The following is a 288,358-nucleotide window of genomic DNA, read 5'->3' as shown; positions in this document are numbered from 1 at the left end:
CTGCAGTAGTTGGCTACATCCCTGTTCATCCGGGGCCAATAAAACTGTTTCCGAATACCGGCGAGTGTCTTGCGGACACCCGAGTGCCCGGTCAGAGGATTACCATGTGCGGATTGCAGCACATGTCCCCTAAACGCACTCGGGACCACAAGCCACTTGGTATCCGCGTGGGATCTACCTGTAGGGGGCTGTACAGACTCACTGTACAGTCTCCCACCTTCCCAGTACACCTTGAAAGCGGCCCCGTCTGCGAGGGGCTCAGCGGCTTGCTGCCTGAGCACCTCCAGGCTTGGGTCACTTTGTAGTGCGGCTGAGAATATGGCGCTGTCAGTTTCAGCCAACTGGCTCATGTCACACGAGGCCAGCGGCTGAAAGGTCTCATCCCTGCGGTCAGAGGAGGGGGAGGAGGCCGGAACCCCCTCCACCTGTCCTGAGCTCGGGTTCTGAGCAGTGCAGCTGCGCGGTACTGCTAGCACCGGTACACTGTCAGAATGGCCCAGACGGACATTACTCAAATCATCATTGCATGCAGTAATGACATTGACAGGTATAGACATTTTTTCATTACAGACAGGTTGTACAGTAAACTCAGGTACAGTTACAGCATCATCACAACAGACAGTCTGTACATCAAACTCAGGTGCCTTTGAAGCAGGCACTATTGACCCTGGTACCCTTGAACTGGGCACATTCAACCCACCTCCCCCTGGTGCTCCCCCAAGTGTATAAAGTACCTGGTGGTGGGTGGAGAGTCCGTCTCCTTCCGTGAGCGACAAGGCGGTCGTGGCAGGTTCATAGTAGGACACAAGCTTGCCCAAATCAGTCCCTAGCAACACAGGGACTGGGAGATCCTTCATAACCCCAACAACCCTTTCGTGGACCCCTCCCACTCCCCAATCCAGCTTCACTCTTGCGTGGGCTATGTGGAAAAGGGTGCCCTCTACTCCAGTAAGGGCAAGGGATCGGCTGGAGCTGATGCTCTCCTTTGGCACAAGATGTGAGTGAACTAACGTGATGTCAGCTCCGGTGTCTCGAAATCCGGTGACAACTTTGCCGTTCACTCTAACAAGTTGCTGCTGGTCGGGTCGGTCGCGGATTTCCTTTCCGCGGGCAAACAGGACAAAATCGGATGATCCAGGCTGTGGTTCGCTGGCGGGTTGCCTCTGCTGTGGGTGAGGTGCAGGTGATGCAGATGATCCAGGTGCTGGTGGTGTCTGTCTCCGCTCCGGACAGTCGAATTTCATGTGTCCGGGCTGGTGGCAGTAGTGACAGGTGACCTCTCCAGGCGCTGCAGCCCTGGGTGCAGTAGCTGTGCTGGGTGGCCTCTGTGGCTGACGGCTCACAGGGGCAGGGGAGTCTGCCGAGGTATTGGGCTGACCTCCTCTCCAGCTGGATGGGACAGTTCTGCGGGTATCAGCCACCCGGGTAGTTGCAAAAGTCTCAGCAAGGTCTGCAGCGACAGTTGCTGAAGCCGGCTTGCGTTCTAACACAAACTGTCGTACATCAGCAGGGCAAATGTTCAGAAATTGTTCCAGGACTATCAAGTCCTCCAGGACATCATAAGACCCTTTGGTGAGGCCTAGTGTCCACTGGCGGAGTGTGGTGAGCAAGCTGCTGGCCACATCTCGGTACGAATCAGAAGGCTTTTTCTGCCAGGCCCTGAACTTTTTCCGATAGGCTTCTGGCGTCAGCTGGTACTTAATAATGATAGCGTCTTTTATAGCAGCATAATCATTATCCTTCTCCGCAGGCAATTCTGCGAAGGCATCAAGCCCTTTGTAGCGCAGCAAAGGTGTCAGATGTCTGGCCCACTGGTCTTGGGACAGACGATACTGACGGCATGCTTTTTCAAAAGATCGCAAAAACAAGTCAATGTCTGTGTCTTTTTCAATATTAGCAAATTTAAATTTTGCACTTACGGGTGGTGCAGCTCCTTCAGCAGGGAGGCTGGGCGGTGAACTCCGGCTGGCCTGTTGCACTTTTGCCATGTTTAGCTCATGCTGTCGTTGGCGTTCCCGCTCAGCGGCATCCCTCTCCGCGTGGCGTTCTGCAGCAGCAGCAGCAGCAGCAGCCTTGCGTTCTGCAGATTGGCGTTCCCGCTCCTCGCGGGCTTCCATGTACTGCATGTACTTGTCCAGGTCAGTCTCCATCAGCTTTTGTAATGCCTGCTGCATTACCGGGTCAGCACCCCTGGACAGTCCAGTACTGGCCAGTTCCGGGCGAGTAATGTCAGAAACTCTGGGATTGGGGTCCATACTGACAGTCTCTGGCGTAACTGTTGCAACAGGGCCCGCAGGATGCTCAACCTCTGTACGCCTAAGATCTTCAGCCTCTGGTTCCCCTTGATTGTCAGATGGGCTGGTATCCACCTCAGCGGACACTCCCGGCTCCCGCAGTTGCTGGGTATCCCATCTGGACAAGTCGGCTATCAGGTCCCGTTTTGTCTTGCGGAGGATGCCAATGCCCCTCTCTTCGCAAAGATTTTCCAGGTCTGCTAGGCACATGTTCTGGTAGTTCCCGGACATTTCCATGCCAAATAAAATAAAACTTTTGGGGAGGGGTACTGGCTACACAGTCTCTCTGTATATATAAAAAATATATTGCCTTCCAGCTACACCAACGAATTAGTTCGTTTCTCGATAGCGCTAGCGCTATCGCAGATACTTTCAGCACAACACAGATCCAACCGCTGCCTAACACTGTCACAGGAGCCCTCAGTGGCTGACCGCACTTAGCCTTCTAAACGGTGCCAGCGCACAGATCGTGCGAACTCTGGTCGCAGTCAATGCGCAGGAACCGTTAAGAATTAGCCGCAGACAACTCAGAGGGGAGCCTGTGAGACACGGGTGATTACAACGTCACCTACTGGTTCAGAGTAAACTGCCACCACCGCGGTTACTATGGGACCGTGGGGCCCACTAACTGACTGACTAATCCTGCGAATAAAACGGTTAAACACACGATATTCTGTCTAGCCAACAACAAACAAACAGTAGCGTATCTTCAGAGACCCGGGATCATTTCTGTGTGTGCTGATAAGCAGGGTAGCGAAACAGTGAATGACTTGGGGAAGTCGTTTATTCACGCAATATAAATAATTAATATATACAGACAATTATGAAAATCAACAATTATGAAAACAGTAATAGCCAGTATGAAAAATAAAAGAAGGGAGAAAAATACTTAGTTCCTGGAAAGATGTCCTTATTGTGGGAAGAATCATAAAGTCCTTGGTTTCAAAGTCCAGAGTTCAGAGTTCAGACCAGGTGGATGCCAGCATATCCTCAAGCTGGCATCTGATGAGTGCAAGATGTTTCAGTGTGGAGGACTCTGAGTTTTGGCTCCTCTCCCATTCTTATGCCCCTGATTCAGTAGGAGGAAGTGAGGGCGGGCCCACACACCCCCTTAGAACATGAGATGAGTCCTGCCCTTGTCCTGGAGACCAGAAATCATGCCTTAACCATATATGGGCTCTATCTCACAGAACCGTACAGGTCAGGGCAGATTTACTAATATTTTCAGATCTGCCTCGATGTACCCAGCAGTCTGATACCAAACATGAGGGGTGGGACCCCTGTGGTACCATTAGGGCACTGTTGGACTGCCTAACGGGCAGTCTTTACCTCAGAAGGTTCTGAAATGTTCTCAGACCCAACGCCAGGCAGGGCCCTACCTGCTCTGTTAGTTTGGAGGGTCTGCCAGCCTGGCAACACAGAAAATATGATACATATAGCAATTTATGGAATATGAGAGACCCCTGGGATTTATACCAGGTCATTCCCAGGCAAAGGTTCTTTGAAGTTGGCAGCAGCAAGCCACATGTCGGCTCCCTGCTGGGAAAAGGAGTCGGAGTGTCTGAGTTCCCTCACTCTAAATTGGTTCTGTCATGGTGTTTGTCACCTTATACCTGATGGATGGGCCATCAGCACAGCTTGAAGCCAGGGACTCTCTGGGCCCAGGCTCATTAGCATATCAAAAGAGCCATCCTGCAGTTAAGGTGATGCTATTCCTCTGCTAAGAAGGGACTGCAGACCTCCTACACAATAAATCCAGATTCTATCGATTTGAAGCGCAATCGACGCAGAGAATCGAGTGCGATCGCTTTTCTTCACGGGCGGTTACAGGACGCGCCTGCGTCCCCGCAATCGTCCGTGACAAAGTCCTCACCAGAGGGGCTGGTAAGGCACTATCAGTACACCGACTGTACAGCTATGAACAGACCTTCCCAGAGAACTGGAGAAGGTACCAACAGAGAGAATACAGAGAATAGGCTAACTAGTCCTTACCAGGGGAGCTGGTTAGGGACTACTGACGAATAAATAACGAGTGCTCATCAGTGAAGCTGATGAGCCTCAGAAACCAATCAGGCTAGGCCCCTTCAGAGGTGCTGGCTGGCACTAGCTGAAACTAATAAAGGCTAGGCCCCTTCAGAGGTGCCGGTGGGCACTAGCTGACACTAATAAAGGCTAGGCCCCTTCAGAGGTGCTGGCTGGCACTAGCTGAAACTAATAAAGGCTAGGCCCCTTCAGAGGTGCCGGTGGGCACTAGCTGACACTAATAAAGGCTAGGCCCCTTCAGAGGTGCTGGCTGGCACTAGCTGAAACTAATAAAGGCTAGGCCCTTTCAGAGGTGCTGGCTGGCACTAGCTGACACTAATAAAGGCTAGGCCCCTTCAGAGGTGCCGGTGGGCACTAGCTCCGAGAGCACTGATAAGTACGGCCAAACGTTCCAGAGGGAATGGCTACGTACTATCAGATATGGTAACTGTATAACTTGTCTAGACCTTCCCAGAGAAGCTGGCAAGGTGCTATCAGTTACCGAAACTATAATAGAGAACAGTAACTAATAGTTTGGTGAGACCTCACCAGAGGGGCTGGTGAGGTCCTATCAGTACGTTCCAGAGTACAAGCCCCAGCAAGCTGGAGATGCAGATACTGTGGAGATAGAATCTCCCGAGGAGCGGGTTATTCAAACTGTACTGCAACCTAGTGATCGCCTGAGGAGCAGGTGATTAAGAGTGTACTGCAGCCAAGTGATCACCTGAGGAGCAGGTGATTAAGAGTGTACTGCAGCCTAGTGATCACCTGAGGAGCAGGTGATTAAGAGTGTACTGCAGCCTAGAGGACACCTGAAGAGCAGGTGTTACAAACAATACTGCAACTAATAATCACCTGAGGAGCAGGCGATTAAGACAATACTGCAGGCTAGTGAACACCTGAGGAGCAGGTGATTCTATACTAAGTATCCCTCACCAGAGGCTAGGCCCCCTGGTGAGGACAGAGTGGTCAGACAGGCAAAGTTCGGCAACAGAGAGGTGAGAATCAGTACAGAAATCGTAAGGCGGAAGAGTAATCGATAATCAGGCAAAGGTTCAGCAACTTTAAGGCAGATAGGCGGAAGTACAGAATCAGAAAGCGAGATCAGAGTCAGAGCATAGCCAGAGTCATACACAGATATCAATAACAATACAATATAACAGAATCCTAGTCTAGGTGTGAAGTCCTTGGTTTCAACACCTGGGATCTAGTCTAAGGTCTGAGCGCTAATACAAATGTATTCACGACAGCAGACGCCGCCTGAATGAAGCCCGGAGGCTTAAGAAGCAGAGGAGACCTCACTGGCACGCCCCCTGCAGCCAGCCAATCCGGGGCGTCGTGAGTCTCCTCCAACGTCAGCTGACCAGCAGGTCAGCTGACGAGCCTCCTCCTAGCATAAAGGTCCTGTCTGTGCGTGCGCCCGCGCGAGACAGCGCCCTTATGGGCATATGACATCTCCGTCCTCGGCGTGCTAAATGCCGGGATGGACGGAGCAGCCAGGGGCACGGAGGCAGCCGCAGCGGCGGTGCAGTCCGCCGCGGCTGTACTCGTTACAGGAAGTAGGCCATGGGTTTTATGCCACATGCATTGAGGTATTACGTTGTAATTATATTACTTTGTAATTATTCAGATACCTGTTATATCCAAACCAACTGACAGGTAATCCTGCATTGTATTTATATGGTTATCAAGTATATTCACTGTCTTAGACTATTTTGATCCATTTTTATATGACTCTTTGTCCTATTTTTGTTTACATTTCGAACCCTGGCTAGTGTCAGTACCTATTCAGTACGGAGTTCAAGGCAAGACTCCCTCACAGAGCCAGAACAAGGTCCTCCAGCACCAAGGCTGAGACACCAAAAAATGCGCCCCTCCATCCCTCCCACCCCAGCCGTCACACACTGATTGCTATTAGACTAAGAGGCCCCTCCCCATCCCTCCCACCCCAGCCGTCACACTGATTGCTATTAGACTAAAGATGGCCATACATTTATAGATTTGCAGCAGATTCGACCATCAGATAGATTTTTGTCAGATGCCTGTTAGGTCGAATCTGGCAGGAATCTATCTGATGTGTGCCACACACTAGGGATAGAAATCTATTGAAAATTGATCTAAATGCATTATTGCGCTATTAGATCCAATGCAAATCTATGGGGAATCGATCTGCTGCCAGCAGCAGATCGACCTAGATTTTCCATTCTGTCAGATAGATCAAATCGATCGAAATTGATCACAAATCAGTCGATTGGCTGATTTGAAAGAATCAATTTCCGATCAATTGATTCTATAGAAACGACCGTTCGATGGCTGAAATCGTCCAGTGTATGGGATCCCTTTAGAGGCGGCCCCAGGCCCCCAACACCTTAATCTCTAGTTATCTGGCTGGCAGTCGCTGCCATGTATCCCCTTTTCTTATTTCTCTCTGCTTCAAACACAATAGGGGAATGATAGCTGAGTGAGTTGTGCGCCCCCCTCCTACACTGCAACCTTATGGCCCATACTCACGAGGGACTTTTGTCGCCTCAACACGCGGCGCGCGCGTGTTGCGGCGACAGGTCGCCCGTGAGTATGGGCCGTCGCACGCGCGCGCGCCCCCGAACTGTCGCCCGTCGCTATGTCGCCATGCGATTGAAACTTTCAATCGCATGGCGACAGTCGCCGCTGCCCCCCCGCCGCAACTGTCGCTAGTCCGCGTGAGTACGCGGACTAGCGACAGCAACCTCCATTGAGGTTCACAGACCTTCCGGTGAGCTTCCGGCGGGGGGAGGAGGAACGTCAGCGACAGCTTCCGCCTTGCCGCTGGTCCCTCTTCCGCATGTGTACGCGGAGGGACCTGGCGAGAAGCTGTCGCCGGCCTGTCGCCCACACGCTCACGTGTGCTGGCGACAGGCGAGTTTTGCAGCCCGTGAGTACGGGCCTTGAGGCTGGAGCCTCTATCACCTCTGCCTCTGCCTCGGCCCCACCCAATCCTACACTGTGCCCTGAGGCTGGAGCCTCTCTCGCCTCTGCCTTGGCCCCACCCTGCTTCCTAACACTGCAGGGTGGTCTCTTGAGCGCTTTGAGTCTGAGAGGAGAAAAACGCTATACAAATGTTCCGATTATTATTGTTCTTATAAAATATGTTTTTTATACGCTGGACAATGACATGTGACCTTCTTTGATTGGTGATAATTACTACTAATCCCCAATAAACTTCCGCATCTATATATATAATAGAGTAAGTGCCTCAACCTTCGAGCAAGAAGAAGTACTTTGCATGAGAAAATGTATGCGTGCTCAATCACCAAGTTTTAGGCTTCTTTTCCACGGACTGTTGAGCTGTGTGCTCAGCAAGCAGTTACCAGGCAGCAGCAAGCAGTTACCAGGCAGCAGCAAGCAGTTATCAGGCAGCAGCAAGCAGTTATCAGGCAGCAGCAAGCAGTTATCAGGCAGCAGCAAGCAGTTACCAGGCAGCAGCAAGCAGTTACCAGGCAGCAGCAAGCAGTTACCAGGCAGCAGCAAGCAGTTACCAGGCAGCAGCAAGCAGTTACCAGGCAGCAGCAAGCAGTTACCAGGCAGCAGTGAGCAGTTACCAGGCAGCAGCAAGCAGTTACCAGGCAGCAGCAAGCAGTTACCAGGCAGCAGCGAGCAGTTACCAGGCAGCAGCAAGCACTTACCAGGCAGCAGCGAGCAGATACCAGGCAGCAGCAAGCAGTTACCAGGCAGCAGCAAGCAGTTACCAGGCAGCAGTGAGCAGATACCAGGCAGCAGCGAGCAGATACCAGGCAGCAACAAGCAGTTTCCAGGCAGCAGCAAGCTGTTACCAGGCAGTAGTGAGCAGTTGTAAGAGTTTGAGAGGCATGTTACTGCCTATCAACTGTCCGTGGAAAAGAGGCCTACCCTAGCAAGTCTGGCTTTGCAAATCTGGCCTAATTGGCTATTCATGAGGCAATGCTCATGCAAATATGCATTTGCTTTTGCATGCCAAACTATGCAGGGTCAAAAAAACAATACTGCAAAGCAGTCGCCCTGCTACATGCCAGTGATGAGCGAAAATGCAAAAATTTGTTTCGATAAATTTTTACCGAATTTTCGCCTAATTTCGTTTTGACAGGCAAATTTTCCATCTAATTTTTTCACGTTAATTTTCGCCTAAGGCCAGTCATTTTCGCATTACTTGCGTATGATTGCGGACATTTTCCACATAAGGGCATTAGCGCCCGCATTCAGAGAAGTTCCTTGCGCATTATTGCGGGCATTTTTCAGTATAAACGTCCGCATAGATTGAATTTCCATGCGGATTATTGTGGACATTTTTCCGCATAAGGGCATAAGCATCCGCATACAATGAATTTTCGATGCTGGTCGAAAACGCAAATATTTCTGAAGATTTTCGTTAAAAAATTCGCCAAAAAACGAAAACGGGATTTTCGAGGCGAAAATTCGCAAGCAACACTGCTACATGCTACATTAGCACTATCCAGGAGCGCCACGGGGAGGATTCCCAATGCCCCCCTTTTATACAACCGGGGGGACCACAGGGTCCCAGGCTCTCTCACTGCCTGGGAACCACAGCAACACCCCAGAGGGGGAGGCGCAGGCGACCCCCCCCCAAGCGTGGCCAGCGTCGGGGAGAGCCGTCCACACCCACCTCCCAATATTAAAAAACAGGCACTTACCTTAACGTCCATTGCGTTCTGCTACATGCGCATTAACTTGGGGGCACCACATGAGAAAGGAGTGAAGCATGGGTCACCCCGAGCTTTAGAGCTCAGGGCTGGCTCACATACAGCACTCCGGGGGGGTGGGGGGAGGACAGGTGCAGACAACTCACTCCAGGGCTCACACCACCAGAGCAAGCCATCCACCACCTGCCTCCAAAGGATACAAACTGCACAAAATGCTTTCCATGAGAAAATGAATGCGCATGTAGCAGAACGCAATGCACGTTAAGGTAAGTGCCTGTTTTTAATATTGGGAGGTGGGTGCAGACGGCTCTCCCTGGCGCTGGCCACGCTTGGGGGGGGGTCGCCTGCGGCACCTAGCCTCCCCCTCCGGGGTGCCGCTGTGGTTCCCAGGCAGTGAGAGAGCCTGGGACCCCGCGGTCCCTCCGGTTGTATAAAAAGGGGGCGTTGGGAATCCTCCCTGTGGCGCTCCTGGATAGTGCTAATGTAGCATGTAGCAGTGTTGCTTGCGAATTTTCGCCTCGAAAATCCCGTTTTCGTTTTTTGGCGAATTTTTTAACAAAAATCTTCAGAAATATTTGCGTTTTCGACCAGCATCGAAAATTCATTGTATGCGGATGCTTATGCCCTTATGCGGAAAAATGTCCACAATAATCCGCATGGAAATTCAATCTATGCGGACGTTTATACTGAAAAATGCCCGCAATAATGCGCAAGGAACTTCTCTGAATGCGGGCGCTAATGCCCTTATGTGGAAAATGTCCGCAATCATACGCAAGTAATGCGAAAATGACTGGCCTTAGGCGAAAATTAACGTGAAAAAATTAGATGGAAAATTTGCCTGTCAAAACGAAATTAGGTGAAAATTCGGTAAAAATTTATCGAAACAAATTTTTGCATTTTCGCTCATCACTGGCATGTAGCAGGGCGACTGCTTTGCAGTATTGTTTTTTTGACCCTGCATAGTTTGGCATGCAAAAGCAAATGCATATTTGCATGAGCATTGCCTCATGAATAGCCAATTAGGCCAGATTTGCAAAGCCAGACTTGCTAGGGTAGGCCTCTTTTCCACGGACAGTTGATAGGCAGTAACATGCCTCTCAAACTCTTACAACTGCTCACTACTGCCTGGTAACAGCTTGCTGCTGCCTGGAAACTGCTTGTTGCTGCCTGGTAACTGCTTGCTGCTGCCTGGCAACTGCTTGCTGCTGCCTGGTAACTGCTTGCTGCTGCCTGGTAACTGCTTGCTGCTGCCTGGTAACTGCTTGCTGCTGCCTGGTAACTGCTTGCTGCTGCCTGGTAACTGCTTGCTGCTGCCTGGTAACTGCTTGCTGCTGCCTGGTAACTGCTTGCTGCTGCCTGGTAAGTGCTTGCTGCTGCCTGGTAACTGCTTACTGCTGCCTGGTAACTGCTTGCTGAGCACACAGCTCAACAGTCCGTGGAAAAGAAGCCTAAAACTTGGTGATTGAGCACGCATACATTTTCTCATGCAAAGTACTTCTTCTTCTTGCTTGAAGGTTGAGGCACTTACTCTATTATATATATAGAAGATGATATCAACCCTTTCCACCCAGTGTAACCCTACACCTCCATGAGGTGCTTATCCCCACCACTTGTTGACCCAGTCCACTAGTAGACTGGAACACAGGAGGAGAACGACCACCCAGTTCCAGAAGGTTCCGGGATACCAAGCGGAAACGGTGCACTCAGGGCCTGTTCAGAATATGTGCGTTCCTAGCCGTTTTTCCAGAACGCGTACAGGAAGACTTTCCGCATAGAAACGGCTACTAATGTTTTCTAATGGCCTCGTTCACATGTATGCGTATGAGACGCATACGTTTCTCATCCGCATTGCTGCACGCAGTTCTGTGCGTCACGCATAGAAACGGACGCAATGAAAGTCTATGGACGCGTATAAAAAACGCGTACTATTGCGTTTTTAGCGGACGTTTCCCTCTGCGGTTCCCATAATTCTTTTTATTTTTTCCTGGGTCACGTGTGTGTGCAAAACGCAATAGAAAACGCATTTGAATGCAAGAAAAACGCATGCGTTTTTTAAATTGCGTTTCTTTGAATTTATATGCGTTCTACAAACGCTGACAGTCTGAACAGGCCCTTAAAGAGGAACTGTAACGACAAAACGGCCCCTGGGGGGTACTCACCTCGTGTGGGGGAAGCCTCAGGATCCTAATGAGGCTTCCCACGCCGTCCTGCGTCCCTCGGGGGTCTCGCTGTAGCCCTCCGTACAGCCGTGACGCAATATTTACCTTTCTGGCTCCTGCGCAGGCGCTCTGATGGCTGTCGGCTCAGAAGTAGGAGGAAATACCCGATCGCCGTCGGGTCTGCTCTACTGCGCAGGCGCAAGTTTCCGGCGCCTGCGCAGTGGAGCGGACCCGACGGAGATCGGGTATTCCCGTCTATTTCCGTGCCGAAAGTCGCCACAGCGCCCCCGCTGGAGCCAGCAAAGGTAAATATTGAACTGACAGTCGGCACAGTCGCCGGCTGTTCGGAGGGCTGCGGCGAGACCCCCGTGGGACAGAGGACGGCGTGGGAAGCCTCATTAGGATCCGGAGGCTTTCCCCACCCGAGGTGAGTACCCCCCAAGGGATGTTTTTGTTGGTACAGAGTCTCTTTAAGGTGGTTGCTGGATTGCAACCCATCTTTGTGAGTATACAGTAACTACCCACAATCATTTGCCATTTATTGGTCCTAACGATCCTGAACCATAAGGGCTCCTGGTCTTCCTTTCTCCATAGGTTAAAGGTTATCAATTCCCACAGTGAAGGTCCTGTCACCTGTACCAATACGATACCCAGCAAATCCAGCTTCTCTCTATAAATATGGCTACAGGGATGGCCTGGGCTAGGTTAGGTGAAATATGATGATGGGGTGACCGTTTTAAACGTTGTCTGCCTCTGAAGAAGCAGGAGTGCCTTGGGTATCCTTTAAAGGTGTCTATACACTGAAAGTGAACCAGAGACGAAGCACCCCCATGTATTTCACCATATATATATCAGTGGGAACATTAGAAAACCACCTACCCTGCTCTCTGTTTCATCCTTCACTGCTCAGCCTGCATGTTATCAGCCCTGATAAAATCCCCGACTGAGCATTCAGTCTGGCTTTGCTCAGGAATCATTATAGCTGAGTCTGTCTTCTCTGATGTCTTTTCAAGCCCAAGCCTGCCCCCTTGTGGCTCTGCTTTCCTGTTCTGTATACTTGCAGCATCACAGAGAGCTGTTATGAGATGGGAGGAGCTGCTAGTGTAAGGGTATATTGAAAAATGTTTGTTAGTCATAAGAGGTTTTTAGAAATGGTGATTTCATTTTGCACACAGCCCACAAAATAATATGTTTTTCTGATAAACTGTGTTTTGCATGGAGTTTTAATAAAAAAAACAAAAAACAAAAAAAAAAAACAGCACGCTAGAGCAGCGAAAATACCAGGTATAGCATTTATTTTGTAAAATCTATCGGGGGATATGTTTGTTTTGTGCCAAAGCGTTCATCTCTGGTTTCCTTTAAAGGTGGCCACCAGATTCGACCATCAGATAGATCGCTGTCAGATAAAATCTGGTCTGAGAGTATCTACTGCTGCCACACACTGAGCATGAAATCTTTTAAAAAAATTATCTAGCCACAGGAAGTCGTTATGGCAAACTCTATACCTGCATTTAAAGGGGGCTTAGATGCTTTCCTTGCATTGAAAGACAACCATGGCTACAATTACTAGGTAATTCCTAATGATGTTGATCCATGGATTTTATCTGATTGCCATCTGGACTCGGGAAGGATTTTTTTTCCCTTTTGGGGCTAATTGGATCATGCCTTGTAAGGGTTTTTTGCCTTCCTCTGGATCAACAGGGATATGTGGGGGAGCAGGCTGGTGTTGTACTTTATACTGGTTGAACTCGATGGATGTATGTCTTTTTTCAACTAAAATAACTATGTAAAAAAAAAATCTTTGCATTGTTCACTGCAGTGCAACGCTATGGACCACTGATTTGCTGCCACTCCCGACTGGCCGCTGATCGAAAATTATTATCAGGTGCGAACAACTGATTAGATTGATTTCGCTCAAAAATCAATCATACGACCAATCGGTCCAGCTGCAGCATTGATTTCTAGCAGATTTGATCAAACTGATAGACGCAAGTAATCGCTAAGTGTATGGCCACCTTTACATTCTCCGTTATGTCACTGCGGTGCCTCTTTGTGACCGGATCCTCAGCAGGGTCAGATTTGGGGGAAGGCGATCTAGGCCCAGGCCTAGGGCGCCAGAGTGACAAGGGCAGGCAGTGAAGTGGCATCTGCTACTATGCCCCATGTCCGTTGGGTAAGTGAGGGCACAGGAAGAGACAGGAGGATGCACAAAGGGGGATAGATAGAGAGTAATAGACATAGTAATAGGAAGCACAGGGTGGCAGAAGGGAGCATAGAAAGACAGCAGAGGACACAGAGGGAAATGAGGAGGTGGACGGTGGCGGCCTGTCGATAATGGCCATGGGCGGTGAAAGATCCAAATCCGGCACTGATCCTCAGATGGGATTGCCCAGCAGCACAGGAGCCAACTTGGCACCTGTTCGGGTCCTCGGTGCCTTGCTGGCACAGGGACAATGGTAAAGGTTACATGACCGGATAGACGCAGAGCTAGAGATGGCTCGAACGGTTCGCCAGCGAACGGGAACCGGCGGACTTCCGGGGTTCGCGATCGCGGAGAACCGCAAACTTTACCGGAAGTTCGATTTGCCCCCATAGTGCATCATTAGGGTCAACTTTGACCCTCTACATCACAGTCAGCAGGCACATTGTAGCCAATCAGGCTACACTCCCTCCTGGAGCCCCACCCCCCTTATAAAAGGTAGGGAGAGGTTGCTGCAGAGACATTAGGGAAAGCTTAGTTAGGCTAATGTAGGCTTGTAGGCTTGTTAGCTTGCTCCTTACTGATTCTTATTCCAAAAAAGCACCCCTCAACCGCTTGGCCGATATTCAGCGGAGAAACTACTTGCTGGTGAGGCGCTTGATTTGTGATAGCCCGACTCGCTGGAATTCGACCCTGCTGATGTTCGACCGCCTGCTACAACAGGAAAAAGCCATCACCCAGTATCTCTACAACTATAGTAGAAGGTCATGCTCTGGGAAGATGGGGATGTTCTGGCCGAAGAACTGGACACTCATGCCAAATGCCTGCAGGCTCATGCGGCCATTTGAGGAGGTGACAAACATGGTGAGTCACAGTGAAGGTGCCATCAGCGACTTGATCCCGTATGCCTTCTTCCTGGAGTGTGCCGTGCGTAGAGTGGTGGATCAAGCTGTGGATGAGCGTGAACAGGAACAGTTACAGGAGGAAGAGTTGTGGAATCAATTCTCATCAGAACCAGATGTTTCCTCAACACCTGCGGCAGCACAGAGGGGGCAGGAGGAGGAGGAGGAAGAGTAGTGTGGGGAAGAGGAGTCAGATGATGAGGAAGGTTTTTTTTTTTTAGGAGGAGGAGGCGGGAGAAGAACAACCACAGCAGGCGTCGCAGGGGGCTTGTGCTGCTCAACGCTCCCGTGGTATTGTTCGTGGCTGGGGGGAGGAGGAGAACTTACCTGACATCACTGAGGTAGAGTAATAGGAGATGGATAGTACGTCTGGATCCAACTTTGTGCAGATGGTGTCTTTCATGCTGTCCAGCCTGTTGAGGGACCTCGTATAAAAAAACTCAAGGGGAATGACCTTTACTGGGTGGCCACGCTACTAGACCCTCGGTATAAGCACAAAGTGGTGGACATGTTACCAACTCACCTGAAGGCAGAAAGGATGCAGCACTTGCAGAACAAGCTGGCAACTATGCTTAACAGTGCATTTAAGGGTGATGTCATAGCACAACGGAATAAAGGTGCCACTGCCAGTAATCTTCCTCCTCCTCCCATGTCCATGCAGGCCAGGACAGGATGCTCCAGCGATCTCAGGGTGATGTTGGACATGTGGACATTCTTTAGTCCAACGCCTCGCCTTAGCCCTTCCGGATCCACCCTCCACCAATTCCTCGACCGGCAGGTAGCCGACTACCTGGCCTTAAGTGCGGATGTAGACACTGTGAGCAGGGATGAACCCTTGGACTACTGGGTGCGCAGGCTTGACCTGTGGCCAGAGCTGTCACAATTTGCCATCCAACTTCTGTCTTGCCCTGCCACAAGCGTCCTGTCAGAAAGGACCTTCAGTGCAGCTGGAGGCATTGTCACTGAGAAGAGAAGTCGCCTAAGTCACAAAAGTGTTCAGTACCTTACCTTTATCAAAATGAATGAGGCATGGATCCCGGAGGGCAACTACCTGCCCCAAGACTAAGTCAGTCCCCACACAGCACCTCTGCCTGCATGCCATGTGACTAGCTGCCTGCCCCCAAGACTAAGTCACTCCCCACACAGCATCTCTGCCTGCATGCCATGTGACTGGCTGCCTGCCCCCAAGACTAAGTCACTCCCCACACTGCACCTCTGCCTGCATGCCATGTGACTAGCTGCCTGCCCCCAAGACTAAGTCACTCCCCACACAGCACCTCTGCCTGCATGCCATGTGACTAGCTGCCTGCCCCCAAGACTAAGTCACTCCCCACACAGCACCTCTGCCTGCATGCCATGTGACTAGCTGCCTGCCCCCAAGACTAAGTCAGTCCCCACACAGCACCTCTGCCTGCATGCCATGTGACTAGCTGCCTGCCCCCAAGACTAAGTCACTCCCCACACAGCATCTCTGCCTGCATGCCATGTGACTGGCTGCCTGCCCCCAAGACTAAGTCACTCCCCACACTGCACCTCTGCCTGCATGCCATGTGACTAGCTGCCTGCCCCCAAGACTAAGTCACTCCCCACACAGCACCTCTGCCTGCATGCCATGTGACTAGCTGCCTGCCCCCAAGACTAAGTCACTCCCCACACAGCATCTCTACCTGCATGCCATGTGACTGGCTGCCTGCCCCAAGACTAAGTCGGTCCCCAGCATCTCTGCCTGCAGGCCGCTTGAGTGCCAAAACCAACAGGGTCCACCAGGACTCCAGGGGGATTCCTGAATTTTTAAGGCCGCTGCTAACAGCGGCCGCTATAATAATTTTTCTGGTGAGTGTACATGCCTGCCTAATTTTTCTGGCTGCACTGCGGCTGCAACAACAAAACAAAAGGCATGTACATGTGTCAATTCCCCTTCGTGATCGTTACCTTGCTATGGTGAAGGGGCTTGCGTATCACAATGAAGCAATGACCAATGGCTATATGAGTGTGTTGAGGTTGGGGGGCACACCTGACCCAAGAAAAAAGATAATAAGGTTGTTACTTCATTGTGGACAGACCAAATTCGATCAGCTGGGCACTCAGTCACTGTTATTCTGTCATTCAGCAACCTCAGCCCGACCGTATGGGCTTGAAAACCGCCATCAGCGAGATTTTCGAGATTTTTCATAGGTTTAAATATGCATAAACAATTTTTGATAACAACAGTAAAAGGTCCGGGTAACACCTGAGGCGTCAGGTGTTACCCGGACCTTTTACTGTTGTATGCTCCTATGTTATATTGCCTGAGGAAGCAGGTTTACACCTGTGAAACGCGTTGCGACCCCCTTGGAGTATGCCAATAAAATGTATTTAGATTTGAACTGACAGTTTATAGTGTCTGCTTACAGGAGGTAAGTCCACCGCTGCCTCCAAAGCACTTTTAAACATTTTATTACCTGATTTTATCCTGCTGGCGCCTCTGTTCTTTCTACATAATATTAATTATCCACCCTTGGTGGAGGGGGATACCCCTTTTTTCCTGTCTACAGAGAGCGACTTCTTATTCCTGAGTGGGGACAGGATAATCTCCTCACCTGCCTATACAGTGGTTGCCTGGAGGTAACCCTGGTTTGTGAGTATATTCTTGTACTCTTTACATATATCCATTTTTGCAGTACTTACTACACTATATTGGACTCTCGGTTTCCCTCTTCTGTAATTGTTTCCATTGTCCTTCAGCTTTTCCTTCCCCTCGCTTTTTCAGCGTTTTTATACAATCTTATATTCCACATGCACGTTTGAGTCACTGTATCTCACAGCCAACCTCAAACGGCCTTTTTTGCGATCGCTCTTGCAATTAGGAGCAATGTACTCCTTTAAGATGGTGAATACGCCCCTTTTTAGATTGCAAACGTACAAAGTTACGTGCCCGCGTGCGTTCCATATTGGAACGCATGGTCTACGCTGACGCGTAACTTATTATGCATACGGAAACACGACTCCTTTTTGGACGCGTGAATGTCTGGTTGAAGCTTACGTTTTTATGCATGCGGCCGGAAATGCGTACGTCATTGCGTACCCGCCCCCAGTTCATGACACAGGAAATAAAAACCTGTGCATTTTTGTGTATTAGCGTGGATCAGCCTCGGAAGAAGGCTATCGTTTTTGCCCTGTACCCACCACCGCCACCCTCTGATATGGTAGGACATCCTCCTCTTGCAACTGTTTGAACGCACAAGATGTTTGCACATGATGATTTTTCTACAGATGATGATGTTTTGTACCTACCTTTCTGAATGTCACAATTTTTGATACAAATGGTGATTTTACTCACAGCTGAAAACACCATTAAAACAGTATACACTGCAGTGCCTGATTCAACTGTTTTTCTTTTTTGATGCTGATCCTATGTGTATGTTTCGCAATTTTAGTCATGAGCACGCAGTATCTGTAATATTATCAAGGTGGCTTTTTGAATATCTGGCCATCCTCACTCCCAGTGACACGGCTAGAGATCCCGTAGTGCCGGCAACCTTCTACTCCTAGATTTGATTGAAAACCGCCATTGCCTGCACTCTGGCCATGGTGCGCACCAGTCCAGCACGGCCATCACTACATAAACAGCTGTTTGCGGTGCATAACACAGGGAGTTTGGTGTGTCAGTGTGAAGCAGTACTCTAATTACACTCCCTGATTGATGTTTACACATGCAAGATGTTTTAAAGCACTTTAGGCCTCCAATTTAGCATGCAATGTGATTTCTGCACTTAAAACGCTGCTTTGCGTCACATCCAGATTTTTCCCCGGGACTTTTGGCATGTATCCCACTCCGCCATGCCCCCCTCCAGGTGTTAGACCCCTTGAAACATCTTTTCCATCACTTTTGTGGCCAGCATAAATGTTTCTAGTTTTTAAAGTTCGCATCCCCATTGAAGCCTATTGCGGTTTGCGAAAGTTCGTGAACCACAAATCGGAGGTTCGGGCCATCTCTACGCAGCGCCACTGTCATCAGTATCATCAGATGGGACAGGAAAGCCACTACACTACTGATCAGATCTAAAGATCATGTGACAAGAGAGGTCAGACACTGGAACACGAGGCCTCTGAATATGATAGCGTTTGGTAATAAGCGTAACCAGGAACATCTTTCTTTAACGATCTGTGAAAACGATCACACGACCTCCATCAGGCCGAATATGAGGCCTAAAATTGCGGATGGTCCTCGTAAAATCGAATGGGCAGCAGCTGAATTCTGAAAATAGATCAAAGGGGCCAATTTAGCTCAATGAAATCATGTAATAGCTTTAATTGTTTTTTTTATACACCCCCCTATGGCCATGTGAACAGAGCTCCATTGTGTTATAGATCATCTGCCATTCTGTAGTCCATGACCTGCCCTATAACAGCACAGACACATTCAGGATTTCCCAACTCCCAGGACTTGCGTGACTGCAGAACAGTTCAGACTCCTCTAACAGTCAGCCACTGATCAATCTATTACCTGTTCTGACTTTGGTATATGTGACTGAATCATGTATACAGGGCTCCATTGTATTGTCGATCTTCCATTTTCAGACCAATGTCTATCACTTTTCCTATAACGGCCAAGCATTTCTCAGTAGATATGGTTAGTGTTAGGCAATAGGGTTAGAGGCTAGTGTAAGTTATACTGTAGATCTAGGAGGGTTAGAATTAGGTGAAAGGGTTAGAGGTTAGTGTTAGGTATAGTTCTAGTAAGGCTATTGTTAGGTGATAGGGTTAGAGGTTAGAGTTAGGTATAGTTCTAGTAGGGTTAGGGTTAGGCAATAGGGTTAGAGGCTAGTGTAAGTTATAGATCTAGGAGGGTTAGTGTTAGGCAAAAGGGTTAGAGGTTAATGTTAAGCTGGCCATACACTGGCCCGATTTGCTGCCGTTCGACAGCAGATTCGATCACTGGGATCGAATCTGCTGCCAATTATTCACGCTAAACGCACCCGCCGATCCGATTTCCTCCCGAAATCGGATCGCTCCGTCGATCACGTGGTGCGGGAAATATCCGTCGATCGCCCGTGGGTAGGGAGCGCATCGCTAGCGGCGGCCGATCCGATACAGGTATACATTATCTGACGCTGGCTCCCGGGCATCTTCTCCGCGCTGCACCGCTCTGTTCCTGCTCATCCCAGCGTACATTAACTTCCTGTGTCACTCCAGTGACCAGGAAGTTCAAATAGAGGGCGCTCTATTTGAACTTCCTGGTCACGGAGTGACACAGTGTACGCTGGGATGCGGTGCGGTGCGGGATGCTGGGATGCGGTGCAGCGCGGAGAAGAGGACCCGGAGCCAGCTTCAGGTAATGTATACGGGGGGGCGGGGGGACAGGCGGCAGGAGCAGCTCAACAGATTGTGATCGGTTTCAGGCTGAAATCGATTCACAATCTGTTTGCAGTAAAGGCAGCCATACGATCCCTCTCTGATCAGATTCGATCAGATAGGGATCTGTCAGTTGGTCAATCTAATGGCAAATCGACCAGTATATGGCTACCTTTAGTTCTAGTTCTAGTAAGGATAGTGTTAAGAGATAAGAGGTTAGTCTTAGGTATAGTTCTAGGAAGGTTAGTGTTAGGAGATAGGGCAACAGCTTAGAGTTATGTATAGTTCTAGTATGGTTGGTGTTAGGCAATAGGGTTAGAGGCTAGTGCAAGTTATAAATCTAGCAGGGTTAGAATTATGCGAAAGGGTTAGAAGTTAGTTATAGTTCTCGTAAGGCTAGTGTTAGGAGATAGGGTTAGAGGCTAGTGTAAATTCTGGTTATAGTAGGATTAGTGTTAGGAGATAGGGTTAGAGGTTAGTGTTCGGTATATGTCATGATCGCTGCTGCAGCAGGTTTTGCTGGAAGTAGTAGTGCTGCAGCTCAGGCAGTTCTGATCTCTTTCCATGCAAGCTGCATAGCTTTGTCTGCCTTTCCCTGCTGTCAGCTTGTGACTGATTATCATTCACCTGTGTGGGAATCTGCATGTCTGCTCCCATTGGATGACCTCAGTATAAAGATCTGCTTCCTGCAGGACTCCTCGGGTTATCATAGCTTCAGTTTAAGCCTGTCTTGCTGTTGCTTCAGCCCCCGATCGTGTTTCTTGTTCTAAAGATACTTTGCTGGTCTTTGCATCATATATTGGTTCATTGCCCATATATATGCATACCAGCACGTTTATTATTTTCCTTGTATTCGTGTTACGTTGATACATCAGTGTCGCTGATGTATACGTACACGAACTGTTTATATCCTGTGTGCAGTTAGTCAGCTTTCCAGCACGTTTTGGTAGGTTGCGCATATCGTGATCACCCATGCTGAGTTAGTTTCCCTGCTCCTGGTTCTGTTTGTGGATTGCGTTCATCTCTGCGAAGAGATAACGAATCCTTCTGTATCCTGTTCTGTTACCGTTTGTGGATTGCGTTCATCTCTGCGAAGAGATAGCGAATCCTTCTGAGTCCTGTTCCCTGTATTACTCCAGTCCTGGTCAGTGTTCCTGCTTATGTCATATATCGGTTCATTGCCGATATATACAAATGTTAGTCAGACGTTACAAATAGTTTCATTGATAGCTGTAATTGTAATACGCTAGGAAAACATACTTATTGTATATTTGTCTGTGTTACGTTCATCTATCTTGATCCTGCTATTTCCTGACTATCCTGTCCTGTCTTTGTGAGGCACGCCATCACTGCAAACGCATTGGCTGCCTCATTCCAGTCTGTCTTGTTGTGGACGCTTGCTGTCACTAAGTAGCGGCTAGCTAGCAAGCGTTCATTCTGTCTACCTGTCCTGATCTCCTCAGTTCTGGTTTATGCGCTCAGCCAGGGCAGTTTCTAGGCTAAAATGCACCCAGTGCGAGAGTGTAAAAATTGCGCCCCCCCACCCCCCCGTGCCGGAGCCAGGTATAGGTGCCTGCAGTATAGGTTAGCTAGGTCTAGTTGCACTCAGTATAGGTAGTGGGCTATAGGTCCCCCCAATATAGGTAGCCAGGCATAGGTGCCCCAGTATAATTGCCCCCAGTATAGATTAGCCAGGTAGGTGCCTCCAGTATAGGTATCCAGTATAGTTCAGGGGCGGACTGGCCAGGGGGGCAATCTCCCCCCAGGCCACCTTTCATTCAGTGATTTAGGGCAGGTCTGGTGTCTGGTGTATTTGGGTTGGTTGTAAGGCAATGTGAAACTTGAGGCTAGCTGATAAAAGTGCAATCAGAGGACAGTCAAGCTGGTAAATATACACAGCATGATGCAGAGCTTGCCTGGAGGGTCTGTGTGCAAACATCTGTCTGGTCTCTCCCTATTGTTATTATGACTGCATGTGTGGATAAGGTGTTATACAAGTTAAAGTTTTTGACAGTCCCTAGAATCCAGGAGGGCTACTTTCTGACTTGTGTGAGAGACTGGCAGGGACAGGAGTCCTATTACAGGCAAGTAGCCTCTGTGTGATGTGCAATACAGATAAGCTCTCTGCTCCATCTCAGGCTATTCTCAATTTCTCTCCACTCCTCCTCTCTCTGGGCTAGTGCACGCCAAAATCGCAATAGCAATCGCTAGCAATTTGTGAGTGTGATTTTGTGAAACGATTTTCAGAGCGTTTTTTTTTTTTTTATGAATTGCTCCAAAAAATGCTACATGCAGTGTGTAGCATTTTTTGGAGCAATTCATTAAAAAATAGCTCTGAAAATCGCTTCACAAAATCACACTCACAAATTGCTAGCGATTGCTATTGTGATTTTGGTGTGCACTAGCCCAGAGGAGTGGAGAGAAATTGAGAATTGCCTGAGATGGAGCAGAGAGCTTATCTGTATTGCACATCACACAGAGGCTACTTGCCTATCATAGGACTCCTGTCCCTGCCAGTCCCTCACACAAGTCAGAAAGCAGCCCTCCTGGAGTCTAGGGACTGTCAAAAACTTTTCAACTTGTATAACACCTTACCCACACATGCAGTCATAATAACAATGGGGAGAGACCAGACAGATGTTTGCCCACAGACCCTTCAGGCAAGCTCTGCATCATTCATGCTGTGTATATTTGCCAGCTTGCCTGTCCTCTGATTGCACTTTTATCAGCTAGCCTCAAGTTTCACATTGCCTTACAACAAACCCAAATACACCAGACAGCAGACCTGCCCTAAATCACTGAATGAAAGGTGGCCTGGGGGGAGATTGCCCCCCTTCCCCCTGGCCAGTCAGTGTAGCTGTATACAGTGCTTCCCTGAGGTAATTACTTTGCAGTCCCCTGGGGAGAGGGAGGGAGAGTTCACAGCGCCCTTTGGCTGTCTGCGCTCAGGGCTGCCGCACGGCTGCACGGCCCCTAGAAACGGGTCTGCGCTCAGCGCTACCTTGCGCTGAGACGTTATCGCGAAAGCATTGTTTGTGGCTGTCAGATCTGCACCGGCTCTGTGCGCCACAATCTCCTATTGGAGTCAGTCCTCCCCTCCACTATACTAGGGATAGCCTGTTTCCTTGTGCTAGTGTGTGTACCTCCTCCACGCCAGCTCATGCGTTGCATGCTGACTGTGGAGAATACACCACCAAGCCTCACATTATGAAAACCCCATTACCAATCCCCATTGTGGGGGGGATTCCCAGAAAGTATGACACTGTTAATTATGGTTCCTGTTCCTTTAAGAAATTTGAAGAACTTAGCTCTGAAACAGAAAATGAGTTTTTCTCTGAATGTGCCAGGTTCCTGACCAATCCCGATCTCCAAGCGACTCCTGTTTCAACCTGGGCACTCCAGCTAGTTTATATTTTGTTTAAAGGGGAATTGTTCCAGTGGGCATTTGATGTTCTCAATCATTCCGATTTGAAAGAGAGACCGCTGGAATTTCTAGCGTTTGTGATCCATAACTGGTTGCGCATAGATCCATTGCCTTTTCCTCTAAATGAACTCCTGGCAGCAGGCCAATCAGCTGCCCCTTCAGTTGTTTGCAAAAATGATCAGCAAGCAGAGAGTGTTCCTGATAATTTTCCTGCAGCTTTGAATAAATCACCAAAGGCAGCAGGGTCTAAGGCAAAACGCAAACGTTCTAAGAAACGTGTCCGATCTGCAGAGTCGTTATCCTTAGCGACTGAGACCTATAATGAGATTCTGCCATTAACAGATAATGAAATGCAATTGTCTTTCAGGGGAGTTAAATGGACTTATGAAACTACTAATGAACTTTCATCCCTGGCTAGGGAAAATAAAGATTTTTGTTTAAAAGAATTATCTGAGTATGATTATGAGGAGATATTACAGAGTATTGAACAAATCAACTTATTTGTGAAGCAAGGGAAGTTTGCATACACTACAGTTCAACACTTGCTACAGGTATTGGAGATTCTTAAGAATAAGGAATCTGCCAATCACCTGCTCATTAACCCAATATATGTCCCTGCTACAATCATATCTGCAGACTGTGATCAGCCTGAAAGTTCAGCTAAGTATGCATGGGATCCCCCATTCGAGAAGGGAGAGATGGAAGCCCTGGTCTGTGAATGGAAGAATGATTCAGGTTCATTTTGTCAATTTTACAGTGCAAAAAGTGAATTCGTATTGAATGCATGCATTAAGTCGGCCTATAACCTAATAGAGACTGGTGTGTGTAGATATGACTTTGTGGCTCCATTGATTGATGTGTGGGAACTGATTTTGGATGATTTTTATGTGACTCCGAATTCGCAAATTTGGCATTCTGACCCGCCTGCTTCAGCACCTTTGGCTGATTCAGCAGGTAATTCGGAGCTCTTTTTGTGTGAAATTGAAGTTCCTGCAATTCCACCCTGTACCATGGATAACTCAGTGTTACTTACCAGTAAAACAGAAGCCACTGATACATTCTTAACCTTGCCCTGCGCAAATTTCTCAGCAGAGAATCCAGAGGTCCTGCTGACTTCTGAGTCCAGCCTAGCCAGTACTCATGACTCTTTGTTCAGTGAAACAGACATCAGAAAAATCTTGCCTGCCTCTGCAAACACTTCTGCAGAAATTACCTGTGTTAATAAAGTTCAACTCCTGTCTGATCCAGCAGATGCCAATAGATGCACTACATCAGTTTCCGAGTCCCAGCAATCCTGTCTAGAAACCTCAGAACCCCAGCATCTGAATTTCCCAATTTTACAAATGAATGGTGATTCAGATGCGCAAACATTGTGTCTTGATCTTCCTGTTTCTACACCTCGCTCTAGTTTCGGGAATAGCTCAGAGCATCTGCTATGTGAACCTGAAATCGCAGAATTATTACCTTGTTCAGAAAATGTTCCAGTAAATTTGCCCTGTATCGTGAATAGCTCAGAGCATCTGCTATGTGAACCTGAAATCGCAGAATTATTACCTTGTTCAGAAAATGTTCCAGTAAATTTGCCCTGTACCATGAATTGTGCAGTAGATCTCTCCTATGAAGCTCAGGTCACAGAATCCTTATGCTGTCCAGCAGGTGCTTCCATGGTTTTGCCCTGCAATATGGACTGTTCAGTGATTCTGTCCAGTGAAGCTGGGGTCGCAGAGTCCTATGCTTCATCCAGTACTTTGGATACTTCAAACCCTCTAGCAGAAGACTCTGAGGCACTGCTTACCTCAGTGGGTGTTGCAGCAATATTCACTTGTTTAGCAGCTGTCTTAGAATTAAAGTCCACTCTAAATAAACTTGATGAATCTTTGTGTAATGAAGCAGAAGTCATTGAAATATTGTCCTCGTCAGCAAGTGTTTTAGATACCTTGCCCTGTACACAGTCTGATTTAACCAATGTTGTTGAGTCCCTCTCCAGTGTTGTAACAGCTGAGGAACTCCAGCCCTGTCCTCTGCATGTTTCAGAAGTCTTGCCCTGTAACATGGATAATTCTGATTCTCTGGTCAAAATAACAGAAGTCTCAGAATTTCAGTCTGAATTAGTAAGTGTTCCTGAAAACCCGCCTGGTATCTTGGAAAATTCCGATTCTCTGGCCGGTGTGGCAGAGATTCCGGAGTTCCCTTCCTGTCCAGGGAATTCCTCAGATTTGCCTAGTCCAGTGGGGGTTTCTGCAATACTGACTTGTTCTGCAGCCCCTCATGAGCTCCAATCCAGTGTATTAGATGAGTCTCTGTCCAGTCCAGAGGAAGTTGTGGAGTCCCTATCTAGTTCAGTGCGTACATCAGAAGAGTTGTCCTGTCTTATTAGTGCCACTGAACTTGATTTGTTAATAACCTTGCTGGAATCAGCGACATCTAAGTCTGATCCAGCATTCTCGTGTAAAAGTCCAGTAGTTGCGAAGTCTAGTCATGATGAATTTTTTTCCAGTCCTGGTTTCGGTCCTATCTTGGCTGGCCCTGAGGTTCACAGTTCCTTGACATGCCCAGAGGTTTCTCTTGTGCCAGTGTGCCCAGATGTGCTTTGTGTGCCAGAATGCCCAAGTGTGTCTAAGGTGTTAGCATACTCGGATGCTTCCTTAGGAGAGACATATTCTGATGTTGCCAGTCTGCCTGCATGCCCAGAGATGGTTCTGGTCCCTGAAAGCCCTGATCTTGATGTTGGTCCTTGTAACCCTGACTCGGGAATTGCCATAGGTTCCATGGGGGTTCTTGATAGTTCTCCATGTGAGCCTAAAGGGCGTTCTGACCTTTTGGGATCTCTTTGGAGCTTTAAAGTGTTCTGGGAGATCTCTGAGGAAGCTTGTCCTGGTACCTTGGACTGGTTCAACAGTGGGTTTTGTGTTGGTAAAGACAGTTCCGGTGGGCATTGCAAAGGCTTTGGCATTTTTGGACGGTCCCTGGAAGGCAGTGGGTATCGCTCAGAGAGCTTCAGGGGGCTTTTGTCTGGAAATCATGGTTCTGATGGGTGTCACACTGAGACTTGTAGTACTGATGGGCATGGTTCTGTAGGTTCTGGTTCTGATGGTTCCAGTCTTGTGATGACTGATTCTGGAATTTGGTCTTGCCGGGCTGTCCCGGTCATCATGAATTATCAGTTAGGTTGTCTCCTTGGGAATGTCAGTTTTGAGAGGCGTCTGGTATCCGCCTTTAAGGGCGGGGGTACTGTCATGATCGCTGCTGCAGCAGGTTTTGCTGGAAGTAGTAGTGCTGCAGCTCAGGCAGTTCTGATCTCTTTCCATGCAAGCTGCATAGCTTTGTCTGCCTTTCCATGCTGTCAGCTTGTGACTGATTATCATTCACCTGTGTGGGAATCTGCATGTCTGCTCCCATTGGATGACCTCAGTATAAAGATCTGCTTCCTGCAGGACTCCTCGGGTTATCATAGCTTCAGTTTAAGCCTGTCTTGCTGTTGCTTCAGCCCCCGATCGTGTTTCTTGTTTTAAAGATACTTTGCTGGTCTTTGCATCATATATTGGTTCATTGCCCATATATATGCATACCAGCACGTTTATTATTTTCCTTGTATTCGTGTTACGTTGATACATCAGTGTCGCTGATGTATACGTACACGAACTGTTTATATCCTGTGTGCAGTTAGTCAGCTTTCCAGCACGTTTTGGTAGGTTGCGCGTATCGTGATCACCCGTGCTGAGTTAGTTTCCCTGCTCCTGGTTCTGTTTGTGGATTGCGTTCATCTGTGCGAAGAGATAACGAATCCTTCTGAATCCTGTTCTGTTACCGTTTGTGGATTGCGTTCATCTCTGCAAAGAGATAACGAATCCTTCTGAATCCTGTTCTGTTACTGTTTGTGGATTGCGTTCATCTCTGCGAAGAGATAACGAATCCTTCTGTATCCTGTTCTGTTACCGTTTGTGGATTGCGTTCATCTCTGCGAAGAGATAGCAAATCCTTCTGAGTCCTGTTCCCTGTATTACTCCAGTCCTAGTCAGTGTTCCTGCTTATGTCATATATTGGTTCATTGCCGATATATACATATGTTAGTCAGACGTTACAAATAGTTTCATTGATAGCTGTAATTGTAATACGCTAGGAAAACATACTTATTGTATTTTTGTCTGTGTTACGTTCATCTATCTTGATCCTGCTATTTCCTGACTATCCTGTCCTGTCTTTGTGAGGCACGCCATCGCTGCAAATGCATTGGCTGCCTCATTCCAGTCTGTCTTGTTGTGGACGCTTGCTGTCACTAAGTAGCGGCTAGCTAGCAAGCGTTCATTCTGTCTACCTGTCCTGATCTCCTCAGTTCTGGTTTATGCGCTCAGCGCTACCTTGCGCTGAGACGTTATCGCTAAAGTATTGTTTGTGGCTGTCGGATCTGCACCGGCTCTGTGCGCCACAATCTCCTTTTGGAGTCAGTCCTCCCCTCCACTATACTAGGGATAGCCTGTTTCCTTGTGCTAGTGTGTGTACCTCCTCCACGTCAGCTCATGCGTTGCATGCTGACTGTGGAGAATACACCACTAAGCCTTACAGTATAGTTCTAGGAATGTTAGTGTTAGGAGATAGGGTTAGAGATTAGTGTTATGTATAGTTCTAGGAAGGTTAGTGTTAGGAGATAGGGTTAGAGGGGAGTGTAAGTTATAGTTCTAGTAGGATCAGTGTTAGCAGAAAGGGTTAGATGTTAGTAAGTTCTAGTAGAATTAGTGTTAGGAGATAGGGTTAGAGGCTAGTGTAAGTTATAGATCTAGGAGGGTAGGCTCGGTTCACATTGAGCATGCATCCGCTCCTGCTGTGCATTCTGCTCTGTGAAGTGGAGTGGAAGGATTGTGCAGGTCGGGAACGTCCGCTCCGACAAGCGGAACGCAGGGAGCGGAACTGAGCGGAACGTAGCAATGTGAACTTTCCCATCGGGAAAGCATTGCTTCCGCTGCTGCGTTCCGCTCATCGGAGTGGAACATAAGCTATTTAAGCTCAATGTGAACCGAGCCTTAGAGTTAGGCGAAAGGGCTAGAAATGTTAATCCTTCCGGCCGGAAGGAGGAAGTGCAGTAGTGAGTCGTGGAACGTGGCCAACACTTTGCGTATGACGCCAATGGACCGCACAGGACCTGTGGACTTCTGGGTAAGTTCACCCCCCGTCCCCCGTGGTCACACCTGCTTTAACGGATACATCCGAGGAGTATTAAAATTAAAAAATCCACTTAACTGTGGCTTCCTCCAGCCCCTGGCAGCCATGCTGTGCCCTCGCCGCAGCTCCACTTTCAGCCGGTGGCCCGGGGTACCCTCCGGTACCAGAGGCCTACATGCTTTCCGGCGCGAGTCTCACGTAGTCGCGCTGACTTTTTCCGGACTGTACTGTGCAGGTGCAGTAGCTCTGCGCCTGCACATTACAGTCCGGAGGACGTCAGTGCGACTCAGTGGGCCGCATGCTGGAGCGCAGGAGAAGCCGACCTGGAAGCCGACCTGGCAAGGTCGCCATCTGCACCAGAGGGGACCGGGAGCCACTGGAGCTGTGGCAAGGGCATAGGATGGCTGCCAGGGGCTGCAGGAAGCCTGAGGTAAGTGGATTTTTTATTTTAATACTCCTCAGACCTTCCCTTTAATCAGTATTAATTAACATTTTGAATCTCTCAGGTTCCCTTTAAATTAGGCAGCACGGTGGCGTAGTGGTTAGCGCTCTCGTCTTGCAGCGTTGGGTCCCTGGTTCAAATCCCAGCCAGGTCAACATATGCAAGGAGTTTGTATGTTCTACCTGTGTCTGTACGGGTTTCCTCTGGGCACTCCGGTTTCCTCCCACATACCAAAAACATACATATAAGTTAATTGGCTTCCCTCTAAATTGGCCCTAGACTAAAATATACTTGTACTACACAATACATTCATAGACATATGACTATGGTAGGCATAGCTCCCAACTGTCCCTCTTTCGGAGCCCTGTCCCTCTTTCCTCCTCATTTGTCCCTCTTTCTATGTAAATATACATACTGTATTTCTCTACTAAAAAATGTGTTCGATTCTAAACTTTATTCCTATGCTTTAAATTGATATATTACTAATTTTAAAATGTTAAAATGAAGAAAAATGAACCAGGATAGAAAGGACCAATGTGGTTTGAATTATAAAACAACACATTTTTCTTATGAAACCTTTATTGTATGCGTAACTAGGGGTGTGGCGGGGGCGGGATCAGGGGTGTGGCAGGAATGTGGCTTAAGTGTCCCTCTTTCTCATCTCTAAAAGTTGGGAGGTTTGATGGTAGGGACTAGATTGTGAGCTCCTTTGAGGGACAGTTAGTAACAAGACTATATATACTCTGTACAGCGCTGCGGAAGATGTCGGCGCTATACAAATACTATATAATAAATTAAAGTTTGCTACATCAAGAGCCAGTGAGTCATTTTACCTTCACGAGCAGCCAAAGGAAAAATAACACAACAACAACAACAACAACAACAACAACACACTTTAGAATTGCGACAACAAAATAATAGCACCAAACAATCACGTATTGAAACGCGTCCCCCAAAATGGGAAGAATGCGTCCACACAAAGGATGAGCGTTAGAAGTGGGCACAGAATGTCGCTTTCATTAATAGCGATAAGAACAGAGCCAGCAAGAGACAGGCTCAGAAACAGAGAGTAGACTTAACATAATCATTAATGCGCTGAGCAAGGCCTTGTCCTATCGAACCCGGATTTTTTTTATGCTTTTGTAAAGCCGTTTATTCTCCAGCATTTGTATTTTTATCATTATTAATAACATCCCTGACCCTGGTGGCCGAGACATTATAAGTCCTCTTCAGTGAGGCCCATCCGCATTCTTCCCTTCTGTGGATACATTCTCCTTGTTTCAGGGGTCAACCTAAAGTAACAGACAGCGTGCGGATTACGCAGGTGCATTTGTTCTGGTAGTAGCAATTCAAGGTCTACTGGTTCTTTTAGTTTTTTTATTAAAGCAAACCTGAACTAAAAAATAAAAGTCAAAATAAACATACACTTACCTGTGTATTCTACTCTCTTTCTCTACTCGTTCTCCTCTCCCTAATCTTGCTTGTCCTCTGTGATTGGTGGAATTCTCAGTCCTCCATGGCGATGACCCCATAACAGTCACAGCAGTCCGTTAACCAGTAATATTGCTTGAGCCATAGGGAAACATGGACATTACCTTGCACATCAGTTGTCCCTTCAGTTATAACTGACAGCAACTGAAATAGTGAGGCTTTCATAGAGACAAGTCTGACAAGATCTTGTCAGAACTGGAAGGGATGGTTGTTAGACGAAATAGTGAGCCTCTAGGAACTGACGGTGAGGTTAGTATGTAATATTCATTAGCAGGTACATCATGTGTTTATTTTAAATCATTTTTTCGGTTCAGGTTCACTGTAAAGTTAACCTGAACTGAGTAAAATTATTTAACCATTTCAGCCGCCCAGATGTAATCCTCACGTCCAGTCGGCTGCTCTGCTACGGTGCCGCGCCTCGGCACGCTCCCGCGCGCGATCGCGGGCGCGCCCCCATGCCCGAGTGCTGATCCCTGGTAGCCCTGTGATCCGTGAACGGGAACATGGTTCCCGATCACCAATCAAAATCCTGAGCAGAAAAAACGATGGTCTCTTAGCAGAGGCCGCAGTCTTTCTGCAAAAAAATGTTTCCCCGTCCTCCTTGTGCTTCCGATTAGCGAGAAGCACAAGATTAAAAAAAAAAAAACTCAAGGTCGCCATCTTGTGGCCAAATACTAAAACTACATCTACAAACATTTTTGAAGGGAATTCACACACATTTTAACTTTCAAAATTAACTGTTTATTTCCCACACCAAAAAATTATCCAAATAAAATTTTTAATGAAAAAAAAATTACAATAAAAACAAACAAAAAAAAAAACCATAAATAGTTACTTAAGGGTCTGAACTTTTTAAATATGCATTTGAAGGGGGTATACTACAAACATTTTTTTAAATTATAAGCTTGTAAATAGTGATGGACGCAAAACGGAAAAAATGCACCTTTATTTCCAAATAAAATATTGGCGCCATACATTGTGATAGGGAAAAAAATTTAAATGGTGTAATAACCGAGACAAACGGGCAAATAAAATACATAGGTTTTAATTATGGTAGCATGGATTATTTTAAAGCTATAATGGACGAAAACTGAGAAATAATGAACTTTTTCCATTTTTTTCTTATTAATCCTGTTAAAATGCATTTATAAAAAAATAATTCTTAGCAAAATGTACCACCCAAAGAAAGCCTAATTAGTGGCGGAAAAAACAAGATATAGATCAATAACTTGTGATAAGTAGTGATGAAGTTATTAGCGAATGAATGGGAAGTGAAAATTGCTCTGATGCATAAGGTGAAAAATCCCTGCGGGCTGAAATGGTTAAATTTGCTGTCGGTTATAACTGAAAGGACAACTGATGTGCAAGGTAATGTCAATGTTTCCCTATGGCTCAAGTGGGCAATATTACAGTTTAACAGTGTGCTAACTAGGAAGCTGTTAGGGGGTAACGCCCATTTTTAAAATGGAGGACGGAGAATTCCATTGATCACAGTGGACAAACAAGATGCAGTAGAGGAGAACGAGATTGATGAGTAGACTACACAGGAGGTAAGTATGATGTGTGTGTTTATTTTGACTTTTTATTTTCAGATCAGGTTTGCTTTGAGGATGAAGATGCCAACAAGATTGGCAACGTCAGGGTGGAGGGCAGAGCTATGTGTCATGAGTGTCTGAAGCTCCTCCTCACAGGCCTTAGTTCTTAAGATGCAGTGCAGTGACCACGCCTTTTGCATGCTGCCCAGGTCAAACCACCACCATTGCCAGAAGCCCGAGGGCCGGTAGCCATGCAGAAGCTAGTCCGCCACCTGAGAGTGACCTGAAACTTAATTGTACAGGAGACATAAATAGGGAACCGAGAGCCCACAATGGTGCAGTACGCTAGGTTACAGGTGATGAGTAATAGAAATGAATGAATTATACTCACACAGGTCACCATTCAGGCACCCACTATATAGGCCGGTGGGGAGGTTAGACCTGACAACACTCAAGTTAAGAAATCGCTCTCTGTAGACAGGAATAAAGGGGGCTGCACCCCTCCACCAGGGGTGGACCATATATAATTTGAACTATAAGGGCCCGTTCTCACCTGAGCGGGAATCGCGCGATTCCCACTCACGGCAAACCGCTAGCGGTTTAGCAAAAACCGCTACACAATGTAGCGAGTGGCAGTGTTCTCACTGCCGCGGTTGCAGTTAGCGATAACCACAACCGCGCTGCATACAGCGGTTTGCCGGTGACAAGCGTCCCGCGATTAGCGATCGTGATTAGCGTGCAATTTTCATGTAATTTTGTGCTGAATGTAGCGGTTAATAGCAAATCCCCCCATACATGCTATTGGCACCAAAATTGCTACATATGTTCTTGCTTTTACAGATGGCTAACATGGTACAACACTCTACTACTGTTTCAAAATGTAATAAATATGCTAAAATGACACTCACAGTACAACAGCAAACGTCTATCACAGGCATATGGTCAAGCGTGTATTTTAAGTAAAAATGATCTTCCCGCCAGCCCACGGTATACGCTCCTCGCGTCCACGGGTCTGCCTCCTCCCGCTATTCCATGTCCTGACCCTGATGCTCGTTGCTGCCAGCACATTCAACCGGTTTTATCAATATGACTTTGTCAAGAGCCCAGATAACTTAGCTTTGGGATATGACTATTTTGTATGGTCCTAGAAGCTGGTCAGTGAGTGACCACAAGTGAGGGTGGAAACGGAGCTGGAAATATTTGGAAGGTCTTTGGAATGTAAAGTTCTGTACAGACATAGCCGGCCTTTGACCTGAGCGACTGGAGCGGTCGCTTAGGGCGCCAGCTTCCAAGGGGGCGCCTATAGCTGGTTAACTATACTGAGGGCACCTACACCTGATTTCCTATACTGGGGGCACATATAGCTGGCTACCTTTTACTGAGGGCACCAACACCTGGCTACCTATACTGGAGGCCCTTATGCCTTCCCTACCAAATGGGGGGGGGGGAAGGTGTTGGAGACCTTCAACTGACTTCCTATACTGGGGCACCTATGCTTGGCAACCTATATTGAGGGCACATACACGAGATCCTATACTAGGGGCACCTATACCTGGCTACCTACCAATACTGAGTCTGAGGGTGGTCTTTTTTTTTTTGGGGGGGGGGGGGCGCACTGCGGCTATAAATATATAAATTGTCGGTGCTGTGGTATCATTCTGGGTGGGGGGGGGGGGGGGCGGCTAACTGTCCAAGTGATTTTATTAAGATTCCTGAAAGATTCTAGCCATTTTTAAGTATATGCGGGATAATTCACTATTTCCATCCATTCATGGTTATTAATAGTATTTTTTCTATTATACATATGTGACATGTCACAGAGATCTGAGGGGACGTAAGAATGACACATGGTGCATGACAGGAGTTCCATCAGCCTACCCTTGGAAGTGTTGATCCAGCAGGCCGGATCTCTCGCTAACACATCGGGGCTGCTGTACACAATCTAGATTATCGGCAGAATTGGCCAGACCGGCCCCCTCGGCCAAGAACAATCTAGACTGTGTACAAGGTTTAAGGCTATCCAGAGGAAAATTACTGTCCTTTGAACAGTCCAGTTCCAAGGAAAAAATTGCTTTTCACAATACGTTAAGGGGTTGCAAATAACAGATTTGAGCCTTTTTTTTTTTTTTAGCAAGAAATGTGAATTCCCCGTTTTCTTTTGATATAAGGCGTAGCAAAAATTCGGATCTATTTTCGGAAAATTGAATAGTGTAGGATAGATTTTCAATTTCTTGATTTATATACCAAATACATTTTTGGGAGGAAACTTTCAATAATGTTTTTATATACTGGGGGGGGGGGGGGATGTTTCAAAAGTTAATATCGCTCTGAAAAATGCTTCTTAATTCTGGAACATAAAAAAAAAGAAAATGGTATCATTTGTGGCCACTTTTATAGAGAGAGCAATAAATAGACTATTTTTTTTTAAAGTAGGAAAAGGTAAAATCTCTGGCTAGGTAGGTTTTAATGTTGTTCTTTGTTTTGTTTGTATTCCTGGCACAACCAACTTTCACATTAAAGTCACAAAGCTGTATGTAGATCCTAGGAATAGGAAAAGAGGAAAAATATCTTCAACAGGATAAAGGGGAAAGAGGTGCCCAGAGAAGATAAGCATTTTATTGCACTGGCAACGGGTTTCGTGGGTGCATACCTACTTCCTCAGGCCAAATAGCAGTGCCTAATAGTGCTTGTAGCCACAAATAAGGCGCCTCTGTTTTGTTTGTATTCCTGGGAGAACCAACTTTCATATTAAAGTCACAAAGCTCTATGTAGATCCCAGGAACAGAAAAATAGGACAAATCTCTCTAACAGGGACAGGAAATGAAGGAAACTCCTAACAGGGACAGGAAATGAGGGAAAATCTCTAGAGCAGGGGCAGGAAATGAAGGAAAATCGCTCCAACCACAGACAGGAAATGAGGAGCAATCTCTCCAACAGGGACAGGGAGTGAGGGAAATCTCTCCAACAGGGACAGGAAGTGAGGGAAATCTCTCCAACAGGGACAGGAAATGAAAGGAAAATCTCTCTAACAAGGACACAGACAAAATAAAAAAAAATCCCTAAAGATCCTAACCCTTTCCAGATTGTTAAAAACTAAAGTAAATAATACATTGGGCTTAATAAGAGCAGCAAGTTACTTTTCCTTATTTTTGTTTTATACTTGTTTGCCATCTGTTTGTTGTTTTCATTATGATCTTTCTACATTTTACTTCTCATCATCACACTTTTTTTCATAATTATAAGTAAAATGACCTGTGTGTTCTTGTGTCCATCTGCCTGCAGTAGTCATGGGAGTGGACAGGTCATTTCTGAGGTTGCCTTCTCAAGTCTCCAGGCAGCTTATGTTTCCTTGGTGATACCAGTTACACAAACAGACCTTACACAGAAGTTTGAAATAATTATTCTCCTGGTTTACAGCTCTCCTCAAAGTGAGTCAGAACATTAAGCCCTAGTTATGCTGATGCTCTGTCATTCGGGGAGAGGCCACCTTAGGACATTTAATAAAGACCTCAAAAGTCCATTATTCTCCTCACAGGCAAGAGCGTTGGGTGGAATGAGGTGAGATCTGATCTCTGAAACAATCAGATCCTTCGTAGTTATGACAGGTTGAAGACAATGTTTTCCAAAGGCCTCGGTGGACAGAGGAGACATACCAGATGCTGCCCGGTTAAAGAATGTTCTTGGCAAGCTTGATCTGCCACTTAGTGGGCCACAGACAGGAAGGGAGAGAGAAAGGGAGATGGAGAGAGAGGCCGAGAGGGACAGAGAGAGACATTGGGCACCACTTCACACTCCACAGGAGGCTGTATTTATAACACGTCACCTTTGACACATCTAGTAGGAGCCTGTCTGTCTTGATTCTATGTTTAGCTGGCTCATACATGAACTCCTTGACTGGCTGTTAAATGAAGTCTCATTGAAGGCGAGCTGCATTCTGAAACTATCAAGGTGACCTTTGCAAGGGATCTTTTTGGCCTGGTCAATTTGCGTTTAATCTGTCTCTGGACTCATGGCCTAGCCATTGGCCACCGATAGAGCCTAATAACCATTGTGGCTGTTAAAGATGACGTGGTTCCTCCAAGCCAACAAGCCGATAACAGGAGATCCACAGAAGATACTAAGTTGACTTTAGCCCTCTCCAGAGAACATAGGGACGTTTGCAGAAAGGGGCACAATATGTTGTGTTCATAAGTCATCCACTATTACTGTATATTCTGGCATGTAAGACTACTTTTTAACCCTTGAAAATCTTCGGAAAAGTCAGGGGTCGTCTTATACGCCAGTGTAACCCTCTAAAAGAGGGTCACAAGATTCTGCTAATGTATTTCTATGTGTGTGGTGACTAGTTTCTGAGTCTAAAATTCGCCTTAGTTGTTAGCCTAGTGGAACCAAAACGGCGCATGAGAGAGGAGCTAAAGTGCTGAGATGGTCGCATAGACTGTTGCTAGGCGATCAAAGTACAAAAAGCAGTGGAACTTTCTAGAAACCCTGCGCGGCCTGGCAGAGACTGCAGCGCAGGTGCGGAGGGGAACGGCACGCAAGAGTTAGCTGGAGGGAAGTGGATGTAACCGGTTCAGAGCACGCCAGTGTGGGAGACCGAGAGGAGCTTAGAGAAGTCAGGAGGCAGCGGAGAGAGGCAAAGAGGAGAAAGGTCGCAGCAGTCACCCGGAGAGGCTAAGAGGGGACCCGGCGGCAGTACAGAGGCCACAGCAGAGTAAGGAGACAGCAGCAAACAGGCCAGACAGTGACCGGAGGTCAGAGGCAGTGTGCACAGAGCAAATCTGAGCTAGCCCAGACAGAGAGAGATTCCGGCAGCTAGATGAGTATGGGCCTTAGAGCCAACTACAAGCCATAGTGTGTGTTCAGTTAGTAGCCAGTGTTCAGCGGAGGCTTGCTGACTCGCTGAGATAGAAATATAGCAACCCAGAACCTGAAGAGGCCAATTCTGTTCAAAGTGGTGTTACTAGAGACTGCTTGTGTGAGAAAGCTTTAAAAATACAGAGACATTGTGATGATAATTCAGTTGTTGACTCACGATAGAGCTGCCCATCTAAAGTAAGAGAATCTGCTGCTGACTATATGAAGTGTATTGAGTGTGAAGGCCTGGCTGTTACTAGAGACATTGTCAGCCTCCATTAAAGGGGAACTGAAGAGAGAGGTATATGGAGGCTGTCATGTTTATTTCCTTTTAATCAATACCAGTTGCCTGGCAGCCCTGCTGGTCTATTTCTCTGCAGTAGTATCTGATTAAAACCAGAAACAAGCATGCAGCTAGTCTTGTCAGATCAGACTTATAAGTCTGAACCACTGAAACACCTGATCTGCTGCATGCTTGTTCCGGGGCTATGGCTAATAGTATTAGAGGCAGGGGATCAGCAGGGCTGCCAGGCAACTGGTATTGTCTAAAAGGAAATAAACATGACAGTCTCTGTATACCTCTCTCTTCAGTTCCCCTTTAAGTACCCTGCAGCTGACACAGCCTCCCACTCGCCTTAGTCCTGATTCAGAGACATTGTGCATGTCAGTCCGTTTCAAGTCAAGAGTTGAAGTTCAGATGCTTTTCTGTGCTATGTCCTGAAGTGTTACTAAAAGTTTGATACAAGAAGTGAACCAAAGTGTGATTCATGTATGTTACCTGAGTGCACGGTCTTAGAGAGAGAAACGATAGCCAAGGCCGTGAGTATAAAGAGAACCTGTCAGTATTAAAGAAAATAAGTGGAGGAGGAGTTGCATTGCATCTTGTGCTATTAAAGTGTGCTGCAGTGAGAAGTGGAGTGATATCTGACCAGGATACGGAGTCAATTAAGTTGGGTTACAAGTTTTGCAACGTCACAAAATCAGAGCTTATTCAGCCTAAAAGTTCAAAGTGCATATAAAGAGAGTTGTATTGTGGGAGGGTGATCCTGGTGATATATTTGGGTGTATTGATCACTTTTGCATTTTATTTTGTTTATTTTAACCCTACTTTAACCCTAACCCTTTTTAATTATTTAAATTATATTTTATTTTGTTTGTTATTTTGGGAGGAGGCCCTATCCAGACAGGTGGTGCTAAGTGTAAAGTGGGTTTGGTGGAATATTACCAAGGGTAAAGAGTCTAAGAAATCCTTTGAGCAAAGTGAACATTCTTTTTGATCAACCAACGACTGTGGAACTGTTCAGTACCATCTTGAAAACTGTCACGAGTCCCCCTAGGTTTTGCTGAGCAATATAGCTTGGACTTGGTTGCAAGGGACTGAGAACTGTTTAGGAACTGAATTGCTCAGTAGACCGTTCCTTTCCCAAGCCCCTATTTCCCAGCAATGGTACTGTGATAAGCAAAACAGACAAATGATAAGCGCTCAAGGATGCACCTGAATTGTAAGCCATCAGCGGCAATGCAGAGCCCCCTAGGGCTGAATACATGCCTCTAATGCAAAACAGATGCAAAATTATGTGCTAAACTCTAATCTAAAAATTTGAGAGTGAATTTAAAACAGTGAAGGCAGCTAGCCACTGGTATACTTACATTTAATTTTGCACAGTGGGAGATATGGCAGCGCTTTCAAACAGACCTCATACCTGAATGGTTTAACTGCAATGGTGAGCAGAGCTCCAGAAACTGGACTATATTACACACCCAGCATACACTGCAGGCAAAGAGAGGGAGGGGGAATTAGTGATTAAGCTGCATCAGTGGGCAGAGCTCCAGAACCTGGACTATATTACACACCCTGCATCACTAAAGACCAAGGGGGGGTGTTAGCTTCAGTGATAATTAGTGCACAAATTATGACCTAATAGACTTCCCCACGGCGGTGACGTACCCCCTTGGGGAAGACCTACCTCTAACCTAGCGATAAAAACATAATTCCTCGTGCTGCTATTCATAAATGGTATACACATTTCATAAGACAAGCAAAACAGACAAATGATAAGCGCTCAAAGATGCTGAAGCTAACACCCCCCCTTGGTCTATAGTGATGCAGGGTGTGTAATATAGTCCAGGTTCTGGAGCTCTGCCCACTGATGCAGCTTAATCACTAATTCCCCCTCCCTCTCTTTGCCTGCAGTGTATGCTGGGTGTGTAATATAGTCCAGTTTCTGGAGCTCTGCTCACCATTGCAGATAAACCATTCAGGTATGAGGTTGTTTGAAAGCGCTGCCATGTCTCCCACTGTGCAAAATTAAATGTAAGTATACTAGTGGCTAGCTGCCTTCACTGTTTTAAATTCACTCTCAAATTTTTAGATTAGAGTTTAGCACATAATTTTGCATCTGTTTTGCATTAGAGGCATGTATTCAGCCCTAGCAGGCTCTGCATTGCCGCTGATGGCTCACAATTCAGGTGCATCCTTGAGCGCTTATCATTTGTCTGTTTTGCTTGTCTTATGAAATGTGTATACCATTTATGAATAGCAGCACGAGGAATTATGTTATTATTGCTAGGTTAGAGGTAGGTCTTCCACAAGGGGGTACGTCACCGCCGTGGGGAAGTCTATTAGGTAGAGTGACCATATTTTTGTGGGTCCAACCTGGGACGGGGGTGGGGGGGGTGGGGGGGGGGGGTACGCGCGCCGCGGCGAAAAGTGGGAAGGAGTGAGGAGCACGCAGCGGCGAAGACTGGGGGAGGGGGGCTGCAGGGCGTGGCCATGACATTGTATGGGCGGAGCTAACGTAATGATAGCGAGGCATAAGAAAGCAGTGTTTACGCCATGATGTGGACAAACGAGACTTTGTATCATGGGTGTGCAGAAACTGTGTGATGCTAATAGTATACTGTAACCACAAAGCAGCAAACATAGCCATCTATGACCATTAAATAATAAATGCAGTAACAGTTACCCCGGACACCAGAAAATAAACGCAATGCGGGCAACATGTCAGTATAAAATAAATGCAATGCGGGCAAACATGTCAGTACAAAATAAACGCAATGCGGGCAACATGTTAGTACAAAATAAACGCACTGCGGGCAAACATTTCACCAGACAATAAACGCAATGCGGGCAAACATGTCAGTACAAAATAAACGCAATGCGGGCAACATGTCAGTACAAAATAAACGCACTGCGGGCAAACATTTCACCAGAAAAGAAACGCACTGCGGGCAAACATTTCACCAGAAAAGAAACACACTGCGGCCAAACATTTCACCAGAAAAGAAACGCACTGCGGGCAAACATTTCACCAGAAAAGAAACGCACTGCGGCCAAACATTTCACCAGAAAAGAAACGCAATGCGGGCAAACATTTCGCCAGAAAAGAAACGCACTGCGGGCAAACATTTCGCCAGAAAAGAAACGCAATGCGGGCAAACATTTCGCCAGAAAAGAAACGCACTGCGGGCAAACATTTCACCAGAAAAGAAACGCACTGCGGCCAAACATTTCACCAGAAAAGAAACGCAATGCGGCAAACATTTCGCCAGAAAAGAAACGCACTGCGGGCAAACATTTCGCCAGAAAAGAAACGCACTGCAGGCAAACATTTCGCCAGAAAAGAAACAATGCGGGCAAACAATAACATTTCACTAGAAAAGAAACAATGCGGGCAAACATTTCACCAGAAAAGAAACAATGCGGGCAAACATTTCACCGGAAAAGAAACAATGCGGGCAAACATTTCACCTGGAAAAGAAACAATGCGGGCAAACATTTCACCAGAAAAGAAACAATGCGGGCAAACATTTCACCTGGAAAAGAAACAATGCGGGCAAACATTTCACCTGTAAAAGAAACAATGCGGGCAAACATTTCACCTGTAAAAGAAACAATGCGGGCAAACATTTCACCTGTAAAAGAAACAATGCGGGCAAACATTTCACCTGTAATAGAAACAATGCGGGCAAACATTTCACCTGTAAAAGAAACAATGCGGGCAAACATTTCACCTGGAAAAGAAACAATGCGGGCAAACATTTCACCTGGAAAAGAAACAATGCGGGCAAACATTTCACCTGGAAAAGAAAGCATTTACTCACCTGGCAGAAGTGTCCGGCCTCTGGCGCGCTGCTCCGTCCCGGGACCGTCTTGTTCCTCCTGCTCTGGTCTCCCGCGCTGACAGAGCTACGGCAAGATGGCGCCCGAAGCCCTGTACTAGTGACACAAATAGGTCTCCAGTACAGGGCTCCGGCAGCCATCTTGCCGTAGCCCTGCTCGCCTGCTGGTGTCGGAAACAGACACCGGAAGAGGAGGCTGGAGCGGGGCTGCGGGCAATGAACTGGCACGGCGTCTATAGACGCCGCTGCCAGTTCATTGAGGAGAGAGTGGCCAGAGTCCCGAGGCCGGGACGTCCCGCTGCTGAAAGCGGGACGTTTCCCGGGACCTCATTAAGCCTGGGACAGCGGACCCCGAATCCGGGACGTGTCCCGGGCAATCCGGGATGTCTGGTCACTCTACATTAGGTCATAATTTGTGCACTAATTATCACTGAAGCTAACACCCCCCCTTGGTCTATAGTGATGCAGGGTGTGTAATATAGTCCAGGTTCTGGAGCTCTGCCCACTGATGCAGCTTAATCACTAATTCCCCCTCCCTCTCTCTGCCTGCAGTGTATGCTGGGTGTGTAATATAGTCCAGTTTCTGGAGCTCTGCTCACCATTGCAGTTAAACCATTCAGGTATGAGGTCTGTTTGAAAGCGCTGCCATATCTCCCACTGTGCAATGGTACTGTGATGTAAACATGCTATAAAGTGGTTGATTATTGTACAAGAAGACCTTTGTAGCTCAACTTTCATATATAATTTGTCTGTAACTTAACCTTTTTATTCCGCAGCATTTACCGGTGCACCGGATGTGAAGACTAGAAGATTGTGTATTTTGACCTGTGATGTGCAAGGGAGGTGTATTTCATTGTTGAGGTGTTACAGGTTGATTGCAACTACCAGTGACCACTGTTAGGTCACGAATAAATCTTTGATCATTTCAGTCAGTGTCTTGTGGATTCCTCTCAGCCGGAGCAGTGCCAACGGATAAATCGGGTTATACCAAGTGTCATTGATGCCGGGTGATTTGCGTTGCTGATACCCGATGCACGTATGCGACATGATGATGTTTAATTACCAGGTGCTGGAGATTCTGTAGTCGCTGCATATGCTCGGGGGGAGCTTACCGCTCACGCTGCAAGGTCTGGGAAGCCCAGGGTATAGAAGAGAGAGGTTGCGCTGTGCCCATAAAACACGCCTCTTCCACCCGTCTGGCCTGCCCTATCCTGTTACTGCATGTGCGAGATCTGAGAGGTAGGTAAATAGGATACAAGGGTGGGGCCAGAAGGTTGAAAGAGGCGTGTTTTATGGGCACAGCACGATCTATTCTTCCATACCGCTCTGATAAACAGAGAGACAGGGAGAGCTGACCAATCCACTTAGGGAGAAGGAGAGTTGACCAATCCAACCAGACAATCGCCTATATACTGTTATATACTGGGGACCACATACAGTACAGCATCTGATCATACATAGCACCAGTATATGATTTTTTTTTTTTTATTTGGTGTGTGTTGGAAGAGGGGTCGTCTTATACGGCGAGTATATCCCAAACTCTATATTTTAAGTGGAAAGTTGGGGGGAATCGTGTTATAAGCCCAGTCGTCGTATTCATTGGAAAATGCGGTACATAGTTATTTGGGTTGAAAAAAGACATGTCCATCGAATTCAACCAGAAAATAAGATAAACACCAGCCTGTACCTTCACATATCCCTGTTGATCCAGAGGAAGGCAAAAAACCCTTACAAGGCATGGTCCAATTAGCCCCAAAAGGGAAAAAAATTCTTCCTGATTCCAGGTGGCAATCAGATAAAATCCTGGGCATTACCAAGTAATTAAAGCCATGGGTGTCTTTTAAAGTATCTAAGCCCCCCTTAAAGCCAATGGGTACCGCTATAAAAAAAAAAGTCAGATACTCACCTAAGGAGAGGGAAGGTTTGGTCCTAATGAGCCTTCCCTCTCCTCTCCCGGTGCCCTCGGTGCTGCGCTGGCTCCCCCGTTCGCGTCCGCCGCCGCAGGGACTTCGGAGGTCTTCGGGAGCACTCGGGCTTCCGAAGACGGGCCGCTCCATACTATGTATGCGCGAGCGCGTCATAGAGGGCGCTCGCGCATGCGTAGTATGGAGCGGCCCGTCTTGGGGAGCCCGAGTGCTCCTGAAGGCTTCCGAAAGCTCCCTTCGGCATGCGGAAGTGGCAGTATTTGACCGAACTGGTTGAATACTGCCACGGGAGACCCTGCGCGGGACCGCGCACCGGGAGAGGAGAGGAGAGGGAAGGCTCATTAGGAACGAGCCTTCCCTCTCCTTAGGTGAGTATCTGACTTTTTCTTTTTTGAAACGGTGCACATTCACTTTAAAGAGACACTGAAGTGTTTAAAAAAATATTTTTATTTAATAAATGTGTTTAACCTAATAGCCCTAACTAAACCGCCGCATCCCCGCCGCTCTAATCTATCTAAATCCCCCCAAACTCCCCCTCCCTCTCCCCTGCAAAATCCACGACTTTCTTGGTCGTGGATTTTTCTGCTGTTGGAGGCAGAGCTATGAGCTGCAGCTCTGCCTCACACGCGTCTGTCAGCGGCGGATCTCCGCCTCTCCCCCGCCCCTCTCACTGAAGGAAGACTGAGAGGGGCGGAGGAGAGGCGGTGATAGTGTAATGGTTAAGGGCTCTGCCTCTGACACAGGAGACCTGGGTTCAAATCTCGGCTCTGCCTATTCAGTAAGCCAGCACCTATTCAGTAGGAGACCTTAGGCAAGACTCCCTAACACTGCTACTGCCTATAGAGCACATCCTAGTGGCTGCAGCTCTGGCGGTTTGAGTCCACCAGGAGAAAAGCGCGATATAAATGTTCTGTGTTTGTTTGTTTTGTTTGACAGACGCGTGTGAGGCAGGGCTGCAACTCATAGCCTTGCCTCACACGGAAGCGCTGCACGGAGTGCCCCCCGGGGAGTTTGGGGGGATTTAGATAGATTAGAGCGGCGGGAATGTGGCGGTTTAGGTAGAGCTATTAGGTTAAACACTTTTATTAAATAAAAAGAAGCTTTTTTTTGAGACTCCAGAGTCTCTTTAAATGCAGATATAGAATTTGCCATAACTACTTCCTGTGGAGAAACATTTCACATTTTCATCACTCTTACTGTTAAGAACCCTTTCCTAAATATATGGCTAAAACTTTTTTTCCCTCTATGCGCAGATCATGTCCCTTCAAGATCATCTGACAGCTAATGTGTTTGCCGTTGCAAATTGATAAAGTTTGATAGTATTCCTTTAAGTCACTTTATCTGACAACGTTCAATAAACGTTACAGTAATTGTTAATAAACAATTAGGCCCGAGACTAAAGGTGCGTACACACATGCGACTATAGTCGTTTGAAACGATCGTTCCGCGATCGTTTCAAACGACGATTGTTTAAAAAAAAGCAACCAACGATCATTAAGTCTAACGACGGACGAGCTAGATCGTTAAAAACGAACGATCTAGCTTGGCGGATTTTTACCAACGACGATCGTTTGCTAAAGTAGTACATCGTTGGAAACGATCGTTCGTACTAGGCTTGACATGCGCATTTCGCTATTTCTCCATTGTCGGGCGTTTTGTCAATGTTTGTACAAATCGTTAAAAATAAATATAAAATCAAAAAAATTAATGTAATGCTCCTGGAAAAGTGGGAGGAGCTAAAAATACAAACATACGCCTAACTGTATGAGTTCGTTTTACACCATGGAACTTTTCGTTTTTATGCGCAAGCGCAATAGTTGCTTTACGTGATGTAACGTTCGTTCTAACGATCAAATCGTTACACACATTTTAAAACTAACTTTACTTAGGGCGTTATTTCATCAATTAAAAGTTCGTTCGTCGTTCTCAACGAACGATCGTTGTCGCATGTGTGTACGTAGCATTAGACTATGTTTTAGATTCTGGCCCCTTATGTGATTGAGTTTGACACCCCTGGTTTATACTGTGTTCAAATCCGGAGTTGTCCATAAGTAAATCATTTATCCATGTTTCATTACGTGTAATATATGACTCAACTTACAAACACATTAAACTTACAAACAATCTACCAGAATGATCCTGTTTGTAAATAGTGGACAACCTGTGCATGCCTGTTGTATTAATGCTCCATTTTAAGATAATGTAACCATATTTAAAGAGGAAGTGTCACGAAAAATCTTACAATTTAAAACACATACAAATAAGAAGTACATTTATCCCAGAGTAAAATGAGCCCGAAATGACATTACCGACAGGTTTCGGGCTAGTCCAGCTCTCCATAGGGGATTCTCAGCATGGCCTTTATTCTTTATAAAGACATTCCCTGAAAAAGATTTATACAAAGATGCTGGCCAGCCTTCCTGCTCGCTGCACACTATTTTGGCAGTTGGAAGGAGCAACTGCTATTCACTAAGTGCTTTTAAAAATAAAGAAAACCCTGAGAACCCCCCTATGAGAAGATGGGCTAGTCCAAAATCGGTAATGTCAGATTTCTAGTACCTGCTGTAAGTGACAGCAACATAGGAGAGAAGTAATTTATGGCTCATTTTACTCTGGGAGAAATGTACTTCTTATTTGTATGCATTTTAAATTTTAAGATTTTCGCGGCAGTTCCTCTTTAAGTACACAGACACTTGAATGTACTTTATGATTATACGGAATATGTGTACTTTATTTGACTTCTGCCTGTTGTAATAAAATTCAGATTTGTTTTCTCAATCCACTGATTGCAAGTTCCAATAATTCACATCCACATGTCTGTTAGTGAATTGGACCGTTACATTCTACAGGCTCTAGTGCCTCCTGGTGGTGGAAGGAGTTTATTGCTGCTCACTGGTTTTCTGCTCCAGGTTACGCTGTGCTGCTTGTGGAATAGTCAGTACAGGGGCAAACCCAGGATTTTCAAGGGAGGATTCCTGAAAGGTCTCCCTCAGCCAAACACAATACAGCATAATAATATGGTTGGACATCTAGCTGGGTACGCATAATGCAATTTCCTGTCTGACTGACAATTATTTCCTCAATGTCCTATCGATCAAGAGCAGTATGGATACAGATAATAATGAGGACAGCCGACATTGGTAATGAAGGGGAGAGTGAAGCATTCACACAGCAGGGCACAGGGCTGTGCTCATACCTGACTCTGTTAAATTCCCCAGAGCTGCTCCATGCTCTATACACGCCACTGCTCCATGCTCTGTACACACGCCACTGCTCCATGCTCTGTACGCACACTGCTGCGCTATGCTCTGTACACGCCACTGCTCCATGCTCTGTACACACGCTGCTGCTCCATGCTCTGTACACACGCTGCTGCTCCATGCTCTATACACACGCTGCTGCTCCATGCTCTGTACACACGCTGCTGCTCCATGCTCTGTACACGCCACTGCTCCATGCTCTGTACACACGCTGCTGCTCCATGCTCTGTACACACGCTGCTGCTCCATGCTCTATACACACGCTGCTGCTCCATGCTCTATACACACGCTGCTGCTCCATGCTCTGTACACACGCTGCTGCTCCATGCTCTGTACACACGCTGCTGCTCCATGCTCTGTACACACGCTGCTGCTCCATGCTCTGTACACACGATGCTGCTCTATGCTCTGTACACACAATGCTGCTCCATGCTCTGTACACACACTGCTGCTCCATGCTCTGTACACACGCTGCTGCTCCATGCTCTGTACACACGCTGCTGTTCCATGCTCTGTACACACGCTGCTGCTCCATGCTCTGTACACACGCTGCTGCTCCATGCTCTGTACACACGCTGCTGCTCCATGCTCTGTACACACGCTGCTGCTCCATGCTCTGTACACACGCTGCTGCTCCATGCTCTGTACACACGATGCTGCTCTATGCTCTGTACACACAATGCTGCTCCATGCTCTGTACACACACTGCTGCCCCATGCTCTGTACACACGCTGCTGCTCCATGCTCTGTACACACCCTGCTGCTCCATGCTCTGTACACACGCAGCTGCTCCATGCTCTGTACACACACTGCTGCTCCATGCTCTGTACACACACTGCTGCTCCATGCTCTGTACACACGCTGCTGTTCCATGCTCTGTACACACGATGCTGCTCTATGCTCTGTACACACAATGCTGCTCCATGCTCTGTACACACGCTGCTGTTCCATGCTCTGTACACACGCTGCTGTTCCATGCTCTGTACACACGCTGCTGCTCTATGCTCTGTACACACAATGCTGCTCCATGCTCTGTACACACACTGCTGCTCCATGCTCTGTACACACGCTGCTGTTCCATGCTCTGTACACACGCTGCTGCTCTATGCTCTGTACACACGATGCTGCTCTATGCTCTGTACACACAATGCTGCTCCATGCTCTGTACACACACTGCTGCTCCATGCTCTGTACACACGCTGCTGTTCCATGCTCTGTACACACGCTGCTGTTCCATGCTCTGTACACACGATGCTGCTCTATGCTCTGTACACACAATGCTGCTCCATGCTCTGTACACACACTGCTGCTCCATGCTCTGTACACACGCTGCTGCTCCATGCTCTGTACACACGCCGCTGCTCCATGCTCTGTACACACGCCACTGCTCCATGCTCTGTACACACGCTGCTGCTCCATGCTCTGTACACACGCTGCTGCTCCATGCTCTGTACACACGCTGCTGCTCCATGCTCTGTACACACGCTGCTGCTCCATGCTCTGTACACACGCTGCTGCCCCATGCTCTGTACACACACTGCTGCTCCATGCTCTGTACACGCTGCTACTCCATGCTCTGTACACACGCTGCTGCTCCATGCTCTGTACACACGCTGCTGCTCCATGCTCTGTACACACGCTGCTGCTCCATGCTCTGTACACACGCTGCTGCTCCATGCTCTGTACAAACGCTGCTGTTTCATGCTCTGTACACACGCTGCTGCTCCATGCTCTGTATACACGCTGCTGCTCCATGCTCTGTACACACGCTGCTGCTCCATACTCTGTACACACGCTGCTGCTACATCCAAAGTGAACTGTAGCAGGGAAAGAAAGGGGGCGGTGCTGTGAGCTGCAGGACGCCTGCAGATAGTCTGGTGTCTCAACTTGTGCCTGTCCCCAGACACTGCACCGGCCCTGGTCTGAGGGGGGATTCTGGGCTGTAATTTCCCCCCCCCCCCCCCCCAAACTTGCCTATGCAGTAGGGCCCACTATTTAATGAATTAGGCACCTGCTCAAATTGTAGGTTGGCCATTTTCTGCTAGCTGCAGCTGTGAGATGTAGTTTAGCCTCAGGCTTGGGTCATACTAGCTCTGCAGCTTTGCATGTTTGCCGTAGCGGGCATCGGACAAAAGCAGAAGGGAAAAGACAGCAAGGATTTAGGGCACGGAAATTGCAAAATGTAATCGCAGGATCCCTTGTATACTGGTGTATTGCCGATTGCAATCCAATATTGCCTGATGATCGCAAATGTCCTGCAAGCTGCATTTCTTGTGCGATTCTCCTCGTGTCCCCAGCTTCCAGTGAAAATCGAAAAACAAAATCACAGGAAAATCACACTGCATTCGCGTTTTGTGATGCTCAGTATAAAACAGCCGGTTTCTTCCAAACCGTTTTTGCAGAGCAATCCCAACAGGTGCAGCAGCGGGTGTGTTGCCACTGATCCAATGAATGACATGCTTCCGCTCAAACGTGGCAGCTGACCCTGCAATAGACCACAGTACACTTATCATGTATCCCTACAGGATGGATATGCTAATGCTCATAGTGTGAACCAAGCAGACCTGGATTTACATCACAGGAGCCTATAGACACAGATGTCCTCCTGGCACCTTGGACTCCGCCCTCCATGAACCTTCAAATCCCCACCATACTGCACAGCAAGTCTGCTGGCTGTCCCAGCTGTCTCTTCTCCCTTGCTTCCCTTGCCCGTCATAGGTAGCTACAGGTGCCCCTTAGCTAGAGTTATCTTCAGTATTAAAGGGGAACTTCAGCCTAAACAAACATACTGTCATCAAGTTACATTAATTATGTTAATTAGAATAGATAGATAATAGAATCTCTTACCCACCCTGTTTTAAAAGAACAGGCAAATGTTTGTGATTCATGGGGGCAGCCATCTTTGTCATGGGGGCAGCCATCTTTTTGGTTGAAAGGAGGTGACAAGGAGCAGGAGACACAGTTCCAACTATCCTGTGTCCTGATTACCCCTCCCAGCTGCACACGCTAGGCTTCAAATGTCAAATTCAAAATGTAAAAAAAAAAAAAATTGCACCAAAACAGCAACAAAATCAGAAATCCCATCATGCTTTGCACAGCATCAGGGGAAAAAAGCCCGGGCAGTTTTCTTCTGTGCAGCTAAAAATGAGGCTTGTATAAGAGAAACAAAGTTCTGATGCTGTGAAACTGTTAACCACCCTGGCGTTCTGATTAAATCGCCAGGGTGGCTGCGGGAGGGTTTTTTTTAAATTAAAAAAAAACTATTTCATGCAGCCAACTGAAAGTTGGCTGCATGAAAGCCCACTAGAGGGCGCTCCGGAGGCGTTCTTCCGATCGCCTCCGGCGCCCAGAATAAACAAGGAAGGCCGCAATGAGCGGCCTTCCTTGTTTTGCTTACATCGTCGCCATAGCGACGAGCGGAGTGACGTCATCGACGTCAGCCGACGTCCTGACGTCAGCCGCCTCCGATCCAGCCCTTAGCGCTGGACGGAACTTTTTGTTCCGGCTACGCTGGGCTCAGGCGGCTGGGGGGACCCTCTTTCGCTGCTGCTCGCGGCGGATCGCCGCAGAGCGGCGGCGATCAGGCAGCACACGCGGCTGGCAAAGTGCCGGCTGCGTGTGCTGCTTTTTATTTGACGAAAATCGGCCCAGCAGGGCCTGAGCGGCAGCCTCTGGCGGTGTTGGACGAGCTGAGCTCGTCCAGACCGCTCAGCAGGTTAAAGAAAGACGAAGCCTTTTCAGTGCTGCTGAGTCGATTTTTAGTCCGGAGGTTCACTTTAAGTAGCTAGTGGTGGTGCCCTTACTGAAGGGAGATTTCATCAGAGGACTGCTGAGAGTAACCTCTCATTTACACTCTCATAAGGACTCTGCACAGGGAAGGCGGGAGGGAGGCACTGGGGGAGGGGAGTGAGCAGCTGCCTCACCATCATCAGGCGCCTGTAGGCACGTGCCTACAGTGCCTTATGGTAAATCCGACCCTGGAACCAAACTTCAGGCCTCACCACTTTCTGGTGGTGTAGTTACATCATTACTGATGTAACACTTAAAGTGAACCTCCAGACTACCACTCTACTCAGCAGCACTGAAAAGGCTTGGTGTTTCTTTAACAGTTTCACAGTATCAGAACTTTGTTTTTCTTATCGAAGCCTCATTTCTAGCTGCACAGAAGCTAAGCCCCACCCCATCAAAGAAAACTGCCCGGGCATTTTTCCCCGATGCTGTGTAAAGCATGATGGGATTGCTGATGATGTTGTTCTCGTTGCCTAGCAACTGGGAGGGGTGATCAGGACACAGGACAGTTGGAACTGTGTCTCATGCTCCCTGTCACCTCCTTTCAACCAAAAAAATGGCTGCCCTCATGAAATCACAAACATTTGCCTGTTCTTTTAAAACAGGGTGGGTAAGAGATCATATTACATAACTATTTTAATTAACACAACTAATGTAACTTAATGACAGTATGTTTGTTTAGGCTGGAGTTCCTCCTAAATGAGAATCTGTAATAAAAAAAAAAATAGCTCCTGGAGGATACTTACCTAGAAGGGGTAAGCCACTGGATCCTAATGACGCTTCCCCGTCCTCCTGTGTAGCTTCAATCCAGCACTGGCTGCCCCCCCAAATTGCAGTAGTGCCTGCAGTACACGGCGATATTTACGTTTGGGATCCAGCGCAGGCGCAGCACCATCTCCCCCCTCGGGCCCCGGCGAAAATAACCGAGCCTGATCAGGTCTGCACTACTGCGCAGGTGCGAGACGCCTGGATCGCAAAGGTAAATATTGCTGTATGCTGCTATCCATGGGTCCGTGCTGCATAGGAGTAAGGGGGAAGCCTCATTAGAATTCAGAGGCTTCCCCAAGGTAAGTAACCCCCAGGGGCATTTTTCTTTTTTAATTACAAATTTAGTTTAAAGCAGAACTAAAGAATCATAAAAAAAAGTTTCACTTACCTGGGGCTTCTGCCCGCCCCCTGCAGCCTCCCTGTGCCCGCCCCCTGCAGCCTCCCTGTGCCCGGCCCCTGCAGCCTCCCTGTGCCCGGCCCCTGCAGCCTCCCTGTGCCCGCCCCTTCAGCCTCCCTGTGCCCGCCCCTTCAGCCTCCCTGTGCCCGCCCCCTGCAGCCTCCCTGTGCCCGCACCATTACCAAACAATCCTCCATTCCCCCACCGCAACTCGCTTTTCTTCACGTGGTGGAAGCCGACTTCTAAGTCGACATCCATGGCGCCTGGGCCACGCATATCCTCGTACGTGCTCCCGCGGGCAGGAGCAGTAAGAGAAAATTTCTACTGCGCTTGTACAGTATGGTCTCGGCGACGGGTGTGTGAACGAGGACGCACGCGGCTAGACCCACGCAGGCGCAGTGGGCACTGCCTGCGAGAAGTGAAAGTGAGCCGCTGCGGGGGGACGACGGATCGGTGTGTCATGTCGCAGGCTCATGCAGCAGGGAGGTGGCAGGAGACCCAGGTAAGTGAAAATCTTATTTTTTAGGATTCTTCAGTTCTGCTTCCTCCTGGGCGTTACGGACGAGCTCAGCTCATCCAGTAATGCCACAGGGCACTGCTCGGGCCCTGGTAGGCCGATTTGGAAAAAAATTTTTTTTCAAACACGCAGCTAGCAGTTTGCTAGCTGCGTGTTTGTTCCCGATTGCCGCCGCTACCCGCCGCAAAAGAGGTCCCCCCCGCAGACCCCGTGCGCAGCCTGGCCAATCACCGCCAGGCTGCGCTGTGGGGTGGATCGGGACTCCCCCTGACGGCACAACATCGATGACGTCATTACGATCGTCGCCATGGCGACGGGGGAAGCCCATACAGGAAATCCCGTTCAGAACGGGATTTCCTGTTGTACATGGGCGCCGGCGGCGATCGGAGATGCTGGGAGGACGCCGCAGGGAGGGGGGAATCGTGTAGCTAGCGCTAGGCTAGCTACATGATAGAAAAAAAAATAGGGTAAAAAAAAAACGCGGCCGCGGGAATCAGAACGCTAGAGAGGTTAAATATCTGCTCTATAGGTCCCTTTGTAATTTGATGTTGTTATAAATTATACATTTCAGTTTGTAGCCCGTTAGTTTTTTTTTTTTTTTTTAAATGGCAGAAAGTATACATTTTCCTTTCGCTCGTCCATGGCACCAGTAATGCCATTGGTGTGTAGAGAACCCCAAACTCCTCTCTTTCTACATGTGTAGCTGAGTGGGGAGCACAGGAAGAACTATATTTGGTCAGGGCCGGCGCTACCATAGAGGCAAAGGGGGCAACTGCCCCGGGGCCCCCACCTCTGCTGAGGCCCCCGCAGCGCCGACCCTGCTACATTCTGCCTGCTCCCCGGGGCCCTGCAAGTACAATAGCCATAATTACCTATTAGTTCCGACGGCTGACCGGACGGGCAGCGGCTGCACTTTGAGACATGCTGTCTCCCTCCCACCCTATGACCCGGCGCGTCCTATCTGAAACCTAGTCATGTGATATTGGATATGATCTGTTAAAGCAAGTGAACCCCATTATACTGGAGAAGTGGAACTATTTGAAATAACAGACCCCCTGAACAGTTACTGCTATGGTGTCTATCCCTGCTTTTGTGGAGCGCATTTTTTCACTTAAGTATACTATCCGAAAACCTAGCATTTCAGAAGGGTGCTGTCCACCCAATCGCATTAGCGGGATTTCCCTATGAGGTTTCCTGCTGGGTCGCCTAAACTAGACCAACAACCATTTCTTTGCATCCTCAGATAAAGTTATTGGGGGTTCTGGATGGAAAGAGATTGTGCACATTGAAAAATATGATGTTTAACCTTTTAACGTGGAACTGAACTCTTGCACAGGACAGAAGGTTAACACAGAGAAATGCACCCTGAAAGTATTTAAGGAGTTTAGCCTGTTTAATTCACCCTTATTTGTGTCTAATCACAAGTTGTAATTTGATCCTCTCCTGTGTCACATGACTACCTATGGCAGATAAGCAGTTAAAGTGGACCCAAATAAAAAATACAAGATTTCAGAAATAAAATCTATTTTCTAAATTATAATAATAAATAGCAGCCTTTTTTCAGCTGCATGATGACAAATACAAAATATTTAACATTTATTGGAGGAACTCCTCCCTTCCTTTCATATTGCCGGGACAGAATCCGGCAAACTGGTGGAGTAGGTGGTGTCCGGCAATGGAGGAATTGCTAATGGCTGCCACCTGTATAACCCTAGTTATGGAAAGAGAAGGGTGAAAAGCATGCACTGAAATGCTCATAGGCTTGAAGGAGTGTTTATTTATATTTGTATGTGTCATAGCGGTGCAACTAAATATTTTGAATTAAAAAAATGTTTGGTTTGGGTCCACTTTAAGGCCATTTGAAAGTACAGGCTGTAAACAATATGTCTGCTTCCATGAATTAGGAAATTTATTTTAGGATTTGTATCAGCTGTAACAAATACATGGTTTTTTTTGTTTAAAGGGGTTCTGTGGAGTGCTGAAATAAACAAAAACAGACCTTACCTGGGGCTTCTATCAGCCCCCTGTAGCTGTCATGTCCCACGCCGTCCTCCTCCGATCACTCGTTCCCGGTCCCATTACACATCTAACGCGTCTGCTGCTGCGCGGCCGTGTCCGTTCTCGTGTCTCCGGGAGCTTACTGCGCAGGTGTAGAACAAGAAAACCTCGTACTGTGTCTGCGCAGTAAGCTCCTGGAGACGCAAGCTGGTAGCTCGCACTATTTGTCTCGCACTTGAAACAAAAAGAAAAACCGAGAGCCCAATATAGTGCAGTAAGTCTAACAATTGTTGGCGAAATAATTAACAGATGTGGATATACTCACAAACACGGGTTACCACATAGGCAACCACTTGAAATGCAGGTGGGGAGCATTAGAACCTGACCCCACTCAGGTTTAACAAGTCGCTCTCTGTAGATAGAAGGAAGGGGACAGTCCTCTCCACCCAAGGTGGACTATATACTGTGCAAATTTGGACAGAGGCGCCAGGCAGGTTAAAATGATCTAAAAACAACTAAAAAGGAGGAGTACAGGTGGACTTACCTCCTGAAATGATGGACAATCGAGATTGTTCAAATCGCAAATAACAATTTATTTTGGCACTCCGCAACGCGTTTCGCAGGTATAACCCGCTTCATCAGGCAAGGAGTGCAAGCTCAAAAAGGTCCAATAGTCCAGACAGAGGCGCATTGCCACTATTGGACCTTTTTGAGCTTTCACTCCTTGCCTGATGAAACGGGTTATACCTGCGAAACGCGTTGCGGAGTGCCAAAATAAATTGTTATTTGCGATTTGAACAATCTCGATTGTCCATTATTTCAGGAGGTAAGTCCACCTGTACTCCTTATTTTTAGTTGTTTTTAGATCATTTTAACCTGCCTGGCGCCTCTGTCCAAATTTGCACACTATTTGTCTTGTTAGACAAATAATTGACCGGTGCCGGCGGCGGGGAACGGGTGATCGGAGGAGGACGGCGCGGGACATGACAGCTACAGGGGGCTGATAGAAGCCCCATGTGTCAGTTTTTGTTTATTTCAGCACTCCACAGAACCCCTTTAAAGGGTATTATGCTGTTGTGCATCTTTTAGAGCAGAGAGGAGTTCTGAGTTCAGGTCCACTTCAAGTTGAATTACTGAAACAAATGGTCTTTTCCAAGATATTCTAATTTTTCGAGTTTTGCCATGCAGAGAGTGTCCTGGCTGAAATTTCAACCAGGAACCGTAGCGCTGCCAGTACAAACTGCTATCCTATACGCTACTGACTGTGCTCTCCAAAACTTTTGACCTTCCAGTTTTTTTGGGGTATAATAATAATGACGTATTTCCACAAGGTGACATCCAGAGAACATGGAATGTGCTTCCCTTCTTTGGGGGACGAGGGATTCCGTATATAGGCAGCCCATACATAACCTTTATCTGTACTTGGCTGTGTGTTGGAGTCTCCACGGTCCCCATACTTGTCAGGCACTTGAAATGCCCGGCATAGTAGGCAGCGAGTTGTGCGCATGCATGAGCTATGAATGCGGTCACACTGTCCTCTGCCTGACCTCTCGCTACAATGCTAAACATAACTTCAGCACGAGAAGTGTGAACACAACTGCTGAAAAGTGAAAAGGTAAAATAACGTCACAGCTGGTCATGGGAGAGATTTCTGGGAGTCTCCTGGCGTGTCGGTCATCTCTGGAGAGGCCTGTGCAGGCAGAACTGATGGGACACCTGCACTGTTCAGCTGAAACCCCAGGAAAAAAAATCCAAGATGGGGCAAAAAATGTTTCTGATTCAAAAAAGTCACGGACTGTGGCCCATATGCAATTAAGTTTTTCTCCTTGGTTTTTTTTAAAGGGGAACTGAAGTGAGAGGTATACGGAGGCTGCCATGTTTATTTCCTTTTAAGCAATACCAGTTGCCTGGTAGCCCTGCTGATCCTCTGCTTCTTATATTTTTAGCCATAGCCCCTGAACAAGCATGCAGCACATCAGGTGTTTCTGACATTACGGCTGGAACCCACTAGAGCGATTTTTTGAGTGTTTAGGGAGCGTGAGAAAACGCTAGCAATTTCCCTAAACGCTCTGCCAATGTAAATGGATGGTGCAAATTCCACAGAAGCGATTGCGATTAGCAAAATCGCAAATGCAGGACATGCAGCATTTTGTTAGCGTTTGCGCTTCAATGTAAAGTATATAATCGCTGGCGTAATCGCTCATCAAACCTGCACGGAGCGATTTTGCTAGCGTTTTGAAGTTAATGTACACTGTAACAAAATTAAAATTAATAGAAAGGACCAATCAGACTGTAAAACGCTAATCGCTACACAACCGCTGGTAAGTTGATACACTTTTTAAAATCGCTCCCTAAAACGCTCAAGGAATCGCTTACAAACTGCTCATACGAAACGCTAGCGATTGCGATTAGCGATTGCGTTTTGCAGTGGGTTCCAGGCCTCATTGACAGATCTGACAAGATTTGCTGCATGCTTGTTTCTGGTGTGATTCACACTAATGCAGGCAAATAGCTCAGCAGGGCTGCCAGGCAACTGGTATTGCTTTAAAGGAACTCAATATGGCACCCTCCATATCACTCTCACTACAGTTCTTTTTTAAGTTTATATTTTTTTCACACCTTGTCAATAAAATGCATTTTAAGCACCCAGGAAACAAGAAAATACTCTTTTAATTCTGACAGTGCTTTTTCTTTTACTTCTGATACTTTTTCAATTGTCAAGTGCTAAAAAATGATTTTAAACAGAAGATGAAAAATTATCTCCCAGGCCATGAGAAAAAGTTAATTGCATCTGAGCCTGTAATACCTGAAACTTCATTATTCTTAAAGTGAACCTCCGGACTAACAATCTACTCAGCAGCACTGAAAAGGCTTGGTGTTTCTTTAACAGTTTCACAGCATCAGAACTTTGTTTTTCTTACCCAAGCCTCATTTTTAGCTGCACAGAAGAAAACTGCCCGGGCATTTTTCCCCCTGAAACAGCGCACAGCATGATGGGATTTCTGATGTTGTTGTTCTCGTTCTGCTGTTTTGGCACAATTTAAAAAAAAAAAATATTGAATTTGAGATTTGAAGCTTAGCACACGCAGCTGGGAGGGGTGATCAGGACACAGGACAGTTGGAACTGTGTCTCATGCTTCCGGCCACCTCCTTTCAACCAAAAAGATGGCTGCCCCCATGACATCACCAACATTTGCCTGTTCTTTTAAAACAGGGTGGGTAAGAGATTACATTAACTATCTATTTTAATTAACATAACTAATGTAACTTAATGACAGTATGTTTGATTGGGCAGAAGTTCCTCTTTAACCACTTAATGAGCGTGACAAGCCGAGTGGCATGAACGCGGCGGCAGCCCCAACGTTAAGTTCTGGGGTGGGGTTTAGCAGGAGATTGCGCATCTCTGCTTGAATGATGGAGCTCCTCTCCGATCGTCCCTAGGAGACTGTTAGACGTCTATTTACATTGTACAGCGCTGTGATCTATGGCAGCGCTGTACTGGGGAGAGCCGTGTCACTCAGCTGCCCCCTGGGGAGGCACAAGAGCGATCGGCTCTCATAGGCTGATGCGTATGACAGCCGATCACTGTCATTGGTTGGCGGGGAAAGACAGGGAGGGGGGGGGGGGGGGGGGAAATAGTAAATAGGTACATTTATTAGTTAAAATTATGTAAACTAATATATAAAAAATAAACAAACATTGTGGGAGCGATCAGAGCCTACCAACAGAGAGCTCTGTTGGTGGGCAGAAAAGGGAGGGGGAAATCACTTGTGTGCCGACTTGTATGGCCCTGCAGCGAGGTCTTAAAAGCTGCAGAGCCCTAATTTGTAAAAAAAAATAGCCTGATCACTGGGGGGGGGGGGGGGGGGGGGTCCTTAAGAGGTTAAAGTGTACCCAAGGTGAACCTCAGTTTAATTTGTACAACAGCCAAAATTAGTTCAATGATGTGTTTTATGTATTCACCATATGTAAAATATTTTGCTTGCACTGAAGATCTTTGTAACAACCACAACTGTAACTTGGGGAAGGAGGAACGCACCACCACAAGCTTTGATGGGAAATATTTATACTTGTAAATGAAAGAGGAGGGGGTTGCTGTAAATTATACTTGGTAAGTACAGCCTGTCTAATTACAGAGGAACGCAGCGAGCAGATATACTCGCAGAATTCTCAAATGCAAAGTTAAAGAGGAACTGTAGTGACGCCTTTGCGTTTGTGGTGTGATGCTCCGCCCCCATCGCATCGCACAGCACAAAACGGCATGCACATGTGTCAAGAGTGCGCTCGTAGGGTCATATGCATAGCCTCCACCCCTTGGGCCTGATTCACAAAGCGGTGCTAACAGTTAGCATGCTGGTGAAAAGCCCTTTATCATGCCTAAACTCAGTTTAGGCGTGATAAGTTTAGGTGTGATAAGTTTAGGCATGATAAGTTTAGGCGTGATAAGTTTAGATGTGATAAGTTTAGGTGTGATAAGTTTAGGCATGATAAGTTTAGGCATGATAAGTTTAGGCATGATAAGTTTAGGCATGATAAGTTTAGGCATGATAAGTTTAGGCGTGATAAGTTTAGGCGTGATAAGTTTAGGCGTGATAAGTTTAGGCATGATAAGTTTAGATGTGATAAGTTTAGGCATGATAAGTTTAGGGGCTCGATTCACCAAGCGGTGCAAAGTGTTAGCACCGTGGTGAAAAGGCCCTTATCACGCCTAAAGTCACTTTAGGCATGATAAGAAGAAACTCGCGCGAAGTTGCCGCGCGCAAAGTTTTGCGCGCGCAACCGCGCGCGTGCGCGCGCAGCGTCCCCGCTTCGCGCGAAGCTCCCATTAAGCCCTATGGGACTTTGCGCGCGCTCTCACGCGCGAACGCGCGTTCGCGCGGTAACTTCGCGCGAAGAGCAGGAAAAAGCGGTGATAACTCAGTGGTGAAAAGGTCATCACGCCTAAAGTCTTTTAGGCGTGATAACTGGGTTATCACCGCTTTGTGAATCGAGCCCTAGATGTGATAAATTTAGGCGTGATAAGTTTAGGTGTGATAAGTTTAGGCGTGATAAGTTTAGGCGTGATAAGTTTAGGCGTGATAAGTTTAGGCGTGATAAGTTTAGGCGTGATAAGTTTAGGCATGATACGTTTAGGCGTGATAAGTTTAGGCGTGATAAGTTTAGGCGTGATAAGTTTAGGCGTGATAAGTTTAGGCGTGATAAGTTTAGGCGTGATAAGTTTAGGCATGATAAGTTTAGGTGTGATAAGTTTAGGCATGATAAGTTTAGGCATGATAAGTTTAGGCATGATAGGTTTAGGTGTGATAAGTTTAGGCGTGATAAGTTTAGGCATGATAAGTTTAGGTGTGATAAGTTTAGGCATGATAAGTTTAGGCATGATAAGTTTAGGCATGATAAGTTTAGGTGTGATAAGTTTAGGCATGATAAGTTTAGGTGTGATAAGTTTAGGGGCTTGATTCACAAAGCGGTGCTAACAGTTAGCACGCTGGTGAAAAGCCCTTTATCATGCCTAAACTCAGTTTAGGCATGATAAGTTTAGGTGTGATAAGTTTAGGTGTGATAAGTTTAGGCGTGATAAGTTTAGGTGTGATAAGTTTAGGCGTGATAAGTTTGAGCGCCAACTACGTTAGCACCGCAGTGCACAGCTGATCAAAAGTTTTACGCTAACAAAGTCTGGTGCACTTCGTATAAAGTTTAATGGCGCTGCTTTGCGTGCGGGACTTTGCAAGCGATCTAAACTCATCTAAACTTATCATGCCTAAACTTATCACACCTAAACTTATCACACCTAAACTTATCACGCCTAAACTGGCTTTTCACCAGCATGGTGCAATGGTTATCATGCCTAAAGTCTTTTAGGCATGCTAACTGGGTTAGCACCGCTTTGTGAATCGAGCCCTAGGTGTGATAAGTTTAGGTGTGATAAGTTTAGGCATGATAAGTTTAGGTGTGATAAGTTTTTAGGCGTGATAAGTTTAAGCACCAGCTGGGTTAGCACCACAGTGCACAGCTGATCAAAAGTCTTGCGCTAGAAAAGTCTGGTGCACTTCGCATAGAGTTTAATGGCGCTGCTTTGCGTGCGGGACTTTGCGCGCGATCTAAACTTATCACGCCTAAACTGGCTTTTCACCAGCGTGGTGCAATGGTTATCACGCCTAAAGTCTCTAACTGGGTTAGCACCGCTTTGTGAATCGAGCCCCATGTGTGACGTTCTCACTGCTGGACAGGCAGTGCGTCACCGGCATTCCCAGTTTTCCCTGCCGTATTTCCGTCGCACTGCTGACGCCAAAATATTTAACATTTTTGTGTCGCCCATTGACTTTAATTACTGTTGCCATGGAAGTCTGACGGTAACGCACTGTTCACTTTGTGGCGGGTCGGCTGCCTATCGGGCACTCCTGGTGTAACACGGCATGACGGCGTAACTGTGCTAGGCTTCATTGCCTTGCCGTTGTGGCACCCTGTGGTGAAACGAGGTAACACAACGCACACTTGCAAGGCAATTGTAAAAGGGCCCTCGATGTTTGATATCCATCATGAACCTAACCCTAGTAAAATCCTTAAAGTCAAGTGAAAGAAAAGAGTTTCACTTACCTGGGGCTTCTACCAGCCCCCTGCAGCCGCCCTGTGCCCACGCGGTTGCTCACCGAACTGCCCCAGTCCCCCGAAGTGGCTTAGTTTCGATTTTGGCGACAGAGCCAGTCGCTGGCCGTTGGACCTGCGTGCTTCCGCAATCACGCTCCTGTCGCCAGGAGTGCCCTGCGCAAGCGCAGTACGTGGAAATCTCGTAGTGTGCAGTGGGCGGTGACTGACGGCGTGGGCACAGGACAGCTGCAGGGGGCTGGTAGAAGCCCCAGGTAAGTTAGGGCTGGAACCCACTAGAGTGATTTTTTGAGCGTTTAGGGAGGTTTTTAAAGAGAAACTCCAACCTAGAATTGAACTTTATCCCAATCAGTAGCTGATACCCCCTTTTACATGAGAAATATAATGATTTTCACAAACAGACCATCAGGGGGCACTGTATGACTGATTTTGTGCTGAAACCCCTCCCACAAGAAGCTCTGAGTACCGCGGTACTCTGGGCAAACTGCCACAATGTAACAATGTTCACAGACAGGAATTAGCTGTTTACAGCTGTCTCTAACAGCCAAAACAGCTAGCAGCAGCTGCATAACCTGCCCACAGTAAAAATGTCACCATGTAATAAATGTCAGAATGTAAATCGGGGAGATGAAAGATTTTACAATGAGCAAACACTGACTAAATCATTTATACATAATTGTGGTAAAAAATGAAGCACTTTTTTTACTAAATTATTTTCACTGGAGTTCCTCTTTAAAATGCTAGTGATTTCCCTAAACTCTCAGCTAATGTTACTGGATGGGCCAAATTCCACTGCAGCGATTGCGATTACCCAAATCGCAAACAGAGGACGTGCAGCATTTTTGAGCGTTAGCGTCTCTGCAATGTAAAGTATATAAACGCTAGCGTAATCACTCATTAAAACCTACACAGAGCGATTTGCTAGCATTTTTAAATTACTGTACACTGCAAAAAAAAAAAAAAAAAAGAAAATTAATTGAAAAGACCAATCAGAATTAAAAATTCTAATCGCAAATCGCTACACAATCGCTGGCAAAAAAGCTTTCACTTTTTAAAATCGCTCCAAAAAGTGCCAGAAAACGCTTACAAAACGCTTATTAAAAACGCTAGCGATTCTGATAGTTCCAAGAAAATAGAAACCGTGACCAAGAATTTAACTTTATTCCAATCAGTAGCTGATACCCCCCCTCCCCATGAGAAATCTTTTCCTTTTCACAAACCGATCATCAGGGGGCGCTGTATGGCTGATATTGTGGTGAAACCCCTCCCACAGGAAACTGTGAGTACCATGGTCCTGGCAGTTTCCTGTCTGTGTTCCTCGTTGTATTGTGGGAAATAGCTGTTTACAGCTGTTTCCAACTGCCAAAAAAGCAAGTAGCATCTCCTTCCACTGATATCACCTGCCAGCAGTAAAAATTTCGCCATGTCAGAATGTAAATCAGGGAGAGGAAAACTTTTACAATGGCAAATACCGACTAAATCATTTATACATAATTACTGTAAAAATGAAGCACTTTATTTACATTATTTTCACTGGAGTTCCTCTTTAAACTCTTTTCCTTCACTTGACTTATGTTCCCTTCAATAAGCGCTTCTATTTCTAAGAAAACAGTGCTTTAGCGCCATCTACTGTTGGAGATGTTGAACTTTACTGTTTAGAATTTTGGTGATTCTTTACATAAGAAATACACTGTGCAGAGATGACTTTATCAAGACAGATGCAAAGAAAAATGCAGCAAAAGTGGAGCAGTTATCCAGGGCAATCAATCGGGTTCAGCTGTTACATAAAACAAGGATTTAATTGGCTCATTGAATATCCTAAGGCCTCTTTTCCATGGACTGTTGAGCTGTGTGCTCAGCAAGCAGTTACCAGGCAGCAGTGAGCAGTTACCAGGCAGCAACATGCAGTTACCAGGCAGCAGTGAACAGTTGTGAGAGTTTGAGAGGCATTTCACTGCCTATCATTACCGCCGAAGGCTGCCGCTCAGGCCCTGCTGGGCCGATTCTCATCAAATAAAAAGGAGCACACGCAGCCGGCACTTTGCCAGCCGTGCGTGCTACCTGATCGCCGCTGCTGCGCGGCGATACGCCGCGTGCAGCGCCGAAAGAGGGTCCCCCCAGCCACCCGAGCCCAGCGCAGCTGGACCAAACAGTTCCGGCCAGCGCTAAGGGCTGGATCGGAGGCGGCTGACGTCAGGACGTCGGCTGACGTCCATGACGTCACTCCGCTCGTCGCGGACGAGGAAAGCAAAACAAGAAGGGCTGCTCATTGCGGCCCTTCTTGCTACTTCTGATCGCCGGAGGCGATCAGAAGTACGCATTAGGAGCGCCCTCTAGTGGGCTTTCATGCAGCCAACTTTCAGTTGGCTGCATGCAATAGTTTTTTTATACTTATTTACATTATATACTTATTTACATTTCATCTTGTCAGTTAACCTAAAATAATCTACCGTAAATATTATATTTATGCTTCTCTTTTCTGTATCAATGCTGCAGATGTTTTGGTTACCACAGCAACAGCAATTTCCCTCCCACACTGCACTGTCTGAGAGACGCCTCCTATTTTACAAGTTTAAAAAGGAACTCCAGTGAAAATAATGTAATAAACAGTGCTTCATTTTTACAATAATTAAATAATTAAAAATGATTTAGTCAGTGTTTGCTCATTGTAAAATCTTTCCTCTCCCTGATTTATATTGTGACATTTATCAGATGGTGACATTTTACTGCTGGCAGGTGATGTCAGGGGAAGGAGATGCTGCTTATTTTGGCAGTTGGAAACTGGTGTTATTTCCCTCAATTCAACAAGGCTCCCACAGTGTGATGTCAGAACCATGGTGCTGACATCACGCTGTGGGAGGGGTTTCACCACAATATCGGCCATACAGAGCCCCCTGATGGTCTATTTGAGAAAAGGGAAAGAATTCTGATGGGAAAGGGGGTGTCAGCTACTGATTGGGATGACGTTCATTCCTCGGTTATGCTTTCTTTTTAAGAAGGAATCTGCACTATCTAGGGCTCTGTTCATAAAACATTTGTGGCGGGGAAAAAATATTGGAGGGAAAACACAGCATCGGTATTTTACACTTTTGTGTTCTAACTCATAAAAAAGTTTACACTTGCGATAATAGGTCGGGGAATTCCCGCACTAAATTAGCAGTTCTGGCTGAGTTGATACATTTTCTCTGTGCAGAGACAGAGTTACTATAAAGGAGGCAGCCCTTTACATTTGCATTTTTTTTTTTTAACTGCCTCTCCTTGCCCTGAATCTTCTCTGAGGCCTGGAACCCACTGAAACCCGCAAACGCAAAACGCAACCGCTAGCGTTTTGTCTGAGCGGTTTGCAAGTGAATTCATGCGCGTTTTCGGTCGCGTTTTGCAACAGTGTATTTTTTTGCTCAGCGGTTGTGTAGCGTTTTGCGTTTTTATCCTGATTGGTCCTGTGAATTATTTTTAATTTTGTTACAGTGTGCTGAACCGCAAAACCGCTCAGTTTAGGTTTTGCTAAGCGTTTCCGCTAGCATTTCAATACTTTACATTGAAGCGCTAACGCTCCCAAAATGCTGCAGGTCCTGCGTTTGCGTTTCTGGGAAAGGCAAACGCTCCTGTGGAAGTTGCCCCATCCATTAACATTGGCCCAGCGGTTTGGCAAAACGCTAGCGTATCGCAGCGCTGCCAAAATGCTAAAAAAAACGCTCTTGTGGGTTCCAGCCCTGAAGCTGTCTATTAGGGCCCTTTTCCAGTATAGCGTTTGCTGAATCGCAAAATCTCAAACCGCTAGTGATTTTCAAGTCGCTACGGCTTGCTTCTTAACGTAGGAATCGCGGTAGGTCATTTCCACTACCACGATTCGTTTTTTACTTGATCGCGAACGCGCGGCGGAGCGATTATTGCCACGATTTTGCTCTGCAGTGCATAGCATAGCAAAATCGCGATCGAAAACGTCGGTAAAATCTACGCAAAATTTTGTACTTTTGCTGAATCGCAATCGCTAGCGTTCAGCGCGAACGCTAGTGGAAAAGGGGCCTTAGTCTTTCTAAACATCTATTTAATTGCCGCAGCTTAGAAGAACTTTGAGAAATGTTACAGATGCAGGCTTTCTGATGTGAAATTTATCTGAAAACAGGTACCCAAGGGGTTAAAAAACACAGCCTGGGGTATTCCGGGATGCCTTTTGTTCTGCTCTCACTGCTGCTGCCTGGGAGGTCTGTCTCATTAGCTGTTATCCGCATGCTCTCCTTTTCTAAACAGTTCACATTCCGCCTGCTCTAATCTTTATGAATTGACATGTAGTGAGGTGTTGTGATAATCACCGCACAAGGTGGTAATTTCCTGCACTGCTCAGGAATTGTAGCTTTTCATGCGGAAACAGCTTTTATGAATGGACACTTTGCTAAGTGCTCGGTAAAGTCAGCTGTTTACTGCATGCAGGAATGCTTTATGAATAGAGGCCCTAGTGGTGATTTCTTAAGATGACTGAGACAATTTTGCACGGATTTCGAAAAACCTACTGTCACGGACGGTTGCGGGGCCGCAGACGCGTCCTAGAACCACCCGTGAAGAAAATGCGATCGCAATCGATTCTCTGCATCGATTACGATTCAGATCAATAGAATCTGGATTGGTTGTGTAGGGGCTACCCGTAGCAACCTGGGGTTTCCCTTTCTCCCAGCTGTCACGGAACAGCCGGGAGGAACGTAGGCAAATCTGGAAGATTCGCCGTCGGTTTCTCCGATTTCTTGGTCAGATCTGCTGGTCATTACAGGAATCATTTCTTTGCGGTATTAGTTTTTGACCCTGCAAAGTTTGGCATGCGAAAGCAAATACAATTTTGCATGAGCAATGCCTCATGATAAGCCAATTTAGCCAGAGTTGCACAGCCAGACTTGTAAGGGTTAAGCTTGGTGTTGAGCACGCATAAATCTTCTTGTGGTTAGCATTTTGCAACCTGGAGTTTCCCTTTCTCCCAGCTGTCACGGAACAGCCGGGAGGAACGTAGGCGAATCTGGAAGATTCGCCGTCGGTTTCTCCGATTTCTTGGTCAGATCTGCTAGCCATTACAGGAATCAGAACTGACATTCCTGGGTTTTTTTTTCTCTTTCTTTCACCCCTTCCACCAAAAGGCACGAGCCTGCTGCAGAGTGTCCCTGGCTTCAAGCTGTGCTGATGGCCCATCCATCAGATATAGTTAATAAGCAGGATGGCAGAAACAATCTAGTTGGGGAAAGTTAGACATTCTGGCTACAATCCCAGCAGGGGAGCTAACACGTAGCTGGCTGCCCCCAAACTTCAAGAGCCTTTGCCTCGGAATGACCTGCTGTAAATCCCAGATGGATATCATATTCCATAAACTGCTATATGTGTCATATTTTCTGTATTGCCAGGCTGGCAGACCCTCCAAACTAACAGAGCATGCTTGGCCCTGTCTGGTGCTGGTTCTGAGGAAGTTTCAGAACATTCTGAGGTAAAGACTGCCAGTTAGGCAGTTTGAAAGTGCCCTGATGATACCACAGGGGTCCCACCCCTAATGTTTGGTATCAGGCTGATGGGCAAATCGAGACAGGCCTGAAAATGTTAGTAAATCTGCCCTGACCTGTACGGTTCTGTGAGATAGAGCCCATATATGGTTAGATATGATTTCTGGTCCCCAGGACAAGGGGAGGATCTCATATTCTAAGGGGGTGTGTGGCCCCCGCCCTCACTCCCTCCTACTGGATCAGGGGCATAAGAATGGCAAGAGGAGCCAAACTCAGTGTCCTCCACCCTGAAACATCATCATCTGTGCCAGCTTGAGGATATGCTGGCATCCACCTGGTCTGAACTCTGAACTTTGATCTGAAACAAAGGATTTTACCAAGGACTTTATGATTCTTCCCACAAAAGGACATCTTTCCATGAAACTAAGTATTTTTCTCCCGTTCTTTTATTTTTCATACTGGCTATTACTGTTTTAATAATTGTTGATTTTAATAATTGTCTGTATATATTAATTATTTATATTGCCCGTGAATAAAAGACTTTATCAAAGTCATTCACTGTTCCGCTACCCTATTATTCAGCATACACAGAAACTGAACTCAGGTCTCTGAAGAGACGCTACTATCGTTGATATCTAGACAGAATAGAGTGTGTTTAACCGTTTTTCATTCGCAGGACCAGTCAGTCAGTCGGGTCCACTGGCCCATACCAGTGGTGGTGGCAGATACCCTGAAATAGTGTGTAAAGTTGCAATTACCGTACCTCACAGGCTCCCTTCTGGTCGGGCTGCTGCCCAAGTTCCGTCGATTTCCGTGCACCGAGTGCGACCACAGTTTGCATGGTCTGTGTGCTGAAACCGATTGGAAGGCAATTTGCGGTCTGACCACGAGGGCTCTTGTGACATCTACTAATATTTTGTCTCAGACACTCTTGATAAATGTCCCCTAAAGTGTCCTATTTTCACGACTCCAAATACACGAAAGCCTTGAACACACATAAGGACCGTATGCCACTGCAAATCACGTTGCAAAATTACAATTATGTGAAATTTGTGCTCATCACTAATAAGGAGTAGGCCCACCCTTTGCAGCCGTAACAGCTTAAAGGTAACCTGAACCGAGTAAAATTATTAAAAATAAACACATGATGTACCTGCAAATGTATATTACATAACTTACCTTGCCATCAGTTCCTCTCAGAAGCTCACCATTTTCTTCTAACACCGATTCCTTCCAGTTCTGACAAGATATTGTCAGAACTGAAATACATCAGTTGCTGTCAGTTATAACTGAGAGGACAACTGATCAGCAAAGGTAATGTCCATGTTTCCCTATGGCTCAAGTTGGCCATATTACAGTTTAACAGTGTGCTGACCAGGAAGCTGTTATTATTTAGTACTAGCAGACCTAAGCCTGTTACAATAACAGGCTCTAGGCCTCGCTCACAACCCCCTCCCGCCCCTGTCAATGCGAATGCAAGCTGCGCTCCCCGCCGCACGTACACGGCCGCGCTCCCCCTGCAACCAACCTCCTCCTGTCTCAACGGCCGTCCGCGTGCCACACATGCTCAGTAGAGCAAAGGCACGGACACAGGGACAGGAGAGGACGCAGGGACGCAGGGGGATTATTATATAGGATTTATATAGCACCGACATATTATGCAGCGCTGTACAGTGTATGTATTGTCTTGTCACTAACCGTTCCTCAGAGGGGCTCACAATCTAATCCCTGCTATATTCATATGTCTATATCATGTAGTGTATGTATTGCAGTCTAGAGTTAATTTAGAGGGAAGCCATTTAACTTATCTGTATGTTTTTGGGATGTGGGAGGAAACCAGAGTGCCCGGAGGAAACCCACTCAGACACGTTATGGGGTAATGGCCATTTTTAAAATGAGGGACAGAGAATTCCATTGATCACAGTGGACAAACAGGATGCAGGAGAGGAGAAAGAGATTGATGAGTAGAATAGATGGAAGGTAAGTATGACGTATGTTTATTTTGACTTTAATTTTCAGTTCAGGTTTGCTTTAAAGGAGTCATCAGGCAAATATTAATAAAACAAGCGCTACTTACCCGAGGCTTCCTCCAGCCCCAAGCTCCCAGCATGTCCCTCACCACAGCTCCGTCCCGGTCCCCGGCGATGACATCAGCGCAGTCCGCTCCGGTCCACTTGTTGGTGATTGACAGCGCCGCTGGAGGTCGGCCTGACGTCATCGCCGGGGACCGGGACGGAGCTGTGGCGAGGGACATGCTGGGAGCTTGGGGCTGGAGGAAGCCCCGGGTGAGTAGCACTTGTTTTATTAATTTTTGCCTGATGACTCCTTTAAGCTCTTCCACGGGGTTTAGGAATGTGTTTATGGGAATTTTCAACCCTTCTTCCAGGAGAACATTAGTGAGGTCAGGCACTGATGTTGTATGGGAAGGACTGGCTTATGGTTTCCTTTCATGCCAAATTCCCTAATTCCCCTCCCTCATCCAAGTCTTTGTAGACCTTGCTTTGCAAAGTTATGTCACCGCAGGAAGGAGCCGTCTTCAAACTATTCCCACAAAGTTGGAATATAATACTGTCTCCAATTCCTTGGTATCCTGAAGCCTCCAGAGTTCCTATTATTGTATCTAAGATGCCAAAATCTCAACCAGTGAGACAACAACCTCACACCATATTCCACCCACCACCAAACTTCACAATTGGCACAACACAGTCAGCCAAGTACCATTCTCCTGGCATCCATGAAACCCAGACTAATCCATTGGAATGCCAGTATGCCAAACACAAGATTTGTCAATGAAAAAAACATGTCTCCATTGCCCTAGAATCCAGTGGAGGTGTGCTTTTAAACCACTGTGTCCGAATGCTTTGCATTGCCATGGAAACCGGTTCCTTGAAGCTCACTATGCTGTTTTTGCGATAATCTGAAGGCCATCCAAAGTGTGGAGGTCTGTAGCTACTGACTCAGCGGATAGCTATTGCTGGGCAACGTGCACCTCGGTATGTGCTGACCCCACTCCGTGATTTACGTGGCCTAGCACTTCATGGCCGAGTTGCCGACTGCTTACATTTTTTTTATAATACCACTAACAGCTCACATGGTATATTAATAGTTACATAGTTATTTGGGTTGAAAAAAGTCATACGTCCATCGAGTTCAACCAGAGAACAAAGTAAAACACCAGCCTGCTCCCCCACATATCCCTGTTGATTAGCCAGGATATTTCACCAATGGGCTTATTGCGCAGGTGGCATCTTATCGCGGTAAAATGAGTATGGGAATCCACTGGACTGACAGTGACCCATTCTTTCACAAATGTTTGTAGAAGTATTCTGCATACCCAGGTGCTTCATTTTATACACCAGGGACCATTTCTTGCACTTTCCAAACTCAGGGCTATTTTTTTACCAGGTGTACAGCAGCCCTTATCCATTCAATTACACAAACGGAGTGCGCTACCCCCTCCCAGTGTCCAAAACCCGTTCCAACAGTCCTTGTAACAAATTCCTTTGCTGTTCAGCATCCACTGTCCGGACACTCCAGGATATGTATCCGTGATGAAAGTTCACATATATGGAGAGAAAACCAAAAAGAAAAAAACAATCATAGTGCAATCCTGTAAATATCAGAACGCAGGGACCTTCACCCTATGGGGCCCGATTATGCGACTTTTATTGCGGGTTCACCTCTGTGTGAGTGACCATCAGCCAACAATTGGCACGCTCACCTTTTTGTAAGGCTGCCCAGCCCTACAGACAGCAACTGCACTTTCTGAGGTTTAACCGACCTCCTCCCAACGATCAGGTTATAGCAATAGCCCCTGATGAGTCGTATGACGTAACGCGTAGGGCGGAGCCTGGAAGGGAAGCGACCAGCAGCAGGAGGAGACGTCCCCTGATCGTTTTTAAACTTACATGCGCTTTTTACACTTATGTTTGTGAGTACAATACTTGTTTTTTATAAATAAAACCGTGGGTTTTACACTATCAGAAGCCTTTCAGTTTTAGATGTGTGCTTGATATCGTGTTATAAGAAGGTGGAATATACCTGCAAGGATTGGGGTTGAGCCTGCACACCCAGTGAGTGAGGACAGCTGTCTGTGAGTGTGGGCAGCAGCAGCAAAGGGTGAGCAGGAGAATAATAGATGTGTTGCTATATGAAGTAGTTGGATTACAAACATACTTGCACTATGATATTTCTCTATTGGTTTGTTTGAGATTGGATATGACCTGATCGTTGGGAGGAGGTCGGTTAAACCTCAGAAAGTGCAGTTGCTGTCTGTAGGGCTGGGCAGCCTTACAAAAAGGTGAGCGTGCCAATTGTTGGCTGATGGTCACTCACACAGAGGTGAACCCGCAATAAAAGTCGCATAATCGGGCCCCATAGGGTGAAGGTCCCTGCGTTCTGATATTTACAGGATTGCACTATGATTGTTTTTTTCTTTTTGGTTTTCTCTCCATATATGTGAACTTTCATCACGGATACATATCCTGGAGTGTCCGGACAGTGGATGCTGAACAGCAAAGGAATTTGTTACAAGGACTGTTGGAACGGGTTTTGGACACTGGGAGGGGGTAGCGCACTCCGTTTGTGTAATTGATTGTATTTTGAGATGTACATGTGGCATCTGTGTTTGAGTTGCAGCAGGCCCTAGGTTAGAGGGGAGTGGGAAAGGAGGGGAGCGCAATTGAGAAAGTCTTTTTGAGCCCTTATCCATTGGATACTGCCATGGCTGGTTTTACACTTGCTTATTTTCAAATGCTACTATGAAGGAAGACTCGTGATCACTAAAGCTCAAGTGTAATTTGGAAATGAACACGTTGTTGAGTAATTATTTGCGGTATGTGTGAATAGGGCTGCGCCGGACAGCATACCTGCTCTGGTGGCTGTTAATCACGTATATGCATGAGGAAATCTGCCAGCGAGGGATCGTAACCTGAACCCTCAAGTGACAGTACGGGGCTGACACTGTACAGACATGTCACTACCCTTTAGGCTAGAGATGTGTTCTGATACTATGCAAGATGGGGGGGTGAGGGAGTGGTGCGCAAATGTGGCGATGGCGAGTGAGGGAGTGGTGCTAAAATGTGGCGATGTTGCGTTAACAAGTCGCGCCAAAAGTTTCCAAATCGCTGCCACAAAGTCAACAGTGCATTACCAGCCAACTTCTTCTGCGACAGAAGTAATGTAGGTCGACGGGTAAAGCATACTTTTTAAAAAGTTTTAGGGTGGCATTGCAGCATGCATGCGCTGAACGACGGGAATTTCCGTGAATCCCAGTGACATACTTCCTGTCCAGCAGGGAGTACGTCACTGAGCGTGGCGCAGCGCTATGCATATGACCCTGTCCAGCAGGGAGTATGTCACTGAGCGGGTGGCGGCGCTATGCATATGACCCTGTCCAGCAGGGAGTATGTCACTGAGCGGGTGGCGGCGCTATGCATATGACCCTGTCCAGCAGGGAGTATGTCACTGAGCGGGTGGCGGCGCTATGCATATGACCCTGTCCAGCAGGGAGTACGTCAATGAGTGGGGGGCGGTGCTATGCATATGACCCTGTCCAGCAGGGAGTACGTCACTGAGCGGGGGCGGTGCTATGTCCAGCAGGGAGTACGTCACTGAGCGTGGGGCGGTGCTATGCATATGACCCTGTCCAGCAGGGAGTATGTCACTGAGCGGGTGGCGGCACTATGCATATGACCCTGTCCAGCAAGGAGTACGTCACTGAGCAGGGGGACAGTGCTATGCATATGACCCTGTCCAGCAGGGAGTATGTCACTGAGCGGGTGGCGGCGCTATGCATATGACCCTGTCCAGCAGGGAGTACGTCAATGAGTGGGGGGCGGTGCTATGCATATGACCCTGTCCAGCAGGGAGTACGTCACTGAGCGGGGGCGGTGCTATGTCCAGCAGGGAGTACGTCACTGAGCGTGGGGCGGTGCTATGCATATGACCCTGTCCAGCAGGGAGTATGTCACTGAGCGGGTGGCGGCGCTATGCATATGACCCTGTCCAGCAAGGAGTACGTCACTGAGCAGGGGGACAGTGCTATGCATATGACCCTGTCCAGCAGGGAGTATGTCACTGAGCGGGGACGGTGCTATGCATATGAACCTGTCCAGCGGGGAGTACGTCACTGAGCGGGGGGCGGCGCTATGCATATGACCCTGTCCAGCAGGGAGTATGTCACTGAGCAGGGACGGTGCTATGCATATGAACCTGTCCAGCGGGGAGTACGTCACTGAGCGGGGGCGGCGCTATGCATATGACCCTGTCCAGCAGGGAGTATGTCACTGAGCGGGGGGCGGTGCTATGCATATGACCCTGTCCAGCAAGGAGTACATCACTGAGTGGGGGTGGTGCTATACATATGAACCTGTTCAGCAAGGAGTACGTCACTGAGCGGGTGGCGGTGCTATGCATATGACCCTGTCCAGCAAGGAGTACGTCACTGAGCGGGTGGCGGTGCTGGGCATATGAACCTGTTCAGCAGGGAGTACGTCACTGAGCGGGGGGGGGGGGGGGGGGGGTGCGGTGCTATGCATATGACCCTGTCCAGCAGGGAGTACGTCACTGAGCGGGGGGGGGGGGGGGGGGGGGGTGCGGCGCTATGCACATGACCATCCAGCAGGGAGTATGTCACTGAGCGGGGGCGGTGCTATGCATATGACCCTGTCCAGCAAGGAGTATGTCACTGAGCAGGGACGGTGCTATGCATATGACCCTGTCCAGCAGGGAGTATGTCACTGAGCGGGTGGTGGTGCTATGCATATAAACCCTGTAGGCGTACTATGCTGCAGGGTCTCAAGTGGACTATACATAATGCAAAGTGGGGAAACCACTTGAGGGCCAAATTCGATGGCTCTCAGGGCCCGTGTAAGATGGAATTCACTGTCACTATTCATTTTATTTGCTTTCAGGTGCTGGCTTTAAATGCCACAATTCTCTTAGAATTAATGGTCCATGTAACCAGGCCAGTTACCATTTGAATTCGGAATTTACGATGTCTCCCCATCACCAGAGTCTGCTTTATGTCATGTTGAGGATTCTATTGATCTTATCAATTTAGATAGGATGCCTGGGAAAGCCTCCTCAGTAACAGTTAAGGCATCTAATTACATTTATGTTTGCTAAAGAATGTTTCTCCTCTGTATGTCAGTGTATATAAGCTGTGTTTTTCAGTTTTGGTCAGGAACCAGTCCGACGAAGGCTTTTTATAAGTCGAAAGCTCACTGTTTATCCATCTCTAAGTTAGCCAATAAATGGGATCATCCTGATTCAAAACTTCTTGCTTTTACTTATGGCTAACACGGTACAACACTCTACTGCTTCTACTCTAGCGTGTGAATCGGGCTGAATCCGCAGTTTCCCCGCAAGCAAATTGCGCATGGAAACTCTGCCATAGGGAATAATTATGCCACTGTCAGTTTTAGTGCGGCAGAACAGGAAGTGCCTCCACCAATCGTGTAGGGCGTGCAGCCTGAGGACCAGAGTTTGCCATGTATGCTTTATGCTGGGAATACACGGTAAGTTTTATGCACCGGCACGATCCCGGCACATCCCCGCTAGCGTCTGGATCGATCCCAGCGGGGGCTCCTTATCTTCCGCTCGATTCCCCGCTATTGTCCGCCCGCGGGGATCGAGCGGGGGAGTCGATCCGGCGGGTCATCGGACCTGTCGGAAATTATCAATTGAGCCATCAGCGGCTCGATTGATAAGGAACAAACTTACCGTGTATGCCCAGCATTACCGAGAATGCAATTTCTTTACAGAGATCGATCCAGGCATAAATAGATCCTGTCAGGCCCTAAGAAGCTCCCTCTATGACAGACACCCCCTCCATGACTGGAGCCTTTTCTATGCAGGATCCATCCCTATCAGTGTAGCTTCCTCTATGACAGAAGCCCCTCTGACTGGAGCCTTTTCTATGCAGGATCCCTCCCTATCAGTGTAGCTTCCTCTATGACAGAAGCCCCTCTATGACTGGAGCCTTTTCTATGTAGGATCCCTCCCTATCAGTGTAGCTTCCTCTATGACTGGAGCCTTTTCTATGCAGGACCCCTCCCTATCAGTGTAGCTTTTTCTATGACAGAAGCCCCTCTATGACTGGAGCCCCTCTATCAGTGGATCCCCCATGTAAGGCTGCAGCTCACTGCTGGTCACACCCCTCAGAAGTCAGGCAGAGGATTTATGAGGTCACCAGCAGGGCTCTGAGCCATTTCCTTCCTATGCTGCAGATACACCCGCCAGCCCCTCCCCCCGCCTCACACAGATGTGACTTTCCACACGCACAAAATGGCGCCCGTCCACTTTGCCCTAGCAACTCGCAGCGCCGCAGCCAATCAGAGCGCGGCGTCCGCCCGTCTCCTCCCTCCGGCGAGAGCGCGCAGAGGCGCCCAGCCAATCAGCGTTCTCCCCGGCGCGCGCAGAGAACAGGGAAAAAAAAAAAAAAAGTTTATGAAGACGTTAGGAGTTGGCACCGCCCCTGCGTCGTGACGTCAAAACGTAACGCGCTGTGAGCCCCGAGGTGCCCTTCTCTTCGTGCCCTCAGCTGTACGTGTGACGCACTTCCGGTGTTGGAGCGCTGCAGCTTTTCCGGTCTCTGGCAGAAGTGACATTGAAGAGGAGTGTGCGGGTGACTCGGAGGTGAGAGACCGGGGGGACTGAGGGAGAGGGAGGGCTACCCTGTACGGCAATGCAGGCTCTGCGGATCCCCACTGACCTCTCCAGCTGCTCCTCCCCGGGCTGCAGCGCCCTGAGACACGTCCCTGGTGACTGGAGGGTCACTGCGGTCTATAGGGGGCTGACTACCTCCCCCACTGGCCACACAGCAGCCCTATGGCTGTTTCCTCAGCCTTGTGCTGGATGCTTGCCTCTATGGGCTGCACCATTGCGGTGTGGTGACAATGTTTGCAACCGGTTTGCTACGTATAGCTGTCAGAAAATGCAACCTAACCATTGCTTTCAATTGTATTTGTATCATAAAATGCAACTCAACCTAACCCTATTCTCACACAGAACCCTCCTCTAATGGACAACTAATTACACCCCCCCCCCCCCAGGGAATATCCACATCCATTCAGATTAATTTCATTTCATTGCAAATTATTGATGCCAAAGACCGCAAAGCTCACATACTTGGTCATTAACCCTCCTGGCGGTATAAAAAAATCCGCCAGGAGGCAGCGCAGCAGTTTTTTTTTTATTTTTTTTTTCCTATATCATGTAGCGAGCCCAGGGCTCGCTACATGATAGCCGCTGCTTATCGGCATCCCCCCAGCCCTCTTCGATCACCTTCGGTGATCTCCGATCAGGAAATCCTGTTCAAAGAATGGGATTTCCTGGAGGGCTTCCCCCGTCGCCATGGCGACGGGGCGGGATGACGTCACTGACGTCGGGACGTCATTGGGAGTCCCGGGCCACCCCTCGGTGCTCCCTGGCACTGATTGGCCAGGCAGCGCTTTGCGTGCGGCGCGACGGATAGCGGCGATCGTGCGCGGGGCGGCGGTGATCAGTGTGCTGGCGCAGCTAGCAAAGTGCTAGCTGCGTCCAGCAAAAAAAAAATTAAACAAATCGGCCCAGCAGGGCCTGAGCGGCACCCTCCGGCGGCTTACCCCGAACTACGGGGTTACCGCCAAGGAGGTTAAGTAATTGTGTGTTAGGGTTAGGAAAAGTGGGCAGAGCCAACACCAGCCAAATACATATCCGGGCAACGCCGGGCGTCCAGCTAGTAAGTAAAATAAATATGGCAGTCGCTATATCCCTCTTGCTTCAGTTGTCCTTTAATAGACATGGGAAGGTATTTCATCTTTATAAACCAGTAATAAGGTGCCCTGTGTAATCAGATATTCTGGATAGAATTACCACTGTTGTGTCAGTTGAAGGAAACCTCTGTCAGTAACACCATTACTATCTCTGTGTTACTACTGATGTATTGCTGCAGCAAGCCACCACTGCAGTTTTCTGGAGCCATTTGGTGCACATTAATACCATGAGGAGGGCCAGTCCACATATGTCTCCTTTTAGGCCTCATTCACACTGAAAATGCAAGCGTTTTGCATGCTTTTTTTTTTACCACCTCCCGGCACTCCACTTCCGCTGCTTTTCTCGTAAAAGCGTTTTTTCCAAGCGGTTTTGTAATTCTGACCCGGGAAAGAATAAATACAATGTATTCTAGAAATACCGCAAACCTTTTAGCGCTCTTCCTGTACCTTCCATTATAGCAAAAACGCCCCAAAAAATGGTACAGGCACTGCACAATGCACGAACCGTACTGATATGAACCTTCTCATAGATTTATTGCACAAGCGATTTGTGGGCCATTTTAAAAATTGCCCGCACTTGAAAGAAGGCCAAAAACGCCCCTAGTGTGACAGAGCCCTTAACGCTTCATATGTCCCCTTCACAATACAATGTTCCACCACTATGTTTGATGGTTTTCTCAGGAGTGGACGTGTGCCATGCAGCAAATAGATGGCAACGTGTGCGCTGTTCTGAAGACTGTGAAATGCTGCCTTGTAGCACAGTGGACATGTTTGCAGGAAGCACACTGTATGTGAATGGGTCTATGTGAAAGCATAGATTTGTTGTGTTTGTCCTTCTGTCAGCAGGGCTGCCAGGCGACTAGTATTGCTTAAAAGGAAATCAATATGGCAGCCGCTATATCCTTCTCGGTTTGGTTGTCTGTCCACACTCGATATTGCAAAATGTGACCGCGATCGATCGCCCAGCGATTGGCATTTTGATTTTAAATGTTTGGTGATTTTATCCATGATTAAGGCTGGTTTCACAGTGGGGCGTTAACGTCCCACGTTACAGCAGCCAGTAACGCAGCCTAACTCACAGCACTGTAAAATCAATGTGCTGTTCACAGTGCCCAAGTTGCGTTACAAGGTAACGCTGCATGTTCTGGGAAAGTGCTGCATGCTGTACGTTATACTGGGCTAAGCCACGTTAGACTGTTTGCACATGCTCAGTAATATTATCCTCCATGGCCAGCCACATAGCTAATTAATATTCACTGCACTGTGGTGACTAATATTTACTGCACTGGTGGGACTGTAGTGTTGTCCGGATCATGAACGAATCGTTCATTTGATCTGGATCTTTTTTGTGAGTCGAATCATCCGGATCATCACAATGAATGATTCGGTTCACAGTGGATGTCTGTCTGGAAGAAACAGGAACATACAGAATGTACAGTGCAGGGAAAGTCCTGTCCTGCTAGTCATTTCACCCAGTCTGCTTCCCTAGTAAAATTATTCAAATGATTCGGTTCATTGAAAAGATCCGGATCTTTTCAATGATCCGAATCCTTAAAAAGATCCGGACTTACTATAACTAACCTGGAGCGGCTGCTTTGAGAGCTGCATGACGCAGCTCAATCTGAAGTCCAACTTCAACACCACCATGCGCTGCGTTAGGGGCACGTTATGCGACCATAACGTCCCCTAGAACGCAACGTCTTGGTGGGAAAGTAGCCTAAGTCTTGTGATTCTTATTCGAGTGAATGAGAATTGCAACGCAATCACCCAAAAATGCTGCATGTTTGCAAAACGTGGGCTGAAAGCTTGGGCTGTGGAGTCGGATGGTTTTTGTACAGACTCCACAGCCCTGCTCAAAGCGCCCAAGGGTGAATAAAGCCCACAGCTTACTATAAAGGGGTTCTGCTGAATCTGTAAAAATTTTTCTTTCTTTTGCCAAACGACATCTCTACACCGTGCTTCGTTAGGAAGTTTGGGAGGTAAGCTAGGTACACATGCTGGATTGTATTGTCTTTCAAAACCATTGTAGGGTGACAATGTAGTGCAAGTTCTGGTATCTTGTAATGCAGGTTTCCCTGTGCCCGTCCACCGTCCAATCAGAGGGCACCTCTGCTGATCCTCCTCTGTGTATGGAACACAATAAGCATGTCTGCAGACCTGAAATGAGAGCACACAATTGTGTGACCGTTACCTTGTGTCTCTTCATAGCTTTAAGGGCTCATTCACACTAGGGGCGTGTTTTGACATTTTTTTTAAGTGCTGGCGATTTTAAAAAATCGCCCTGAAAGTGCTTGTGCAATGATTCTCTATGAGAAAGTTCACATCTAAACGGTTTCCGCTCAGAAAAGCAATGCATGGGTCATTTTTCAGGCCTCAATGGAAGGTATAGGAAAACGCTCACAAAATTGCTCCGGATCAAAAAGAGTTCACTTCCTGACCAACATCGGGAAGAGAAAAACCGCAATCGCTCTGCAAAAGCGTCCAACGCACAGAAATCGGGGAAAAAAAGCATCAAAACCCGCCCACCGTGGACGGCCTCCCGAACGGAACACAATGGGAACAAGGCCCAAAGGAGTTGTCAGCCATAAAATGCTGCTCCCTGATATATTTACCCTGAGCTTCCTCCTGCCCCTTGCAGCTGACATGTCCCACACAGTGTCTCTGCTCGCAGCCGTCGGCCCAAGGTCCCCGCCGGTGCAGAAGCCGACCACCTCTAGCGCGCAAGCATCACTGTCAATCCTGTCCGCGGTGTACTGCGCAGGCACAGTAGTTCTGCACCTGCGCAGGGCAACGTGGGCTTGATTGACAGTGGCGCTTGCGCAGATGCAATAGAAGATGACCTTGAGGTCGCCCTCTGCATCGGCAGGGATCCCGGGTCGGCAGCTGCTAGCAGAGACGCTGCATGGGACTTGTCTGCTGCAAGGGGCTGGAGGAAGCCCCGGGTAAGTATATCGGGGATGCATTTTATGGATGACAACTCCTTTAAGGTGCCCATACATCTAGCGACTTGTCCGATTGACCATCCAATTCGACAATTATCGAACTGGGTAAAAATCGGTGCTGGCAAGTGCATGCCTGATAAACAATGTGACCAATTTCGGGCAAAGCATGGCGGTAACGGTGAGCGATATCGTGACGAGGGACAAATACCCTGGCGCTGCCCCCCCCCTAACGTTAAATGTGCTGTATACTTTGCCTCGTCCGGCGCTGGTCCTGGGCTTGGTAGGGTAATGTGGGCTCGTATGTAACGTTGTATGTGCTGCCAGCCGCGTGCACGCGCATTGGGTTGTCGTTGCTCTTGTCAATGCAAGTGTAACAGTTCTAAATCAGCCTCTTTCTGCAGCTACCTATTGAAAGCAACGGTTATGCGGCTGCACATTTCTAGTATTGCCGCAATCCTGTTTTTTATTTTTCCCCTAACCACCTCTAGCAAAGACTGCAAAAGTTTAATTAAAAAATATTGCAGCATCAGTCTATTCCTAGTGCTGTGACTCGCCCGTGTTCTTGACTATGGTGATTCATAGCTGGTGTTTTTGTTTTTTTTCCCCTCTTATCTTTCAGCAATCAAAATGGCAGAGGATATTCGTACCAAGATTGAAAACTACAAAACCGCTCCCTTTGATGCCCGTTTCCCCAACCAGAACCAGACCAGACATTGCTTCCAGAACTACCTGGGTAAGAGCTTTCTTTATACTGAATGTCCTTCAAAGCAAATCTGCGTCAAGAATGTCCTGAACGTGGTCTGAATCTCAGAATTTCTTCTTTGCTCTGAAAGACTTACAGCCTTATTCCCGGTACACATCATGCAATTTTCCATCAGAAAGATAAGGCGAATAGATAATTTCCAGCAGGTCCACGGATTTCCGATCGTTTTTCTGATCGATTTTCCGATCACTTCTATACAGATCGATCAGAAAAACTATTGGAGATCAAACCTGACGTGTTGGGAATGATCTATTCAATTCATCTGACGATGAAACTGCATGGTGTGTACCAGGCATAAAACCTACTACCATACAAAATGATAGCAAAACAGCATTGAAACAGTTAAACACAGCACTTTCTACTTCAGTGGGAAGCTATATCTGAACTGAAGTGATAACATTATCTTGTTTGTTTAGCCGCTACAGTAGAATCTCGTTATGGTAAACTCTGATTAAAGGTACGTTCACACGTCCAACTTTTTCGAACAACTTGTTGTTTGAAAGACGACTGATAAAAGCCGGTTTGCCCGATCCGCTGGACCAACTGTCATTCAAACGACTGTAATGCTGGGCATAGACGGTACGTTTATGCGTTGGAATCGAGCCAGCACGTCACCACTCGTCCACGCGGATCGATTCCCGCTCATCCCCGCGGGCACTTCCTTATCAGCGCTTCGTTTTTGCCAATTGTCCACCCGCGGGGATCGAGCCGGGAATTGATCCACACGGTGATCCGACATGTCGGAAATTCTCAATCGAGCCATCAGCGGCTCGATTGATAAGAAAAAAAAAAGTACAGTCTATGCCCAGCATTAGGTCCGTACATGTGTACAAATGACTTCGAGTTGTTTGTCCAACTAATAGATGTTCAAACAACAAGTCGTTTGATCAGTCATTTAATCTAGTTTATTGTTCTATCCAGTCCATTGTCTAGTTGTTTAAACGACATGTAAATTGGCATATTAGCGCTTTGTTGGTCAGTGTGTGCATGACGTCTGAACAATTGTTTGCACTACAAGTCGTTCAAACAACAAGTCAGATTACAAGTTGTTCGAAAAGGTTAAATGTGTGTACGCACCTATAGTAAACCACTAGTTATAGTAAACTCATTCCTCAGGTCTCAGTAAATGTGTCTATAAATACACTATGTATGACCAATTCTGATATAGTAAACTACTTTTCCTGGTCCCTTGGAGTTTACTATAAAGGGATTCTACTGTATTAGTAAACATTCAGTGTAGTGTTTTAACTTGTACGGATAGCAGAAGGTTAATTCAGCACAGAAATCCTCACTAGGTACATTATAATATGCAATGGCAGCTTTCAGAGCAGATAAACTGTACTTTAGGAACTTGTAATTTGTAAGTGGACAGTAATACTTGTGCACAAAAATAAATATAACTTTATGGGTAATATAAAGTAGGAAAACACTTTTTACTGAATATTATGGCAGAGCTTAATCCCGCTTTAAAAGAAACCTGTGAAGTAAACTTCAGCAGCATTCATCCTTAGCTGAGGCCTCCCCCAGCCCCATGCAGGCTGAGGGCGGTGTTGCCAACTCATCCCTTTAATTACTGACACATATGAATTATACAGGTTTTGTGGCTAGGTAGATGCAGTTAAGGCACAGATTAGCCCCAGAACCTGTATAACTTAGATGTGTCAGTAATTAAAGGGATAAGTTGGCAACACTGGCCTGAGGGCTCCCTTGCCGCCCTCCCTGAGCTGCTTCACTGTGCTGTGGTCAACTTTGGCAATTTAGCCAGTCATGCTCTGCTGCACGCTTGCTCCCATGGCCACGAGAGGGGTGCATGCGCGGCTGGACCGAACATTCGTGAATGGCCAATTTACAGGAGCTGGTGGGGAGGATGGTGAGGGAGTCCTCTGCCTGCATGGGGCTGGAGGAATCCCCAGGTAAGGATGAATGCTGCTGTAGTTTACGTCTCAGGTACACTTTAATAGGTTTAATATAAAATATAAGTAATAATTAGTGATTGCTTTCCTGTATTTTTCTTTTTACCAACCTGCTTGTTCTCTAATTCATGTTTTAAATCTGTTTGGTGTACATGAGCGCAGGAAGCCTGTCCGTTCCATTTAACTTCCTCAGTGTACGGGAGAATGATTGTTGGTTCCCTTGTCTCCTATGTCTATTTCACTTTACCAGCAGTCAAAAGAATGACATCTAGTAAAATAAGGAAAAACCTGACCGATCACATTTCTGTAATCGTAAACCTTTACTACCTCCAGGAAGTATAGAACAGGTCAAGGTTTATACTGCAGACTGAGAACTTCTCCAAGAGTTTTGGCCTCATTTTATGAAGGCTTACCGCACTGGGTAATGCAGAGAACAGCTTTATTTTACCGCTCACCTTGCCAAATGCGGTATGACGGCGGAGCTCTGGGAGCCGGTCAGGAGCCGCTTTCATTGGCTCCTGATCTCGTGATCATTGTGAGCCAATCACCATTGGCTCACATTGATAAGAGGGTGAGGAGGCAATGAAATCTGCTCCTGACCTGCTTACAGAGCTCCGCCGTCATACCGCATTTGGCAAGGTGAGCGGTAAAATAAAGATGCTTGGCGGAATTGGCTATTCCATGTGGCATGATGTTGGCAACCCTGTTTTTTTTATTTTATTTTTTTTTTTGTGCCATCAGTCTCTGGTCCTTAAAGAGAATCTGTATTGTTAAAATCACACAAAAGTAAACATACCAGTGCGTTAGGGGACATCTCCTATTACCCTCTGACACAATTTCGCCGCTCCTCGCTGCATTAAATGTGGTTAAAAACAGTTTTAAAAAGTTTGTTTATAAACAAACAAAATGGCCACCAAAACAGGAAGTAGGTTGATGTACAGTATGTCCACACATAGAAAATACATCCATACACAAGCAGGCTGTATACACCCTTCCTTTTGAATCTCAAGAGATCATTTGTGTGTTTCTTTCCCCCTGTTCTCATGCACTGAAGTTTCAGGCTGCTCGTTTCTTCCTGCAAACAGCTCTTCCTGTATGTAATTCCTCAGTATGTGCAAGCCCAGCCAGCTCAGAGGAGGATTTATCCAGCTTGTAAAAGATACGAGAGCAGAGAGAAGCTGCACTAATCTAAATAATACACAGGCAGTGTGCAGAGAGGGGCCTGAAAGGGGGAGTTCATAGCAGAACCACAACACTGAAGAACTTGGCAGCCTTCCAGACACTGGCCGACAAGTCTGACAGGGGAAAGATACATTGATTTATTACAGAGACTGTGATAGCAGAAAGTGTTGCAGTAAGCCAGAACACATTAGAATAGCTTTTGGAACTTGTAGGATGATAAAAAACAGGATGCAATTTTTGTTACGGAGTCTCTTTAAGTGGACGGCTGGTACTGAAGTGGTTAAAAGGAAATTAATATGGCAGCTTCCATCTCCCTTCCCAAAAAATAAAAAGTTGTGCCTGGTGTTCAGTTCACTTTAGGGAGAGTGAATGGGAATCAGAGGGTGAAAGTAGAGAACATTGCAGCAAGCCTGCCCTCCATGTCTGAAATGTTTTATCCAAAGTTAAATTTTTCCAGGAGTGATTATGGGGACTGGGGGGGGGGGGGCATCTCGCTGGATTCACATACCTCTGCATTAACATTTCTCTGTACTTACCATGGGTAGCACATTTTTAGGAACAAGTTCTGTTGACAGCAAAGGAAGAACTCCACATGTTTTAAGACACCTTTGCTTCAAAGGCAACATGAAGGAAATTTTAAAATTTAAAAAAATAGTCATGAGGAAGCTGCTTTCATTGCTGACTGCTGCAGCCATTTTTAATCATTTGTATTCCCTGCCATCGCCGTTGCTGGCCCCTACTGTGTGGTGATGAACCAGCATGTACGCATCTGCTAATTAGAAAGGCCCATCGTCCAGAGACTGGTGTCAGAGAAGAGTAGTGGTTGGCATTGACTGAGGCAAGTGACAGACAAGCACGTCGATTAGAGTGCAGGAAGATTTGGGCGCAGCCGGCGCCACCATAGTTCGTAATGGGAATGACGCCTACAGCGACGCACAGTGAGTAACTTTGGCGCCGTCGGAAGACAGAGCTGAAGTTACTTTTAAAACCCTGTAATTCGGCCTCCAGCAATAGCTAGAAGCAGAATTGCATGATTCCCCACCATCCACGTGGCCCTAGAGGGGGAATAGTGATCAACGCCGCCAGGACTTATGCAGGAGCAGGGTAAGATGTATATCATCTGTATCCTGTGCCCAAGTCTCCCATTGGCGATTTCTCTCGTACCCAGTGGCAGGTGGCTGCATTGTGCAGTGACCATTTCCATGTTTGGGTTTATTTGCCAATAACAATCTGAATGAATGTTAGCATTATTATTATTAAGTGAATGATGCGGCTGTACTTATACTATGCCTTACAGTGGTGTTTTGTGTTAACCTCTTGAGGGCCACAGTCTTAACCACTTGATCACCAGAGCAATTTTCACCTTTCAGCGCTCCTTCCATTCATTCGTCTATAACTTTATCATTACCTATCGCAATGAAATGAACTATATCTTGTTTTTTCTGCCACCAATTAGGCTTTCTTTGGGTGGTACATTTTGCTAAGCGCTACTTTACTGTAAATGCATTTTAACAGGAAGAACAAGGAAAAAAGGAGAAAATTCATTATTTCTCAGTTTTCACTCATTATAGTTTTAAAATAATGCCTCCACTAGCTGGACGCCCGGCGTTGCCCGGGTATGTATTTGGCTAGTGTTGGCTCTGCCCACTTTTCCTAACCCTAACACACAATTACTTAATGACCAAGTATGTGAGCTTTGCGGTCTTTGGCATCAATAATTTGCAATGAAATAAAATTAATCTGATTGGATGTGGCTCCACCCCTTTACTGAATTTGAACCCCAATCACCCAATGGCCAACTGTACCAGGTACAGGTGATTAACAGTGCAAGAATGGCAGCAATTAAATATTCCCCTTAAAAATCAATAGGTGGATTTTGATTGGCTTTTATAGGCTCCACCCACTTTTCTGAATGTTAATCCCAGTCACCCAGTGACCAACTGTGCAAAGTTTGAGAACCCTACCATTAACAGTGTAAGAATGGCTGCAGTTTACATTTGCGCAATGAAATTTGTATTTTTCTCCACCCACTGATTTCCTGACATTGTTCGGGTATGTATTTGGCTGGTGTTGGCTCCGCCTACTATTTCTTACCCTAACACACAATTACTCAATAACCAAGTTTGTGAGCTTTGCGGTCTTTGGCATCAATAATTTGCATTGAGATTAAACAAATCTGAATGGCTGTTTGTGGCTCCACCCCTTTGTCTGAATTTGAACCCCAGTCACCCAATGACCAACTGTAGCAGGTTTAAGGCTTGTGCCATTAACAGTGCAAGAATGGTAGCAATTACATATTCCCCTTGAAAATCAATAGATGAATTTTGATTGGCTTTTGTAGGCTCCACCCACTTCTCTGAATATTAATCCCAGTCACCCAGTGACCAGTTTGAGCCCTACCATTAAAAGTGTAAGAATTGCTGAAGTTTACATTTTCTCAGTGAAATTTGCATTTGTCTCCGCCTACTGATGACACGGCATTACCGGATTATGTATTTTGCAGGTGCTGGCTGCGCCCACTTTTCCTAACCCTAACACACAATCAATTACTCAATGACCAAGTTTGTGAGCTTTGCGGTCTTTGGCATCAATAACCTGCATTCAAATGAAACAAATCATATTGGCTGTGTGTGGCTCCACCCTGTTTTATGAATGTAAACCCCAGTCACGCAATGATCAACTGTACCAGGTTTGAGGCTTGTGCCATTAACAGTGCAAGAATTGCAGCAATGAAATATTCCCCTGAAAAATCAATAGGTAATTTTTGATTGCCTTTTGTAGGGTCCACCCACTTTTCTGAATATTAATCCCAGTCACCAACTGTGCAGTTTGAGAACCCTACCATTAACAGTGTAAGAATGGCTGCTGTTTACATTTTCCCAGTAAAATTTGTCTCCGCCCACTTATGACCCGGCATTGCCCACTTATGTATTTGGCTGGTGTTGGCTGTGCCCACTTTTCAAACCCTAACGCACAATTAATTACTCAAATACCAAGTTTGTGAGCTTTGCGGTGTTTGGCATCAATAATTTGCATTGGAATGAAACAAATCTAATTGGCTGTTTGTGGCTCCACCCCCTTTCTGAAATTGAACCCCAGTCACCCAATGATCAACTGTATCAGGTTTGAGGCTTGTGCCATTAACAGTGCAAGAATGGCAGCAATGTAAATATTCCCCTTGAAAATCAATGGGTTAATTTTGATTGGCTTTTATAGACTCCACCCACCTTTCTGAATATTAATCCCATTCACCCAACGTCCAACTGTGCAAAGTTTGAGAACCCTACCATTAACAGTGTAATAATGGCTGCAGTTTACATTTTCCAGTGAAATTTATATTTGTCTCCGCCCCCTTTTGGTTATGGGAATAAAATGTATCCTATACTTTATTCCAGGTAATGTACGATGTGTGTGCCAAAGTTCATTCAAATCCGTTCAGCCATTTTTGCGTGATCGAGTAACAAACATCCGAATTTTCCCATTTATTATATTAGTAGGATAATTAAAACCTACGTATTGTATTTGCCCATTTGTCCCGGTTATTACACCGTTTAAATTATGTCCCTATCACAATGTTTGGCGCCGATATTTTATTTGGAAATAAAGGTGCATTTTTTTCAGTCTTGCATCCATCCCTAATTACAAGCCCATAGTTTATAAAATAAGTGTTATACCCTCCTTGACATAGATATGGAGAGTTCAGTCCCTAAGGTAACTATTTGTTTTATGGTTTTTGTTTTTTATTGTAATTTTTTTTCTTTTTATTACAAAAAAAATAAAAATTGGAGTGTGGGAGGTAATGAGTTAATTTATAATGTAAAACTAGGTATTTGTATATGAAAAATGTTTTTGGATGTAGTTTTACTATTTGGCCACAAGATGGCCACAGTACTTTTTTGTTCATGCGACCTGTAAGCGTCGGAAGTACGCTTACAGGACGTTGGGAAACTTTTTTTTTTTTCACAATAATCCCGCTGCTTCTCATAGAAGCAGCCGATCATTGCTGAGATCAATGAACGGGAACGTTTTTTCCCGTTCATTGGTCTCCGAGCAGGCGGCGTTGTGCGCACGAGCAAGCGGGAGCGCGGGTAGCGGCAGGGCGGTACGTGTTTCTACGCTCTTGGTGGTAAAGTGGTTAAACCCCCCTAGTGACAAGGCCATTTTTTTTTTTTTTTTTTTTTTTTACAAAATAGGCCACTGCCGCTTTAAGGGCTCGCTGCAGGGCCATACAACTCAGCACACAAGTGATTCTATAATGTCAAACACCTGATCTGCTGCATGCTTGTTTAGGGGCTGTGGCTAAAAGTATTAGAGGCAGAGGATCAGCAGAGCAGCCAGGCAACTGGTATTGCTTAAAAGGAAATAAATATGGCAGCCTCCATATCCCTCTAGCTTCAGTTGTCTTTTAATGTGTGTTATGCTTGTGGTGTGCACTGGCTGATCTCTTTTTTTTCCCCTGTTGTATTCTCTGTAGACTTTCATCGGTGTGAGAAGTCTTTGACTGCGAAGGGTCAGGACCCCCACCCCTGCCAGTGGTATTTCCGGGTCTTCAGTTCCATGTGCCCGAATTCCTGGGTAAGTTCTGTGCTCTTCCCCATCTTACTGCTGATTGCTAATTTATCCCCATCTCTGAAGTGGATTTAGCCCACCTGTTTCTTCAGCCAGTGAACTACAAATCCAAGCACGCTGCTACTTCTACATGCAGTTTCAGCACAGTGTTCCAGTGACACCACAGAGCCACCAACACCTGGAAAGCATTTTTTTTCCCCTGTTAGTTGATTGTCTTCCGGCATTTCAAAAACTGAGTGCTAAGAGCTCATGTCCTAACAGCAACCACTTTATAAAGGGAATCTGTAATCTAAAAAACCTCTCTGGGGTATACTTGCCTCGGGAGGGGGAAGCCTCAGGATCTCAATGAGGCTGCTTTGTCTTCTGTAGCTTGGGGGAAATCCAGTTCTGGCTCCACCCAAAACTTCCCCTGACAAGCACTGTGCAGGTGCAGCAATATTTACCCACCGCGATCCAATGCAGTAGGGCTAGATCATGGTAGGTAAAATTTACCTTGTCGTTCTTTGGGGGGGGGGGGTTCCATTGCTGTATTACTGGGATGGAGGGGAAGCCTCATTAGGATCCAGAAGCCTCCCTCTCCCAAGGTAAGTATCCCCCAGGAGGGGAGTGTTATGTTACAGGTTTGCTTCCTGCCGTTATTTCTTGATTTTATTGTCTGAAAGTGGTGCAATTTTTTAGACCTTAAAAAAAATCATACCACTAAAGATCTGCGGCAGCCCTGCGCATTACACACCTCCCATGGATCCAGCTCGGGACTAACACTCGGAGCTGCAGATTTCCATCCTGAGCCTGACTCTGGTTTACCGCTACCGTTCCCACTTGCGTTTTTGGGAAAAACGGGCCGGATGTCCGGACCGTACCGGACCTGTACGGTTCCTATCCGGATCCGGTCCGTTAGCATATGTTTTCAATCCGGTATGAATACGGCTGCGATTCGGATCCGGTTTTTTTAAAGAGATAACACACTATATAAATTCCTGGGGTCTGGGCGGTCAGCAGAAGCTGCACTTGTAGAATCAGGTCCTCCGCTGTGTAGGACCTCACCTCCACGTCTGACATACTGCCAAACAGCTCCAGCACAAAGTCACTGCTGCTCCACTCCAGACATGCTGGGCCCATGTGTCCCCATCCAAAATGGCCGCTAGAATACGCATAGGAAGTGGGGTAGAACGTTCGGTTTTTATAGCCAGTGTGTTCTGTGCTTTCCGGTTCCCATTGGTTTCTATTGCCGGACGGTGCAGTCAGGCTCCGGTCCGGGTGCGTCGGCCGGATGATCCGGACCTTAAAAATAGCGCATGTTGGAAAAGTGTCCGGATCCGGTCTGGCTCCGGTCCGTACGGAACGGACGCGTGTGTACGGTCGCATAGACTTTGCATTGCTATGGCGAACGTCTGTTCCGTTTAAACAGTATACGGTCCGGATTCGGCCCAGCGAATCCGGACAGCGAACGCTAATGTGAACCGGGCCTAAGGAGGTTAAAGAGAACCTGTAAAAACAAAAACAGCCCCTGTGGGGTACTTATCTTAGGAGGGGGAAGCCTCTGGTCCCTAATGAGGCTTCCCTCGTCCCCCCTCACCCTCCGGTATCCAGCACTGGCAGCCCCCGAACCCTGGCAAGGTGAATGCTTACCTTCCTGGCTCCAGCGTAGTATAGCCGGTTCTGCTATTTCCACCGGAGCCCATCAGAAAGCGGCTCTTGTGCCTGCGCTGGAACCAGGAGCGTAAATATTGCCGGTGCTACAGCTGTATATTCGGGGGCTGGATGCTGGAGGGTGAGGGGGAGGGACATCATTAGGATCCAGAGGATTCCCCCTCTTAAGGTAAGTACCCCACCCCCCTCTAAAGCTGCTCCTTTTTATTTTATTTTATTTTTTTATTTATTACAGTTTTTCTTTAAAATGGCTCGCAGGGAAGAAGGCCAAATCTCCCCCTGCAGACCCCATACTTGCAGTACCAGATTATGCAAGGGCTGGGCAGATTACATCTCCTCAAAACTAAAAGGAGATGTTCCGCGTTAACATAAGACAATTGCGTGGTGGCTCAGACCTCGGTACATGGAGACTGGCTACCTACGCCCCCTCTGCCACCACATAATTGTGGGTGTGTGTATGTATATGTATATCTATATCTATATATCAACAGGTAATAGTATTATGTTAAGCTGAATTTCTCTCTTTTTTTTTTTTTTTTTTTTTTTTTTTTTTAAGGAATACTGTGGGGGTAATGAGTTGAAGTTACCCGGGGCTTCTAATGGTGTCCCACAGACACCCTGTGCACGCGCAGCCACTCCCCAATGCTCCGGCCCCGCCTCCGGTTCACTTCTGGAATTTCAGACTTTAAAGTCTGAAAACCATCGCGCCTGCGTTGCCGTGTCCTCGTTAGCGCGGATATCACCAGGCGCGCACTGCACAGGCACAGACCATACTGGGCCTGCGCAGTACGCTCCTGGTGCCATCAGCGGGAGCTAGGACACGGCAACGCAGGCGCAGTGACTTTCAGACTTTAAAGAAACTGAAGCGAGAATAAATCTCGCTTCAGAGCTCATAGTTAGCAGGGGCATGTGTGCCCCTGCTAAACCGCCGCTATTGCGCCACTAAACGGGGGTCCCTTCACCCCCAAACCTACCCCCGCAAGACTTGGTCGCAGACTTGGTCGTTCCTGGAGGCAGGGCTAACTGCTGCAGCCCTGCCTCCAGTCACGTCTATCAGCGGCGCATCGCCGCCTCTCCCCCGCCCCTCTCAGTGAAGGAAGACTGAGAGGGGCGGGGGAGAGGCGGAGATACGCGCTCACAGCCGAGTGCGGGGCAGGGCTGCGGCGGTTAGCCCTGCCCCAACCAGGAAGCGCTCCCCCCCCCCCCCCCCCGCTGCACCGAGGGGATTTGGGGGTGAAGGGACCCCCGTTTAGAGGCGCGATAGCGGCGGTTTAGCAGGGGCACACATGCCCCTGCTAACTATGAGGTCTGAAGCTAGATTTATTCTCGCTTCAGACTCTCTTTAAAGTCAGAAATTCCAGAGGCGGGAGGCGGGGCCGGAGGCATTGGTGAGTGGCTGCACGGGCACAGGACTTCTGCGGGGGACCATTAGAAGCCCCAGGTAACTTCAACTCATTTTCCCCTGACCCCCCCCCCCCCCACACAGTGTCCCTTTAAAGGTGCATGCACACGCACCACAGCAGCCAACGACGGGTCTGTCGGCACCTCCCGCTGGGTGGGTTTTCAGCAGACTATATTGCGTGTGTATGCACTGTCGAGGGGTGTCAATGTTCTGCATATGCAGAACATTGATATCACTGGAAGAAGAAAGAGGAAATCCGGGCACCTTCCGTCCAACTGTCATTTATTGCAAGCCAAAACAGACATCCATTAGGTTACCACAACCATAAGTACCTCGTGTAAGTGGTCTTGTGGGGTGATGATCGGTGGAGATGCGGGAGCCAGGGCACTAAGTAGGTCCGGCGACGGCCGTTTCGCGTCTATGCAGACGCTTGGTCACGCCACGTACCACAGTGGTACGTGGCGTGACCAAGCGTCTGCATAGACGCGAAACGGCCGTCGCCGGACCTACTTAGTGCCCTGGCTCCCGCATCTCCACCGATCATCACCCCACAAGACCACTTACACGAGGTACTTATGGTTGTGGTAACCTAATGGATGTCTGTTTTGGCTTGCAATAAATGACAGTTGGACGGAAGGTGCCCGGATTTCCTCTTTCTTCTTCCAGTGATATCTCTGTACAGTTGTTTGCTCTTCTGCTGCTTCCGCAGAGCACACGTCCAAGCAACAGGACAAGAGGTAACCTAGATGATGCGGTGAGGGTTTTTTTTGCTTTCAAAGTTTCACATACGGATAGCTCATCCACAGGGAGTGCCACTCAGTCCTTGCTTTCTCTCCTCACCATATATGCAGAACATTGACACAGATTCAAGAGAAGTGTGAAGAAATAAATTCTGTTCGCTCTGTAACAATGAAAGTGACTTCTGCCCCACCTTTTTGTCTTTTTTTTTTCTTTTTTGCAATCCAACTCTGTTAATTTTACCTCCCTCTCTGCCACAGTTTCCGTTCCCTCCCACCACAGCAAACATCACTTAAGGTGGCCACTAACAATCCAATTTCTAGCGAAAAATCATTCATGAAATCGTTCACTACACCATCAACGAACCAGTCTTTGCTTCCTATCTATCACAACCAACAAGAAAATCCAAATTTTGGTTCGACGGAAATCCAATCGGGCGATTGTGTCCATCAACTGAGATTATTTACAATCAATTCAATCAGAATTTCTGACAGCTCGAACGATTTTTCGCTAGAAATTGGACCATTAGTGGCCACAGGCTTACGTCACTTTGTAATCTCTTCAGAGAAAGGGAGAGGGGCCCATACACTGGTCGATTTAACCAGTCGATTCAATCAAATCGATCAATTTACGATTTGAGGACGATTTCGATGGATTTGATTTATATGACAGGATGGAAAATCTAGGTCGATCTGCTGCTGGCTGCAGATCCATGGCCCATAGAGTTGTATTGGATCTAGTGGTCCAATAATGCATTTAGATTGATTTCCAATGATTTCATTCTGAAATCTATTGGCAACCTGTCCCTAGTGTGTGGCACACATCAGATTCCTGTCAGATTCGACTCGACAGGCATCTGACAGAAATCTATCTGATGGTCGAATCTGCTGCAAATCTACAAGTGTATGGCCACCTTTGGCCTCTAGCCAAGAGCTACGTACACACGTCTGACTTGTACTAACTACTGGTCATCAGACCCGCCCCCGGGGCAGCTGTTCTGACAAGTTTCCCGTGTGTACAGTCTGTTGGCAATCCGCTGAGCAAAACCAGCCTTATCAGCCTGCCGACAGACTGTACACACAGGGAAACTGTCGACAGAACGGGCGCCCCGTGGGCGGGCCTGACGACCGGTAGTTAGTCAGATGTGTACGTAGCTATAGTGTTCTATCTTATCTGATAATGAAAGCATCCTGAGATGAGCTAAAAATATTTCCCACAATCCCTCTGGCACTGCACAATTCCTACTATTAGGCAAAGGCAACCAGACCTGGTAAAAAGGTAGGGGGGGGGGGGGGGGGGGAGGGGGGGCGGAATGGAGGACCTATATTGGAGGAAAAAAGGGGGTCTATATTCTTGGGGCACTATTTTTGGATGTTACATCCCCTGAGTGCTGCAATGTCTCCCCTAGCTGCTGCTGCGTAATATATTTGTGCTTTATGAATAATGTGTAAGTATAAGTGATGCTTGTATCTGCTGCAGGTGGAGAAGTGGGATGAGCAGAGGGAAGCCGGCACCTTCCCATGCAAGATCTGAGGCATTCCTTCCTGCAGGCTGGCCCACTCTGAACTCCTGTATTCTTGAATTGGCCGCATGCTGGACCACCGGCTGGGCTTCGTCCACGTGAATCGGTTTGCTTCTGTTGTACAATGGAGAGCATCTAGTACATTTTATTTCTATGTCAATAAAAACGTGTGAAAACCATTGCTGGAAATCTGTGTCTCCTTGTGCGGAGTTCCTCTTCAGCTGGATGAATGTATGTGTGCGGAGTTCCCCTTCAGCTAGATGAATGTATGTGTGCGGAGTTCCCCTTCAGCTAGATGAATGTATGTGTGCGGAGTTCCCCTTCAGCTAGATGAATGTATGTGTGCGGAGTTCCCCTTCAGCTAGATGAATGTATGTGTGCGGAGTTCCCCTTCAGCTAGATGAATGTATGTGTGCGGAGTTCCCCTTCAGCTAGATGAATGTATGTGTGCGGAGTTCCCCTTCAGCTAGATGAATGTATGTGTGCGGAGTTCCCCTTCAGCTAGATGAATGTATGTGTGCGGAGTTCCCCTTCAGCTAGATGAATGTATGTGTGCGGAGTTCCCCTTCAGCTAGATGAATGTATGTGTGCGGAGTTCCCCTTCAGCTAGATGAATGTATGTGTGCGGAGTTCCCCTTCAGCTAGATGAATGTATGTGTGCGGAGTTCCCCTTCAGCTAGATGAATGTATGTGTGCGGAGTTCCCCTTCAGCTAGATGAATGTATGTGTGCGGAGTTCCTCTTCAGCTAGATGAATGCTGCTGTACAGCAGGGGTCTCAAACTCGCGGCCCTCGATGCAATGTTTTTTGGCCCGCGCCGGCAAAAGCAAAAGAGACACGGCAGCGAACTATTTTTGCCTATTTTACCTTATAGTTCGCTTCAGTGATCCCAAGTAATCCGCCGCATCCCCGCAGCTAAACGAGGGCTGCAGAGCCCCCAAATCCCCCGGACAAACATCCAATACTGCGCTGAGGGGCAGAGCTTCCAGCTGTAGCTCTGACCATCCTGATGTCAAATGCCGCACAGATCACCGCCTCTCCCCGCCCCTCTGTGAAGGAAGAGTGAGAGGGGCGGGCAGAGGTGGCGACGTCAGAAGGGGCAGAGCTGAAGCTGAAAGCTCTGCCCCTTCCAGGAAATGCCGGCGGATTGCCTCCCCGGCGATTTGGGGGCTCTGCAGCCCTCGTTTTGCGGTGGGGACATGGCAGATTACTTGTAATGGGAGCACTGAAGCGAACTATAAGGTAAAATAGGCAAAATTGTTCGCTTCAGTGTAAATTTGATTTTGAATCGAAATAAAAATCAATGCAAGGGACGGGGGGCGGTTGCTGCTGATAGCGGAAATGACATGCCATCATAACAGTTATATAGGAAGATGTTCTGTGTGCACAATTAGCTGCTAAGGCAGCCAATTCGAATTAGAACAGACACAAGGGAGGGAAGGACTCTAAAGCCTTTTTTTTTTTGTGTGTGAAATCCCTTATGCGCAGCCTCATTCTGACTTTGCCTCCTGCGGCCCCCAGGTAAATTGAGTTTGAGACCCCTGCTGTACAGACTGTATGGTGCAGTCTCAGTGGTAAACCCAACAAGATACTTTATATGTTTGTAAACTGACAAAATCAATTCAGATGAATACATTACTGGGATCAATGAAAGTAAAGGCAGTCCCCGACTTACAAATCACTTGGGTTAAAGGAGACCTTTAGTAAGCGGTATATGGAGGATGCCATATTTATTTCCTTTTAAACAATACCAGTTACCTGGTAGCCCTGCTGATCTATTTGTCTGCTGTAGTGTCTGACTCACCAGAAACAAGTATGCAGCTACCGTAATCTTGTCAGATCTGACCATTATGTCAGAAACACCTGATCTGCTGCATGCTTGCTCAGGGGCTACGGCTAAAAGTATTAGAGGCAGAGGATCAGCAGGGCTGCCAGGCAACTGGTATTGCTTAAAATGAAATACATATGGCAGCCTCCATAGCCCTCTTTCTACTGTACAGTTGTCCTTTAACTGGGACTTCCTTGAGGCCTCTTAAAGAGACACTGAAGCGAAAAAAAATGATATTATGATTTGTATGTGTAGTACAGCTAAGAAAAAAAACATTAAGATCAGATACATCAGTCTAATTGTTTCCAGTGCAGGAAGAGTTGAGAAACTCCAGTTGTTATCTCTATGCAAAAAAGCTATTAAGCTCTCAGACCAACTTGGTCCTGGAGAGGGCTGTTATCTGACTTTTATTATCTGAACTGTAATTGAACTGTTTACTTTTCCTCTAGCAGAGGAGAGTTTATTACTTCACAGACTGCTCTGAAAAACTCATTTTGAATGCTGAGTGTTGTGTAATCTGCACATATTATAGAGTGATGCAATGTTAGAAAAAACACTATATACCTGAAAATAAAAATATGAGAATATTTTCTTTGCTGCTAATCTTCTAGTAATTATTCATAGTACACAACCAATTCATTATATCATATATTTTTTTTCGCTTCAGTGTCTCTTTAAGGTGCCCATACACTAGAACGAATATGGGCAGATTCCACCAAGAGACAAATATTTCTAATCGAATCTGCCCATACACTACAGGCCGATTCCCTTCCGATTTCAGCATGAAATCATCGGAATTGACTGAGCCGCCACTGTCCGCCCCGCTGCTGCCCCTGCAATGTATAAATGTATGTAGTGTAGTGCATTTATACTTTACCTGTCCTGTAGCAGCTTGCTGGGTCCATCTCGCCGGGTAAGCCGCATACAGGCTTGCGGCGCATAGCGTCTGACGTCAGCCGCTATGTGCCTTCGTGACGTCAGCGCCGACGGTGTGTATGCGGAACCCGGCGAGATGGACGGAAACCGGGTGGAGGCCGACACCGGACAGGTAATGTATAAATGCACTACACACTACATACATTTATACATTGCGGGGGGGTTTCGTCGTCTCGTCGCTTGTTCGCAAATCGGCCGCCGTACTGCACCCGACCAACCTCGGCCTGAAATTTACCAACATGCACATCGACTGTGCGCCCAATTTCTGTCCCGAAATTGGTCGCTTTGTCGGGCGGGCATGCACTTGGCAGCACCAATTTTTATCCAATTCGATTATAATAATCAAATTGGATGGTCGGTTGGTTGGTTGCATAGTGTATAGCCCCCTTTAGGGCCACTCGTCCCTTGCCGTCTCCATGGGTGGCTCCGGTCCCTGGCCACATCGCACTTTGTTGTGTACGCACGGCGTGGCAAGGTGCGCTCCCCGGTCTCCAGCGGCTGGGAGTATTCTGTGCTTGCGCAGTACTACTGCGCAGTCCTCCCAGGGACGAGAGCGCGCCTGCCCAGGCTGCACGACATAGCACAATTCGGCCAAGTTTTCGGGCTCCATTTCCGGGGACCGGAGCCAACAGTGGAGACGGCAAGGGATGAGTGGCCTTAAAGGATATTAAAGGATAAGTAAAATCCACTCGCCTGCGGTTTCCTCCACTGCCTGGCAGCCGTCCTGTGCCCTCGCCGCAGCTCCAGTGGCTCCCAGTCTTATTCGCCAGGTCGGCTTGTCGTGCGCTCCACAGCGCGAATCACGTGGTCTTGCCGATGTTATCAGGACAGTACTGCGCAGATGCAGTTCCGTCCTGATGTCGGCCAGACTACGTGACCCGTGCGATGGAGCGCATAACAAGCTGACCTGGTGAGGACTGCTTCCGCAGCGGAGAAGATCGGGAGCTGCGGCGAGGGCACAGGACGGCTGCCAGTGGCTGGAGGAAGCCCCAGGTAATTGTGGAACCTGAGGCGCTCCTTGTCTTGGGTACACTGTTAACCATGGAGGCGCTTACAATCATGTTATCTTGGCTTAACCGCTTGCCGCCCGCGTCACGCCAGTAGGCGTGGCCGCGGCGGCAGCCCCAGGACCAGCTAACGCCAATTGGCGGAAAGTCCTGGGGCAGCAGTTTACGGGAGATCGCGCGCATAGTGCGCGCGCATCTCCCGCTTGGTGGGCGGAGCTGAGCTCCGCTTCCAGTCTCCGAGCGGCGATTGCCACTCGGGAGACTGTTACACGGCGAAACCGCCGTGTATTTACATGTGCAGCGCTGCGATCAGCAGCAGCGCTGCACTGGGGACAGCCGTGTGACACGGCTGTCCCCATGGGGGACAAGAGAGAGCGATCGGCTCTCATAGGCAGAAGCCTATGACAGCCGATCGCCGTGATTGGCCGGCTGGGGGGAGGGAGGGGATTTAGAAAAAAAAAAAAAAGAAAATGCCCAAAAATATTAAAAAAACAAATATTTATAAAAAAAAAAGTAAACACAGGGGGGGCGATCAGACCTCACCAACAGAGAGCTCTGTTGGTGGGGAGAAAAGGGGGGGGGGGGGGGGGGAGATCACTTGTGTGCAGAGGTATACGGCCCTGCAGCTTGGCCTTAAAGCTGCAGTGGCCAATTAATGTAAAATTAGGCTGGTCACTAGGGGGGTTTACCACCATGGTCCTCAAGAGGTTAAGGAAGGAGGGTGGAAAAGATATACATAGGTAGGGATAATCAGTGATCTGCAAATACTTCTTGAGTTTATGTACATTTTTTATGAAAATCAATACAGCTTGAAAATGGATCAATCAAGTCCTATGGTGTGTACACACTTGAAAGATTTTAGACCAATTTTACCCCCTTCCATGTAGTATAAGCAGTAAAGTGTTGTACCGTGTTAGCCATGAGTAAAAGCAAGAAGTTTTGAATCGGGATGATACCATTTATTGGCTAACTTAGAGATGGATAAACAGTGAGCTTTCGACTTATAAAAAGCCTTCGTCGGACTGGTTCCTGACCAGAACTGAAAAACACAGCTTATATACACTGACATACAGAGGAGAAACATTCTTTAGCAAACATAAATGTAATTAGATGCCTTAAAGAGAACCCGAGGTGGGAATTACTTTTACTATTGGGGCACAGAGGCTGGTTGTGCGCACTAAGACCAGCCTCTGTTGCCCCATCGTGTGTCTCCATGTCCCCCCTGCTCGCCGCTATACCCCCCGCATTGCTGGCGACACGCAGCGTGTCGCCAGCTCAATGTTTACCTTGCGCTGTCAGTCAGCGCTGCTCCCCTGCCTCCTCCGCATCGGCGCACCCGCCCGTGTCCCTTCCCTCCCGCTGATAGGAGGGAAGTGACGCGGCGGGTGGCGCCGATGCGGAGGAGGCGGGGGAGCGGCGCTGACTGACAGCGCAAGGTAAACATTGAGCTGGCGACACGCTGCGTGTCGCCAGCAATGCGGGGGGTATAGCGGCGAGCAGGGGGGACATGGAGACACACGATGGGGCAACAGAGGCTGGTCTTAGTGCGCACAACCAGCCTCTGTGCCCCAATAGTAAAAGTAATTCCCACCTCGGGTTCTCTTTAACTGTTACTGAGGAGGCTTTCCCAGGCATCCTATCTAAATTGATAAGCTCAATAGAATCCTCAACATGACATAAAGCAGACTCTGGTGATGAAGAGACATCGTAAATTCCGAATTCAAATGGTAACTGGCCTGGTTACATGCACCATTAATTCTAAGCTTAAGAGAATTGTGGCATTTAAAGCCAGCACCTGAAAGCAAATAAAATGAATAGTGACAGTGAATTCCATCTTACACAGCATATGGCACAAAAATGAATGAAAAGATAGAAAAAATAAAAGAACTGTGGCATTTAAAACCCATCGTACCAGCACAAGAAGTTGGAGTCCTTGTTTAAACCATCTTGTACAGTTTTGAACCAATGTATAAACTTAGTTTCTTGTGTTAGTCTCATGTTTCCCGATTTGAAGCCACCCATTAATACAGTGACGCGAAAATCGCTTAAACTGTGTCCAGGTAAACAAAAGTGTGTTGGTATTGGGAGATCAGTATAATTTGTAATATCCTTTTTCCTGCTGTTAATAGTGGATCTGTGGTGTGTCATGCGATCCCGCAGTGGTTGACTTGTTTCTCCCACATAAATTCCTTTGGGGCATTTTGCACACATGATCAGGTATACCACATTAGATGAGTCGCAGGAAAAGGTGCCTTGTACTTTGTATTCCTGTTGTGTACCCGGTATTAGTATCCTGTCAGTGGAATGGATGTATTCACAGGTCCCACATGTTTTCCCTCGGCAGGGGAATGTTCCATTCTGTTCTTGCCTATTTAAGGCACTCCTCACTATCATCTGCTTAAGATTGGGTGGCTGTCGGAACGCAAGGAGGGGAGGTTCAGGGAATATCTTTTTCAGTCTCTGATCCTTGTGTAGAACAGGATGAAGTTCTTTTGCAATCTTTCTTAAGATTTCCAAGCGTGGGTTGTAGGTTACTACCAGTGGGACACGGCTCTCTTCCTGGCTCTGCTTGTACTCCAGGAGCTGAGTCCTAGGGATGTTGTTAGCTTTCCTGATTTGGGTCTCAGCCATTAGAGGATTGTATCCCTGTTTTATGAAATTCTTCAGGTAACCCAGGTGTTTGTCTTTGTCATCCTTGTCAGAACAGATCCGATTGCATCTTATTGCCTGGCTGTAAATTATGGAATTCTTTATATGTTTGGGGTGGAAACTGTCATACCTGAGGTATGTGGGACGATCCGTCGGTTTGCGGTACATGGACGTTTGTAAGCTGTTCTCTCTGATGTATATGGTGGTGTCAAGAAAGTTAATCTCCTTGTGAGAGTAGCTCAATTTCAGTTTGATTGTGGGATGGAAAGCATTGAAGTTCCTGTGAAATTGGACAAGATCCTCCTCACTTGCAGACCAGATGATCAAGATGTCGATAAAACGGAAGTAGGCCATGGGTTTTATATGACAAGTATTCAGGTATTCTTCTTCAATCTTTGCCATGAAGAGATTTGCGTACTGCGGTGCAAACCGTGAGCCCATTGCCACTCCCATTTGCTGTAAATAAAGGTCCTCCCCAAAAGTGAAATAATTGTGTGTGAGAACGAATCTCATTAGTCCAGCAATTGAGTTTATAGGTGTGCCCAAACCTTGAAGATATTTGCGACAGGCCGCAATTCCATCATTGTGGGGAATGTTGGTGTACAGAGACTCTACATCCATAGTGGCAAGAATGGTGCCTTCAGGCACTGGGCCAATTGCTGCCAGTTGGTTCAGGAGGTGTGTAGTATCCTGTATGTAGCTGGGTCTTTTACAAACTAGAGGCTTCAAAATGTTTTCCAACCACCCTGAGATATTCTCTGTGAGAGTTCCATTCCCTGAGATTATGGGCCTGCCTGGGTTCCCCTCTTTGTGGACTTTGGGAAGCATGTAAAAGCAGGCGGTTCTCGGCTTTTCCGGGATAAGAGTCTGTACATGAAGCCTGGTGTTTACGGGCAATTTCTTTATCATCCTATTGAGTGCCATCCTGTACCTTTTTGTTGGGTCCCCCTGTAATTTGGCATAGTGCATGGTGTTAGACAACTGTCTTTGTGCCTCCTGGATATAGTCACCGGTGTTCATGATGACTATGGCACCCCCTTTATCCGCTGGCTTAATAATAATGTCCTTATTCTCCTTAAGGGATGCGATAGCTTGTTGCTCTTGCAATGTTATGTTATGAGCCAGTGTTTTTCTTTTATTCAGAACCCTGTCAGAGATTTGGCGTCTAAATTTGTTGATGTATTTGTCCAGGGTAGGATTTTTTCCAGCTGCAGGGGTCCATCCGCGTTTTTTTGTGGATCTGGTGTGTGTTGGCTCATTATCAGTAGTGTTGCAAGATTCCTTGTCATAGTAGTGTTCCTTGAGACGTAGCTTCCTGAAGAATTGCTCCATATCACCACAGAGTGCAATCTTGTCTATGGGCTTTGCAGGGCAAAATGACAGGCCTTTGGACAGTACTGCCATTTCAGCTTCAGTGGCCTGATAAGAGGAAAGGTTAATGACACCCGTCAGGTGCTGGCTTTAAATGCCACAATTCTCTTAAGCTTAGAATTAATGGTGCATGTAACCAGGCCAGTTACCATTTGAATTCGGAATTTACGATGTCTCTTCATCACCAGAGTCTGCTTTATGTCATGTTGAGGATTCTATTGATCTTATCAATTTAGATAGGATGCCTGGGAAAGCCTCCTCAGTAAAAGTTAAGGCATCTAATTACATTTATGTTTGCTAAAGAATGTTTCTCCTCTGTATGTCAGTGTATATAAGCTGTGTTTTTCAGTTCTGGTCAGGAACCAGTCCGACGAAGGCTTTTTATAAGTCGAAAGCTCACTGTTTATCCATCTCTAAGTTAGCCAATAAATGGTATCATCCCGATTCAAAACTTCTTGCTTCCATGTAGTATGAGAGCCATACCTACACAGTCTATTCTATGGAGCTGAACTCCCCATCAGACAGAAATCTTTGCAAGATGCTGCACACACAGATGCTGTACAGACACAAAAGATCAGTATCTGCAAAAGATCTGTTCCTGCCAAAGATCTGTTTGTGCAAATGGCATTCTAAGGGCTGGTGCACACCGAGCGGGTTTTCTCGCGTTTTTACAGCTGCTTGCGGCTGTGGAAACGTGTGGGTAATGAATTTGAATGGGGTGGGTCACACCAGAGCGGGAGGCGTTTTGCAGAAACGCATACTCCCGGGCTGAGGCATGTTTTGGATTGCGGAGGCGTTTCTGCCTCCAATGTAAAGTATAGGAAAAACGCAAACCGCTCTGAAAAACGCCAGTTCAGAGCGGTTTTGCAGGCGTTTTTGTTACAGAAGCTGTTCAGTAACAGCTTTACTGTAACAATATATGAAATCTACTACACCAAAAACGCTTCCCAAAACCGCAAAACGCTAGCTGAAACGCTTCATAAAAATAAGAAAAAGTGTTTCAAAAACCGCTAGCGTTTTGCGGATCTGCTAGCGGTTTTTTGTGTGCACCAGGCCATAGTCTATGATATCTGCAGATCTTATACACACCTTGTTTAACAGACATTCATCTGTAGATCAGATCCACCAGGATGGATCTTCAGAACTGCAGATGATTGTCAGATATGCAGATAAATGTCTGTTAAACAAGGTGTGTATGAGATCTGCAGATATCATAGGCTATGAATGCATTTTGCAGGAACGGATCTTTTGCAGGAACAGATCTTTTGCAGATACTGATCTGTTGAATGTGTACAGCATCTTTGTGTGCAGCATCTTGCAAAGATTTGTATCTGATGGGGGGAGTTCAGCTAAATAGAATAGACTGTGTAGATGTAGAGTATGCTCTCATACTACATGGTAGGGGGTAAAATTGGTCTAAGATCTTTCATTAACCATTTACCGACAAGCATACGTATTAAAACGTCATGCTTTAGCCTATTAACGGCAACATGATGTTTTAATACGTCGCGCGATCCCGCCGTTGCTCCGCACGTGTGCACGCCGCTACCGCCGCTGTTTCTGTCAGGATCCCGTGTTTAGTGATTGGGGAAGAGGACCGACCTCTACCCAATCGCAATGCCTGGAGTGAATGGACGTGACCGCGAATAGCGGCCACCTCCATGCACAAAACCGGAAACTGTTACAGTTAAAGTGTAAAAAAGAAAAAAAAGAAAGTGATCACTTCCTATAACCAGAGTGTTCACTAGCGCCATCTTGTGGCCAAAAAGTACATTACACACACAAACACATACATATACAGGTACATACACATTATTAATAAAATGAATACAATTACACTTCCAACCCCCCCCCCCCCCTCCAAAAAAAAAATAAAAACTTTAAAAAAAAAAAAAAAGCTTAAAGGGAACCAGAGGCCCCAGAAAAAAGGTTTTATACATACCTGGGGCTTCCTCCAGCCCCATACGCACGAATCGCTCCCACGCCGCCGGCCTCAGCTTCCTGTATCCGGCGGTACCGGGTTCCATAATTTCGGGCAGTCGGCGGCAGCACGCGGACAATTGTCCGCATCACAGGGGCTCCCAGCATACCCGTACGCGTGCAGCTGCATACTGAGCGTAAGGGAATGCAGGGAGCGCCTGGTCATACGGACAATTGGCCGCGTCCGCCGGAAGTGACGGCACCCGGTACCGCCGATGTAGGAAGTGGAGGACGGCGGCGTGGGAGCGATCCGTGCGTATGGGGCTGGAAGAAGCCCCAGGTATGTATAAAAGCCTTTTCTGTTTTTTTGCTTCCTCTCTGGTTCCCTTTAAAATAAATCAATAAATAGTTGCCTTAGGGACTCAGCTTTTTTAATCTATATTTTATTAGGGAATTAATTTTAATTTATTACATAGGGGTTTGTAATTATGGCCAGAACAAAAAAAAAAAACAGAAAAATAACACCTATACTTCAAAATAATATATTGTCGCCGTACATTGTGATAGGGACATAATTTAAACTGTTTAATAATCGGGACAACTGAGTAAATAAAATGTGTTGGTTTTATCCAAAGGAGAATGTTTAATTTTAAACTATAATGGCTGAAAACTGAGAAGAAATGATTTTTTTTCCCTTTATTTTTGTATTTTTCCCATTAAAACGCATTTAGAATAAAAAAATTCTTTGCAAAATGTACTACCCATAGAAAGCCTAATTGGTGGCGAAAAAAATGAGGTATAGATCATTTTCTTGTGATAAGTAGTAATAAAGTTATTAGGGAATAAAAGGGAGGAGCACTGACAGGTGAAAATTGCTCTGGTCCGTTAGAGTAAAAACCATTGGGGGTGAACTGGTTAAAGTGAACCTCCAGACTAAAAATCGACTCAACAGCACAGAAAAGGCTTGGTGTTTCTTTAACAGTTTCACAGCATCAGAACTCTGTTTCTCTTATACAAGCCTCATTTTTAGCTGCACAGAAGAAAACTGCCCTTTTTTCCCCTGATGCTGTGCAAAGCATGATGGGATTTCTGATGTTGTTGTTCTCGTTCTGCTGTTTTGGTGCCATTTTTTTTTTTTTTTTTACATTTTGAATTTGACATTTGAAGCCTAGTGTGTGCAGCTGGGAGGAGTGATCAGGAGACAGGATAGTTGGAACTGTGTCTCCTGCTCCTTGTCACCTCCTTTCAACCAAAAAGATGGCTGCCCTCATGAAATCACAAACATTTGCCTGTTCTTTTAAAACAGGGTGGGTAAGAGATTCTATTATCTATCTATTCTAATTAACATAACTAATGTAACTTAATGACAGTATGTTTGTTTAGGCTGGAGTTCCCCTTTAATCTTTCAAGTGTGTACACACCACTACTCAGGTTTAAATTGATTGGTCCATTTTCAAGCTGCATATTTGCATAAAATGTACATAAATTTGCATGTCATTGATCAACCCTCTACATAAGTACAGCAAGTCTCTAAAAATTTCCTCACAGGGCATCGCAATAAACAGGCAAGGCATTGGGTTTATGTATTAATATATATTTATTGGAATTTTGTTGACATACATGACATATAAGTAACACACTGTTTATGTGCGCTTAACATGTACTATTATATTCACAGTGCATCGATATTAGAAATGAGACGGCTGATTTGAGCAATTACAAAACCTGTAGCAGCCAGATTTCAGCAATTTCCTGTGCGCAGTTTTGCAGGGCTGCATGCCTCTTCCTCGGAGTTACAAATAATCTGCCTTGTTGTGAAGGGCTGCACACCTCTTCCTCGGAGTTCCAAATAATCTGCCTCGTTGTGAAGGGCTGCACACCTCTTCCTCGGAGTTCCAAATAATCGGTTGCATGTTGTGTAGCGCATGCACAAACATGCAGGCGGGGCTCACACTTGTTTTCGCATATGACTTTGTTGAGCATCACGCTGTTTGCATTTTTTCTTCAGCAGCTAATGTGAAATTTGAGAAAATGTGGCGTCAGGATATTTGTTTGTCTTGCATGCCAAAATTTGCATCAGAAATGAACGAGCCCATTGATTTACATTGATTTAAATGGGCTAGCTGTTCCGATGCGAATTTGCATTGTGGGAAAACGTGTGCGAATCATTCAAGTGTGACCCCTGCCGAACGAGTGCATGCGGGGCATTTGGAAACTCACTGTTCAAATCTCATTTGAAATGAGTGGAGCTACTGAAATTCCCTGGATGTGCTGTCAAGCACAGATTTCTGCATGTGAAACTGCGTACAAAACCACCTGAACTGTGCACAATCTGTTTTATTTTTTTCATCTATGATTTTGGTAATTGACATGCTTTTCAAAGTAAGCTCTGCTGCCACCTTGTGTAAAAACTGTAAACTGCACTTTGAATTATAGTTTGGCACAATAATCTTAGTGAATGCACAGATGCCCCAGGCCATCATAGGAGGTGTGGCTTAGCAATATTAAAATAAGAGAAGGCAGATGGCTAGTTAGGTTACTTTAAGTATAATATGCATAAAGGACTAATAACATCTAGGGAGTTCAGAGAATTTTGGAGGTCCAGTAAAAACATAACAGATTGGTAAAGTTAAATAAAAACACTAAGTTACTACACTATTACGCGTTACCGTAGCAATGCTAGCATTACTTGACTATAGTGGGTAACGTTACAATAACCGGGACAAATGGGCAAATAAAATGTGTGACTTTTATCCACAGTAGAACGTTTTATTTTAAAGAGACTCTGAAGTCTCCTAAAAATGAGATTTTACTTTAAAAACCTCTTTAACTTAATTGCCCCTCCTAAAATGTGGCATCCCCGCGGCTGAAAACGCCATAAATCACCCCTAATTCCCCTGGCAAAATCCACGACTTTCTTGGTTGTGGATTTTGCTGCCCTAAGGAGGCAGAGCTTTGGGCTGTAGCTCCGCCTCCATGTGCATCAATCAGTGCTGATCACTGCCCAGTGAAAGAAGTCTGAGAGGGGCGGGGAGAGGCGGCGATCCGCGCTGATGGACGCGTGTAGAGCTAGAGCTGCAGCCCAAAGCTCTGCCTCTATGCGGAAGTAGCCCCGCAATGTGCCCCTGGTAATTTGGGGTGATTTATGGCGTTCTCAGCCGCGGGGATGCTGCGTTTTAGAAGGGGCAATTATGTTAAAGAGGTTTTTAAAGTAAAAACCAAATTTTTAGGAGACTTCACACTATCATGGCCAAAAACTGAGAAATAATGCATTTTTTCCCACTTTTTTCTTATTATTCCAATTAAAATGCGTTTAGTATAAAACAATTCTTAGCATACTGTACCTCCCAAAGAAAGCCTAATTGGTGGCGAGAAAAACAAGATATAGATCATTTCGCTGTGATTACTAGTGATTAAGTTATTGGCGAAAGAAAGGGAGGAGCGCTAACAGGTGACAATTGCTCTGGATCACAAGGGGGAAAAAACCCTCAGTGGTCAAGTAGTTAAAGCAAACTGTAATTTATAATTTAGGTATTCTTTAAAAAAATGGTGCATAAAAACTGATAAAGTGTTGCATATTCGGCAACGATATTTCAAAATGGGTGGGGTAGGTTTGTTGGTACACCTAGAAAAGATCATAAAGAATTAGATTACAGGGGTTTATCAAACTGCTTTTTTCCATGAATAAAGGTGCCCATACACTCGTAAGATTGGCAGCAGATAGATAAGAAATGCATCTGATGATCTATCTGATGTGTTTTTAGAACATTTTTTACCAGGATAGAATTCCAATAGATTTCAGTTTGAAATCTATTGAAATTCGATCTAAAGGGAATTTTTTTGCCATCAGATTTCCATTAAGGCCAATGCAAACTGATAAGCAATCTCATCAGATCGACCTAAATTTTCCACCCTGCCAGTTCGATGGAAAGCGATCGAAATCGGCCATCGAACGGTCGATTGGCCAATCGATCTATCGATCGATCGGTCGGCCAGAAAATCGGCTGAGTGTATGGGCCCCTTTACTATCACTCAAGAGAGAGTTTTCTGAGAATATTGATGGATTAGCGTATATATATATATATATATATATATATATATATATATATATATATATATATATATATATATCCTTTTAAACAATACCAGTTGCCTCGCTGTCCTGATGTATTTGGTTTCCATAGTGTCTAATCACATGATGGCTAATTCAGGCACACGACAGAAACACCTGATCTCCATGCTTGTTCAGGGGCTATGGCTATCAGTATTAGAGGCAGGAGATCAGCAGGACAGCCAGGCAATTTAAATTGTTTAAAAGGGAATAAATATGGCAGCCTCATCTCCCTCACTTAAAGTGGACCCAAATCAAACATTTTTTTAATTCAAAGTATTTAGTTGCACCACTCTGACACATACAAAGATAAATAAACACTCCTTCAAGCCTATGAGCATTTCAGTGCATGCTTTTCACCCTTCTCTTTTCATAGCTAGGGTTATACTGGGGGCAGCCATTAGCAATTCCTCCTTTGCTGGACACTATCTACTCCACCAGTCTGCCAGATTCTGTCCCGGCAATATGAAAGGAAGGGAGGGGTTCCTCCAATAAATGTAAAATATTTTATATTGTCATCATGCAGCTGAAAAAAGGCTGCTATTTATTATAATTTAGAAAATAGGTTTTATTTCAGAAATCGTGTATTTTTAATTTGGGTCCATTTTAAAGGACATCTGAGGTGAAGATAAACTGAGCTAAACAAGTGTATCTATCCTTCTAAAAATGACCTTTTTAGTGATCCCACAGTATTTTATATTTAAATCTACTTTTTAAGTATTCACCGTTTCATGACCTATTCTCAATGACACATTTATCTTTTTCCTCTTGCTCTCAGAATCCATTTACGGCCAGGAAAGTGTTTTATGGCTGTAATTCCTTATTAGTGAGGGTTATGCTATAGTCGGACCCAGACAGAAACAGTCACTTCTATACCTGATTTTTAACTCTTTCAGGCAGAGAAAGAAAAATAGGAACACATTATAGTTATTACTGTACATACATATTTTATCTCATTATGTCACCTCCGATGTCCTTTAAGGTGTCTTTTAAAGGCAAAGGTTTTGAGATCATCTCCAAAGAGCTTAAATCAATCCTTTAGCAAGAAGGAGTGGGGGAGATTCGGATACCTCAGTAGATGGAAAGTTCTGGATGTCTCCTGGCCATTCTTCGGTCCGTGTACGAGCCCAAAGAACAAAGCACTTGGGCACAGAGCAATGCATGAGCAGCTTCATGCTACTGAGCATGTGCGGACCTTACTTGCACACGCCCAGTCAGGATGTGCTCATACACTCTGGGAGAGCAGCCATGAGAAACATATTTGAGTAGCTTTGAGAGGCCCAGCGCTGGAATGGTGGGGTGTAAGAGGGTCTGGATACGTAAGAGGAAGATCCAGAGGCTTTCTACTATGGAGGTATCTAATTTGAACCTTTTTTTTTTTACTTCAGGTACTCTTTAGGTCTCTTGCACACTGCAAGCGGTTCCGATTCAGATTCCGTTTTGCAGTGTGCAGGGAGCAAACTGCAAATCTGAATCGGAATCGGATGTAAAAACTGATTAAAAAGCGGAATCTGAATCGGAATCGCTTGCAGTGTGCAAGAGGCCTTAATGTTACTTTGACGACAGTTGTAAATCAGTTTCAGGTCCGTGGTTAATCACCTGGACGTGGCCATAAGAAGAAAATTAGCCCAAGAATGGGTAGAAGCATTGTGAGAATGGTACACAATAAAGCAAAGGACAGCTTCAGAAGGCCCGACAAGCTGAACTCCAAGGTCAAAGTCCATCACAGTGTTAATGCATCATCCATATCCTATGAGCTGCTGTAGACATACCGGAAGAAGGAGGACTTCACTGTTTAAAGAAAAGCATATATATGATACCCTAGATTACAGGTGTCAAACGAATGCAGCCCTCCATGCCATTTTATGTGGCCCTCGAGAGCTTCCAAAGTCCATCATCGTAAGCAGTAAAGGAAAGACAGTACACTGCCTTCAGGGGAGGACTGGGACCTTTTGACCTGGAGGGAAAACACAAACTGGAGGCCCGTTTTCACGGCAGCCCCAGCCTATATGCCAGTAGTCAGGTGGGGTGCCAATGCAGAAATACAGCCAGGACACTTGAGGGACAGCGTGACAGGTTAATTATAAATGCACAGGCACTGGAGGACACATAATACATTTTGAGGGGCAATGGCTGGGGTTTCCGTCGCATTCATCATTCATTCATCATGATCATCGCACTTGATCAACCACATTGGCCCGAGATTTCCCAGCATCTCAGATCAATACATTCAACTAATTTCCGCCTGAAATCAGTTAAATCGTTGACTGGGCATGCTTGTGGCGGAACAGATTTTCATCCAATTCAATAATAATTATCAAAACAGTTGGGGGATCGGCCAGCCCTAAATCATTAAATGAGAGGCAGCCTCGGGGGAAATCTCCCCCCTTCCCCCCTGGCCAGTCCTCCTCTGACTGCCTTACTGTCAAGAGGAGCACACCGGGGACAGTGTTTCTGATTGAAACATTGCCAGCTTGAGCCGGGGTACAGCAACAACCCATGAAACCCCTCCCAATGAAAGCATGGGGCCCCCTCCTTGGATCCAAACCCTCTAACACCCCCGTTAACTGGTAGAAGAAACCTACCCTCACCACCCCAGAAGAGGGGACCATCATGGCCAGAGGATCAGCATTACAGCCATGGGAAGTTGTATACTTCAGAAGACACTGTTCTCTTTGATAGATCCCAGAGAAAATATTTGTCTCGTCCTGGACTTGTTTTTTCGAAGACGTTTTGCCGCTAACCTAAGTGGCTTTCTCAGTCCAAAGGAATTTCAATGAAAGTGTGGATCATTTGGCCACTTCAGGAGTTGAGTCTGGATTGAAGCAGATCAGGCCCATATATGCAATAAGCACACATATACAGTACTCAATAATTTTGACAGTACTTTTTCATCTGCTTTTTGGTACTTTTCCATTGCAAAGTGCTAAAAAGTTGTTTTAAATTGAAGATAAAAAATGATCTACAAGGAGAAAACTCTGGAGAAAAAGTGAATTGAATATGGCCCGAGATGTCTATAAGATGCACAGCACTTCTGTGAAGGTTCTCATAAATCCAGGCCATGGTATCTACAAAAGACATTTCTCAGTGTCGGAAGTTGTTTCGGCGCTCTTCAGGCCTGGATTTACATCACAGGAGCCTATAGGCACAGATGTCCTGGCACCCTAGACTCCGCCCTCCATGAACCTACAAGCCCCCGCCGAACCGCACCGCAAGTGTGCTGTCACTTATCCATTTATTTCCCTTGCCCGTTATAGGTCGCTACAGATGTCCCTTAGCATTAGTTAGCCAGAAGAACCCTCAATATTAAGTAGCTAGAGGTACCCCCAAGTATTAGGTAGCTAGAGGAACCTCAGTATAAAGTAGCTAGAGGTGCCCCCGACTGAAGGGAGATCTGGTCAGTGGAATGCCAAGAGCAGGATGAGTAACCCCTCATTTACTCTCTGCTCAGAACTCTGCATAGGGAAAGAAGGAGGGAGAGAGGCTCTCAGAGTGGGGAGTGAGCCGCCTTTTTATCATCAGGCACCAGAAGGCACGTGCCACAATGCCTTATGGTAAATCTGGCCCTGGCGCTCTTACAGAGCAGCTTCTGTAGTTCTGCATATTTGCAAATACACATGAAGCCAATACAGACCTGCTGTCTAACCCATGGTGACTACTCTAATGTGGCTGGATTGTGTCCTGTCGCCGGGAGTGTCTTGCGCATGCACAGTACGGGATTTTTTCTTACTGCGCATGCGCAGGATGGTGACGGCAGCTACGATCGAGGACACACATGGACAGGGCCGCACAGACGCAGTGGCCTCCGACTGGTCAATCACCAGAAACAAAACTGGTTCACTGCGAGGGACTGGAGGATCAGTGTGTCCCGGCGCGGGCACAGGAAGTCTGCAGGGGGCTGGTAGAAGCAACAGGTAAGTTAAACTCTTTATTTCACCAACTAAGGTTCACTTTAAGGTCCATATGCAAATGGAAGTGGAGCTAATCCCATTTTTAAAGGACTTTCGAGGCTGGTGCTTCTACTAGTTCCTATAAGTAATTTGGGTCCCTTGCTGCCACTCCAGTCCTCTCCTGGGTCCCGCCGGCAGCCTTTATGGATCACCGATCCCCGATGGGACAATGGCTTCTGTACAATGAGAGCACCCACCCCGCGCCAAAGCGCGCCCATGCCACTGGAAGTGTACTGCGCCTGAGTAGTGGTACTGCGTAGGTGCAGCACACTCCAAATTATGCGGGCGTGTTCGCGGGCGGAAGCTAATACACGCCTGCGCACATACAGAAGATGCCAACCCATCAGTTAGCGATCCTTAGAGGTTGCCAGCGGAACACTGGAGAGGACCGGAGCAGCGGCAAGAGATCCAAATGACTTCTAGGGGCTGGAAGAAGCCCCAGGTAAGTAAAATTCAATTTCTTTAGTCGCCTCGGGGGTCCTTCAAATGGTAATTAGAGGCAGTGATTTTTCTGTTGGCTTGCTGGGGGCAAATCTTGTGCTTTTGTTTTCCTAATTGCGTGTCTGGGTGTGTCCCCCTTTGGCATTGGTTAAGCATGTCCAGCCAATCGCCGTGCTTGTATCTTCTTTAGTTCTTTTAAATGAAGGCAATTCCTGGGCATTTTATGTGTATAGTGGATTACCCAAAATTATAGAACACCGCTCCTTTACTTATGAGACCTGGAGAAGTTATTCTATAGGAATGATGATACATCTTCAAAAAGTTGTCCAGCTTTAGCTGTCCTATTTTTCTTTGGAGGTGAAGAATGTCGTCACTGTCAGATTTGAGGCAAGAAGGCCACAAAGGCCATGGCCTAAGGTGCCAGAAAGCAAGGGGCGGGCAGTGGGCTGGCACACACAGGCAGTAACACTGCCAAACATGTAAACTGCAGCGGTCACTGACCTTGTCCGTGGCCGTCCTGCTTCCACAGGGGCGAGCTGTAGCGCACAGGACGGGGGAGGGGGGTGCACAACACAGGATGGAGGCAGCACAGGATGGGGGGAGAACACAGGACGGCGGAGCAGGGGATTGAGCAAGGGGGGGGGGGGGGGGGGGGAGGGAAACTGGTGACAATGGGTCTTGGGCAGTAAAATGTACAAATCTGGCCCTGAATGTCATCCCCACATTCAGTACTCAGAATCGCATCATCTGACTTCTATGGGATTCATTATGGAGGCAAGGAAGCCATTTAAAATCTTGGTTACACCTCTTCTGCAATATATTTGTTATAAATTAAATTTCAGTTGAAACTATCCCTTTTTTCTTTTGAACATGGCAGCCCTCTAAGCCCTTTAATGAGAGTTGTACTTGCATGCCTTTATAGAGAAATGAGTGAAGCAGCAACTAGCCAATAGTGTGAGAGGAGGAGGAGCAGGAGGCGGGGAATACTCTAGTGTCAGGTTACATGCTGCATGAGCGTAATGTGTTTGGCGCTCTTAAGTTCGTATCAGTAAAAAGCAATCATCTTAAGATTATTTTGTTTTTCTGCCAAGGCTCCTTGGTAGTCGATTTCTTATCACTTATCGACTCCTGCCATTACCACAATTTATCGTGATATAAAATCACACATTATGGTCTATTCTGCCGGACAATCTCGTTAGCCGTGACCAAAGTTCAGCCTCACAGCAGCGAGCCACACATGGCCCCACCGTTATATTGCTGGCAAATGTTCCCTAGACTTTATTCATCCTCTGCCACTCACTCGCTAGTGTCTGATTTTGTCTTGCTAATGTCCCCATTGGCCACCACTGGAGGGACCGCCTCCTCTTGTCCTTCCTGTAGGTCGTCGTCCGGAGTTGGCTTGTGTTTGCCGTTGGCGGTGGTGAGCTGTAAGGCCTCGCCTTTGGCACTGAGTTCCGCCAGCTCTTTGGCACTGCAGGTGGGGGTGGGCGTCTCGTCCGTGTTGTGGAAGGTGTCATAGTCCACCTCATAAAACCCTTCCTCCAAAGTCAGGACGGGCATGAATCGGTGACCCCAGAGCAGCTCGTTTTCCACATAGGAGCTTCGGGCCTGGCACGTCATACCTAAACATCGGGAAATAAAGAATACTTGTTAATGAGGCTAATATCACACCTAACCTTCAGCATGTATAGTGTAAAGGCGATCGTACATCAGACAATGTATAGGCAGATCGACCAAGAGACCGATGTCTCTGTGATTGAAGCTGATCAGAGAGAAATCTGTTACCTGCCCATACACCACAGGCCAATTCCTGATAGATTTCCACATGAAGTCTCTAGGGAATCAGCCTTGCGACGACGCATCTGCCGCCTCTATCGCTGTCAATTGAGAACGCGGAGGTAACAGCATGCAATATCGGGGCGTGCCTCAAATACGAAGGGACCCGGTGCTTTTTCCCCTAATGTAAGTAGTGATGATCGTAATCAGCAAAATTACGATATCGCAAAATTTTGCGTAAATACGTATAGGAGTAATTGCGATTTGCAAACTAATTTTGCATAAAAATTCACGTAATTTTCGCTAAATTTTGTGGCAACTTTGGAGGTTAATAGCAAAACCCCCATACATGCTATTGTCACCAAAATGTGCTACCTATGTTAAAGGGAATAGTGGGTATAAGGAAAAAAAATAATTTTCCAAAAAGACCGTATAATTTTTGAGAAAATCGATTTTAAAAATGCAAAGAACATTTTTTTTAAACTTTGAAAAATGAGTTTAAAAACCATTTTTCTTTGCATTTTTAAAATCGATTTTCTCAAAAACTACATGGTCTTTTTGAAAAATTATTTTTCTTCCTTGTACCTAATATCCTTAAAGTGAACCTCCGGACTAAAAATTTACTCAGCAGAACTGAAAAGGCTTGGTGTTTCTTTAACAGTTTCACAGCATCAGAACTTTGTTTTTCTTACCAAAGCATAATTTTTTAGCTGCATTTTTAGCTAAGCTCCACCCATCAAAGAAAAAAAGCCCTGGCTTTTTTTCCCTGATGCTGTGCAAAGCATGATGGGATTTCCTATGTTGTTATTCACGTTGCCTAGCAACTGGGAGGGTTGATCAGGACGCAGGACAGTTGGAACTGTGTCTCATGCTCTCTGTCACCTCCTTTCAACCAAAAAGATGGCTGCCATCATGAAATCAAACATTTGCCTGTTCTCTTACAACAGGGTTGGTAAGAGATTATATTACCTATCTATTTTAATTAACATAACTAATGTTTCCTCTTTAACATATGTACCAATTTTGGCAGCAGTAGGATGTGTGGGAGCTTTGCTATTAGCCACTAAAGTCAGCACAAGATTTCACAAAGTTGTGCAAAAATGACGTGAAAAATTAAGCGAAATTATGAAATACTACTATAACATGCAGAATCAATTACGATTTTTCTCTAAATTTTGCGTAATGATTACGATGCGTAAATGCGAATTTCGTCTTGTTCCTCACTCATCCCGATATCACACTGTTTCTGTCGCACACCAGATCAATGACGTTGGTTCGACATCTTTCAGCATGTCTGATCGATACATTCAACCAATTTCAGGGCAAGATTAGTTTAATCATTGATTGGGCATGCTTGTGGCGGCTCCAATCTGCATCCTATTCAATAATAATTATCGAATTGGATGCTCGATTGGCCGTCAAGTCGAGTGATGTATGGGCACCTTAATAGGAATGTTTCCTGTGTGCCGCACCTGAAGTCAAGGATAAGCATGCATCCTCACAATGTATTGCTTCAGGTGGCAGAAAGTGTACAACCGGCCCTTCCAAACGCCAGTAAATTTACTGACATTATGTCAGTGAAAAATCGGGGCATTGGTGGACAATGGTTCATATATAAACACACTTAATAAGTATCAGTAGCAAATTAAAAGCATTCAGGCCTCGTTCACACTAGAGGCGTTTTTTGGAATTTTTAAGTACAAATCGCCCTAAAAGTGCTTACACTATGCTTTCCTGCGAGATAGTTCTGATTGGGGCTTTCCGTTTGCTTGCCGCTGACACTGGCGCTGCCTGTACCATTTTCAGGGCAATTTTCCCTGAATGGAAAGAACAGGGAAATCACAAAGTGCTTGAAAAAAGCGCTTTGTATAGCAATTTTCCCAGCGCTTTTATGAATAAATACATTGTATTTATACATTCCCGGGGGCAAAGTAATCACTTCCTGACTGACGTCAAGAAGTGATTTAAATAATTGCTCTGCTAAAACGCTTACAAAAGCGTTTATAACACGCAGAGCGATTAGAAAAAAATGTCATTGCTCAGTGCGGGCGATAGCGCAAGTGCAACGCAATGTGTACAAGGCATAAAGGAGAGCTGTAGTGAGAGGTATATGGAGGCTGCCATATTTATTTCCTTTTAAGCAATACCAGTTGCCTGGCAGTCTTGCTGATCCTCTGCCTCTAATACATTTAGCCCTAAACCCTGAACAAGCATGCAGCAGATCAGGGGTTTCTGACATTTTTGTCAGATCTGACAAGTTTAGCTGCATGCTTGTTTCTGGTGTGATTCAGACACCACTGCAGGCAGAAAACTGAGCAGGGCTGCCAGGCAACTGGTATTGCTTAAAAGGAAATCAATATGGCAGCCTCCATATACCTCTCTATAGTTCTCCTTTAAGGGATGTTTGGAAAGCATTTACAGTGGCTTGCAAAAGTATTCCGCCCCCTTGAAGTTTTCCACATTTTGTCATATAACTGCCACAAACATGAATCAATTTTATTGGAATTTCATGTCAAAGACCAATACAAAGTGGTGTACATGTGAGAAGTGGAACGTAAATCATACATCATTCCAAACATTTTTTACAACTCAATAACTGCAAAGTGGGGTGTGCGTAATTATTCAGCCCCCTTTGGTCTGAGTGCAGTCAGTTGCCCATAGACATTGCCTGATGAGTGCTAATGACTAAATAGAGTGCACCTGTGTGTAATCTAATGTCAGTACAAATACAGCTGCTCTGTGACGGCCTCAGAGGTTGTCTAAGAGAATCTTGGGAGCAACAACACCATGAAGTCCAAAGAAGACACCAGACAGGTCAGGGATCAAGTTATTGAGAAATTTAAAGCAGGCTTAGGCTACAAAAAGATTTCCAAAGCCTTGAACATCCCACGGAGCACTGTTCAAGCGATCATTCAGAAATGGAAGGAGTATGGCACAACTGTACACCTACCGAGACAAGGCCGTCCACCTAACTCACAGGCCGAACAAGGAGAGCGCTGATCAGAAATGCAGTCAAGAGGCCCATGGTGACTCTGGACGAGCTGCAGAGATCTACAGCTCAGATGGGGGAATCTGTCCATAGGACAACTATTAGTCATGCATTGCACAAAGTCGGCTCTTATGGAAGAGTGACAAGAAGAAAGCCGTTGTTAACAGAAAAGCATAAGAAGTCCCGTTTTCAGTTTGCCACAAGCCATGTGGGGGACACAGCAACCATGTGGAAGAAGGTGCTCTGGTCAGATGAGACCAAAACTGAACTTTTTGGCCAAAATGCAAAACGCTATGTGTGGCGGAAAACTAACACTGCACATCACTCTGAACACACCATCCCCACTCTCAAATATGGTGGTGGCAGCATCATGCTCGGGGGGTGCATCTCTTCAGCAGGGACAGGGAAGCTGGGCAGAGTTGATCGGAAGATGGATGGAGCCAAATACAGAGCAAACTTGGAAGAAAACCTCTTGGAGACTGCAAAAGACTTGAGACTGGGGCGGAGGTTCACCTTCCAGCAGGACAATGACCCTAAACATAAAGCCAGGGCAACAATGGAATGGTTTAAAACAAAACATATCCATGTGTTAGAATGGCCCAGTCAAAGTCCAGATCTAAATCCAATCGAGAATCTGTGGCAAGATCTGAAAACTGCTGTTCACAAATGCTGTCCATCTAATCCGACTGAGCTGGAGCTGTTTTGCAAAGAAGAATGGGCAAGGATTTCAGTCTCTAGATGTACAAAGCTGCTAGAGACATACCCTAAAAGACTGGCAGCTGTAATTGCAGCAAAAGGTGGTTCTACGAAGTATTGACTCAGGGGGCTGAATAATTACGCACACCCCACTTTGCAGTTATTGATTTGTAAAAAATTTTTGGGAATAATGTATGATTTTCGTTCCACTTCTCACATGTACACCACTTTGTATTGGTCTTTCATGTGGAATTCCAATAAAATTGATTTATGTTTGTGGCAGTAATGTGACAAAATGTGGAAAACTTCAATGGGGCCGAATACTTTTGCAAGCCACTGTATATACAACAATGCAGTACTCCTAAAAGTATATATGCATCAAGGGGTACTTGAGATGATTTTACCCTATTATTGGGAGTACTTGGCTAATTGCGTCATAAAAGGTTACATGCTATAATACTGTTGAGAAACTTTAAAGAGAATCTGAAGTGAAAATAAATGAATTGTATGTGTAGTACGGCTAAGAAATATAACATGAGTAGCACAGATATGAGTCTCCTATTGTTTCCAGTACAGGAAGAGTTAAGAAACTTCACTTGTTATCTATGCAAAAGAGCTTCTCTGAGCTCTGTGACTGATTTAGTCAGAGAGCAATGCTATTTTCTGAAGCGTTGATACATCAAAGAAACAGTGAAAGACAACTTCAAATAAGATTTTACTGCAGAGAAGTTCAAAAGGTCACTAGCTCTGCTCTGTTTCATAGTTTAAAATGCAGTGTAGTGTATAAACTGCAAATATTACAGCATGATGCAATGTTATAAGAAAAAGCTATATAACTGAAAATAAAAATATGAGATTCTTTTCTTTGCTACTGATGTTCTATGCATTATATGTACTACACATACAATTCCTTATATCATACGTTTTTTCACTGAAGTGTCACTTTAAAGGTACTTTCTGAGCGCTTAGGGCCGATTCACACTTTAAAATCTTTTATCCGTGGCTCTGTTTTTGAGCCCAGACCAAAACCGGAGCCACGGATACCTCCATCCCTCCCACCCCAGCCGTCACACACTGATTGCTATTAGACTAAGAGGCTCCCCAGGGCCCCCAACACCTTAATCTCTAGTTATCTGGCTTGCAGTCACTGCCATGTATCCCCTTTTCTTATTTCTCTTTGCTTCAAACACAATAGGGTAATGATAGGTGAGTGAGTTGTGCGCCCCCTCCTACACTGCGCCCTGAGGCTGGAGCCTCTCTCCCCTCTGCCTCACCCTGCGCCCCCTCCTACACTGCGCCCCGAGGCTGGAGCCTCTCTTGCCTCTGCCCGGCCCTGCCCTGTGTGTGCCCCTCCTGCACTGCGCCCTAAGGCTGGAGCCTCTCTCGCTTCTGCCTCAGCCCAGCCCTGGTAATTGCTTTCCCACTCGCTGCTCATTACATTACATTACAATACATATAGCGCAAATAGCTTGAGCGGGAGCGAGGATGGGGGACCAAGGTGACCGAGGGGGGGTCCAACCCCCCCCCCCCCCCCCCCCCCCCCCACACACACACACACAGCCAGGACTGGGGATACGTTTTTTTTTTTAAAACACAAATGGACAGGAAACGTATGCTGCAGAAGGGCAGCACAAATTGTTTGCGTTCCGGTTTTTGAAAAACGGAGCCCGGACCACAGATTGCGTTCTGCAACGGTGCCTAGTGTGGACCGAGCTTTACTGTATATTGTCAGTGTACAATGTAATTTTCACTTTGAACAGCAGAGGGCACTGTTTACTAGGAAGTCTACTAGTGATTTTGGCTGAAGAAGGTGGTTGTGACCATGTTTTGTTCAGCAATGTGGGGCCACCTGCGACGCCGTCTGCCATTACTCTGACCCCTGAACGGCGCAGCGCAGAGACAGGCGTGCAGCAGTCCGATATAACACATTAGCAAGGATTTTTGACGTTTATTCTCTACCATGTCTGATCTTACTGTGTATGATATACTGTGTGCTGCATAGCGTACTACCAGTGGCGTAGCAATAGGTGGTGCAGAGGTAGCGACCACATGGGGGCCCTTGGGCCAGAGGGGCCCAGTAGGGGCCCTCCTTTATTCAGCTCATTAGCTTTTTATTGGTGATGTGCTGGTCATGAACTCCTCTATATGTGCATTGCATAGTGCTAATCAGGGCCGGGCCGAGGCATAGGCTGGAGAGGCTCCAGCCTCAGGGCGCAGTGTAGGAGGGGGCGCAGAATTCATTCATCTGTCATTCCTAATTCTGTTTGAAGCAGAAAGAAATAAGAAAAGGGGATACATGGCAGTGACTGCAAGCCATATAACTAGATATTAAGGTGTTGGGGAGGTTGTGGGCCCAGTGGCGCCTCTTAGTCTAATAGCAATCAGTGTGTGACAGCTGGGGTGGCAGGGATGGAGGGGCGCACTTTGGTGTCTCAGCCTTGGGTGCTGGAGGACCTTGTCCCGGCTCTGGTGCTAATCCTTAACAAACTGTTTCCTTACTTCTTGCCTCTGCCCGGCCCTGCCCTGTGTGTGCCCCTCCTGCACCTCTCTGACACTGCAGCTGTCCTTGGTAGGTTTTGGGGCTCCATATTAATAGAGTATTTGGGGCCCCGTGTAAAACTCGTACCAGGGCCCCAAGCTCCTTAGTTATGCCACTGCGTACTACTGCACTAAATACTGTGAGAATGATCAGGGGCATAACTAGAAATCACTGGCTCCCCCCTGTGAAAATTTGGATGGGGCCCCCTTCCGCAGATGAGGTCATTAGAACAATTGTGCAGAGAATAGAAAGCTTTATCTCCCCATGCCCAGACTCCTCAAGCCTTACTACGGGACACAGCACTTGGAGAGGGGTAGAGAGGCTGGGGGAGGAGGACATTGTACACAATACCCTGCTGAACACTGAATAGGGACTGCTTACAAATCTTTTTCTGCAAAACTTTGTATGATTCCTTATCAGTGGCTGAGCAGATGCAGTCATTAGAACAACTGTGCAGAGAGCTGAAAGTTTTTTTTCTCCCTATGCCTTTAGTTGTCAGTCTCTCAGAACAGGGAAAAGAAACTTCTCAACCCGCGGGACTCCCTGCGGCTTCTGGGCCCCCCTGCGGCTGCATCCCTTGCAGGGTCTATTGTTACGCCCCTGGAGATACATTGTTCTGCAATAAAAGTCATTGGATGCCTTAATAACCCTCCTGGCGGTTCTTTAATTCTGCCAAGTAGGCAGAAATACATTTATTTTTTCATGTATAGCTACTAGAGGGCGCATGTGTCCCTCTAGTGCGATCGTCGCCGGCATCGATAGCAAACAGGGGAATGCGTATATAACGCAATCCCCTGTTTGGCTTTTCCTGTCGCCATGGCGACGATCGGAATGACGTCATGGACGTCAGCCGACGTCCTGACGTCAGACGCCTCCGATCCAGCCCATAGCGCTGCCTGGAACTCATTGGTCCGGGCAGCGCAGGGCTCTGGCGGTGGGGACCCTCTTCCGCCCCTGCGTGCGGATGATCGCCGCAGAGCGGCAGCGATCAAGCTGTATGCGCGGCTAGCAAAGTGCTAGCTGCGCGTACAGCACTTTAAATGAGGCAAATCGCCCATCCAGGGGCTGAGATATCCTCTGCAGTGGCTTACCCCGAGCTCAGCTCGGGGTTACCGCTAAGAGGGTTTTTAATGACATCAAGAGGGTTCCACAGGAATGCTAGCTAATTTATGACAAAAAATAAGACCACTTGTTTGCTTAGTCATCACATAGCACAGCCGGCAGAAAAGTGCAAACAGTACCTGAACCCCCATCCCCACCTTAGATAGAAGAGGGCTAACTCCGTGCCGGACTAGATCCAGGGAGGGCGCCTCTAACGGCAGCCATTCTGCTCCATGTCAGACATCAGAGCTGGAGGGGTAAAAACTCAATGGCTCATATGCCATTACTTTTGCTTTTTCCACTAGGTGATATTTTCCCATACTAATAAAATGCCTTACAAGCAAGCAGGCACAAGAACAATTTAGATAGTACTTCCCCACCTAAGGAATCCATAGACCCCATGCTGTCTTGTTTGCAGGGGGCCCCATACATTCTGCATTACAGTAATGTGTTCCCAGCACTACTGTAATGCAGGCAATCCTCTCTCCTCTGTTTCGCGCCATCGCTGACCTCCCCAGGAAGGTTGGTATCCCAGGAAACCGCTGAGAGAAGGGAAGAGGAGATAAGAGAGAAGATAAAACCTATAAGTGCCCTCAGCACAGGAAGAGGTGACACAAAGGTCCAGAGGAACGAGCAGAAGCTGGCGCTGAAGTGAAGGACTTCCCAGGGGACCTTTCAGGAAAGGAATATCAGTGGGTGATGTTAATGGCGGTTGCGAATTACTTCAGGAATCCTCCCCGGAGAAATCTCCAGAGAGCGTTTAATAATGGGAGATCTCTTTTTACGAACACGCGGCCTTGAAGAAGACGTATACTGAGGGCGATACAGAGTCTGGCGTCTCCATCCCTGGTCAGAAAGGCTGCTGGTCAGACTCAGATTGTCATGCTGATCCTTAAAGGAGAACTAAAGCCAGAGGGATATGGAGGCTGCCATATGTATTTCCTTTTAAGAAATACCAGTTACGTGGCTGTCTTGCTGATCCTCTGCCTCTCATACATTTAGCCATAGCCCCTGAACAAGCATGCAGCAGATCAGGTGTTTCTGACATTATTTTCAGATCTGACAAGATGAGCTGCATGCTTGTTTCTGGTGTGATTCAGACACTACTGAAGCCAAAACGATCATCAGTATAGCCAGGAAATGGTATTGTTTAACAGGAAATAAATATGGCAGCCTCCGTATACCTCTTGTTACAGTTGTCCTTTAAAGAAAATACTTGCTATGCTATGTTCACAGTGGTGCGCTGTGTTGCGGCATAACGGCTGCTTTGTAACAAGGTTTACCGTGGTGCAATGCACCACCTATGCGACGTTCACAGTGTGGCGTGTACCCTGCGGTATAACAGTGTGTGACATAGTAACGTAACACCTGCAGCACGTTACCATAAAACGTGAACATTAAAGAGACTCTGAAGTCTAATTTTTTTTTAATGTAATCATGTTTAGCATTATAGCCTAAAGGGAATCACTGCAATCCCACCGAAAAACGAGAGTTTGTTCATAGCGAAAAAGCCCTGCAAAGCTCCCGGGCTTGCAGGGCTTTACTTCCTTGAAAAGCAGGGCCGGATTTGAACTTTTTGCCGCCCAAGCCCCACTATGACCAGCTGCCCCCAGATCAACAGTATCCTAAACTCCCCCCCCTCCCCACACACACGGCAGGGATTTGATTGTAGGGTCCTCTGAGGACAGTTAGTGGCATGATGGCAGGGATTAGATTTGTAAACTCCTCGGCGGGCGGCACTTTTGGTGAGTGACAGGCGGCTCAGAGAACACTAGTGCCTGTTTTCTGCCCCTTCATCCCCTGAGTGCGAGATCTGGCTGTCGGTAGACGCCCACTGCCATGTTTAAACTCTGTGTTGCAGGACAAATGTTCGGCAAGCTAACTGCTAATGTCACCCTGCTGCCCACAGCCCGCCCCTTGCTTTCCTGGTGCCCTAGGCCATGGCCTATGTGGCCTTGCCAGAAATCCGGCCATGTTGAAAAAGCAGAGCTTTGAGCTGTAGCTCTGCCTCTCCACATTCAATATCTGCCGATCACTGCCTCTCCCCGCCCCTCTCAGTCTTCCTATCACTGAGAGGGGAGGGAGGAGGCAGAGACCGGCGGAGATTGATTGTGGAGAGGCAGAGCTACAGCTCAAAGCTCAGCCTCACCAGGGCAACACGATTTGCAACCTGCAAAGTCGTGGAACTTTGCAGGTCATTCTCTCTATCAATAAACCATTTTTTCCTGCGGGATTGCAGCAATTCCCTTTAGACTAAAATCTATATATATAAAATCGGATGTATGTGTGTGTGTGTGTGTGTGTGTGTGTGTGTGTGTGTATGTGTGTGTGTGTGTATGTGCCGCGATCACTCGAAAACCCCTTGACCGATTTGAACGAAACTTGGTATACAGGTTCCTTACTACCTGGGATGATAGGTTCTGGGGGTCTCGCGGCCCCCCTGCCCACCTGGGCGGAGCTACAAACAGCAAATCAGATTCCACCCATTCAAGTCAATGGAAAAAATGTAAAAGGCTGCCATTCTCACAGTAATCAAGCCAGAGTCCCCACACTTGGCACAGTTGGTCACTTGGTGACCGAGGTAACAAATCCAGGAAAAGCGGGTGGAGCATAAAACAGCCAATCAAAATTCAGCCATTCCTTTTAAATGGGAAAAAATGCAGCCATTCTTACACTGTTAATCGCAGGGTTCTCAAACTTGCCACACTTCGCCACTGGGTGAATAAGATTAAGATTTTGGAAAGTGGGTGGAGCCTACAACAGCCAATCAAAATTCACCTATTGCGTTTAAAGGGGAATATTTAAACTGCTGCCATTCTTACACTGTTTATGGCAGAGGCTTCAGACTTGCTGCAGTCAGTCATTAGGTGACTGGGGTCCAAATTCACTAAAGGGGCGGGGCCACAAACAGCCAATCAGATTTCTTTGCTGGATAAACTGCTTCCATTCACACAATTTTGATGCCAGGAACCTGAAAGCTCACAAAATTGGTCATTGAGTGACTGTGTGACAAGGTTACACAAAGTGGGTGGAGCCAAAAACACATTTTACTGGGAAAATATAAACTGCAGCCATTCTTACACTGTTAATGGCAGGGTTGTCAAACTTTGCACAGTTGGTCATTGAGTGAATGTGATTAAGATTTTGGGAAGTGGGTAGAGCCTACAACAGCCAATCAAAATTCAACTTTTGATTGTCAAAGGGAATATTTAAACTGCAACCATTCTTATACTGTTAATAGCAGATGCCTCAAACCTGGTACAGCTGGGCACTGGGTGACTGGGGTTCAAATTCAGAAAGGGGCGGAGCCACAAACAGCCAATCAGATATACAAAGTATTGATACCAAGGATCCCAAAGCTGATAAACTTGGTAATTGAGTGACTATATGTCAAGGTTGCAAAAAGTGGGCGGTGCCAGAAACTTAATTTTTTACATGGCAGGGTTCCCAAACTTGATACAATTGGCCACTGGGTGCCTGGGATTATTATTCAGAAATGTGGGTGGAGCCTACAACAGCCAATCAAAATTCAGCTATTGATTTTCATGGGGAATATTTACATTGCTACCATTCTTACACTGTTAATGGCAGAGGCCTCAAACCTGATACAGTCAGTAATTGGGTGACTGGGGACCAAATTCACTAAAGGCGGTGGAGCCACAAACAGCCAATCAGATTTGTTAGATTGATTTCAGCCATTCTGTTATTGGCAGGGTTCTCAAACTTGACACAGTTAGCCACTGGGTGACTAGGATTAATATTTAGGAAAGTGGGTGGAGTGTACAGCAGCCAATCAAAATTCATCTTTTGATTTTCAAGGGGAATATTTACATTGCTGCCATTCTTGCACTGTTAATGGCACAGATTATTATACAGAAAAGTGGGTGGAGCCTAAAAAAAACAATCAAAATTCACCTGTTGATTTTCAAAGGGAATATTAAAATTGCTGCCATTCTTGCACTGTTAATGGCACAAGCCTCAAACCTGGTACAGTTGATCATTGGGTCACTGGGGTTCAAATTCAGAAAAGGGGATAGAGGAGGCATAGGCAAACTTGGCCCTCCAGCTGTTGAGGAACTACAAGTCCCACAATGCATTGCAGGAGTCTGACAGCCACAGTCATGACTCATAAAGGCAAATGCATTGTGGGATTTGTAGTTCCTTAACAGCTGGAGGGCCAAGTTTGCCCATGCCTGTGATAGAGCCACAAACAGCCAATCAGATGTTTCATTTCACTGGGAAAATACAAATTATTGATGCCAAGGACCCAAAGCTCACAAACATGGTCATTGAGTGACTGTGTGTCCAGTTTACAAAAAGTGGGCGGAGCCAAAAACAAATTTCAATGGGAAAATGTAAACTGCAGCCCTTCTTCACTGTTAATGGCAGGGATCTCAAACTTTGCCAAGATGGTCACTGGGTGACTGAGATTAATATTCAGGGAAGTGGGTGGAGCCTATAATAGCCAAAATAGCCAAAATAGTCAAAATTCACCTGTTGATTTTCAAAAGGAATATTTAAATTGCTGCCATTTTTACACTGGTATTAGCAGATCAGAGCAGTTTCTAGGCTAAATTTCACCCAGGGCGAGGGTGTAAAAATCGCCCCCCACCCCACCCCCATGGAGCCAGGCATAGGTGCCCGCAGTACAGGTTGAACAGGTTAGCTACGTAGGTGCCTCCAGTATAGGGTAGCCTGCATAGTTGCCCCCAGTGTAGGTTAGATAGGTAGGTGCCTGCTTTATAGGTTATCTACGTTGGTGCCTCCAGTATAGGGTAGCCCGTATAGTTGCCACCAGTGTGGGTTAGATAGGTAGGTGCCCCCAGTATAGTTTAGATAGGTAGGTGCCCGCAGTATAGGTTAGATAGGTAGGTTCCCGCAGTATAGGTTCGATAGGTAGGTTCCCCCAGTATGGGTTAGATCGGTAGGTTCCCCCAGTATAGGTTCAATAGGTAGGTTCCCCCAGTATAGGTTAGATAGGTAGGTCCCCCCAGTATGGGTTAGATAGGTAGGTTCCTGCAGTTTAGGATAGTTAGGTAGGTTCCCGCAGTATAGCTTGGCTAGGTAGGTTCCCGCAGTATAGGTTAGTTAGGTAGGTTCCCGCAGTATAGGTTAGTTAGGTAAGTTCCCGCAGTATAGGATAGTTAGGTACAGGGCCGGGCCGAGGCATAGGCTGGAGAGGCTCCAGCCTCAGGGCGCAGTATAGGAGGGGTCGCACAATTCATTCAGCTGTCATTCCTAATTGTGTTTGAAGCGGAAATAAATAAGAAAAGGGGATACATAGCAGTGACTGCAAGCCAGATAACTAGATATTAAGGTGTTGGGGACATTGTGGGCCCTGTGGCCCTCTTAGTCAAATAGCAATTAGTGTGTGACAGCTGGGGTGGGAGGGATGGAGGGGCGCACTTTAGTGTCTCAGCCTTGGGTGCTGGAGGACCTTGTCCCAGCTCTGGTTAGGTAGGTTCCCACAGTATAGCTTGGCTAGGTAGGTTCTCGCAGTATAGGTTAGTTAGGTAGGTTCCCGCAGTATAGGTTAGTTAGGTAGGTTCCCGCAGTATAGGTTAGTTAGGTAGGTTCCCGCAGTATAGGATAGTTAGGTAGGTTCCTACAGTATAGCTTGGCTAGGTAGGTTCCCGCAGTATAGGTTAGTTAGGTAGGTTCCCGCAGTATAGGTTAGTTAGGTAGGTTCCCGCAGTATAGGTTAGTTAGGTAGGTTCCCGCAGTATAGGTTAGTTAGGTAGGTTCCCGCAGTATAGGTTAGTTAGGTAGGTAGGTTCCTGCAGTGTAGGATAAATAGGTAGGTTCCTGCAGTTTAGGTTAGTTAGGTAGGTTCCCACAGTTTAGGTTAGTTGGTATGGGCGGTATGAGTTGGGCGCAGGAGCGGGGGGAGCGAACATAATAGTAATAACTCACCTGCTTCCGCCGAACCCGCGCTGCTTCAATGTCCTTCCTTTCCCGGCATCTATCTCATTAGTCACAGTGCTTCCTGTGATGACATGCGGTATGTCATCACAGGGGGCGCTGTTACCAGGCGACGGACGCCGGGAGAGGAAAGATATTGAAACTGCGGGGAACGGATGAAGAAGGTGAGTTATAACTATTATGTCCGTTCCCCCGCTCCGGCGCCCCCCCTCCTGCCGCACAATAAAGCACCCCGGGCGATTGCACGTATCACACACCCATAGAAACGGGGCTGTAGCAGATGCCTCAAACCTGCTATAGTTGGTCATTGGGTGACTGGGGTTCAAATGTTGGAGAGGAGTGCAGCCACAGACAGCCAATCTGATTTGTTTAATTTCTATGGGAATATACAAATTATTGATGCCAAAGACCCCGAAGTTCACAAACTTGGTCATTGAGTGTTCGTGCATTAGGGTTAGAAAAAGTGGGCGGAGCCAAAACCGGTCAAATACATACACAGGCAGTTCCACGTCATTAGTGGGTGGAGACAAATGCAAATTTCACTGGGAAAATGTAAACTGCAGCCATACTTACACTGTTAATGGTAGGGTTCTCAAACTTTGCACAGTTGGTCACTGGGTGACTGGGTTAAATATTCAGAAAAGTGGGTGGAGCCTACAAAAGTGAATCAAACTTCACCTATTGCTTCTCAAGGGGAATATTTAATTGCTGCCATTCTTGCACTGTTAATGGCACAGGCCTCAAACCTGCTACAGTTGGTCATTGGGTGACTGGGGTTCAAATTCAGAAAAGGGGTGGAGCCACAAACAGCCAATCAGATTTTTTTCATTTCAATGCAAATTATTGTTTCCAAAGACCGCAAAGCTCACAAACTTGGTCATTGAGTAATTGTGTGTTAGGGTTAGAAAAAGTGGGCGGAGCCAACACTAGCCAAATACATACCCGGGCAACGCCGGGCAATCAGCTAGTAAAATATATAATCAGAGATACCATCAGTGATAATTGTGAGTAAAAATTTCCAGCCGTTTCAGAGACAAGCAAATGGCAGAGAAAGTAAAGCGATCTTAGCTTCCTTGTTGGTCAGTGAACCCATCCATTACATTCAAGGACCGAAGGGAGGGAGGAACTTCCTCCTGACACTGGCTAACTTCCTCCTGACACTGGTGGACTTCCTCCAGACACTGGCTAACTTCCTCCTGACACTGGCTAACTTCCTCCTGACACTGGCTAACTTCCTCCTGACACTTGCGAACTTCCTCCTGACACTTGTGGACTTCTTCCTGACACTTGTGAACTTCCTCCTAAAACTTGTGGACTTCCTCCTGACACTTGTGAACTTCCTCCTAAAACTTGTGGACTTCCCCCTGATATTTTTAATAAAAGTTGTTCAGTTGAGTGCATCCATGGAACAAACAAGTGATTTTGCATGCAGATTCCGCTGAGAATAACTTCTGATTATGTACTTATGTGCTCATGTTTACTGTACTTCGGGGTGACATTGAGGCTAGGTTCACAGTGACTGTTGTCACTGCTGTTACAGAGATCAGGAAAGCAGTGCTGCACCTTATCCATGTGTTGTGTCGCATAGAGTGAAGCATACAGTGAACAAAAGGTATGCTTCACTGTTACTATTAAAGAGACTCTGAAGTCTCATTTGTTCCATGTTTTTTTAATTTAATCTTATTAAGCACTAGCTGATTGCCCGGCGTTGCCCGGGTATGTATTTGGCTAGTGTTGGCTCCGCCCACTTTTTTTAACCCTAACACACAATTACTCAATGACCAAGTTTGTGAGCTTTGCGGTCTTTGGAAACAATAATTTGCATTGAAATGAAAAAAATCTGATTGGCTGTTTGTGGCTCCACCCCTTTTCTGAATTTGAACCCCAGTCACCCAATGACCAACTGTAGCAGGTTTGAGGCCTGTGCCATTAACAGTGCAAGAATGGCAGCAATTAAATATTCCCCTTGAGAAGCAATAGGTGAAGTTTGATTCACTTTTGTAGGCTCCACCCACTTTTCTGAATATGTAACCCAGTCACCCAGTGACCAACTGTGCAAAGTTTGAGAACCCTACCATTAACAGTGTAAGTATGGCTGCAGTTTACATTTTCCCAGTGAAATTTGCATTTGTCTCCACCCACTAATGACGTGGAACTGCCTGTGTATGTATTTGACCGGTTTTGGCTCCGCCCACTTTTTCTAACCCTAATGCACGAACACTCAATGACCAAGTTTGTGAACTTCGGGGTCTTTGGCATCAATAATTTGTATATTCCCATAGAAATTAAACAAATCAGATTGGCTGTCTGTGGCTGCACTCCTCTCCAACATTTGAACCCCAGTCACCCAATGACCAACTATAGCAGGTTTGAGGCATCTGCTACAGCCCCGTTTCTATGGGTGTGTGATACGTGCATTCGCCCGGGGTGCTTTATTGTGCGGCAGGAGGGGGGGCGCCGGAGCGGGGGAACGGACATAATAGTTATAACTCACCTTCTTCATCCGTTCCCCGCAGTTTCAATATCTTTCCTCTCCCGGCGTCCGTCGCCTGGTAACAGCGCCCCCTGTGATGACATACCGCATGTCATCACAGGAAGCACTGTGACTAATGAGATAGATGCCGGGAAAGGAAGGACATTGAAGCAGCGCGGGTTCGGCGGAAGCAGGTGAGTTATTACTATTATGTTCGCTCCCCCCGCTCCTGCGCCCAACTCATACCGCCCATACCAACTAACCTAAACTGTGGGAACCTACCTAACTAACCTAAACTGCAGGAACCTACCTATTTATCCTACACTGCAGGAACCTACCTACCTAACTAACCTATACTGCGGGAACCTACCTAACTAACCTATACTGCGGGAACCTACCTAACTAACCTATACTGCGGGAACCTACCTAACTAACCTATACTGCGGGAACCTACCTAACTAACCTATACTGCGGGAACCTACCTAGCCAAGCTATACTGTAGGAACCTACCTAACTATCCTATACTGCGGGAACCTACCTAACTAACCTATACTGCGGGAACCTACCTAACTAACCTATACTGCGGGAACCTACCTAACTAACCTATACTGCGAGAACCTACCTAGCCAAGCTATACTGTGGGAACCTACCTAACTATCCTATACTGCGGGAACTTACCTAACTAACCTATACTGCGGGAACCTACCTAACTAACCTATACTGCGGGAACCTACCTAGCCAAGCTATACTGCGGGAACCTACCTAACTATCCTAAACTGCAGGAACCTACCTATCTAACCCATACTGGGGGGACCTACCTATCTAACCTATACTGGGGGAACCTACCTATTGAACCTATACTGGGGGAACCTACCGATCTAACCCATACTGGGGGAACCTACCTATCGAACCTATACTGCTAGAACCTACCTATCTAACCTATACTGCGGGCACCTACCTATCTAAACTATACTGGGGGCACCTACCTATCTAACCCACACTGGTGGCAACTATACGGGCTACCCTATACTGGAGGCACCAACGTAGATAACCTATAAAGCAGGCACCTACCTATCTAACCTACACTGGGGGCAACTATGCAGGCTACCCTATACTGGAGGCACCTACGTAGCTAACCTGTTCAACCTGTACTGCGGGCACCTATGCCTGGCTCCATGGGGGTGGGGTGGGGGGCGATTTTTACACCCTCGCCCTGGGTGAAATTTAGCCTAGAAACTGCTCTGATCTGCTAATACCAGTGTAAAAATGGCAGCAATTTAAATATTCCTTTTGAAAATCAACAGGTGAATTTTGACTATTTTGGCTATTTTGGCTATTATAGGCTCCACCCACTTCCCTGAATATTAATCTCAGTCACCCAGTGACCATCTTGGCAAAGTTTGAGATCCCTGCCATTAACAGTGAAGAAGGGCTGCAGTTTACATTTTCCCATTGAAATTTGTTTTTGGCTCCGCCCACTTTTTGTAAACTGGACACACAGTCACTCAATGACCATGTTTGTGAGCTTTGGGTCCTTGGCATCAATAATTTGTATTTTCCCAGTGAAATGAAACATCTGATTGGCTGTTTGTGGCTCTATCACAGGCATGGGCAAACTTGGCCCTCCAGCTGTTAAGGAACTACAAATCCCACAATGCATTTGCCTTTATGAGTCATGACTGTGGCTGTCAGACTCCTGCAATGCATTGTGGGACTTGTAGTTCCTCAACAGCTGGAGGGCCAAGTTTGCCCATGCCTCCTCTATCCCCTTTTCTGAATTTGAACCCCAGTGACCCAATGATCAACTGTACCAGGTTTGAGGCTTGTGCCATTAACAGTGCAAGAATGGCAGCAATTTTAATATTCCCTTTGAAAATCAACAGGTGAATTTTGATTGTTTTTTTTAGGCTCCACCCACTTTTCTGTATAATAATCTGTGCCATTAACAGTGCAAGAATGGCAGCAATGTAAATATTCCCCTTGAAAATCAAAAGATGAATTTTGATTGGCTGCTGTACACTCCACCCACTTTCCTAAATATTAATCCTAGTCACCCAGTGGCCAACTGTGTCAAGTTTGAGAACCCTGCCAATAACAGAATGGCTGAAATCAATCTAACAAATCTGATTGGCTGTTTGTGGCTCCACCGCCTTTAGTGAATTTGGTCCCCAGTCACCCAATTACTGACTGTATCAGGTTTGAGGCCTCTGCCATTAACAGTGTAAGAATGGTAGCAATGTAAATATTCCCCATGAAAATCAATAGCTGAATTTTGATTGGCTGTTGTAGGCTCCACCCACATTTCTGAATAATAATCCCAGGCACCCAGTGGCCAATTGTATCAAGTTTGGGAACCCTGCCATGTAAAAAATTAAGTTTCTGGCACCGCCCACTTTTTGTAACCTTGACATATAGTCACTCAATTACCAAGTTTATCAGCTTTGGGATCCTTGGTATCAATACTTTGTATATCTGATTGGCTGTTTGTGGCTCCGCCCCTTTCTGAATTTGAACCCCAGTCACCCAGTGCCCAGCTGTACCAGGTTTGAGGCATCTGCTATTAACAGTATAAGAATGGTTGCAGTTTAAATATTCCCTTTGACAATCAAAAGTTGAATTTTGATTGGCTGTTGTAGGCTCTACCCACTTCCCAAAATCTTAATCACATTCACTCAATGACCAACTGTGCAAAGTTTGACAACCCTGCCATTAACAGTGTAAGAATGGCTGCAGTTTATATTTTCCCAGTAAAATGTGTTTTTGGCTCCACCCACTTTGTGTAACCTTGTCACACAGTCACTCAATGACCAATTTTGTGAGCTTTCAGGTTCCTGGCATCAAAATTGTGTGAATGGAAGCAGTTTATCCAGCAAAGAAATCTGATTGGCTGTTTGTGGCCCCGCCCCTTTAGTGAATTTGGACCCCAGTCACCTAATGACTGACTGCAGCAAGTCTGAAGCCTCTGCCATAAACAGTGTAAGAATGGCAGCAGTTTAAATATTCCCCTTTAAACGCAATAGGTGAATTTTGATTGGCTGTTGTAGGCTCCACCCACTTTCCAAAATCTTAATCTTATTCACCCAGTGGCGAAGTGTGGCAAGTTTGAGAACCCTGCGATTAACAGTGTAAGAATGGCTGCATTTTTTCCCATTTAAAAGGAATGGCTGAATTTTGATTGGCTGTTTTATGCTCCACCCGCTTTTCCTGGATTTGTAACCTCGGTCACCAAGTGACCAACTGTGCCAAGTGTGGGGACTCTGGCTTGATTACTGTGAGAATGGCAGCCTTTTACATTTTTTCCATTGACTTGAATGGGTGGAATCTGATTTGCTGTTTGTAGCTCCGCCCAGGTGGGCAGGGGGGCCGCGAGACCCCCAGAACCTATCATCCCAGGTAGTAAGGAACCTGTATACCAAGTTTCGTTCAAATCGGTCAAGGGGTTTTCGAGTGATCGCGGCACATACACACACACACACATACACACACACACACACACACACACACACACACACACACACACACACACACACACATACATCCGATTTTATATATATAGATTATGAAATGCTCAGTTTATGTTTCTCATGTTTACGTAAAGGCAAAAACTAAACTAAATATAACAATTAAAACACAATGTAAGCAAACCATACAATACATTACATTACATAGTTCAGCTCACACTGTTTTGTGGATAACAGAAGGAGCTAAGAACAAACACTAGCTAACGGTGGCAATACATCTATTGAATTGGCGGCCAATTGATTTGATAATTATTATCGAATCGGATAAAAATCAGTGCCACTAAGTGCATGCCCCATTTTCGGGCCGAGCATGTTGATCTGACATGCTTCAAGATGTCGGGCCTTCGTGGTGACAAACCCCTTTACTTATACTGTACCTGTCCATGTCTGTTCCAGGCACCGTCCTCTGTCCATACACACCCCACGTGGTTGCCGGAGTAACATGGGCGTGTATGATGTCACATCCGTGCCTACGCGAACGCTGGCAACCATGTGGGGCGCTTGCATGGACGGAGTACCGAGCCAGTGGTTTGTTTTAAAATCTCTGAGCATTTTTGCTGACATTACAGCATCACTGTTGAGAGCAAGACCTTACCTGTGGCTTCAACCATCCCTTCTAAAATGACCACAATCTCAAACTCTTCTTTCCCCAACTGTTCTTTGGACATTTCCCAGAAGGGGCTCTGTTCATTGAACTCATGGCAGATGATAAGAGGCGAAACCAAGAAGAGCCGATCATCTCCCGTGTCAAAGCCCACATTGATGTCCGTCTGATTGAGAGGGATGAACTCACCCTCTTTGGTCTGTTTGGACTTGATAAGCTTGGCTCTTATAGAGGCCTCCACAATATGTGAATTCCGCAAGTCTCCAACCCTGAACATCAGGCAGAGTTTTCCATCCCTCACGGAGATAACAGCCATGTTGGAAAACATAAGGGTCTCTGCCCGTTTCTTTGGCTGGGAGATCTTAACAAACATGCAGCCCACCATGAAGGCATTAACTATGGAGCCAAGAATGGCCTGAACCAACAGGAGAACAATTCCTTCTGGGCACTTGTCCGTGATGACCCTATATCCATACCCAATGGTGGTCTCCGTCTCAATGGAGAAGAGAAAGGCTGACACAAACCCGTTTAGCTTGTCCACACAGGGTGTCCATGTTGCGTCCTCTATGTGGTCTAGATCTCCACGGATGTAGGCAATGAGCCACCAAATGAACCCAAAGAAAATCCAAGTGATGGTGTAGACCATGGTGAAAACCAGTAAGTTAAATCTCCACTTGAGGTCCACCAAAGTTGTGAATATGTCCGTGAAGTACCTGTATGTTTCCCTGACATTTCCGTGGTGGACGTTACACTTTCCGTCTTTCTCCACGTACCTCTGCCTCCGTCTCTTCTCTGGTTCTGCCATCAACATGGTTCGGTTCGTAGCCACGACTGAGGGGTTCTGCGCTTGCTTGGGCAGCTTCACCCCCCTCCCCTCGATGTCTTGATCCATAAACTTGCACGTGCTCATCTTGACCTGCTAAACGGTGGAGTACAGTCACTCCTAACCTGAAAAGGCAGAAAAAAACATGAATTAAACGGTGAAGGCACGTTACGAGAATTGCCTGTGCATGTCCCATCCCATCTGTTATGAACATTCTTAACCATATTTACCAATTTCTGAGTTGTGTATAGTGATTTTCACTATTAACTTTGATTTGTAATTCTGGCATTCACTTGCTTCATGCTTATTACCTAGTGGCTTTCCTGTAACTTCCAACAGCCTCTTTTAAGGTTCATACACACCTACCAACTATCTGTCCAACTATCTGTCCAACTATCTGCCAAACTTGTCTGTTAAGCCCCATACAACTTTTGTTGCGAAACAAGTTGAAACAACTAAAAGAAGTCTTTTGCTATTGTTCAAACAGCTGATAAGACTGATAAGAAGTCAATCTAAAGGCCCATACACACGTCGGATTTTTCCGAACGACGGGTCGTTTGAACGTCCAGCGGATCGCTCAAGACCAGTCTTATCACCCGAACGACAGACTGTATACACGCCCGATTTGGCGTGCGGACGACTGAACGACGGGACGTTCAAATGGCCCGTCGTTCGGAAAAATCCGACGTGTGTATGGGCCTTTATGCTGGGCATACACGGATAGATTCTGCGGCTCGATTAGCCGCCGGATCGACTCCCGCCGCGTCCCCGCGCGCCTGGATTGATTCCCGCTCGTCCCTGCGGGCGCTTCCTTGTCTTTCGCTCGTTTTCCGCTATTGTCCGTCCGCGGGGAATCGATCCGGCGGGCAATCGGACCTGTTGGAAATTATCAATCGAGCCATCAGCGGCTCGATTGATAAGAAGAATCTATCCGTGTATGCCCAGCATAAAGGCTCGTACACACATCGGATTTTTCCCAAATGGCCGGTCGTTTGGACGTTTGAACATGCGCAGCATGGAGTTGGCTGTCTTTGGGAGGACTCGGCTCCCGAAGACTTCCCAAGTTCCCCATGGCGGGGGATTTGAACAAAGGAGCTGCTGCTGCAACGAGGGCCCCGGGAGGGGAGCGGGAAGGCTCTCTGATTTCTTTTTTTAATTATCGACTCCCAATGACTTTAAGGGTAAAGCAATCAAATTTACCAGAATTCATCAGCAATTCTCCACAATTCAACATCACACCAATGTAATAGGAGGGGGTAATGGCCCCTCCTATCGTGTTACCCCCCCCCCCCCTCCCTTTAGATTGTAAGCCTTTGGCAGGGCCCTCCCCCCTTGTATATCTGTGCATCCTGCTCACATAATAACATGAACCTTATTGCTTATTGTCTGTTGTGTGCTGACTGTCACCCCTATTATCATTGTCTGTAACCTAATTTATTGTACAGCGCTGCGCAATATGTTGGCGCTATATAAATCCAAATAATAATAATAAGGCATGGTGTGCAACAACAAATAGAAGGCCTTTTATCTCTTTTTGAGAAGCAGTCACGTAAATTTGTAGAGTCGTAAAAAGAACATAAAACCTTTTTTTTTTTGCTTCTACTCTATTCCCGAACAAAATATTTAAAACTGATATTCCATTAATTTTATATCAGTTATATTTTAATTAAATTAAACAGAAGCGCGGCAGTTCATTGTGTTTGCGAGCGACGCTGGGACGTGGATTTAATTTACCGAGCAAAGTATGAATAAACTCACGCAGAGATGTACATTCATTACACGATTACGCTCCAACGCCTCGAAAAATATTCAGACCTACAAAACTCTTTCTTAATAAAATAATTCATCACAGAAATTACTTCCAAATAACTGCAGCGCACTAATTGAAATCTAACACCGGGGACCAAACGAGACATTGGAAATGTAAAGCTAGTCATCCGTGAGGTTACCCATTGTTTTTACATATTTGCACGAAGTTTCTTTACTTTTCATTTAACCCCTTTGTGAGGGCCTCATTGTAAATTAACATCCTGGATTGGGGAACGAGAATAAACCCCCCCCCCTGGTGTCAGGTATAGGTTTCTTTCGCCCCTAAGACCAGGAAGGCATGTTGATGCCCGATATGTGACTGCAGTGACTACTGATTCGTATTATAGGTCTTGATATGTAGAAGTAAGAATGGGACAGTATGACTCACCTCTCATTAGTTAGCCCCACCCCTCTCGACTCAGTGGTGGAGCAGAGAGAGCTGCATGGAACTTATCCCGCCCCTCTCTTCTCAGTGGTAGAGCAGAGGGAGGTGCATGGAACTTATCCTGCCCCTCTCTTCTCAGTGGTAGAGCAGAGAGAGCTGCATGGAACTTATCCCGCTCCTCTCTTCTCAGTGATAGAGCAGAGAGAGCTGCATGGAACTTATCCCACCCCTCTTGGCTCAGTGGTAGAGCAAAGAGAGCTGCATGGAACTTATCCCGCCCCTCTCTTCTCAGTGATAGAGGAGAGGGAGGAGCATGGAACTTATCCCGCCCCTCTCTTCTCAGTGATAGAGCAGAGAGAGCTGCATGGAACTTATCCCACCCCTCTTGGCTCAGTGGTAGAGCAAAGAGAGCTGCATGGAACTTATCCCGCCCCTCTCTTCTCAGTGATAGAGGAGAGGGAGGAGCATGGAACTTATCCCGCCCCTCTCTTCTCAGTGATAGAGCAGAGAGAGCTGCATGGAACTTATCCCGCCCCTCTCTGCTCAGTAGTAGAGTAGAAGGAGGTGCATGGAACTTATCCCGCCCCTCTCTTCTCAGTGATAGAGCAGAGAGAGCTGCATGGAACTTATCAAGCCCCTCTCTGCTCAGTAGTAGAGTAGAAGGAGGTGCATGGAACTTATCCCACCCCTCTCTTCTCAGTGGTAGAGCAGAGAGAGCTGCATGGAACTTATCCCGCCCCTTTGTTCTCAGTGGTAGAGCAGAGAGAGCTGCATGGAACTTATCCCGCCCCTTTGTTCTCAGTGGTCGAGGAGAGGGAGGTGCATGCAACTTATCCCACCCCTCTCTGCTCAGTGGTAGAGGAGAGAGAGGTGCATGGAACTTATCCCGCCCCTCTCAGCTCAGTGATAGAGGAGAGGGGAGGTGCAGGGAACTTATCCCACCCCTCTCAGCTCAGTGAAAAGGGGGTAAAGAGGCGCCCAAGGTGAATAAAAGATATTAAAAGCAACTAAAATATAGATAAATGAGGTGGCTTACCTCAATGATAACACACCGTGCCAACAAACTATTCCGTGATATACTGCAACAGGAAAGAACGCAGGGGAGGAGGGGTTGCACTTTGCTTTAGATCAGCTTTGAAAATCAGACCACTTACTGTAGGTCCTACCAACTCGTTTGAATGCTTGGGGGTGCAACTTTCAGCTGAGAAAAACATTAACATATTGCTGATCTACCGCCCACCAGAAAAAGACTCCTTAGACTTCCTTAAGGAACTTGTAGACCTCCTATGCAACCTAACACTGGAACACCCCAGATGGATTGTTCTTGGAGATTTCAATACATGGGTGGATGACTCCTCTTCAAAACTTGGAATAGAGCTACCTCGTGCCTTACATGAACTGGGCTTCCTCCAATCAATCCGCTCTGCTACTCACAGGAAAGGCCACACTCTGGACCTTATATTCCATACTGGGCTGTCAATAGCCAATGTGGAAATTAATCCTGTTGCCTGGTCAGACCATCACACTATCCACTTCTCCCTCTCAATACCAGCTGTCAAACACCAGGTCAAGAATCAAATAAAATATCGCCGCTTAAAAGGGCTAACACCTCAACATATCCGAGATAACCTTAGCTTTGATGAATTGACTGACTCCAGCTTGGACCCTGATACTCTGGCGTTTAAATACAACAAATGTGTGTCCTCCACCTTTGAGACCATTGCTCCTCTGCGCACCAAATATCTTACTCCACACCATCATGCACAGTGGTTTGATAACGCTATAAAAGAGCTGAAAAGACAAGGCCGAAAACTTGAGAGACTGTGGCGCAAATCTCAGTCCCCAGAAGACAAACATGCCTTAATCCTCCACTTGAAGAGCTACCAAAAGGTAATCACGGGAAAAAAATCATCCTTTCTATCACAAGAGATTGCAAATGCAGTTAACAAACCAGCCCAACTGTTCCGCACAGTGGAAAAACTCTGCAACCCGGCATGTCAAAAACTTAACATCGAGTCTTCAAAGGACCTCTGTGACCAATTTGCCCATTTCTTCACAGACAAAGTCTCCGCTATAAGGTCCGCCATCCAACTTACAGCATCTGAGCCTAATATAGCGCCGAAGACCATTAGCAGAGACAATGTAACACCTTGGTCAAACTTCAAAGAAATTGATGAAGAAGTCACATCAAGCATCCTCCTTCACGTCCGCCTAACTACCTGTGACCTAGATCCTGGCCCAACACAGTTCATGTTGAACTGCCCCGACCTGTTCGTACCGGTATTCCTAAAAATTGTTAACTGTTCCTTAAAATCAGGGATATTTCCTGCTTTACTGAAGGAAGCAATCATCAGGCCTCTCCTCAAAAAACCCTCCCTGGACCCAGATGCAATGACCAGCTACAGACCTGTCTCTAACCTTCCCTTTCTGGGCAAGCTAATTGAAAAAGCTGTTTACCTCCAGCTAGAAGCCAAAATCCTACAAAACAACAGTTATGACCCATTTCAGTCTGGCTTCAGGAAACACCACAGCACTGAAACGGCCCTCATCCAAATATGCAACCACCTGCTCATGGCAAGAGACAGAGGAGAGTGCTCCATCCTCATACTGCTAGACCTTTCTGCAGCCTTTGATACAGTTGACCATGACATCTTGATAAACAGGCTACAGGAATACTGCGGCATTGATGGCATAGTTCTTCAGTGGTTCCAATCCTTCTTGAGTGGCAGAACCCACAAAGTGTCTATGGGGCCCTTCCTGTCCACCCCTGTATCACTTAGGTATGGGGTGCCCCAGGGCTCAATCCTCTCTCCCCTGCTTTTCACGATTTACATGTTACCGCTGGGAAAACTAATCCAAAAACATGGCCTGACATACCACTGCTATGCAGACGACACTCAACTATATCTTTCCTTCAAGCCTGGTGTGACAGACCCAACTCTAACTATAAACGCCTGCTTACGTGAACTACAGCAATGGATGAATGACAACTGGCTGAAACTAAATGCAGACAAAACTGAAGTCCTTCTGATAGGAGGGCAGAGCATGATAACAAAACAACTTAACTTGCAGTCTTCACCACTGGGAATAGGAGGCACGGATCTGCGCAGCTCTGATCATGTGCGTAGCCTGGGAGTTCTAATTGATTGGGATTTAAACTTTAGAACTCAAATCTCTGCTGTGGTGAAATCATCCTATTTTCACCTGAAGAACATTGCAAAAATCAAGCACCTCATACCCCCAGAAGATCTGCCAACCTTAGTCCACGCCTTCATCACATCTCGACTGGACTACTGCAATGCTCTCTACACTGGCCTTCCAAAAAAGGTCTTGTACCGACTACAGCTGATACAGAATACTGCTGCCAGACTGCTAACCAACCAACCCCGTCACTGCCACATAACGCCAGTCCTGCACTCCCTTCACTGGCTACCTATAGAATGGAGGGTCCTATTCAAGATCGGCCTACTGACATTTAAATCCCTGAATAATTTAGGCCCTGGATACATGAAAGATATGTTGCAGCTGCGTAGCAATCCCCGCATTCTCAGATCAACAGGTTCTAATAATCTAGTCATACCCAGAGTCCACTTGGAAACTTTTGGTCCCAGAGCCTTCTATCATGCTGCCCCTACGTTTTGGAACTCCTTACCTTAACAGATCAGGACAGCTCCATCCCTGGACGTGTTTAAATCCAGACTGAAAACCCACCTGTTCAGTTTGGCATTTGCAGAAATATAACTTTTGTTGTGTGAATACTTCATCCTACTAATTACTGAATCTGAGAGAGCCTAAGCGCTTTGAGTCCTATGGGAGAAAAGCGCTATAGAAATGTTATTGTATTGTATATTGTATATAGAAATGGATATTTATTTGTGAAAAAAGCAAAGGCAACGCATTTCGTTCAGGCCAAATAAAGTGCCATTAAATGCCGGTTGCTGGATTCAAGGCACCTTGATTTGAATCCGGCTACCGGCATTTAGTGGCACTTTATTTGGCCTGAGGAAGTACATGGAACTTATCCCACCCTTCTCAGCTCAGTGGTAGAGGAGAGGGAGCTGCATGGAACTTATCCCACCCCTCTCTTCTCAGTGGTAGAGCAGAGGAAGGTGCATGGAACTTATCCCACCCCTCTCTGCTCAGTGGAAGAGGAGAGGGAGGTGCATGGAACTTATCCCACTCCTCTTTTCTCAGTGGTAGAGGAGAGGGAGGTGCATGGAACTTATCCCACCCCTCTCTGCTCAGTGGTAGAGGAGAGGGAGCTGCATGGAACTTATCCCACCACTCTCTGCTCAGTGGAAGAGGAGAGGGAGGTGCATGGAACTCATCCCATCCCTCCTAGCTCAGTGGTAGAGCAGAGAGAGCTGCATGTAACTTATCCCACCCCTCTTGGCTCAGTGGTAGAGCAGAGGGAGGTGCATGGAACTCATCCCAGCCCTCTTGGCTCAGTGGAAGAGGAGAGGGAAGTGCATGGAACTCATCCCACCCCTCCTAGCTCAGTGGTAGAGCAGAGAGAGCTGCATGGAACTTATCCCACCCCTCTTGGCTCAGTGGTAGAGCAGAGGGAGGTGCATGGAACTCATCCCAGCCCTCTTGGCTCAGTGGTAGAGGAGAGGGAGGTGCATGGAACTTATCCCACCACTCTTGGCTCAGTGGTAGAGGAGAGGGAGGTGCATGGAACTTATCCCACCACTCTTGGCTCAGTGGTAGAGGAGAGGGAGGTGCATGGAACTTATCCCACCCCTCTCTGCTCAGTGGTAGAGGAGAGGGAGGTGCATGGAACTTATCCCACCCCTCTCTGCTCAGTGGTAGAGGAGAGGGAGGTGCATGGAACTTATCCCGCCCCTCCCAGCTCAGTGGTAGAGGAGAGGGAGGTGCATGGATCTCATCCCGCCCCTCCTAGCTCAGTGCTAGAGGAGACAGAGGTGCATGAAACTCATCCCGCCCCTCCTAGCTCAGTGGTAGAGGAGAGAGAGGTGCATGAAACTCATCCCACCCCTCTCAGCTCAGTGGTAGAGGAGAGGGAGGTGCATGGAACTTATCCCGCCCCTCTCTGCTCAGTGGTAGAGGAGAGGGAGGTGCATGGAACTCATCCCGCCCCTCCTAGCTCAGTGGTAGGGTTAGGTTTCTTGCTTGTTGTCTCTCCCTTGAGAAACGCTGGATTAACCAGCAGATCTCTATGCTGTCAGCTGATTTAGCGCTGTAGACATAAGTGCATCTGATGGCGCCCTCGTAAATGACAGCAGGAGTAAGGAGGCGCTGTGACATTGCTGTGCCAGCATGAGCTGCGGAATAAGGAGGCGCTGTGACATTGCTGTGCCAGCAGGAGCTGCGGAGTAGGGAGGCGCTGTGACATTGCTGTGCCAGCAGGAGCTGCGGAGTAAGGAGGCGCTGTGACATTGCTGTGCCAGCAGGAGCTGCGGAATAAGGAGGCGCTGTGACATTGCTGTGCCAGCAGGAGCTGCGGAGTAAGGAGGCGCTGTGACATTGCTGTGCCAGCAGGAGCTGAGGAGTAAGGAGGCACTGTGACATTGCTATGCCAGCAGGAGCTGCGGAGTAAGGAGGTGCTGTGGCATTGCTGTGCCAACAGGAGCTGCGGAATAAGGAGGCGCTGTGACATTGCTGTGCCAGCAGGAGCTGCGGAGTAAGGAGGCGCTGTGACATTGCTGTGCCAGCAGGAGCTGCGGAGTAAGGAGGCGCTGTGACATTGCTGTGCCAGCAGGAGCTGCGGAGTAAGGAGGCGCTGTGACATTGCTGTGCCAGCAGGAGCTGCGGAATAAGGAGGCGCTGTGACATTGCTGTGCCAGCAGGAGCTGCGGAGTAAGGAGGCGCTGTGACATTGCTGTGCCAGCAGGAGCTGCGGAGTAAGGAGGCGCTGTGACATTGCTGTGTCAGCAGGAGCTGCGGAGTAAGGAGGCGCTGTGACATTGCTGTGCCAGCAGGAGCTGCGGAGTAAGGAGGCGCTGTGACATTGCTGTGCCAGCAGGAGCTGCGGAATAAGGAGGCGCTGTGACATTGCTGTGCCAGCAGGAGCTGCGGAATAAGGAGGCGCTGTGACATTGCTGTGCCAGCAGGAACTGCGGAGTAAGGAGGCGCTGTGACATTGCTGTGCCAGCAGGAGCTGCGGAGTAAGGAGGCGCTGTGACATTGCTGTGCCAGCAGGAGCTGCGGAGTAAGGAGGCGCTGTGACATTGCTGTGCCAGCAGGAGCTGCGGAGTAAGGAGGCGCTGTGACATTGCTGTGCCAGCAGGAGCTGCGGAGTAAGGAGGACCTGTGACATTGCTGTGCCAGCAGGAGCTGCGGAGTAAGGAGGCGCTGTGACATTGCTGTGCCAGCAGGAGCTGCGGAGTAAGGAGGCGCTGTGGCATTGCTGTGCCAGCAGGAGCTGCAGAGTAAGCAGGAACTGTCAAATTGCTGTGCCAGCAGGAGCTGCGGAGTAAGGAGGCGCTGTGACATTGCTGTGCCAGCAGGAGCTGCGGAGTAAGGAGGCGCTGTGGCATTGCTGTGCCAGCAGGAGCTGCAGAGTAAGGAGGAACTGTGACATTGCTGTGCCAGCAGGAGCTGCGGAGTAAGGAGGCGCTGTGACATTGCTGTGCCAGCAGGAGCTGCGGAGTAAGGAGGCGCTGTGACATTGCTGTGCCAGCAGGAGCTGCGGAGTAAGGAGGCACTGTGACATTGCTGTGCCAGCAGGAGCTGCAGAGTAAGGAGGCGCTGTGACATTGCTGTGCCAGCAGGAGCTGCGGAGTAAGGAGGCGCTGTGACATTGCTGTGCCAGCAGGAGCTGCGGAGTAAGGAGGCGCTGTGACATTGCTGTGCCAGCAGGAGCTGCGGAGTAGGGAGGCGCTGTGACATTGCTGTGCCAGCAGGAGCTGCGGAGTAAGGAGGCGCTGTGACATTGCTGTGCCAGCAGGAGCTGCAGAGTAAGGAGGCGCTGTGACATTGCTGTGCCAGCAGGAGCTGCGGAGTAAGGAGGAGCTGTGACATTGCTGTGCCAGCAGGAGCTGCAGAGTAAGGAGGCGCTGTGACATTGCTGTGCCAGCAGGAGCTGCGGAGTAAGGAGGAGCTGTGACATTGCTGTGCCAGCATGAGCTGTGGAGTAAGGAGGCGCTGTGACATTGCTGTGCCAGCAGGAGCTGCGGAGTAAGGAGGCGCTGTGGCATTGCTGTGCCAGCAGGAGCTGCGGAGTAAGGAGGCGCTGTGACATTGCTATGCCAGCAGGAGCTGCGGAGTAAGGAGGAGCTGTGACATTGCTGTGCCAGCAGGAGCTGCGGAGTAAGGAGGCGCTGTGGCATTGCTGTGCAGCCTTTACATGCAGCCGAGACTGCAGTGTAATTTATATCACAGCTTTCACTGGCTGGTGGCGTCTCTTGAGCTGTTTGATATTCCCGAGTTTATTAGGGTCCGTTTATCTTCTCTTGCAGTTTGCCGGCTTACATTTTTTGTGTGATTTTTTTTTTCAGGGCACCATACAAATAACACTTGCGTTCCACAGCAGCACAATATAATTAATAGAAAAATGTGCCTGGTGTCTGGGAAAAGCAACCGGCGGGCTGTCAGTTCTTCAAGCATGCAAAAAAAAAATGCATTCAAAGGAAACAAGCCAATAATTTAATATGGGCTGTCAGATGTGTTTGTGTCTGCAGAAAGACAGAGAAATCGGAAAACAGCATGCAGTGGAAACAAGCCCTTAGGCTCTTTTCACAGGCACCAGAGTTGGACCTGCCATCAGGCTACCTAGACAAGTGCCTAGGGTGACAAGAAATTTGGGCTCCCGATGTACCATGGAAGTTTGGGCCCAACACAGGCGCCATGTTAATATAAGCATTTAAGGTCAATTTGGGAACCGGGGTTAGAGTTAGGCATTAGTGGGGGGCAGGATAAAGTAAGGCATTGGTGGGTGGGTTTGGGTTAGGCATCGGTTAGGGGGGTGCTTTAGTTAGGGTTAGACATCTGTGGGAGGGATCAGTTAGGGTTAGGCACTGAGGGAGGGATCAGAAAGGGTTAGACATCTGTGGGAGGGATCAGTTAGGGTTAGGCATTGGTGGGAGGGATCAGAAAGGGTTAGACATCTGTGGGAGGGATCAGTAAGGGTTAGGCATTGGTGGGAGGGATCAGTTAGGGTTAGACATTGGTGGGAGGGATCAGTAAGGGTTAGACATCTGTGGGAGGGATCAGTTAGGGTTAGGCATTGGTGGGAGGGATCAGTAAGGGTTAGACATCTGTAGGAGGGATCAGTTAGGGTTAGGCATTGGTGGGAGGGATCAGTAAGGGTTAGACATCTGTGGGAGGGATCAGTTAGGGTTAGGCATTGGTGGGAGGGATCAGAAAGGGTTAGACATCTGTGGAAGGGATCAGTAAGGGTTAGACATCAGGGGGAGGGATCAGTAAGGGTTAGACATCTGTGGGAGGGATCAGTAAGGGTTAGACATCTGTGGAAGGGATCAGTAAGGGTTAGGCATCAGGGGAGGGATCAGTAAGGATCCGTTAGGGTTAGGCTTCGGTAGGGGGACTGGTTAGAGTTAGGCAACGGTAAGTGAGTGGTAGGGGTCGGTTTAGGGTCAGTCAGTGGTAGAGGGAGGGCCCATGTGGGTATAGGACTAGCGATAGTAAACAATTGTTAACATTTATTGATATTTTCCTTTTGGAACCTCCACTGCCCAATAGTAGAATATCGGTAATTTTACCGATATTCTACTAGCTACTATTTGGGGCACCCAAATTTCTATGCCACCCATTTTGCATGTACCCAGTGCCTTGACCCTCATGGGTTTCAAGGAGCCTGGTTGGTGGCACCTCTGAACCCCAAACCAAGAGCAAGTGGCAAGCAGGGTAACGGAAAACTGCACACCAACACTAATCTTTTGCAATCACAAAAACATACATGTATACTGTACATGTGACACCAAACACCAACGTTATAAAAATGAAGGGTAATCGTTTACCAAAAAGAAATTAAAGTGTTTCTGATATAACGCCAGATCAGCATGACAAGATTTTTACCTTAAAACGGGTCCCTACTGCAATCCATGGTAACGCGTGTCAGCATTACCCAGCGGCAGACAACCCTGGCTGAGTGCTAATAAGTGTTCAGCTGGTGCAGGAGAACAGCTGACAGGTGGTGAATTCACCGCCTGTCAGCTACCTCTCTGAAAGAAGCCCGAGTCAGTCGTCATTCATCCACTCCTAAAGCTCAGCTAAACACGGTTATTTTTGGAATGGGGTTTGTCACATCAGGCTTTATGGTAAATGTAGCTGAATGTCATCAGTATAGCAGTAGCATGTCAGACCATGTTCTTGAAGGATTTTTCCAAGTGGTAGCATGTGTATGGTAAACAACAAAGGGGATAGTATTGAACCCCAGGGCACGCCTTATTTTAGTGGTACAGGGTTGGATGGGAATGGAACGGAAGCCACCCTTTATGTTCTGCCAGCCAGTAATGTGAAAACCATTGGAGGATCATCAATGCCATAATATTCTTGCAGCCTGTTAAATGGAACCTGAGTCGAGAAGCGTCTCAGGTTCCATACTTACCTGGGGATTCCTTAAAGAGAACCCGAGGCGGTTCGTGGCGGGGCAGATGGGATGGGAGGCATGTTCTCTGCCTAATCACTTGGCACTGTGTCCCCCCCACTGCCGCTCTCTGCCCCCCCCCACCGCCTCGCTATAGCCTTCTGACATTAGCGACAATATTTGTCGCTATCTCCAAGGTAAACATGCGGGAGAGGGATACCCGGTTCAAAACGCCCACTGGGGGTGTTCCTGCAGGGTTTCCAGAGCTGCCATTGGGCAGCTCTCTCTCCCTGGCCACGCCCCCTGCCGCTCCCCTGCCTCCTTGCTTGCTGGCAGAGAGAGATACCCGTGACTCGTGTATAAGTCGGCCCCTATACTTTTATTAAGGGAATCAGACCTACATTTCTAGACTTATACTCGAGTATATACAGTATGTTGGCTGGGCCAGGGTCCAGGTAGTCTAGTGAATGTTTAGAAGGATATTTGAGATGTCCTCTTCAGTAATTACAGATGTCAGATGTTAATACTATGTACTATAAGTGACAGCTACATAGGAAAAAAGAAATTTATAGTGCAGTTCATTTTTGAGCAAATGCAACAGTTTTATACTGTATGTATGCAGACATTTTTTGTGATAACGGTCCTTTAAAGGGAATCTGAACTGAAAATAAACTTATGAGATAATGAGTAGTACAGCTAAGAAATAGGACATTAGTAGCAAAGAAAAAACGTCTCATGTTGTTTCCAGCACAGGAGGAGTTAAGAAACTTCACTTGTTGTCTATGCAAAAGAGCTTTTTTGAGCTCTCAGTGCTGTTTTCTGAAGCATTTATACATCAAAGAAACAGTGAGAGGCAGCTTCAGATAAGGTTTTACTGCAGGGAAGTTCAAAGGGTCATTAGCTCTGCTCTGTTACACATACAATTCCTTATATCAAAAGTTTATTTTCTCTTCAGTTTCACTTTAAACATGCATCTCTCTGACTTGACCTGTTCTGAAGGAGGAGAGGCGGACAGAGAATACTAATACAGCATCTTGAGGATAAAAAGTCTCAGAATATGATTAATAAACAATATCTATTAACTCCAGGTAATTAGTCTTTAGGCCTGGCTACATGAAAGGCAGCGCTGTCCTATTTCAGTGGAAAGACATAGAACATAATGAACTGTTTCCGGCCCAGATTATTATTATTATTTCCCTGCATTTCATCCTATGATAAAGTGCAGAGGCAGATGAGTAGCCGCCTTGATTTTCATATTCATGGTTGGAAGCAGAGTGCCTCTTTAGCTGCAGATGCTTTGAAAGATCCGCGGACGTCTTTCATGTGCCGCTAATTAATCTTACAAGACACATGAATTAGGCAGCCAGGGTCCGCACGTTTCATTAATTTAAATCATTAAGCAAATGTAAATAATTAACCGCAAGGATTCTACCGCGGCGCTAGGCAGATGCGCCTCCGCCCTGCATTAGGAATTTACGACGTGTGGTAATTGTTTTCATTGGATTTTTATGCATGGCGTGCTGGCGGACGGGGTCTGTGCGCTGAGATTGCTGGGATGACTGAGTTCAGATGCCGCAGAGAGTGCGTGCGCTGCACATGGAGAAGATGAGAGATTGCGCGGACACATCGCCTGCATGGTCCAGGCCCGGGGCGCAGTGATTAGAATGTGCCCCTCCCACTCATTCAGCTCTGCAGAGGATAATGGGCTATAATGCCGCTAGCCTGAGAAGTAGCTTTGCCCCTCCTCCTCCTCATTACGGAGGGGAAGTCCTGCAGCAGTTGTATGATCAGCACCCACAGCAGCAATGAAAGGAAACCCGAAATGAGAAAAATACAGAGGGGAAAAAAAAAGCAAATTGCCTGTTGCTTTGGTATTTAGGCGTTCTGACCACACCTGGGAGAAACATACAGCCGGGGGTGTCAGAACCGCTGATCCGCGTACTGGTTCTGTATCAGTAATTCAGAGTGTGTAAAAGGCAGAACACAGCTCCCAACAGTGTTAGATATGACGGAAGAACGTTTCTGGAGAAAAATGCATCACTCCTCCATTTGTTCCCTTATCACATCTTCACTCTACCCTGACAATGGCTTCAATGACACTAAGCCACACCCCCAGCCATACCCCCACTATGCCTTTATTTACACACCCACCACATCTTCACTACATCCCTACCACACCTCCAGTCACACCCTCACCACACTCCAGCCATGCCCTCATCACACCTCCAGTCACACCCTCACCACACCTCCAGCCATGCCCTCACTACACCTCTAGTCACACCCTCACCACACCTCCAGTCATGCCCCCACCACACCTCTAGTCACACCTCACCACACCTCCAGCCATGCCCTCATCACACCTCCAGTCACACCCTCACCACACCTCCAGCCATGCCCTCATCACACCTTCAGTCACACCCTTACCACACCTCCAGCCATGCTCCCACTACACCTCCAGTCACACCCTCACCACACCTCCAGTCATGCCCCCACCACACCTCTAGTCACACCCTCACCACACCTCTATCCATGCCCACACCACACCTCCAGTCACACCCTCACCACACCTCCAGCCATGCCCTCACCACACCTCCAGTCACACCCTCACCACACCTCCATCCATGCCCCCACCACACCTCCAGTCACACCCTCACCACACCTCCAGCCATGCCCCCACTACACCTGTAGTCACACCCTCACCACACCTCCAGCCATGCCCTTATCACACCTCCAGTCACATTCTCACCACACCTCCAGCCGTGCCCCCACCACATCTTTGGTCACACCCTCACCACACCTCCATCCATACCCCACCACACCTCTGGTCACACCCTCACCACACCTCCAGTCACACCCTCACCACACCTCTAGCCATACCCTCACCACACCTCCAGTCACACCCTCACCGCACCTCCAGCCATGCCCTCACCACACCTCCAGTCACACCCTCACCACACCTCCAGCCACGCCCTCATCACACCTCCGTTCACACCCTCACCACACCTCCAGCCATGCCCCACCACACCTCTAGTCATACCCTTACCACACCTCCAGTCACACCCTCACCACACCTCCAGTCATGCCCCCACCACACCTCTAGTCACACCCTCACCACACCTCTAGCCATACCCTCACCACACCTCCAGTCACACCCTCACCACACCTCCAACCATGCTTCCACCACACCTCCAGTCACACCCTCACCACACCTCCAGCCATGCCCTCACCACACCTCCAGTCACACCCTCACCACACCTCCAGCCATGCCCTTATCACACCTCGAGTCACACTCTCACCACACCTCCAGCCATGCCCCACCACACCTCCAGTCACACCCTCACCACACCTCCAGCCGTGCCCCCACATCTCTGGTCACACCCTCACCACACCTCCAGCCATACCCCACCACACCTCTGGTCACACCCTCGCCACACCTCCAGCCAAACCCCACCACACCTCCAGTCACACCCTCACCAGACCTCCAGCCATGCCCTTACCACACCTCCAGTCACACCCTCGCCACACCTCCAGCCGTGCCCCCACATCTCTGGTCACACCCTCACCACACCTCCAGCCATACCCCACCACACCTCTGGTCACACCCTCGCCACACCTCCAGCCAAACCCCACCACACCTCCAGTCACACCCTCACCACACCTCCAGCCATGCCCTCACTACACCTCCAGTCACACCCTCACCACAACTCCAGCCATGCCCCTACCGCACCTCCAGTCACACCCAAGCATGGCCTGGTAGACATACAGTCCATGGCAAGCATGGGGAGCCTAAGCACAATGCAGAAGCACCTTAGCAAACCAGACCCAGCGTCATTGTAATGTACTTTGCAAAAGCAGGAGGACTATTTAATCTTTATGGTCTTAATAAGCTATGAAGATCGATGTGTGCAGCTCTGAAATGCGTCGGTCTCGGTATAGCTATACATCCAATAATGTTCTTCTGTACAGGACTCGGGAGTGTTGTATTCAGTCATGCTAGACCCCGAGTAATGTGGGGACACATCAGTGTGACAAATAGTGCCTGCTGGGCTTACTATAATGTGTAGCAATAGACGGGCAACGGACTCTTGTGATGAACCTACACAGAACTCTTCCAAGGCTAATGCATATGCATGAAGGCCATTCTAGATCATTAATATCAAAGCGGTGATTTAAATCTTCCATGGACTACCCCAATGTGACCCTGAAAAGACATGCAGCATGATGACATAAATAATGCTAATCTTCCTTAATACTCGCATGCTTTCCATTTCTCTAATCTTGCCTGTAAACATTAATAGCCCAGTGCCATAAATCTCATACTCTCCCTCTACAGTGAGGCTGGGCTGCAGTTATTCACTGCTCACTTGTGTCTGGTGGGGGGGGGGGGGGGGGAGTATTTATGTCTAGGTGTGGGGGGGGGGGGGAGAAGGAGGGAGGAGGAAAGGTCAGCAGGTCATCATTAATTATGTTCAGGAGCTCAGAAAACATAAAGGGCGGGACTGGGCACCAGCCTAAGAGTCTGCAGGATGCAAATCAAGACTTTTAACCCCTAAAAGGGGAATTACAGTCAAAATGTACCTTCTGCTCCATTAGATAGCCCATGCCAGTAATATTATTAGTATTACTGTTTATTTGTGTAGTGCCAACATCTTCCGTAGCTGTACATAGTATAAAACAGACCATAGTGGGAAGGATACAGCGCAGTTTTGAGGCATAGACAAACCAGGCAGGTGTCTCGGGTGATACCCTCAGGATGGGGCACCACAGAGCCTAGCACACTGCGATTTATGGAATTTGTATATATAACTGGTCATTTGAACATGTAAATGGGCATCCTGATCAATTCAGCATAACAATAATATGGCAGGTGCTATTCTCCTCCTCCTTGTTTTGTCGACTCCCATTCTTCATGACCATATGTACTTTTCCTCGCCAGATGTGTCTGTCGGGAACAGATTGTGAGCTCCTCTGAGGAGAGTCAGTGACATGACTATGTACTCTGTACAGTGCTGCAGAAGATGTCAGTGCTATATAAATACTTCTAAGGGTACAATGGTTAATTTGCATATATTCAGCAGTGATGCTCTGGGAGACATCTCAAGCTCACTCCAACCTGAATTATCGCAAATTCTTTCTGTTTTAAGAAAGCAAACTTTTGTTTTTCTATATAAATACATAATAATAATATGGTAGGACATTAGACTATGACTATGGTAGGATTAGATTGTAAGCTCCTCTGAGGACAGTCAGTGACATGACTATGTACTCTGTAAAGTGCTGCAGAGGATGTCAGTGCTATATAAATACATAATAATAATATGGTAGGACATTAGACTATGACTATGGTAGGATTAGATTGTGAGCTCCTCTGAGGACAGTCAGTGACTATGCACACTGTACACTTCTATGCTATATAAAGATATAATATTTAACATTATGATCACAGTTAGGCTTTAACTTGTGCGGTCCACCCCTGGTGTTCCAGGGAAAGCCATGTTAAGCATGCGGTAGTCAGTACCAGTTGGCTGTAAAGCATGAGGTAGTCAGTACCAGTTGGCTGTAAAGCATGAGGTAGTCAGTACCAGTTGGCTGTAAAGCATGCGGTAGTCAGTACCAGTTGGACGTAAAGCAAGCGGCATTCAGTACAAGTTGGACGTGAAGCATGCGGTAGTCAGTACCAGTTGAACATAAAGCATGCAGTAGTCAGTACCAGTTGGACGTAAAGCATGCGGTAGTCAGTACCAGTTGGCTGTAAAGCATGCAGTAGTTAGTATCAGTTGGCTGTAAAGCATGCGGTAGTCAGTACCAGTTGGACGTAAAGCATGAGGTAGTCAGTACCAGTTGGCTGTAAAGCATGCGGTAGTCAGTACCAGTTGGACGTAAAGCAAGCGGCATTCAGTACAAGTTGGACGTAAAGCAAGCGGTAGTCAGTACCAGTTGAACATAAAGCATGCAGTAGTCAGTACCAGTTGGACATAAAGCATGCAGTAGTCAGACTCAGTACCAGTTGGCTGTAAAGCATGAGGTAGTCAGTACCAGTAGGACATAAAGCATGCGGTAGTCAGTACCAGTTGGTTGTAAAGCATGAGGTAGTCAGTACCAGTTGGACGTAAAGCAAGCAGTAGTCAGCTCAGTACCAGTTGGACGTAAAGCATGCGGTAGTCAGTACCAGTTGGACGTAAAGCATGCTGTAGTCAGTACCGGTTGGCCCAGCTCATCTTTCCCTGATTGGTGCAGCAGGTTAGGCTTCCCTTTAGCGATGGATGATCAGAACAGCGCAGCCTGGCAGCGGGGAGAGCACAGATGGTTGTACTCGCCAATCCACGACTCAGCAATCAGCGCTTGTGCGTTTTTGAGCGTTCGCCAAGTGTCCAGCGCCCAATTAAAAGACATTCAGCACAAAACAAAGCGCTTGCTTATATATTTGGCAACGTGGGAACAGCGGAGGAAGACAGGAAAACGATCTGTGCAGCACGAAGCGTCTCTGCATTGTATCTGCCAGATCGGTCAGCGAGAAACACAAACAGCTGCCACTTATAGGCTGAATATTTGTCTTTTTCCTGCTGGAAACATACATTGTGAGGCTTTCAAATAAGATACAGTGTGACGTGGTGCCAACTGTCATTTTTCTGAGTTTAATAAACTTTTTTTTTTTTGCATTTTTTTTAAATCGATTTTCTCAAAAACTACAATTTTTTTTTTTGCTTTTCCCACAATTCTCCTTTAAAGCAGTAGGATTAGCCATACTATGCCAGGGAAAAAAAACACATATATGTCAGAATCCGCTCTGTTGGTCTTGATTCCCTGGACTGTTTGGTTTCTGGCAGAATCTGCTCTGCTGGTCTTGATTCCCTGGACTGTTTGGTTTCCTATGCTGGTTACATAGTGCAGTCCAGGGAAGGGGAGACCTCTTTGTCAGCTTGCAAGGCTGACTGATTTGCATTCACTTATCTGGCAATCTGCTTGTCTGCTTCCTTTGAAGGTTTCCAGTATAAATGTTACTTCCTCCCAAAATTCCTCGCTCGTCATAGTTCCTCAGTAGGGAAACTTACCTTAGAGCCTCAGCATCTTGTTACTATGTTCTAGTGTAGTTAATTCTTGTGGAGTGCTCCTTGCATTCCTATTTAGTGCAGTCAGTTTGTGTATATTTGCACTGCCTATTCTGTCTTGTCTTGTCCGTGCGATTGTACTGTCACCAGCGGTGGCTGACAGTGAATCGTTCTGTCCTGTTCTTAGATCGCATTCGCCCTAGCGTTAGAGGTGGTGGATCTCTCTTGTCTGAACCTTGGAGTATAACCTTAGCTGCGGTTGCTACTGGTTACTCCTTCTGTCTGATTTGTCTGGAACGAACGCTTGCTGTTGTCTGGTGTGAGGCAACCGATTAGCAAGCGTTCGCGTTATCTGTTTGTTTTCAGTCTCCGTGTTCATTTGTTAGTCAGGGTTGGTACGTTTTGCCACTGTTGCACTTAACGTGCGGTGACTGTACCGTTAATGTGTTTTGTCGCTGTTGCGCATAATGTGCAGTGACCGCGTTCAGTTAGTGTTTTGTTATTTTCCTTGGCGTTCAGGTTGTTTGCTGTGCCTTCCTTACTCAGTTCACGCTCTGTCTTTGCTCAGTCTTGTTTTGCTGATAGCAATCGCCTCTCTTGCGATTAGCTTTCTTACTCTGGTCTGTTCTATGTGATATGTCTTCCGTCGCTGGGTGGCGACTAGATTGGTAGACATTCACATAGTCTGTCTCTGTTCTAGCTTTCTTCTAAGTTGCTACCTTGTTGCCCAGTCTTGCTAAATTGTACAATTTCAATCTGGCATCTGTGGCTGTACAGAGGACTTATCCCTCTGCACTCCACAGCTCCATCTGCTGGTTGGAATTCTCCTCTACAAACCTATACTGCGTACTTTGCTTCTGTGACTGTGGCGATTTCCTTCTGCTTCAGCGCACGCGGTGTGCGCTGACTGGAAATCGCCTGCAGATCGTTACAATATATAAGTAGATAAATACTTGATCTACTTACATAACACATGTATTGTACTGTCCACGGTTTGATTTCAGTGAACGTTATATAGTAAATGAAGAGAATTCTGTTCCTGATGGGGGCCATGTCTTTTGCCCACAGTTTAGGTTAAATCCTGATGTCATTTCTACCCTTTACTTTTTTTCTTTTCTCCTCCAATTGCTGAGTCACCTCAGCCTTGCTTGTAAATACAAGTGAGCAGAGGATCATGTTTCAGATAAGCAGCTAGGCGGGGAAATAAATGGAAGAGGAGGAAAATATTTTAGATAAAAAGAACCCCCAGCATGCAACTGTTTGGCACTGACTACTAAAGGGCCAGTGCTCCTTAAGTATGGGATAACTCCAAATCATAACAGCAGAAAAAGTTTTAAAAGTTTTGAATTCAGGATTAGCATCTTTATCACTTAATACACTCAAACCAATTGCTGTTGAAATTTTATTTTTATGGTGACAAGCCCACTTTAAGTGAACCTTAACTGTGGGAGAAAAAAAGTTTCACTTACCTGGGGCTTCCCCAAGCCCCCTGCAGCCATACTGTGCCCTCGCAGCTCCTTGAGTGTCCTCCGATCCCCCGCTGCTGCTTAGTTTCGTTTTCGGTCCCCCGGCAACGCGTTCTCTTCTTCGCCTTCCCCGCCGTCAAGTGCGTCATGCGCAGGCGCAATCGTACTGCGCCTGCACATGACGGTGGGGAAGACAAAGAAGAGGACGCGCTGCCCGAAAACCAGCGGCTCTGTGCTGCGCACGTGCAAGTGCATCGGAGAAGAGCGCACTCGGGCATGCACAGTACGGAGTGGCCTGTCTTCGGAAAGCCCGCGGTCCCCGTATTCCCCCTCAGGCTCCCACGTTAGCAGTCTACAACCGTGCAGTCATATGACTGCTCTCTTCTGGGAAGGGGGGGGGGGGGGGGGGGAAGCTGGCTTCGGCATTCTTCAGAAGCACTCTGGCTTTCCCGAAGACGGGTCGCTCTGTACTGCGCATGCCTGAGCACCCTCCCTCTCTCTTGCGCATGTGCAGCACAAAGCCGCCGGTTCTCATAAGCCCAAGTGCTTCCGAAGACTTCCGTAGTCTCCCGTGGCGGGAGATTGAAGTGGAGGAGCCTGCGGGGGAACATAGAGACTGTGAGAGGAACGGGAAGGCTCTATAGGACACAGAGCCTTCCCTCTCCTTAGGTAAGTATCTGTTTTTATTTTTAAAATTGCTTCAGACTTTCTTTAACATATGTAGCAATTTTAGTAACGATAGCATTTATGGGGCGCCTTGCTATGAACCACTAAAGTTGGCACAAAATTATGTGAAATTTCGCTTAATTAAGCAAAATTATGAATGAATTACGCAAAGTCAATTCAATGTCCAAATCGTAATTACATATGGTCATAATTGCGAAAAATTAAGCAAAATTTCTCATAATCATAATTACCAGATTACAATCATCATAGGAGAGACATTAACCACTTGAGGACCGCAGTGTTAAACCCCCCTAAACACCAGGCCATATTTCACAAAAAGGGCCACTGCAGGGCGTGCAGCGAGCACTTGTGTGCTGTGTTGTGCGAACACAGCACACAAGTGATTCCCCCCCCCCTTTTTCTCTCTGTTGGTGGGGTCTGATAACCCCCCCAGATGTTTGTTTGTTTTTTTTAATAAATATGTATTTGTTTTATTTTTAAATAAAAGTGTTTATTTTTTTTTCAGTATCTCCTCCCTCCCTCCCCCCGCTGGCCAATCACTGTGATCGGCTGTCATAGGCTTCAGCCTATGACAGCGGATCACCCCTGAGCCAATGGAGGGGACAGCCTTGTCACAGAGCTGTCCCCAGTACAGAGCTGACTTAGATTGCAGCGCTGTACAGGTCTATTCGCCGCTTGGAGACGGATGGCGGAGCTCCGCTTTCTCATTTATGCAGAGATGCGCGTGCATCAGCTCTCGCGATCTCCTGCAATCCCCGCCCCAAGGACCTTACACCGATCTGCGTTAGGCGATCCTGGGGCCGGCAAGAAGTTAATGGAACATTCCAATATGTGTTAAATAAAACAACTACCTAATTATACCAGTTATTGCAATTTGTCTTTGAATTCAGGTGGTTCCCCTACTTGCAAACAGGTTCTGTTCAAGGAACCTTGTAAGTTGAAACTGGACGATGACAGAAAAAAACACAGGGATAAACGGTAGCCCAATCTAGTGTGGTGTGTCAGGCAGGGGTCACACCTGAGAAAATCCACAGCGTTCTGCCGCAGACAAAAAAACGCATGCGCAATCCCATGTAATGATATTCAATTGTGCAGCTGCATTTTCCAGAGTCATATACGATTCCACATAGCGTTACAGAAAGATACAACCTGCACTACCTCTCTGCACAACATATGTGTTTTGGATTTTAAATCAAAGGCTACTGTAAAGAAAATGCAAGATAAAACGCACAATTGTGCAGCAAACTGCTTGGGAAGAATGGTATGCGATTCTCGCAGATGCAAGTGTGATCCCTCCCTCAGTGTCCACAAAGGAGGGTTTGCATGAACAAGAACCCACCATATGAGCACATAGGGAAGGACTGTACCCACTCGGCCTTAAAGAAGAACTTTCGCGAAAATCTTAAAATTTAAAACACATACAAATAAGAAGTACATTTCTCCCACAGTAAAATGAGCCATAAATTACTTTTCTCCTATGCTCCTGTCACTTACAATAAGAAATAGAAATCTGTCATTACCGACAGATTTTGGACTAGCCCATCTTCCCATAGGGGGTTTTCAGGGTTTTCTTTATTTTTAAAAGCACTTAGTGAATGGCATTTGCTCTGTCCAACTGCCAAAACAGTGTGCAGCGAGCAGGGAGGCTGGCCAGCATCTTTGTATAAATCTTTTTCAGGGACTGTCTTTATAAAGAATAAAGTCCATGCTGAGAATTCCCTATGGAGAGATGGACTAGCCCAAAACCTGTGGGTAATGTCAGATTTCTACTACTTACTGTAAGTGACAGCAACATAGGAGAAAAATAATTTATGGCTCATTTTCCTCTGGGAGAAATGTACTTCTTATTTGTATGGGCCTGATTCACAAAGCGGTGCTAACAGTTAGCACGCTGGTGAAAAGCCCTTTATCATGCCTAAACTCAGTTTAGGCATGAGGGGCCTGATTCACAAAGCGGTGCTAATAGTTAGCACGCTGGTGAAAAGCCCTTTATCACGCCTAAACTCAGTTTAGGCATGATAAGTTTAGGGGCCTGATTCACAAAGTGGTGCTAACAGTTAGCACGCTGGTGAAAAGCCCTTTATCATGCCTAAACTCAGTTTAGGCATGATAAGTTTAGGTGTGATAAGTTTAGGCATGATAAGTTTAGGGGCTCGATTCACAAAGCGGTGCTAACCCAGTTAGCATGCCTAAAAGACTTTAGGCATGATAACCATTGCACCATGCTGGTGAAAAGCCAGTTTAGGCGTGATAAGTTTAGGTGTGATAAGTTTAGGTGTGATAAGTTTAGGCATGATAAGTTTAGATAAGTTTAGATCGCTTGCAAAGTCCCGCACGCAAAGCAGCGCCATTAAACTTTATACAAAGTGCACCAGTCTTTGCTAGCGTAAAACTTTTGATCAGCTGTGCACTGCGGTGCTAACGCAGTTGGCGCTTAAACTTAGCATGCCTAAACTTATCACACCTAAACTTATCATGCCTAAACTTATCACACCTAAACTTATCACACCTAAACTTATCACGCCTAAACTGGCTTTTCACCAGCATGGTGCAATGGTTATCATGCCTAAAGTCTTTTAGGCATGCTAACTGGGTTAGCACCGCTTTGTGAATCGAGCCCTAGGTGTGATAAGTTTAGGCATGATAAGTTTAGGTGTGATAAGTTTAGGGGCTCGATTCACCAAGCGCTGCAAAGTGTTAGCACCGTGGTGAAAAGGCCCTCTTCACGCCTAAAGTCACTTTAGGCATGATAAGAAGGGCTTCGCGCGAAGTTTCCGCGCGTAAAGTTTTGCGCGCGCTCCCGCGTGCGTGCGCGCGAAGCGCCCCGCACTTCGCGCGATGCGCCCCGCACTTCGCGCGATGCGCCCATTAAACCCTATGGGACTTTGCGCGCGCGCCTGTGCGGGTGCGCGCGCAAAACTTTGCGCGCGATAACTTCGCGCGAAGTGCAGGCAAAAACGGTGCTAACTCAGTGGTGAAGAGGTCATCACGCCTAAAGTCCTTTAGGCGTGATAACTGGGTTAGCACCGCTTGGTGAATCGAGCCCTAGGTGTGATGGGCCTGATTCACAAAGCGGTGATAACTCAGTTATCACGCCTAAAAGACTTTAGACATGATGGGCTTGATTCACAAAGCGGTGCTAACCCAGTTAGCATGCCTAAAAGACTTTAGGCATGATAACCATTGCACCATGCTGGTGAAAAGCCAGTTTAGGCGTGATAAGTTTAGGTGTGATAAGTTTAGGTGTGATAAGTTTAGGCATGCTAAGTTTAGATAAGTTTAGATCGCTTGCAAAGTCCCGCACGCAAAGCAGCGCCATTAAACTTTATACAAAGTGCACCAGTCTTTGCTAGAGTAAAACTTTTGATCAGCTGTGCACTGCGGTGCTAACGCAGTTGGCGCTTAAACTTAGCATGCCTAAACTTATCACACCTAAACTTATCATGCCTAAACTTATCACGCCTAAACTGGCTTTTCACCAGCATGGTGCAATGGTTATCACGCCTAAAGTCTTTTAGGCATGCTAACTGGGTTAGCACCGCTTTGTGAATCGAGCCCATCACGCCTAAACTTATCACACCTAGGGCCTGATTCACAAAGCGGTGCTAACAGTTAGCACCATGGTGAAAAGCCCTTTATCACGCCTAAACTCTGTTTAGGCATGATAAGTTTAGGTGTGATAAGTTTAGGTGTGATAAGTTTTTAGGTGTGATAAGTTTAAGTACCAATTGGGCTAGCACCGCAGTGCACAGCTGATCAAAACTTTTGCGCTAGCAAAGTCTGGTGCACTTTGCATAGAGTTTAATGGTGTTGCTTTGTGTGCGGGACTTTGCGTGCGATCTAAACTTATCTAAACTTAGCATGCCTAAACTTATCATGCCTAAACTTATCATGCCTAAACTGAGTTTAGGCATGATAAAAATGGTTATCACGCCTAAAGTCTTTAACTGGGTTATCACCGCTTTGTGAATCGAGCCCCTAAACTTATCACACCTAAACTTATCACACCTAAACTTATCACGCCTAAACTTATCACGCCTAAACTTATCACACCTAAACTGAGTTTAGGCGTGATAAAGGGCTTTTCACCAGCGTGCTAACTGTTAGCACTGCTTTGTGAATCAGGCCTATTGTATTGATTCTTTCCCGGGTCAGAGGGTTCACTTCCTGCCTGACGTCAGGAAGTGAAAATCTCAATCGCTCATCAAAAGCACTTAGAAAAGCGCTTACACAAAATCGCCCAACGCTCAGAAAACGCCAGGAATTGCTAAAAAAAAGAGGGTACAAAAAAAGCTCAGCGCTTGCGATAGTGCTCGACAATTCATAATGTGAACAAGGCCTCAATGATTATTATCATTCAAAGCATCTATAGAAGTGTTACTACAAGTAAAGGATCAATAAAGAGCTAATAATGCGGTTGAGGCAGGGCCCTAAAGAGTCCCTCTGACCCAAGGGCCGCGGTGCGGTTTGAGACCTCCCAATTGCTACTGGGGTTTATAAGGGTTTTGCAGCTGACCTCCCTGTGCGCTAATAATGTGGTCCTGAGGCAGCCGTTTCCTGACCCAGGAAAGGGCTTCTCTGCGGACACTACAGAAGTTTTGTGTGCTTGTTATCAGCAGCACCTCAGCCAATCATCTGTGAGTATACAGGAGCTGCACTGAGCGCGCTCTCTTCAATATTAATTCACGGCACATCCGCTCAATACCTCCAAATGCATTCTAAGTCTCTGCAACCTTTCTCTGTTGGCTCTATTCTTCCACTTATTACATTTTTTATTGGAAAAACAGCTTTATATACAGGTTACAGCATGTGCGAATAACCGAGGAGAATAACAATTCACCACACTGTTGTCAGCAGAGCCAGGCGGCCTGACAATAATCCAAACACAACACAGCATTGTTACAGCAGAATGAACAGTAAAGCTGTAAACAGCCTCAATGCAAATGAAATTATCAACCAGTTTCCATTCATTGTGAGGTTTTTAGGGAGTTAGGTTTGGGTGAGTATAGGGGTATGGGGCAGGGTGAAGAGACAGTGTGAGAATAGGAGTAAGGGGCAGAGGGTGGAGGCAGGATGCTTGGGTGAGAATAGGGCTATGGGGTAGGGGGGAAGAGACAGGTTTGGGTGATAGGGGTATGGGGCAGGGTGAAGAGACAGTGTGAGAATAGGAGTAAGGGGCAGAGGGTGGAGGCAGGATGCTTGGGTGAGAATAGGGCTATGGGGTAGGGGGGAAGAGACAGGTTTGGGTGATAGGGGTATGGGGCAGGGTGAAGAGACAGTGTGAGAATAGGAGTAAGGGGCAGAGGGTGGAGGCAGGATGCTTGGGTGAGAATAGGGCTATGGGGCAGGGGGGAAGAGACAGGTTTGGGTGATAGGGGTATGGGGCAGGGTGAAGAGACAGTGTGAGAATAGGAGTAAGGGGCAGAGGGTGGAGGCAGGATGCTTGGGTGAGAATAGGGCTATGGGGTAGGGGGGAAGAGACAGGTTTGGGTGATAGGGGTATGGGGCAGGGTGAAGAGACAGTGTGAGAATAGGAGTAAGGGGCAGAGGGTGGAGGCAGGATGCTTGGGTGAGAATAGGGCTATGGGGTAGGGGGGAAGAGACAGGTTTGGGTGATAGGGGTATGGGGCAGGGTGAAGAGACAGTGTGAGAATAGGAGTAAGGGGCAGAGGGTGGAGGCAGGATGCTTGGGTGAGAATAGGGCTATGGGGCAGGGTGAAGAGACAGTGTGAGAATAGGAGTAAAGGGCAGAGGGTAGAGGCAGGATGCTTGGGTGAGAATAGGGCTATGGGGTAGGGGGGAAGAGACAGGAGGTTGCATATTTGCGATACCAAAAGGCAGATAACTTACCTGTCATGTAACAGCATTTAAAAAAAATTCTCAGAAACTACAAGATCTTTTTGGGTTTTTTTTTTGCTCCCTTTGTACCCACTAGTCTTTTAAAAAAGAGTCTAAAGCCATAAAAAAGACCTCTTTTTACTGGCCAGTTTTATTAAGCTATAAGATCATAGCTGATACGCCGCATCCCTGTGGCAGAACAAGATATTTATACCCCCAAAATCCCTGGGCAAAATTCCATGACGAGTGAAAGAAGACTGAGAGGGGCAGCGGGAGGCAGAGATTGACGCGAGCAGAGGCAGAGCTACTGCACAAAGCTCTGCCTCGTTCAGGAAGTGAATTGAGGATTTTGCCCCGGGGATTTATGGGGTATAAATACATTGTTCTGCCACGGAAATGCAGCGATTCAGCTATGATCTTATTGCTTACAATAAATGGCCAGTTAAAAAGAGGTATTTTTTTGACTTTAGACTTTGCTGATTACAGTATGTACAGGAGTATTGCTGTTAACTGCTTAATTTGATGCCATTGAGTTCAGTGCTATTCGTGAAAGTGTTTTGGTGAAAATTCGCGGCGGTTTAAAGAAATTCCCGCGAGACTGCAAGAGGCGTTCTTGCTCATCCCCATCTGCTGATTAACCCCCTTGGCGGTATGAAAAATACCGCCAGGGGGCAGCGCAGCAGTTTTTTTTTAATTTTTTTTTTTTAAATCATGTAGCGAGCCGAGGGCTCGCTACATGATAGCCGCTGCTCAGCGGCATCCCCCCAGCCCCGCCGATCGCCTCCGGCGATAGGCGATCAGGAAATCCCGTTCAAAGAACGGGATTTCCTGGAGGGCTTCCCCCGTCGCAATGGCGACGGGGCGGAATGACGTGGACGTCATTGGGAGACCTGATCCACCCCTTGGCGCTGCCTGGCACTGATTGGCCAGGCAGCGCAGGGGTCTGGGGGGGGGGGGGCCGCGCGCCGCACCAGATAGCGGCGATCGGGCGCGCGGCGGCGGCGATGGGGGTGCTGGCGCAGCTAGCAAAGTGCTAGCTGCGTCCAGCAAAAAAAAAATTATGTAAATCGGCCCAGCAGGGCCTGAGCGGCACCCTCCGGCGGCTTACCCCGTGTCACACACGGGGTTACCGCTAAGGAGGTTAAACTGTAATTGTGTTAAATTTGGTTTGTATTGGGTATTGCTATTCTTTTTAGGACAATATTTTGACTTGTACAGACCCAGGTTGTATGTAGATATATAAAGTTGCTGCACACCCATCATAATAATTATAGGAAGGGTTTGCTATGTAGGCTCTGTGAGTTTTGGACCAGTAAGATGTATCTTGCCTAGCAATAAGTTGTGCATCCTTTTATAGACTTGTTTTGAGAAACAAAATCAATTCTCTATATAACCTATCAATCTGTTATTGGTGTCTGCAAGACCAGTTAATGTTGCCTATTACTTTCTTATTCGCAAGATTGAAGGAAGGAGGCAACATATGCCTTGCTTGAGGCAACAAAATGACCAGGAACGGCCCTTCCCTGCCCCCTGTATTGCAATGGTGTATTGGTAGTGGTCACATGATGGGAAGAGGCAGGCCAAAGTGGGGAAGGAAGGCCAGACAATTCCATGGTAGCACAAACATGAAGGAAAGGAGGTGGGACCAAAAAGAAAGATTGATGGCAGGTAAGTATGCACTTTTAAAGCAAACCTATGACTTGAAAGAAAAAGTCAGATACTTAGTAGAGGGCAGCCTTTTACTCCAGAGGCTTCCTACATCTACTTTGAGACCACTGCCACTGCTTCGGACCCTTTGAAAGAAGGCAGCCATGCTTCCATCCATGAAGGGGCGTGGCTGCACTGTGCACTGATGACCCGCGCCTGCATAAAACCACAGAGCCGCCCATACATGCAGGAAACAGTCGTATATGAGCACCTCTGTGCTACTGCCTTCTCACTTTTTATAGGAAACCAAGCGCCACTTTTTTCCTGCAGCTTCTCCTGGTTTCTAACAGCTATAGGAGCTCCCCATGTTCCCCCCTCCCCTTCTAGCTGATCATTATTTATCCAGGGCAAGGTGTGAAGATAGCACCTGTGACTTCTCTAAACTCTTTGAAGCAAAATGTCCTATTCCCCCCCCCCTCCCCTGCTGATGAAAGCTTTTGTTTGCTCTTTGCTAATGTGTGCAATAAAACAATTACATGAGTCCTTATCTGCCTGAAACTTCTGCTGTTGGGCAGGCCTCAGAAGTAGGGTAATAAAAACCTCTGCTAAACTTTTAAATGTAAAAAGAAAAGGTAAAAATTAAAGCTTTTTTTTAATACTGAGCCACTTTGTTGGCATGCATGTTTAATGTGCTATTGAGGTGCCCTGGGTGCTAAACATGGTGCTTGGTTCACATTGAACTCACACGTACCCTTTAATGCAAACATTGTCCCTTCTCCCTGCCAGTCTCCATTTCTAGGACAAATGGACAAAAGAGTTGGAGCAGGTTGGCACTACAGCTCGAGCTTAGTGATAAACTGTGCACTGGTGGCTCCATTTAGTGCATTCTTCTTGAACAGCTGAGCAGTATGCTCTAGCATAGCAGTACATTGTTAGTTGGAAAGCTGGCACTGCTGCAAATGCTTGTTTATTGGTACAAATAGTGCTGGGTAATGGATGCCTGATGGCCGTTTCGCGCAATATAGCGCTTCTACGGAGGTGCCTCTGTAGAAGCGCTGTATTGCGCGAAACGGCTGTCAGACATCTATTACCCAGCACCCACCACCACCACCGTGCTTCCTCATTTGGTATGTATACTTTTATGATATAAACAAGTTTTGCACTTTGAGGTTCAGTTGTACCAATAAACAAACATTTGCAGCAGTGCCAGCTTTACAACTTCTCACTTTCTATCCATTTATAGGACTTTAGAATTGGAATAATGCATATTCACTTCCACTTTAAAGGACCACTATCGTAAAAATCTTAAAATCTAGAACATATGTAAACCTATACAGATAAGAAGCATGTTTCTTCCAGAGTAAAATGAGCCATAAATTACTTTTCTCCTATGTTGCTGTCCCTTACAGTAGGTAGTAGAAATCTGACAGAACCGACACGTTTTGGACTAGCCCATGTCCTCATAGGGGGTTTTCAGGGTTCTCTTAATATTCAAAAGCACTTAGTGAATGGCAGTTGCTCCGTTCAACTGACACAAAAGTGTGCAGCGAGCAGGGAGGCTGGCCAGCATCTTTATATAAATCTTTTTCAGGGGGTGTCTTTTTAAAGAATAAAGGCCATGCTGAGAATCCCCTGTGGAGAGATGGACTAGCCCAAAACCTGTCAGTAATATTAGATACCTACTGTAAGTGACAGCAACATAGGAGAAAAATAATTTATGGCTCAGTTTACTCTGGAAGAAACGTACTTCGTATTTATACATATTTACATATATTTTAAATTTCAAGATTTTTGCTACAGTGGTCCTTTAAGAATACAAAATCCTACTTTGTGATATTCATACACCCAACCTCGGCACGTACAAGTCTGGTGATAGGTCTGTTGTAATAAGCTCATAAATTGCATTCATTGGCCCTTTAAGACACCCGAGGCGCCTTCGCTGGCGAGCTGACATTGCGTAATGCAGAAGCGCGTCGTATATATTCTTCCATCTGATTCCTGTTAATAATCCGTCCGAAGCATCGCAGGACTCATTACCCGACGCAGATAACAGTTCCATCATCTTCTCCTCTCATCTTCCAGATTCCCCCCCCCCCCCCATCCGTCTGCTCCAATTAGCAACGCTGAACGCTCTGCGGTGTCTTCCCATAGCAGGGGTGCTTCTCTCCAGCCCTGGAACAGGACTTGTTAGAGCTGAGAGCAGCTGACAGGCGTCGGAGTCCTCCGTAGGGGAAACTCGCTGAGGAGACACCGCGTATTAAGATCAAATCCTGCGCCTCTGCCGAGACGTACCCTGACAGCCAGAACTGGAAATATACTACCGTCGCTGCTGAGCGGGGTGACATAACAGGGGGTATCAGTTCAACTGGAAGAACCATGCAATCCTCCAGGACTGAACTCTTCCAGCTAAACTGCATTCATGTTTCTTCCACCAATATGCAGTAGAGTGTGTTCAAGGTTCAAGCAGTCAGCCATGAAACGACCAGTGTACAAAACGTCCCTTTATTGTTTTACAGCGTTCAACACAATCATGCCGCTACAGGTCACTTTGGGGTGGCGATGTTCCATGGCTGCAGCCTTGGAGAAAAGATCGCTCCACCCAAAATGAAAATTTGACTTCTGAATGGCTAACTGCTGTTGGTAGTGACAACATTATTAGTTGAACTGCAGTATAGTAAAGCAACCACAAGATGTCACTGTACAATATATTGATGATGATCTATATGGTATTGTGATTTCCTGTATTCATTCTCAGTTCCTCTCTGTTCTAAGCAGGCTGCATTTCCTGATGGGTTTGTATGATTTACATCTGCATGTTTTTCTTCAGTAAAGAGTTCTAACTTGTTATACTGGGTGCCTATCTGCGTTTACTGACTGCCACATACAAGTGGTGAGCAACCTTTCTGTTGAGGATCTGTGAGGGACATTTAGCAAGAGTGTCTGAGACAAAATATTAGTAGGTTTTTAGAAATCTGTGCAGAACTGTCTCAGACATCTTAAGAAATAAGTAGATAGTGCAGTTTCCTTCTTAAACTGTCTAAAATAGGAGGAGTTAGGAAGGTCTCTCAGGCAGTGCAGTGTGTGAGGGAAATTGCTGTTGCTGCAGTAACCAATACATCAATGGCCAGCACTGGAAGGGTTAAGCACAAAACAGTTTCACAAGACACCTGGCAGCAGGGGGAGGAGCCCTTCACAAATCATGTCTAGCCTGCACTGCTGCACTATCTGTAGAACTGCTATTGAGCACTTCTTAATCTGCAGCAGTTTAGGGATGGATTTGCACTTTTCATAACTGTAGAGCAGTTCTGCCGCTATTACGTAGGATTTAAGAAGTGTCTTATTAACATGCAGAACAGTTCCCCTGCTGGTTGGAACAGTTTAAGAAGAAAAAACTGTTGGTAATGCTTTGATAAATCGGTCCCTGTAACCCTACGGCCTCAGGGGCAGTGAGGGGTGCTTGTGGCCCACTAATGTACAAGGCATGTTGTATGGACGAGTGGCACATTAACCCAACACCTATAGCATGTAACCTTGGGTGATGTACTTTTAAAGGGCAAATGATGAAAAAATATTGTACTGTAATGCTGGTTGTGCTGTAATGCAGCTGATTGGCCCACAAAGCAGGTATTCTGCCCACCACTTTCGTACATTGTTCATATTCTAGGGGCGTTATACGTTAGATAGGGACGTTAGACGATGGCATGGATTTGGACCTCTGAGCAGCAGTTAGTGAAAGGCAAATGACTCTGTAAAGCTCTGCTGAAGATGTTTATATATACTTTGTATGGTGGATATTAAAGGGGACTTGAAGTTACATAGTTACATAGTTATTTTGGTTGAAAAAAGACATACGTCCATCGAGTTCAACCAGTATAAAGTACAACACCAGCCCGCTCCCTCACATATCCCTGTTGATCCAGAGGAAGGCGAAAAAACCCTTACAAGGCATGGTCCAATTAGCCCCTAAAGGGAAAAATTCCTTCCCAACTCCAGATGGCAATCAGATAAAATCCCTGGATCAACATCATTAGGCATTACCTAGTAATTGTAGCCATGGATGTCTTTCAACGCAAGGAAAGCATCTAAGCCCCCTTTAAATGCAGGTATAGAGTTTGCCATAACGACTTCCTGTGGCAATGCATTCCACATCTTAATCACTCTTACTGTAAAGAACCCTTTCCTAAATAAATGGCTAAAACGTTTTTCCTCCATGCGCAGATCATGTCCTCTAGTCCTTAGAGAAGGCCTAGGGACAAAAAGCTCATCCGCCAAGCTATTATATTGCCCTCTGATGTATTTATATATGTTAATTAGATCCCCTCTAAGGCGTCTTTTCTCTAGACTAAATAAACCCAGTTTATCTAACCTTTCTTGGTAAGTGAGACCTTCCATCCCTCATATCAAGTGAGAGGTACAGTATATGGAGGCTGACATATTTATTTCCTTTTAAACAAAACCAGTAGTGTCTGAATCACACATAATGAAACAAGCATGGGGTCAATACAATCAGAAACACCTGATATGCTGCATGCTTTTTCAGGGTCTATGGCTAAATGTATTAGAGGCAGAGGATCGGCAGGGAAGCCAGGCAACTGGTATTGTTAAAAATTAAATAAATATGTCGGTTGTCAGCCCTCATATGCCTCCCTCTTCAGATTCCTTTTAAACTCATTAGCAGCTTCAATAGAGTTATCTCATTTGAGATAAGTACACTGCTTTTGACCTCTGTCGGCAGAACTCGTTGTGCTGTAAATTCCTGGAATGCTTTGATCTCTCTCTCTGCTAGCAGAAAATACAGAAACTGAAAGCAGAAGTCCTCTGGTATTGTCTCACACTGCCCCCTAGTGACAAATGGCCATAAATACACATTACAGCAGTGCTAATAAGAGGCAAGGAAATGTAACCAGTAATAAATAAATTAAAACGTGATAAAATAAATGATTTGGCTGCTAACTTGATAAAGGGTTAATAGACATAATGTTGTAGTGGGTGATAATAATTCGCATTGATGGTATTATTATTATATATAGCGCTGATAGATTTTCTGCCCGTGTATTCCGTGTGCTTCCTATTCATGCAGCAAGGAATGATTTGCCTGGCATATATTACTCCGGATGGACAGCTGTGAAGAGCGCATTTCTTCCAAAATAATTGATCATTCAATATTGCGCCATAGAATTCGCCATCAATCAGATGCAGAAGTCATTTGCTGAAGCAGACGTTACATTTGTCCCTATTTTATTTCTTTTGTGATGTTAAAAGGAGGAAAAAAAGCGCTCTGAATTTGTGACAGGTGCGAAGACAAGTTGTGCCTTTGTATCGTTTCATACGTAAGCAATGCATCATGGGATTGCATCTACACAGGAAGGGAGGGGGGAGGTACTTCCAGGGGAGAACTGGAACACTGAGGTAACGGATGCCCTCTGATACAGGAAAATAAATATTCCCTTATAAAGAAAAGGAGAATGACAAATTGCTGAAGTGGAACGTGGTTGGAGAATTGACCTATTTGGAGAGTATCTTTGTCAGCTGAGGAACGAGCGGAGGGTGATCCTATTCTGTGCAGGTCAGGGAAGAAATAAGGACCGCAGATCACAGCCTAGCTTCTCATTCCTCAGAAAATATGTGCTTATTTGTACTGAGGAATAGCTCAGCATTAGGCCACAGCAACAGCAGCAGCATCATTTTGTACACAGCAGATAAATGAGGTAAACTGTTTTACCTCTGTGCCAAATCCGTTCATTTATCTTTGTTTGGCTGTACGTAGCTTAAAGAGGAACTCCAGTGAAAATAATGAAGTAAAAAAGTGCTTCATTTTTACAATATATATATATGTATAAATGATTCAGTCAGTGTTTTCCCATTGTAAAATATTTTAAATCCCTGGTTTACATTCTGACATTTATCACATGGTGACATTTTTACTGCTGGCAGATGATGTAGCTGCTGCATGCTTTTTTGGCCGTTGGAAACAGCTGTAAACAGCTATTTCCCACAATGCAACAAGGTTCAGAGACAGGAAACTGCCAGGAGTACCACGGTCCTCAGAGTTTCTTGTAGGAGAGGTTTCACCACAATATCAGTCATAGAGCGCCCCCTGATGGTCTGTTTGTGAAAAGGAATAGATTTCTCATGGGAAAGGAGGTATCAGCTACTGATTGGGATAAAGTTCAATTCTTGGTCGGAGTTTCTCTTTAAAGAAATATAAATAAATAAATAATTAAACTTATGAGATAATGAATTGTATGTGTAGCAAGGCTAAGAGGTAGAACATTAGAGGCAAAGAAAAGAGTCTCATATTGTTTTCCAGTACAGGAAGCGTTAAAAAAATGCAGTTGTTATCTATGCAAAAGAGCTTCTCTGAGCTCTCTGACTCGCTGGGTCTAATACAGTCCTGTTTTCTGAAGCACTTAACTCAATCTGTCTCTCACTGTTTCATGGCTGTTTAAGGTTTTACTGCAGAGTCAAGGAAGTTCAAAGGGTCATTAGCTGCTTTGTTTTATAGTTTAAAATACAGAGTGTGGCTTAAAGAGAATCTGTACTGTAAAAAGCATTCCATTCTATTCATTATCTTCTCCTGGGCTCCTCTGTGCTGTTTCTGCCTCTCCCTGCTGCAATCCTGGCTTGTAATTGCCAGTTTTAGGCAGTGTTTCCAAACAAAAGACATAGCAAGTGATACCCTGAGAGTAGCTCAGTGTGTGAGTCATACAGAGTGTGAAGTGGAGAGGGTGTGTATAGTTTCTATCCAATCACAAGCAGCACAGCACATTCCAGCCTGACTGCCTAAGCCCAACAGACCCGACAGAGGAGAGAAGATTAGATCATATAACAGAGATAACACAGCCACTGCAATTAGGAAAGGCTGCAGTAAGCCAGAGCACATTAGAACAGCTATAGGAACTTATAGGATAGAAGAAATAAGGCTCAACATTTTGTTACAGAGTCTCTTTAAAACTGCAACTGTGACAGAATGATGCAATGATATAAAAAAAAGCTATATAACTGAAAATAAAAATAAGACACACTTTTCTTTGCTACTAATGTTCATTCTCTATACTACACATACAATTCATTATATCATCTTTTTTTTTGGCCTCAAATTTGCTTTAAAGAAGAACTTTAACCAAGTATTGAACTTCATCCCAATCAGTAGCTGATGCCCCCCCCCCCTTCCCATGAGAAATCTTTACATTTTCTAGAATAGATCATCAATGGGGTCTGTGTGGCTGATATTGTGGTGAAACCCCTCCCACAGTGTGATGTCATGACCGTGGTCTTGCTGTCTGTGTGCCTCATTGCATTGTGGGAAATAACAGCTTTTTTCCAACTACCAAGCAACCAGTATCTGCCTCTGTGCATAGAACTCGCAGTAATGAACATTCCGTACAGATCACCTGGCAGAACTAAAGATGTCACCACCAGTGATACATTTCAGAACGTAAATCAGGAAGAGGAAAGATTTTACAAAAGGCAAACACTGATTAAATAATCTAAAAATGAATATTGTAAACAATAAGCAATTTTATTCATTACTAGTAGAAGACCCGCCCATTAAAAAATGGGCGCTAGGCCTCGGCCGCGATCCAGTTTTTGGTTAGGGCCGATATCGTGTTTTTTACTAGTTTCATCACGTGCGTTCTGATACGATAACAGGTGCAAGTGGCGGTTTTAGAAAGCGTAATTGCGGCACAATTGCAACTTCTGGCAGGGAAAAAAAACGCAGGAAGAGATTTTATTGGGAGATCACATAAAAAACGTACAGCGCTGCATTTGTGAGTTTTTTGGCCTCTCATTGATTTGACCCAATCGCAAACGCAGGAAGAACGCTGCAGGTGTTACCTCTGCAATTGGGCTACATTCGCATCACACCTCTGTGAAAGGGCGCCGTGATTATTATATCCATCCCGGTGCCCTTGCGATCCGCAAAACGCATGCGCTTCGATAACCTAATTGAAGCGATTGCAGTGTGTGTGGGTCCTTAGAGTTGGATGACGTTCAGCAGGAGATGGGGACAGGTTTGGGCGAGTGGTTCGTTTTATCGGTTAGGAAGTTACCAGTAAACCCATAATTCTCAAAAGAATTGCAAATCATCCTATATACTAAACCACAACTGCCGCCTACAACACGAATGCCACCTTGCTGCCCGCAAGGCGAACACTACCGTTGCCCAAAGGCTGCGAGCCTGGCACACCACAACCCCGCCTACAACGTGGAGAAAAGACGGCTTAGAGGGGATCTGATTAACATGTATAAATACATCAGAGGGCAATATAATAGCTTGGCGGATGAGCTTTTTGTCCCTAGGCCTTCTCAAAGGACTAGAGGACATGATCTGCGCATGGAGGAAAAACCTTTTAGCCATTTATTTAGGAAAGGGTTCTTTACAGTAAGAGTGATTAAGATGTGGAATGCATTGCCACAGGAAGTCGTTATGGCAAACTCTATACCTGCATTTAAAGGGGGCTTAGATGCTTTCCTTGCGTTGAAAGACATCCATGGCTACAATTACTAGGTAATGCCTAATGATGTTGATCCAGGGATTTTATCTGATTGCCATCTGGAGTCGGGAAGGAATTTTTCCCTTTTGGGGCTAATTGGACCATGCCTTGTAAGGGTGTTTTCGCCTTCCTCTGGATCAACAGGGGTATGTGGGGGAGCAGGCTGGTGTTGTGCCTTCCTCTGGATCAACAGGGATATGTGAGGGAGCAGGCTGGAGTTGTACTTTTCCTGGTTGAACTCGATGGACGTATGTCTTTTTTCAACCCAAATAATCATGTAACTATGTAACTATGTGGACATCTCTGCCACCCAATGGCTGCATGCGTGGGCACACCAAAGCTTGCACGCTGGGTTTAGTCATCACTTAGGGGTAGGAGAGAGGTTAAGTTCAGGTGTTAAGAAGGGGTTAAGAGTAGGGGGTGGGTTAGGTGTTAGGATGAGGTGAGCAATAGTGTTAGGCATGTGGATGGGGAAAGTTGGGGGAGAGATTACAGTTAGGCTTCAGGGATGGAGTTTTATTGGGGATGCTTTTTGGAAGCAGAGCTGCCGACAGGGCAGGACTACCAGTAGTGTGGTACGGGGCCTGCAGTGACTGGCGCCTGGCTCCCTCCCTGCTGAGTAACATACATTTAACTGTTTCTAGTCTCCAGCAGTGTGCACTGAACAGGAAAAACAGCTACAGAGTTAAAGAATTCAACACTGAGGCACACAAGTTGTGTGCATTGTTTTTCTGTCACAGAGCTGAATTCCTCTGTTATCAGCTCATTAAATCAATGGCTATCCAGACCAGGACAAACCACATTTAGCATAGGAAAGCAAAAGGAAGATTTTGTTTTGGTTATAAGATACATTTTTTTTTTCTAATGGCTGAGCAACAGGTCAGATTACAGAGCAGTACAAAGTTTTTGCACACGTTTGCCAGGAATCCTGCTACTTTGCACCTAATCTGCATTGCTCACTACATCTACTCTCTTTATACCCCTCCCTTTCTTCTCCAACTCTTCTTTTTTTCTTTAATAGTTAGGACTCCTGATTTAAAGTGAACCAGAGATGAAGCACCCTCGTGTATTTTACCATATATATCAGTGGGAACATTAGAGAAAACACCTACCCTGCTCTCTGTTTCATTCTTTACTGTTCAGCTTGCTTCTTATCAGCAGTGATAAAATCCCCGACTGAGCATTCAGTCTGGCTTTGCTCAGGTGTTGGCTCTGCCCATTTTTTCTAACCCTAACAAAATTACTCAATGACCAAGTTTGTAAGCTCTGCCGTCTTTGGCATCAATAATTTGCATTGAAATGAAACAAATCTGATTGGTTGTGGCTCCACCCCCAGTTTCTGAATTTGAACCCAAGATACCCAATGGCCAACTGTAGCAGGTTTGAGGCTTGTGCCAAGAACAGTGCAAGAATGGCAGCAATTACATATTCCCCTTGAAAATTAATAGGTGAATTTTGATTGGCTTTTATAGACTCCACCCACCTTTCTGAATATTAATCCCAGTCACCCAGCGACCAACTGTGCAAAGTTTGAGAACCCTGCCATTAACAGTGTAAGAATGGCTGCAGTTTACATTTTCCAGTGAAATTTGTATTTGTCTCCGCCACTTTTTGGTTATGGGAATAAAAAGTATCCTATACTTTATTCCAGGTAATGTACTATGTGTGTGCCAAATTTCATTCAAATCCGTTCAGCCATTTTTGCGTGATCGAGTAACAAACATCCAAACATCCGAACATCCGAACTTTCCCATTTATTATATTAGTAGTGAGATGCAGGAAAAAAAGTGACCATTTTAGAGATGAATGGATGGCTGCAGACAGAGAGGGACTTGCAGTTTTTATGTAATGGTGAAGGAACCGTGCGTGTTTTATCTTTTTGTTAATAACAGCAGAGTTTTTCTTTTAATGAAAGTCTTCTTTGTGTAGAGTGAGATTGTATTAGATCCTTCCCAGACTCATCATGCACAATCCTTTGTGTCGGGAAAAGTCGGTCTCAGGGGAACTCCGCAGCTTTGCACCAGCCTGAGACCCTGAAATGACTCTGGCTATACATTTAAAATGAACGGAAATCAAATAAACCCCCGGAGGGCACATAGATATGGATTAATGCAGATTTCTACAGACGTATATTACAATAATTAGGAAGACAACGTCACTTATCAGTGTCATCAGCAGAAGAAGAAACGAGCAAAGGCAGGAGGCAAGACAAAGCCAACAAAAATCAACAGCAATAATCAAAAGTAAGATGATTGAGGAGGTCACATAGAAGGAGGGGGAGAGGTGAAGAAAAAGAAGGAAGAGGAGACAGAAAACAGAGGGAATGGAGGAAGAAGGAGAGGAAGAGGAGAGAGAGAGAATGAGGAAGAAGGAGAGGAAGAGGAGAGAGAGAGAATGAGGAAGAAGAAGAGGAGAGAGAGAGAATGAGGAAGAAGAAGAGGAAGAGGAGAGAGAGAGAATGAGGAAGAAGAAGAGGAGAGAGAGAGAATGAGGAAGAAGAAGAGGAGAGAGAGAGATTGAGGAAGAAGAAGAGGAAGAGGAGAGAGAGAGAGAATGAGGAAGAAGAGAGAGAGAGAGCGAGGAAGAAGGAGCAGAAGAGAGGAGAACGACTGGAACCGTTCGCCGGCGAACCCCTCATCCTGTACTACTTCCGGGTCCTTGATTGCGCCTGTTGCCGGGCACTTTCTGTGCATGTGCGTGATGTCAAGAGTGATGTCACGCTCATGCGCAGAGAGTGCCCGGCAACAGGCGCGAGATCAAAGACGCGCACCGCCGGCCCAGCGCAGCCACACTACTATGGGTCATAGCGACCTGGAAGTAGTACGGCCACATAGAGATTCGCGGGGCGAACTGTTCGCTCACATCAGGAGGAGAGAGAGAATGAGGAAGAAGAGAGAGTGAGAAACAAGGAGCAGAAGAAGAGAGTGACTGGAGGAAGGAGGAGAGGAAGAGGAGAGTGACTGGAGGAAGGAGGAGAGGAAGAGGAGAGAGAGAATGAGGAAGAAGTTGAGAAAGAGGAGAGAGAGAAGGAGGGAGAAGGAGAGGAATGAGGAGAGAGAGAACGAGGAAGAAGGAGAGGAATGAGGAGAGTGGCTGGAGGAAGGAGGAGAGGAAGAGGAGAGAGAGAGAATCAGGAAGAAGGAGAGGAATGAGGAGAGAGAGAATAAGGAAGAAGATGAGGAAGAGGAGAGAGAGAATCAGGAAGAAGGAGAGGAATGAGGAGAGAGAGAACGAGGAAGAAGGACAGGAAGAGGAGAGCAGAAGCAGAGGCAGGATGGAGGAGGAAGATAAGAAAGGAGAAGGAAGAAGTCAGAGGAAAAACAAGTGAATGAATGAAGCAGCGGTATGAGGAGAAAGAAAAGAAGAAGGAAAAGGAGGAGGAAGAAGGGATGGAAAAAAAGGAGGAAGAGAAGAGAGATGAATTAAGAAAAGGGAGAGCACTATGAAGAGAAGATGTCAAGAAACGGGAGGAATAAGCAAAGTAAGAGGAAAGGAGGAAGAGAAGCAGAAGAAGAAGAAAGTGAAGATAGAAGAAAGGAAATAGAAGAAGCTGGTAAAGGAGAATGAAGAGTGAGAGGGAGCGGAGTACGAAGGGAAGGAAGAAAATGAGAGAGAAGAAGAGGGAAAGGAAGAGAAGGAATAGAGGAGACGGGGGGATGACAGAATGAAAAGAAGGAAGAAAGGACAAAAAGATGACGAAGGAATAAGGAAAAACTAAAAACGGGGGGAAGAAAGAGAAAGAAGGACAAGGGAGCTAAAGAAAAACTATAATGATACAGGCGTAAAATAGATACCATTCAAGCCCTGTTACAGCTACAGAAACCTGTACTAAGACTACCTTACTAATTATAAGGCATTCATGTAAGGACTAGTGTTGGGCGAACAGTGTTCGCCACTGTTCGGGGTTCTGCAGAACATCACCCTGTTCGGGTGATGTTCGCGTTCGGCCGAACACCTGATGGTGTTCGGCCTTTTAAGTTCGGGTTCGCCCCGAACTTCTAATGGCCGCCGAACAGGGCCGAACAGGGCCCCTGTTCGGCCGAACAGGGCCCTGTTCGGCCGAATACTGCCCCCCTATGGGGTCGCAGGCATAAGGGGGGAGCATGCCCCGATCGCGGGGGGGGTCGGAAATTCCCCCCACCCCCTCCGCTAGCGCTCCCCCCTCTGCCCGCTTCCCCATTCAAAAGTTTAAGCAAAGTACCTGTAGTGGATGGCCTGGCAGTGGGCGGCACTGTGGAGTGAGGAGGAGGAGTCCGGAGAGTGACAAGTTGAGGGAGGCCGGGCAGCGGGCGTGAGGTCAGAGAAAGGGCGGAAGTACCACAAGGGTACTTCCGCTGAACCGCCCGCTGCCCGGCCTCCCTCAACTCGTCACTCTCCGGACTCCTCCTCCTCACTCCACAGTGCCGCCCACTGCCAGGCCATCCACTACAGGTACTTTGCTTAAACTTTTGAATGGGGAAGCGGGCAGAGGGGGGAGCGCTAGCGGAGGGGGTGGGGGGAATTTCCGACCCCCTCCGCGATCGGGGCATGCTCCCCCCTTATGCCTGCGACCCCATATGGCCCCCAAAAGCTGGATGTTCGGAAAGTTCGGGGTTCGGCCCGAACATGCCGAACATCTCGGCCATGTTCGGCGAACTTTCCCGAACCCGAACATCCAGGTGTTCGCCCATCACTAGTAAGGACCAGCAGAACCACTAACTTATATCAGTCTCCAAGCCCCAATCTATCTCCACCTTCTTCACCTTATGTTGCGTGTCCCCAATTGACCGGGAGACAAGTGTGGTTCCCCCGATTCCCACACAGTTATGATACAGGCAAGCTACAGATGTCAGATCACAATTGCATACAATCTCGTAGTCAGGAAGCCAGGAGTCATACACATGTATCAGATGACAGTCAATCCTAATCGTGAACAAGCCAAAGGCCATACACATAAGATCATACAGGTACAGGGATAAGACACGAGAGTGGTCAGGCAGGCTAGGGTCGGTCCAGGCAGGAGGCAAGAAAATAGTCGAGTTACAGGCAAAGTTTCAGACACGTATCAGGTAAGTAACAGGAGGCATCAGCAAGGTAAACCCAGCAGATAGCTCTAGCGAACTAACGCTATCACAGACAATTACCAAGTGCGCCATCCTAGCTTAAATACTAGCTACAGCCAATCAGGAAGTCTAACAACCGCAGCCAGCCAATGGGAACTGGGACCAACCACTTCCTGGTTCAGAGACAACACCGGAGAGTGTATGCTGAGTGTCCATGGGCGGAACTACACTAAGGCATGCTGGGGCACTGCCCCACCGGGAATCACTGCACCCCCCTGATTGCCCCCCTCCCCGCTCAGTAACATACAGTTAACTGTTTCCAGCAGTATACAGTGGACAGGATAGGGTCCGTTAAAAACTCTCCATGTCAGCCTGAGTCTATGTAGGCGTTAAGTAAACCAAGGGTCTTATCTATTTGCCATAAATGTCTCACAATCCTTGCAAGATGCCCTGAAATCAATCTAGATGACACTTATACACTTATATTTGCAGAAAAAAAATATCTCCCTTCTTCTGACTGTAAGTTCTAACACTTTCAGTAAACAGTCATAGAGTCTGAAGAAAGCTTACAAGCTGAAAGCTTACTGTTTTTCTTTTAAATTAGCCAATAAACTACATCTTAGCCTTCAGCAATTCTTAACTACTAACATGAGGAATTGCACACACACAGTGTTTCTCTTCCCCCCGCCTCTTCCCCCTCCCCTTGCTTGAGGAGTCGTCAGACACAGGCTAAAGGCTGGAATGATTTGTCTGTGATCTGTTCACACAGGAGCAGCTCGCTAGCAAGTAAAGGTTAAAGCATGCCAGCCAACTAGCCAAGTAGAAATTTTATCACCTGAGTTAGGCAAACAATATCTAAAGCTCATCATACAAATATCAATTTTGATCATCGTGCCCCCCCCCCCCCATTTTAAGCTGGAGTCGCCACTGCAAGTGTCCCCCTAGCAGAAGTACATCCACGCAAGCCCGCTGAGATGCCAGACTCACGTGGAGAGCTGCGCACACGTCCGTGCTCACCCCTCAAAGACCCCCCCTCTGCCACCAGACCCAGACTGGGGAAAGATTGTGACAATTCATTTACAGCCTTGAGCATATCAATAACAGGCAGGAAACAACTGCTAAAAGAAAATAACTTTATAATGAAAGGAACTACATGACAAGCAGAGACTGGTGAGGTTCCAAGTTTCTACTCTCTTTACCACAATCATGTTTTCTCAGCCAGGCACAGCTGTCTTCTCTGTACACCTATATTGCCTGTCTCTCGAGGAGCTGAGCAATGTCTTATTAAGCGTCTGAAGCCATCACAGTCTATCTCCAAGAAAGACATTATTTTAGATGGGGTGTGCAGTGTTGCTCGGATACCTCATTATCCTAATCGAGTTTGGTCGAATTCGGATAGTAAACTATCCGAATTCACTCGAAGTTCAATATTCGAGTTAATCGAATATCCGATTCGACCTCGGATATCCGACGTCACTATCCGAGTCTGTATTCGAGTAAAATATTCGAGCTGGCCTTAAATAGCTTGTAAAACTTGTATTGGAGGTCAATGATGCATGAAACCACCTTTTTTATGAAGAAAAACATCACATGATTATGTGGTGATGTAGTAGTTATAAAAAAAGGTATCAAAAATAGTAAATTAACTTCATGAAAAGTGTTTGCATGAGAAGGTGTGTCCAAAATGGTTGTTGGAAGTCTTCATTTACATCGTCTTCATCTTCTTCTTCTATATCTTCTTCTTCTTCTTCTATATCTTCTTCTTCTTCTTCTTCTTCTTCTATATCTTCTTCTTCTTCTATATCTTCTTCTTCTTCTTCTTCTCTATCATTATATTATGTGTCTTGGTTTTCCTTTCTTTTGTAATATTTTTTTTTTACTTCATTTGTGGAAATATTTTATTTTAATAACACCATAGTTATATTTGTGTTGTGTATCTTCTTCTTCTATATCTTCTTCTTCTATATCTTCTTCTTCTTCTTCTCTATCTTCTTCTTCTTCTTCATCTTCTTCTTCTATATCTTCTTCTTCTTCTTCCTTTTCTTCTCTATCATTATATTATGTGTCTTGGTTTTCCTTTCTTTTGTAATATTTTTTTTACTTCGTTTGTGGAAATATTTTATTTTAATAACAACATCATAGTTATATTTGTGTTGATGGCATAATAGGTAGTGTCACATTGCAAGCCACAGCTCCTTTTTCTGTGTACCCTGGCGGTGGTAAAACACAGACATCCGCAGGAGGAGGAAGTAGTTGCAAGTTGTAGTGTGGTAAATTTAATAGCTGGTTGGAGAGTGGGTGGCAGCAGAAAAAATAGTTCTTCTTCTGTTCTCCCTGGCAGTGGTAGCAGCACACAGACAGCAGAAGCTCAATGCAGCTACAGGAGGAGGAGTAGTGTGTGTCAGGCAGTGTGATGTGACTGACATAATAGGCCCTGGTTCCGAGCGGTGGTACCAGGGCCATAAATAAACAGCATGAGGTTCCAGACAGCGGTCGTGAAGCCCACATTGTGTCCAATACACAACTGGGACAGCACAGTTTTCAACCCGGACACCTCTAAATTAATTACAATTTTTTTTTCAAATGGATGCAGCTATTTTTGAGCGTAATAGCTGGTGGCGCATGGGCAGCAGCACCTTGTAATGTGTTCCCTGGCAGTGGAGACACAGACAGCAGGAGGAAATACAACAGCAGGCAGCATGAGGAGGTTGAGTGTGTGGCAGACTGGCAGCAGGCAGGAGGGCAGGCAGCGAGACATAATAGGCCCTGGTTGCTAGCGGTGGTTCCAGGGCCGTAAATAAACAGCATGAGGTTCCAGACAGCGGTCGTGAAGCCCACATTGTGTCCAATACACAATTGAGACAGCACAGTTTTCAACCCGGACACCTCTAAATTAATTACAATTTATTTTTTCAATTGAATGCAGCTATTTTTGAGCGTAATAGCTGGTGGCGCATGGGCAGCAGCACCTTGTAATGTGTTCCCTGGCAGTGAAGACACAGACAGCAGGAGGAAATACAACAGCAGGCAGCGTGAGGAGGTTGAGTGTGTGGCAGACTGGCAGCAGGCAGGAGGGCAGGCAGCGAGACATAATAGGCCCTGGTTCCTAGCGGTGGTTCCAGGGCCGTAGATAAACAGCATGAGGTTCCAGACAGTGGTCGTGAAGCCCACATTGTGTCCAATACACAATTGGGACAGCACAGTTTTCAACCCGGACACCTCTAAATTAATTAAAAAAATTTTTTTCAAATGGATGCAGCTATTTTTGAGCGTAATAGCTGGTGGTGCATGGGTAGCAGCACCTTGTAATGTGTTCCCTGGCAGTGAAGACACAGACAGCAGGAGGAAATACAACAGCAGGCAGCGTGAGGAGGTTGAGTGGCAGACTGGCAGCAGGCAGGAGGGCAGGCAGCGAGACATAAAAGGCCCAGGGTCCTAGCGGTGGTTCCAGGGCCGTAAATAAACAGCATGAGGTTCCAGACAGCGGTCGTGAAGCCCACATTGTGTCCAATACACAATTGGGACAGCACAGTTTTCAACCCGGACACCTCTAAAATAATTTACGGCTTCGCAGTGGTGGCGGGTCTGCCACTGCCACTGCCAGCTTCCTTCAACTTCATGAACTCCTCATGCTCATGAAAGTGTTTCCCTGCAAAATGGTTGACCAGAGAGGTGGTGCCAAACGCAGAGGGCTCCTTCCCTCTGCTGATCTGCTGGCGGCACTGGTTGCAGCCAGGTGGCACACTTGCACTCCACATATGGCAGATGAAAAAATTCCAAATTGGGGAGGTGAAGTTGCCCCTTCGGCTGGAAGGTGCTGCTGCCGCTGGTCTCCCTGTGGTGATTGTGGGGGGAGGGGGGGGGGGGGGTTGGTGCGGCTGGTGGTGGCACTGGTAGAACTCGTCTCTGGATAAGCACGCTGTGTGGCCTGCATACCACGCCCACTTGTGATCCTGCCCATGCCTGCGATGCTGATCCTTCTAGCAAGGCCCATAGACGCATCCTCCTCCTCAGAGCTGATGACATCTCCACTCCTAGGACCTGGCACCCAGTCTCTGTCCTTCACCCTGTCATCATCATCCTCCCCCTCCGCAAACATGTCCTGCTGGGATGATCCCACAAACTCCCCTTCTGCGTGCATGGGCTGATGGACAGTCACCACTGTCTGACTGTCCAAAGCATCATCCCCCAAAGTGCCCATGAGCATTCCTTCCTCCTCCATTTCTGCCGCAACAGCACTCCATAACCCCACTGCGCTTGGGGATAAGAAGGTGCTGAGTGACAGGGTGCTGATGTCGCCCGCTGGGGCTGGAGAACTGCACTCCTCCTCCTCCTCCCCAGGCAGTGCTGGTTGGCTGCTGCTGCTCTTGCGAACAGGAGTGGTGGCGGGGGTGGAGGACTCGGTTTCAGAGCTAATGGTGGCCTGCTCATCCACCATCAGTTCTACCACAGAGTCTGCATCCTTCTCCTCAATAGGACGGCTACGACCTGGCGATGGGAGGAATATCTGCGCCACACGCTGCTGCTGCTGTGTCTCTGCAGCGTGACTCCCAGCTGTTGGGCGGCCAAGGCGTCCACGGCCAGTAGCTAATGGCGGAATAGCCACTGGTGCAGACGCAGAACTGCACATGGTGGTGGTGGTGGCGCGGCTGCCACGTCTACGACCTCCTCTCTTGGTGATGCCCTTGCTGCCCTTGCTGCCCCTGCCCAAACCGCGGCTGCCAGTGCCAGACATCGTATATTTTTAATATCATACAAATGAAAAAAAAAACTTATGTATGTAAAGGCGGGTAGGACAAGTGGGGTATTTTAATCGGGTGGGACTGGTGGTGGTGGGTGTGTGAGGTGACGGACAGGTGTACTCTACAGCAGAGATCGGTGTAGCGCTAACGAGAGAGTGCGCAGTGCGCACACAAAGACCCTAGCTGACGCTGACTGACGGTGACCCTATACACAGACTACAGTACAGTACAAGTCAGCGAATACACAATAGAAGTAATATAAAGAAATAGGACGGGTGTAGCACTAACGAGAGGGTGCGGACAGCGCAGACGTGCACTGCGCACACGAAGACCCTAGGTAACGCGGTGACGGACGGTCCCTATACACAGACTAGAGTACACTACAGTACTACTAACAAAACAATAGAAGAATCTAGCTAAATAATAGAACAGGTGTGACTAGATTACAGAGAGCAGATACAGGACAGGGCCTAGCTGCTGGCTGCAGCTGCAGCAGTGACAGTCTCCCTCCCTAGTCCCCCTAGTAATCACACAAACTAAACTGCCTAAAATACAATCTATCTACAATACAAAGCAATACAGTTGAATATCAAGTGTTGGAGTGTAAAAACGCTTGGTTTAGAACAATATAAATGCACTTGCACACAGACAAAAAGCACTGGAGCAGTCTCTCAGTACAAGTAGTCAGTAAGTCGCAAGCAGGACGAGTGAGGCAAGATGGCGTCCGCTATTTATAGAGGGGGGCTTGGCCAGGCTCCCCCTCTGTGATTGGCTGCAGTCACAGGGCTGGGAGCCCTCTGATTCGCTTGTGAGGACTCGAGGTGACGTCAGACGCAACGCTATCGGAGCTGGTGACACTATCCGAGCTCGGATAGCTAGGATATCTCCGGATAGCTGCTTGCTATCTGAGTGCGCTCGGATAGCACAGCCCGGATAGCTAATACTATTCGAGCTCGGTATTCGAGCTCGAATAGTGAAAAAAGAGCTAGGATATCCGAGTATCTCGGATATCCTAGCTCAGATGAGCACCACTGGGGGTGTGTAACGCTTCTGCCAATGACAAGCAGTGCTGCACATTCCACACATTCTAGCCTCAGCCCGACAGAGCCGACAGATGAAAGGAGATTAGATATATTACAGTGGCAGTGCAACTAGAAAAGGTTGCAGTTAGACAGACCACATTAGAACAGGTATAGGAGGAACTTATAGGATAGAAGAAACAAGGCTCAACATTTTGTTACAGAGTCTCTTTAAAGGGGTTACAGCTGTTTTGAGTTTTTAGTGCTATTCATGTCCCCATTGAGGAGATTTTCTGAAACTTTCTGTCCTAGGGACTACTACAAACCTCCAGGACTTTAATTTGACCACCCCAGTGGTCCCAGAAAACAGCAAGATAAAAAACATACTAACTACATTGGAGAGATTTACTCATTTTCCTTTTTTCAGGTCAGGAATTGTGCAAAGTTTAGAGAGAGAGAGAGAGAGAGAGAGAGAGAGAGAGAGAGAGAGAGAGAGAGAGAGAGAGAGAGAGAGAGAGGAGAGAGGAGAGGAGAGAGAGAGAGAGAGAGAGAGAGAATGGGAAAGTGGGCTTGGAAGGGTGGAACATCACTGCAGGGGCGGAGTTGGGAGGAGCAATGTTCTGCTCCTGGGGCACAGCTGAACTTCCTCCATGTGGTTGGGTCAGATGCTGGTTTTCATGGTGGCTTCCAAGCAAAACGCGGCTATGTTCGCAGATAAATGTATACTGATTTAGGAAATCTTTATATAAGGACGTCAGGGCGTATTTAATTTACGCATTTAAATTTCACTTTAACAACAGACCTTCAGAATATTGCGATTGGTTCTCTTTCATTCCCTTTAAAGCCCACACAAATAGTTCTGTAGCAATGTCAACAGAAAACCATCAACAAGGAAAAAGAAAAAAAAAAAAACCCTTCTAAAAATAATTCAAGCGAAACAACAGCAAAAGCTACGCTAAATCCACAGTGTCAAAAGTGTAGCATTCTATGACATTAATCAAAAACAAACAAGAAAATAATGAGAATAAAAACAAACACAGAAGGTCGCCTTGTTTAATTTATAAAGACACAACAAATAACAGCTTCAGAAAGAACAAATACAGAAGCAGACGGGAACCACCAGACCGAAACATAACTCGCGCGACTTACGCGGCCTTCATTCCGCAACCTAACGTCAGAGAGCTCCCATTCTGCAGCCAACAGGCTGAAAAATGACTGTTTCCAGCAGAAGCATAAGACTGAACCCGTAACGATCAATCATACAGCGAGACAAGCCTGAGATTGAACGAGAGAGTCGAACGCCAACTAGATAGAGTTCCCCCAGTGGTTTCGTTATTTACAGACTAGATGGGTCTGTAACGTTGCTGAGTCTGATGCAGAGGAACATCTAATCCAACCCCCCCCCCCCCCCCTCCTTCCCGGGAACTGGCTGTACTCAGATCATTCTGGGACTTTGCCTGGTAATAGCTGATGTACCAGGACTGATATCCCCATTACACCATTTACTGCGATGTAGGGGTGGTACGATGCATCTTCCTGCCTTCCCAGAGAACTTTCAGTACAAACTGGCCCCGAGGCACCTGAAAATATTAACTGTTGGAGGCTCTGGAGATAGATCACTGCCGCATTTCAAACTGAATATTAAAGGGAGGAAAAACAAAAGACGGAAATTTGGGTCTCAGGCATTCCGGGATAATGATGTAGCCTGAGATAGCTCAGCATCTTTTCTAGGACAGACTAAGCAGTTTTGGGCTGCAAAGAAAAGTCCTCCCTAGTACAGTGTGGTGCTCTCTCTGATGATGTTTGGTTGTGTGTCTGGTTGGATTGCCGTAGGCAGCACAGTGGAGAAGAGGATAGCACTCTGGCCTTGCAGTGCTGGGTCCCAAGTTCGCATACCAGCTGGGGCACTATCTGCAAGGAGTTTCTATAGTCTGCCCGTGTCTGTGTGGGTTTCCTCCGGGTGCTCTGGTTTCCTCACACATCCTGAAGACATACAGATAAGCTAATTTGCCTCCCCCTTAAATTGCCCATGGGCTATGATGGACATATGATATGACTATGGTAGGGAATAAAGTGTGAACTCCTCTGAGGACAGTCAGTGACATGACTATGTACTCTGTAAAGTGCTGCAGAAGATGTCAGTGCTATATAAATACATAATAATAATAATAATAATAATAATAATAATAATAATAATATGGTAGGATTAGATTGTGTGCTCCTTTAAGGACAGTCAGTGACAAGACAAAATACTTACTCTGTACAGCGCCAGGGAAGATGTCAGTGCTTTATAAATACTAAATAACTGGCATAATGACTGGTTGCAGCATATGTGGGGTAGATTAGTACAGACAGTTGCATAGAACCTGCACTATCCATAAATTTGCATTTAACTTGCATGATTCATATATTGCAAATACACCGTAAATCTAATAATACACTGTTAGTGCTAAATTAATATGCATTCACTGTAATCAACCAAAAACATAAGTGTGCATACAACTTGTAGTAAATTTGCTAGTTGTTTACTAAATATATAAATTGTGTTCATCATATATGAAATATTCAGGCAGGTCTGACACTTGTGGGAATCGCATGCATTTTGCCATGATGTGAAATCTTATTATGCAAAAATGCATGTAATGCCTTCCTATGGAAATTCACAGCCAAGTGCCACAATGAGAGATTTTCTGCGCGCAGAAAAAATAGAAAAAACGTCTTTGTTGCTTTTCTTCGGACACGGCGTGGATTCCTATTGCTGACAGTCAGCTGCTGTCAGCTGTCTGACGTGTGGGGGAAACGCAAAGATTGGTCTGCAGAAATCCGCGCTGCGCTGATTCAAGTGTGATCCCTGTCTCTGCTGCTTTCAGCTCACTCTTGGCTGACGCATGCTGAAAACGCAAAAAAGTCTGCGACCAAAATTGCTACACATGTTAAAGGGACTCCGAACACCTCTCATGGGCATGCCTTTAAGACTCAAACCAGTACTGCAAAGTACTTAAAGATGCATACCTTTCTGTAGCTTGTGTTCTCCTCTTTCATTTGATGCCTGAATCGCCATTCTACACCAGTTTTCGTTCGATTTCAATTTAAAAATCGCGGCTGCCATTTTGGCTGTGTTATTACTTCCGGGTCACCCGTGTCTTCTCTGTTAGAGAAGTGCATCACTGAATGAAGCAGGAAGAGGAAGTGACACGCATGGCCATTGCAAGAGGCTCCTCCAGAGGGGTCATAGCACGACTTTGTTGGAAGTCGTTTGGATTAAAGGCGTGCCCATGAGAGGTGCTCGGAGTCCCTTTAAGGATAGTGGGTACAAGTTAAAAAAATAATTGTTCAAAAAGACCTTGTAGTTTTTGAGAAAATCAATTTTAAAATTACACAGAAAAATAGTTTTTAAACTCCGATGACAGTTTATTAACTATTTTTCTTTGTATTTTTAACATTGATTTTCTCAAAAACTACAGTCTTTTTGAACAATTCAAACTAATGCAACTATTGGTAGCATGGGGGCTTTGCTGCTATTCAACGCCAATGTTGGCACGAAATTACGCCTAAATTCATGTGTAATTACGAATGCATACAAATACATGCAAAATGAATGACGCTTTTCCCCTAAATTTTGCATTACAATTACAATGCGTAATTACAAAGAGGCGTAATTTCTGCTCATCACTAATCCTAAGACAGGCATGTTAATTGGGTAATAATGTAATTATGCATGAATTAGGATCTGGCTGGGTGTTTGGGTCAGTGGTTGTTCTCTTTTCAGTAATGGGTGCAGGTAGCACTAGCAGCCCTATGTGGGATAATTTACAGTATATGTGAAATGTGCAGCCACGACAGTCTGTATTAAAGGATACCGGAGGTGACATGTGACATGATGAGATAGACATGTGTATGTACAGTGCCAAGCACACAAATAACTAGGCTGTGTTCTTTTTTTCTTTCTCTGCCTGAAAGAGTTAAAGCGACCCTTAAAGAGACTCTGTAACATGAAAAACATCCCCTGGGGGGTACTCACCTCGGGTGGGGGAAGCCTCCGGATCCTAATGAGGCTTCCCACGCCGTCCTCTGTCCCACGGTGGTCTCGCCGCAGCCCTCCGAACAGCCGGCGACTGTGCCGACTGTCAGTTCAATATTTACCTTTGCTGGCTCCAGCGGGGGCGCTGTGGCGACTTTCGGCACGGAAATAGACGGAAATACCCGATCTCCGTCGGGTCCGCTCTACTGCGCAGGCGCCGGAAACTTGCGCCTGCGCAGTAGAGCGGACCCGACGGCGATCGGGTATTTCCGCCTACTTCGGAGCCGACAGCCGTCAGAGCGCCTGCGCAGGAGCCAGGAAGGTAAATATTGCGTCACCGCTGTACGGAGGGCTACAGCGAGACCCCCGAGGGACGCAGGACGGCGTGGGAAGCCTCATTAGGATCCTGAGGCTTCCCCCACCCGAGGTGAGTACCCCCCAGGGGACGTTTTGTTGTTACAGTTCCTCTTTAAGCCACAATAGCGCCCTCTATGCTGCTATAGCAGCATAGAGGGCTGCTATAGCAGCATAGAGGGAGCTATTGTGGCTGGGAAACGCAAAGAATCACTCGCATTCCCAGCCTGTCGGGTCCTGACGGCGAAACCGGAAGGGGCCACCGGCGGGGACAGGAGGATTGGAGGGACACGGCGAGGGCAACGGACAGCTGCAGGGGGCTATTGGAAGCCCCAGGAGAGTAAAATTAATTTTTTTTTTTGGGCTTAAGGTTCACTTTAAATATCAGGTATGTAAGTGGCTGACTCAGTCCTGACTCAGACAGGAAGTGACTACAGTGTGACCCTCACTGATAAGAAATTCCCCTTTTTATCCCTTTCTTGCTCTCAGAAGCCATTTTCTGCTAGGAAAGTGAGCTTTGTTGGCAGGACTTAGGCACATAGCTGCCATATACCTCTACATTGCCTTACCTTAAAGGCTACCCGAGGTGACATGTGATATGATGAGATAGACATGGGTATGTGCAGTGCCTAGCACACAAATAACTATGTTGTGTTCCTTTTTTTCTTGCTCTGTTTGAAAGAGTTAAATATCAGGTATGTAAGTGGCTGACTCAGTTCTGACTCAGACAGGAAGTGACTACAGTGTGACCCTCACTGATAAGAAATTCCAACTATAAAACTCTTTCCTAGCAGAAAGTGGCTTCGGAGAGCAAGAAAGAGATAAAAAAGGGAATTTCTTATCAGTGAGGGTCACACTGTAGTCACTTCCTGTCTGAGTCAGGACTGAGTCAGCCACTTACATACCTGTTATTTAACTCTTTCAGACAGAGGAAGAAAAAAAAAGAACACAGCATAGTTATTTGTGTGCTAGGCACCGCGCATACACATGTCTATCTCATCATGTCACATGTCACCTCGGGTATCCTTTAAGGTAAGGCAATCTAGAGATATATGGCAGCTATGTGCCTAAGTCATGCCAACAAAGCTCATTTTGAATGTAAGAGCAATGGGTGGGGATTTGAGTTGTGGTATGACAGGATGGATAGAGACACAGTACACAGGGCAGTTGCTTCCACAGAGGCAAACAGGGCTATTGCACAGGGTCCCAGTGCCTTTAGGTGCCCCCCTGAGTCTACCCTCTTAACCACTTTACTGCTAAGGGTTTTTTTCCCCTTATGGACCACAGCAATTTTCCTCTGTCAGCACTCCTCCATTTAATCTGCCAATAACATTATGACTACTTATCACAACAAAATGATCCGTGTCTTGTTTTTTTCGCCACCAATTAGGCTTTCTTTGAGTGGTACATTTTGCTAAGAATTATTTTTATTCTAAATGCATTTTAATGAGAATAATAAGAAAAAAAAAGGAAAAAAATAATTATTTCTCAGGTTTTGGCCATTATAGTTTTAGAAGAAAATGTGCTACTGTGGCTCAAACCCACACATTTCATTTGCCCATTTGTCCCGGGTATTACAATATTTAAATGATGTCCCTAGTACTATGTATGTTGACAATATTTTATTTGGAAATAAAGGTGTATTTTTTCAGTTTTGCGTCCGTCACTAATTACAAACTGTTATTTGCAAAAAAGAAACGTAATATACCATCATGGCATACATATTAAAAAAAGTTGAGTCCCTGGGGTAACTATTTATGTATTTTTTTAATGTCATTTTTTTTATATACAAATTATTTTATTTTGGTAACTATTGGAGAGTGGGGGAGGTAAGGGGTTAATTTTAATGGGGTATTTATTCATTTTTATTTAATTTAATGTATTAAGGTATATTTTTACTATATGGCCACTAGATGTCTCCCCACTTTATATTCCTGTGTACTGTGAACAGTACACAGGAAATAATGTGTGTATGTTCTCACTTTCACTTTATCAATGACCACCGGCATTTAATTGATGCCGGTGATCATTGATCATAGACACTTTGATCGGTGAATGGGAACCGAGCTCCAGTGAACTAACAGGTAGGGATGCTCACCGCATTCCGCGGAATTCCGTTTTCCGCGATTCCGGTCGGAAATTGGCAATTCCGTTCTGTCGCATCGGAACGGAATTGCTATAGTGTTCCGACGGAATTCCGGAATTGCTATGCGTAATTCCGTCGGAATGCGGATTTTTTTTAAGCCAATCACAAGGAAGACCCTAGAAGAAGCTTAAAGTGAAAACAACAAGATTTCTGCATGAAAATCGGAATTTCAGCACCAATTAGAGGCTTAAAGGGAAGGTTCACAGTGCATTAAAAAAAAATGCTAATCCACTTACCTGGGGCTTCCTCCAGCCCGTGGCAGACAGGACGTGCCCTTGGCGCCGCTCCGCAGGCTCCCGGTCGCACCCGACCTGGCCAGCCGGCTTCCAGGTCGAGGTCTTGTGCCCAGTAGTTCTGAGCCTGCGCAGTACAGCCCGGAGGACGTCCGATGACGTCAGCGCTCCCGTGCGAGGCGCAATTTGGAGCGCAGAAGAGCCCGACCTGGCAGCCGGCCTGGCCAGGTCGGGTGCGCCACCGGAGGAGACCGGGAGCCTGCGGAGCGGGGCCGAGGGCACGTCCTGCCTGCCACGGGCTGGAGGAAGCCCCAGGTAAGTGGATTAGCATTTTTTTTTTTAAATGGACCGTGAACGTTCCCTTTAACAAAATCCAACCAACAGGATTTCTGCATGAAAATAGGAATTATTTCAGCACCAATTGTAATTGTAATGACCACCGTGGAACCACCTCTAGGTCCCATAGCCTACGCGACAACTCCTGCTGCTCCAAACCGAAATTATAATGACTGCCGTGGAACCACCTCTAGGTCCCATGGCTTACGCAACAACTCCTGCTGCTCCAAACCAAATTTTTAACAACTGCCGTGGAACCACCTCTAGGTCCCATGGCTTACGCGACAACTCCTGCTGCTCCAAGTCAAACTTATAATGACCGACGTGGAACCACCTCTAGGTCCCGTGGCCTACGCGACAATTCCTGCTGCTCTAAACCAAACTTATATTGACCCCCGTGGAGCCACCTCTAGGTCCCATGGCTTACGTGACAACTCCTGCTGCTCCAAACCAAACTTATAATGACCGCCGTGGAACCTCCTCTAGGTCCCATGACTTACGCGACAACTCCTGCTGCTCCAAACCAAACTTATAATGGGAGGGACAAGCCGTGTGGTGCGTAGCCAAAAAATGGGCATGGCCATGGACCAGGATGTGGATGCGGTCATGGGTGGAACCAAATTTACATGAACTTAGCAATGGTGGGACATTAGACTAGGACTATGGTAGGGATTAGATTGTGAGCGGCGACACATGTGCCCCCCCTAGTTTAGGTAAAGACAGGGACCTCCCATGTTTAGTGACGGGGACTTCTCCCAGTTTAGGTGGTGTCAGGGACCCCCCTAGTTTAGGTGGTGGCAGGTGCCCCCCAGTTTTAGGTAGTGACAGGGAGTCAGGGACACACACTTCACTCAGCATGATGAGGACCTCACATCTGCCCGTTCATCACTGCTGCCTATCACGTAACAGGTTGCCTGTTACGTGATAGAGTCGGGCCTCCTATCAGCCAGAGTCGGGCCTCCGATCACCCAGAGTCGGGCCTCCGATCAGCCAGTGACCAGTGAGAAGCAGGTGCATGGTACACCCTACGGACACCGCGCTGCATATGCAGAAGTGACATATGACATCACTTCCGCATATCAGTGCGGTGTCCGTAAGGTCCTAGCACCCACTTTTCACTGGTCGCTGGCTGATCGGAGGTGTGATGCTGGCTGCATGTTACATGACAGGCAGAGGGGACTGATGGCCGGGGGCGGTTGCTCCAATTTGCCCCTCTGTGCGGACGCCCATGTACGTATATCTAAACCCCTGGAATCATTAATGACCCATGCTGAAATCTCCCCCCAAAAAACAGATACTTCCCTAGGTAGACTTTATTTGCTCTGACAGTAGTGGAGACAGCTCTGACACGCCGCCAACCACAGAACATCCAAGGAAGCAGCACACTTGTAAAACTGCACAGCAGCGCTCTGAATAAGAGAATGTTCATCTTCCTCACGCTGCATAATGTTCCCAGCAAATGTCAAGCGGGACTTGTACAGAAGCATCGCACCGCTGATCACAGCTACATCCTGCACAGCGTCACCAAACACTGTGTCCACACCGCCAGGAACTGGAGAATATCTGCCTGGCTTCCGACTAATGCTGATGCTAACAGGGGTGTCAAACTCCATCATGTAGGCGCCAAAATCGAAAAAATAGTCCAAATTGCTGGCCAAACTGTTGATTAAGGTTTAATATTTATTGAAATGGCTCAAACTAACAGGTGTCACTATAGTAACCATGAAGATGGGGGGGGGGGGGGGGGGGGGGGGGCGGGTTTGGAGGGAACCACCTGCTTCTCCCTCTTTTGAAGAGTAGTGCAGTGGAGCAGTTTAACCAATCAGGACCACAGGCTTACGCCCCCTAGTGACCAGGCTATTTTTTACTGTTTAGGGCTCTGCAGCTGTAAGAGCTCACTGCAGAGCCATACAACACAGCACACATATGGACCCCCCCCTTTTCTTCCCACCAACAGAGCTTTATGTTGGTGGGCTCTGATCGCTGCTGTAATGTTTGTTTGTTTTTTATTTGTCCTTTTTTTTATATATTTGTCTATTTTTTTACGTTTTCTTCTCCTTCGCTCCCTCCTTCTCCCCACCAGCCAATGACAGCGATCGGCTTTGATAGGCATCAGCCTATGAGAGGGGATCACTCTTGTGCCTCCCCAGAGGACAGCCGAGTGCCACGGCTGTCTCCAGTACAGTGCTGCCGTAGATCGCAGTGCTGTACAATGTAAATAGACAGCGATCGCCGCAGGGAGACTGATGACGGAGCGGAGATACGCGCGCTCCAGCGCACGCGATCTGCTGCAAAACCCCGCCCCAGAGCTTGATGCCAATTGGTCATAGGCGGTCCTGGGGCTGCCGCCCACCTGACGGTGATTGCCGTTAGGCGGTCGGGAGGGGGTTAATATATACCTGCTCCATACCTCCCAACTTTTCAATATAGGAGTGAGGGACACCTGTAAGACACGCCCCTCCACAACTCTAACCACGCCCCACCATGCCTCTAACCACGCCCCTAGTCACACACATCACAAATAATACATAACCAAAAAAAGTCCTATAATTCAGGCGGCACTGATTGCTTCTATCATATTAATATTTGACAATTAGAAAGATATCAATTTAAAGAATGGTAATAAAGTTAAGAGCCAATTAAACACAATTTCAGTAGAAAATGCCATACTGTATATTTATATAGATCTGTACAGGAGTCCTGAAAGAGGGATACATGAGGAGGAAAGAGGGAAGGAAGGATTTAGTTCTCAAAGAGGGACTGTTCCTCCAGAAAAAGGACAGTTGGGAGCTCCAGCACTGCACTGGGTCAGCCACATGCTCTATGTAGCATACCTCTGCCTCCCAGCGCATGTCACATAATGCTTGGGAAAACTAAGGACAAAAGAAGAAGAGGAAGGCAGATGCTATGATGGATAGAGAGCATGTGTGAAGTTATGAACATGCCTATGCAAAAGCTGAAAGAAGCCATGATTGACAGACACGTCTGGCATGCAAAATTACATATGGTCAGGAAGAGTCAGAGTGGACTAAACCAACGAAGAGGAGGAAGGGCGTGGTGTAAGCAAGGCAAGCTAATACTGCCATCGGCTGGGGGTTGCATACTCATTTCATCTAAAACCGGGCCGACAGAGAGATGGGAAAGATAGAGAGGGATGATCAGAGTCGGGATAAGGTCCTCCAGCACCCAAGGCTGAGACACCAACGTGCATCCCTCCATCCCTCCCACCCCAGCCGCCACACACTGATTAATATTAGAATTAGATCCGTCCCAGGGCCCCCAACACCTTAAAGAGAACCCGAGGTGGGTTTTACAAATCCTAATTGCACACATTGCCTGGGTCTGCATATAATACCCAACCTCTGTTGCTATACTGTTTCCCCACAGGCCCCCCCACCTGCGCTCTGCTTGCCCCCCATAAATTACACAGCCGTGCTAGCGACATCGCTAGCTGGCTGTTAACCTCTGCACTGTCACTCTTGCCGCTCCCCCACCTCCTCTAGGTCGCTAATCCCTCCGCTGATTGGAGGGAGGGGGCGCAGGCGGGGAGCGGCGACATAGAGGAGGCGGGGGAGCAGCGGAGAGTGAAAGTGTACCTGTAAACAGCCTGCTGGCGACACGCTGCGTGTCTCTAGCACGGCAGTTTAGTTTGGGGGCACAGCAGAGTGCTGGGGGGGCCTGGGGGGAGACAGTATAGCAACAGAGGCTCAGGCCGGGCATAATATGCAGACCCAGCCTCTGTGTGCAATTAGGATTTGTAAAACCCACCTCAGGTTCTCTTTAATCTCTAGTTATCTGTCTTGCAGTCACTGCCATGTATCCCCTATTCTTATTTCTCTCTGCTTCAAACATAATAGGGGAATGATAGCTGAGTAAGTAGTGCGCCCCCTCCTACACTGAGCCCTGAGGCTGGAGCCTCTCTTGCCTCTGCCTCAGCCTGCCCTGCCCCCTCCTACACTGCGCCCTGAGGGTGGAGCCTCTCTTGCCTCTGCCTCGGCCTGGCCCTGATCCCCCCTCCTACACTGCGCCCTCAGGGGGGAGCCTCTCTTGCCTCTGCCTCGGCCTGGCCCTGATCCCCCCTCCTACACTGCGCCCTGAGGGTGGAGCCTCTCTTGCCTCTGCCTCGGCCTGGCCCTGATCCCCCCTCCTACACTGCGCCCTGAGGGTGGAGCCTCTCTTGCCTCTGCCTCGGCCTGGCCCTGATCCCCCCTCCTACACTGCGCCCTGAGGCTGGAGCCTCTCTCGCCTCTGCCTCGGCCTGCCCTGCCCCCTCCTACACTGCACCCTGAGGCTGAAGCCTCTCTCACCTCTGCCCCGCCCTGCACCCCTCCTACACTGCGCCCTGAGGCTGGATCTTCTCTCGCCTCTGCCTCGGCCCCACCCTGCGCCCCTCCTACACTGCGCCCTGAGGCTGGAGCCTCTCTTGCCTCTGCCTCTGTCCGGCCTGAAATCGCTCTGTGCAGGTTTTGATGAGTGATTACGCCAGCGTTTATATGCTTTACATTGTAGAAACACTAACGCTAAAAACAAAAAGTGCTGCATGTCCTGCGTTCTGTGATTTGGGTAATCGCAATCGCTCCAGTGGAATTAACATCCATTAACATTAGCTGAGCGTTTTGGGAAATCGCTAGCGGTCTAAATCGCTCCCTAAACGCTCAGAAAATCGCTCTAGTGGGTTCCAGCCCTTAGACATGATAACCAAAAGGGAACTCCATTACTTACCGATTCCAACATTCCCCATCACAATAATATCCTTTCCATTGATCGCCATAATGACTTTATCTGCGCTGTCCCTGGAAATTGCTTTCAAGCTGTAATTTCTAATCCCAGCTGTGGAGTTATTGATCGTCCAGAAGGGTCAGTCGTTTGTATAGATCTGACACCAGAGATGTGATTTAAACAGGTGGGAGGAGTTATGTCAGGGAAGGGGGAGGGAGGGTCTTAGCAGCAAAGTCATTGTAGGAATGCAAATCAGGATGATGGATGACAACATGCAGAATTGAAGAAAAAGTGCAACCAATCAAAAGTTATTTAATCCGACTACAGCAATCTTAAAATCTCACCCACTTTAGGCATCCTAATTATTCTGCTACTGATCTTGTTAATTAGCTTTAAAATTAGGCCTTCCAACAGAAAACGGATCTCACCATAAAATGGATCTTACCAGTTTCCACGATAAATCGCACAACGCTTTTGCAAATGGACTACGATTTTGTTGTGATTGCTGTAGATTGGTCTGTAGCCCCGCCCTCCAAGTGACATCACAACCTAGCCTGTTTAGCTATGCGGATTTTGTAACAGTGCATTTTAACTTTCTTAGTTTCACAAAACCTTTATCATTAGGAGGTGTGTCCAGTAACAATCCAATGATACTCTAATGGCTGATGGCTCTAAAAATATGGTGATGACTGCCACTTGCTTTGACTAATTAGGAAAATCAGAGAAAAATATCATTTGCATAATGATTTTTAATGTATAACTTTAATTTAGAATGCGGTGTAAGGCCTGGAACCCACTACAAATCGATATCGCTTAACACAATCGCTAGCGTTGTGTAAGCGATTTCATGAGCGTTTTCTGATGATTTGGGTAGCGATTTTAAAAAGCGTAAGTGTTTTGCCAGCGTTTGTGTAGCGATTATCGTTTTAAATTCTGATTGGTCCTTTCAATTAATTTTCTTTATTTTACAGCGTGCAGTAATGTAAAAACGCTAGCAAAATCGCTCTGTGTAGGTTTTGACGAGCGATTATGCCAGCATTTAACCAGTTCAGCCTTCAGTCATTTTCACTTTATGCATCCGAGCAATGTTAACCTCCCATTCATTAGCCTATAACTTTATCACTACTTATCACAATGAACTGATCTATATCTTGTTTTTTCCGCCACCAATTAGGCTTTCTTTGGGGGGTACATTTTGCAAAGAGCTACCTTACTGTAAATGCATTTTAACAGTAAGAATAAGAAAAAAAATGAAAAAATTCATTATTTGTCAGTTTTCGGCCATTATAGTTTTAAAATGAAACATGCCTTCATAATTAAAACCCACGTATTGTATTTGCCCATATGTCCCGGTTATTTCACCGTTTAAATTATGTCCCTATCACAATGTATGGCGACAATATTTTATTTGGAATTAAAAGAGCATTTTTTCCGTTTTGCATCCATCACTATTTACAAGCTTATAAAAAAAAATAGAGAGAAATATTTCATCTTTTTATAGATACGGTATTTAACCACTTCGCCGCCCGGGTACAGTATATCTACGCTCCTTTGGACTTCACTTCCCCGCCCGGAGCGTAGATATACGCACCACCCGCCGCTACCGCCGCTGCCCGCGCTCCCGCTCGCACTCCCGCGATTGTGCACGCCGCCGCCCGCTCGCCCGGAGATCATTGAACGGGAAAATCCATTCCTGTCCGTTGATCTCTGCCCCCGCAATGATCGGCATGCTTCTACGAGAAGCAGCGCGATCATTGTGAAAAAACTCAGTTTCCCAGCCTCCCTTCCTGCAAGCGTCCTTCCGACGCTTGCAGGACGCCTAAAAAAAAAGTGGCCATCTTGTGGCCAAAAAGTAATACTACACCCAAACATTTTTTTCACATACAAATACATTATATTTACTATTCATTTTAACTAATTAACTCCCACACTCCCCAATTGTTACCAATATTTTTTTTTGAAATATTAAAATAAATTAAAAAAAATTACAATAAAAGAAAAAACTTAAATAGTTACCTTAGGGATTGAAATCTTTAAATATTTATATCAAGAGGGTATAACACTGTTACTTTATAAATTATGGGCTTGTAATTAGGGATAGACACAAAACTGAAAAAAATGCTCCTTTATTTGCAAATAAAATATTGGCGCCAAACATTGTGATAGGGACATAATTTAAACGGTGTAATAACTGGGACAAATGGGCATATAAGTTACATGGATTTTAATTATAGTAGCATGCATTATTTAAAAACTATAATGGCGGAAACCTGAAAAATAATGTTTTTTTTTCCAAATGTTTTCCTATTTTCCCATTAAAACACATTTAGAATAAAATAATTCTTGGTATAATGTCCCACCTAAAGAAAGCCTAATTGGTGGTGAAAAAAACAAGATATAGTTCATTTCATTGCGATAAGTAATGATAAAGTTATAGGCGAATGAATGTAAGGAGCGTTGAAAGGAGAAAATTGCTCGGATGCTGAAGGGGTAAAACCCCTCAGTTGTGAAGTGGTTAAAAAGTTTAGACACTTAGGTAAATATTTATGTGTTTTTTTTTTTTATAGTAATGTTTTTGTTTTTTTATTAAACATTTTATGTGGGCATTTTTGGGAGGGTGGGATATAAATAGTGTTTTATTTGGGGAAATATTTGTGTATTGTAATGTTTTTTTACTTTTACTTGTAGTTTTACTTTTTGGCCACAAGATGGCAATCTTGAGTTTGTTTACATGACGTCACTCTAAGCGTACAATGTACGCTTAGAGGGACATAGCTTCAGAAAAAGCGTAGCTTCCGAGAGAAGCTGTCGCTTTTTCAGCGGGGGAGAGGAATCAGTGATCGGGCACCATAGCCCGATACATTGATTCCTGGGCTACCGAATCCGCGGCCGGGAGTGCGCGTGCACGCGTGCGATCGGCCGTAGGAGAGCGCGCGGACGCGCACATGGCCTCCTGGACGTAGGTACTACGTCCTGGAGGCATAAATGGTTATATACTTTACATTGCAGAAACGCTAACACTAAATGCGAAAAATGCTCCATGTACTGAGTTTTGCGATTTAGTAATCGCAATCGCTCCAGTGGAATTTGGCCCATCCATTTACATTGGCTAAGCATTTAGGGAAATCGTTAGTGGTTTGAACCGCTCCCTAAACGCTCAGAAAATCGCTCTAGTGGGTTCCAGCCCTAAAGAAATATTGTAAAATAGAAGCAATTTTATTAATTAAGATATTTTCAGTATACTGTAGTTACTCCTTAATTTGTACATCTATTTATCGCCCCTGCAGTGTACCTAACAAATAAATCATTTACATGTTGGCATAGAAAACATATAGAATAATCCGTTTCTGAAGGTTTTAGTGTTCCAATTCAAGTTAATTACATATTGTTGGTTAAAAAAAACCTAGAAAATATATTTTTTTTCATATTCACATTTTCTCTTAAAAGCACAATAAAATTTCATATGTGTTATAAATTAAATGGTACCAAATGAAAGCCATATTTGTCCTGAAATGCACAACACTAAAATGTGTTTGGGTAGAGATAGAATAAAAATTGCCTGAGATATTTAAACTCAGCAAAGGCATAGCAGAAGTGTAAAAATTGGCCTGATTCTTAAGTGGTTAAAGAAAGCGAGAAACAATATTCCACAGTAAGCAACTCCCAGGGGCAAGGGAGACAGTCAAATGTCTGATCACCGCACATATGTAGCCACACCCACTCAGGGCCGGATTTCTGGGAAGGCCAGAAAGGCCAAGGCCTAGGGCGATAAAATCAGGTAAGATAAGAAGGGCGGAATGACTTGGAGAGAGAAGAGGTCATATGTCAAAGTAAATAATTTCTTCTGTTCCCGCAGCGCAGCCAGCCAGCGCCCTGCTCTACACTAATAGCTGAATTCCACAGTTCCCCAATCCCTGCATCTCTCTCTCACTTCCTGATGTGTTATAACAATCAGGATCAATCATAACTGTCACCTGATAATCCATTCCTCTGTATGATGGACATACAGATCGATGTGAGAAATACCAGAGATTTACATTACAAAGCAGATAGAACTAAGTTCCGCTGAGTATTAATGCAGGCATTCCCAAACATCAGTGAGCTCTGCTAGTTTCTTCACCTCCTTTACAGCTGTGACACTAACCCCAGCAGCTAATTGCTTTCTTATCTAACCCTAATTTAAGAATGTTTCTCTTTTGTTTTCCTAGCTAGCAGTGATCTCTTCCCTGCTTCAGTTAACTCTTTCCTGATTTATTTTCTGTCCTTCAGCGCCTCCTACCATCTATGAGAACTGCAGGAATAAAAATGCTGTTTTCTTCCCTTTCATTGCTAAACTGTCACTTTAAAGGACACCTGAGCTGTTACTACCTCTATGCTAGTGTGGGTGTTGGGGGGAGCGCTTGGTGACAGCAGGCCTAGGGCACTGGAAAGTACAAATCTCGCCCTGCACCCACTTCAGTTCCTTTTCCGTAGCCCTGAGCTCCCAACTGAGGCAAAAATAAACTAAAGAGGCAATCTGCTTTTTCTTCCTACATCTTTGCAGTGCACATGGTTGTGATGAAGGGAACTTTAGGATATTTTCCATGAAAGTGGAGTGCCTCTTAAAATTCTGAGTTGACCTTCTGCGGCTTGCGGGCTCCGCCCTTCGCTGTACATTCTGCTCATTTGCGAGGAATGTCTCGGAAAATGAGCGGTGGCGTCTGCCAGCAGGAATACGGATAACACGTCACGTCATACACATGTACACATTTCAATTTAGATAGCGGAGGAGAAGATGGAAACTATGAGAATTCTTATCAGCGGAGTCAGGATGTGGCGGTTCACATTTCAGCATGAATAATTCACCCGTGTTGTGACAGATCCTCTTCATATGGGAATATAAGCCGGTGTGTGTACAGCAGATGCCTCCGCAATTAATCGATAGATGCGGATACCGTGCTGATCTCTCTGAAAGCGTAACGCAATCTCCCAGAGTCAGTGGCCTTCCCAGAGACCCCGACATCAGCAGAGGCAGCCAGCCTCCCCCCCTAGACAGTTATATTGCTATGAAAATCTGACACCTACTATTCCTATCTCTCTATAATACATGAGGCTGCCAGGATTTAAAGTGGACCTGAACTCTTGCACTGGACAGAAGGAAAACACAGAGAAAGGCACCCTGTATGAAGAGTGAGAGTTTAGCCTGTCTAATTCCCCCTCATCTGTGACAAATCACAAGTGTAATTTGATCTCTCACCTGTGTTAACTCAGGAATCTCGGCAGCCTCAGCAGAGCAGCTAATTAGTAAACACAGGATGTTAAAGTGAACCTCCGGACTAAAAATCTACTCAGCAGACCTGAAAAGGCTTGGTGTTTCTTTAACAGTTTCACAGCATCAGAACTTTTGTTTTTCTTACCAAAGCATCATTTTTAGCTGCATTTTTAGCTAAGCTCCACCCATCAAAGAAAAAAAGCCCAGGCTTTTTTTCCCTGATGCTGTGCAAAGCATGATGGGATTTCCTGTTGTTGTTCACGTTGCCTAGCAACTGGGTGGGGTGCTCAGGACACAAGACAGTTGGAACTGTGTCTCATGCTCTCTGTCACCTCCTTTCAACCAAAAAGATGGCTGCTCCCATGAAATCAAACATTTGCCTGTTCTTTTAAAACAGTGTGGGTAAGAGATTATATTACCTATCTATTTTAATTAACATAACTAATGTAACTTAATGACAGTATGTTTCTTTAGGCTGGAGTTCCTCTTTAACCTTTTTGTCTGCTTCCACGAAAGCAGGAAGTGGACACACTGCAAATGTATTTCAGTATTTCTATCAGCTGTAACAAAGAAATGTTTTTTTTAAAGGTTATTATGCTGTTGCTTATCTTTTAGAGCATGGAGGAAGTTCTAAATTCAGGTCCGCTTTAACCAGAAAAAATACTCCTGTGCCAATACTATGAATACAGGAAACAAGAACGGGTGGAATTTAAACCTTAGACTGCCGCGGATATAACAATAATAATCCTAATATTTGTACAGTGCTTTTCTCCTGTCTGACTCAAAGCGCTCCAGAGCTGCAGCCACTAAGGGCGTGCTCAAGAGGCCACGCTGCAGTGTTAGGGAGTCTTGCACAAGGACTCCTTACTGAAAACTTGCTGCCCCTAGCCGGGAGGTGAACCCTGGTCACTCATGTCAAAGGCAGAGTCCTTAACCACTTAAGGACCACAGGCTTACACCTCCCTAGTGACCAGGCAATTTTTTTACAATTCAGCACACTGTAGCTTTAACAGTATGCTGCACGGCCACACAACTTACCACCCAAATGCCCTCCTTTTCTGCGCACCAACAGAGCTTTGGGCTCTGATTGCTGCTGAAGGCTTTATTTTTATTTTAAATTAGTTTAATTGTCTTTTATTTTTAAATAAAAATGTATATATTTTTTCCTCCCCCCCGAGGACTAACCAGGGCGATCTTCTCTCATAGGCATCAGCCTATCAGAGGAGTTCGGGTGGTGAGCCTTTCCAGGGGACAGCCGAGTGACGGGGCTGTCCCCAGTACAGATCACAGCGCTGCAGTAGATCGCAGTGCTGTACAATAAAAACAAATGGCGGTTTCACTGTCTAACAGTCTGCCAGCAACGATCACCGCTGGCAGACTGTTTACTGAACTCCACTCCGTCACTCAAGCGGGGATCCCTGCTAATCTCCTCCCCCAGGACTTGACGCCAATCAGCATTAGGCGGTCCTGGGGGAGCCACTCTGCGGCCGTCAATTGGCGTTAGGCGGCCGCAGAGAGGTTAACCAGTACACTAACCAGCAACATCTTTAGACATTCTGTGTTTTCTCATCCACAAGCCACGGATGTGTAATAGCATTTTAGAACAACACTACTTCCACCTGGCGCAAACATCTACAAGCATTTTTATGCCCCCTTATTTTTGTGCCGGGGACTTTGGCATTTGGTGCAAAGTTTTGGCTCACTACCAACTTTCTACTTTACTTGAAATCTGGAAATAATTCTATTGATGCAACATTATGCAAATGTCAGTGCTAACCTATGCAGCTTGAAAAAAAATAGATTCCATTACTCAATTTTCCAAGATATTTTCATAATAATTAGAATAATGCTTTAGCATAATTATTAGCATAATTCTCAATCATCTCAGAACTGCTGTATTTGCACTTCAATGACAATCCTACTGACTAATAGTTAGGTAAATGCAGGGCCGGCCCTAGACTTTTTGCCGCCTGAGGAAAAAATGATTGCTGCCGCCGCCCCCCCGCGGGGGGGACCGCCGCCGCCGAGCTGGAGGGGTAGCGGGCAGGAGTATTGGGCCTAGTGGCGGGGAGGGAAGTCGGACTTACAATACAGTGGGCGGCGTTGCAGGAAGTGACGTCAGTGGAGTGCACGCTGGATCGAGCGAGGAAGAGGTGAGTCCTCCCCGCCCACTGCCTCTTACGAGTTGCGCTTCTTATCTATTTAAGGCTGGAGGGGAGCGGAGGGCGGGGGACCCAGGCGAGGGAGGGGGGGGCCGACCCCCCTCCCCGCCACTAGGCCCAATACCCCCGTCCTGCCCGCTACCCCTCCAGCTGGGCGGCCGGCTCCCCGCACCCACCGATGGGCGGATGCCGCCCCTAGAAATTTGCCGCCTGAGGCAAAAGTTTCACCCCGCCTCATGAGCAGGCCGGCCCTGGGTAAATGACTAGTTTGGTAAATGTAGATTTGGGTAAGACAATAAAAAAAATAGAATTCAAACATTGCTGACACTAGCTTATAGCGTTTTTTTTTTTTTTTTTAAATATCTTGCAGTCTAAGGCCTCTTTCACAGTGGAATGGTGCGGTTGATGCGACGTTAAGGTCGCATAAGGTGTCCCTAATGCAACGCATTGAAAGGCTATAACTTGGACGTTATAGTACATTCTTTAGCCCTGCGTTTGGTGCTCTGTTTTTGTCGCACAGTGATGGAACGAAAACGGCGCATGCCTTACATAGAAAAAAAAACATTACTGAGTATGTGCAACACACACAACGCAGCAAATGTATTGCTAAACGCACAGCATGCAGCACTTCCTAAATATTGCTACACGTTACACACAGCGCAACGTGTGCACTGTGAATGTTGCACAGACTTAGGCCTCGTTCAGACTATGTGCGTTCCTAGCCGTTTTTACAGAACGCATACAGAAAGATTTTACGCATAGAAACGGCTACTAATGTTTTCTAATGGCCTCATTCACATGTATGCGTATGAGACGCATACGTTTCTCACCCGCATTGCTGCACGCAGTTCTGTGCGTCACGCACAGAAACGGACACAATGAAAGTCTATGGACGCGTATCAAAAACGCGTACTATTGCGTTTTAGCGTACTTTTCCCTCTGAGGTTCCCATAATTCTTTTCCCGGATCACGTGTGTGTGCAAAACGCAATAGAAACCGCATTCGAACGCAAGAGAAATGCATGCGTTTTTCAACTTGCGTTTCTTTGAATTTATACTCATTCTACAGACGCTGACAGTCTGAACAGGGCCTTACTATTGCTGTGCGTTAGTCCACGTTAAAACATTTTCTAACGCGACTTTAACCAGTTCACCCCCAAGGGTTTTTACCCTAACGGACCAGAGCAATTTTCACCTTTCAGCGCTCCTCCCTTTCATTCACCAATAACTTTTTCACTACTTATCACAGCAAATTGATCAATACCTTGTTTTTATTGCCACTAAATAGGCTTTTTGGAGGCGATATTTATTTTCAGTAATACCTTTTCTTTTTATGCATTTTAAAGGGAAAAACAAGGAAAAAAATGAAAAAATACACAATTTCTCCATTTTCATCCCCTAGAGTTTTAAAATAAACACTGCTAATGTGCATAAAACACACACATTTTATCTGCCTATTTGTCCTGGTTATTACAATATATAAATTATGTCCCTAGTGCAAAGTATGGTGACAATATATTATTTGGAAATAAAGGTGTATTTTTCCTATGTTGTGTTTTTTGTTTTCTCATTGCATACTACCAATGAATTCAAGCCCTTATTTGCAAATATAACAGTAGTTCACCCTCATAGCATATATATTTTAAAAGCTGAGTCCCTAAGGTAACTATTTATGCATTCGGTTTTCAATTCTGTCACTTTTGGTGTTTTTTACAAGTGTTTTATTTTGGTACAGAGTATATGGAAATAACAGTTTTATTGCTTCTCATTCAGTTTGCCAAAAAATCAAAATCAAATGACATATGCATAATCTCTCAAACACCCCAAATTATCTTCTCTTGCTTGTCACGGTTAAAATGATACCCTATACACATCATCAGATAATGTTTTGGCCACATAATACACTGTTAATCATGAGCAGCACAATGTATTTTTCAAGGCCATTTTTTGCACCAGAAACAATACAGTCATACTTTCCTAGCAAAACCCCTGGTGTCTCAGAACATTGGATATAGGTCATAAATGATACCATTCTAAAAAACTAGAGAACCAGACCTACCCAAATATACATATTGAGTAACATTTGCACTTTTGCGGTTTTGATGAAATTGCACCGTAACTTTGAAATTTTTTTTTTTTTTTACAGTTTTCTTTACTTTGGCATGAAAAAACAATTCAAATGACATATGCATAATCTCTCAAACACCCCAAATTCTCTTCTCTTGCTTGTCACGGTTAAAATGATACCCTATACACATCATCAGATAGTGTTTTGGCCACATAATACACTGTTAATCATGAGCAGCGCCAATGTATTTTTCAAGGCCATTTTTTGCACCAGAAACAATACAGTCATACTTTCCTAGCAAAACCCCTGGTGTCTCAGAACATTGGATATAGGTCATAAATTATACCATTCTGAAAACTAGAGAACCAGACCTACCCAAATATACATATTTTGTAACATTTGCACTTTTGCGGTTTTGATGAAATTGCACCGTAACTTTGAAAATGGTTTTTTTTTACAGTTTTCTTTACTTTGGCATGAAAAAACAATTCAAATGACATATGCATAATCTCTCAAACACCCCAAATTCTCTTCTCTTGCTTGTCACGGTTAAAATGATACCCTACACACATCATCAGATAGTGTTTTGGCCACATAATACACTGTTAATCATGAGCAGCGCCAATGTTATTTTTAAGGCCCTTTTTTTACCAAATGCAACAATGTAATTCTTTCTTCTCAAAGCCCCAGGAGTGTAAGACCATTCAATAAAAGACACAAATGTTACCATTCTGAAAACTAGAGACTCAGGCCTACTCAGTTGCAAATAGAATAATTTAGGTGAGGCCTAAATCACTATCCATAACATGAATGACAGATACATTGGAACTCACCATTGCAGGTCTAGCAGGATGGAGAAAGGCCAGAGGTCATACGCCAAGGAAAGCCAGTGGTCAGAAGATGGGGGGTGGTCTGCAGAGTAAAGTCCTGTGGCAAACACTCTCGCCTTGCAGCAGCAAGTCCAAATTGGAAAAAACTATTTGCAGGTTGTAGGAGTCTTGGGTTTCCTCTAAGCTTCTGGGTTTCCTCCCACACCCCCAAAAAAGGTGGTAATGTTAACTAGTGGTAATTGTGAGTTCCTTTGAGGGACAGTAAGTGGCAAATAAAAGTAGAGAGGAAAAAGTCTAGTGAAAATTTAGGGTAATGAAGAAAAATAAAATAAAATAAAAAATAAAGTCTAATAGCTGCTGAGGGTATGGTATGCCTCAAAGCAGCCGGCAACGCAGAGTCCCGGCTGTGAGGGGCACTTTGGGCAGTGGTATCTGCTGTCTTTCCGCCTCTTGTGCTTGGTGCACACCCGGCATCGCTTCTGTGGCTTCGCCTTAATTGGGTTCGGGGGGATCAGGGCAGGAAAATGTTTTCCCCTTAGGCGAACTGCTCCATCCAGTTGCATTGGATTGTATTCCTCCATAAGGTTGACGCTTTCATTGATCAGCAATCTCAAAGCTTGTCGCATAAACGGGAGGTAGCTGTCACCGTGGCATTTCTTTTTATAAAGCACAAATGCGTTGTGCATGGCCATCTGCAGGAGGTAAAAAAAAACTTTTTTGTACCAGGCCCTCTTTTTTTTTTTTAAAAAGTAGTAGGAGAGCATTTGGTCCGCAAGATCCACCGCACCCATATTTTTTGTGTAGTCGACCAATGCCATTGGCTTCTCGATCCGCTCTCTGGAGGTTGTGACAGGAACCACTTCTTCAGTGTGGATTGAAGTCAGGACCATGACGTCTCTCTTGTCCCTGAATTTTATAGCCAGGAGCTCACCACTTCTGAGACTGTGTGTTTCCCCTTTCAATAATTTTTTATTAACCACCTGTGGTGGGAGGCCTTTGCGGTTTGGCCTCACTGTCCCACAGGCACCAGTCTCTGCAGAATATAAAAATTTGAAAAGGGGAATGCTGGTGTAGAAGTTATCCACGTACAGATGATAGCCTTGGTGGAGGAGTGGGTTGGCTAGTTCCACCACAATTTTCCCACTGGTTGGCATATATGGTGGGCACCCAGCTGGTTGCAAATGGCTATCTTTGCCCTCATACAGAAAAAAAGAATAGGTGTAGCCAGTGCTGCTCTCACAAAGTTTATAAAATTTTATCCCATACTTGGCAGCCTTACTTGGGATATATTGTTTTATCCCTAATCTGCCATGGAAGGGTAGGAGGGATTCATCCACTGCAACCTCTCTCTCTGGGGTGTACACCTCGCTAAATTTTGTACTGAGGTGGGTGAGTATGGGCCTCAGCTTAAAAAGCTTGTCATGGCCAGGATCACCTTTGGGGACATTGTCCGAATTGTCGGCAACGTGCAGGCACTTCATAAGAGCCTCATAGCGCTGCCTGCTCATGGAAGCTGGAAACAGGGGTGTTGCGTGCATAAAGTCCTTAGACCAGTACAGTCTTATTTCTGGCTGTTGGAGTATGCCCATGTGTAGTGTTAGGGCCAGAAACACCTTTAGCTCAGGTATGGTGGTGGGCTCCCATTTCTCAGCCAAATAGCAGGAGACGGCTGCCCAACGCTCTCTGAACTGTCAGAATCTGACTCAGAGCTGCTGCTCGTTGGGTGCCATTCGCTCCCTGAATCGTCCCCACTGCTGCTGCTCTGCTGAAGGTAGACGGCTGCCTCCTCAACAGAATACAGTCTCCTCGCCATAGTAAGCAAAGGGGATAGATAGATAGATAGATAGATAGATAGATAGATAGATAGATAGATAGATAGATAGATGGATAGATGGATGGATGGATGGATGGATGGATGGATGGATGGATGGATGGGATGGATGGATGGATGGGATGGATGGGATAGACAGACAGATCGATCGATCAACCAAGCGATTGATCAATAACAGAAAGATTTTTTTTTTTTTTTTTTTTTTTTTTTATATGAAGATGAAAAGAAAGAATATAGATAGAAAGTATAGATAGAAATATCAGAGTAAGGGTAAAAGAGGGGTGAAAAAGTACAGAAAAGTACTAAGAAGTACTAAAAGGTACTAAAATAAAACAGAAAACCAGTAAATGGCAAATGAGGGGGAGGATAAGGGGTTAATAAAAAAGTATGGGGATAAAATTTTATTTAAAAATATAAAAATCCTACCACAATCACAGTCTTTCTCCCTCACAGCTCCTGTCACCTCTGAATGCTGATTGACAGCAGTCTGAGGTGACAGATGAGCTGGGAGGGAGAAAGCAACTTTGTTTACTGACACTACAGGACAGATCATTGTTACTGGCTTGTAACAATGATCTGCCTTGTTACTGGCACTTGATTGGCCCAGGGACCATGTGATTCCCTGGTCCAATCACCAAGCCGCGGGACCCGACGTGCGCGCGCAGCGGGAGCGCGCCCGCTCGCACACAGCAGCAGAGTTACAATGTAACTTATTAAAACGTCCTGTTGCCATTAATAGCGGCGAACATGACGTTTTAATGCGTTACATTGTCCCTAAATGGTTAACATCGCACTGTGAAAGAGGCCTAAGGGTTAAAGGATACCTGAAGTAACATGTGACATGATGAGATAGACATGTGTATGTACAGTGCCTAGCACACAAATAACTATGCTGTGTTCCTTTTTTTCTTTCTCTGCCTGAAAGAGTTAAACATCAGGTATGTAAGTGGCTGACTCAGTCCTGACTCAGACAGGAAGTGACTACAGTGTGACCCTCACTGATAAGAAATTACAACTATAAAACACTTTCCTAGCAGAAAATGGCTTCTGAGAGCAGGAAAGAGGTAAAAAGGAGAATTTCTTATCAGTGAGGGTCACACTGTAGTCACGTCCTGTCTGAGTCAGGACTGAGTCAGCCACTTACATACCTGATATTTAACTCTTTCAGGCAGAGAAAGGAAAAAAGGAACACAGCATAGTTATTTGTGTGCTAGGCACTGTATATACCCATGTCTATCTCATCATGTCACATGTCACCTCGGGTAGCCTTTAAGGCTGGGTTTGGGGGTCTCTGGGTTCTGTTAAAGGACTACTATTGCAAAACATTGTTAAATTTAATATGCCTTTGAATAAAATGTACATTTCTCCCAGAGTAAAATGCAGAATAAATTACTTTTCTCATATGGTTCTGTCACTTACAGGAGGCAGTAAAAAGCTGACAGGTTTTGGACTAACCCATCTCCTCATGGGAGATTCTCCCAATCATTGCTATGGGCAGCTGAGCCATTTTCTAGTGGCATGAGGAAGTCACGCCCTCTTTTGTGTGATGCTAGAACTGCAGCCAAGGTTCTCACACAATTTTTGCACAGCTCAAATTAATTGAATGAAGTGAATCAGGAAAGGCGTGGCTCATCAAGTAGAACATATTTCTCCATTTCTCTGTCCATCCTCAAGGACTGGAGTTTGTCACCTGTGTGCTGGATCAACTACTAGTAGCAAGTAAAGGAAAACATTTGCATATACCGTATATACTCAAGTATAAGCCAACCCCTTAGCCTTAACCTAAAAAAACCTGGAAAAAAGTGTACCCAGGTATAAGCCGAGAACAGGAAATGCAGCACTTACTGAGGACCTCTTAGGGCTCTCTGATCGCTAACCCAAGGCTCTGACCCCAGCATCTTCAGATGAAAATATATGATTCGACCTCTGGCTCTTACTCCTAGATTTCACATGTTGCCAGTGCAATACATATGCAACATTAGGGCCCACAGAAAAAGCAGTATGTATGGTTTCTGTACGTCCCCCGAGCTGCATATACTGCTTTGGCAATTAAGGGAAAACAGCTGTACATAAAGCTCCAGCACATGCCAGGGACACTGGGGGGCAAACACTGCAGCTCATACTGCTCTGTGTGTGTGGGGGGGGGGGGATGGGGGTGGAAGGGCAGGGGGCACATGCTGAGGGCACTCGGGGGAAACACTGATTGAAGTATGACTCAAGTATAGGTCAAGACCCCCACTTTTGGACCACTTTTATGGTCCCAAAAACTTGGCTTTTATTCGAGTATATATGGTGTAACATTTCTGAATGACAGTTGGGAGTGGTGACTGTGGTGGGGGAACAATCAGGGCCGGATTTGTACTTCTTACCGCCCAAGGCCGACTATTACCAGCCGCCCCAACCAAAACCGTATCCTACCACCTCTCTCTACACACACACCCAAAAAACTTTGGGCCGATGGTGTCCACTATTGTGGCTAGTGCCGAGGTCTCCATGGCAACGTGAAGTGAATCAATCACGTCACACGGGGGAACTGGTCAATCAAGCGATCTACAGGTGATGGGCGTGGTGGAAGCCGTCCACCACACACACATAGTCAAAAGTGGCTCACAATTGGACATTGGGTGGGGTCAGCAACACGTAAAAGTGAGTCCTGTACCCACTGCTTTCTCCAGGGTAACAGCGCTGGCCAATCAATAATTAAGAAATGGGTACTGTAAGAGGCTGCTTTCTGTATTATGTACTATTTGCTGGTGCTGCCCCTGGTCCTTTCATCCCCCACACCAAGTACGTGAGACCCGGCCTTCTGTAACTGCCTGCAGCTGCTGCTATGTCATTGGACAAGGTCTGGCTTTTTGCTAGTCACACACTGTTCACAAACGTTTGGTTAACGGACTGCAGCTGCCTGTAGCACAGCACAGGCAGATGCCAGCTGGTACTAATAGTGCAGTTATCCTGACCACTTTCATTTGTTTGGACACTTGCAAATAATGCCCTGCAAATAATGCAGGCCGCTCCTTGTTTATCTGGTGCCCTAGGCCATGGCCTATGCGGCCTTGCCAGAAATCCGGCCATGGGAACAATGACTTTGGTAAGTAACAGGCAGTTGGATACCAATTGTTTTTTAATTTAATTATAGTTATTATTTCTTCATTCAGTGACCAGGGCCTTATTTTGAAACATAAGTACTTTTTTTATTGCAAGGCGGCAGATTAAGTACAGGTTTATTATGTGAATACATCAAGCAGCAGAAGCCGTTATCTTCCGTACCGTGACAACGCCGGGATAAAGATGTATGAGCTCCGGAGTGCATCTGATGCTATCTGGCATAAGTAATATGATCTTCAAGTTCCGGCTACCCACAATTCCCCCTGCACCGCCGTTTCCCCGAGTAGCCCCAGCATTCTGTATGCAGACCGAATACTTGACTTGACTGAAATTGCCACTATCCTGGGAGATCATTATCTCTTAGTTCCTGCCGAGGTCAGGCCTCGTGGCAATCCAGATAACAAAGAAATTGGAATGGAAATGTTACGCACCAATAAATTAAACGACACCACAATCAATACAATTCTTTTAAGATGTTCCGTCTGAACGCGGGGATTCTCTTTCAGAAATTCCTGGAGGGACTGCTACTTAATGAAATGCATCCAAAACATGGCAAGCTTACAGAACACCGACTAGGTAGATTGTCTACTAAACACGTTTTACTGGAAGCCGAGAGGAAACCTGAGAAGATTGGAGAAGAGAGAGGGAAACCAGCGGAAAAGAGAGAGGGAAAACAGCGGAGAAGAGAGACGGAAACCAGCGGAGAAGAGAGAGGGAAACCAGCGGAAAAGAGAGAGGGAAAACAGCGGAGAAGAGAGAGGGAAACCAGCGGAGAAGAGAGAGAGAGGGAAGCCACCGGAGAAGAGAGAGGGAAGCCACCGGAGAAGAGAGAGGGGGAAGCCACCGGAGAAGAGAGAGGGAAGCCACCGGAGAAGAGAGAGGGGGAAGCCACCGGAGAAGAGAGAGGGAAACCAGCGGAGAAGAGAGAGGGGGAAGCCACCGGAGAAGAGAGAGGGAAGCCACCCAGAGAAGAGAGAGGGAATCCAGCGGAGAAGAGAGAGGGAAGCCAGCGGAGAAGAGAGAGGGAAACCAGCGGAGAAGAGAGAGGGAAACCAGCGGAGAAGAGAGAGGGAAGTCACCGGAGAAGAGAGAGGGAAGCCAGCGGAGAAGAGAGAGGGAAACCAGCGGAGAAGAGAGAGGGAAACCAGCGGAGAAGAGTGAGGGAAACCAGCGGAGAAGAGAAAAAGGGAAGTCACCGGAGAAGAGAGAGGGAAGCCACTGGAGAAGAGAGAGGGAAGCCAGCGGAGAAGAGAGAGGGAAACCAGCGAAGAAGAGAGAGGGAAACCAGCGGAGAAGAGAGAGGGAAGCCACCGGAGAAGAGAGAGGGAAGCCAGCGGAGAAGAGAGAAAGGGAAGTCACCGGAGAAGAGAGAGGGAAGCCACCGGAGAAGAGAGAGGGAAGCCAGCGGAGAAGAGAGAGGGAAACCAGCGAAAAAGAGAGAGGGAAACCAGCGGAGAAGAGAGAGGGAAGCCACCGGAGAAGAGAGAGGGAAGCCACCGGAGAAGAGAATGGGAAACCAGCGGAGAAGAGAGAGGGAAGCCAGCGGAGAAGAGAGTGGGAAACAAGGAGAGAAGATAGAGGGAACCTAGCAGAGAAAAGACAGGGAAACCAGCGGAGAAGAGACAGGGAAACCAGCGGAGAAGAGAGAGGGAAACCAGCGGAGAAGAGAGAGGGAAACTAGCAGAGAAAAGACAGGGAAACCAGCGGAGAAGAGTTAGGGAAACCAGCGGAGAAGAGAGAGGGAAACCAGCGGAGAAGAGAGAGGGAAACCAGCGGAGAAGAGAGAGAGGGAAGCCAGCGGAGAAGAGAGAGGGAAGCCAGCGGAGAAGAGAGAGGGAAACCAGCGAAGAAGAGAGAGGGAAACCAGCAGAGAAGAGAGAGGGAAACCAGCAGAGAAGAGAGAGGGGGAAGCCACCGGAGAAGAGAGAGGGAAGCCAGCGGAGAAGAGAGAGGGAAACCAGCAGAGAAGAGAGAGGGAAACCAGCGAAGAAGAGAGAGGGAAGCCACCGGAGAAGAGAGAGGGAAGCCACCGGAGAAGAGAGAGGGAAACCAGCAAAGAAGAGAGAGGGAAACCAGCAGAGAAGAGAGAGGGAAACCAGCGAAGAAGAGAGAGGGAAACCAGCGGAGAAGAGAGTGGGAAACGAGGGGAGAAGATAGAGGGAAACTAGCAGAAAAAAGACAGGGAAACCAGCAGAGAAGAGACAGGGAAACCAGCTAGTGGGATCAGCAGACTCAGCTTCAACCCACGACAAGACTTTAAGCTTTCTACTTGCAGGTCTTTAAGGATTTGTCCACCTGAGGTAATAAAAGTATATTTGTTCTGTGTGGCTTTTTTTGATCTTTGATATTGTTCTTAACCTCACCGAAAGAGTCCAGTTGGAGCTAAACAGCTGTTGATGAGTAACTGCAGGATATTCTTCATTTGGCTATAGATGGGAGGGAACTTCTTGACCTGTTTCAATGTGTCCTTTTTTACCCTCTTATAGAGCACTGAGATATTTTCTGCTTTACTGAGAACATCATAAAACCAGTTTCTATTCATCTGAGGGACTCAACATCTAATACAGTCCAGGGCACTGGTGGCCTATATCCTAGATATAGAGGTTCTTCAAGTGTGAGCACTGACCTACACACGGGGGCATAACTACAAATCATGGGCATCCTAGCAAAAACATTGGAGGGCCCCTCATGTTTATACTGTTTCCTGATGACCCTCCCAGCCCATTGTGCAAGAGCCATAAAACAAGACGTCATAATCTTCACACGTATAGCAAGTGTAGCCACAAAACACCTGATCTGAGGGATGGACCCTTTTATCAGAGGGAGTGATGTAATAGTTGGAGCCCCCTTACAGCTCTGGTTCCCTTTGCTGTCGCAGGGGCTGCTCCCCTGTAGTTTGGACCCCAGGACCTTCATGTTCACCACCGCTGGTTCCACCCTTGCATGGCAGCTCCCCTACCTTCTTTAAGCATTTTTTATCTATCTTTGAGGCAAAGCCCCCCCCAGCAAAACATTGATGAAGCCCCCTCAATGCTCACAACCTTTCCCGGCAACCCTTAGTGCCCTTTCACTAAAAATCACAACTGCAATTGCAGATACACTGGGGTGCGATAGCCGTTTTTCTGTTATACTCCGAGCGGTTTTGGCATGATTTTTTGTGCGACCGCTCATCTTCAGTTTATTTCCACTTCAGGTTTGCTTTAAAACGCACAGCCCTACACAGAAGGGCTGACTGTGCAGTCATAATAGACTAGGCCTAAGGCCTGTTTAAAAACGTGTGCTAGGCTCTGGCCGCGACCTCAGCACTGGCTGTCTTATAAAAAGTGGTGCGCAGATGTGCCCCACGCACACACTCCCGCCCCTCCTTTCTCCAACTGCCAAGCAAGCAGTACCTTCCTCTGTGCATAGAACCCTCAGTAATGAACATACCGTACAGATCACTTGGCAGAACAAAAGAGGTCACCATCTGTGATACATTTCAGAATATAAATCAGGGAGAGGAAAGATTTTACAATGGGCAAACGCTGACTGTTATTTTCACTGCAGTTCCCCTTTAAGAGCCGCCCGGTAGCACCATCTGGGAGCGGCTGTGCAGCGGAGCGCAGGATAGCGCTGAGTGGCTCCCATTAATTGGTTACGGGTCTGTAATTTGCAGACTGCTGCCATAATGAAATCCTGGTGTAATTACAGCGGGATAATAAAACCAGAGCATTATTTGTTCAAGGAAATTAATTATTCTTTTAGAGAGAAACCGCTGCGCCTTATCGTTCTCTTGTTTATGCCTTTTTTGTTTATCCTGTTTAAATAAAAAAATGACAGATTCACAGGCAGTTATTCTGAATCCTCTTCCTGTGCATGCGCAGTGCCCAGCAACTCTGCCCCTGCTTACCTCCTCCCAAGCAGCAGGGTGCGCTGTAATATTTGCCTGCCCCAGGCTGCGCTGGGCCTCCTCTTCCTGTGCATGCGCAGTGCCCAGCAACTCTGCCCCTGCTTACCTCCTCCCAAGCAGCAGGGTGCGCTGTAATATTTGCCTGCTCCAGGCTGCGCTAGGCCTTCTCTTCCTGTGCATGCGCAGTGCCCAGCAACTCTGCCCCTGCTTACCTCCTCCCAAGCAGCAGGGTGCGCTGTAATATTTACCTGCCCCAGGCTGCGCTGGGCCTCCTCTTCCTCCTAGGAGCCGCACACTCTAAGCTGCTACCCTCTGACTGCTGATCATGTGACATGCACCGAGGACCCAGAGGGTAGCCGGCTCAATAGTCATGTGACATGCATCAGGGGCCCGGAAGGTGGCCGGCTTCTGATCAATGATCATGTGACACGCATTGGGACCTGGCTCTTGATTAATGGTCATGTGACATGCATCAGGACCCAGAGGGTTGCCTTCTCCTGATCAATGGTCATGTGACATGCATTGGGACCCGGAGAGAGGCTGGCTCCTGATCAATGGTCATGTGACACGCATCAGGACCCAGAGGGTGGCCGGCTTCTGATCAATGGTCATGTGACATGATCAGCAGCCAGAGGGTGGCAGCATAGAGCGTGCGGCTGATGGGAGGAAGAAGAGACCCATCGCAGTCTGGAGCAGGTCAATATTACGAGCTACTCTGCAAAGTGGGAGGGAGGAGGAGCAGACTTGCATAGCCAGGGGCATAACTGTAAATCATGGCCCACCTCCAAGCAAATCTTTGATAGGGCACCCCAATGACCACACCCTCTGAAGGATGTTTATTCCCCTTTATCAGAGGGAGTGAAGTAGTAGTTTGGGCCCCCTTACAGCTTTGGGCTAACCTGCGGTCACAGGTGCTCCCCTGTAGTTAGGGCCCTTCCCCCTGCCCCCCTGGCCCATCCTGCAGTGGAAGCTATTGTTACCCCACTGCTGCCTCCTCCCCCTCTCTAACTGACCAGTTTCGCTCTTGCTTTGTCGGGGGCCGTCTGTCATTATAATTGGAGGAACCATGGCAGTTTTATGGCGGTCAGCTGATTGCCTCATTTATTGACATACCCTCTGTGGTTAGTATGTGGGAAACTGTCTTCTTTATCTGGCCACCATTATGTTGGCTTAGCATTGATGGAGTCAGAGATGGCCGTTCATCCTTCACGTATGACATCTGAGCACATCTGCCGGAAGTGCGAGCGAGGATGAGCATTCATGCTTGGGGGCGGGAGCAGTTGCCTCCTCTCTGGCTGCTCTGTAGGCAATAGAAGCTGCGGATCAGGCACTGCTTGTCCTTGGGCACCACTACAGCTGTGACCCCCCCCCCCCCCACCTCCCCTCCCCCACCACCCTGTTATTATCACACTGGGCGGCCCGATCTCCATCAGGCAAAAACAACGCCTTTGCTTTATCATCTCAATGTATTTAGACTTTCAAATTCCCTGGTAGGGGGGCCGCGCCGATCACCCGTCAGCCGCATTCACACCTCGTGGATACGCAGATATTCCTCTTAGGGGAATAAAGCGGAGAGATGAGATTTCTGGAGGCTGCAGGTGCCGCTGTCTGCGCGGCCGACACATCATCTCACCGGTGAAATTACAGGGAACACTGACATGTGCAATATTTACAGATCTCATCTCAGAATGAGAATCAATGAATGACTCTGTGCAAATTACATTCTGGATCTGCACTGTGTCATTCCATGCGATCCGCACACCCCCTACCTCCGGAGACAGATGGATCAAAACACAGAGAGAGCTGCCTGCATGAGCTATCCGCTCACCACCCCCTCTCACTCTCTCTATCATCTGCTGCTGGCTCTTCTCCTGTCTCTCTATCATATGCTACTGTCTCTTCTCCTCTCTCTATCATCTGCTGCTGGCTCTTCTCCTGTCTCTCTCTTCTCTCTCTCATCTGCTGCTGTCTCTTCTCCTGTCTCTCTATCATATGCCACTGTCTCTTCTCCTCTCTCTATCATCTGCTGCTGGCTCTTCTCCTGTCTCTTTATCATATGCTACTGTCTCTTCTCCTCTCTCTATCATCTGCTGCTGGCTCTTCTCCTGTCTCTCTATCATATGCCACTGTCTCTTCTCCTGTCTCTCTCTTCTCTCTATCATCTGCTGCTGTCTCTTCTCCTGTCGCTCTATCATCTGATACTGTCTCTTCTCCTCTCACTCTCTCTATCATCTGCTGCTGTCTCTTCTCCTGTCTCTCTATCATATGCTACTGTCTCTTCTCCTCTCTCTATCATCTGCTGCTGGCTCTTCTCCTGTCTCTCTATCATATGCTACTGTCTCTTCTCCTCTCTCTATCATCTGCTGCTGGCTCTTCTCCTGTCTCTCTATCATATGCCACTGTCTCTGCTACTGTCTCTCTCTTCTCTCTATCATCTGCTGCTGTCTCTTCTCCTGTCGCTCTATCATCTGATACTGTCTCTTCTCCTGTCTTTCTATCACCTGCTGCTGTCTCTTCTCCTGTCTCTCTCTTCTATCATCTGCTGCTGTCTCTTCTCCTGGGTCTCTCTTCTATCATCTGCTACTGTCTCTTTTCCTGTCTCTCTCTTCTATCATCTGCTGCTGTCTCTTCTCCTGTCTCTCTCTTCTCTCTATCATCTGCTACTGTCTCTTCTCCTCTCTCTCTCTTCTCTCTATCATCTGCTACTGTCTCTTCTCCTGTCTCTCTCTTCTCTCTATCATCTGCTACTGTCTCTTCTCCTGTCTCTCTCTTCTATCATCTGCTGCTGTCTCTTCTCCTGTCTCTCTCTTCTCTCTATCATCTGCTGCTGTCTCTTCTCCTGTCTCTCTCTTCTCTCTATCATCTGCTGCTGTCTCTTCTCCTGTCTCTCTCTTCTCTCTATCATCTGCTACTGTCTCATCTCCTGTCTCTCTCTTCTATCATCTGCTACTGTCTCTTCTCCTGTCTCTCTCTTCTCTCTATCATCTGCTACTGTCTCGTCTCCTGTCTCTCTCTTCTCTCTATCATCTGCTGCTGTCTCTTCTCCTGTCGCTCTATCATCTGATACTGTCTCTTCTCCTGTCTCTCTATCACCTGCTGCTGTCTCTTCTCCTGTCTCTCTCTTCTATCATCTGCTGCTGTCTCTTCTCCTGTCTCTCTCTTCTCTCTATCATTTGCTACTGTCTCTTCTCCTGTCTCTCTCTTCTCTCTATCATCTGCTGCTGTCTCTTCTCCTGTCTCTCTCTTCTCTCTATCATCTGCTGCTGTCTCTTCTCCTGTCTCTCTCTTCTCTCTATCATCTGCCACTGTCTCTTCTCCTGTCTCTATCTTCTCTCTATCATCTGCTACTGTCTCTTCTCCTGTCTCTCTCTTCTCTCTATCATCTGCTACTGTCTCTTCTCCTGTCTCTCTCTTCTCTCTATCCTCTGCTACTGTCTCTTCTCCTGTCTCTCTCTTCTCTCTATCATCTGCTACTGTCTCATCTCCTGTCTCTCTCTTCTATCATCTGCTACTGTCTCTTCTCCTGTCTCTCTCTTCTCTCTATCATCTGCTACTGTCTCTTCTCCTGTCTCTCTCTTCTCTCTACCATCTGCTACTGTCTATTCTCCTGTCTCTCTCTTCTCTCTATCATCTGCTACTGTCTATTCTCCTGTCTCTCTCTTCTCTCTATCATCTGCTACTGTCTCATCTCCTGTCTCTCTCTTCTCTCTATCATCTGCTACTGTCTCTTTTTCTGTCTCTCTCTTCTCTCTATCATCTGCTACTGTCTCTTCTCCTGTCTCTCTATCATATGCTACTGTCTCTTTTCCTGTCTCTCTCTTCTCTCTATCATCTGCCACTGTCTCATCTCCTGTCTCTCTCTTCTCTCTATCATCTGCTACTGTCTCTTCTCCTGTCTCTCTCTTCTATCATCTGCTGCTGTCTCTTCTCCTGTCTCTCTCTTCTCTCTATCATCTGCCACTGTCTCTTCTCCTGTCTCTATCTTCTCTCTATCATCTGCTACTGTCTCTTCTCCTGTCTCTCTCTTCTCTCTATCATCTGCTACTGTCTCTTCTCCTGTCTCTCTCTTCTATCATCTGCTGCTGTCTCTTCTCCTGTCTCTCTCTTCTCTCTATCATCTGCCACTGTCTCTTCTCCTGTCTCTATCTTCTCTCTATCATCTGCTACTGTCTCTTCTCCTGTCTCTATCTTCTCTCTATCATCTGCTACTGTCTCTTCTCCTGTCTCTCTCTTCTCTCTATCATCTGCTACTGTCTCTTCTCCTCTCTCTCTCTTCTCTCTATCATCTGCCACTGTCTCATCTCCTGTCTCTCTCTTCTCTCTATCATCTGCTACTGTCTCTTCTCCTGTCTCTCTCTTCTATCATCTGCTGCTGTCTCTTCTCCTGTCTCTCTCTTCTCTCTATCATCTGCCACTGTCTCTTCTCCTGTCTCTATCTTCTCTCTATCATCTGCTACTGTCTCTTCTCCTGTCTCTCTCTTCTCTCTATCATCTGCTACTGTCTCTTCTCCTGTCTCTCTCTTCTCTCTATCATCTGCTACTGTCTCTTCTCCTGTCTCTCTCTTCTCTCTATCATCTGCTACTGTCTCTTCTCCTGTCTCTCTCTTCTATCATCTGCTGCTGTCTCTTCTCCTGTCTCTCTCTTCTCTCTATCATCTGCTACTGTCTCTTCTCCTGTCTCTCTCTTCTCTCTATAATCTGCTACTGTCTCTTCTCCTGTCTCTCTCTTCTCTCTATCATCTGACGCTGTCTCTTCTCCTGTCTCTCTCTTCTCTCTATCATCTGCTACTGTCTCATCTCCTGTCTCTCTCTTCTATCATCTGCTACTGTCTCTTCCCCTGTCTCTCTCTCTTCTATCATCTGCTACTGTCTCTTCTCCTGTCTCTCTCTTCTCTCTACCACCTGCTACTGTCTATTCTCCTGTCTCTCTCTTCTCTCTATCATCTGCTACTGTCTATTCTCCTGTCTCTCTCTTCTCTCTATCATCTGCTACTGTCTCATCTCCTGTCTCTCTCTTCTCTCTATCATCTGCTACTGTCTCTTCTTCTGTCTCTCTCTTCTCTCTATCATCTGCTACTGTCTCTTCTCCTGTCTCTCTATCATATGCTACTGTCTCTTTTCCTGTCTCTCTCTTCTCTCTATCATCTGCTACTGTCTCATCTCCTGTCTCTCTCTTCTCTCTATCATCTGCTACTGTCTCTTCTCCTGTCTCTCTCTTCTATCATCTGCTGCTGTCTCTTCTCCTGTCTCTCTCTTCTCTCTATCATCTTCCACTGTCTCTTCTCCTGTCTCTATCTTCTCTCTATCATCTGCTACTGTCTCTTCTCCTGTCTCTCTCTTCTCTCTATCATCTGCTACTGTCTCTTCTGCTGTCTCTCTCTTCTCTCTATCATCTGCTACTGTCTCTTCTCCTGTCTCTCTCTTCTCTCTATCATCTGCTACTGTCTCTTCTCCTGTCTCTCTCTTCTATCATCTGCTGCTGTCTCTTCTCCTGTCTCTCTCTTCTCTCTATCATCTGCTACTGTCTCTTCTCCTGTCTCTCTCTTCTCTCTATCATCTGCTACTGTCTCTTCTCCTGTCTCTCTCTTCTCTCTATCATCTGACGCTGTCTCTTCTCCTGTCTCTCTCTTCTCTCTATCATCTGCTACTGTCTCATCTCCTGTCTCTCTCTTCTCTCTATCATCTGCTACTGTCTCATCTCCTGTCTCTCTCTTCTATCATCTGCTACTGTCTCTTCCCCTGTCTCTCTCTCTTCTATCATCTGCTACTGTCTCTTCTCCTGTCTCTCTCTTCTCTCTACCATCTGCTACTGTCTATTCTCCTGTCTCTCTCTTCTCTCTATCATCTGCTACTGTCTATTCTCCTGTCTCTCTCGTCTCTCTATCATCTGCTACTGTCTCATCTCCTGTCTCTCTCTTCTCTCTATCATCTGCTACTGTCTCTTCTTCTGTCTCTCTCTTCTCTCTATCATCTGCTACTGTCTCTTCTCCTGTCTCTCTATCATATGCTACTGTCTCTTTTCCTGTCTCTCTCTTCTCTCTATCATCTGCTACTGTCTCATCTCCTGTCTCTCTCTTCTCTCTATCATCTGCTACTGTCTCTTCTCCTGTCTCTTCTCTCTGCCATCTGCTACTGTCTCATCTCCTGTCTCTTCTCCTCTCTCTATCATCTGCTACTGTCTCATCTCCTGTCTCTCTATCATCTGCTACTGTCTCATCTCCTGTCTCTTCTCCTCTCTCTATCATCTGCTACTGTCTCATCTCCTGTCTCTCTATCATCTGCTACTGTCTCATCTCCTGTCTCTTCTCCTCTCTCTATCATCTGTTACTGTCTCATCTTCTGTCTCTCTCTTCTCCTCTCTATCATCTGCTACTGTCTCATCTCCTGTCTCTTCTCCTCGCTCTATCATCTGTTACTGTCTCATCTTCTGTCTCTCTCTCTCTCTCTCTATCATCTGCTACTGTCTCTTCTCCTGTCTCTCTCTTCTCTCTATCATCTGCTGCTGTCTCATCTCCTGTCTCTTCTCCTCTCTCTATCATCTGCTACTGTCTCTTCTCCTGTCTCTCTCTTCTCTCTATCATCTGCTACTGTCTCTACTCCCGTCTCTCTCTTCTCCTCTCTATCATCTGTTACTCTTATCTTCTGTCTCTCTCTATCATCTGCTACTGTCTTATCTTCTGTTTCTCAATCTTACATACTGTCTGATCTCCTCTCTTTCTCCCATTTGCTGCTGTCTCATCTCTTGTTTCTCTCTCTCTTCTCTCTATCATCTGCTGCAGTCTCATCTTCTTTCTCTCTCTATCATCTGCTATGGTTTCATCTCTTCTCTCTCTCTCTGTCTATCATATGCTACTGTCTTGTCTGCTCTCTCTAATCCGTTACTGTCTCATCTAATGTCTCTTCTCCTCTCTCTCTCTTTCATCTGCTGCAGTCTCATCTTCTGTCTCTCTCTTCTCTGTGTCTTTCATCTGCTGCTGTCTCATCTTCTCTATTTCTCTCATCTGTTACTGTCTCATCTTCTGTCTCTCACTTCTCCTCTCTCTCCATCATCTGCTACTGTCTTATCTTCTGTCTCTCTCTTCTCCTCTCTCTCTATCATCTGTTCCTGTCTCATCGCCTCTCTATCATCTGCTACTGTCTTACCTGCTGTCTCTCTCTCCTCCTCTCTCTCTATCATCTGCTGCTGTCTCATCTTCTGTCTCTCTCTATCATCTTATCTTCTGCCTCTCTCGTATCCTCTCTATCATATATTACTGTCTCTTCTTCTGTCTCTTCTTCTCTCTCTGTCTTTCTCCGTGGGTCTCTGTCTCCTCCAGCCACGTCCATTTCTCTCTCTTTTTCCTTTTTTTCTACTTTCCACATTTTGTGGCAATTTTTTTCTGTCTGGTGGAAACTCGGGAGAAAAGTGCATAGCACATGAATAGCACATGAATAGCCCTTGTGTGATGTTCTCTGATTGTCTTACTTGCTATCTCTTTATCTATTCCTGATCTGTTTCCTTCTCTCTAATGTACCGGGGTCAGGATGAAAATAGAAGTAATATACGGTTGTTTATTAGATAGAATCACACGGGGAGCCATTACTTCTCATGTTTTCTTCCACCTCTTCCCTCTAACTTCACCTTCTCTCTCCATTTCTCTCTTTCTCACTATCTCCCTCATTGGGAGACTTGAAAGGGGCTGGGTCCTGGGGGGGGGGGGGGGGAACTGGGATAGAGGTATAATAGGCAAGCAGTCTGCGGACATTTTTAGGGTTTGAGGTAATTTATGCTCCTCTTAGACATTCCTCTCTTTCTCTCACTCTTTCTTTCTTAAAGTAAACCTGATAGGGTGGCTTAAAAAGTTGGGAACACACTACTTAACGGCAGCTCAGGCCAGGTGATAACTCCTCACACACTTTACAGTTGGTATCACTTGCGATCCTCTTTCTGAATTAACATCCTGTCTTTAAGTTTAGAATTCTGCCAATTTAGAATTCTCCGCTAGATTTTTCAAACAATTTTTCATAGAAGTGAACGAAAAGTCGATCGGAAATCAGATCAGACATGTTGGAAATAATTGATCTGACAGTAAATCTGTCAGAAAATTGCATCATGTATACCTTAACATCAATCCTTAACTTAAGGACAGAATCCTTATTTTAAGGAATACTAAATGCTTTATCACCATGGTGATAACAGTAAAAACAACTCAGAATCGTTATTAAAGGCGTTATCAGGCAAAATTTAACAAAATAAGCGCTACTTACCCGAGGCTTCCTCCAGCCCCAAGCTCCCAGCATGTCCCTCACCGCGGCTCTGCACGCAGCCGTTCAGCACAGCTCTCTCCCGGTCTCCGGCGATGACATCAGGCCGACCTCCAGGTTGGCCTGTACTGCGCCTGCGCAAGCGGTGCTGTCAATCACTGCCACGTGGACCGGAGCGGACTGCGCAGGCCGCTCCAGTCAACATGGCGGTGATTGACAGCACCGCTTGCGCAGGCGCAGTACAAGCCGACCAGGAGATAATCTTAGTGAATTTATGTTTTCCTTTCAAGTTTTCTACCTATGCCCCCCCCCCCCCCCTGCTTATCCTTCTCCGCTCACATGTGAATGCACAGCTGTACCGTAATGACACACATGATGATGAAGGGGGTGAAACCAGTTGGGCATTCCTTTTCATGTAAATAATAAATGTTGCCGGAAGCTCTTCCACAAATGACCGCCTGTTTTCGCGCACATCTCTTGCCATTAGCATCTCCCGTGCTTCTTTCCCAAGCAGGAGACAGGAGCTGAGCGTTCTGATGTGTGCATGCCTGGCTGTACACAGAATATCTGAGATTCCTCATTTATATTGCTGAGGAGATATCTCCAGGCTCCCCCCCCCCAACGACTCAATTCCCACCACTCTCCGAGAATCCTAGCAGTGTCTGGCAGGCCTCTGGCAGGCTGCCCTGGGGTACAGCTATGATACACCAAGGAACGCCAGTGTAGGGTATCGCACGGGTGGATGGTGACACTTGTTCACTTTTGATTTCGGAGTCTTTTATGTTTTTTTCCGCCTTTTTTTTTTTTACTGTTTGTTATGTTCAAAAGATTCGGTCATCAGTGGGAAATGACAGATGGGCGCAACGTGAAAAACGACTCTTTAATAAGCTGCGATTGAAGAGGGGGGGGATTAATCACAGATTAGACACTTCTTGGGGAGGCCTCTTTATTCCGTTCTTTTTAAGCTACCGGCAATAACATAAGCGCGACATGATGTATATTAATGAGATACGCTGCCGGAATGCATGAAAAGGTTGCCACCGTATAGACTGATTTCCCATAGGCGATGTAATATGTATATAGAGAGGATTCCAGCGTTGGCCACAGCTGCTCCTTCCCTGCTTGTAAAATATCGCCTATTTCCGGGCTGCTTGGCTTTGTGCCGCCGGAGGTTCCCGCTGCTAAATAGCTGGGAAAGTGAGACCGCAATTTCTCAGTCAGCAATTATTTCAACAAGTGCCAGGACTCCGCCTCTTAAAACGCGTCAGGGATTTTATGTGGCAGCTCCAAACCTGGGAGGGCTAACAGAGGGAAGACGCCATTGCTTCAAATAGAGCTCCATGAAGTGTCATCAGCACAAGTAATCAATACCAATGACATTCGCAATTCATACTTTCTAAAAAAAAACCAAAATACAAAAACACCCCAAAACCTGTCTTTTATACTTCAGAAGTTATGAACTGCAACAGTTCTAATGCTGGGAATACACTATGAGATTTTTCAGTTGATTTACTGTTCGATCTTATTTTCGATCGATTTTCTTATCAATTTCTATTCACTTCTATGAGAAATCGATCAGAAAAACGATCAAAAATAAGATCGGACATGTCAGAAATGATCTATCGAACCATCAATCTGCTGAAAAATGTATGGTGTATTCCCAGCATTAGTGCTCTTTCCAGTCAGGTGGCTGACTCCCCTATTGGAATGGGCCCTGGAGAGTTACAGGAGAAGTAGATTATTTGCATCACAGCTTCAAGGACAATAGCGTTCTCTTTAAACACACAGGAAACAAGGCAGGCTTATCAGTTGTAAGAGAACAGAAGGTTTATATAAAAAATCCCATGTACTGTATCTCACTGCAGGATACGCAGGGTTTTCAACAGAAGAAATGTTGTAGGCATTTGTGGTACGTATGGACCTGGCCTGGACAGCGGACTCCAGACACCTGCCTATGTTGCCCTGTGGATAAACCAGTTTTAGAAAATGAGATCAGCCACTGTGGTTAAACTTCCATGAAGCAGGACAGGGGGAGGAGTGAAGAGGAGAATAAACAACCTGCCCTGCCACTGGGATCAGGAAATGCATAACAACCTGCATTATGTATCCCTCAGAAGGGCTCACAATCTAATCCCTACCATAGTCCTATGTCTATATATGTATCGTATAGTGCAGTGATGGCTAACCTTGGCCCTCCAGCTGTGGTGGAACTACAAGTCCCATGAGGCATTGCAATACTCTGACAGCTCTAAGCATAACTCGGGGAGGCAGAGGCATGATGGGATTTGTATTTTTGTCACAGCTGGAGTGCCAAGGTTAGCCATCACTGGTATAGTGTATGTGTCACAGTCTAGGCTAGAGGAAAGCCTATTAAAGAGACACTGAAGCGAAAAAAAAATATATGATATAATGAATTGGTTGTGTACTATGAATAATTACTAGAAGATTAGCAGCAAAGAAAATATTCTCATATTTTTATTTTCAGGTATAAAGTGTTTTTTCTAACATTGCATCATTCTATAATATGTGCCGATTACACTACACTCAGCATTCAAAATGATTCTTTCAGAGCAGTCTGTAAAGTAATGACCTCTCCTCTGGCAGAGAAAAAGTAAATAGTTAACTAACAGTTGAGATAATAAAAGTCAGAAAACAGCCCTCTCCACCACTTTGAAAGTCGTAGAGATTAATTTCTTTGCATAGAGATAACAACTGGAGTTTCTTAACTCTTCCTGTACTGGAAACAATTAGACTGATGTATCTGATCTTAATGTTTTATTTCTTAGCTGTACTACACATACAAATCATAATATCATATTTTTTTCCGCTTCAGTGTCTCTTTAACCTATTTGTATGTTTTTGGGATGTGGGAGGAAACTGGAGTGCCCAGAGGAAACCCATACAGACACAGGGAGAACATACAAACTCCATGTAAATAGTGCCCTGGCTGGGATTCACACCAGGAACCCTGCGCTGCAAGGCAAGAGCGCTAACCACTACACCAATGTTTGATACCCGAGATTCCTTTTGATTTTGTTACTCTTCTCCTCCCCCGAGACTCTCACAGCTCCGCGGCAGAAGAACGCTGTCGGTATTTGTGTTGCCTGAATGACTTGAATTGATCGGACGCTGTCATATTGCTTCTTATTAAGCTCTGAAAAGAGCATTGGTAATAAATAAGAAATACGACACGAGTGAGACACGATTCATCTGGGATTGTTGTAGTCAGGTCATTAACTAAACGAGCTCTTGACTGCATTAGTATTCCCAATCAATGCGGCGTTGCTGGAGGATTAGCGCTCGCGATGCCGAGACCTCCTCACCGGCGGATAAAGACATCAGGCCTCCGATGTAGGGAGGGAGACGCGAGACGATCGCCCCCACCAGTAGCGAGCGCTCGCACTTCACCCGTCACTTTCTGAGCCGTAGACGAGAAATGCCATCTGACACTCTGAGCACTTTGCATTCTCCTCGCACACAAATCGTCGGATCATTCCAGTTTTCATTTTCACACAAGATTTTGACATAAATGTAGAATAAAATCGAGTAATAACTCTGTGACTGCACTGAGCGCTGAATGGGAATAAGATTTGCCATAAACATTGCTTAAACCTTTTTTTTGTACTTCAAAAGTTGTCAGCTGTAAACTTTTTCGGCAACTTTCACACTCTGCACATTGTGTTGCGATAGGATTGCAATACAAGGGTGGCAAAAAGTCGCATTGTGATGTGATGCAGACAGTGAAGCGCACAGTACAATGAATGTATGCTTCACTGTCACTGTAAAGGCGCACACTGTCTGGTGGACACACAGCATGCTGGGCGTTATTCTGATTGAAACCGCAACTCCACATTGCTGATGCACCAAATGTGAACGTATTATAGAAATATAATTGCACCACTTTGCGATTATATTGTCCACTGCAACAGACGCAGTGTACAAGAACAAGCCTTAAAGAGGAACTATAACCACTCGCCCCTCCCTCACCTCGGGCACTCCCCTCAGCGCTCCTCCTCCTGCAGTGGCGGCTGCAGGATTTTTTTTTGGGGGGGTGCTATGCAGGTGCTGGACCAACTTCTGGGGTAGACATCTACCTATCTAACCTATACTAAGGGGTACCTACCTATCTAACCCACACTGGGGGCAACTATACTAGCTAACCTATACTGGGGGCAACTATGCTGGCTACCTATATTGGAGGCACCTACCTATCTAACTTATACTGGAGGAACCTACCTATCTAACCTTTAATGGGGGCACCCATCTATCTAACCTACAGTATATGGAGGCACCTACCTATCTAACCAATACTGGGGCAAATATATTGGCTACCGATATTAGAGACACCTACCTATTTAACCTATACGGGGACACCGACCTATCTAACCTATATGGGGGCACCTACCTATCTAACATATACTGGGGCAAATATATTGGCTGCCTATATTGGAGACACCTACCTATCTAACCTATGCGGGGGGCACCTACCTATCTAACTTATACTGGGGGCAACTATATGGGCTCCCTATACTGGGGGGGACCTATAGCTGGCTACCTATACTGCGGGCACCTACAGTATACCTGTCTCCACGTTGGAGGCATATTTTATACCCTTGCCCTGGGTGCAATTTAGCCTAGAAACTGCTAGTATTTGGCTCCACTCACATCATGTTTTGGCCAGGCCCATTTTTCGTTGCAGCGCGCTTCTTGCGCCGCTTTATTTGAAAGTATGGCTATCCACTTTTCCCCGCGGCTTGCTTCGTGCGCCGCTACTTTCATAGATGGGGGGCCTCAACCTATGCACTGCTTGGGGCATCAAAGCCTTAGCTGCACCCCTGGCAGCAGCGGCGGGAGGAACACAGGCATACCTCTGTGTTCCACCGCTGAGGTCCGATCTCAAAGTGCTACACGCTACTTCCTGTTCATCATGAGAAATCTTTACCTTTTCTCCAACAGATCATCAGGGGGGTTTGTGTAGCTGATATTGGGGTGAAACTAACCCCTCCCACAATGGGAAATAACAGCTTTTTCCAACTGCCAAGCAAACAGTATCTCGCTCTGTGCATAGAACTCTCAGTAACAAACATTCCGTACAGATCAGCTGGCAGGCACTGAAGAACCCCAGGTATGGCCAATAGTGATGTCGCGAACCTCTGATTTTTGGTTTGCGAACCTTGTTCACGAACCTCCGCGGAAAGTTCGATTTGCAAAAAAGTTTGCGAACCGCAATAGACTTCAATGGGGAGGCGAACTTCAAAATTTAGAAAAATTTCTACTGGCTGGAAAAATGATAGAAAACATGTTTCAAGGGTTCTAATACCTGGAGCTCCTCCCTCCACCCTCCTCTTTTACCCTTCTACCTATTCCATCCTCCCTCCTACCGGAGGGACTCATCTGCCAGGGAATTCCAGTATTTCAAAAGCCAGCTTACATACCGTGGCTGGGAATTGAACCCAGGTCTTAGTGTATGGTAGGTAACTAACATATCCATTATACCATCAACACTACTAGCTGAAACTAGCCTAGCATGTACCATTTATGCTCAATCCAAAAGAAAAATTAGACAAGACAAATAACATTTATATCACACAGAGCCGAGATTCGAACCCTGGTCTCCTGTGTCAGAGCCCTTAACCATTACACCATCCAGCCACTGCTTAAGGATATGTAGCCAGGCATGGCCTTGCCTTTTGTGTTCAACAGTTGTCAAGAGAAAAATTAGACAAGACAAATAACATTTATATCGCGCTTTTCTCCTGGCGGACTCAAAGCACCAGAGCTGCAGCCACTAGGGCACACTCTATAGGCAATAGCAGTGTTAGGAAGACTTGCCTAAGGTCTCCTACTGAATAGGTGCTGGGTTTCTAAGCAGAACAGAGCCGAGATTCGCACCCTGGTCTGCGGTGTCAGAGGCAGAGCCCTTAACCATTACACCACCCAGCCACTGCTTAAGGATATGTAGCCAGGCATGGCCTTGCCTTTTGTGTTCAACAGATGTCAAGAGAAAAATTAGACAAGACAACATTTATATCACGCTTTTCTCCTGGCGGACTCAAAGCGCCAGAGCTGCAGCCACTAGTGCCACTGTACTACCAACACTACATGCTGAAGCCAGCCTAGCATGTACCATTTATGCTCAATCCATTTATGCGCAAAAATACAATTCCGCGGAAAGCGTTGACCATCCCTACTAGAGAGAGAGAGAGAGAGAGAGAGAGAGAGAGATGAATCTACCTGGCTATCTAGGGTTCTCTTTGGACAACTGTTGAACAATAAAGGCAAGGCCATGCCTGGCTACATATCCTTAAGCAGTGGCTGGATAGTGTAATGGTTAAGGGCTCTGCCTCTGACACAGGAGACCAGAGTTCAAATCTCAGCTCTGTCTGTTCAGTAAGCCAGCACCTATTCAGTAGGAGGCCTTAGGCAAGTCTTCCTAACACTGCTACTGCCTATAGAGCATGCCCTAGTGGCTGCAGCTCTGGTGCTTTGATTCTGCCAGCAGAAAAGCGTGATATAAATGTTATTTGTCTTGTCTTGTCTAATTTTTCTCTTGGATTGAGCATAAATGGTACATGCTAGGCTAGCTTCAGCTAGTAGTGTTGGTGATACAATGGATATGTTAGTTACCTACCATACACTGAGACCTGGGCCAGCCACGGTATGTAAGCTGGCTTTTGAAATACTGGAATTCCCTGGCAGAAGAGACCCTCCGGTAAGAGGGAGGGTAGCAGCTGTCCCTTAACTAATTAGTATAGGCAGACGAGTGAGTCAAATGGCTCAAGGACCTTGCCTTGTATAAGGGGGGTGGGGCTCCACCAGTGAGTGCAGTCTGATTGGCAACAATGTGCCTGCTGACTGTGATGTAGAGGGTCAAAGTTTTGCTGAATAGAGCATTATGGGGCGAATCGAACTTCCGGGAAAGTTCGCCTTTGGCAGGCGAACGCGAACCACCGAAGTTCGCCGGCGAACCGTTCAGGACATCTCTAATGGCCAACTCTTATAATTTTTTATTGTTCAGGTACCCTTGAAGACAACCACCTTTCCTCCTTTTAGACTGTTTTAAACCTTTGCAATCAAATATGGCGCCCCTCTTTCTGTCTTGTTCTTTCTGGAGAGCACCAACTGATGCTGAGTGTGACCCACATTTGCCTTGTGTTTGGAGGCTTACAGGTGACTGGTCCTTCAGTACCTATTTGTATACATTAGTTTACCTGAATACTTAACCACTACAGTAGAAGTAGTTTCTTCTGGCTTTATCCCGCTTTGTTCCAAAATCAGCTCTGAAGGAAGTTGTTGTGGCTGCCAAACACTGCATCTCAACACAATTCCTAGACTTTTTTGTTTTCTCTCTAATTTTGAATAAAAAAATGTAAACCCAATTTCACGGATCGCAAAACAAAAACGGATCAGATGCAGAAAACCGTCACCGAAAGGCAATTTTGATTTTAATCATATTTTTATCGGCTCAGATGAAAAGCTCGCATGATGGGCTCAGTACCCGTAAGGCCCCCGTCAACATTGGTAGTGAGATGCATCCTTTAACGGTCTGGACAAGCGGAGAACAAGATGTGGTTTTTATCAGATGAGCTGGAATTATACAAACACCGACATTTGTCTCGGAGGATCCTGTTGGATGAATCTGTGAATCGGAGTAGAAATGCGGAAGACAGATGATCGGCGCGGGACGCACGGCCGAATCACTGTCACAGGCAGATGTATTTCTGGTCCCAGCCAATCCATCACCAGGCACAGGAGGCTGCCATCTTGAGAATGAGGCGGATAAAGAGACAGTGATTGTGACAGTAAAATGCATTTCTGTGCTTATTAACCCCCCCACTGCAGGCAGCAATATTCCCTGGATCTGTGCCGCGGCAGAGAGAGCTTTTCATCGTGTAGAGTCTCTTTGATAACGTGATGGCGCATATATCACTTTAAAGTTAACTCTAGGTGAAAATAAACCGATGAGGTAAACAATTATATTATCCTCCTACTCCTCAATTTTTTTTTGATGGTTTTATTTTATATTTAAAAATTTACAAAGTAGGTTTAACGATTTACACTCTTTAATCAGTGGCAGCCTATTAAGTGTCCCAGAGTTAGAAAATGGTCAATAGTTAATGTATTTTATCTCTCCCTGCTCTCAGAAGTTGAATTCTGCCAGGAAAATTTTTATAGCTGTAATTTACTTATCAGTGATGTTTACTATGTTCCCAACAAGGTACCAATATAATATTTTTAATCACCTTTTCTTAACTTTGTAACTATGTAACTGTCAGGTTAACAGCTCCCAGCCCCTCCTCCTGAGTGAGTTTCCTGTTTGCATAAAAAGTAGTAGCAGATTTGCATATAATTTGCATCTGAATTGAATGCAAAGTGTGCAGAAAATCTATTTAGGTGCTGCACACTGAGCTGGTGGTCATTTCAGCCTTAGTGGTATGCGCTGGCGTTCTCCTCGCTGTTCAACTGTAAGTTACACATTGTTTTTGCTTAGCTTCTCCCAAGGTTTTAAATTTAGGTTAGGTCACTTGCCCGGAGGTTTGCCTCACCGTGGCGCAAGTGTCTAGTATAATACACTTTGCATGCAAACCATATTGGAAGCTTAAGTTCCTCCTAGTTTAATAAATGTTAGCACTTGTCTTGGATGCAGGGCATGCATTTTTCAGTCTAACAGAGGCGGTGTATGCCTGTGCGATTAACCATTCAATTGCAACATATGATTAGGGACACGCAGCCTTTCCATCCACCGTTTCTTAACTTTGTAACTATGTAACTGTCAGGTTAGCTGCTCCCAGACCCTCCTCCTGAGTTTCCTGTTTGCATAAAAAGTAGTAGCAGATTTGCATATGATTTGCATCTGAATTGAATGCAAAGTGTGCAGAAAATCTATTTAGGTGCTGCACACTGAGCTTATGGTCATTTCAGATGCAGCCTTAGTGGTATGCGCTGGCGTTAGTCCTCGCTACCAATATAATATGTTTTGTACTGTACATACACATGTTTATCTCATCATGTCATATATCGCCTCGGGTACACTTTGAAAACACCCGGTCAGCAGCTCAGGCATAGCTTACAGGCTGTCTGCGCTTTAGGGTGCACTATTCTCAAAGAGATTCAGTCTGTGGCCCACCCGCTGTCTGTCTGAACAGCAGAATGATGCAATCATCAAACAACAGCCTGAAACCGATATGAAGCTTCAGTTAGGAAAAAGGGGTAAAAAATGAATGGGTGGGTGGGAGATTGGAAGCCAGCATGATGAGCCAGCCAAGCAGCAAGCCCCACCCATAGAGCCTGCTGTTACCGACTTCAAGCTGGTTGACTAAATTTGACATGCCCAAAATTTTAAATTAATTTTAAAAAATATGCAGAAGCCTCATTTTTTCACCCCACAGTTGTAACCTTTGGGAACTCTGCTTATGAAACTACCACATCAAACAGTATATAGAGGTAAACCTTAACCCTTTAGCAGCCAATTTAATTAGAAGCTTGCAAGTGCTCCAGGCCTGCTTCTAATTAGTACTGCTGTAATGTGTATTTCTGTCCACTTGTCACTAGGGGGCAGTGTGAGACAGTAACAGAGGACTTCTGCTTTCAGTTTCTTTATTTTCTGCTAGTAGAGAGACATCGAAGCATTCCAGGAATTTACAGCACAACGAGTTCTGCCGACTGAGGGTTAATGTGAAACAGTTATACAGCATGTCATGTTTCATATTTATCCGATTATAAGAATAAAAATGCAGGAAAGTCAGGAATCAGATAAAAGGCAATACACATTCCCTTTGACACCAATAAGACAAGCAAGACCTTGCGTCTCCTCTGCCATTTATCCCCTTTAAGGGAAACTAGGCCGAGACCAGATGGTTATTGACTGGTGAATATAAATAAGATGAGGGAAAGCAATAAAGCAGCTCCCCCTTCATCACCTTCACTCAGAGATGGAATAATCTATAGCATGTGACAGCGCCAAGGTCGGAAGGATGACATCTCGCTGGATGCTTATAGGACATGTTTGGCGGGAAGCGGTGCTTTAATGAAATTAGCGATAACTCCATGGAAAGGACTCATTTTTGTTGTCGAAGCATATTTTACAGAGTGACACAAAGTGACTTTAGCCCTGACTGAGCTCAAGTTATATATTTACTAAAGCAATATATCAGCATCTCTAATGCAACTCTATTAATAGGTCTACCCAGGGCAGTTTCTAGGCAAAATTGCACCCAGGGTGAGGGTGTAAAAATCGCGCCCAATCCGTGGAGCCAGGTATAGGTACCCGCATAGGTTAGCCAGCTATAGGTCCCCCCAGTATAGGTAGCTTGGCATAGTTGGCCCAGTATAGGTTAGCTACGTAGGTGCCTTCAGTATAGGTAGCGAGATGACTCCACCTCCTTTCCCTCCAGTATAGGTAGCCAGATGACCCCTCCCCCTTTCCCTCCAGTATAGGTAGCCAGATGACCCTTCCCCCCTTTCCCTCTAGTATAGGTAGCCAGATGACCCCTACCCTTCCTTCCAGTATAGATAGCCAGATGACCCCTCCCCCTTTCCCTCTAGTATAGGTAGCCAGATGACTCCTTTAATCCCTCCCCCCCCCACCTTTCAGTATAGGTAGCCAGCTCGCCTTCACACCGCAGCAGCTATCAGTGTCACTCATTTCTATACTCATCTCCAGTGCAGAAGCTTCCTCTTCCTTTCCGTCTCCAATGCTGCCCAAGTCCATAACCGCCGGGCACAATGCAAAAGTGCACAGAAATCAGGGCGGCCGCTGCACAGGGGGCTAGCAGCTGAGTACCGCGGTCAGGCTCTCGCCTGATCTCCCTGCATTGCACCATTTGCAAGCTTGCAAATGCTGCACCAGTTTAGCCAGCTGCTTTGGTGCCCTTGCTCCTGTGGTGCCCTAGGCCATGGCCTAGCTGGCCTTGCCCTAAATCCGGACCTGATTGCGCATGTGCGGTCCTGGTCGCATGCACCACCACCCCATGGTGCTTACCTGGGGTTTCCTCCAGCCCACTGCAGTACGCTAGCTTACTCGCCATCCTCCCGGTCCCCTCGGTTATGCCGCTGCCAGCCCTGTGAAGTCTATGAATCTGCTCAGTCGCAGACCACTGTACATGCATGGTCCCAGCCATGCGCACCACCCGATTGTGCTCCCATGGCCAGTATCATTCTGCGCATGTGCAGTTTGTTAAAACAGTTACGCATTGTTCACATATAAAATTTTGTTGCTGATTTTTTTGTCCCCCTCCCGGCGCTCGAGTGGGTGCTGCATTTTTTTTTTAAAGCGCTTTTCTAAGTGCTTTTGCAGAGCGATTCGGCTTTTTTCACTTCCTGATCTTGACAGGACCCGGAAATGAATAAATACAATGTATTTATTCATGAAAGCGCTGGGGAAATCGCTATAAAAAGCACTTTTTCAAGCACTTTGCGATTTCCCTATACCTTCTTTTGAGCAAAAACACTCAGAAAATGGTACAGGCAGATCGGAAAAGAACCGCTCAGATGAGAACACTCTCATAGGGAATCATTGCACAAGCGCTTTTTAGGGCGATTTTCAAAATCGCTGGCGCTTGAAAAAAGGGCAAAAACGCCCTTAGTGTGAACGAGGCCTCACTGCTTGCACTGAATCCTTTTACTTTTCTCATCCCAGCTACACATTGAAAAGGAACTGTTGTGAAAATCTTAACATTTAAACAGATACAAATAAAAAGTATATTTCTCCCAGAGTAAAATGAGCCATAAATTACTTTTCTCCTATGTTGCTGTCACTTACAGTAGGTAGTAGAAATCTGACATCACCGACAGGTTTTGGGCTAGTCCATCTAGCGTTTTTGCTCATGGGGGATTCTCAGCATGGCCTTTATTCTTTATAAAGACATTCCATGAAAAATATTTATAGAAAGATGCTGGCCAGCCTCCCTGCTCTCTGTACACTTTTTTGGCAGTTGGACAGAGCAACTGCCATTCACTAAGTGCTTTTAAAAATAAAGAAAATGCTGAGAACCCCCCATGAGAAGATGGGCTCGTCCAAAACCTGTCGGTAATGTCAGATTTCTACTACTTACTGTAAGTGACAGCAACATAGGAGAAAAGTAATTTATGGCTCATTTTACTCTGGAAGAAATGCACTTCTTATTTGTATATGTTTACATGTATTTTAAATTTTAAGATTTTCGCGACAGAGGTCCTTTAAGCATGGCAAAAAATGTCTTAAAAAGTGGAGCTACCTTGTTTTGGAAGCCAGATCTATTATGTATGCATGCCTGCAAGTCGCTCAGCCTTACAGCGGGGTGATTGTTGTTTTTAGCACTCCACAGGTGCCCTTTTATCATTTGTTCAATGAATATATTTACGGGCTGCTCTGAATGTACAACGCATGGCCGGGGTGAGTTGCGCCTTTTCCCTGTACAGCACGAGCTGTAAATCAGAGCCGCGACTATACCTCGAGTGCGGAAAACTGGCTCATATGTATTCATTGTTCTCCCCCTCTGCCTGATAGGAAGCTGCGCCTGCCAATAAATTATGGCCGGAACACTCCTTTAATTGTCAACAAATAGGCAAATAATTGTTGGAATATAATAGAGCGATCTCTGGCTGGGCACCCGGCCTCTGCTGACTAATATCAGGGGGATGACATTATCCAGGCCTCCCTCCGGCTAATGCGAGGCGCCGGGATAAAGGCATGATTCATAATTCCCGTAATGTGCCGGGCTCAAAGGGAAGAGGTACAATGCCGGCTGAGCGATTCCGCGAGATTAATGAACGCGGCACACGGAGGTCCGGAGGCAGGGGAGAGCTAGGGACTGGCCGTATGAATGCGGACGGATTATGAACACGCCATGCAGGGGAGAGTCGGGGCCGACCGTATGAACACGGACGGGTTATGAGCTGGGGGCCGGCTATATGAACGTTGCATGCGGAGGTCCGGTGGCAGGGGAGAGCTGGGGGCTGGCCGTATGAACTGAAGAGGTTGGCTGATGGTGTAGCAGTTGGCTGAAGGTGTAATGGTTAAGGGCTCTGCCTCTGACACAGGAGACCAGGGTTCGAATCTCGGCTCTGCCTGTTCAGTAAGCCAGCACTAATTCAGTAGGAGACCTTTGGCAAGTTTCCCTTACACTGCTACTGCCAATAGAGCGCGCCCTAGTGGCTGCTGCTCTGCTCTGGCGCTTTGAGTCCGCAAGGAGAAAAGCGCAATATAAATGTTATTTGTCTTGTCTTGTCTAAACACTGCTGAAGGGCTGCAAAGGAAACTTCATATGTTCCATTCTCTCTGCTCACTATGTGGGTGGTAGAAACTTTTGTTCCACCGGCAAAGCCTTCACTTCCTATCAGAATCCGATCAGCATCAACCTGAAGCAGACAAGAGCTGTTTCTATTGGCTCTGCTCCTGTCAGTCACAGCTTATCCCCTCTGATTGTGGCTTTCACAGTGTTACAGCTCTCCTATCACTCTCCTATCGCCAGCCCAGAGCAGCCGGTAACTTGTCGGCTTGTTATCACGTTTTAAATTTTATGAATTGACATTTACTGACATATTTCCCACTCAAGTCGGTAATTTACCTCACTGCTCGGTAACTTCAGCTTTTCATGCGGTAACTGCTTTTATGAATGGACACTTTGCTAAGTGCACAGTAAAGGCAGCTGTTTTCAGCATTACCACATTGTGTATTAATTAACCTTATCATATTACTTCTACTTTATATCGGTGTGATGTGGTAATTTGGTGGTCCCCCTTTGTTTGGTTGGTAGTGCATGTACAGTTTTTGGACTGTTTCTGCACATACTTAGGTTATATGCATTTAATATTATGATAAGCTGTTACTTTTTTCAGAGATGGTGTTTGCCCAAAATTTGGTTTCCCAATCTTCTGCTTTGGGCACCTTATAGCGGATATTTGCATTAGCGCCTATGGCTCTAGATTGTAAGCCTTTAGCAGGGCCCTCTTCCCTTGTGTATCATACTTGACTGTGTGCACTTTACCCAGAATTTGGAACTGGTAATTTTTTACCACTACCATTCCAGTATCTATGGTCTGTTACCTGTATTGTTCTGTCAACCCTGTTATCATTGTCTGTAATCCTATTTATTGTACAGCGCTGCGTAATATGTTGGCGCTATATAAATCTAATACATAATAATAATAATAATAATAATAATGGCTATGGGGCGCCCAAATCCTCCATTAGCCGCGGGCGCCCGAATTTCCTGCTCTGCACATAACTAGGTACTCTGTAAGACTCCTAATTCCCGAGTCCTATGCATAGAGCCATAGTAATCCATGCCTTGCAGTGATATTGGCCAACATACCCAGAAACAGATGCTCACAGATTGGCGGCTCTGTAGAATGAACAGTCTATAGGCACACTGTACGTCAGCGACTGTGGATGTGCGTCACTTCTTTCCAAGAACGTAAAGGAATGATTTGCATGTTGGATCAGTGAGGCATCATGGGAATTCACCTTCTTGCTCCCACAGAGATAAATTATTGCAAATACCTTCTGTTCTTAGAAGGTAAACGTGTATGTAGCCGAGTGCAGAGATGCCGTATGTGAAGACGAGTGCAGAGATGCTGTGAGATCAGTGCAGAGCTCAGTGCTGGCCTTGTGAACTCACAGGATCAGCACCAGGGGCAGCGCAGAATAATGCCATGACTTTTCATGATGAGCAGGTCAGAGCATTGCTTGAATGAAGAATCAGCACCAGGGACAGTGTAGAGCAATGCCTGACTATTCATGATGAGCAGGTCAGAGCATTGCTTGATGGAAAGAATCAGCACCAGGGACAGCACAGAATAATGCCTTACTATTATTATTATTATTATTTAGTATTTATACAGAGCAGACATATTACGCAGCGCTGTACAGAGTATATTGTCTTGTCACTAACTGTCCTCAGAGGGGCTCACAATCTAGTCCCTTCTATAGTCCTATGTCTATGTATGTATCATGTAGTGTGTGTATTGTAGTCTAGGGCCAATTTAGGGGGAAGCCAAATAACTTATCTGCATGTTTTTGGGATGTGGGAGGAGACTGGAGTGCCCGGAGGATACCCACACAGAGACGGGGAGAACATACATACTACTAGCAGATGTTGACCTGGCGGGGATTCAAACTGGGGACCTAGTGCTGCAAGGCGAGAGCGCTAACCACTACGCCACCATACTGACTATTCATGATGAACAGGTTAGGGCATTGCTTGAATAAAGAATCAGCACCAGGGACAGCGCAGAATAACACCCTGGATCAGCACCAGGGACAGCACAGAATAACACCCTGGATCAGCACCAGAGAGAGAGCAGAATAACACCCTGGATCAGCACCAGGGACAGCGCAGAATAACACCCTGGATCAGCACCAGGGACAGCGCAGAATAACACCCTGGATCAGCACCAGTGACAGCGCAGAATAACACCCTGGATCAGCACCAGGGACAGTGCAGAGTAATGCCTTGGATAAGCACCAGGAACAGCGCAGAATAATGCCTGATTATTCATTTTGGGCAGTTCGCAGTATTGCTTGGTTGAAGAATCAGCACCAGGGACAGCGCAGAATAACACCCTGGATCAGCACCAGTGACAGCGCAGAATAACACCCTGGATCAGCACCAGGGACAGCGCAGAATAACACCCTGGTTCAGCACCAGGGACAGTGCAGAATAACACCCTGGATCAGCACCAGTGACAGCGCAGAATAACACCCTGGATCAGCACCAGTGACAGCGCAGAATAGCACCCTGGATCAGCACCAGGGACAGCACAGAATAACACCCTGGATCAGCACCAGGGACAGTGCAGAGTAATGCCTTGGATAAGCACCAGGAACAGCGCAGAATAATGCCTGACTATTCATTTTGGGCAGTTCGCAGTATTGCCTGGTTGAAGAATCAGCACCAGGGACAGCGCAGAATAACACCCTGGATCAGCACCAGGGACAGCGCAGAATAACACCTTGGATCAGCACCAGGGACAGCGTAGAATAACACCCTGGATCAGCACCAGGGTCAGCGCAGAATAACACCCTGGATCAGCACCAGGGACAGTGCAGAATAACACCCTGGATCAGCACCAGGGACAGCGCAGACTAACACCCTGGATCAGCACCAGGGACAGCGCAGACTAACACCCTGGATCAGCACCAAGGTCAGCGCAGAATAACACCCTGGATCAGCACCAGGGACAGCGCAGAATAACACCCTGGATCAACACCAGGGACAGCGCATAATAACTCCCTGGATCAGCACCAGGGACAGCGCAGAATAACACCCTGGATCAGCACCAGGGACAGCGCAGAATAACACCCTGGATCAGCACCAGGGACAGCGCAGAATAATGCCTGACTAGGATGCAGATGAAGTGGTGTGACTGCACTCTGGCTCCATGCTTGCTGCATGTTTGTCCCTGATGTGACTCTGCTGACAGCATGCTTGTTCCATGTGTGTGTCTATTGCCACTACGCCCGAATCCATGTCGAATTTGCAGCGGCTTGCCGTTTTTGGGAGTTGACGGCAATTGTCGGTGATGCCAACACGCTACCAAAAACGCCCTAGTGGGTCCCAGTCCTACTGATATTTAAATCCTCAGCCTCAACTCTTGCCCAAACAACCCCACATATGAGCTGAATGACCCCGCCCTCCCCCTCCTGTAATGTGACCAGGACTGCAGAACAACACACGGTTCCCTCCCTCAGTGGCACCAATCCTCTCTGGGGAGTAACAACTAAATCATGTCTTTATAGAATGCTGCTCACAACTTAACCAACCTCCATTTCCTTGTGTTCCAAAATCCATTTCCTTTCTTCGCTATTAATAACCTCTTTACCCAATTATGTCCAATTACCTGACTAATTACCAAGCCGGAGAGCTCAGAATATGCAGGGGGAGGAGGAGAGGTCACAGAGCCATTCCGAACAGATACGAATCTGAACTCAGACATTACTGCTGGATCAGAATCCAGACCCCCTCCCCCGACGATTAAAGGGAACATGAAGTGAGAAGTATATGGAGGTAGCCATATTTATTTCCTGTTAAACAATCCCAGTTGCCTGGCAGCCCTGCTGATCTATTCGGCTGCATTAGTGTCTGAATAATTCTAGAAACAAGCATGCAGCTAATCTTGTCAGATCTGACAATAATGTCAGAAACACCTGATCTGCTGCATGCTTGTTCAGGGGCTATGGCTGAAAGTATTAGAGGCAGAGGATCAGCAGGGCAGCCAGGCAACTGGTTTTGCTTAAAATGAAATAAATATGTCAGCCTTAATATCTCTTTCGCTTTAGCTGTCCTGTAATATGGAGCCAGGGGATGCTCCATTATGCTGACTACACACACTGAGACTGCGATTGTATGATAAAACGCTCCATTCACTAAACTCATTGGGCTCGATTCACAAAGCGGTGCTAACCCAGTTAGAGACTTTAGGCGTGATAACCATTGCACCACGCTGGTGAACAGCCAGTTTAGGCGTGATAAGTTTAGGCGTGATACGTTTAGGTGTGATAAGTTTAGGCATGATAAGTTTAGATAAGTTTAGATCGCGCACTAAGTCCCGCACGCAAAGCAGCGCCATTAAACTCTTTGCGAAGTGCACCAGACTTTGCTAGCGCAAAACTTTTGATCAGCTGTGCACTGCGGTGCTAACCCAGTTGGTGCTTAAACTTATCACGCCTAAAACCTTATCACACCTAAACTTATCATGCCTAAACTTATCACACCTAAACTTATCACACCTACACTTATCATGCCTAAACTTATCACACCTAAACTTATCACACCTAAACTTATCATGCCTAAACTGAGTTTAGGCGTGATAAAGGGCTTTTCACCACGGTGCTAACTGTTAGCACCGCTTTGTGAATCAGGCCCATTGTGTATGTGCAAAATGAAACCCCAAACTAAATGAACTGATTGCTTTTAATCCAATTAAATCATTCTGTTGACTTTGAAAGTTGAAAGCCTTTGATCAAATCAATCCTTTTAAAGCAATTACTTCTTTTACTATGGTTTTAAACCTAATCAATTCTTCAATGAATGCATGCCCCTTGGGGACAGGCCACTCCCACCAGCAAGTTCTAAGGAACTGGCGTGAAAATAACATTGAATAAAATTGCTTATTGTTTGCAATATTCATTTATAGATTATGTAGTCAGTGTTTGCCCATTGTAAAATCTTTTCTCTCCCTGATTTACATTCTGAAATGTATAACTGGTGGCGACATCTTTAAGTCTGCCAGGCGATCTGTACGGAATGTTCATTACTGAGAGTTCTATGCACAGAGGCAGATGCTGCTTGCTTGGTAGCTGGAAAAAAAAAACCAATATTTCCTACAATGCAATGAGGTTCATAGACAGCAAACTGTCAGGACCATGGCCATGACGTCACACTGGGGGAGGGGTTTTACCACAATATCAGCTATACAGACCACTTGATGATCTATTTGAGAAAAGGTAAATATTTCTCATGGGAAAAGGGGTATCAGCTACTGATTGATGAAGTTCCTAGTGTTAGTGGACTCAGGCAAGGAGCGCAGTTATCAAAATTGTGCACATTTTGCTAAATTTGGCAGAACACACACCGCTTAGGAAGTACACGTTGTGCAGGCTAATTTTCATCTTTTGTTTAAAAAATTATGCAGCACTTTGTTTTTCTGGATCATACCCTTACTTGCTGCAATCCAAAAATCGCAAATGATGGCGGAAATCGCAAGCAGAAAATGTGATTGTGATTGCAGAGCTCGCAAACCTCCCCAAAACATCTGCAAAATTATGGACGCCAGTGTGATACCAGCCTAAAGCCAGGGCCCTGCTTAGAGTAGTGCTTGCTGTAGTGCCAGCCCTTTGCGAGCCATGGGTGAGAGTTGCGGCATGATTTGCAGGTCTTTGCAAGTGCTGTACCTGGGACTGTTCTGCATTCTGTTCATTTGAATAAAGTTTTAGTTACAGGCGGGATTCCTCTGTGTCCGTGTGCGCTGGCTTCTGGAGCTTTGCCCCGCCCCCTTGCATAAAATATAAATGCTTCTCTGCAAGGGGGCGGGGCTATATATCGGAAGATGGTTCTCACAGAAATAGAGAGACCCGCCATGTGACTAAACTTTTATTCCAACCACAATCGCGGCACAAAAAATCGTTGCAAAAATCGCTCCAAAACTGCTGCAGCAACCGCAATTGCGATTTGGTCAAATCCCAATCATGGTTGTGTGTTCTTCTCTCTTGACTTTCATTGACAAAGTGCTTTTTGGAATCACTGACGATTGTCAGCGATCCAGACCGCCGCCAAAAGCGTTCAAGTGAGTCCCAGGCGTTACTGTGTTAGACCTGGAACCCACTAGCAACGATTTTCTAAGCACTTGTGATTTGAAAAGCCCTTACTAATGTAATGCTAGGGGTGTGATCCCACTTGAGGGATGTGATTTTATAAAAATCCCCCATAGCATTGCGTTAGCAAGAGCTTTTCAAATCACAAAGCGCTCAGAAAAGCGCTGCTAGTGGGTCCCAGGCCTTAGGGCCCTTTCACACCAGAGAGTGGGTTTTTTTTGCCGTGATTTTACGCGCAGTGTTACCAGATATTGCCATTTGAAATGTGCTTGTGAACAGCAGCCTGAAAGAGAACCCGAGGTGTGTTTAAAGAATGTTATCTGCATACAGAGGCTGGATCTGCCTATACACCCCAGCCTCTGTTGCTATCCCAAACCCCACTAAGGTCCCCCTGCACTCTGCAATCCCTCATAAATCACAGCCGTGCTGTGAGGCTGTGTTTACATCTGTAGTGTCAGTCTCAGCTGCTCCCCCGCCTCCTGCATAGCTCCGGTCCCTGCCCTCGTCCCTTCCCTCCAATCAGCAGGGAGGGAAGGGAAGCAGGCGGGGACTGGAGTTCTACAGGAGGCGGGGAGAGCAGCAGACTGACACTATAGAGATAAACACAGCCAGCTCTGACAAGCTGTTTGTCAGCAGCGTGGCTGTGATTTATGAGGGCTTGCAGAGTGCAGGGGGACCTTAGGGGGGTTTGGGATAGCAACAGAGGCCTGGCTGTATAGGTAGATCCAGCCTCTGTATGCAGATAATATTCTTCAAACCCACCTCAGGTTCTCTTGAAGGCTGAACTTTCCAACCGATGAGTAGCTGCCTGTAGTAGAGAGGCCTAATGCTTATCCTGTGGCTGTAACACTTTCTAGACTCAAGTGAAAGAAATGTGTTTTTTAGACCATATAGAAATTACATTGTATGATTTCTTCCAGGAAAGGGATTTTGGAGGTATTGAAGCCAGAGGAACAGCAGGACAGTTCGGTATTAGGAATGTCTACAAGTCGATCAGCAATGGCGGATAGGACAATCTCCAATAGGCTGAGCGTCAGAGCGATTGTTCAGCATAAGCTGTAATGCGAATTTATGTCAGAGCGCCCCGCTCGTCTAACTCACTCACAGAGGAGAATTATCAAACACTACAATCTAATTACACGTAATCACCGCTCAGGTAAGAACATGAAGAGGAGGCGATGTTACAGCGATCAGGACTGCCGGTGAAAAGCCTCGCTATGCACAGCGGCAACATCGCTTTCATCCCTATATGATGTCAGCCTCCGCTGATGACATCATCAGTCGCACAGCACGACATCAGATTCTGAGTGTTATCCAACAAGAGGCGCTCCAGGGAAGCCATGCATAAAAACATCACCTTTACTTGGAGTCACTTTCACAGACCGCGCAGAGAATGAGTTCAGGAGCGAGAACGCATTATAAAGTGAGAAAAATACAGCGAAATTACCGGGAGGCAGCGGGAGGGCAGAAGAGAAAGTTCCACCAAAACCTCATTACTTTCAGCTCATCCTTATCTGCTGCCAGGATTAGAAGCAAATTCACCTTGATTACATTGTTTTTACATGGCTATGAAACTTCACAGTGCTTTTAAAGTGGACCTGAACTCTTGTACAGGACAGAGTGAAAACACAGAGAAATGCACCCTGTGTGTATTTAGAGAGTTGTCTGTCTAATTCCCCCTCATCTTTGACTGAGCACATGTTGTAATTTGATCTCTCCTCTGTGTCACATGACTGCATTTGTAAACACAGGATGTTAAAGGAGAACTGTAGTGAGAGGTATATGGAGGCTGCCATATTGATTTCCATTTGAACAATACCAGTTGCCTGTCTAACATGCAGATCCCCTGGCTCTAATACATTTAGCCATTCACCCTGAACAAGCATGCAGCAGATCAGCTGTCTGATATTATTGTCCGATCTGTCAAGATTAGCTGCATGCTTGTTTCTGGTGTGATTCAGACTACTGCAGCCAAATAGCTCAGCAGGAAAGCCAGGCAACTGGTATTGCTTAAAAGGAAATAAATATGGCACCCTCCATATCACTCTCACTACAGTTCTCCTTTAACAATATGTCTGCTTCCATGAAAGCAGGAAGTAGACACACCACAGATTTATTGCAGGATTCGTATCAGCTGTAGCAAAGAAAAGTTTTACTTTAAAGGTTATTATGCTGTTGCTTATCTCTTAGAGCAGAGAGGATGTTCTGAGTTCAGGTCTGCTTTAAGAAGAACCAGTAAAGGAGGCAAGGGGTGCTGAAAATTTGCGACCAGTCAATGAACTAGTCAGAGATGTTGAAAATGAGTTGATCTTGCCCTGTGCAGCCAATTACTCCTCAAAATAAGGGCTGGAACCCACTAGAGCGATTTTTTTGAGCGTTTAGGGAGCGTGAGAAATCGCTAGCAATTTCCCTGAACGCTCTGCCAATGTAAATGGATGGTGCAAATTCCACAGAAGCGATTGCGATTAGCGATTGCGTTTTGCAGTGGGTTCCAGGCCACCGGTTCGGAATTGCTAGACAGGATTCTGGATTCTGGACCGCCGCACCAATATAGCTTGTTTACAGCTTGACAAGAAACACAGCAAAGTCTATCCTCGTCTTCCCCACGAACAGTACAATTTTCAGAAAACGATCATATTCATGATAAGATCATTCAGATTGAAAGAAGAGATTGTATTGAATCTATCCGCACCTCTAAAGAATCCATCCTGCGGTCATATCTCCACTGGCTATCATCATACCTAGGAAAAGATCTTCCATGCGGAACAATCGTTTCTGATTGATAATGTGATCGTTCAGGCTCGATTTGGCTTATCAGTTTCTTCTTTGTGTTCAAGCAATACGATCTGAATAATCCGATTGAGAATACAATCAAATCAAATTTCCTGGATAAAGTCATTAAAGAGGACCTGAACTCAGAACTTCCTCTCTGCTATAAAGGATAAGCAACAGGATAATAACCTTTAAAGAAAAACATTTCTTTGTTACAGCTGATACAAATCCTGCAATAAATCTGCAGTGTGTCTACTTCCTGCTTTCATGGAAAAGGTTAACATCCTGTGTTTACAAATTAGCTGCTTTGTCGAGGCAGATGAGACTACTGAGCTGACATAAATTACAGCTGTGATTAGTCACAGATGAGGGGGGATTAGACAGGCTAAACTCTCTAAATACATACAGGGTACATTTCTCTCTGTTTTCCTTCTGTCCTGTGCAAGAGTTCAGGTCCACTTTAACAACCTAGTGACTATCACTTATCTCTACATACCTAATATAATGTGAGGAAACAAACACTTCCAGAACCCCCCCCCCCCCCCCTTTATTATAAATGACCATAAACATAGATCAGCGCTGCTTGATTATTTTTTTGAAATGAAATGTTGCTGTCAGATTTATTTCTTTTTAAACAATACCAGTTGCCTGGCTGTCTTGTTGATCTCTTTGGCTACAGTAGTGTCTGAATTACACACCTGAAACAAGCATGCAGCTAATCCAGTCTGACTTCAGTCGGATCGCCTGATCTGCATGCTTGTTCATGTGGCTAAAAGTATAAGGGCTCGTTCCCACTGTTGCGACGCGATTTCGGCCGCATTCCGACGCTTGTAAAAACGCATGCGGATGAGTTTCCGCATGCGTTTTTACCCGCGATTTCGCATGCGATTTCGCATGGCAGGGTGCCATGCGAAATTAACCATGACACTGCCAGGGCTAAATAAAATTGAAAAAGGTGCGAAATCGCGGGTAAAAACGCATGTAACAAACGCATGCATTTTTACTATTAAATACATTAGCGACGATTCGCACGGATTCCCGACGCAGGCGAAATCGTTGGCTCTTTTGTGCGTTTTTTTCACGCTGAAAAAAACGCACCTCAACAACGCTACAGTGGAAACAGGCCCATCCACTTGCATTACATGTGCGGATCTGCATGCGTTGGACGCATGCAGATTCGCGATAGTGGGAACGAGCCCTGAGAGACAGAGGATCAGCACGATAGCCAGGGAATTGGGTAAAAGGAAATAAATATGGCAGCCTCCATATCGCTGCACAAAGCAGCATTGTTACTTATGTACCTGCACTAATTGCTTGGCTGGTAGCGTGTCGTGTCAGTCCAATCAGATTGTTTTAAAGGGGAACTGAAGTAAGAGGTATACGGAGGATGCCATATTTATTTCCTTTTATTCAATACCAGTTGCCTGGCAGCCCTGCTGATCTATTTGGCTGCAGTAGTGTCTGAATCACACCAGAAACAAGCATGCAGCTAATCTTGTCAGATCTGACTTTAAAGTCTGAAACCCCTGATCTGCTGCATGCTTGTTCAGGGGCTATGGCTAATAGTATTAGAGGCAGAGGATCAGAAGGGCTGCCAGGCAACTGGTATTGCTTCAAAGGAAATAAACATGGCAGCCTCCATATACCTCTCTCTTCAGTTCCCCTTTAAATGGTTGAACTGCTGCCTTTTATAGGTACATAAAAAAAAAACAACAAAGCGAGCGACCAAGTTAAACTTTGCAATATATTATAATTATTATATACGGCTAAACTCCATTCTTGTGAAAAATGGCATTAACTTTTACAGATGTAATTGGAATAGGTTATTTAACAAGTCTCTGGTGATACAAAGTCAAGTTGCCTGATTGCACAAAGATTGTACAATCAAGTTGTATGCTGTATGGCGATCTGCAGTGTGTGGCATGCATGATGCAAATCAGCCAGAATAAATACCACGAATAATAAACTCGTCTTCTTCCTTGAATCATCAGGGCTCTAGTTTACAGCCTAGCTAGTACACACGTCCAACCTTGATTGGCCAATTTTAAAGCTTCCATGTAATATAAGAGCTTACCTACACAATTCTGTTCAAAGCGTTCAAAGTCTGTTGGACCCTCATACTACATGGAAGTTGAAAGATTGGCAAAACAAGACCAGATGTGTGTACGTGGCCTTAAGGGTGCGTACACACGTCCAATTTTGATTGGTCAATCAGTGTCTAATTTTACAACTTTCATGTGGTTTTAAATACTATGAACAGACTGTGTAGGTAAGCTCTCAACTGGCAAATCAAAATTGCATGTGTGCACTCAGCTACAGGGTGGGAACTCATCCCTTAAAGGGACCCTGACCTCTAAAAATAAACGAAATTGGTACCCACCTGGGGCTTTCTGCAGCCCACCGTAAGTCGGGAGGTCCCTCTGCGTCCTCCTGGCTCTTCTCTCGGTCCCTCCGCCGCATACCGCACCGGGGACACCCGCGCCAGGTGTCGGGCTCCCACTTCCTGAACCGGGACGCTCGTCGTCATTACGCCGGCCACTGTGCGTCATCACTGCGGCCGGCATGACAGTAATGCGCATGCGCGGTTAAATCGCTGCAGAAAGCCTCAGGTGAGTACCAATTTAGTTTATTTTTAGAGCTCGGAGTCCCTTTAAATTACTGACAAATATGAACTATACAGGTCTTGGGGCTAGTTTGATGCATTTTAGGCAATGATTATGTATAAGTAGCCCCAGAACCTACATAACTTGTAAGATTATTAATATTATATTTTTTGCTCATTAATACATTAAAGGACAACTGACCTGAGAAGGATATGGAGGCTGCCATATTTATTTCCTTTTAAACAATACCAGTTGCCTGGCATCCTGATCATCTTATATGTATAAGTAGTGTCTGAATCACCCACCTGAAACAAGCATGCAGCAGAAGCAGCAAATGCAGTCACACTTAAAGGGAACCTTAACTGAGAGGGATATGGATGTTTCCTTTTAGACAATAACAGTTGCCTGGCAGTCCTGCTGATCTCTTTAGCTGCAGTAGTGGCTGAATCACACACCTGGAACAAGCATGCAGCTAATCCAGTCTGACTTCAGTCAGAGCACCTGATCTGCATGCTTGTTCAGGGGCTGTGGCTACAAGTATTAGAGACACAGGATCAGCGGGAAAGTCAGGCAACTGGTATTATTTTAAAAGGAAAAATCCATATCCTTCTCAGTTTAGGTTCCCTTTAAGTTAAACATCTGATCTCCATGCTTGTTTAGGGTCTGTGACTAAAAGTATTAGAGGCTGAGGATCAGCAGGAAAGCCAGGCAATCAGCATTGTTTAAAAGGAAAAAAATATGTCAGCCTCCATATCCCTCTGAGGTCACTTGTCCTTTGAAAGGAGTCATGTAACCAGCACAGAAGTCCCAGTGATTCTAGAAGCGCGTTTCGGATATCTCTGCTGCGTTATTAATGTTTCGATTTTGTCAGGACAACAAACATTACAGATCCTCTTTAAAGGGGACCAGAGATGACAGGGATATGTAACATGTTTATTTCCTTTTAAATAACGCACATTGCCTGGCTGTCCTGCTGATCCTCTGCCTCCAATACTTTACGCCATAGACCCTGAACAAGCATGTCTATGACAAATCTGACAAGATTAGCTGCATGCTTGTTTCAGGTGTGCGACTAAAGGTGCGTACACACATGCGACTATAGTCGTTTGAAACGATCGTTCCCCGATCGTTTCAAACGACGATCGTTTAAAAAAAAGCAGCCAACGACCATTAAGTCTAACGACGGACGAGCTAGATCGTTAAAAAAGAACGCTCTAGCTTGGCGGATTTTTACCAACGACGATCGTTTGCAAAAGTAGTACATCGTTGGAAACGGTCGTTCGTACTAGACTTGACATGCGCATTTCGCTATTTCTCCATGAAATTTCTCATTTTTATGCGCAAGCGCAATAGTTGCTTTACGTGATGTAACGTTCGTTCTAACGATCAGATCATTACACACAATTTAAAACTAACTTTACTTAGGTCGTTCTTTCATCAATTAAAAGTTAGTTTGTCGTTGACAACGAACGATCCTTGTCGCATGTGTGTACGTAGCATTAGACCCAACTGACCAGAAAGATCAGCAGGGCTGCCAGGCAACTGGTATTGTTTAAAGGGAAAAAAGTATGTCAGTTTCCATAGGTCTCACACCTCAGATTCCTTTTCATTTAGGGGTAAGAATGTAGCTGGCTGGAGGCAGCTGAGAGCAGTTCTGAAATATGAATGATGACGATGTGATGCGGAGAGGACAGTCGCAGCATCAGAGGCGACCAGAGGAATCCAGGTTTTTCCTTCCATCTGTTTGATGATGGATGCTTTTGTTGTGGAAGGCTGGAAGTGCTGTGATCTCAGGCATGCTGACATTCCCTCCCTATTGTGGATGCTTCCACTTCACCCTCCGCCAGCTCCTCTCTTTATCCTCCGCACGTGTCTGCTACTCTTTTTTTTTTTGGTTAGGTAATACTTGGAGTTTTTGGACTGGCGTTGAGCCAAAGGGGTTGAAGTCAACCAAAATGTTCATGAAGACCTCTCCAGAAGCTGCTATCTCCCTAACTGGAGGCCGTCTGCCTGGTGAGGACCTAGGACAGCCTTTCTCAACCTTTTTACCCTGGAGGAACCCTGTAAATACTTTTTGGATCTCAAGAAACCTCTACAAACGTTTGAACTACTGCCTTAATTTTTGGATCTCAATGAGCATTTATTTTGCAGGTGGCATGGTCTTAAAAAAAGCTGGTACATGCTATTTATGTCACTACCCCCTATTACAGTGCCCTTTATGATACTGTTGCCTTATTCTGGTGCCTTCTATTAATGTGCTAATTATTATTCTGAATGTAATGCTTCTTTTTACAGTACCCCTATTATAGCGTGCTCCTTATCATACTTCCACTAACCCCCACGATGGGGAAAAATGCCAAAAGACCCCTGCAGAGTATTGAAGGAACCCTGGTTGAGAAATCCTGTCCTAAGAGGAGCAGGAAGAAGAGTTCTCTTACCTGGGATGCTATTTGGAGAGGAGACCCTGGAGGGGCATCTGGTCCTGCATGGTTCGGATGTCCGCACGGTATTCCGCGAGTGACAGGAGCTGGAGAGTGGCTGGGAGGAGGCAGTGGTGACAGCAGGGAAGAGAGAGGGATGCAGATCAATGCTGAGGGATGCTGCTGCTGCTGGACCGAGTGGCGTGCACACATCACACACACACAATGGGGTTTTAAAGAGGCGAGAGAGGAGGGGCAGAGGGACGTGAGCCCACCAGAGACAGAGCCGAGCTGGAGAGGCGAGGAAAATGGGACATCGGTGGGAGGTATGGCACATGCACGCCGAGGAGGACAGGAGAAAGCCACACCGTGCATCGGCGACGACTGCCTGGGAATGAAACGCCTAAATCACTGAACAGCCCAGACCTGAGGCTGGAAGACACGAGATGTGATTGGGGGGGGGGGGGGGGGGGGGGGGGGGGCTGGAGGATCGGGCAATATGTGGAGGAAAGACAGTTATAGATGAAGAAGAAAGAGACACGAGTATCCCTGATCTGGGCAGATGATGACCTGGGGAAGCCCCTCTACTGAGTGCCCAATGCTCTGTAAAGAGGACCACCCTCTGTAATGAGGACCACCTGCTTCCCTCAGACTAATACACATATCCCGTATTATCTGTGGTTATCCTATACTGTATTACTGACATCTACCCCCTCCTCCCCTCCTGAATACCAATCACTGGTACTCAAACTGACTCTACCCCTCCCCTCCTGAGTGCTGGCCACTAGTCCTATACTTACATGCAACCCCCCTCCCCCCCATAGAATACTAATCGCTGGTCCTCAAACTGACATCTACCCCTCCCCTCCTGAGTGCTGGTCACTAGTCCTATCCTGACATTTACTACCCCTCCCCCCCATAGAATACTAATCGCTGGTCCTCAAACTGACTCTACCCCTCCCCTCCTAAGCGATGGTCACTAGTCCTATACTGACATGCAACCCCCCCTCCCCCCCATAGAATACTAATCGCTGGTCCTCAAACTGACATCTACCCCTCCCCTCCTGAGTGCTGGCCACTAGTCCTATACTTACATGTAACCCCCCCCCCCCATAGAATAGTAATCACTAGTCCTATATTGACATCTACCCCTCCCCACCTGAGTGCTGGTCACTAACTAGTCCTATACTTACATGTAACCCCCCCCCCCCCCATAGAATAGTAATCACTAGTCCTATACTGACATCTACCCCTCCCCACCTGAGTGCTGGTCACTAACTAGTCCTATACTTACATGTAACCCCCCCCCCCCCCCCATAGAATAGTAATCACTAGTCCTATACTGGCATCTACCTCCTCCCCACCTGAGTGCTGGTCACTAACTAGTCCTATACTTACATGTAACCCCCCCCCCCCCCCATAGAATAGTAATCACTAGTCCTATCCTGACATCTACCTCCTCCCCCACCTGAGTGCTGGTCACTAACTAGTCCTATACTTACATGTAACCCCCCCATAGAATAGTAATCACTAGTTCTAAACTGACATCTACCCCTCCCCTCCTGAGTGCTGGTCACTAACTAGTCCTATACTTACATGTAACCCTCCCCCTCATAGAATAGTAATCACTAGTTCTAAACTGACATCTACCCCTCCCCTCCTGAGTGCTGGTCACTAGTCCTATACTGACATTTACTACCCCTCACCCCTAGAATAGTAATCACTAGTCCTATACTGACATCTACCCCTCCCCACCTGAGTGCTGGTCACTAACTAGTCCTATACTTACATGTAACTCCCCCCATAGAATAGTAATCACTAGTTCTAAACTGACAGCAACCTTCTCCCCTCCTGAATGCTGTTCACTAGTTCTATATTGACATTTAGCATCCCCCCCCCCCCCATAGAATACTAATCACTAGTCCTATACTGACCTCTACCACCCTCCATATACAGCAGATACAGAATGATGGTCACTAGTCCTAAACTAACTTTTTACCGCCTCCTCTCCAGAATGATGGTCTCTAGGGCTATATCAACACCCCCCTTCCGAATAATGGTCACTAGTCCTAAACTGACATCTCACCCTAAGGCCCGGTTCACATTAGCGGTCGCCGTCCGGAATCGCTGTGCCGGAGCCGGACCGCATGCAGAACGGACGGAACGGACGCAGGGCATAGCAATGAAAGCCTATGCGTCCGTTCACATGCGTCCGTTTCGTCTGGACCGGATCCGGACCGGATCCGGACTCCGGCATAAGACCCAACATGCGCTATTTTTTGGTCCGGCTCCTCCGGCAGCCGTATCCGGAGCGGAGCCAGACTGCACCATCCGGCCAATACAAACCAATGAGAACCGGAGAGCGCACAACACACTGGCTAAAAATCCGGATGTTCTACCCCACTTCCTATGCGTATTGAAGCGGCGATTTGGATGGGGACACATGGGCAAGCATTTTGGAGTGGAGCAGCAGTGATTTTAAACGTGCTGGAGATGTTGGCAGTATGTCGGAGGTGGAGGTGAGTGCTAAACAGCGGAGGGCCTGATTCCACAGGTCCACCTTCTGCTGACCTCCCAGACCCCAACATTTTTATTCCTTTTCTACTATCTTTTGCCAAACGGATCCGGATCGCATCCTGATGAACACCTGATGCAACCTGACCGGATCCGGATCAGAACCGTACGGTTCCGATCCGGATCCGGTCAGGTCATCAGGTCCGTTTGGCAAAGAACCGCAAGTGTGAACCGGCCCAAAAGGAGGTCTCTAAAGCTGGCCACTAATGGTAAAATTTCTAGCGAAAAATTGTTCGAGCGATCAGAAATTCTGATCAGAATGGTTGTAAATCATCTCAATTGGTGGACATAATCGATTATGAACGAGTGAAAAAATGTCACCCGAATTAATCGAACCAAAATTTGAATTTTCTTGTTGGTTGTGATAGATAGGAAGTAAAGATTGGTTCGTTGATGGTGTAGTGACCGATTACAATATTTCACTTCCAATCAGGATTTCTGATCGCTCAAAACGATTTTTCGATAGAAATTGGACCGTTAGTGGCCACCTTAAGGCCCTATTCACACATGCATTTTCAATGCCGGCATTTTGCTGGAGGGATTTTTCCGCGATTTCACGCGGAAAAATCACTGAACGGTGCGGCGATTTTGTGGCGATCGTGTTTAGTGCTTCTATAGTACTGAAACGCGATCGCCTGGAAATCGCCTGAAAATGGTGCAGGCTACGCGTTTGCGTTTGCCGTTTTGGGCCATTTTAGGGCGATTTGCGCAAATCGCCTGAATGAGAACAGGCACATAGACTTTTATTACCCGAGCGTGAATGGGGCCTAATGGTACAATTTCTAGTGAAAAATCATTCGAGCGATCAGAAATTCTAATCGGATTGGTTGTAAATAATCTCAGTTGATGGGCACAATCGATTATGAACAATTATAAAAACAATCGTCCGATTGAATTTTCATCAAACCAAAATTTGGATTTTCTTGTTGGTCATGATAGATAGGAAGCAAAGATTGGTTCATTGATGGTGCAGTGAACCCCACCAGTCCTATAGTGAAATCTGTCCTCTCTCCCTTTTCCTCAGAAAGATCGTCACTGGTCCAATAATGACATTACCCCAGAATGCTGGTCACTATTAAGGAGCCCATACACTGGTCAATTTCAGCCATCGATCGATTCTATAGAGTCAATCCATCAGAAATCGATTCTCTCTAATTAGCTGATCGATCGATTTGCGGCCGATTTCGATCGATTTGATCTACTTGACAGGATGGAAAATCTAGGACCATGGTCCATAGAGTTGCATTGGATCTAATGATGCAATAATGCATTTAGATCGATTTCCAATAGATTCCATTCTGAAATCTATTGGAAATCTGTCCCTAGTGTGTGGCACACTTTAGATAGATTCCTGTCAGTTTCGACTTGACAGGCATCTGACAGAAATCTATCTGATGGTCGAATCTGCCGCAAATCTATAAGTGTATGGCCACCTTAAGTCCTATACTGACATCAACCAGGACCGGTTCTCTCATGAAGCAAGGTGAAACACTTGCATCAGGCGCAGAGATTACAGGGGCAGCATGTTTGTACTGTGTTTACACTTATAGCATGCAGTCAGAGCAGGAGGAGAAGTGAGAGGAGAGCGAGGTGAAGAGGTCATCATTGGGGAAAAGCAGCTTGTTGTGCTGCGTGAGGAGTCTGACAGTGAGTGAGGATGGGGGAAGGCAGGGGAGCAGCATTGGGGAACAGCAGCTTGATGTGCTGTGTGAGGAGTCTGACAGTGAGTGAGGATGGGGGAAGGCAGGGGAGCAGCATTGGGGAAAAAGTAGCTTGTTGTGCTGTGTGAGGAGTCTGACAGTGAGTGAGGAGGGGGGAGGCAGGAGAGCATCATTGGGGAAAAGCAGCTTGTTGTGCTGTGTGAGGAGTCTGACAGTGAGTGAGGAGGGGGGAAGCAGGAGAGCATCATTGGGGAAAAGCAGCTTGTTGTGCTGTGTGAGGAGTCTGATAGTGAGTGAGGAGGGGGGAAGCAGGAGAGCATCATTGGGGAAAAGTAGCTTGTTGTGCTGTGTGAGGAGTCTGACAGTAAGTGAGGAGGGGGGAGGCAGGAGAGCATCATTGGGAAAAGTAGCTTGTTGTGCTGTGTGAGGAGTCTGATAGTGAGTAAGGAGGGGGAAGCAGGAGAGCATCATTGGGGAAAAGTAGCTTGTTGTGCTGTGTGAGGAGTCTGACAGTGAATGAGTGAGGGGGGGGGGGGGGGGGCAGGAAAGCAGCAATGTTTCATTTGACTTGCACAGCAGAAGGGAGGAGGTGGCACTGCTGTCCTGACTGAGGAGGAATGGAGTGGCTGAGGGTGAGCAGTGTGTTTGTCACAGACTCACAGCCAGTCAGTGTGCTATTGTGTTGAGCTGCAGCATGTCATGTGAGAACATTAAATGAAGAAGAGTAAATTGTTTGGTGCTGTACAATCATTCCAAATTGGGGACTCTTTCTATGCTGATATCAACCCCCCTCCAAATTGATGGTCATTAGTCATATAGTGACATTCACCCCCTCCAGGATGATATACCCCTCATCCCAGGGAGATGGCCAGCCTGATACTGATCTACCCCTTTCCTAGTATGGTGGTCACTGGACCTATACTAGCACCCACCCCCACTTTCAGCTTGATGGTCAATATTTCTACATAAATGGGCGGAGCTACACTGGGGCAGTGGCGCTCAAACCTATTGCTTGACCCACTGAGTTGTGCTCCCATTTTTGCCTGAAGAAGCGGGGTCACCCCCACGAAACGCGTTGCATTTGTGGAGTTGAATAAATAATTTGTCAATTCTGTTTCATTGAGACTCAAGTGAGTTTTCGTTTTTTTTGTAAGAGGGAGGTGAGTCCACCTTAACACCCCCCCTCTGCTTTTAAGTGGTTTTTAAAACGTTTTACTCTACTCTGGCGCCTCTGTATACCGAGCTTTTGCTGATTGTGTATTCTAACTTTGTCAGTCAACAAGAATAGAATCTGAAGAAGGCTTACTGTTTTTTTTTCTTTTAAATTAGCCAATAAACTAGAGCTTGTTTTTACACATAGGAGGTTTTGAATCAAGATAATAATGTAGTCTGCAACAACGCTTAGCTACCAAGATAAGGAATTACACACAGTGTTTCTCTCCCTCCTGCCTCCTCCCCTTCCCCTTGCCTGTAGAGTCATCAGACACAGGCTGGGTCTGGAATGATTTGTCTGTGATCTGTCCACACAGGAGCAGCTTACTAGCAAGTAAGGATTAAATCATACAACATATCTATATGTGAAAAGGAGCACACATCAATACAGCGAGTAAGTCCAATGCTTCAGTACATTCTTCAAACATATATAATCTCAATACTTCAGTGCAGGCTCAGTGTTCCACCACCACACCAATAATCATGAACAGGCTTACCAGAAAATATAAGACCTGGATAACGGGTTTTAATTTCACTCAAAAGGACCAGCAGCTGGCTCTCCTGCCGATCACCCTTTCGGTGAAGTGCATCCAACATGGTTCCGGACAAATGAATCCAATGAATATAACATGACAGGATCCTACTAATATAATAAATGGGAAAGTTTGGATGTTTGGATGTTCGGATGTTTGGATGTTTGTTACTGGATCACGCAAAAATGGCTAAACGGATTTGAATGAAATTTGGCACACACATAGTACATTACCTGGAATAAAGTAGGTTTCAATAATTTTTATTTGTTTTTTTCAAATACATTTTTATGGCCAATTTTCATAAAAAAGGCCCCAAAAAGAAAACATTTTACATCATATTAACATTTTACATTCAAATGAAATACAAAGCAGACCAATTACAACAGATCTAGTATTACAACTTAGTTTTAATACATCAACGGTTTATATTGTCATGCAAAACAGTAGAAACGCTAAGTTATTAGCTGTTGTTTTTAAAGTATTATATTGATATATTAATTTTCACTATGATATTATTGCAAGGAATAATTGTCAGGGAGCAGCACTTCCCTGGTAACTGGGGGCCCTCAGTCCTCCCAACTAAGTCACCAGAGAGTCGCATCCATCTATTTCTGTTTTTCAAATATCATAGTATAAAGCTTTACTATTGATGTAGTATTTTAATATTTTCTTTGTATTCTGATATTTTGATATTAGTATTCTTAAACAATTATATGTAGATATAAGTAAGCTTATAACATATAGATTAGAGCTTGAAAAAACCTTGTACAGGAAATAAAATAATTTGCTACCTGAGAGAAGGTTGGTGTATGTCTATAGATAGTCTATTTATTAGGTCATTGTATTATATGAGATAAGGTCGTGAGAGGTCAGAGTTTTAGTTATAAACATATCATAATTCCAGTAGTTTGGATTGAGGATATATTTTAGGCCACAAAGATGATTTTTTCATGAAGGTCTCCATATTTCCTGATCTTATCGCCCAAGATTTCTCAGCACGTAGATTGAAATCCATTGTGTTTAGGATTTCCTCCAGTGTGGGAGCATATCTAGATTTCCAATTATCTACAATATGAGTTTTTGTTGCCATGCATATATGATTAAATATATATCTTTCTTTTAAAGGAAGTTCAACAGTTTTGATGTGTAATAATGCCATATATGGTGGTATATTACTGAACTTAACAGGTAATTTCTTAAGAAAAGTTTCAATTTCGTACCAAACCGATTTAATTTTTGGACAAAGCCAAAAGATATGTTCCAATGAGCCAACCTGACCGCATTCTCTCCAACAGAGAGGTGAGACATCAGCATCAAATTTGGAAATTTTTTCGGGAGTGAGATACCATCTCCATATTAATTTAATTAAGTTTTCTTGATGAGATACTGAGTGAGATGCTTTTTTGAGTGTTCTTAATGCAATCTCCCAGTCCTCTTGTGCCAAATCTATTTCAAAAAAAGTTTGCCAACTTTTTAGTTGCCATTTCGGGGTGTCGTCTTTAATATTCAAAAGTGATCTATAAAATATTGCTGTTCCTTTTGTAGGAGTACTTGTCTGAGATATCAATTTTTTTATTTGAGGTGTGAAAGCTACTTTGGTAGGGTAATGATAGTTGAAGAATTTTTTTAGAATTATATATTTATGGTTGTCTTCTTTAGGTATATTGTATCTATCATTCAGAAATTCAAAGGTATGCAAACCTTGTTCTCCAAACAGTTTGTCTAATGTGTCTATTCCTGCTTCTATCCAATTATGAAATGATACTTTTTTAATAACATTGGAAAGATTGTTTAAAGGGATCTGTATTGGAGTAGCTAATACATTATCTTTGGATAATTTATTCAATTCTTTCCATACTTTCAATGTTTGATTAAAAATTGGGTTGGGAGTTTGTTTTCTAGGCTTCCAAACTAGATTGGTTTCTAAAAAGTTTCTATAAGAGGTGTGCATAATTTGTTGTTGTTCTATGGCAAACCATTGTTTCGAGCTATCTTCATTCCATATGGTCCTGGATAGCTCTAATAATGAGGCCTTATAGTACAGTTCTATTTCTGGAACACCGAAGCCAATTTCTGATTGGTGTAATGTCAAAATTTTTGTAGAAAATCTGGAATTTTTATTGATTAGTACGAATTTATTTAACATTTTCTGGAGAGCCGTAAAATATTTTTTTGGTACTTTAATAGGTAAGGTACGAAATAGATATATTAATTGTGGCAATATTTGCATTTTAAAGGCTGCTGTTCTTCCCAGCCATGAGAATTCAAATTTGGATAGTCTTTGTAGATGAGTATTTAGTTTGGAGAGCCAGGGTTCATAGTTTTCTTTAAACATCAGGGATAATGAAGAAGTAATATTTATACCCAGATATTTAAAGGATTTGTCAGTCCATGTGTATGCGGTGGATTTTTGAAGGGTTGAGGTTGTCTCCATATCTAGATTACAAGGTAAAATAACAGATTTACTCTCATTAAGTTTATAATACGAAACTTTGGAGAATGCATCGAGTTCATTCTTCAGATTTGGTAAAGATGTCAGGGGATCTTTTAGATATAGCAGAATATCGTCGGCGTAAAGTCCGAGTTTTAATTCCAATTCACCAATTTCGATTCCTTTAATTTTTTGATTGGATCTTATTTTTTGGGCTAGAGGCTCTATAGCTAAAATAAATATTAAGGGGGATAGGGGACATCCCTGTCTTGTTCCGTTTGTAATTTCAAAGGGCAATGATGTAGTACCTGAGGAAGTGACAGAAGCGGAAGGACAGGTATATAAAGCCATGATTGCGTTATACAGAAAACCTATGCATCCGAATTTTTGTAACACTTGAGATATGTAACTCCAATTTACTCTGTCGAACGCCTTCTCTGCGTCCAAGGAGACCAGCAGAGAAGGCGTTCGACAGCGTTCAATGTCATGAAGAAGAGTTAGGAGCTTCCTTGTAGCATCACAGGCCTGTCTATTCCTTACAAAGCCAACTTGATCCTGATGTATTAATTGAGGGATTAGTGGGGAAAGCCTGTTCGCGATGATTTTTGCGTAAATTTTTAAATCTGTATTTAATAAAGAGATCGGCCTGTAGTTACTAGGATCTATATGGTCTTTCCCCTCTTTAGGTATGGTTGAAATCAGAGCTTTAAGAGATTCTTTAGGGAATTTTTACCTGGAATAAAGTATAGGATACTTTTTATTCCCATAACCAAAAAGGGGGCGGAGACAAATACACATTTCACTGGAAAATGTAAACTGCAGCCATTCTTACACTGTTAATGCAGGGTTCTCAAACTTTGCTCAGTTGGTTACTGGGTGACTGGGGTTAATATTCAGAAAAGTGGGTGGAGCCTACAAAAGGCAATCAAAATTAACTTATTGATTTTCAAGGGGAATATTTACATTGCTGCCATTCTTGCACTGTTAATGGCACAAGCCTCAAACCTGGTACAGTTGATCATTAGGTGACTAGGGTTCAATTTCAGAAGGGGGTGGAGCCACAAACAGCCAATTAAATTTGTTTCATTTCAATGCAATCTATTGATGCCAAACACCGCAAAGCTCACAAACTTGGTAATTGATTAATTGTGTGTTAGGGTTAGAAAAGTAGGCACAGCCAACACCAGCCAATTACATAAATGGGCAACGTCGGGTCATAAGTGGGCGGAGACAAATACAAATTTTACTGAGAAAATGTAAACAGCAGCCATTCTTACACTGTTAATGGTAGGGTTCTCAAACTTTGCACAGTTGGTTACTGGGTGACTGGGGTTAATATTCAGAAAAGTGGGTGGAGCCTACAAATGGCAATCAAAAATTACCTATTGATTTTTCAGGGGAATATTTCATTAGCTGACTGGGGTTTAAATTTATAAAAGGGGGTGGAGCCACAAACAGCCAATATGAGTTGTTTCATTTTAATGCAGGTTATTGATGCCAAAGACAGCAAAGCTCACAAACTTGGTCATTGAGTAATTGATTAATTGTGTGTTAGGGTTAGGAAAAGTGGGCGCAGCCAACACCTGCAAAATACATAATCGGGCAATGCTGGGTCATCAGTAGGCGGAGACAAATGCAAATTTCACTGAGAAAATGTAAACTGCAGCCATTCTTACACTGTTAATGGCAGGGTTCTCAAACTTTGCACAGTTGGTCGCTGGGTGACTGGGATTAATATTCAGAGAAGTGGGTGGAGCCTACAAAAGCCAATTAAAATTCACCTATTGATTTTCAAGAGGGAATATGTAATTGCTACCATTCTTGCACTGTTAATGGCACAAGCCTTAAACCTGGTACACTTGGTCATTGGGTGACTGGGGTTAAATTCAGACAAAGGGGTGGAGCCACAAACAGCCAATCAGATTTGTTTAATCTCAAAGCAAATCATTGATGCCAAAAACAGCAAAGCTCACAAACTTGGTTATTGAGTAATTGTGTGCTAGAGTTAGAAATAGTAGGCGGAGCCAACACCAGCCAAATACATACCTGAACAATGTTAGGAAATAAGTGGGTGGAGAAAAATACAAATTTCATTGGGCAAATGTAAACTGCAGCCATTCTCACACTGTTAATGGTAGGGTTCGCAAACTTTGCACAGTCGATCACTGGGTGACTGGGATTAATATTCAGAAAAGTGGGTGGAGCCTATAAAAGCCAATCAAAATCCACCTATTGATTTTTAAGGGGAATATTTAATTGCTGCCATTCTTGCACTGTTAATCACCTGTACCTGGTACAACTGGGTGATTGGGGTGATTGGGGTTCAAATTCAGAAAAGGGGTGGGGCCACATCCAATCAGATTAATTTTATTTAATTGCAAATTATTGATTCCAAAGACTGCAAAGCTCACATGCTTGGTCATTAAGTAATTGTGTGTTAGGGTTAGGAAAAGTGGGCAGAGCCAACACCAGCCAAATACATACCCGGGCAATGCCGGGCGTCCAGCTAGTATAAAATAAAATGCCTCTAAGTGTACCAATCTATGGCGTTTTATTTGTAAAAGTGATCAGTATAACATTTTAAAAGTAACTCACGTATGGGCCTTTGTTACAGGGACCCACCCAGGTAGATGCCCAGCGTTCCAATAAAAAAAAGGCACACTGTCCACCTTTCAGTCTTCCATGCCCGACCGGTTTCGCTATCAAAGCTTCCTCAGGGGGCCCTTGGAGCTAATGAACTCTGTGGAGGATGAGATGGAGTGGATGATGTCTGCATACCTCCCAACTTTTTGAGATGAGAAAGAGGGACAATTTAAGACATGCCCCTGCCACACCTCTAATCACACCTCTGCCACACCCCTAATCACACCCCTAGCGACACAGGTGAGTAGTTACTAGATCCAGGGACCACAATAAAGTTTGAGAGAGCTGGGAGGGGCCCAGCAGTCAACTCAGGGCCGTGGGGCAATTGGGAATCTGGAGGATTCCCATTGGTTTGTTAATAGACCAATGGGGAGCCCTGGAGGGAAATTTAAAGATGCTTAGGGCTCTAGCTATACTTAGTGTAGCTAGAGCTTCATCCCTGTGGGGCTTCTGTCCGCTCTGCCCTCCGCACCTATGGCCATGCCCGGTACGCCTATGATGCCAAGTGAGGCGTCTTCCTCAGGCGGCAGAAGTCTGGGGGCCGCACCAGGCAGAAACAGGAAGTGAAGAGAGTGCCTGACCAACCTATACTGGGGGCAACTGTACCTGGCTAACCTATACTGGGGGTAACTGTACCTGGCTAACCTATACTGGGGGCAACTGTACCGGGCTAACCTTTCCAGGGGGCAACTGTACCTGGCTAACCTATACTGGGGGCAACTGTACCTGGCTAACCTATACTGGGGGCAACTGTACCTGGCTAACCTATACTGGGGGCAACTGTACCTGGCTAACCTATACTGGGGGCAACTGTACCTGGCTAACCTATACTGGGGGCAACTGTACCTGGCTAACCTTTCCAGGGGGCAACTGTACCTGGCTAACCTTTCCAGGGGGCAACTGTACCTGGCTAACCTATACTGGGGGAACTGTACCTGGCTAACCTATACTGGGGCAACTGTACCTGGCTAACCTATACTGGGGGCAACTGTACCTGGCTAACCTTTCCAGGGGGCAACTGTACCTGGCTAACCTTTCCAGGGGGCAACTATACCTGGCTAACCTATACTGGGGGGAACTGTACCTGGCTAACCTATACTGGGGGCAACTGTACCTGGCTAACCTATACTGGGGGCAACTGTACCTGGCTAACCTATACTGGGGGGAACTGTACCTGGCTAACCTATACTGGTGGCAACTGTACCTGGCTAACCTATACTGGGGGCAACTGTACCTGGCTAACCTATACTGGGGTGAACTGTACCTGGCTAACCTATACTGGGGGCAACTGTACCTGGCTAACCTATACTGGGGCAACTGTACCTGGCTAACCTATACTGGGGGCAACTGTACCTGGCTAACCTCTCCTGGGGGCAACTGTAACTGGCTACCTATTAGAACGACCCTGCCTATGGTGCTCACCCACACTGGAACCCTGGAGCACCCACAGCACCTGATAGAATACCAGGGCCGGCCGAGGCAGAGGCGAGAGAGGCTCCAGCCTCAGGGCGCAGTGTAAGAGGGGGCACAGAATTCATTCAGCTGTCATTCCTAATTGTGTTTGAAGCAGAAAGAAATAAGAAAAGGGGATGCATGGCAGAGACTGCAAGCCATATAACTACATATTAAGGTTTTGGGGAGGTTGTGGGCCCTGTGGCCCTCTTAGTCTAATAGCAATCAGTGTGTGACGGCTGGGGTGAGAGGGATGGAGGGGTGCACTTTGGTGTCTCAGTCTTGGGTGCTGGAGGACATTGTCCCGGCTCTGTAGAATACCAGAATGACTCCCTTAGCCATTGGTTAATTTACTTTGTCGTCTCCACAGCGGTACATTTCCAGCCCATTTGAGCCAATAGTTTTTCTATTGTTTGGATTACTTTCTGCTGGCTGCCTGTGGATGGCCCTGCTCAGGATGCTCAGGAATGGATGGACTGCTGGACACTCAATCAATAGTTCATCTGGCAAGCAGCAGCTCTGAGTCCTCCAGGGCCAGGCGGGAAAACGTGTTGATCTGTATTAGAAGCAGGAGGGCGAGAGGTTAACCACCAGCGCAGAAATGTCATCACATCTTAATCCATAGCTATGTTGTTACAACTAAGGCATTAATCTCTGTCTCAGCGCTTTATCCCATTACTGGGCTTGTTCTGAGCCTCCAGCGCTGGGATCCGCCAGTCTCACTTCTCCAGTCAGTATTCTGCCTGCACTCTCTAATGATGTGAAACGCCCGTGCACTGCTCACAAGAGGTAGAGAATATAGGCCATTTTCGTTAGGCTGTGTTTATAGTGGTGTAGTATAATGGCATTGCTAATTAAAGGAACACTCTAGCGGAAAAAAATAAGCAGTTAAAATCTGACAGAACCGGCAGGTTTTGGACTAGTCTGTCTTCTCATGGGGGATTCTCGGGGTTTTATTCTTTTTAAAAAGCATTTCCTGAACAGCAGTTAAACAGCAGTTTAACTAACTTAACTAAAAATAGTACGATAGCCAGCCAGCCTCCCTTATACACTATTTCAGCAGTTAGACTTTGGAATTGCTGTTCAGGAAATGCTGTTGAAAGCAAAGAAAACCCTGAGAATCCCCCAAGAGGAGAGGGACTTGTACAAAACTTGTTGGTTCTGTCAGATTTTAACTGCTTACTTTTTTCGCTGGAGTACCGTAGTTCTAAATCTACTATCATGCATTAATAAGATAGGTGTCTGAGGCTAGGTTCATAGAGGCAGTTGAGTTCCCTGTAATTGCGGGAATGCAATAGAATGGCCGCAAATTGTTGCGTACAGTGAAGCATTCAGTCAATGAAAGGTATGCCTCACTGCCACTGTTAATGCACGTGTTTTGCAGTAGCGTGTAGTGCGTTTTGACGCCGCACGCTGTTATGCCGCACCACGCAGTGCAGCAAGCTGTGTTATAAAGCAGCCATTATGCTGCCCCACAATGCACCACTGCGAACGTTGCCTTGAAGTAAGCCTTTCATTTTGAAAAAGGCAAAATGTAAAAGTTGGATACTTACCTCGATAAAGGGAAGCCTCTGGACCCGCCAACCACTGATCCAGCACTGGACCCTCTAGAAGTTTGCGTCTGCGCTTCCATCCGCGAACGAGGGCGTCCACACCGTGCAGGAGCAGGGCGCCTTGCATCTGCTCAGTAAGCTTGGAGTCGCTCAGGTTTGGCGCTGAAAGCCGAGGCTGTTCAGCTCCGTGCTACTGCGCAGGCATATGGCGTTCTACACAATACGATTGCATTCGTTCATGGACGGGAGGGTGGCTGGGTTTCATTCTTTCACAAGGCGCTTGCCGAAGAACTTTGTGAGGTTCCCTGCACTGGATTGGTGGAGGAGAGGGGGGCGGGAAGGCTTCCCTGCACTGGATTGGTGGAGGCGAGGGGGGCTGGAAAGTTTCACTGCACTGGATTGGTGGAGGTGAGGGGGGCGGGGAAGCTTCCCTGTACTGGATTGGTGGAGGGGAGGGGGGCAGGGAGGCTTCCCTGTACTGGATTGCTGGAGGCAAGGGGGGCGGGGAAGTTTCCTGTACTGAGTGATGTAAGCACCCATTTGGGGTCACTTTTTTCCCTTCAGGTTCCCTTTAAAGGGACCCTAAGCAGCACTAAAAAATGAAATCTAGACTTACCTGGGACTTGCCCAGGTATGTGTTTGGCTGGTGTTGGCTCCGCCCACTTTTTCTAACTCTAACACACAATTACTCAATCACTCAATGACCTAGTTTGTGAGCTTTTCGGTCTTTGGCATCAATAATTTGCATTGAAATGAAACAAATCTGATTGGCTGTTTGTGGCTCCACCCCCTTTTCTGAATTTGAACCCCAGTCACCCAATGACCAACTGTACCAGGTTTGAGGCTTGTGCCTTAAACAGTGCAAGAATGGCAGCAATGAAATATTCCCCTTGAAAATCAACAGATTAATTTTGATTGGCTTTTGTAGGCTCCACCCACTTTTCTGAATATTCATCCCAGTCGCCCAGTGGCCAATTGTGCTAAGTTTGAGAACCCTACCATTAACAGTGTAAGAATGGCTGCAGTTTACATTTTCTCAGTAAAATTTGTATTTGTCTCTGCCCACTTTTTGGTAATGGGGATACAAAGTATCCTATATGTTATTCCAGGTAATGTAGTAAATTTCATTCAAATCCGTTCAGCCATTGTTGCGTGTTCGAGTAACAAACATCCAAACTTTCACATTCTATCCTACTAATATAATAAATGGGAAAGTTCGGATGTTTGGATGTTTGTTACTCGATCACGCAAAAATGGCTGAACGGATTTGAATGAAATTTGGCACACACATAGTACATTACCTGGAATAAAGTATAGGATACTTTTTATTCCCATAACCACAAAGTGGGCGGAGACAAATACAAATTTCACTGGAAAATGTAAACAGCAGCCATTCTTACACTGTTAATGGCAGGGTTCTCAAACTTTGCACAGTTGGTTACTGGGTGACTGGGATTGATATTAGGAAAGGTGGGTGGAGTCTATAAAAGCCAATTAAAATTAACCTATTGATTTTCAAGGGGAATATTTACATTGCTGCCATTCTTGGACTGTTAATGGCACAAGCCTCAAACCTGGTACAGTTGATCATTGGGTGACTAGGGTTCAATTTCAGAAAGGGGGTGGAGCCACAAACAGCCAATTAGATTTGTTATATTCCAATGCAAATTATTGATGCCAAACACCGCAAAGCTCACAAACTTGGTAATTGAGTAATTGATTAATTGTGCGTTAGGGTTAGAAAAGTGGGCACAGCCAACACCAGCCAAATACATAAGCGGGCAACGCCAGGTCATAAGTGGGTGGAGACAAATACAAATTTTACTGGGAAAATGTAAACAGCAGCCATTCTTACACTGTTAATGGCAGGGTTCTCATACTTTGCACAGTTAGTTACTGGGTGACTGGGGTTAATATTCAGAAAAGTGGGTGGAGCCTGCAAAAGGAAATCAAAAATCACCTATTGATTTTTCAGGGGAATATTTCATTGCTGCCATTCTTGCACTGTTAATGGCAAAAGTCTCAAACCTGGTACAGTTGATCAATGGGTGACTGGGGTTTAAATTTATAAAAGGGGGTGGAGCCACAAACAGCCAATATGAGTTGTTTCATTTTAATGCAGGTTATTGATGCCAAAGACCGCAAAGCTCACAAACTTGGTCATTGAGTAATTGAGTAATTGTGTGTTAGGGTTAGGAAAAGTGGACGCAGCCAACACCAGCCAAATACATAATCGGGCAATGCTGGGTCATCAGTAGGCGGAGACAAATGCAAATTTCACTGAGAAAATGTAAACTGCAGCAATTCTTACACTTTTAATGGTAGGGTTCTCAAACTTTGCACAGTTGGTCACTGGGTGACTGGGATTAATATTCAGAGAAGTGGGTGGAGCCTACAAAAGCCAATTAAAATTCACCTATTGATTTTCAAGAGGGAATATGTAATTGCTACCATTCTTGCACTGTTAATGGCACAAGCCTAAGGGCCCTTTTACACTTAATCAGTTGCTCTCAGTTAAAACTGAAAGAAAACTGATTTTCAAAGTAAGTCCCATGTTTTCCTATGGCACCTTTCACACTTAACGCGTTTTAACTGAAATCTTTGTCACAATGCACTGCTATGGAAAAAAACGCGTACTAACGCACACCAACGCGTACTAACGCACACCAACTGATTAAGTGTAAAAGGGCCCTTAAACCTGGTACAGTTGGTCATTGGGTGACTGGGGTTAAATTCAGACAAAGGGGTGGAGCCACAAACAGCCAATCAGATTTGTTTAATCTCAATGCAAATTATTGATGCCAAAAACCGCAAAGCTCACAAACTTGGTTATTGAGTAATTGTGTGTTAGGGTTAGAAATAGTAGGCGGAGCCAACACCAGCCAAATGCATACCTGAACAATGTTAGGAAATAAGTGGGTGGAGAAAAATACAAATTTCATTGCGCAAATGTAAACTGCAGCTATTCTTACACTGTTAATGGCAGGGTTCTCAAACTTTGCACAGCTGGTTACTGGGTGACTGGGATTAATATTCAGAAAAGTGGGTGGAGCCTATAAAAGCCAATCAAAATCCACCTATTGATTTTTAAGGGGAATATTTAATTGCTGCCATTCTTGCACTGTTAATCACCTGTACCTGGTACAGTTGGCCATTGGGTGATTGGGGTTCAAATTCAGAAAAGGGGTGGAGCCACATCCAATCAGATTAATTTTATTTAATTGCAAATTATTGATGCCAAAGACCGCAAAGCTCACATACTTGGTCATTAAGTAATTTTGTGTTATGGTTAGGAAAAGTGGGCAGAGCCAACACTAGCCAAATACATACCCGGGCAACGCCGGCCGACCAGCTAGTTTATAATATTAGTAAGATATACTGTATGTATGAAACACAAAGCAGCATTCGTATTGGTGGCTCTGGACATTAGCGCCATCTTTGCACTATTTTCTGCGCAGCATATCAGACTACTGAGGGCTGTGATCATCACGGTAAGTTTGTCCTTGTTAAGACCGATCCATTTTGGTTGCTAAGTGCCGTATAGATCGACAGGAGAAGAGAAAGCAGAAAAAAACCTTGATGCCTTGCCAGGAAATCAATACGCAAGGCTGAAAAAGTTCCTGCTAATCCTTGTCTTTATTGGAACAGCACAGTCTACAGTGAAGCCAGATACAGGAGCAGGACTGGCTGCCTCCAGGCGCACAACGGACAGCGGCATAGACAGAAAACGAATCAGTACACACAGGCGTTCCACGGACACCGGTATAGACAGAGAATCATTACACACAGGCGTTCCACGGACACCGGCATAGACAGACAGCGAATCAGTACACACAGGCGTTCCACGGACACCGGTATAGACAGACAGAGAATCATTACACACAGGCGTTCCACGGACACCGGCATAGACAGACAGCGAATCAGTACACACAGGCGTTCCACGGACACCGGCATAGACAGACAGAGAATCATTACACACAGGCATTCCACGGACACCGGCATAGACAGACAGAGAATCATTACACACAGGCGTTCCACGGACACCGGCATAGACAGACAGAAAATCATTACACACAGACGTTCCACGGACACCGGCATAGACAGACAGCAAATCATCAGTACACACAGGTGTTCCACAAACAGCGGCACAGACAGACAGCAAATCAGTACACACAGGCATTCCATGTACACCGGCACAGACAGACAGCGAATCATTACACACAGGCGTTCCACGGACACCGGCATAGACAGACAGCAAATCATCAGTACACACAGGCGTTTCACAGACACCGGCATAGACAGACAGAGAATCATTACACACAGGCGTTCCACAGACAACAGCATAGACAGACAGCAAATCATCAGTACACAAAGGCGTTCCATGGGCAGCGGCACAGACAGACAGCAAATCAGTACACACAGGCGTTCCACGGACAGCAGAATAGACTCACAGCTAATCAGTACACAAAGGCTTTCCATGGGGAGTGGCACAGACAGACAGCAAATCAGTACACACAGGTGTTCCATGGACAGCGGCATAGACAGACAGCGAATCAGTACCCACAGGCGTTCCACAGACAGTGGCACAGACAGACAGCGAATCAGTACACACAGGCATTTAATGGACAGCGGCACAGACAGACAGCGAATCAGTACACACTGGCATTCCACAAACAGCGGTACAGACAGACAACGAATCAGTACACACAGGCGTTCCATGGACAGTGGCATAGGCAGACAGCAAATCAGTACACACAAGCATTCCCTGGAAATGGCACAGGCAGACAGTGTATCAGTACACACAGGTGTTCCATGGACAGCGGCATAGACAGACAGTGAATCAGTACACACAGGCGTTCCCCGGAAATGGCACAGGAAGACAGTGGATCAGTACACACAGGTGTTCCACGGACAGCGGCACAGACAGACAGCGAATCAGTACACACAGGCGTTCCATGGACAGCTGCATAGACGGTCAGCGAATGAGTACACACAGGCATTCCACGGATACCGGCACAGACAAACAGGGAATTAGTACACACAGGCGTTCCATGGACAGTTGCGTAGACAGCGAATCAGTACACCCTGGCGTTTCATGGACAGCAGTGCAGACAGACAGGGAATCAGTACACAAAGGTGTTCCACGGACAGCGGCACAGACAAACAGGGAATCAGTACACACAGGCGTTCCATGGACAGCGGCACAGACAAACAGGGATTTACTACACACAGGCGTTCCATGGACAGCGGCATAGACAGACAGGGAATCAGTACATGCAGGCGTTCCACAGACAGACAGGGAATCCGTACACACAGGCATTCCTCCTTAATGCATTCACCACCAGGTCTGCATCTCACTCCTCTCGCGTCGCCATGTATTGGTTCCATTTATCGCATCATTGATTTTCTGCTACAACTGTTTGAAATTCAGCGTCTGAAGTGGAAATTCACTTTCTAACAAATGTTCTGGCTGTAACATTCTGCGGCCGGTGCAGAAGAGGACGCTGGAGGCTCTGGGGGGATGCTAAAGAACTTTACTGAGTATTACTTAAACGGAACCTGAGATGGGAGAAGAGAAAAAAAATTATACATACCTGGGGCTTCCTCCAGCCCCCTCCAGGCTGATCGCTTCCTCGCTTTTCTCCGCCACCTATGTTCTCCTCCAGTCGCTGCCCCATCATGCCTCCAAGGCCGAGAGCATTTTGCACCTGCACAGTAGTACTGTGGCAAGGCCACGCATGCACAATACGCCTCAGACCGGAGGACTTTCTAGGGCAAATTGCGGACAAATGGGGAGTCAGAGGAGGATGGCGAGGAAGTAATCAGCCTGGAGCAAGCCCCAGGTATGTATAATTTTTTTTTTATCTTTCACGTCTCGGTTTGCATTAAAGGATACCCGAAGTGACATGTTACATGATGAGATAGACATGTGTATGTACAGTGCCAAGCACACAAATAACTAGGCTGTGTTCCTTTTTTTTCTTTCTCTGCCTGAAAGAGTTAAATATCAGGTATGTAAGTGGCTGACTCAGTCCTGACTCAGACAGGAAGTGACTACAGTGTGACCTTCACTAATAAGAAATTCCCCTTTTTACCTCGTTCTTGCTCTCAGAAGCCATTTTCTGCTAGGAAAGTGTTTTGTAGTTTAAATTTCTTATCAGTGAGGGTCACACTGTAGTCACTTCCTGTCTGACACAGGACTGAGTCAGCCACTTACATACCTGATATTTAACTCTTTCAGGCAGAGAAAGAGAAAAAAGGAACACAGCCTAGTTATTTGTGTGCTAAGCACTGTACATACCCATGTCTATCTCATCATGTCACATGTCACTTCGGGTATTCTTTAATGATGATACTCAAGCTAATGACCATACTCCTATTTAGGTGATAGCCTGTGCCAACAGACCTAGAGTAATTATTTAGTATGTAATAGACACCCCTTGTACCCCTCATTTTCATCTTTTCCGTTCCTACCTTCTCTTTTCTAATCTTTTCTTCTCTCTTAATCATTGCTCTCTCTCCTACTTTCAAACAGTTGAAGGTTTTATTTCTCCATACCTCCCAACTTTTTGAGATGAGAAAGAGGGACACTTAAGCCACGCCCCTACCATAAAAATTTTCTTAAGAAAAATATGTTGTTCTATAAGTCAAACCACACTGGTCCTTTCTATCCTGGTTCATTTTCCTTCATAGTAACATTTTAAAATTAGTAATATATCAAATTAAAGGATGGGAATAAAGTTTAGAGTCAGTCACACACATTTTTAGTGGAGAAATACATATATTTACATAGAAAGAGGGACAAAGTCCTGAAAGAGGGACAAATGAGGAGGAAAGAGGGACAGAGGGACAGGGCTCCCAAAGAGGGACTGTCCCTCCCAAACAGGGACAGTTGGGAGCTATGTTTCTCACGCCACATAAGGCCCACTAATGGTTTAAGTCCTTTTTAGGACTAATGTTTTTGATGTAAGTTTTTACATTTCATAGTAACTTTTAGATTGAATTTAAGACAAGTGGAGATGGTAAAGTGTAAAATCTTAGTTATTCATAACAAAATGAGCATAAGAAGGAAGCAGGAAATTTTGGCACCCAGCAGCTGATGGACGATCGCGCTACCATAGCCGGGAGCGTTCTGCGCAGGAGCAGAAGTACTGTGCGTCTGCGCACAACGCTTCCGGCTACGGGAGAGCAATCACGACCGGCGCAGCAGCACACACAATGTGCAGAGGCCATTCTTTCTCTGTGCCGCCATCTTGCTTGTCTTCCTGAAGCCTTGCATCGTCAATAACATACCACTCCCTTCATGAATGGAGGCAACCTCCTGTGCTATATAACACCATAAATCACTGGCATGGCCTCTAGCAGAGAGAAGGGGATCATATGTCACGCCATCTCCAACACTCCTCTGCGTGCTTCACCAGGAGAAAAGGGGGAGGCCCTTTTCATGAGGAGGCGGGGCAAAGACATGCCAGTATATAAATACAGTTACGCTGTCCAAAAACACAAACATCTGGCACATCATTACTCATAGCTCCCAACTGTCCCTTTTTTGGAGGGACAGTCCCTCTTTAGGAGTCCTGTCCCTCTTTCCTCCTCATTTGTCCCTCTTTCAGGACTTTGTCCCTCTTTCTATGTAGATACATAATATTTCTCCCCTAAGAATTGTGTGTGATGACTCTAAACTTTATTCCTATCCTTTAACCCTCTGGGAGATACAATTACATCGCCCAGGAGGGGGCGCAGCACTTTTAAATTTTTTTTTTTTAAATCATGTAGCTAGCCTAGCGCTAGCTACATGATAGCTGCTGTGCAGCGGCATCCCCCCACCCCCTCCGATCGCCTCCGGCGATCAGCGCAAGCAGGAGATTCCGTTCAGAACGGGATCTCCTGCTTGGCTTCCCCCCGTCGCCATGGCAACGCTCGCGATGATGTCGCCTACGTCATGACGTCAGAGGGAGTCCCGATCCACCCCTCAGCACTGCCTGGCACTGATTGGCCAGGCTGCGCAAGGGGTCTGGGGGGGGGGGCTGCGCGGCACGGCGGGTAGCGGCGGATCGGTGGCGAGCGGCGGCGGCGATTGGAAGTTACACGCAGCTAGCAAAGTGCCCCCCCCCCCCCCCCCCCGTTTTGTTTTTTTTTAAAAATATTTTTTACTATTTATTTAATTATTTCTTTTTTTAAACCCCTCCCTCCCTCTCCCCAGCCAGCTAATCATGGCGATCAGCTGTCATAGGCTTCCCCTGTGTGTCAGGGGAACAGCCGTGTCACACAGCTGTCCCCAGTACAGCGCTGCTGCTGATCGTAGAAAGACGGCGATCGTCGCTCGGAGACTGAAGGCGGGGCTGAGCTCCACCCCCCCCCCAAGCAGAAGATGCGCGCGTAGCCTGTGTGCGATCTCCTGCATTAGCCGGCCCCAGGACTTGACGCCAATTGGCGTTAGGCGGTCCTGGGGCTGCCGCCGCGGTCACGCCCATTGGCGCGACGCGGTCGTTAGGTAGTTAAATTGATATATTACTAATTTTTAAAATATTAATATAAAGGAAAATGAACCAGGACAGAAAGGACCGGTGTTGGTTTGAATTATAAAGCAACATGTTTTTCTTATAAAATATTTATGGTATGCGTGTGACGGGGGTGTAATCAGGGTGTGTGGTCAGGGGCGTGGCTTAAGTGTCCCTCTTTCTCATCTCAAAAAGTTGGGAGGTATTTTCATTACTTCAAGCTTAGACTTCACATATTCCACACCAGGGGTCCAGTTTAAGCAAGCGACTGGGTTTACAGCAGAAAATAATGCATTGCCTGGGATAGACTATTAGGCGTCTCAGCAAGTGTTTAAGAAACCAATTTTATTCCTTTTAAAAAGTTAATTATACTCTTACCGGTTTGGAGAAGCCTCCCTCCTCTTCCCATAGCTTCTCCTAGCAAGCAGGGCTGCCATATCGCAAATGTAGGTGAGAGAGACCCTAGTTCTACACTGCAATCATCGAATCCACTATAACATCATCTATGACTGTATGGTTCAGCTCCTGCTCAGCATTAGAAAAGGGGAGGCTGCAGCGCATCATCCGAACAGCGGAAAGGATATTTGGCTGTAGCTTACCTTCCCTGCAGGATCTTTACACTAGCAGGTGCAGAAAGAGAGCAACCTAGATTGCCTCTGACCCCTCCCACCCAGCTCACTCCATCTTCCAGCGCATGCCTTCAGGAGTAAGATTCCGGTCAATCGCTACCAAAACCTCTAGACACAGGAACAGCTTTTTCCCTCAAGCGGTAGCCATACTTAATGCTGAACCACGTTAGAGCTGCTAGGACTTGAAAGTAATCAGCACAGAACTGTAAATGAACAATTCTCACACTGCTTACTGCCACTATACTTGCATAATGTCCTTGACTTGTAATATACACACTGTCTGTCCTTGTATTGTTTGTGTTTGTGTTTGTTAAGCAACTGCCAAGACAAATTCCTTGTAGGTGCAAACTTACTTGGAGAAATAAAATGTATTCTGATTCTGATTCTATATGAGCTGTGGGAATCCTCCATGTAACGAGAAGTAACCAGCAGTTCTGCATTATATGCCTGGCTGTTCAAGGATACAAAGGAAGGATTGCATATTCATATATTCATTCACTGTCCTGCAGTAATGCATTAGAGGAGCAACGTATTGCTCACATGAACCTTCTGAGTCAGCAAGGCATAATTATACTTGGATGGAAGTGGGGGGGGGGGGGGGGGGATAACAGCTTCCTAACTGAGTCACTGGCAGAATTAGCCTAAAGGGACAACTGCATACCACCCAACTTTTTGTGATGAGAGAGAGGGACACTTAAGCCACGCCCCTGCCACACCCCTGATCACGTCCCCGCCACTCCCCTAGTGACGCATACCATAAAGATTTCATGTTGTTTTATAATTTAAGCCACACTGGTGCTTTCTATCCTGGTTCATTTTCTTTCATATTAACATTTAATTAGTTACTAATATATCAATTTATAGGATGAGAATAAAGTTTAGAGTCAATCACACACATTTTTAGTAGAGAAATATATATATTTACATAGAAAGAGGGTCCAAATCCTGAAAGAGGGATAAATGAGGAGGAAAGAGGGACAGAGGGACTGGGCTGCGAAAGAGGGACTGTCCCTTCAAAAGAAGGACATTTGGGAGCGATACAACTGTAACCAGGGGTGTAGCAATAGCAGGCCTAGCAGCTGCTATGGGGCCCATTACCTTTCCTGTGTTTCTCTACCCTCTGACTTTTCTCAGTGTCCATGAACTATGTGCCGTGTTAATTGCATGAGAATGTACTGTTTATTGCCCAATTAACTCATAAATATAGGGTAGGGGCAGGTGGCATTGCTTTAGAGGGCTTCCATCTGAGGGCCCCATGAAAGGTTTGCTATGGGGCCCTGTGATATCTAGAGACACCACTGATTGTAACCTCCACAAACAAAAAAGTGATATACTCACCTAAGAAGAGGGAAGGCTCTGGATCTCTTATAGCATTCCCGTTCCTCTCTGCCTCCCCTCCTTCCACCGCTCGACCCCTGGTTCAAAGTTCCCATCAGCTGCGTCTTCGGGTCTCTTTAGAAGCACTCAGGTTGCCGAGTACTTTTGAAGAAGAGTGGCTCCTTACCAAACCGAGCTGCTCATCTGTGGAAGTACTTGGAGACCCGAGTACTTCCATGGCCTTCTGAGGAGACCGGAAGACCTCTTCGACATTCAAGCCGGAGGCTGGAAAAAGGGGCCTGGCGGTGGAACGAGGGGACGCAGAGTGTAACTGGGAGGATCTAAAGGATCCAGAGCCTTCCCTCTTTTTAGGTAAGTATCTAACTTTTTTCTTTTTGGTGGTTACAGTTGTCCTTTAAGCTAACTCTGCCAGTGACTCAGTCGTGAAGCTGTTATTCTTCCCACTTCACCCCACAGACTATTTTTCCTTCCAAGAACCATGTTCACCTTTCAGCACTCCTCCAATTAAGTTGGCCATATATTTATAACTGCTTATCAAACCTAAATGATCTATATCTTATTTTTTTTTTTGCCAAAAATTCCATTCCTTGTAGTTTTAAATATACATTGGTACTACAGATATAACCCACACACGTAATGATTTCTGTGAATTTTATAAAGGAAAAGCAGAAAATCCTATTCTAGGCAGTGGCCATCTTGCCAAGCTAATGCTGACATCGTATCCTCCCTGACTCTTGTTTCCCCCCCCCCTCCCTTCTCTTGCTCATTGTGTATTCTTTAGCTGCCCTCCTCCCAGAGTCTTCAGACACTCCCACTGAGGTGTATACTAACAACTGCACTGTCTTTTTTTATTTAGACATCCAATCACTGAGTCACCTCAGCCTTGCTTGTAAACACAAGTAATCAGAGGGTGTTTCTGATAAGGAGCTAGATAGGGAAATAAATGGAAGAGGAGGAATATATTATAGATAAAAAGAACTCCCAGCATTCAACTCTTTGGCACTGTTTGGCACTAGGGCCAGTGCTCCTAAATTATGTGATAACTCCAAACCATAACAGCAGAACAGTTTTGCAAGTTTTGAATGCAGGATTAGCATCGTTATCACTTAATACACTCAGACCAGTTGCTGTTGAAATTTGATTTTTATGGTGACAATACCACTTTAAGTACCTGAGAACGCTGGTACAGAAATGGCAGAATCCCATCGAATCGACGCAAATACCCGCTGCAACCACTGTGACCGCAGCACGTCGGGAACCTGGGCCACACACTCTGCCATCTCTAGGCAGAGTTCCTGTGAGCCGGTCAGGAGCCACTTTCATTGGTTCCTGACCCTGTCTTTCAATGTAAGCCAATGGGAATTGCCAATTGAGCCCTGACCCGCTCATAGCGATCTGCCGTCATAGAGACAGGCAGAGTGAGTGAGCTGCGGCGGGAGATGGCGGGGATTCATGGGGCGAGATTGGCGGGAGCAACTAAAACGGTGGTAAGTTGAAATCTACGGCCTGGCAGCCAGATAGCCATCAAAACAGGGTGTAGATTTCAACTATCGTGGTTCTTAATTAGTTAACTTTTAAATCATATTCCCAGTACAATGTATGGGGCAAATATATTGTTTGGAATTAAAGATGTATTTTTTCTGTTTTGTGTTTTCTGTACCCTATCAAAAATTACAAGCCCTTATTTTCAAAAATACCAGTTATATACCCTTATGGCATACATATTAAAAGAAGCTGAGTGCCTAAGGTGTGTATGTATTTATTTTAAAATGCAGTCACTTTGTTTTTTATTTTATTTTACAAGTGTTTTGTTTTGGTAACTACGGGGACAGAGGAGGGTCAGAGGAGCATAATGGCTATATGTGATTTTATTTTTTTTAAGTATCTTAATGTAATTTTATTTTTAGATCACTAAATGACGCTCATCATAATGTATTGCTTCAAGCAGCAAAAACTCTATAACCAGCCCTGGTTGCTCACTTTCAAAGTAGAGAACGTGATTTGGTAACGTTACCCTTATGGCTAATGTCCCTTTCTCATCGGTAATGTCAGTAGTGGCGAATGTGGTGGCCACGATCCGTTATCAAAGGTGTGTCCTCTCTTACATCAATACGACAATCTCCAGAATCGTGTGCTCACTCCTGCAGATGATCCTCTTTACAACCAGACCCCGGAGACATCGTGCAGACTGAGCTCTCTGGACAGATCACATCCCTTTAGGCCAGGTGCACACTTAGCAGAAACGCTAGCGTTGCAGTAATCACTACGTTTTTTGGCGCTAATTGAAGTCTGTGGGCCGCAGGAAAAAAAATCATGCATTTTCAAACATGAGTTTTTAAAAAAAACGCAGGTTTTTTTTGCATAACATTCAAAAACGTATCAAAAACGCACGTAATGAAAGTCAATGGAAACGCAATGGTATGCTTTTTTTCATGCATCTTACATGTGTTTTTTTTATTTGATTTGTGATGTACTTCCGCTTCCTGTTTTCTTCCTAGTTAGTTCCATAAAACGCAATTGAAAAACGCATGAAAAACGCATATGCGTTTTGTATATGTGAAACTCGAAGGCATTAAAACGCACGGAAAACACTTGAAAAAACACATTACAAAATGCACACATCAAAACGCACATGGCATAAAAACGCGACCTTTCACGTTATGTGTGCACCCCGCCTCAATTCCATTGGCTGCAGAGTTTGCAAACATTTCCCGAGCTCGGCAGTTGTGTCCCACCTCTGGAGGACACTCAGCATATGGCTGCCTGGGAGGGCCCAGCGTAGTCAGCGCACCCCAGAGGTTTAGCCACATATGCGGTTTGGTTTTATAAACGTTCCTTTGCAGCTGTCAGGCGTAAGGTTACGGTGAGACATCACGCCGCTCGCCACAGCGGCCGCTCAGCAGAGACTGAAACCGGGACACATTATAAAAGAAACACAAAAGTTTGCTTTCCTAAAACAGAAAGAATTTGTGATAAGTCAGGTTGGAGTGAGCTTGAGATGTCTCTCAGTGCATCACTGCTGAATATATGCAAATTAACCATTCTACCCTTAGAAGCTACACACCTCCAGAACTGCTGGAATGCAATGATGTGTCAGCTTGTTAATTTGTACAGAGCCATAATAATCCAACATGCATACAGACTGTTTCGGATTGTTTGATCCTCATCAGTGCATGGCATGGATTAATGTGGCTCTTTGGAGTAGGGCTTGTAACACCGAGAGGCACAGACTAACCAGCAAGCTCATGGTGTCCCAGAACTCATTGGAGTGTGTAAGGGACATTATAAAAGGAAAGAGAAGTTTAAAGGGCCACTATTGGGAAAATAAAAAAATTAAAAACGTACACATACAGGTAGTAGTAAAAATCTTTCTGTACTGTGTTAGCCAAACAAAGCCACACATACAAGTGAAATTCGAAAAATTAGAATATGGCGCAAAAGTCAATTTATTTCAGTAATTCAACTTAAAAGGTGAAACGAATCTATGAAATAGACGCAAAGCGAGATATTTCAAGCCTTTATTTGTTATCATGTTGATGATTATGGCTTACAGCTTATGAGAACCACAAAATCACAATTTCAGACCCTCAGGACTGGAACCCACAGGAGCGCTTTTGGCAGCGTTTTGGCAGCACTGCGATACGCTAGCGTTTTGCCAAAATGCTCAGCTGATGTTAATGGATGGGGCAACTTCCACAGGAGCGTTTGCATTTCCCAGAAACGCAAACGCAGGACCTGCAGCATTTTGGGAGCGTTAGCGCTTCAATGTAAAGTATTGAAACGCTAGCAGAAACGCTCTGCAAAACCTAAACTGAGCGGTTTTGCTAGCGTTTTGCGGTTCAGCACACTGTAAACAAAATGAAAAATAATTCACAGGACCAATCAGGATAAAAACGCAAAACGCAAAACGCTACGCACCCGCTGGGGGAAAAAAATACAATGTTGCAAAACACGACCAAAAACGCGCATGAATCCGCTTGCAAACCGCTCAGACAAAACGCTAGCGGTTGCGTTTTGCGTTTGCGGTTTTCAGTGGGTTCCAGGCCTTAGGCCTTGTTCACATTCCGTTCGGCTCGCGTGTCCGTACACGGTGGGCTTTTTTTTTCCGTGTTTTTTTTCTGCGATTTTCTGCATGTTAGCGCTTTTTTTTTGTGGGTGTTTTTGTAAGCGCTTTTGCAGAGCGTGTCCGTCTTTTGATCCGGAAAAAATTCCGGAAAAAATAAATAGAATGTATTTTTTTTTAAGCGCTCACGCATTCGCTTGCCAAAGTGATTTTGTAAGCGTTTTGGGTTTTTCCTATACCTTCCATTGAGGCAAATCGCCTCATAAATGGTACAGTGGGCGCTTTTCAAAGCGGATCGCAAACAAACCACTCTGATATAAACTCTCTCCTAGAGAATCATTGCACAAGCGCTTTCAGGGCGATTTTGAAAATTGCCCGCGCTTAAAATTGAACAAAAAAGCCTATAATGTGAACAAGGCCTTAAGGTGAGTACACACATCAGATAAAAGTCTTTGGAAAATGAAAGATCACAGACCAATTTTACCCCCTTCCATGTAGTATGAGAGCCATACCTACACAGTCTATTCTATGGAGCTGCACTCCCCATCAGACAGAAATCTTACCCCCTTCCATGTAGTATGAGAGCCATACCTACACAGTCTATTCTATGGAGCTGCACTCCCCAGCAGACAGAAATCTTACCCCCTTCCATGTAGTATGAGAGCCATACCTACACAGTCTATTCTATGGAGCTGCACTCCCCATCAGACAGAAATCTTACCCCCTTCCATGTAGTATGAGAGCCACACCTACACAGTCTATTCTATGGAGCTGCACTCCCCATCAGACAGAAATCTTACCCCCTTCCATGTAGTATGAGAGCCATACCTACACAGTCTATTCTATGGAGCTGCACTCCCCATCAGACAGAGATCTTACCCCCTTCCATGTAGTATGAGGGCCATACTCTACACAGTCTATTCTATGGAGCTGCACTCCCCATCAGACAGAAATCTTACCCCCCTTCCATGTAGTATGACAGCCATACCTACACAGTCTATTCTATGGAGCTGCACTCCCCATCAGACAGAAATCTTACCCCCTTCCTTGTAGTATGAGAGCCATACTCTACACAGTCTATTCTATGGAGCTGAACTCCCCATCAGATAGAAATCTTTGCAAGATGCTGCACACATAGATGCTGTACACATGCAACAGATCAGTATCTGCAAAATGCATTCATAGGGTCTGATTCACAAAGCGGTGATAACTCAGTTATCACGCCTAAAAGACTTTAGGCGTGATAACCTTTGCACTAGCGAAGTTATCACCGCTTTGTGCTATAATTCGCGCGAAGCTCCCCCCGCGCAAAGTTTTGCACGCGCAAACGCGCGCGCAAAGTCCCATAGGGTTTAATGGGCGCTTCGCGCAAAGCACTTTGCGTGCGGGAGTTCGCGCGAAATTCCTTCAGGATCACGCCTAAACTAAAGTTTAGGCGTGATAAAGGGCTTTTCACAGGCGTGCAAAGTGTTTGCAACCGCTTTGTGAATCAGGCCCATAGTCTATGATATCTGCAGATCCTCATACACACCTTGTTTAACAGACATTCATCTACAGATCAGATCTACCAGGATGGATCTTTGGATCTGCAGATGAATGTCTGATCTGCAGATGAATGTCTGTTAAACAAGGTGTGTATGGGGATCTGCAGATATCATAGACTATGAATGCATTTTGCAGGAACATCAGGGGCTAGAGGTCATCTGTATAGCCAAGTCTATATACATCCAGTAGTAATAAGCATAATCCCTTCCGTATCATTCCGTTGTCAAAGGCGGTGCCCTTAACCAGTACATATTACCCAGCCACCTCCAGGCTTGTGTTTCTGTTTTCAGTATTGCACTACCCCTTCCTTTTTGTCTGAGATTTTGTTGGATAGTAAAAGTGCTGCAGTATGAACATCTCCTGAATCCTATCAAAACTGGTCAATAGTTTTTGGGCATGGGTGTCCGCAGAAAATTTCCGGGGGGGTCGGGTGGCAAAAAAGGGGGAAAGCCATTGCTTTGTTTTGCTTTGGCAATGCTAAATGTACTTGGTCCTGCCAATAAAGCTTTTTTGGATTTGGATTTGGCGTGCGTAGCAGCGCCGAAATATAGGGGGGGGGGGGGGGGGGGGGAGCCAAAAAGTGGGGGTAATAGAGTGGCACGCATAGCGCAACGTGCCAAAAAATGAGCGTGTCCATTGGACCAGGATGCGGGTGTGGTCATGGGTGGAGCCAAATGTGCATGAACTTAGCAATGGTGGGACATTAGACTAGGACTATAGTAGGAATTAGATTATGAGCGCCTCCGACACAGGTCCCCAGTTTAGGTAGTGACAGGTGCCCCCCAATGTTTAATGACAGGGACTCCCCCTAGTTTAGGTGGTGACAGGTGCCCCCCAGTTTAGGTAGTGACAGGTGCCCCCCAGTTTAGGTAGTGACATGTGCTCCCCCAGTTTAGGTAGTGACAAGTGCCCCCCAGGTTTAGGTAGTGACAGGTGCCCCCAGTTTTAGGTAATGTTTAGTGACAGGGACTCCCCCTAGTTTAGGGTGGTGACAGGTGCCCCCCAGTTTAGGTAGTGACAGGTGCCCCCCAGTTTAGGTTAGTGACAGGTGCCCCCTCGTTTAGGTAGTGACAAGTGCCCCCTAGTTTAGGTAGTGACAGGTGCCCCCAGTTTTAGGTAATGTTTAGTGACAGGGACTCCCCCTAGTTTAGGTGGTGACAGGTGCCCCCCAGTTTAGGTAGTGACAGGTGCCCCCCCAGTTTAGGTAGTGACATGTGCTCCCCCCAGTTTAGGTAGTGACAGGTGCCCCCCAGTTTAGGTAGTGACAGGTGCCCCTCAGTGTATAAAGTGACAGCGACCCCCACTCACCATCGTCCCAGCAGCCAGCCCAGCGTCAGACCTCAGAATCAGCCGCGCGACCAGTGAGAGTGGACACGCACGATACCCCCCGTGGACAGTCAAACGGCGCTGCAAATGTGGAAGTGATGTCAGTGAGGTCTTAGCGCCTGCACTCACTGGTCGCAGGCTGATCGGAGGTCTGACACTGGGCTGGCTGCTGGGACTTAGGCAGCGGGGACGGCCAGGGGGAGGAGGCTGATGGAAGGGGGCGTGTGCCCCATTTTGCCCAACGTGCAGACGCCCATGTTTGTGGGTGAAAATCATACATTTTCTTCTTTATTCGGTTGACTTGACAATCAGATCCTCAGTATAATATCACCAATCAGTTTCCACGTGTGTATTATGTTCATACAACAAACGATCTGGTAGTCTCCAGGAAAGCTGGTACATGGGCTATCATTCATAAAAGCAGTGCGGTAAAAAAAAATCTGTGCGGGGAAAATACCGCATTCGGTAGTTTACACTTCTGTGTGCTCATTCATAAAAATGTTTACAGTTGCGATACAAGTTCGGTATTTTCCCTGAACTATGATCACTAGAAAAGAGTGGAGCGCGCCATAGTGTATTACATCAAAGGATGGACATTTATTGCACTTACAAGTTATACTCACAATGTTCAAAATTCAATTGAGCGTGTCAGCGGGCAGCCAGCCGCTATGGATCAGTGGAGGATAACGCGCTGTGGCCGGCAGCGCGGGTCCCGATGGTCTGGGCTCCGTCTCACTGGTGGTGGGCGTGGCTTCGTCCCTCAGCACGCGTACGACGTCATTACGCGTTTCGGCGCTCTGCGCCTTCGTCAGATGACGTCGTGTGCTACAAGGCGCAAGATTATAGGCCTCCCCCAAAAGTTGCCATAGCAACCTGGGGAAGCCATAGAAAACTTTATTAAAACATGGTTAAAGCACACGCATACTAGTAGTCCTTTCATGGGGACTTGCGTGTATGAATGAAACAGCGCGTCATCCTCCATGATCTCACATGGGAATTAGCACATAAATGGATTTCCTTATAGAGGAACAACACGGTGAAATCTGCGGCTGGTATTTAGTAGATGACACATATGGGATAAATACATTATAGACAGAAATAAATACTCCACATATGTATATACATATCCTAAAAGTTGTTAAACCATACATAACACTAAAAAGTAGAACATAAAATCAACACCAGCCGGAGTTTGAGATTAAAATTGACAAATAAAAAATAAATAATAAATAATAGGTGTAAATATAGATACCGTAAATACTTTAAATGCTAGGCGAGAATTATAACAATTCATCAATAGAATGGGGCACAAATGATGCACCACACATGGGCTTCTGCTTTTAGCCCATGAACCGGTTCCCTAAGTCCAAATCAGACTGCAGTGGGGGGCTCAAGGGCTGGGAGAAACGCCAGAAGGCGAATCTCAATGAAGAATATTTCATAAAAAAGGGGATGGTCAGATGGAAAGGACCACGGGACCGGACAGCTGAAAAACGTAAATAAACCGCTGATACAACGCTAATAAAACGCTGATAAAAGAGGAAAAAAGGGGCGTCTAGATAAACGGACGCTACATAAAAGAATATATGGTGCAAAACCTGTGCTCCTACATAAACATCACATATAGAGAAACACACGTACTCACAGACTACATTACTTCAAATCCATCAAAGGAAGAAGGAGGACCGATTCGATGCATTACCCAAGGGGATGAGGGTGGTGAGTATGTTAATAGTAGGTTACGTCCATAGTAGGTTTATCTTTCTCAGATCCCCTTCTGTCATCGAACATGAGGATGACATCATTTTAATACATCATTCAGTATGTATCCCGGTGTGCCCAACACACGCACAATCAGAAACATACACAAACTGCTCCCCATATGCCTCACGTCCAGTCACGCCCTAGATACGCACTGGACACGCTGGGGCCCACAGTGGCATGGTCAGTCCAGCCATTCTAGCCCGTAAGGGTTTCCACAGGTTGTGGGGTGTACATATTGGGGGTCCCACCAGGGTGGGCGGGGTTTCCACCCCAGCCCTTCCCTGCCCCACCCCCTTCCCCCCCCCCCCCATTCCCACCCCCCATCACCATTCCCACCTTTCCCCCCCCCCCCATCCCACCAAAGCCCCCCTCCCCTTCTCTCCCCCCCCTCCCCCCCCCCGTCCCTCCCTCCCCTGCCCAGGACCTCCCACTTCCCCCAATTCCATACCCACAAACCCCCCCCCCCCCCACAGTGCTTACTCCTCCGCATTGCGGTAGGGGCACATTTGTATACGTGCATATGGACGATGGTCACCAGTATGCACGTAAGAAAGTATATATGTCACACTCTTTTATGCCCCCAGGTGTAGCTTACACACAGACGGATACTGACCACATCCCTCCATGAGCCTTTGGGTGTGCGTTTACACGCATATCCATAGGCCCCACCGCAGTAATTCCCCTTGGGTAATGCATCGAATCGGTCCTCCTTCTTCCTTTGATGGATTTGAAGTAATGTAGTCTGTGAGTACGTGTGTTTCTCTATATGTGATGTTTATGTAGGAGCACAGGTTTTGCACCATATATTCTTTTATGTAGCGTCCGTTTATCTAGACGCCCCTTTTTTCCTCTTTTATCAGCGTTTTATTAGCGTTGTATCAGCGGTTTATTTACGTTTTTCAGCTGTCCGGTCCCGTGGTCCTTTCCATCTGACCATCCCCTTTATGAAATATTCTTCATTGAGATTCGCCTTCTGGCGTTCTCCCAGCCCTTGAGCCCCCCACTGCAGTCTGATTTGGACTTAGGGAACCGGTTCATGGGCTAAAAGTAGAAGCCCATGTGTGGTGCATCATTTGTGCCCCATTCTATTGATGAATTGTTATAATTCTCGCCTAGCATTTAAAGTATTTACGGTATCTATATTTACACCTATTATTTATTATTTATTTTTTATTTGTCAATTTTAATCTCAAACTCCGGCTGGTGTTGATTTTATGTTCTACTTTTTAGTGTTATGTATGGTTTAACAACTTTTAGGATATGTATATACATATGTGGAGTATTTATTTCTGTCTATAATGTATTTATCCCATATGTGTCATCTACTAAATACCAGCCGCAGATTTCACCGTGTTGTTCCTCTATAAGGAAATCCATTTATGTGCTAATTCCCATGTGAGATCATGGAGGATGACGCGCTGTTTCATTCATACACGCAAGTCCCCATGAAAGGACTACTAGTATGCGTGTGCTTTAACCATGTTTTAATAAAGTTTTCTATGGCTTCCCCAGGTTGCTATGGCAACTTTTGGGGGAGGCCTATAATCTTGCGCCTTGTAGCACACGACGTCATCTGACGAAGGCGCAGAGCGCCGAAACGCGTAATGACGTCGTACGCGTGCTGAGGGACGAAGCCACGCCCACCACCAGTGAGACGGAGCCCAGACCATCGGGACCCGCGCTGCCGGCCACAGCGCGTTATCCTCCACTGATCCATAGCGGCTGGCTGCCCGCTGACACGCTCAATTGAATTTTGAACATTGTGAGTATAACTTGTAAGTGCAATAAATGTCCATCCTTTGATGTAATACACTATGGCGCGCTCCACTCTTTTCTAGTGATCATTGTGCAACAAACCCTACCACGGAGCGTCGCAGTGTATACACCTGTAGAGAAATCAGCCATTTGTGACAACTTGGGACCAGGAGCGCAAGAATTTTGTTTGTAGCTACGAAAGTATTTTCCCTGAACTAGGCTGGCTCTAGGCAGGTGGTAGGCTTGTGGAAACACTAGAAGCTGCCGAGTTGATACATTTTCTCCTCCAGAGACAGAGTTACTACAGAAGAGGCAGCCTCAGCATCCCTTTACATGTGCATTTTTTAAAAACTGCCACTCAATCTGCGCTGAATCTGTCTGTTAGTCTTTCTAAACAATATTTAATTGGCAGCTTAGAAGAACTTCAAAAAAATGTTACACATGCAGGCTTTGTGATGTGACATATATCTGAAAACAGGTACCCAAGGGGTTAAAAACACAGCCTTGGTATTCCGGAATGTTTTTTGCTCTGCTCTCACTGCTGCTGCTGCCTGGGGAGGTCTGTCTCATTAGCTTAGCTGTTCTCCGCATGCTTATCGCTACATCCAAGGGAGCGGTAATCTCCGTGCTGACACCGCTTGCTCTAATCTTTATGAATTGACATATGGTGACATTTGTTAACATAATCACTGCACAAGGCAGTAATTTCCCGCACTGCTCAGGAATTGTATCTTTTCATGCGGAAACAGCTTTTATGAATAAACACTTTGCTAAGGGCTCGGTAAATTCAGCAGTTTTAAGCATTTCCGCATGTGGAAATGCTTTATGATTGATAGCCAATGTCTCTGATGCGAAGTTGTCCAGCAGTGGGAATGCGATTGATCTTGTACAGTGTTGAAATATTACTAATGTAAAAACATAACTATGTGCTCCATGATACAAAACATTCATCAATGTTAAAGAGACCTTGTAGTGACACATAGTAGAACACAGTAAATTATTCAGGATACCCACGTTTTTGGTAATTTTCCTGGTTTAAGGATCAGAAACTATACCTATAGCTATACAGTACATTGCTATATATTTGTGTGTATAAATGAATAGTGTAAACAATAAGCAATTTTATACATTGTTACTTTGACTCCAGTTCCCCTTTAATACCAAGAGGCATAGTTTCCAAGTTCATTTGAGGAACAAAAGAATGTTCCTGAACTGGTGTTCAATGACATGAAACTTTTTGTCTGGCATAGTCGTCATGTCAGAGTCTATAACATGGTGAACTGAAGGGTGAGAATTTATTATAATGTGAAAGGGTTCCTCAGCCTTGGAAAAGGTGTTGGCAGGACCTGGAGACATCTATTGTTGTACAGCTGTGCAGACGTGGAACTGGCGGGATGTGTGACCTTGTGGCCAGCTGCTCCTCGCCAATAATACCTTCCAGGGTCACGGATCTCTGCCATTTTATACTGTATATATTTTTATCTGCCAACACCTTTTAAATAGGAACACTCATTCGGATTCCGCGGAAATTAAATTGCTGCATATCTGATCGGAAATCGACACTTTTAATCGTAACTTGGAAATACCACATCAACGCAACTCTGTAATTTTAGCCCAATCTCAGAACTTTGAAGCATTGGACAAATCAGAAAAGACAGAGTCAACTCGGAAGTATTTGGCCATTTAGAGAGTGCAAAAAAATTAGCCCCCCACCCTAAAAAAAAACCTACTTGAAAATCGCAATCTGAAAACAGAAACCGGAAATCTGTGGAATCGGTAATCAGTATTGACTGAAATCGGAATGTCCACAGAATCTGGAATTTCTAACCATCCCTACTTTTAAACAAATTAAATGGAAGTCTTCATTATGTTTCATATTGTGCCACAAAAAAAAGGAATTGTTTTGGAGAATTTTATTTTATTAAAGGTACAATAGATACAAAACTGAACATGTGTATAACATAAACTGAATGAATAGCACGGTTAAGTAAACATGGCGCACAATAGCACAGCAGGGCAACCAATAAAAATGTACTCAGCAGCACAACAACATAGCAGTGCCGAGACAGATGGAGCGAGAGGGGGGGGGGGGGGGGGGGTGGGTAGGGTTGCAGTGTCTGGATCCTGGAGGGCCTCCAAAGAGCGTCCCCTCTGGGAGAGACATACAAATTGGCTAACCTGTTCCGCAGAGGTACTGCCCCCGAATCTGACTGCACAGGAGCCAGCGCTGTGCCACTCACGCCATGCTCCGATCACTCGTCCAATCAGATGCCTCCTTACTGGCAGATGAGGTTGTGCAGCACACAGCTGGCTTTCAGCGTTTCATCCGCAGGTAATGCTTTCCATCCCTTCTTATGGGGGCCAAACGTACCCTCCATTGTGCACAATGGGGGAAAAGGCTCTCAGGAAGGATAAAATACATTAGAATCATAGAATGGTTAGCATTTAATTTAATAAATCTATCAGCCCATGTCCAGTTAATGCGCTTCTTAATGCAAAAATTGATACATTATCCCAAATGGAAAATAAATTACTCGCCAAGTTTGCCTCCGCAGTTAGAATATCCATCGGAGCCAAATGGCTTTCTAAAGAACTAGATTGGAACCAATTTGTGGCCAAAATTAACTACATTTGCAAAAAATCTTACAAGTTGTACCCAGAACAACTTTAATACCTTTTCTAAAATATGGAAACCTTGGCTCATTTTTACGTATGGTTCTCATTTACTTCCACGTATCCAGATTTAACACTCTCTTCTCTTATTATTTATTTATTTATTGTATTTATAAAGCGCCAACATATTACGCAGCGCTTATCTCAGACATTGTCTTTGTCCTTTTTTTTTCTTCTTCTTTTTGGATGCACAATTATCAGAGAATTTGTATGTTCGTGACCTCAACTATCTGTCTGGTTATTTTGTATAATTTCAGGATTGTATTTTCTATATACTACTTTGCACATCCTATTGTTTACTCAATTTGATATTCACTCTTCACTTCAGTTCCCCATTGTTATGACTGTAGTAAAGCGTCCACAAGTATGTACTGTCATTTCTCCCTTTTCCACTCGAGCGTTTGCGATTGCTGAATGGCAAAATCGCAAACCGCTGGTGATTTTCAAATTGCTATGGTTTGCTTTTTAACATAGGAATCGCAGTAGGTCATTTCCACTACTGCGATTCGTTTTTTACTTCGCGATGCGGAGCGATTATTGCCGCCATTTTGCTATGCAGTGCATAGCATAGCAAAATCGCACTTGCAAACTTTGGGAAATCGCCAGGAAATGTTTTACTTTTGCTGAATCGCAATCGCTAGCGTTTAGCGCGAACGCTAGCGATTGCTAGTGGAAAAGGGCCCTTAAGGTGGCCATACAATACAATAAATTATCCAATCTTACGACAATTCAATAAAAACGATCAGAAGATTTTTCATTCATTTGAGAAATCTGATTGATAAAAGAAGATTGGGAGTGTTGGATTTCTTTGATCATATTTTCTGAAAATTGAATGGTGTGGGGTAGACTGTCAATTACTTGATGTGCAGACCCAAGCGATTTTCTCTGAGTTTTCTATCATCGTTTTCATAATTGCAGAAAAATTGAACACGTGTGTTGTACATTGATCAGATTTTTGAAATGTTACAATCAGTCAGAAAAATTGATTGCAGTTCTTGATTTGAAAAGTTATTTTTTTAAATTGTATGGTGTATCGCCACCTTTACTCTTTTTTCCCCTGCCTGAAATGGTGTATGCATTGCCCACCCTCCTCCCCACTTCGCTTTGTAGAAGCTGCACTGTCATATCTAGCTTGCTTTGTAAACACATGTGCGCACAGCATAGATTGTATTTCAGCAGCTTCTACAGAGGGGTGAGGTGTACTTCCCTTCTCAGCCTCCTGTCACACTGAACTGCCCTCAGCCCATCAGTAAGGAGCTGTAATGTGGGAGGAGAGATAAGAAACTTCCCTCTCCCCAGCAATGTACCAGAATTGAGCCAGGCTGACTAAGATAAGATTTATTACAGCAGATACATTTATGATTGTATTGGAATGCTTGCAGTGCAGAGTCAGGATGTAGACTACATAAAAAACCCCACAGAGCACAGGGTAAATGGAATTTGATTTTATGGCTGATAATCCCACTTTAAAATTAAAATTCTAAAGGTGGCTTACCTGAAGGATGACACGGATATTAGGTAAAAGAGAAAATTATATTTGCACTATGGCAACGCGTTTCGTGAGCACCCACCACTACTTCATCAGGCCAAGTATTAATGCCAGTGTCTAAAAATAGCCTGGCATGAAGCACCTCTTAAATTTTTATTTTAGTGATTTTAATGTATTTTATCTTTCCTGGGCACCTCTTCCCCATCCCCATTTTGTTTGTTACCCTCCACAGAAGGGGGCCTCCTGCCAGCTGTTTTTAGCTGATAGGCTTCGGCCTGTGTTTTGCTGAGAGAGCAACCAAAGTGGAGAACTCTGTATTCGAGTTGAGACAATTATTCTCCTAAAAAGCTACAGTAGATTGGCTGGTTTCCCTGGATAGCAAACTTACCTTATGCTACCTCCTTTTTTACTACAACTGTCCTCTGCCTGACTGAAAATACTACACAGTCTGGGCTCCCACCATCTCTGTGTTTAACTTTCAAGGTATTGCTTCCTATCCCTCAAGTCGAGCTCCACTGTGCATCTGCCTCAGTTTAGGTGAAAATGTATGACCGTCCATGTCAGGTCCATGCCACTCTTTGGTTATGGCGTTCATAACTTTGCACCTGGGGAATTTCTCATCTACTTTCAAAGCCAGGTCAATAAAGGCAAAGGGAGCAATGGCCTCTGGGGCCCAAGTCCATAGGGGCTCACCGAACATTTTTCCCCCACTTTCAAAATTAAATTTGTTAGGTCCTGTTCTTATTCCCATTAAAATGCATTTAGAGTAAGCTGGGAACCGTGGCATGAAGTGACATGCGGTGCTGGTGAGTGGCAGGCAGGACGGCATTAACTTTACTTGATTCCACATTGGCCCGGTTGCCATGGTTTCCTCACCTAGCCTTTCTCCATTCTTCCTAGTGGTGAAATGGCCTCAGCGGTGGCCCCAGTGGTGCTCTCCTCGTCATAGCATCACGTCTACTATGTCCATCCCTGCGAGGAGGGAAGAGGTGCTCTGCTGTTGGCACTGTATGTGCGTCTCACCACCAGGGAGAAAGGAGGAAGGCGAAGTGGAGGAAACCATGGCAACGGGCTGGCTTGGAATCAGGTAAAGTATATACCTCCCTGCCTGCCTCTTACCTCATTGGATGGATAGTGATGGATCGTAGGGGGATGGTATTGGGATTTGAGGCCACCAGCTTAAGTTTGCCCGGTGGCAACCTACCCCGTTAAAAGCAAAGACCACAGGATATCTACCATCTGCCAGGATTTGGTAGGGATTTTCTACAGTTCACCCACAGGACGTTGCCCCATGAGGGAGGTTCTGAAGATACAGAAGTGTTCAGAACTTTCATAGGACTCCACGCCTATGACCACATGGATGCGCTTACCATTCAGGGTTTCTAGGCAGTATGGGGAGATGCAGTTGGTGAAGATCTGGCACCACAGCTGCTTCATAGATGAAGGCATGACTTCCCCCTTCTCTCCTGTCTGCATCACCTTGTTTAGTGCACCAAACGTAACCTGATAGTCTGACAGACCTGACAGTCTGGCAAAGTTGGCCAATTTTCCAGGGTAACTGCAGAAGGTGATACAGAAGGTAAACCCTTGGCTCAGCCCATGCATTCAGTAACTCCGGTGGTGCACTCTCCTATTGCCAAAAACATCTGAAACGTGCCAGAAAAAGCCACCGGGAAAAACACTTTCAACATTTAGAAAATTGCTTGAGGAGCACCTGGATGACTTCATACAACCTCTCCAAGACGCATTCTAGATGTTCTTTAAACCTCAGGGCAGGGTCAGATTCACTATAAGGCACTGTAGGCATGTGCCTACAGGCGCCTGATGATGGAAAGGCGGCTCACTCCCCTCCCTGAGTGCCTCCCTCTCTTCTTCCCTGTGCAGTGGCCCAAGTCGAGTTTAAATGAGAGGCTACTCACCTGACTCTCAGCATTCCCCTTCAACTGGGGGAACCTCTAGCTACCTAATACTTTGGGTCACCACCTCTGGCTATGTAATACTGAGAGAACATCTGGCTACCTAATACTAAGGGGCACCTGTAGCTACCTACGCCAGGAAAGGGAAATAAGGGAGAATGGACAGCTGGGCCAGCCAGCACACTTGTGGTGCAGTTCGGTGGGGTTTGTAGGTTCATGGAAGACAAAGTCTAGAGTGCCAGGAGATCTGTGCCTATAGGCTCCTGTGATGTAAATCCGGGCCTGCATCAGGGTAAACATAGCCTCAAACGTGATTTATTTGACATCAGCCACTCCAGGAGCATCTGAGTGCCTACACAGGACTAGGAAACCAACATCCCGGAGTTGGCCTTAAACATTGACATCAGTGAAGAGGTCCTGTGGACGTGGAGTCCCATCTGCAACACACGGGGTGAAAGTCACTCACTCTTTAATAAAGTAAACCTGAGATAAACCAATGCAAGGGATTTATACTTAACTGTGGCTTCCTCCAGCCCCCTCTCCTCCATCAGCTCCCTTGCCGCCCTCCCTGTCCGATTCACTGTGCTTCAGTGAAGTCCAGGATCCAACTGGGTTGTGGGCCACTGCACATGTACTGTCCTGACCAGGGCAGCTCCTCCACCTCAGTTGCAAGTCTTAATGAACTGTGCATGCACAGAATGCTCTTGGCCAGGGGAGCACAATCGGGGGTGCGCACAGCGAGGACCATACATCCGCAGTACTCCGCGACTGAGCCAAGACACTGATGTAAAGCGGCTGACTGCAGCACAAGGAGCATTGCAACAGAGCTGATGGACTACAGAGCTCTGGAGGAAGCCTCAGGTAAGTATGAATCCTTCACATCAGT

The 288,358-nt window shown here is 46.2% G+C and overlaps 2 protein-coding genes across 2 annotated transcripts; one reads left to right on the top strand and one right to left on the bottom strand.

The window, feature by feature from the left end:
* The first annotated feature begins 73,878 nt into the window (after window positions 1-73,878).
* On the top strand, window positions 73,879-91,964 carry COX6B1 (cytochrome c oxidase subunit 6B1). Its single transcript, XM_068243286.1, has 4 exons — window positions 73,879-73,986; window positions 78,666-78,779; window positions 86,379-86,479; window positions 91,743-91,964. Exons 2-4 carry the CDS (start codon window positions 78,674-78,676, stop codon window positions 91,794-91,796), a joined length of 261 nt encoding a protein of 86 aa, XP_068099387.1. The 5' UTR covers window positions 73,879-73,986; window positions 78,666-78,673; the 3' UTR covers window positions 91,797-91,964.
* A 13,667-nt stretch (window positions 91,965-105,631) lies between these two features.
* LOC137521972 (G protein-activated inward rectifier potassium channel 4-like) lies at window positions 105,632-246,792 on the bottom strand. Its single transcript, XM_068241950.1, has 3 exons — window positions 246,433-246,792; window positions 131,610-132,566; window positions 105,632-111,619 (listed from the first exon to the last, which is right to left on the bottom strand). The coding sequence occupies exons 2-3, from the start codon at window positions 132,526-132,528 to the stop codon at window positions 111,294-111,296; spliced, it is 1,245 nt and encodes a 414-aa protein (XP_068098051.1). The 5' UTR covers window positions 132,529-132,566; window positions 246,433-246,792; the 3' UTR covers window positions 105,632-111,293.
* Window positions 246,793-288,358: the final 41,566 nt, after the last annotated feature.

This window comes from Hyperolius riggenbachi, chromosome 6 (assembly GCF_040937935.1).
Source record: "Hyperolius riggenbachi isolate aHypRig1 chromosome 6, aHypRig1.pri, whole genome shotgun sequence".
NCBI classification, from domain to species: Eukaryota; Metazoa; Chordata; class Amphibia; order Anura; family Hyperoliidae; genus Hyperolius; species Hyperolius riggenbachi.
This window is presented reverse-complemented; position numbering and strand designations above follow the sequence as displayed.

Coding starts and splice junctions, on each gene's coding strand:
- COX6B1 (XM_068243286.1), top strand. CDS start 78,674: ATGGCAGAGGATATTCGTACCAAGATTGAAAACTACAAAACCGCTCCC. Junction 78,780..86,378: donor TTGCTTCCAGAACTACCTGG/GTAAGAGCTTTC, acceptor TATTCTCTGTAG/ACTTTCATCGGTGTGAGAAG. Junction 86,480..91,742: donor CCATGTGCCCGAATTCCTGG/GTAAGTTCTGTG, acceptor TATCTGCTGCAG/GTGGAGAAGTGGGATGAGCA.
- LOC137521972 (XM_068241950.1), bottom strand. CDS start 132,528: ATGAGCACGTGCAAGTTTATGGATCAAGACATCGAGGGGAGGGGGGTG. Junction 111,620..131,609: donor AGGGATGGTTGAAGCCACAG/GTAAGGTCTTGC, acceptor CCCGATGTTTAG/GTATGACGTGCCAGGCCCGA.